The following is a 288358-nucleotide window of genomic DNA, read 5'->3' on the forward strand; positions in this document are numbered from 1 at the left end:
TTAATGTGTTAAAATATATTTTATCATAAATTTTACAAAAGCATGTGACTATATGAACAAATGATTAAGTCTCCTCCTAGAACTGAGGAGGTCCTTTGAGAGACATACCCTAATGGTTCACTTTCATTAGCTTCACTGTATACCTCTTGTCCCCAGATATTTTAAAAGCCATATATTTCAGTCTGTATGTATTAAACCCAAAGGTTATATTTTATTCATTGGTTATTTCTAACCCTACCGAAGATCAATATGATGATGTTTTCATCATTTTGCAAAAATGAATAGACCAGATTTAACTAAGATGCCAACTGAACATTAAATTATATTCTAAATATGTTACAACAAGCTCTGATTCTTATAAAAATAACTATTGCAGAAATGAGCATGCCAACTATTTGTTTAAGATTCATTTGCTTTTAATTGTTTTCTGCTAAATGATGAAATGTACAGAAGAGGAAATGCCATCTGCTAGTTCATATTTTTAAGAAGTGATAAAGAGTTGCCCATTACCCCCTTTTCATGCTGCTGCTTCAGCATTAAAATGTGCATGATTTTAGATTTTCACAGTAAGGAAACAGAGTGTTTAGGATAAAGGAAGGAATTAGGTTGTCTTTTTTCTCTTCTGTTTGATGGTACAAAAAATATACAAATATATATCTAATAAGGCAAACACTAATATTTGAGATAATTTAAAGACTAAAATAAGGTAGTTGGCTAATTTCCACTTTAACTTATAAGGTGCTTGAAAGTTGTCGTTCTCATCAAAAAATAAGAAGAAAAAAAACCAAAAAACAAAAAACACTGAATGTAAAATCAGCAACTCTTCTCACATGAACTCAGAATTGAGGTCACAGGGCCAACCATTATTGCAAACACCAGAGACTCAAGTAAATACACAGAATCAAAATTTACCAGGAGAAGAGGCTACCCATAGACACAGCATAACAGTAATTGGTGAGTTTCTGGAGGCTCAGTGTAAATTTGCTTGATAAGTAAAATTTAGAGCCCCAGACTTGGGGGCAGATTCACATGTTGGTGAATTTTACTTTCAGGAGGACCACCAGGTTCTCATGGCAAATATTTTAGAAAAATTCTCCACATGGATTAGATAGAAGGAGGGGAAGATAGCCATTCTGAAATAAGAAAATGGAAATAGTAGTTAGTTTGAAATATATCCAGAGCATTCTGTGGTTGGGCCTGCCCTCAGTGAAAGATACTTTGCTAGAGACTTACCTGATCTAGGGGAAGAGCAATTAGATAGCTCTAAATCTCTGTTTTTTTTGTTTTTGTTTTTTTGTCTCATATATTAAGAAACTTTTGAAGGTCGCAGTGCAGGAACTCTGTCTCATTAAAAACGAGAGGTTTAATCATACATTTACAGAATGTTTTTCTTACCCAATACCATACCACCACTTCAGTAGGACTATAGAATAATAATAACATGAGCTACAACTAAGAGAGCTGCAAGCTACAAACTCTAGATAAGAAGGAGTTTTAGGGAAATCCAAAGAAAACAAGGAGAAACAGGATATTAGAAACTGAAGCCTCTGGTACCTATAGCCACAGCAAACATTAACACTAATACCTCGCTAATTAAAAATAAAACCATATATGAAAGGGCTTTTCCACTTAAGTTTCTATTACAATGATCATGTCCAGCTTTCAACACAATTAGGTTTGCTAAAAGGCAGGGTAAAACATGGTATGAAGAGAAAAAGCAAACATCAGAACTAGACTCATATGATAGAGATTGTGTGACTCTCAGGCAAGGAATTTTAAATCACTAGGGTGGCTCAGCAGTAAAGAATCTGCCTGCAATGCAGGAGACCATCTGCAAAGCAGGAGATGTGGGTTTGATTCCTGGGTTGGGAAGATCCCCTGGAGAAGGAAATGGCAACCCACTCCAGTATTCTTGCCTGGGAAATCCCACGGACATAAGGGTCTTGTAGGATACAGTCCATGAGGTTGCACAAGTCAGACATGACTTAGCAACTAAACCACCACCACCTACCATAGTTAAGATGCTGTGGGTGCTGATGGAAAAAAAAAAACAAAAAAAAAAACCTCAACATGAAAAAACAGATGAGGAATATAAACAGAGAGATGGTGACTTGAAATAATCAAGAGAAAATGCTAGAAATCAAGAAACACTGTAACAGAAATGAAAAGTCCTTCAAAAGTGACAGAGAAAGACAGACTTTTCACAAGAAAAACAAAAACTAAGGGATTTCGCTCTCAGTAAACCTGACTTGCAAAAAATGTTAAAAGAAGTTCTTCAGAGAAGGAAAATGATATAGGTCAGAAACTTAGAACTACAGAACAAAGGAAGAGTGTTAGAGAATGAACACAATGAAGGTAAAGTGAAATATTTCACTTGTTCTTAGACAATCTAATAGAAATGTTTGTTCAAAATATTAATAGCAATGATTTGTTGGATGATTATAGCCTATGGATAAACAAAATGAATGACAATGTTATAGGGGATGGACAGAGGAATGGGTAACGTTGTGTTATAAGGTAGGTATACTACCTCTGAAATGGTGGAGCCTTATTTGATAGTGGACACAGATTATACAGATTATATATATACTGCAAAGTTCAGGTCAAGTAGAAAAAATAAAAATAAGCATAACAGATATGCTAAGAGAAGAGAGAAAACAGAATCATAGAAAAAAATTAAAAAGATCTTTGCTCCTTGAAAAAATGGCAGTTTATGAAAATTCAGCTGGCAACAATGTAAACTCCTAAACTTTGTACAAAGTAAGTGAGATTATAATTGAGTGAAAGATGGTTTTAATAATGTCTTTCTAATTTAATTCTTTGTAGTCATTTCCATTAGGATCATTTCCACTTTCTAATGGTAATGACCTTGGCTCAGAAAATACTAAGAAAAGATGTCTTCTAGTTCTAAACTCATCATAATATTGATTCATAGTTTTCTATGAACCCAAATTATTCCCAAGTGGAGAAGGTCATGGAGATCATCTTTCACGGTACAATGTTAATGTTAATACAGGTCTATTTTTTTTCTTGATTATAGCTCAATTAAGACATTTTATATTCATAAAGGTGAGACAGTACTAATAGCCTACTCTACAGGACTTGAGTGACAAAGTCTTAGTCCTTCAGTCATGTCTGACTCTTTGGAACCCCATGGACTGTAGCCTACCAGGCTCCTCTGTCCATAGAATTCTCCAGGCAAGAATACTGGAGTGGGTTGCCATTTCCTTCTCCAGGGGATCTTCCCAACCCAGGGACTGGACCCAGGTCTCCTGCATTGCAAGCAGTTTCTTCACTGTTAAAGCCAACCAGGGAAGCCCTTCTTGAGTGACTGAGGAGTTGCAATTGGAGCAGGGATTCAAAAATACTAATGAAAGAGGACATTCATTTATAAGTATGGGGTACGGAGCATTAGAGGCAGCAAGAATTGCCAGTTGGTCAGAATACATTGAAATGTGTATTATTGTCAAAACTATAAGAAAATGAATATGATGGTATAGGAGAAGTATCTCACAGGTCTAGCACACGGCTTCTTTTCATCCTAGTAGTTATTATTTACATTTACTTTCTAAGGATCAATTTTTGTTTGGACTTTCTGAAAACTCTAAAAGGAGAAATTTATGCTTGATAGAAAACATTATTAATTTAATGTGAGCAAACTGAAAGTGATACAGTGATAAGAGCATTTTCATTTCTGAGGGACACAGCATAAAGACAAAGAATAAAGCTGAAGAATAGTTTGATAGATACCTCATGGTGATAGATTTTATCATCAATCTTTTTTTTTTTACTATTTTAAAAAGGTTTATTTATTTATTTAATATTTTGACTATGGTGTGTCTGTTGATGCACATGGGCTTCTTTAGTTAAAGTAAGCAGGGGCCATTCTGTTGTGGTGTGTGGGCTTCTCACTGTGGTGATCTGTTGTGGAGCGTGGGCTCTAGGTGCTCAGGCCTCGTTAGTTGCAGTGTTTGGGTTCAGCAGTTGTGGCCCACATGCTTAGTTGCTCCATAGCATGTGGTATCCTCCTGGACCAGAGATCAAACCAATGTCCCCTGAATTGGCAGGTGAATTCTTAACCACTGAACCACCAGAGAAGCCCCATCACCAAAATTTTTAATCAGAATAAGCAGGAGTTTTTGACTCAAGAAAAGATGTATTTTGAATGTACTGAAGATATCTGTAATAGGATGACCTATTAACATATATTTAAGTTACATAGTATGTGGAATAAGTTTTCATCTGTTTTTGGAAGATGAAATGTAATCCTATTTTGAAAGCACTTTTTAACAATTAGGGATATATAAATTGCCAATAGGAAATTTCTTCACATATAAAATATTTAGTGAGTCAAAGAGGGCACTGAAAACAGTGAAAGTTATATTATTAAATTACTTACAAGCTTGAAAATGTAAGAATTATTTAAAATTAATACACATTTCATATTTTATTTTCTAAATTTTATTGTTATTTTTTTTCCAAAGGGAGTGGAAAACGGTTTGTGTGATGCTCCAGAATAAAAGAAGGCATATGATAAATGATTTGATTACATTAAAATATTCCTGATTTCAGCCTTTTCTTATAATTATTATGTCTTTATACCTTTTCAGCCAATTTATGCAAAGAGCTGTTTTCTTCATTGAGGGAGAACCATATATTATGATATTGAAGTAACAAAATTATTCATAGCTCTGAACCTTAAGAATATTTCTTACCAAAAACAAACAAGGCTTTGCAATCTTCTAGTAATAGAATGGCAGGAACTGGGGACACCTAAGTCTGAGTTTCCATTAAGGTAGACAGAAGATTTCTTCTCCATTAAGAAGAAGAAATGGTTAGAATGATAAAGTCCAGAGTAGGCTGCAATTACCTACAGAACTGTCACTGTTAACCCAAACTGGATCTCATATCAGTCTCATAACTGGATTCCTTAATACCAAAATAACAGCGTTTAAAAGATGTTTGCTCCTTGGAAGAAAAGCTATGACAAACCTGTTGTGCTTAATCACTCAGCCATGTCCAACTCTTTGCAGTCCCATGCACTGTAGCCCATCAGGTTCCTGTGTTCATTGGGATTCTCCAGGCAAGAATACTGGAGTGGGTTGCCACACCCTCCTCCAGGGGATCTTCCCAACCCAGGGATCAAACCCAGGTCTCCCACATTTCTGGCAGATTCTTTACCATCTGAGCCACCAGGGAAGTCCCTAGGGACGCATATTTAAAAGCAGAGATATCACTTTGCCTACAAAGGTCTGTATAGTTAAAGCTATGGTTTTTCCAGTAGTCATGTATAGATGTGACAGTTGGACCATAAAGAAGGCTACATGCCAAAGAATTGATGCTTTCTAACTGTGATGCTGGAGAAGACTTTTGAGAGTCCCTTGAATAGCAAGGAGATAAAATCAGTCAATCCTAAAGGAAATCAACCCTGACTATTCATTAGAAGGACTAATGCTGAAGGTGAAGCTCCAATACTTTGGCCACCTGATGCCAAGAGCCAACTCACTGGAAAAGACCCTGATTCTGGGAAAGATTAAGGGCAGGAGGAGAAGGGGGTGACAGAGTAGAGATGGTTGGATGGCGTCATTGACTCAACGGACATGAGTCTGAGCAAACTCTGGGAGATAGTGAAAGGCAGGGGAGCCTGGTGTGCTGCAGTCTGCAGGGTCTCAAAGAGTTAGACATGATTGAGCAACTGAACAATGACAAATAGAGATTAAAACACACACACACACACACACACACATACACAAACAAACAAAAGACTTCCCATCTGTCAATCTAGAGTTCCCTAATCTGGAAACTAGGTTAAATGGGAAAAATTGTCACATACAAAAGAGAATACCTGACAATGCATTTTAATACATTTTTAAACTGTTCAAAATCTTCAAGGTGCAAGCAATCCTTTGATTTCAGATGGTGAACATAAGGAAAATGTATATTAAAAAGAAATGAGAAAGAACTATAGCAATTAGAAACTGATTAGCAAATGGAATCCCAGACTATAATGCTTCAAACTAAACATGGATTTTTAAATTTAGCTTTGGGCATGCTGTCAGCACTACTATTGTGATTTCCATTTGAACTCCACTTTTCCAACAACCAGCTGATTTCCTCCACATTCCATTCCAGTAAACACAGGTTTGACTGTAATTCTTAGCATTTCATTGTCACCACACACAATCAACTTCCGTAGTACATTATTATGGTCAAATGGAACGACTGGATGGAATTTCAAGTTCATGATTATTTTATTACTGCTATTTAGACGTCTGCAAGCCAAGATCACAGGGAGGGTAATCTAATCACACATTTAACAGTTGCTGCTAGAGGGCTACTGTTGAAGAAGGGGTTGGATGTTTTCTTAGAATTAGCAGCAACCCTCAGTGTGGTAAGCACTATTTGCTCTGTCCTCAGTGTTACACTGCTATCTACTTTAGTTTGAATACAGATCAACCTCATTAGTTGATATATAGTTCAACCTCATTAATTGTTTCTTAACAAAATAATCTGTCTCAAAATGTTTCATTTAGATATAAAACTACATTTATTGGCTATTTCCATATGAAAAACTTTTCTCTTTACCTCAGTTTCACCAACTTCTACATTAATTCAGCAAGCATGTATTGAGCATTTATGTTCCACTTGTAATTTGACAAACTCTAAGCAAATCATACTTTCAATGAATAGTACAAACAAGAAATACTAAGCTCATTTAGCATTGTGATTCTTTTTTCTTTTCAAAGTGTACATAAAACAGGCACTTTGAAAACTGAGCTGAAATTCAATTATTTTATTGCTACACCCCATTCTCCGAAAGACTATCCAAAGAAGACCCAAATCTATATAATACAACAATTTAACATCAAGAATTTTTAATATTAATTATAAATCACATTAATTAAATCTTATAAACACAAGAGTTTAAGGATGTTAAATAAACTCCTCAGTTGAAGCACTTTCCAAACTCTGTCTATATGTCTTATATTGGGTTGGCCAAAAACATTTCTGGAAAATGTTAAGGGAAAAACCTGAACAAACTTTTTGGCCAACCCAATTCAATGTTAAACTCTCAATGACCTTTACCTGAGGAAACAATTGCATTCTTCACAAGAAAAGTGAAGACACATTAGCTTATTGGCTTAATTTCTGCTGGCGCAACAGCTGTGCATAACAGAAATGTGCTCTAAGTGCTAAGTCATTTCAGTCCTGTCTGACTCTTTGCGACTCTAATAGACTGTAGCCCGCTAGTCTCCTCTGTCCATGGGATTCTCCAGCAAGAATACTGGAGTGGTTTGCTATGCCCTCTTCCAGGGAATCTTCCTGACCCATGGATAGAATTCCCATCTTTTAGGTCTCTTGCATTGGCAGGCAGGTTCTTTACCACTAGCGCCACCTGGGAAGCCTATAATCATGAATATCAATATTGCAATTGTCTTTATGTCTCCCTTCTCCACTAGTCAATGATCATCCTGGAGACAAGCTTAATAACTAGTTCCTTGAACAGTATAAAAGCTCAGTTAATGAAGAAATTGACAAAGACGGGGTCATTCTCTAATTCTCTTATCAAAGAGGTTAAAATGAGGTTAAAACATATGCGGGGCTTCCCTTGTGGCTCAGCTGGTAAAGAATCTGCCAGCAATGTGGGAGAGCTGGGTTTGATCCCTAGGTTGGGAAGATCCCCTGGAGTAAGGGAAAGGCAACCCACTCCAGTATTCTGGCCTAGAGAATTCCATGGACTGTATAGGCCATGGGGTCGCAAAGTGTCAGACAAGAAAATATACGTGGGGACTTGACAACTACCAAGAGCCCCATAGCACCCAGGGTAGAAGAAATCTTTATAGAGATCCCAATGGAGTCTTCAGAATAACCCCTGAGATATCTGAGAGACTTGCTTACTGCCTTCTGCCTGTCTCCCTCAATCTCTACTGGTCAACTTCAAAATGAACTATTTATCTAAACAGTTTTATTTTTTGTCATATAAATTTTCCCCATAGTCCACATTTGCTGTGTATAATACACAGACTTGAAATACTATTTTATTTTTGATACCTGGCTCTCACTAATTAAACCACAAATTGTTCTGTTTCTATTCAAATTCACTTCTAGTTCATAAGTTGATCCTTCAATTTACTCACCCTCTCACTGTAGTTTTTAGCAATATATGATGACTGTCCTTGAATCCAGAAAAGTAGTTTCTGGGACTTTCAGCTCAAGTTAACTCTGTACATGTCCTATATAGTATTTTCCCATGAAAAGAAAGAAGATGATGCTACAATCATCCATTTCCATTGAACTGAACAGTATAGCCTCCATACTGCACAAAGTAATTTGCTATTTTAGGGGTATGACATCTAATTTTTAAAACATTTCTCAGTGAATTGGAAATCAATTCCATAATTTAAACCCCTCCCCCCCGACCCTTTCCTCTTAGGTTTAAAAGAGTCCCATTAAAAGACTTTCCTTTTCAAAAATTAACTACTTCCATTTCTTTTACATGTACAAGGATGACAGTCTTCTAGCAAACACATTTTGATAGAGATGAATTTAAATACTGGTTTTCCAAAATAAATAAATAAATAAATACTGGTTTTTCATTTGTGTTTCATCAAGGAGTAAATTTCTAAATCACAGAATGGTACATTTAGAAACTTACTTTTTTGAACTGTGGTCTAGTATTCTGACACATTTAAGAGTATGTCAGATATGAAATAACATATATATTTTCCCTGGAATTGTGTATTATCTTTTAGTTATCTAGAATCAACTTGACTCCATTGTGAGCTTTATATTTGAAACATATCTTTTAGTTGACACAGTAATATTTGCAAATTTAAAATCCAGGACTAACAATACTTTTCCAAAGCTTCATTCTGAGAAAATACCAACAGAGATGATCATTTCCATCTAGGCCATTTCTTTAGGGATAACTGTCTAAATCAGAGGGAAATACCTGGCCAAAGCAATTTATCTTTACAATTACATACTGCTAAACGATAGCTCTAGGACAAACCTAGAGGGAATTTCACTTGCCCTTCTAACCACTTGATAATCACACCTTTATTATCCAGCTACACTTCCTTTATTCAACAAATACATACTGTATTCCTGCAACTTTTAAAGCTCTTGCTAGTAATTAAGAACACACATATATCTCAGATATGGCCCCTGGCTTTGCGTCTTTGTTCTTTTTAAAAAAAAATTTTAATAGATATTTTTCTTATGCTAAAAGAAAAATAAACTATTTTATGTTTAAAGGCAAATAAAATAGTAATTCTATCATCAAAATGCAATTTTTAAAAACTGAGATAAAATATACATAATGTAAAATTTACCATCTTAATCATTTTTAAGTGTACCATTCGGTATTGTTAAGTACATTCACAATGTTTTACAATCACCTCTAGAATTCTTGTAAAACTGAAGCCTCTACTAATTAACAATTCCCCATTTCCTGCCTGCCCCCCCAGACCCTGGTGACCATCATTCTATTTTCTGTCTTTATGAATTTGCGGTTATCTCATATAAGTAGACTCATACAGTATTTCTTTTAGCAACTGGCTTATTTCACTTAGCATAATGTCCACAATAATCATCCCTGTTGTAGTGTAAATGACAGTTCAAAGGCAACTGATATGGGGGAAGGGTAGGCAGACTCAAGAGGGAGGTGATATATGCATAATTATGGCCGATTTGTGTTGTTGTATGGCAGAAACAAACACTAACACTGTAAAGTTATTTTTCCCAAATTAAAAATAAATTTTAAAAAAGATAATTTTGGCTAGCATTTTATTCTACTTCTTTCTAGTCATATCTGTATACTTCTACATTTTTCACGTAAAGATTTTGCTCTCTGTTTTATTCACTTAAAATAATAAGTATTCTCTTATGTTTAAAATGTTTTGCTAAAAATAAATCTTGGAAGTAAAATTTTAAATGATTGCCTAAATGCTTGTATGGCAAATTGAATTTGCTATTTTTCCCTTCAATTTTCCTTTTTTGCCTATTTATTTTGAACCAGATTGATTACATGACATTTAATTGGGAAAATCAATTTGTACATATGTAAATATAAATAAGTTCTGGCATATGTTTACCCATTGATCCATTTTATTTAAAACAGATTCTGTGTATCACACACTTGCTGCTACTAGATATAATGCTGAGAAATAATACAAAGCATATATTTTCTCCTTTCTTTAAGATTATAGTTTAACATGGGAGATAGATATATCAAACAACTATTTGAACAGATCTAAAAGTGTAGTTATTGCAAGGGCTAACACGGCTGTGCTAAGTCGTTTCACGTGTCCAACTCCTTGCGACCCTATGGACTGCTGCAAAGCTAAAAGTAACGGTAAATTAATATATGAGTCTTACAGTAGAGTTATAGTAATCACCAAAATCAGAGAAAGCTTCCCAGAGAAAATCAGATTGGAGTTAGTATTTAAAGAAAGGATAAGAGTTACTTAGATGAACAGGATAAATAAAATATCTCAAGCAGGAAATAGCATGTGCAAAAACTTCTGGTAAGAGAAAGGAGATGAATAAAAAGAACTGAAGGTAGGTTGGCATGTCAAGACAACAGACAGCATGGTGTAGGAAGACTGAAGAGAAAAGGAGGGCCCAATAACACTGTAGGCTTTCAGGTTATGGAAAGGATTTTAAGTAAATAAAGATTTTCAATTTATGATGGGGGGAGCTCCCACTGGTTACAGGTGGAAGAATGGATTGGAGTGCAGCCAGGGTGAGTGCAGAAAGTTTAGTTAATAAGATATTTTTGTAGTCCAGAATAGAGGTAATGAGCACCTCTATTTGATGGTGGAAATGATAAAGGTGGAGAAAAATGGATGGAGATAAAAATCCCTAACACAAAACTAGATGGTGGGGAGAGCGAGTTGCCAAGGTTGAGTCTTTGGATTCTGGATTGCATTAACTACCTGGGTGATGGTGCTATTTGTAGGAAGAGTTTGGACTAAGTTTATGGAGAGGAAGACAACAGGTTTAGTATGTCACATGTTGAGTTTTAGCCTTCTTTGACACCTCCACTAAGAAATGGACAAAAAGGCAGTTAGCTATAAAGGGCTAAAGCTCAGACATACTGTTTTATCTTAAAAATTACTGGTTTTTTGTTTTTTATTGTTTTATGACTATTGCTGTTTATCCATTTACATTATCATTTATGATAATTTAGAATTGCAATTAGCAAACTCTTTTCTAAAAAAGGCCAGAGAATAAATATTTTAGGCTTGTGGGACACATGGTTGCCGTGCAATTACTCAACTCTGTCTTTGAAACAGTGAAAATAAACATAGTATGCAAATTAATGGTTGTAACTATGACTCAGTAAAATGTTATTTACAAAAACAAGCACCCAGTGTTGAGCTGTGATTTGTTGACCCCTTAGAAAATTTATCACACTCTAAATTATTTGAGACATCTGAGTTTATTCTAACTTGTCTATCTACATACCTAGTTCTCAAAGTATACTCCTTAGACCAGCAGGCTCACCATCTTATTATAAATGTAAATATTATAACCTATTCAGACTCAGGTAAAACAGGAACTCCGGGGATGGAGCCCAGCAATTTGTGGCTGAATAAGCCCTCCAGGTGATTCTGATGCCTGCTAAAATCTAAGACTCACCATAGTAGACTATGGCTGCACATTAGAATTACCTGAAAAGTTTTTTAAAAATTCTTATCCCAGAACACTTCTAAAATAATTAAGTTAGTATCTGAGGGTGAAGGCCAACAAATACTATATTTAGAATGTTCTCAGGTGATTCTTATGTGCTACTAGCATTTAAGAGATATTGATTTCATATGATGAAACTAAACTAGGTTGAAGCCAAATTTCTCCTGAAATTTAACTTAAGTAACAATTCACCTAAACTAGTATATCGGGGAAATTAAAGTTTAAATGGAAGCAGACTTATTCTGACTTGACAATTATGTGAAAAATTCATTGTGTGGGAAATAGTTTAGTTAAAACAGATTATAGGCAAATTGCAACTAATCTATGGGCCATTTTATATTAATAACTTGTTTTCATTTTGTTTTTGTTTTTGATAAAAGTTTTGTTTTTGATAGAAGTTCTATAAATTCCTTCAAATTCTGGCAAAATTTGAGAAGGAACTTAAAAGAAAATTTAACTTCTTTAGTCATTTGAAATTAGAAGTTGATTTCTTTTTTCAAACTTAACCTTAAAACATTAGATCACAGAAGATGTAATTTATGTACTTTAGTCTCATTCATCACAGAATCATGCATGTGCTCATATGAATACTGCCACAGAGTTTTACTTAAAAGAAAAAAAAAGATGTAGTCATTATTTATGCCTGTACAACATATGTAATTGTAATTCAACCATTCATCCTATTGTTCAAATTTACTGACACCTAATTATGTAAGATTTCAACAGAGAAGACTTAGCATTCATTTTACTTAAATTGACTGCTTTAGGGAAAACACTGTTTCAATGATAGTCATCTTGTTGCCTTGAATCTGTGAAATTAAAACCTCAGCATATTTATAGCTAATAAGATTCTGGACAGGTGTATTCCACATGGGTCCTCTCACTTCACTCACTTGAAAGTAATTTTTTTTTTAAATTTTCTAAGTATGCTGTATTTACAGAGTTTCAATATGTCTACTTAATCAGAACACATTACAAACACGTTTTTTCCCCAAATAAAAAAGACTTTCATTAAAAATCCTATGGATTCTTATAGGAAAAAGATTTTAGACACAAGACAGTTTCCATGTTCAAAGTGGCTCTAAGTATTATTAGTTCCATTTGAAGCTTCTGCTAAAACAATGATGGTTTGTATGAGTTATTTAGAATGAGAAAGTTACCAAATTTTATTCCACTTTCATACACATTTATTGCAATTAAACTTAAGGCATTCATAGAACATTGCAAACAAAAAGTAAAATATTTATGAAGCATCACAGCTAACAGGTAAAAGAGATTCAACTTGTAATGAATTGAGGGATACATTGGAGGAAATGGGTTAATAAAACGCTTCAGAATTGCATCATCTTCGTCCAGACCAAGGGGAGGAATTAAATGACAAATACGATTTTCTTCCAGGAGCAATGGAATTATCAAGGCATGATTCATGTTAAAATCTTTGAAGTGAGAGTTTTACTCACTCAGTTATGTCTAACCCTTTGTGACTCCATGGACTGTAGCTCACCAGGCTCTTCTGTCCATTGAATTCTCCAGGCAAGAATACTGGAGTGGGTAGCCATTCCCTTTTCCAGGGGATCTTCCTGACCCAGGGATCAAAACCAGGTCTCTTGCATTGTAGGCAGATCTTTACCATCTGAGTCATCAAGTAACAATCAGGGCATTGGAGGAGACAATGTAGGGTTTCCACTAATAACAATTTCATCTACAGTTCCAACAATTGCCAGCTGTTTGATCTTAGGTAACAAATGCTCTATGACTCAGTCTTTGTTTTTGTTTTTACCATACATAGAGTTAAGGTAATAACAGCATTCAAAAACTGCAATTTTACTTATATTATTCTATTCCAATCCCAAGAATGCAATACCAAAGAATGCTCAAACTGCTATACAATTATGCTTATTTCACGTGTCAGGTAATGCTCAAAATCCTTCAAACTAGGGTTCAACAGTATGTGAACCAAGAACTTCAAGATGTATAAGCTAGATACAGAAAAGGCAGAGGAACCAGATATCAAATCACCAACATCTGTCGGATCATAGAAAAAGAGAATTACAGAAAAAAAAAAACCATCTGCTTCATTGACTGTGCTAAAGCCTTTGTGTGGATCACAACAAACTGTGGAAAATTCTTCAAGAGATGGGACTACCAGACCACCTTACCTGCCTCCTGAGAAACCTGGATACAGATGAAGAAGCAACAGTTAGAAATGAACATGGAGAAAGGGACTGGTTCAAAATTGGGAAAGGAGTACATCAAGGCTGTTTATTGTCACCCTGTTTATGTAACTTATATGCAGAGTATATCATGAGAAATGCTGGGCTGGATGAATTCCAAGCTGGAATCAAGATAGCCTGGAGAAATATCAGCAACCTCAGATATGGAAATGATACCACCCTAAAAGTGAAGAGGAACTAAGGAGCCTCTAGATGAAGGTGAAAGAGTGAAAAAGCTGGCTTAATACTCAACATTCAAAAAACTAAGATCATGGCACTGGTCCCATCAGTTCACAGCAAATAGATGGGGAAAAAGTGAAAACAGTAAACCACTTTATTTTCTTGAGCTCCAAAATTACTGTGGACAGTGACTGCAGCCATGAAATTAAAAGATGCTTGCTCTTGGAAGAAAAGCTATGACAAACCTAGACAGCATATTAGAAAAGCAGAGAAATCACTTTGCCAACAAAGGTCTGTATAGTCAAACCTGTGGTTTTTCCAGTAGTCATGAAGAGATGTGAGTGTTGGACAATAAAGAAGGCTGAGTGCTGAAGAATTGATACTTTTGAACTGTTGTGCTGGAGAGGACTCTTGAGAGTCCCTTGGACAGCAAGGAGCTCAAACCAGTCAATCCTAAAGGAAATGAACCCTGAATATTCATTGGAAGGACTGATGCTGAAGCTGAAGCTCCAATACTCTGGCCTTCTGACGAGAAGAGCTGACTTATTGGGAAAGATACTGATACTGGGAAAGATTGAGAGCAGGAAGAGAAAGGGATGACAGAAGATGAGATGGTTGGACAGCATCACCGACTCAATGGACATGAGTTTGAGCAAACTCTGGGGAATAGTGAAGGAAAGGGAAGCCTGGCTTTCTTCAGTCCATGGGGTTGCAAAGAGTCTAATACAATTTAGCAACTGAACAACAATCCCAAGCTTATATAGCTAGTGGACAGCAGACGGATGTAGCACAAAATATTCACATTTAGAAACTAAACTCTTAACTTCTGCACACTATTGCTTTCAAAGAAAAAAAAACACACAACTATACTCTTCCAAAAATAAATACCATATATATGAGAAAAATGAAAATCCATATATAAAACACATATATATGAAAAAATTAGTGAGTATTTTCACCCTCCCCCTAGGAAATCATTCTTGCATGGCTGGAGAATATCACACTTTTTCTCAGTAGTTTCACAATGGATTGTAGGTCGTATTTCCATAGTTAGTAGGACAGAAATCTCCTCTTCTTTTTTCTGACTATATAATATAGACTGGTGGATGTAAGATTTACAAAAAAAATTATTTTTTTTAAATCTCACTCATAAAATACATGGTAATCTGCTGAAAATGTGCAGGGCTGAATATGCAACACTGTTAGGCAAAAGATGGCAAGCATAACTGTAAAAGCCCTCTTAATACAGTCTGAATTTAATATTTAATTTTTGTATTAGCTACAGAAGGACAGGTTGACTTTCTACAGGTATAACAATATACATAATAAATACCACACCTCAGGTCTCCTAAAAAGATCACTGGCCAGCATTAACTGTATACATGCTAAGCTGAAATGAGATAGTATCCAATTTTCAGTTTTGAAGCTACAATTATGATTGAGGTGATTCATATATGCATTTGAAAGATCTTATCATTTCCCTTTGCTTTTAAAAAACAGCTTTATAAAGTCAACACAGCATTCTCTTGGGGAATAAGAATAAGCTCTCATTAATCCATGAACAGGAATCATGTAGACTGTTAAAACTGCAGTGAATGTGAATAAAATGGAGCCAAATAATGACATTTGAAGTAAAACTGAAAGATCTACAATTTATTGCTATAGCTGAGCACTGAATGCACAGTTAAATTGCAGTTATTTGGAACACAGGGTCCTTTCAAAAACAATTGTTTAGCATTGAAACCATTTCCAGACTTGAATTACGTGCATTGAAGTTATTTTCTATTTTCTGTGTGAGGAATGGATTCCAGCCACAATTGTTCAGAAGGCAAAAGGGCTCCTAACTGCTAAGTTCAATTCCCAGCACTATGGTAAATGGAACAAAAGAGACCCAACTGGAATTTCACCTGAGTTTAAGTGACCTTGCAGAAGACCTCTTTACAGCTTTGAACATTATATGATTTTTCTCTTATTACTTTCTCCATATTATTTAATCAACTTCTTCTGCAGGAAGCTGATATGCCAAAATTCAGTGGGAAAAAACCTGATTTCAGTTGATTTATCTGAAATCAATGGAGAACCAAGTGGTTTGCTTTCTGATTATATTTAAGGAGAGCTCTCTCCTTCATCCTAATGGGATTCTTAAAGGAGCCATTGTGTTTGGCTGCTGCTGCTGCTGCTGCTAAGTCACTTCAGTCGTGTCCGACTATGTGCAACCCCATAGACGGCAGCCCACCAAGGCTCCCCCGTCCCTGGGATTCTCCAGGCAAGAACACTGGAGTGGGTTGCCACTTCCTTCTCCAATGCATGAAAGTGAAAAGTGAAAGTGAAGTTGCTTAGTCATGTCCGACTCTTAGCGACCCCATGGACTGCAGCCTACCAGGCTCCTCCATCCATGAGATTTTCCAGGCAAGAGTACTGGAGTGGGGTGCCATTACCTTCTCCTGTGTTTGGCTGGGTCAATGATATAGTGAAACCTTAAATTCCTCTTATTTCTGTAAACTATCCCTTTGCAGATAAGGATATGATGATGATATTAATGACCAGACATTTGGGAATAGTTTTCTATTTCTGGGAACAGATTAGTATTGTTCCAGCTGAAAGTGAATAAGAGGAGATAATTATAAAATGGTTGATTGGGCATGGTAAATTCTGTGACTGCAAATAGGGAAAAACTAATTGAATCACACGAGGATTTAAGCCATAGCTTTTTTTCTCTCATCTGGGTCACTCTGTCCAGATTACTAAGTGGTCAAATACAAATAATCGTTAAAAAAGACAAATTATTTTTATCTAAGTCCTTTACTTCAATGATGTTGTTTATATCATCTCCTTAATTTCTTTGCTTAGTTGTAATAATTGTCATGCAGTATTAATAATCCTTTTATAAGAGATTTGATGTATACGTTGATTTAAAAATATTTATTAAGACAATTATTGTATGTCAGAAACTTTTATATCTCAGCAAAACAGAAATAAGCAAGAAAGGAGTAAGTGCCAAAAAGAAAATAAAAAAGGGTATGGGAGATAAGAGAGCGATTATGGCAGGCCTATTTTAGATGAGTGTCTGTTAAGTATTCTCTGAAGACTTCACTTGAATATTGTGATCCTTCAGTAGAAAAAGTGTTTCAGATAGAAGGAACAATAAGTTTAAAGTATCTGGCATGGGAACACGTTCAAATATTTAGGAAAATTTGAAGGATAGAGTGGGATACAGTAAGAAAGGGTAGAAAAACATAAGATTAGATTGTTTAGGCTTTCTGGTGCAAGATCTTGTTCAGTTCAGTTCAGTCACTCAGTCGGGTCCAACTCTTAGTGACCCCATGGATGCAGCATGCCAGGCCTCCCTGTCCATCACCAAATCCCAGAGCTTACTCAAACTCATGTTCATTGAGTCAGTGATGCCATCCAAACATCTTATCCTCTGTTCCCTTCTCCTCCTGCCTTCAGTCTTTCCCAGCATCAGGGTCTTGTCCAAAGAGTCAGTTCTTCGCATCAGGTGGCCAAAGGATTGGAGTTTCAGCTTCAGCATCTGTCCTTCCAATGAATATTCAGGATTAACTTCCTTTAGGATGTACTGGTTGGATCCCCTTTCAGCCCAAGTGACTCTCAAGAGTCTTCTCCAAAACCACAGTTCAAAAACCTTAATTCTTCAGCACTCAGCTTTCTTTATAGTCCAAACTCTCACATCCATACATGACTACTGGAAAAACCAGAGCTTTGACTAGATGGACCTTTGCTAGCAAAGTAATGTCCCTGCTTTTTAATATGCTAAGTTTGTCATAGCTTTTCTTCCAAGGAGCAAGTGTCTTTTTAATTTCATGGCTGCAGTCACCATCTGCAGTGATTTTGGAGCCCAGGAAAATAAAGTCTGTCACTGTTTCCACTGTTTCCCCATCTATTTGCCATGAAGTGATGGGACTGGATGCCAGGATCTTAGTTGAAAGTTGAGTTTCAAGCCAACTTTTTCACTCTCCTCTTTCACTTTCATCATGAGACTCTTTAGTTCTTCTTCATTTTCTGCCATAAAGGTGGTGTCATCTGTGTATCTGAGGTTATTGATATTTTACAAACTCAATACTGAAGATCTTGTATGGCACTGTAAACTTTAGGGAGAGTTTGGACATATCCAAAGTGCAATAGGAAGGCACTAAGGGAGTGACATGATCTGATTTATATATTCAAAACACCATTCTGATTTCTGTTTAGAGAATAAATTTGGGAGGGGACCAAGCATGAAAGGAATGATACCAGTTAGGGGGCAAATAAGTATAAACTTCTCTTCTGGTTATTTCTGTCTCTTCAGTGAAGAGAATGCAAAACATGGGGTTACCAGTGGTAGGTATAAGGAGAGAGAAGAAGGTATGAATTGGTAATTTAGGCAAGTGAGAGTGTGAGTTGACTAAGGGATTTTAGTAGGTGCACAGTCCATGCTGAGAGAGTTTAATAACAGAAGTTGCAAAATTAAAGGGATTTGAGTCAGTTCATCCAACTCATTTAGCAGTAGAGAAAAATAGAGAAACAAAGAACAGGAAATTGGGCACAAGTTTATAAACTAACTTGAATCAATAATTTTTTTTTAAAACTTTAGTTTTTGATTTTCATAGCCTTTCATATTTCCTCTCTTTTCCTCTGTTCTTCTCCAAGTGACATTAAAGAGTGTAAGGCTAACTTTTACCTGGGGGTGTGGGGGAGGGGTGGGCCTTTGCTCTGTTCTTTGCTGGATTGAGGGCCTCTGAGGTACCATCTATCTTTCTGAATGTTTCAATGGTACTCACTTCTGAGCCTTTTGACCTACTTCTCATACTCCATGGTATATCTTCTTTAAAACCAGTACACTGCTAGTCTACTGTTCCTCTCAGTGACTCCATATTCTTTCACTAGAGTGCTGGGAACACATGAAGAACATATTTCTCAATCCCATAGTTTGGTAAGCCAGAAATCCTACCTCAAGTCCGTTTATCAAGGTGTCTCCCACAAAAATTTCAGTTCTTTGCTTCTGAGACATATTTTGTTATGTCCTTTGGTGCATATCCAAATGCTGGGAGTCTACAAGAATATGAAGCTACCCCACACTATGAAAAAGTAGGTAACTGTCCTCAATTAACTTTGACTCACTTTAGTTCAGTTCAGTTCAGTTGTTCAGTTGTGTCCAACTCTTTGCAACACCATGGACTGCAGCACGCCAGGCTTCTCTGTCCATCACCAACTCCTAGAGCTTTCTCACATTTATGTCCAGCGAGTCGGTGATGTCATCCAACAACCTCATCCTCTGATGAGATTTCTAAGCCCCCTCCCCCAAGGTACAATCTTACAAAAGAATGATGGTGGTGTGGAGTTGGAGCTGGTGGCAAGAACACTGGTATTTTACCAAATCACTCTTCTTCATACTGGCCTAAAATAAAACTCAATTATTTAGCCCACCAGATTGGCCCCTTGAAATGTAAATAGAATAACAAAATTTTAGAAGCCTTTTCACCTTTAAATAAACAAAACAAACAAAAAAGTGGCATTCAAGATTCTTGTTAAAGATATTTAGAAAATCTCTGAACTCTGACCTGGTGAGTAGCCTCTTTGTTCCATGGTACATAAGGCCTAGAGATAAAATTATGCAAGAAATCAAGACCTCACTGGCATACAAAAATGCATTTTTTTTATACCCCAAATGTTGTCCTTCTTGCAAGAATACAAACACTGAGGTATTTTCCCACCACCTAAATGGTAAAAATAAAAGAAATCTGGGAAGGATCTTTTATTTTTTTGTACTAAAAAAATAATGTTTGTTTGTTTGTTTTACTTTCTAGGCAAGTAAAGCTTATTTAATTACTCACAGATAATGATTGAATAAGTATGTAAGATTTACATACTTGTGGCCAAAACATAAATAGGAAGAACTGAGTATTTTTTAAATTAGACACAAGGGTTACATATATTTTAAAATCGAAAAGGCATAATGCAACATTAAACAAGAGATCACGGAGTATAACAGTCCAGCCTTTATGAGAGCTGTAATTATGTGGCATACCCTTAATGACTGTCCTTCCTCATTATTGTTGACCCCAATCCTCTTTGCCTTGGACCTTTATAAATAAGTCCTACCAGGATCAAAAACCTTTCTAACAAATATATTCTTCCTCAATTCACAAAGCTCTCATTGTAGTATTCAACAATGCAAGGTATTTGTTCCCTGGGAATGTGTCCTGTTATTCCAGTTTTAAGGAATGCAATCTTTCAGGGATTTCTGCCTTCCAGAGTATATGACTAAGGACTGAGTACCTACCAATGATCCTATATTTTACTGAGTGGGTTTTATTGAACCATTATTAATTTCTTTATACTCCACACACAACCTAAATATCATCTGAGTAAGCATTTTATCTGTAAGTTTCTAGTTAAGAAGAGAATGTTCTGTAGAACAACTTAGTTTTGTTGTTTTGTTTTGCTTTAAGTTTTTTCTTTGCCTCTATAAGAGTTCCAAACATAATAAATTTATGAGCACTAGGCTTGGGGTTTGATGATTTTAAAACAGATCAGCAATATGTCTGCACAGAAACCACAGCTGCTATAGCTATGCATTTGCATCTGGACTTGTTGTTTCATCCAAACCGAATTTGCTGCACCATCAGGCTCATTTGAAATCTCAGTTCTGTGGGTGTTGATACTCAAATTCAAGTTATTTGAATAATCTAAACATAACCCAAAAAAGAGACAGAACTCTTTACATGATTCCATGTAGTCCACAGAAGGTAAAAACATGATTTAAGTGTTATTCTATGACAAATGTAAGTACATTCTCATTCAGCTCCTTAACACCTAAGCAGGTACTCAACAGTATAGCCCAATCTCTATGAAACTGTAGCTCTGAAGAAGAAATTAACAGTGTCGACCTTAGAGCCACACTGTCCAAGTCAAATCTAACTTAAAATTTCCCCATCTGGATTGTGATATGGATGAGAAGAGTTAGTATATGTAAATTACTTACAATACTGAATGGCACAGAATATTCCAAACATCCCATGGGAAGTTGGCCAATATATTTCTGCAAGTCCCATATGACCTTGATATTTGCTTAATTAGCATGGGGCCATTTAACCATTTCAGTAACCTCCTAAATTACTGTACCCTTCTGAAATAGTATTATTTTAACTCAAACATATTTACTGGCCAATTACCCCATATGATCTAGAATATCTATTCTTCTAGCAGAATTTTGAATCATGCTGGTTTTTACTTTAAATACTGTCAGAGTTTGAACAAAAACAAAAAAATTCACATGGTTATGCTAATTATACTGGCCATTCTTTCAAAGAGTCTAAAATACCAGTATCCAAAAAATATGGTATATACTTTTTTATATCTCCTGATATGCACCACATTAATAAACAATGAATATATTCAATAAAATAAATTCATTAACAATTCCATTAACATGCAAAGAATATACAACTTTTTTCTAATACCTAAGGGAAGTGATAATACTGAACTTTATTAGTTAAAATCTCACATTTTATTTTCTTTAAAAAAAAATAATGTACACAAACTTCCCTAGAAAAAGCTCAGAAAACAAGAAAAAAAATAAGTAACATTTTAATTTTAAAATGAGAAAACCTAGAAAATACTTTGGAGGAATGTCCTGTAAAATATTCTGTCTAGAAATAGTTTTTGAATAAATGTATACACAAAAATAGACATTTTTTGTCCAAATGTTTCTATTTTCATTATGCTGCTTCAGGGTTTAGGATTTATTTAGTCTTTACACCAGATGTACTTACAAACAGCTGACTAAACAATCTTTACTTTTACTGTAACGTCTTTATGCATTTCTCTAAGGCACAATTTTAGCATTAATAATGTAGAAGCATGTTGAAGTTTGATTTAGAAAGCATAGCTGACTACAGTATCAGTTGCCAAAAGGAACTGGGGGAACATTTGATAATATTAAAAGTAGAATTGGCTTAATTAAATGTTTAAAATTTTTTGAAAGGCATTTTTAAGTAAAATTAATGATTTTATTCTGCACAAGATTTGATTCCATAAAATTAGATACTTGAAGTTTAATTTATAAGATATCTGTGATTCATGCCCTTTCTAGACATTATAGTTCTATTATAAAAATTATAATTGAGTGTAGAGTGATAATGAACAAGAAAGGCTTTCCTTCTCTAAAAAATTCTCACCTCATAATCGTTATCAATTTCTATTCATTCTTTGATTTAGTCATTTAACAATATTTATTTCATGTTCTCCATGTGCCTGGTAGTAGAGTAATAACTGAATATTCTGTGCCATTCAGTACTGTAAATAATTTACATATACTAAATTTTCTCATTCATATCACAATCCTGGATGGGGAAATTTTAAGTTAGATTTGACTTGGACGGTGTGGCTCTAAAGTCAACACTGTTAATCTCTTCTTCAGAGCTGCAGTTTCATAGAGATTGGACTACACTGTTGAGAACCTGCTCAGCTTATGTCAAATTTTCATATATATGTACATCATCTCCTTATATATTTTATTTTCTTCATGAAAGGTTCTGGCTAAGATTCCTTTGTGATTGCATTATTTGTTGCTAGTCTCCTTATATAACTTGAAGTATTCGGTTACATTTTATAATGAAAATAAACAAATACTATATATCAAAGAGTCTGTATATAAGTATAGCATGAGGTATTTTGTGAGTACAAAGTAAATAAGCAGGGAAGCTCTTAAAAAGGAAGAGAAATTTCCACGTGTCAGATTGAAAGAACAAAAAATTTGGAAAATATAAGTATCATAATGAGCTACATAAATAAAATATTGGTTTGTTGTTGTTGTTGTTGTTCAGTCACTAAGTTGGGTCCCACTCTTTGAGACCTCATGGACTGCAGCACTCTAAGCTCTTCTGTCCTCCACAATCTGCCAGAGTTTGCTTAAACTGTCCACTGAGTCAGTGATGCTATCTAATCAACTCTTCCTCTACCACTGCTTTCTCCTCTTGCCTTCAATCTTTCCCAGCATTAGTCTTTTCCAATGAGTCTGTTTTTCCCATCAGGTGGCCAAAGTTGGAGCTTCAGCTTCAGCTTCACCTTCAGCAACAATCCTTCCAATGGATATTCAGGGTTGATTTCCTTTAGGATTGACTGGTTTGATCTCCTTGAGGTCCAAGTGGGAAAATACTCATTTTGGTGGTAATAAAAGTGTTTAGTATTTCATATAATTCTGCTTTTAATGTAGTTTGACATCACTGTTAATTTTTTTTTTCCCCACCTAAGGAAAGACAGTCTAGTTTGGCTTATTTCACTCAGTGAAACATCATTTTTCCACTTTCTGCCCTTAGAGTTATTATCATCTGCATATTTGAGGTTGTTGACATTTCTCCCAGAAATCTTGATTCCAGTTTGTGATTCATCCAGTCCAGAATTTCTCATGATGTACTCTGCATGTAAATTAAATAAGCAGGGTGACAATATAAAGCCTTGTCATATTTCTTTCCCAATATTGAACCAGTCAGTTGTTCCACATTTGGTTATTTTGCTTCTTGACCTGCATACAGGTTTCTCAGGAGACAGGTAAGGTGGTCTAGTACTTCCATCTCTTTAAGAATTTTCCACAATATTTTGTGATCCACATAGTCAAAGGCTTTAGTATAGTCAATGAAGTACATGTTTTTCTGGAACTTTCTTGCTTTCTTCCTGATTCAATGAATGTTGGCAATTTGATATCTTGCTCTCTGCCCCTTCAAAACCTAGCTTGTACATCAGTACATCTCTACCATGTAATTCATGTAGTTTTTTTCCACCATATACAATAGTAAACAAATTTTGCTGAGTAATTGTATCTAAGAACTAATTATAATTACATCAAATTATCATTCCATTATCTGAAGACGAGAGTGAGATTATAATGAAATAGCTTCAAAAAGATAACATATTAGGCATAGAATTATGCTTGAGATTATTCTACCTACATATGGAAAAACTGATAAAGCCCTTAATAAATATATGACCAATTGAAAATACAGAGAAAATATATATCACAGTTTCAGATATTTAATAATGAAGCTTTTTGATTGTGATGAATAAAATTGGATGTGTAGTTATTGGTAGCAAATATAAAATTGGATAGACCAGGTCTGGAATAATGTTACTTTCCACAGTAGTTACCTTATATCAGGAGAGCCAGAGACAAAGGCAAATGAAAAGAGTGGTGAAAAAACATAAAACCATAGCAAGTAAGAACTGGTTAAAATAACAAAACACCCAGGGGGTCATGATAAATATATTTAAATATTATGAGTGTGTGTGTGTGTGCGTGTGTGTGTGTGAGGAAACTAAAATAAGATAGAATTTAACACCATTAAATTTTTTTAACCATCTGAAAAATTGTGATTGGTTGCTTCAAATTAAAGGAGATTCCCAATCTTAAAGATATCTAACTTTAGTTTAATGAATATTTGTTTGACTGTGAAGATTCAAGTGTTAAATAAGTGCCTGAATCGCAGAACAAGTACAATTCTTTTTTTCCAATAAATTTCCATGGTAGTTGAGGCAACTAAAGTGGAGAGTTCTATGATAGAGTGTAAAATGTATAGAAAAAGGAAGCCAAGTCCTAATCTTCAGAAAATCAGGAAACAAATAAACAAACAGAAACAAAAATTATCTATTTAAAGGCTATGGAAAGCAAATATGTTAAAAACATAAAGAGAAACAAACAGAAGCAAATTTTGGAAGATGCAGCTCAACAGAAGTTAAGGTATAAGAGAATTTTGAAAAGGATATAATCAAAAGCCCTCTGTTTTGAAATAATATGATTGATTTCTTTTTTCATTCAATAAAGACATTCATCTCTTAACTACATAAAAGGAATTGCGAAATATGGGAGATTTAGTGTTAAGGAAGATAGATGCAAGGCCTGCTCACTTTGAGCTTTTATTTTAGCTATTGTGGTAGACATTATAAAACCAATTCTTCAATTTATTATCTAACCACAATAGCAATGTATATACAATCTAAAAACAGAGCATTAGGAAAAATACAAAGTGTTATTAAATAACAGAGAGGTATATAACCAAATATGATTTATCATTTCAGGCTTCTTTGAACACAAGACAATTAAACTAAACTTTGAGCTATGAGAGCAGACTAATCTGGTGACATACAACAGGGGGAATAATTCATCAAAGGAACTGAAAAGAGACAATGTAGAGTGCAAAGAATAAAAGGAAGAGTGACTTGAGATGAGTTAGTAAGATTTGGGATTTCAGCTTCACTCTAATGAAAAGTCATGTTTAAAAAGGTGTGTAGAGGATACAATCTGTACAAAAATCACTCCAGCCACAGTTAAGGGAAAGGTGTAAGCAGAAAAACCAGCTCAAATGTAATTACTGTATTCCAGGAAAAGAAAGTGACAATCTAGCCAAAGAAAGTAGCAGTGAAAATGGAATAAATGTACCAGGTTTGAGAGACACACAAAGCCTTTCAATAAGAAAGAAAGAAAGGAAATGAAGAAATTAAGGTTGCTGGAAAGAAGAGTGATTAAGTCTGGAAACAAGATTCTGAAGAGGCAGAAGGATACAGGATATAGAGTTTTGAAATATACAGGCAAGAAAAATGAGTGGGGGGTTAATTCAGTTCAGTTCAGTCGCTCAGTCGTGTCCAACTCTTTGTGACCCCAAGAACCACGGCATGCCAGGCCTCCCTGTCCATCACCAACTGCCAGGGTCTACCCAAACCCATGCCCATTGAGTTGGTGATGCCATCCAAACATCTCATCCTCTGCTGTCCCCTTCTCCTCCTGCCTTCAATCTTCCCCAGCATCAGGGTCTTTTCAAATGAGTCAGGTCTTTGCATCAGGTAGCCAAAGTACTGGAGTTTCAGCTTCAACTTCGGTCCTTCCAATGAATACCCAGGACTGATCTCCTTTAGGATGGACTGGTTGGATCTTCTTGCAGTCCAAGGGACTCTCAAGAGTCTTCTCCAACACCATAGTTCAAAAGCATCAATTCTTCGGTGCTCAGCTTTCTTTATAGTCCAACTCTCACAGCCATACATGACTACTGGAAAAACCATAGTCTTGACTAGACGGACCTTTGTTGGCAAAGTAATGTCTCTGCTTTATAATTGCTATCTAGGTTGGTCATAACTTTCCTTCCAAGGAGTAAGTGTCTTTTAATTTCATGGCTGCAATCATCATCTGCAGTGATTTTGGAGCCCCCAAAAATAAAGTCAGCTACTGTTTCCCCATCTGTTTGCCATGAAGTGATGAGACCAGATGCCATGATTTCTGTTTTCTGAATGTTGAACTTTAAGCCAACTTTTTCACTCTCCTCTTTCACTTTCATCAAGAGGCTCTTTAGTTCTTCTTCACTTTCTGCCACAAGGATGGTGTCATCTGCATAGCTGAGATTATTGATATTTCTCCCAGCAATCTTGATTTCAGCTTGTGTTTCTTCCAGCCCAGTGTTTCTCATGATGTACTCTGCATATAAGTTAAATATGCAGGGTGACAATATATAGCCTTGCTGTACTCCTTTCCCAATTTGGAACCAGCCTGTTGTTCCATGTCCAGTTTTAACTGTTGCTTCCTGACCTGCATACAGGTTTCTCAAGAGGCAGGTCACGTAGTCTGGTGATCCCATCTCCTTCAGAATTTTCCACAGTGCATTGTGATCCACACAGTCAAAGGCTTTGTCACAGTCAATAAAGCAGAAATAGATGTTTTTCTGGAACTTTTCTTTTCCGATGACCCAGCGGATGTTGGCAATTTGATATCTGGTTCCTCTGCTTTTCCTAAAACCAGCTTGAACATCTAGAAGTTCACGGTTCACATATTGCTGAAGCCTGGCTTGGAGAATTTTGAGCATTACTTTACTAGCATGTGAGCCCATCTTTGCATGAAATGTCCCCTTGGTATCCTATGTTCCCTAACTTTCCTGAAGAGATCTCTAGTCTTTCCCATTCTATTTTTTTCCTCTATATCTTTGCATTGATTGCTGAGGAAGGCTTTTTATCTCTCTTTGTTATTCTTTGGAACTCTGCATTCAGATGGGTATATCTTTCCTTTTCTCCTTTGCTTTTTCACTTCTCTTCTCTTCACAGCTATTTGTAAGCCCTCCCCAGACAGCCATTTTGCTTTTGTGCATTTCTTTTTCTTGGGGATGGTCTTGATTCCTGTCTCCTGTACAATGTCAGGAACATCAGTACACAGTTCATCAGGCACTCTATCATATCTAGTCCCTTAAATCTATTTCTCACTTCCACTGTATAGTCATAAGGGATTTGATTTAGGTGTTACCTGAATGGTCTAGTGGTTTTCCCTACTTTCTTCAATTTAAGTCTGAATTTGGCAATAATGAGTTCATGATCTGACCCACAGTCAGCTCCCGGTCTTGTTTTTGCTGATTGTATAGAGCTTCTCCATCTCTGGCTGCAATGGATATAATCAATCTGATTTCGGTGTTGACGATCTGGTGATGTCCATGTGTAGAGTCTTCTCTTGTGTTGTTGGAAGAGGGTGTTTGCTATGACCAGTGCATTCTCTTGTCAAAACTCTATTAACCTTTGGATGGTTAGGTATTTTATAAATAAATTATCTACTTTACAAAATAAATTACTATATGTTTTTCTTTTCTGGAAACAACTCTTTTATTATATTCAACAAAAGACATGGTTTACAAACATTCCATCCATGCACCATGAGGGCAAAGTGAGGCACTACTGCCTTATTCTCTATTCCTATATTGGGTCACCAGGGGTTTGGAAGGCAGTGTACCTATTGAAACCCCAATACCATTTCTTATAATAAATCAATTATCGCCACACAGCTCCAACTTAAATACTGATTTGGAATTGCTCTGGCTTTTGACTCCCAACTCAATTATATCTTTAAATGATACGGTTCTAGACCTAGTGCTTAGAACAGGAAATCAGACACATATTTGAAAGAGACTAGGGCAGAGAGGGAGAGTAGAGAGTGCTTGATGAGAGAAATATAAATAACAGGATAATAATGTACAGAAACATGATCAGTTGTACAAATCACAATTTCAAGTGATTTTCAGTGACCAAGTTTAGCAAAGGAAATTTAAAGGGAAATATCAAAAGCTTGCTTTACCTCTGGCAGTTGACACTGTGTCTTAGAAAACAAAATAGATTAAGATCAACAAATAAGTAAAATATTAAGGAACTGGACTTTCATATTGTATAAAATATTGCATATTTGTATTTATCTTGGTAAAAGGAGAAATCTGCCTGAAATGAAAGACAATTATCTTAACACTGGATTTCAGGTAAATAGTTTTAAGTTTAGACCACAAAGTTTCTAGCCTAGCTATTCCTCTTCTTGCTTTCTAGAGACTTGGAGACTTTTTTTTTTTTTTTTTAGAAATTTGACTACTGTACGACAGCTCTGAATAAATCACTGCAGAACAGCTCAGCATGGAAAAGAAAAGGTCAGGATCACACTGGTAACACTAAGCTCAACCACTTTGAGAGTCAGTCGCCAAAACTTTGTATTTTTACCTATAATCCAAGGACGATATCTCACCAAAATAATTTTAAAAGATTTTTAGGAATGAAAAATATAATGTGTAAAAAGTGGTTAATCCTATGAGGAAAAATAATGATGTGTAAAAAATGGGATCACTGAAGCACACTCACTCAGTTGTGTAAGATTCTTAGCAATCCCATGGACTGTAGCCCACCAGCTCCTCTGTCCCTGGAATTCTCCAGGCAATAATATTGGAGTGGGTAGCCATGCCCTTCTCCAGGTGACTTTCCCAACCCAGAGATCAGATCGGGGTCTCCAGCACTGAAAGCAGATTCTTTACCATCTGAGCTACCAGGGAACCCCCCTACCCAATAGATTTTGGCCCAAATAAAAATTTTCCTTTAATATGTATTCTGTGACATTATTGAATCTAGCTTCCAGAATATAGTATATTTTATCTACCACATATCTTTTAATTATCCGTGCCTTTGTTCTCACCAAACAAGTACAAATCACTATCATCTGTCACTAGACAAATGCACAGAGCTTTCTATTTCTTTCTATATGAAGAAAGATCCACGTTTTATAGAGTCTGATATTATATAATTGAGAGTGAGATCTTTAGGAAAATAATATACAAAATTAAGTATGAAATAATATTTACTTAAAATGAAAGTGATAACAAAAACTCAAAATTTCAAAGCACTGACAAATACCACCAAATCTGTTTTTAGTTTAAGTACCTGGTATACCTCTACTGTATTTTTCCTTTACTTGACAAGAATTTTGTAAAAATTTTCCATGAAAGAGGACAGGAAAATAATTTAATCTTCTCTCTGGCATGGTTGAACAAAATTTGCTTTTTTATTGTTAATAGTTTTGAAGCATACTATTTCATACCCAAATATACCAGATATTTAAAACCACTACATTGTCTTTCAAACACAAGAATTTTTATATATTTTAGTTTTTACAAGTACCATCAAAGAAGAAAACACACACACACACACACACACTACTAGTAGAACTTAAAATTGTATATGTTGCCTTACCAAGAAATTTCTTCCAAGGACGGAACTTTTGTTTTTGACTTAGAATCCATAAAACCAAATAAGTCAATTACACCTTGAACCATACCATGACTGGAAGATTTTTCCATAGACCAGCTTCGAATCTTCACTCCTACTTATTTAATTCTGGAGGTGGGCACAGGGCATACTTATATCAGAATGCAACATCTCTTCTAGATGCAGGTGAGCAGGCATGGTGAACACTGTGGAGAGCCATAAGAAGCTGCACCTATACTGGACTGTAAGCAACAACCTAACGGTATGTGGTAATGATAACAAACCATACACGAATAGTCCACTAAACAAAAGTCAATCACATCCACATTAAAAAAATCCCCTTGGTTGGATCCCCAAATGTCTGTAGCCACTTTAAAGCTGCCAAAGATAACGGGAACTGTTGAGTGTAAAGTCAAAGTCAGAGTAGAAGGAGAAGAGATCTTCATCAATTTCAGTTAAAATAGTTTACTACATTTAGTTTAAAAAGGGATATGTGACCATGCGAGTATGTTTCTGGAATGTATGTTTCTGGAATATGTTTCTGGAATGTATGTTTCTGAGACCCTATCAAGGAACCACTGCAAGTGAGAGGCTCTGGAAATTAAGTTTCCTTAGCTTTCTGGTTCCCATCTCTGCTTCTACATGCTTTTTTACAGATGTGGTATTAGCCTTTTAGGCTGAGCAAAATGTAAATGTGTAAAATGTATGGTGTTTTTCAGGGTTTTTATCATCCTTGACCTTCTTGAGGTTAAATAACCAGAAGTGATCCCTGCCATCATATATCAACACAAGATGACTTCCTCCTTTATCAAAAGGAGCCAGAGGAAGGGGGCAGTGTGTCACCCTTAGGAAGATAATCACAATTCCATCAGTAGATTGAGTAGTTTTTAAGAACTTTACTGCATTATTTGGAGCTCACCTTTTCAATCTCAGACAAAAGAGATACAAATATAAAATGAAGAAAATTAAATAGATAATAAAGGTAGCTCAGTTGGTAAAGTATCTATCTAAAATGCTGGAGACTCAGGTTTGATTCCTGGGTCAGGAAGATCCCCTGAGAAGAAAATGGCAATCCACTCTAGTATTCTTGCCTGGAGAATCCCATGAACAGAGGAGCCTGATGTCTCAAGAGTCAGACACGACTTAGCGACTACACCACTACCACCACCAATAAGGATCTACCATATAGCACAGGGAATTCCACTCAATACTCCATAGTGGTCTATAAGGGAAAATAACTGATTCACTTTACTGTACACATAAAACTAACACAACACTGTAAACCAACTATACCCCAATAAAGATTTCAACAAGAAAATTTGAAAAATAGTTTCTATAATGCTAAATTTGAATTAGAAATACCAATATAAAAATGTATCACTGAAAAGACCTAGAAACAAAAATAATATAGTAGCAATGACCCCACCTAAGACTCAGAAGGTAGTCTTGAAAACTAGTTCTACTTAGAACAGTAGGTTACTATTTTAGACACTATGTTATTCCAGGAAGCAAGTGACTAAGTGCAAGACTAATGAGAGTCATATCAAGGTGACATAAGAGTAAAACTTAAGGTTATTACTATTGACCAAAGACAGAACAATGTGAATATAAAACAAGAATAACTATTGCAAATGATTAAAGTATACTACATATATAAAATCAGGTATTTTTTATAACAATACTCAATGCAAAAATAAAAAGGCAGGGGTTGAGAGAGAAGCCAAAACACATAATCAAAAGCTCTAATTCAAGCAAACAAGCTAAAGAAAAGCTTTGAGATAATTGAGAAATGGTGGATACCAATTTGACCTTTGTCAATTGTTTAGTTTGCTATTATTTTCTCCCATTCTGAGAGTTGTCTTTTCACCTTGCTTATAGTTTCCTTCATTGTGCAAAAGTTTTTAAATTTAATTAGGCCCCATTTGTTTATTTTTGTTTTTATTTCCATTATTCTAGGAGGTGGGTTGTAGAGGATCTTGTTGTAATTTACAACAGAAAGTGTTCTACCTATGGTTTTCTCTAAGAGTTTTATAGTTTCTGGTTTTACATTTAGGTTTTTAATCCATTTTGAGCTTATTTTTTGTGTATGATGTTAGAAAGTGTACTAATTTCATTATATTAAATGCAGTTGACCTGTTTTTCCAGCACCATTTGTTGACGAGACTGTCTTTTCTCTATCGTATATTTTTGCCTCCCTTGACAAAGAATTAATCTCCAAAAATACAAGCAGCTTGTGCAGCTCAATACCAGAAAAACAAACAACCCAATCAAAAAGTGGGCAGAAGATCTAAACAGACATTTCTCCAAAGAATACATACAGATGGCTAATAAACACACAAAAAGATGCTCAACATCGCTCATTATTAGAGAAATGAAAATCAGAACCACGAGGTATCATCTCACAACAGTCAGAATGACCATCATCAAAAAGTCTGCAAACAATAAATGCTGAAGAGGGTATGAAGAAAAGGGAACCCTCTTACACTGTTGGTGGGAATACAAACTGATACAATCACTATGGAGAACTTATGGAGATTTATTAAAGAGTTAGGAATAAAACCACTGTTGTTTTTCAGTTGCTCTGTCATGTCCAACTCTTTGCAACCCCATGGACTGCAGCATGCCAGGCTTCCCTGTCCTTCACCATCTTTGCTCAAATTCACGTCCATTGAGTCGATGATGCCATCCAACAACCTTGTCCTCTGTCATCCCCTTCACCTCCTGCCTTCAATCTTTCTCAGCATCCTGTCTTTTCCAAAAAGTCAGCTCCTTGAATCAGATGACCAATATACTGGAGCTTCAGCTTCAGCATCAGTCCTTCCAATGACTATATAGGATTGATTTCCTTTAGGATTGACTGGTTTGATCTCCTTGCAGTCCAAGTGATTCTCAAGTCTTCTCCAACATCACACTTTGAAAGTATCAATTCTTCAGCACTCAGCCTTCTGTATGGTCCAGTTAGCATATACATACATTACTGCTTGGAGAAGGAAATGGCAACTCACTCCAGTATTCTTGCCTAGAGAATTCCATGGACAGGGAGCCTGGTGGGCCACAGTTCATGGAGTCACAAAGAGTCAGACACGACAGAGCAACTGAGCACATGACTACTGAAAAAACCAGAGCTTTGACTATATGAACTTTTGTTGGCAAAGTGATATCTCTGTTTTTTAATACACTAAGTTTGTCATAACTTTTCTTCCAAGGAGCAAGCATCTTTTAATTTCATGACTGCAGTCATCATCTGCAGTAATTTTGGAGCCCCAAAAAATAAAGTCTGTCACTGTTTCCATTGTTTCCCCATCTATGTGCCATAAAATGATGGCACCAGATGTCATGATCTTAGTTTTTGAATGTTAAGTTTTAAGCCAGCTTTGCACTCTCCTCTTTCACCTTCATCAAGAGGCTCTTCAGTTCCTCTTCACTTTCTGCCATAAGAGTGGTGTCATCTGCATATCTGAGGCTATTGATATTTCTTCTGGCAATCTTGATTCCAGCTTGTGCTTCATCCAGCTTGGCATTTGGCATGATGTACTCTGTACATAAGTTAAATGAGCAGGGTGACAATATACAAATTTGATGTACTCCTTTCCCAATTTGGAACCAGTCCGTTGCTCCATGTCTGGTTCTAACAGTTGCTTCTTGACCTGCATACAGGTTTCTCAGGAGTCTGGTACTCTCACCTCCTGAAGAATTTTCCACAGTTTGTTGTGATCCACACAGTCAACGGCTTTCACACAGTCAATGAAGCAGAAGTAGTCAACCCACAATCCCACTACTGGGTATATAACCTGAGGACACCAGAATTGGAAAAGACACATGTGGCTAGGACAGGAAAGCAACATTTATCCATTTCAGCAGATGAATGGATAAGGAAGTTGTGGTACATATACACAACAAAATATTACTCAGCTATAAAAAGGAACACATATGAGTCAGTTCTAATGTGATGAATGAACCTAGAGCCTATTATACAGAGTGAAGTAAGTCAGCAAGAGGAGGACAGTTATCATATATTAACACATATATGTGGACTCTAGAGAGACGGAACCAATGATTCTATGTGTAGGGAAAAAAAGGAGACACAGAAAAAAAGAACAGAATTTTGGACACAGTAGGAGAAGGAAAGAGTCAGATGACTTGAGAGAATAGCATTGAAACATACATATTACCATATTTAAAAGAGATATCCAGTGGAAGTTTGATATATAATGCAGGGAACCCAAATCTGGTGCTCTGGAACCACCTAGGTGGATTGAGTGGGGAGGGATGTGGGAGGGGGGTTCAGGAGGGATGGGACATATGTATGCCTATGGCCAATTTCATGTTGATGCACTGCAAAAACCATCCACATATTGTAGAGTAATTATCCTCCAATTAGAGTAAATAAATAAATTTTAAAAAATCAATTTGGCCTATGTGGTCAAATGTGTGTGGTATGTTACCAACTTCTTTCTTTACCACATTTTTTTGTAATGCTCTACCAGACACGTTACCTTTATCTTTCCAAACTCACTTTAGGTCAATCTACTTTTTGTTCCTATGTTTCAGCCCCAAGGAGTTCTTTGAGCTTCTTACTATATTGCTAACGTTAACTTAGAAACTGGCTTCAACATCTCCACCTATGCAATTCTGTTTGCTAACACCGGTGTACCACACCAAATTCAACCACAAGGTTGCAGCAGATCTTCCATTCATTTCCCAAAGCTTTATGTTGTTCGTTCCACTCTCTCAGAGCACACTTTTGCTTCCTAGCACTTATTCCAAGCTGTAGCTGTATATTTGTTTTATGGGGTTTTTAAAATAATACTCTTTCATCTCCATTAGAATAAGAGGTCTCATAGGTGGGGAGCTGTGTCACTTTTTTCTCTGCTATATGATCAGTGCCTAGAACAGAACCTGACACATGAAAGGTACCAAATAAGTAAGCTTTGAGAGAAGTAAAAAAATACCATTTTAAATTAAAGATGAAAAATCCATTAAACATACTCAAAAGTGATGTACAGGCAAATACGCATGATTCATTCAGTATGCTTTTGATAATGAATGGATTCACATCTTGTTCTTCCCTAAATATTATGGTAACATCATCACAGCAGTCAGTCAGGTCTGGTAATATGTGGGCATATCTTTCTACATTTGATTGTTCACTAAATTTTAACACAAAAGCTTCAAAAATATTTTAAAATGTATTTTTGGAAACACAACATTTGATACTCAATTTTGAACCCACACATAATTTTTTCCCTTCTCTACTTTTTATAGACCGAAAACCAAAACCAAAGGTGACAAAAAAGTTATTTCCAAATATACTTATCTAGACCTGCCAGAAATTTAAGTCAATGGAAATGAAAGAGGCCTCTTAGCTCCACTAAGGAATAGACTGAAGACTTGCACAAACATTCTATTTTTCTTTCATTACTAAGCTTTTGTAAATGTGGCTTCAGTTGGGGCAAAGAATCATTCCTTGTTTCACTAAACTGGGCCTTACTTGCCAAAGATTTTGTTGTGAAAAATGGTTAGATGCTAGTTTGTTTGTTTTTGAAAATGCTGATTTGGAGTGCCTTTTTCTAGGACCCACCATGTGGGATAATTATAGAAGGACAAGGGTAAAATTATAGGATACCCAATACCATCTCACAAAAGAATAATTAAGAATCATAGAGGAGGGAAGTGAAAATGGGAGAGGAAACCTTGTCCCATAAATAATCACCATCTTTGCACTTTTTAAAACCTACTTCGTTGTCATAAGAAGGAGGAATTTCAAAGCTACTACAGCAGTCTCTACAAAGATACTCATCTTAGTTTCCAAGACAAAGGATAAAAACATCTGAAGAAAATTCCATATAGTATAACGTAGATAAGTAATTTATTCAATCTGAATCATCTAATTATCCCTTCTAGACAGTTTGAATTTCTTGAAATAATTATATTTTCATCTTTATTGCTGTTATTAAAACATGGAATAAATGTTCAAAGTGGAGCAGCACTACCCTTATGACATATTTATTCCTGTATTTGACAGTGTATTTACTTTTTCTGGAATAACTGTTGTGCAATTTTCATAAAACAAAATTTACTCTCTTTGCACATACAGTTCACTGAATTTTAGTAAGTGTATATAGTGTCATGTAATAACAATCAAAGTGAAAATGTAAAAGAGATCCACTGTCCTAAAAAGTTTCCTCCTGCAGATGGGCAATGAATTTCCTCCCATTACCTTAATCTAAGGCAACTACTAATTTGCTTTCTGTTGTAATAGTACTGCCATTTCTAGAATTTCACAAAAATGGAATTATAAAACATGTAGTAATCTGTTCCACTTAGCATCATGTTTTGACATTTCTGATGTTCACATATGTAGCATATATCAGGTCTTTATTCTTTATTTTATTGATGAATAGTATTTCAGTATACACACACATGTTTGTGTGTGTAAACTAACTTATTTAAATTTGTTTATCCATTCACCAGTTGATGGGTATGTGGTTGTTTCAAATTTGGGAAAGTTGTTTCAAATTTGGGATGGTTATAAATAGCGAATGCTCCTTAGAACAATCATTAAAATTCCTATTTGTGGATACATGTTTTCTTTTTCATTTGGTAGTTTCTAAGAGTGAAACATCTGAGTCATATTTTAAGTGTGTTTAACTTTAAAATGTAACCATGCGTGAACTAAAATGATTTGCAATTCTCATCAATAATGCTGGCATCAGAAAATGAGCTAGGAAGCATTCCCTATTTTTTAACTTTCTGCAAGCAATTTTGTAGAATTGATTTTATTTCTTTTTTAAATATTTGGTAGAATTTGCTAGTGAAATCATCTGGACCTAGAATTTTCTTTGTTGGTGGGGAGAAGCAGCTAACAACACATTCAATTATTTATATGCCTATTCTATCTATATATGTGTGTGTATAATTTATATCTATATTATATATGTAATATAGATTATATATCTCTTTATAATCTTTGAATAGCGTGTGTGTGTGCACGTGTGTGTGAGTGTGCGCACGTGTATTCTACCAGTGATATGACATGGTGTTCACTCACTCTCCCCCACCCCTTTGCCCTTTCCCTCTCTCCCTCCTTCTCACTATTTAAGAATCCTAATTATTTTTCAGTGAGTTTTCACAGTTCAGTGTCTTTCAGAGAACTGAATTTTAAGTGATTGAATTTATAGGTATAGGGTTTTTCATAATATTCTCTTATTATGATTCTTCCCCTTTCCACATTCCACTCTTTCTAAACAAGTCACTAAGTCCAGTCCATACTCAAGGCTAGGTGGATTAAACTCCACTTTCTGAAGGGGCACATCTACACATATGATCTGAAATTCTGTAAGATTGGTTTGTCCTCTTTTCTCCATCTATCCACCTATTTATTTATTTACATTAGTATGAATTTACCTTCCCAGGTGGCACAGCTGTAAAGAATCCGCCTGCCAATGCAGGAGATGCAAGAGATGAGGTTTTGATCCCTGGGTCAGGAAGATCCCTTAGAGAAGGAAATGGCATAGATATTTACAATTGTTATGTCTTCTTCTTGGATTGATCCCTTGATCATCATGTAGTGTCCTTCTTTATCTCTTGTAATCTTTATTTTAAGGTCTATTTTGTCTGATATGAGGATTGCTACTCCAGCTGTCTTTTGCTTCCCATTTGTATGGAATATATTTTTCCATCCTCTTACTTTCAGTCTATATGTGTCTTGAAGTCTGAAGTGGATTTCTTGTAGACAGCATATATAGGGGTCTTGTTTTTGTATCCATTCTGCCAGACACAACTGAGCACATATACACATGAATACTTACTTTATACTTTGTGTTGAAATCAACACTTGAGAAGAAGGTGTATTCTTCTGAATTTGGATGAAATGTCCTGAAGATATCAATGAGATCCATCTCATCTAATGTATTATTTAAGACTTGTGTTTCCATATTAATTTTCTATTTTGATGATCTGTCCATTAGTGAGAGTGGGGTGTTAAAGTCTCCTACTATTATTGTGTTACTGTCAGTTTCTCCTTTTATGTCTGTTAGTGTTTGTCTTATGTATTGAGGTGCTCTTATGTTGGGTGTATAGGATTAATTATCTTATATTGTCCAAAAGACTCTGAATGTTCTGTTCTGACTGCTTTCTTTAGGTTGATTTTTTTTTTCCAGTTTTGATAATTTCTACTTTCTTGCTATCACTGATTCATTCCTTGATGCTTTTGAGTCCTCTAATATGCTTGAAAAAGGCATTCTTCATTTTGATTGCTATGATTTTGATTTCCAGCATTTCCATTTTATTATTTCTTATAGTTTTTTTATCCTTTTGCATAAGTTACCTATCTTTACTTATGTGTTGTCTACCTTTATCTTGAGCACCTGAGACTAACAAAAAGAGCTATTTTAAATCCCTAATAGCTATAATATTTGTATCATATGTGGGATTAATTATGTAAATTTTTAAATCTTTTTAAACTGTGTTTTTTCTTGTCTTTGAGTGGGCTTTGTAATTATTTCTTGAATACTGGACATGCTGTATGGAGCCATAGATCCTGAGGCCGGTTATATTCATGCTTGATGTGCACACCTTTACTTCTGTAAGCGATTTAGTATGGGAGATTATGATATGATAGTCAGCGGTTGAACTGAGCATAAAGATTATTGTTACTATAATTACCCCAAGAATATCACAGGCTACAAATATCTCGTGTTACCTTGTGTTTATGGTGGAGGCATTCCACCATAAACATTCTAAAACAATGTGTCTACACGGAGGTGGGGAGCATAGGAGAAAGGAACGTTTTTTAACATTCTGATTAAAATTCAACCTTAGGCAACCACTATGAAGTTGGGAAAATATACTATTTTTTTTTAATCTTCACAAAGATGACATATCAGTATAATTAAATAATAGTTAATATCTTAGCTAGAAAATGAGTGCAGTAGGGAGGATTGGGGAAAGATTTAATATGAATGTTCTAAACTACTTGATAGGATTAAAATATTAATCTCTGTATTTTGTCCTTGAAACACAATATAGTACTCTACAAGGATTATAAAACACTGATTATACATACAATTATTGAGTGAAGTCTTCCTTCTGTTTATATACATACCTTAATACAGTAGTAGTTCATTTATGAGTGCCAGTCTCCCTAGCAAAAAATGCAAAGGTTTCTGTCTCTGAATCCTTTCTTGTTTACAAACTTTCTGTCAAGGACTCTGATAACATTCATTTGACCAACTTCTATGATCAAAAATTAATGTTCAACTTAATTTATCAGTTGTTTGACATGATTTATTACTGTGTATTCATTAAACTTTGCTTCACTTCACTAACCAGTTTTTACATTTCTCTTTGCTAGATTTTAAGAAGTCTTCTCAAATTTTGGGGCTTCCCAGGTGGTTCAGTGATAAAGAATCTATCTGCCTGCCAATGCAGGAGGTGCCGGAGATGTGGGTCCGATCGCTGGGTTGGGAAGATCCTCTGGAATAGGAAATGATAACCCACTCCAGTGTTCTTACTGGAAAATCCCGTGGCCAGAGAGCCCAGCAGGCTATAGAACATGGAGTTGCAAATAGTCAGACATGACTGAGCGACTGAACATCATCCTCAAATTTTAAAAGCTAAAGTGCTCCCAGGTTCAATCCTCAACTACTCTATAAAACTCAGTTTCAGGGAGTTTCCTGGTTGCCTAGTGGTTAGGATTTTGGGCTTTCACTGCCAGAGCCTGGGTTCAACCCTTGGTTGGGGAACTGAGCTTCCTCCCTCTCTAAAAAAGAAAGTTCAGTTCCAACAATATTTTCAAGTCTTTAAGCATCGAACACCATCTATATTTCCTGTATGCTGATAATTACCAAATATATGTTTATAATCTGCCTTAAATGTAATACTCATATCTCTAGCTGCCTATTCAGTATTTTCATTTAAATGTATAACAGACATTTCAAACTCAACATATCCAGAAAAAAAAAAAAAACCCTGCTTTTTGTACAGCCTGCTTCTATTTCTCATTTCTTAAAACAGTTATTCTAGTTTTCCATGTTCGTACACTAAAAAGTATCATGTCATTTTTCTCCTTCTTTCTCTCATACCTCATGTATAACCATCTTTAAACACTTGTTAAAAGTCTACAAGCAATAAACGCTGGAGAGGGTGTGGAGGAAAGGGAACCCTCTTACACTGTTGGTGGGAATGCAAACTAGCACAGCCACTAGTGGAGAACAGTGTGGAGATTCCTTAAAAAACTGGAATTAGAACTGCCATATGACCCAGCAATCCCACTCCTGGGCATACACACCGAGGAAACCAGATCTGAAAGAGACACATGTACCCCAGTGTTCATCGCAGCACTGTTTGTAATAGCCAGGACATGGAAGCAACCTAGATGCCCATCAGCAGATGAATGGATAAGAAAACCGTGGTACATATACACTATGGAATATTACTCAGCCATTAAAAAGAATTCATTTGAATCAGTTCTAATGAGGTGGATGAAACTGGAGCCCATTATACAGAGTGAAGTAAGCCAGAAAGATAAAGATCAATACAGTATACTAACACATATATATGGAATTTAAAAAGATGGTAACAATAACCCTATATGCAAAACAGAGAAAGAGACACAGATGTACAGAACAGACTTTTAGACTCTCTGGGAGAAGGCGAGGGTGTGATGTTCTGAGAGAATAGCATTGAAACAAGTATACTATCAAGGGTGAAACAGATCACCAGCCCAGGTTGGATGCATGAGACAAGTGCTCGGGGCTGGTGCACTGGGAAGACCCAGAGGGATGGGATGGGGAGGGAGGTGGGAGGGGGGATAGGGATGGGGAACACATGTAAACCTATGGCTGATTCATGTCAATGTATGGCAAAAACCACTACAATATTGTAAAGTAATTAGCCTCCAACTAATAAAAATAAATGGAAAAAAAAAAAAAGAATACTGGAGTGGGATGCCATTTCCTTCTCCAGGGGATCTTTCCTGTATCCCAGGAAATTGACCCACGAATTGAACCTGTATCTCCTGCATTGGCAGGTGGATTCTTTATCACTGAACCACCAGGGAAGGCCAAAGAACAAACGCAGATGGCTAATAGGCACTTGAAAAGATGTTCAACACTGCTAATTATTAGAGAAATGCAAATCAAAACTACAGTGAGGTACCACTTCACACTGGTCAGAATGGCCATCATTAAAAAGTCTACAAATAACTGATGTTGGAGAAGGTGTGAAGAAAAGTGAACCCTCCTCCACTGTTGGTGGGAATATAAGCTGGTACAGCCACTGTGGAAAACAGTATGGAAGTTTCCCAGAAAACTTAAAATAAAACTACCATCTGATCCAGCATTTCCACTCCTGGGCATACATCCAGACAAAACTATAATTCAAAAAGATACATGCACCCTTTATGTTCATAACAACACTATTTACAATAGCCAAGACACAGAAACATTAAGATAAAGATAAAGAACATAAACATAAAGATAAAGAAGATGTGGTACAAATATACAGTGAAATATTACTCAGCCATATAAAAGAATGAAATAATGCCATTTGCACCAACATGGATGCAACTAGAGATTATCATACTAAATGAAGTGAGACAGAAAGACAGACAAATGCCATATGTTAACACTTATATATGGAATCTAAAATATGACATAAATGAACCTATCTATGAAACAGAAATAGAATCACAGATATAGAGAAGAGACTGATGGTTGCCAAGAGGGAGGGGTTTGGGGAAGGGATGGAACGGGGGGGTTAGGGTTAGCAGATGTAAGTTTTTGTATATTGAATGGATAAACAACAAGGTTCTACTGTATAGCATAAAGAACTATTAAGGTATTCAATATTTCATGGTAAACCATAATAGAAAAGAATATTAAAATAAAAAAATAAACACTTGTTAGCTCAGTCCTCGATACAAAAAAATCTATTATATTTACTCTACTGTCACCATCTATTTCCCAAATTATTGTAATAACCTTGTAAACATTTCCTTTGTGTCCATTCTATGCTCCTTATACATTTATTCTTCACTTAGCAATCAGAGCTATTCTCTTAGACTATAAGTCATATTGTGCTGTTTATCCTTTTAAATCTATCCAATCACTAATCATTTCACTCAGAATAAAAGCCAGAATACAAAAAAAAAAAAAAAAAAGCCAGAATACATATAGTCACCTATAAAATCTAGATCTTCAGGCCTCACTATCTTATAATCTTGTAAACTACCTCTTATATCCTTTTCCACTTCAGTCCAGCTATACTGGCCTCACTTCATTTTTCAAATGTCAAACAAACACTATGCAAACTCAACTGTGGTGCTGGAGAAGACTCTTGAGAGTCCCATGGACAGCAAGGAGATCAAACCAGTCAATCTTAAATGAAATCAACCCTGGGTATTCATTGGAAGGTCTGATACTGATGCTGAAGCTCCAACACTTTGGCACCAACACTTTGGCCACCTGATGCAAAGAGCTGACTCATTGGAAAAGACCCTGATGCTGGGAAAGACTGAGGGTGGCAGGAGAAGGGAGTGACAAAGGATGAGGTGGTTGGATGGCATCATCAACTGAATGGACATAGTTTGGACAAACTCCAAAGAGATAGTGAAAGACAGGGAAGCCTGGTGTGCTGCAGTCTCTGGGTCTCCAAGTGTCGGACACAAGTTAGCCACTTAACCACAACATGCAAATTCAGGACTTTTGTACTTGATTTAGCCTCTGCCTGAAGTGTTTTTCTCCCAAAGAGATGCAAGATTTTTCCTTCCCTTGTCAATTAAGCCTTTCTTGATGTTGCTGTTCAGTCGCTAAGTCATGTCTGACTCTTTGGGACTCCATGAACTGCAGCACACCAGGCTTCCCTATCCTTCACTATCTCCCAGAGTTTGCTTAAACTCATGCCCATTGAGTCAGTGATGTCATCCAACTATATCATTCTCTGTCACCTCCTTCTCCTCTTGCCCTCAATTTTTCTTAATGAATCTAATAAAATACCAACACCCTCTTCCCAGAGATCCCTTATGCCCTCCACTGTACTTTTGTGTACAAAGCTGTACCTGACATAGTACATATTTATTTGCATGCTGTCTACTTTCCCATTAGAATATAAGCTCCTAAAAGGCAAAAAAAATTGTCTAGCTTATTTATTACTGTATTCCCCTTGCCTAGAAGCATATCTGACACATAACAGGCACTGAGTCGATAGTATTTATGCTGAATAAGTAAATGGATGACTAAATCTTAGCCATTTTACTGTCCCCAAAATGTTCTTTCATGGGCCACTCTATATAATACAATGGCTTTTTGACTAAAGGCTAGATCTAAATTCCTCCAGTTACTTACAAGATGTTAAACATCTTTTTTATGTCTTTTTCTGACTGTTTCCAAGTAACACAAATAACGGAATATTGGTTAGCCAAAAACTGAACCCTCAACAGGCTGAAATCACTAAATTTATAGAGAAGCTGATTATTTGCACATATGATCAGTGGTTAATGACCACTTTATAGATCATCAAATAGTAGCACCAATGGAATCAGAACTTGAAAAACGGTTTTAAGATTAAACTACTTACTGCAGAAGGAGATTCAAAGTGTTTTTACTACCTTAGAATTGTCTTTGAGATCACTGGAAATCTAGGATCTTGACCAAGGAAGTTAAAATATCTGATAGGTTTGACATTTAAATAAAATCGTATAAACTTATGTTGTAGCTGTTATGAATGACATTTTACATTATTTGTAGTTCTATTCAAATAAAGAAGGAGAGAAGTTGGTTTATGGCCAAAACAGAAATTGAGTATTTACCTATGCAAATCTCCACGCCACACACACATTCTTCAGTTCAAATAAAAGAGTCCATTTCTAAAACCTTGTATTCTATCCATCTGCCTTCAACCACAATTAGAAGGTCAAATAAAACTTCTAATTAAACATACAGGTTAAATACTTAGATCTAGAGTCTGGATTTAAAAGATAAAACTGCCAGAAAGTCACGGAGTATATTGAATTACAAACTTAAGGCAAGCACATTTAAAATGTACACTGCATGCACACAGATGACTCTGACTCTTATCCTAGCATAACTGTATGCATCAAGGAATTATACCATAAACACAGCCAAGGGAAATTTTTGCAAACTAATGACGAAAGGTGAGTAGCCCAGTCTGCATTTATCATTTAGATTTCAACACAATTATAACCTAATACTGAAAACTTCAAGTTCTGTACACGGTAAAAAAAACTGTAGAGTTCACACTTCTCTTGAAACCAGCTGCAGATATCCTCTCAGGCAATTCTGTATCACTGCCTAAAGCATCAATGGTGAATTCAGTTCAATCTCACTCAAACACTGTGATTATCTACTACAAAGAACACCAAATTATTAAGTGCAAATACTATGATTTCTCAAACTGTGGTTAGGTCTGGATTAGGACTGCTACCTGCAGAACTACTGTCCTCTGCTATCTGATATGATGGCTCATTTCTCTTTCCCAAACTCTAAAAGCTCCCCCTGCCACCCCGCAAAAAGGACTATCAAACCTTGCTTTACAACAATGCCTCATTTTTTCCTTTATTTTTTCCACAAATACTATGAAATGATGACCCAACAATTTTATAGTCATATATACAAAATCAAAAATCAATACTACTGAAAAACGATAAGTAGAGGAGAAAGGGGGTGGACTATCTCAAAATCTTTCTATATAATTATGCAATAAAAATTAAAGTATTGGCATAGATAGGAGGGAACAGAAGAACTTGATTTACAGAAATCTTTCCAACTTACTCTCTTTGTTGTTGTTGTTCAGTCGCTCAGTTGTGTCCAACTCTTTGCAACTCCATGGACTGCAGCACGCAAGGCTTACTCTCTTAGTGATTTCTGAAAAAGCAAGACTGATTTTATCACTGACTTTTCATACGCTGTGATAATTTTCTTTAAAGCATGATAAAATCTGTCAATAGGAAAATTTTAAAAATTCAAACACAAATACATTTTTCACCTTTCAATAATTCTTTACTTAGTTTAAAATTCTTCCAGGGCTTCCCTGGTAGTTCAGTGGCCAAGAGCCCACCTTGAAATTCAGGTGACACTGGCTCAATCCCTAGTCTAGGAAGATGCCACATGCCTTGTAGCAACCAAGCCTGTGAGCCACAACTACTGAGCCTGAGAGCCCTAGAGCCCATGTTCTGCGACAAGAGAAGCCGTAACAATGAGAAGACCACGGACCATGACTAGAAAGTAGTCCCTCACTTGCTATAACCAGAGAAAGCCTGCATGCAGCAACAAGATCCAGCATAACCAAAAAAAAAAAACTAAATAAAATTATATTAAAAAAATTCTTTCATCTTTTCCCAATATCCTCAGTTAACCTCTACTGGATTATTTTCATCTATAATCTGTGAGTATTCAAATAAGTGAGTGCGTGTGTGCTCTGTGTGTCTGACCCTTTGCAACCCCAGGCACTGTAGCCCACCAGGCTCCTCTGTCCACGGAACTTTCTAGGCAAGTATACTAGAGTGGGTTGCCATTTTCTATTCCAGGGGATCTTCCTGAATCATGGGGACTGAACCTGTGTCTCCTGCATTGGCAGGCAGATTCTTTACAACTGCACCATGTAGGAAGCCTCAAATACTCAAATAGGAGCTCTCAAACTAAAAAGAAACAACTCCTCCCAAGACCTCTTATTTTTTTCCAGCAACCATCCCATCTTCCTGTTTTTTCCACAGAAAATTCCTTACAGTGTTCCCTCTCATCACTGCTTCTTTTTTCCTATCTCTAATTCTCACCTCAACTAGTCATCCTGAGCTTGTGTCTCTGCAACTTCCATGAAATTGTTCTTTTTAAAAACATGCATGACCAACTGCTGCTGCTGCTGCTGCTGCTGCTAAGTCACTTCAGTCATGTCCAACTCTGTGTGATCAAGCGATTCTTAATTTCTCTTTTTCTCATAATCCACACATTTGAACCATTTAGAAGTTCAGTGGACTCTAACTCCAGAACATTACCAAAATCTCTCCAATTGTCTCCATCTGTATCACAACTAGCCTGGTCAAAACCATCCTTATCTTTTCCTTGGAATGTTCCCAGTCTCCTGTTTGATCTCCCTTCTATTCTTCTTTCTACTCAAACACCAGTCAAAATGAAATATCAATCATTTCCCTCCCCTGCTTATAATACTCCAGTAGCTTTATTTTGTACTATTATGTCTTAAGAGACCTTATATTATCTGATTCCTGTATATCTTTTGGCCTCTAATTACACCAAAAAATCTGTTTATTATGCTCTAGCCACAGAAGTCTCTCTACATATTCCTGCAACACCAGATTCATTCCTACTTTAAGCATCTAAACTGCTTTACTCTGTATATACGTCATTCTTTATAGCAAGGGTGGAGATTGGGGCAGTTGTGTTATTACCCTACCAAAACAATGAGCCTGGAACTACTGAGATAAAGAACTGTACTGGGAGAGGCAAGATTATGAAGACAGATAGATAGGTAGATAGAAAGATAGATACATAGATCTATATCCTAGATAGATAAGACAGGCAGATTTATTTGTAATCATGCCACCATTTCAGTTACCTCCAGGAGGAGAAGGGGGCAACAGAGGATGAGATGGTTGGATGGCATCATTGACTCAATGTACATGAGTTTAAGCAAACTCCAGGAGATAGTGAAGGATAGGGAAGCATGGAGTACTGCAGTTGATGGAGTCACAAAGAGTCGGACACAATTGAGCAACTGAACTGAACTGAACCCAATGGCCTCTATTTTGAATAGGAATATATGACCATCATAGCAGACTGGGGAGGAACACATTTTAACTAGGATCTTCCTTCAGAGTTGCTAACCAACATCTGTATAGATAGTGGTGAACAAACAGGTTCCCTTACATAGGACAGATAGAAGTGAAAGAAAAAGAGAACTTGAGCTTCCCCATCTGCTTTCCTATCTCTTTATTACTTTCTTCTCCTTTGGAATATATATCGTCTTAGCTCCACTCTCAGCTTTATAATGCTAATCTCCATATCTCTACCATACCAGCATGCAATCTGGGAAATCTGTAATGTAAAAATCCATATTTTAGTTGATACTCATGATATAGGAATGTTACCCTTGCCAGGTATTTATGTTCTAAAAATATCTGATATTTAATTCTGGTACCATACACTTTTCCCTATAATTAAAGTGTTTTTGCAAGGTATTTGAAAAGGTAAAGGAATTGGGCCAGGGAGCAGACAAAAAGAGGAATATGGTGAGAACACTATTTTATAAAACTGAAACTACCCTCTGATTGCAAAGTGCTTTCTTTTACTCCATTAATATTATGGTTGAGAATCTGATTTCCCCCTTCTCTTTCTTCCCCTATTTTTAAATTATTTTCCTTCCTTGGTATTTTATCTCTGTCATGGTTTTATTTCAGCTCTTAATCAAGGCCCACTAGAGTTACAACAATTCCAATTTTTGCTCTAACATATCTTTTACACTGTGATCAAGAAACGTTTTCAAAAACATAAACAAAGTAAAACTCACAAAAGACTATGTGGGAGGCACTTAGGAAATATGGAATATTCAAAGTCAGCCCATTAACCTACTCAAAGTCCTTCAATGTCCTCCCATCATCTTCAGATTAGAATGTAAACCTTTTAAGGTCATCTGGCCCTGGCTACCTCAAGAGTTTTTTTTCTCCTGACAAGCCTCAAGCACTTAAAACTCCAGACAAAGAAAATCATACCCCACCCCCCCAAATGAAATCTCCCATGTCTCCAAGTCAAACACACAAGTGAATAAAAAAGGTCATTAGGAGGGAATAAGACCTGAAACAACAACCTGTTTCTCATGCAAAAATAAGTTGAAATGAATTTCCCAGAGAAGATGAACGCACCCAAGAAAATAAACCATCTACTAGGACACATAGCTTCTGATAATCATATTTACACCTGTCATGATATGAGAATGAATTGTATGCTCCAACAGAATGATTTGAAAAGATTAGTATTATGGATTGTCCTGGATCTATTGATATGATACTGAAATAATTCAGTTAGAGTGTGACAATTTTAACACAGAACTAATAGCAAATTCAAAAAAGGCAGTGCTGACCTTCATGAGCAGTAAAACACTGAAAATAATGTTGTAGAACCAAAACCCCTTGACCCAAATGATTTTAAGTGACTTCACTACTATTCCTCTGACTAAATAGCTTCTTTAATACAACAAGTAGATTAATACAGTCAGTACTCAAATTTGTATCACTGGTCCTGAGTATATAGAAGCTTAAAAAAATTATGGAAATATCTTTCCAACTTAAGTAGTAACCACACAGCTCAAGAGTAGAGATGATGATAGATGATTCATCAAATAATTAAATTTGTATTGTCTGAAATCACTGAGCCAAAGACAAGGGAAAGCTTAATTATCTATTATATGTAAGTAATTTTAAACATTTTTATCATTTAATTTTGACATTAAACCTATATTTCAGGTATTATCACCACCATTTTACAAAGGAGGAAATTGAGACTAATGGAGTTTAAGTATCTTTCCAAGGAAACATAGATGGTAAGCAGGAGAACTTGCACTCAAACCCAGAATTGCTATTTTTAATTCCCATATACAGATAATAATAAATATCTTCAGAGTTTCTGCCATTATTAAATAAGGTAGCATATTAAAACAGTCCATCATAATATTGAGTTCACATTACGTAAAGAGAAAGCATCCTTCCTGCCTAGTTGTAAGGATGTCTCCATAGGCCAAGTATTCCGACAACTTTATAACAATAATCTTGGCAAATTCCACATATATTATGGACTCTAACATTGTGGTTGTAAATTTCAATGTTTTCTGTGACAAGTCAATAACAGCAACCTGCTGGCATACACGGCTTGTGTAGACTCGGGAAGTGCATGCCACAAATACAGATATTAAATTCAAAATAAAACAAAGAAAAATACCTCAGCTGTTCAGCACGAATGCATTCTCTGACATACTAAGCTCATAGGCTAACAGTTTGTGAACTTGACCTACTTGCTGAGGGCAAAGCCAGACAGACTACTGTTAGCTTAGCTTAGAATACAGCATTAGAGAGCTGATACTACATCCCTATCTCTTTCATTCTAAAATTTAACCGTATCTGGTACCAGACAATAGTACCCATAATCTCTAGCATGTAGCCATAATATTTACCTAATTTTCCAATGTTTGCCATCCCTCAGGGCAAGACTGATGGACCAAAGTTAACACCTAAGTTACGATCATTATTTCCCTAGTTGAGAACCAATCAATTTATTTCCCCTGAAAACCTGAAATGAATGATGAGATTGCAGTTCGTCTTTTTTAAGTATTAGTAAATGATAATGTGGATTTTGGACTTGAACTTTTGTAAAAGCATTCCCAATTCACAAGGAAGAGAAATAAATGAGAAAGCAAAAACCACGTTAAGTATAAAAAAGGGAGTTGACTGGGTGAGAGGCGAGCAGAAAAGAGAAGATTCACATTAGAAAGGAGAGATGAGGATGACAATGAGTGACAGAGTGAGAGAAGGAGAGAGAGCCAAATATGATGCAGCTTCTCAGAATTACAGAGGTAACTGTCTCTGGCTCCCACCCTTCTGGGTCTGATTTCCTTGAGCCTTCCTGTAGACTAGCATCCAAATTACGTTTCCATGATGGCCACAAGTTTACAATACACAATGCATTTTATATGAATGTATGCGAGTTCATTTTTACATCTTGGTGACCAAGAGTACTCAGGTAAACATATCATCAATTCTTTCATTAGATGCATTTTTGCTTAATCCCTACATCAAAAGATCTGGAAATTTCTTCTCAGAAACTTTCATTACATATAAGTCAAAGCCTAGTATATCAAACCATTTTGTTAATTTCCAAAATTTCTATGTAACCCTGAGACAAGACACTGGGGATTGATGGATAGGATACAAAGATTATCTCTGGAAATCCAAGGATACATCCAGAGATGTATAATTGTTTCATTTTTATAGATATTCATAAATTCTTTCTAAAAGCACTGGCACTACTGATTAATGTAATACCACAGCAATTTTACTGCAAATTTTTGGTATTAAGAATAATTTTTAAATTGCATGAGAATATTTTATGGAGAATAAAATACATGCAAGAAAAGGGCTACTGATCTTTTTTTTTTTTTTTTGATAAGAAGCAATAACAAGAATGAGAAAAAATTTAACTTCGGTACCCCTGGAAGAGGATATCTGAGTGCTTTTAAAGAGGACAGCATGATATTGAGAAAAAAAAAACAAACACATACTGGAATATAAAGAAAAATACGCAGTTCTTATATTAGTCTTAATATAAACAAGCTATTGGAAAAGACACCATTTTTACTTTATACATCGATAACATCATTTGTAAAACAAGAATTATATTTTTGCTATATCTTTGGACTCGTCTAAGTTGTTTGATATGTAGGTGAATTTAAAATACTCCTTGACGTAAACATAAAACAATCAGACCAAATAAACTGCTACCAGTAAGCAGAAAGTCTTAAAAAAAAAAAAAAAAGTACATCTATTTGAAATTATCATAGCTATGAAAGTGCTGCAGAATTACTTGGGCAAGTTCAAAAGGACAAATATCCAAAGAAATGAGAGAAATTTGTGGGGCCATTATTCCTTTAGAGACATATATCAATTCTAGAAGAGATTCCTGAGATACCGAGAAACTAAACATTTTGAGAGACCCCTGGGTTGGAAGACAAGCATTGGAGTTTGGACCCTATCAAGGGAAGAAAAGGAGCAGGTAAGTCCCCTAGCTTTTCATCTCAGTTCAATTCAGTCGCTCAGTCGTATCTGGGTCTTTGTGACCCCATGGACTGCAGCACGCCAGGCCTCCCTGTCCATCACCAACTCCCAGAGTTTTCTCAAACTCAAGTACATCAAGTCAGTGATTCCATCCAACCGTCTCGTCCTCTGTCATCCCCTTTTCCTCCGGCCTTCAATCTTTCCCAGCATCAGGGTCTTTTCCAATGAGTCAGTTCTTCGCATCAGGTGGCCAAAGTATTGGAGTTTCAGCTTCAGCATCAGTCCTTCCGATGAATATTCAGAACTGATTTCCTTTAGGATGGACTGATTGGATCTCCTTGCAGCCCAAGGGACTCTTTTCATCTAGGATCACAAAATACTACACACTAGATATGTGGGTGAATTAGAAATAGAATTGTTCTCCAAGGGACCAAAGTGCTATTCTTCTTTTCCAGTTTTATTGAGATATAATTGACATAACACTGTGTAAGCTTAAGGTGTCCAACATGATGATTTAGTATATGTAAATAGTACAAAATAATTAGCATAGTAGGCTCAATTAACACCTTCATCACCTTGCATAATTACCATGTTTATGGCAAACACATTTAAGCTTTACTCTTTTAGCACCTTTCAACTATATAATACAGCACTATTAACTATAGTCACCATGTGGTACATTAGATCCCCAGAACTTATTCAAATCTTGCAACTGAAAGTTTATAGGCTTTTTACCCATATCTTCCATTTCCCTTACCCAGATCCCTGGGCAACCTCCACTCTACTCTGTTTCTATGACATAGGCTTTTATAAATCCTGCATATAAGTAAGATCACAAAGTATTTATCTTTCACTGTCTTATTTATTTCACCTAGTATAATGTCCTCAAGGTTCATGCAAGTTGTCACAAATGTCAGTATTCCTTTTTTTTCTCATGACAAAATATTATATGTTATGTTCATACAAATTCATGTATGTATATATACATATGTACACAGTGTGTGCTTAGTCACTCAGTTGGATTTGACTCTGTGCAACACAATGGACGGTAGCCTGCTAGTCTCCGCTATCCATGGGAGTTTTCCAGGCAAGAATACTGGAGTGGGTTGCCATTTCCTCCTTCAGGCAATCTTTCTGACCAAGGAATCGAACACATTTCCCCTGCATTGGCAGGTAGATTCAAACTGGTGCCTCAAAAGTAAAGATGATGACACCATTTTAATGGCATAAAGTAAAGAGGAAGTAAATAATTACTGATGAGGGTCAAATAATTACTGAAAAGTGAAAAAGCTGGCTTAAAACCCAGTGTTCAAAAAAACTAAGATCATGGCATCTGGTCCCATCACTTCATAGCAAATAGAAGGGGAAAATGTGGAAGCAGTGACAGATTTTATTTTCTTGGTCTTGAAAATCACTGTGGACAGTGACTGCAGCCATGAGATTAAAAGATGTTTTCTCCTTGTAAAGAAAGTTATGACAAACCTAGACAGTGTATTCCAAAGCAGAGACATCACTTTGCTAACAAAGGTCTGTTTAGTCAAAGAGATGGTTTTTCCAGTAGTAATGTATGGGTGGGAAATTTGGACCATAAAGAAAGCTGAGTGCTGAACAATTGAGGCTTTTGAATTGTGGTGCTGGAGAAGATTCTTGAGAGCCCCGTGGATTGCAAGGAGATCAAATTAGTCAATCCTCAAGGAAATTAACCCTACATATCCATTGGAAGGACTGAGGTGAAACTGAAGATCCACTACTTTGGCCACCTGATGTGAAGAGCCGACTCACTGGAAAAGACCCTGATGCTGTGAAAGACTGAAGGCAAAAGGAGAAGGGGGGGAGCAGAGTGAGACAGTTAGATAGCATCACCAACTCAATGGACATGAATTTGAGCAATCTGCGGAAGATAGTAGAGGAAGTTAACCTGTTAACAAGTAAACCTGGAATGCTGCAATCCATGGGGCTGCAAATGACTTAACATCTGAACAACAACATTCTACTGTTTTTCATGGTATCATAAATGTAAATGCCTCTTTACTTTTACAGATATTTCCCTGTTAGGATATGAAAACATAAATAATTTCTATATGTTGATTTTATATTCTGCAACTTTACTAAAGTTTTTCGTTAGTTCTAATATTTTTTTGGTGGAGTGTAGGACTTTTCATAAATAAGGTCATATTATCTGAAAACAGATACTCTCCTTCTACCTTTATGATTTAGATGTCTTTTATTGCCAAACTACTCTGTTTAGAATTTCAAATAGTATATTGAATAGGAGTGGAAAGAGTGGACATCCTTGTCTTGTTTGTTAGCTTAGAGGAAAAGTTTTCCATCTTCCATTATCAAACTATCTTAACTAGGATTTTTATGTATGGCCTTTATTATGTTGATGTATGTTCCTTCTATTCCTACTTTGTTGAAGATTTTTATCCTAAAAGAATGCTATGTTTTTTCAACTGACTTTTTCTGCATCTGATAAAAATGATACAATTTTTTTATTCACTCTATTAATCTGCATATCACATTATTGATTTGAATATAATCAACTATTCTTGTATCCTCTTTGATCACAGTGTATAAGTTCAAGTTTGTGGTCTCTTTCTGTTCTACATGTTTGCGTTAATTTTCTGCATGTTCTCACTAGACACTTTTCAAAGTTTACTTCTATCATTATCAGGACATGCACAGGGAGAGAGCCACAGAGTTGGGGGTGTGTGGGTCTGGCTTGCAGAGCACTGGTGCTGCCCATGGGCCAGTTGTGAGAAACTACAGGCAAAGCATCTCCAGCAGCTCATTTACGGGCTTCTTGATGGAGGCTGCAATATGGTAAATAAGATATGTCTCCTTTGATTGCCCTCTGAGCATCATTATCTGCTGCTCTACCAGCCTCTCCATACCTCTAGTCTTGTAGCTCATGACTTAATGCCCTACACGGGGCAAGAGAGAAAAGGACATCTTTGGCTGTGTCCCACATAACTGGGACTCCAAACTTCCACTCACAAGGCCTCACTTTCCCCAGTGTGAAAAATCTTGGGCTAAGAAAGGTCTCTTGACATACAGTTTTGCTAAATACCTTGAGGGAGGTATAATGTGGATGAAGTCAAACTGTTCCTCTTACTCTCTTAAATGAATCAAATGAATATTTTTGCTTCGGTGGTATACTGGAATTTTTCTTCTGGTCTCTTAGATTTTTATAAGTCCTTTCATATGTGGGTTATTGTTTAAAACAGTGTTCTCCAGGGACTCCTGGACCACACTGAGACAGGCTGGAACCAGACTATAGACTACAGCAGGTTTCACAGCTGGGACTAAAGTCTGTACACCTACTGCCTGATGCATGAGTAGGTGAAACTCCTTCTGGGTTCCTTGGTATATGGTGTTGGATCCCACAGAGCCCACAACGTGTTGTGTATGAATGAAGGATTGTTGTGTGGGGTGGGACACAGGAGGGATGCCTTATTTGGCCATATTGCTGACATCATTTGAAAGACAAGTTTTAAATCATTCTGATTACTAATTATAGTCTGGTAATCCAGGATTGTTAATTGACTTATAGCCACATGCCTGAAGCAAACTTATACCTTATCTAGAATGAAATCATATCATTCTGTTCTTTATCTATCATACTTATTCATCAATAAAAAATAATCTGACTTATAAGATGACCAAGTGAAACAGATCACCAACCCAGGTGGGATGCATGAGACAAGTGCTCGGGCCTGGTGCACTGGGAAGACCCAGAGGAATCGGGTGGAGAGGGAGGTGGGAAGGGGGATCAGGATGGGGAATACGTGTAAATCTATGGCTGATTCATATCAACGTATGACAAAACCCACTGAAATGTTGTGAAGTAATTAGCCTCCAACTAATAAAAAAATTAAAAAAAAAAAAAAAGATGACCAAGTGATCTGAATTAAAAAATCAAGAGAAAGAATATAAATAAATACAAAATCATAGCATATCCAGATAATAGTCTTATAAGACATGGACTTTAAACCAGCTGTGATGAATAAACAGTCTGTGAGCTAAACATATTTTACTCATTTAAAGGTTTGTAAAGACAAAGACACAACAGTAGCAATAATGATGGTAACACAAAGACAATTTTGGGACAGGGCTGTACATAGCCCACAAACAGTAAAACATTTATTATCTTGCTCTTTATATAGAAAATATTGCCAACTCTGTTCTAGGAAATAAAATGCATTATTATTTCAGCAGAAAATGGAAACTCAAAAAAGAAGCAAAGGGAAATTTGAACTTAAAATACAGTATCTGATATTAAGCAAACATGAGATCGGGTTTAATTGAAGATAATATATACCTAATAAGAGAGGTATAATTGCTTGTATATTAGCTTTAAGTGAAGTAGCAAGTGTGGATTGAAAAGGAAGGTAACATAAGTGAAGAGATCATAGGTGGTAATTTTCCAAAACTGATGAAAGATATCCAACATATATTCAACAATTGCTGCAAATACAAAGAAAATCACACTAGACACAAAAGTATAAACATACTGAAGAAAAGACACAGAAAATCTTAAGATTATCATTTTTCAAACAAAAAGAGAGGATATACTACCTTCAGTAGCTTAGTAAGATTGACTGCTAATCTCTCAATGAAACAATGAAACACTGCCTTCTGTCTTGGAAGACAATTAAATGACTTCAAATTTGGAGATACAATGAGGGACTAGCAAAAGTCTTTTTCCAGACTGGAGGAAAGTCTTTATCCAATCAGATTTTCTTCAGAAGTGAGTGTAAAATAAAGATATTTTACACACACACACACACCAACTAATAGAATTTATCATAACCAGGTCTGAATTTAAGAAACACTAAAGTTATACATCAAGTATAAGGAAAAATATCCCAAATTGTGACTTTAAGATTAAGGACAAAATGACCCCTTCAAAATTAAATACTTTCTGCAGAAAAATAACAATGACAATAACTTGTATAGCTTTGAATACACGTGTAATTAAAATACACATAGCAAACATTCTTAGAACTGATGCTGAATTATATGAAGAATATAGTTTTATTCAGGAAGGTCACTGCCCTCATAGATAAGGGTGCACAAGATAAAACAATAAATATTATGCTAGCATAATATTCTTGAGTCAAAGTATTTGTGAATTTGAAAGCATTTGCTTTGTTTTGATACAGAAATGTGGAAATGAAAAGTCTGAATCCGATGTTTACAGTTATGTTCTCCTTTCCTGAGGGAAAGAATATCAAAAGATCTCTTAAGATATCTCATAGACCTTGGGCTGCTGCTGCTGCTGTCACTTCAGTCGTGTCCGACTCTGTGCAACCCGTCATAGACAGCAGCCTACCAGGTTCCTCCATCATCGGATTTTCCAGGCAAGAGTACTGGAGTGGGTTGCCATTTCCTTCTCCACATAGACCTTGGGGAATTTATCATTTTCCAGGTCAGTCTTACATGTTCGGAAACTTGACTTTTGTTAGTAAAATGACAATAAATTTTTCTCTCAAGGGAAACGTCCTTTTTACCAAATCATAAGACTAATGTATTAGTTCATGAAGCCAAATTATTAAATATTATGTGTATATCTCATAATATTCAAAATATGCCACCCAGCTGACAATCCTGTATTCTCCATAACATAGTGTTATTTTTCTATAAGAATTATCACCAAAAATGGGAGATAGTTTTTGGAATAATCAGATTAGTTTCACTGTGTAGAAACCTAGTTAGGATAAGACTACATTTCAGAATCAGGCTTGTTCACAATGGTCTTATCATATGGAGTCTTTGTCAAAGGGCTATATCACTCCCAGTTCATCAGCTGAAGGCACTACCAGTACACCTTTTTAGTCCATCCATGGATGCTACATGATCATGGGTCATTTCCCTCCTTGACTTATTTCTGTATTTGAATAATTTAATATGCTTAAATTGACATTGGGATTACTATGTTTCTTTAAGCAATTTGCATATTGTCTGCTTTAGTTTATTTTGGGTTGATTTTACACTTTAAATTATAGAGACGGGACTTCCTTGGTGGTCCAGTGGCTAAGACTCCACGCTCCTAGCCTGGGTTCTATCCCTGGTCAAAGAACTAGATCCCACATGCCACAACTAACAGTTCATATGCTGCAAGTAAAAGATCTTGCACAGCTAAATAAATAAATATTTAAAAAAATAAATTACAGAGAATACTCAAATTTCTCTTATTTCTAATATTTTTGACTGCTTCATCTATATACTAACAACAGAAAATATACTATTCTTCTTAAGTAAGATAAAAATACATCAACTATACATATATGTTATTCCAACTTGTGTGCATTTGTTTTCTCCCAACCTGTCTCTGTTGGTTATTGTTGCTCTAAAAATTTCTGATGAAAAATTTAACACTGTTTTTTCAACTTACTTGGTGAACAATGACATTTTTCACACTATTTACAACTTCATAAGGATTGACTGACAGGCATTGTCAAATGGGTAAATGGCTCTCTTTGACATGTTATAAAAACTGACAATCAGTTAAAAGCTCATGGGGCAAAGCAGTAATACACAAAGCTAGAGATATGTTCAAAATGTACTCAATAAATATGTGTATACCTACAACTGATTCACTTTCCTGTACAGCAGAAAATAACACAACATTGTAAAGCAAGTATACTCCAATAAAAATAAATAAATGTACTAAAAAAATGACCACCATAGAAAGTTTTTCAACCAGAGAATTAAGGACACTCTAGATAATTTAAAAGTAATAAGGACATATGACATTGGTCCTAGTTATACTAGAAGATTGGTTAACTTTATCTAGATGGGGAAGGTCTTTGTCTGTCATCTATCTATCTATATAATAGTCCTAAAACTCAAAATGAATTGTTAATAGCAGATAACACATATGCTAAATAGGTATGACCAAATAAGTAGAAAACATAAATGAATTACATTGGAATAGTGTGAATTTAAGACTTTTAATTCTAGAGATCTTAAGAGAATGTGCTGTGTTTGTATTCCTCACTTAGGCCCTTACCAATGACTGAGTTATAAATATAAGCTCATTTCTTTGCTTGAGCAAGTTATTTCAAGAGAATGTCAAATTAGAGAGGATAAAGCTTCCCTGGACAAGAAGTAAAATTCAGTCATTTTGTACATGAGAAAACTAGAGATCAAAGAAATGATTTAGACTTTTAAGGCTACACAAGAAGAGATTTATGTAAGTGTTTGCACATAGATAAATAAACTAGATTAACATAAATGGATGAGTAAGATATGACTTAAAAAGAAAGACATAGAGGGAAGATTTAGTGGTACCAAAGGACAAGTTTTGTTAAAAACAGCATTACAAAATGATCACCTCATCAAATAATTGAATGAAACATATTTAACTTAATATAGAGGAACTACACATCTAGAATGTAGTTCATTCAACTTCCTCTGAACTGGGCACTATCAAACCAATTCTGCTCTACTTTAACCAGCTTCTAGCATGATCTCGCAAGCAGGACTCTTACAAATTAGAATCCCTCTCTTCAAAAAGTTCATGGCTTTAGAGCCTGCAGGTGACATTGGTAAAGGATACTAGGGAGTTGATTATAACAAAAAAACAAGTCTTAGAAGACAGCAGAAACCAGCAGCTATTTATTAAAGATGAAGGGAATATCAAAAGAAATTGTAGAAACTAGCAAAAAAAAATAGACATAAATAAGTTATCTTCTTCTCTGTATCTGTTAACAACTCTTAGATTAGAGTATGTTTAGATCTAATTTTATTAATTTATTTTCAGAGTGGTTTCCTGGCCTCACATTTGTTTAGTCTCATATTAGGATAATTTATTGTTAAGTTCTATATTTCACAGAACAGTTTATAATTAAAGTTGAACGTGGCCTAACTGGGCAACCTATGTTGATCCAGTTTAAAATAACTGTGCTCAGTCATTTCTGACTCTTTTCAATCCTATGAACTGTGCCTACCAGGTTCCTCCATCCATGGGATTTCCCAGGCAAGAATATTTGAGTGGGTTGCCATTTCCTCCTCCAGGGGATCTTTCCAACCCAGGAATGAACCCATATCTCCTCTACTGGCAGATGGATTCTTTACCGCTGAGCCACCTGAGAGTCCCAAAATAACATTGTTCAGTTCAGTCGCTCAGTCGTGTATGATTCTTTGCGACCCCATGGACTGCAGCATGCCAGGCCTCCCTGTCCATCACCAACTCCCAGAGTTTACCCAAATTCATGTCCATTGAGTCCGTGATGCCATCCAGTCATCTCATCCTCTGTCACCCTCTTCTCCTCCTGCCTTCACTCTTTCCCAGCATGAGGGTCTTTTCAAATGAGTCAGCTCTTCGCATCAGGTGGCCAAAATATTGGAGTTTCAGCTTCAACATCAGTCCTTCCAGTGAACACTCAGGACAGATTTCCTTTAGAATGGACTGGTTGGATCTCCTTGCAGTCCAAGGGACTCTAGGGAGTCTTGAATAGATCATAAATTTCACTGATTACAGAAATACTGTTTTAAAGGAAAAAGTCATATATTTTATGTGGAAGGGACTTAACCAATGCCAAATGGTTAAAAGAAGATGTGACTGAGAACCTGGTATCCTTAGCAATATCAGTGGTTGCCAAACTTAGTGGATTTTTGGAAACTACATTTCCATACCCATCCACAGAAATTCCAATTATGCAGTCTTGGGATGAGTCAGTAAATTGTAGCTTACCAACAACCATGCCCTCACTGCACACACACAAGCACACAACAAAATGCAGGTGAATATAATAATCAGTTAAGTTAAAGTTCATTATGATGAATGATCATGGGCATTTGCCTTTAGCTCATTTGTAAATGTAAGAAGCTATGTATTTCTAAAGTGACTTTTGACTGCAAATTTTATATTTCTGATATAGTGTCTTGCTAGTCCAGTGATTTCTTCTTGAGGATGTCTGATTCCCTCAGCATCACTTAGGGAGAGTTTGTTCTTTCTGGAGGCTATCTGTTCCATTGTCATAAAGCTCCCTATGCTGAGTCAAAATAATGCAACTTCTACTGCTTTGTCCAAGTTCTACTATTTGAAAAGTATGTATTCCAGTCCATCTGATAGCCCTTCAGATGCTTAAAGGCTGGTTTTGCATCTTTCCTTCAAAATTTGTTCTCTAGGTTAAAAAAAGATGTAAAGATTATAACCATGAAAGAATATAGTTTCTTCTCAATAAGCTACTTAATAATGGAACAAGTTCTCAATATCAGTAACATGATGTCTCACTAGAAAAGAAGAAAAATCAGTGAAATAATTTGGAATTTTGTATCAATACTTCCATTTAGAGGAAATCTTGCCAAGAAAGCGGCTGAGGAAAATTGTAGGAGTGTTACAGCCTACCAGCAGATGGGGTGTGGTAAATTCCAAAGTGAGAAATGGAAGAATGAGAAAAAAATAATAAAAGCACATACATTTGAATAATTTTTAAAATTAAACTGTGTAGGCTGTAGCATATTCTTTTAAAATCATGATATTATTTTGGATATACTGTTTCTATTGATGAACAATTAATCAAATTGGTGTATCCAGATTTCTTTTACACAATATAGTAATTCAAATATAACTAAATTTATAAATTATAACTGAACTAATTACATAAAAATAAGATGCAATCTATAAAACAGAGGATAAAGGAGTCATAATAGAAATACAATTTACCTATGAAAATATGAACATGATAAGAATAAATTATACACCAAATACAATAATTATATAAATAGGTTCCCTCTAACATAAAAAAGAGGTTAATTCAGGAAAAATAAAAGTATTCCATTTACAATTCAGGAAAAGGATTATTAAATTTATTTCAAGTGATGCATTTACTAGCTCCTTTCAAAGGAGTATGTAATCAAAGCTCCAGGACACTCTTATCACTCCTCTTTCTTATATAATCAAAGTTCTTCTTTATTTAGTTTTTCCTTTATTTCTGACAAACTTACTACTTCTCTCTCCACTCTTCAAAACTGCTACATGCTTTGCAAAACTGTTAGATCAGAAGTCCTTTTTTCTAAATATGCTGTGGATTGTCTCTTGACCATTTTGATCAGTTTTCCTTCTTGAAACTATCTTTAAGTTCAAAGACTTTTAAATGTCCTGATTTTTCATTGTACTTGTGTCTGTCTTTCTGATGATTTTCTTTTTTCCATTTGTCTTTCTACAAAAAGCAAATCTACTCTTGTTTCTTTAAAAAAATCAATAACAATCAGTCTTTAATATAAAGCTCTACTTCTGAACTCTCAGTAAGCTTCTAATCCCTTATCTCCAACTCTCTCCTTAATATTTCTACTTGAATGTCAGGCTATTATCTCACAGAATCAAAGACTGTTAAAGTTCCAACTGACCTGGATATCATCTAGGCAAATCTCAAGTTCCAGATAAGGGTATAACTTGAAAGAATAACCATTCAAAGTCACTCAGATCAAAGGGGTAGGACATAGACTAATGCGGGAGTTCTGTATTTTCTGGTCCACAAATAGTATGTTACATAGCACATACATGATTTCTGTTTTGTTGATAATTTAGACTGAATTCATAAATTTTATAGACTATAACTTATCAAAGAAAATTAGCATGTAGGGAAGGGTATGGTTAATATCAACAATTTTAGGCCAAATAAATATGTTTGGCAGTGTTCAAAATTGACTCACAAAAAAATTATCTATTGGACTAAACAAGATTTCTTTTTGAAGTTTTGAGAACCTATAAAATAATTTGCTAAAATAAAATAAAATAATTTGCTTTGATTGGCTCAGTTCTTGTGGGTTGATAAACTTAATATCTCAACTATCTCTCAAAAATCTGAATCTGTTCCAATGGCTGTATTAAGAATGCTCTTATTAAATTTAGGTGTTTGGGATGGCAGAAACTTGAGTATCTCTGCAGACCCAGTCCCAGGGAAACACTGGTGACAAGTGCTAAAAAGTATAAAAAAGATAACTACTCAAAGACTCTGAAAATTATTCTAATGACATAGAGAATGTTAAGAAACATTTATTTTAGAAAATTTACTAAATTTTGGTAAGAACACTGCAAACCTACGGCACTTGACTATGACCTGTTCCCTCATTCACCTATTCTCCCTACCCTTGTGTGGTAAGCACAGCCCCCACCACGCCTGGTCCCTCTGACAAGTTTCTCTCATCAACAACATTTTTAGGCTTATCTAGACTTACTTTCTCAGTCCCATGCCCTAACCACTGATGTGAATGTTTGTCTCTACTAAAGTAATAAGGCTTGACTGTTAAAGATATGATCATAGAAACTCCAATCTAGGCAGTATGACCAGTAAAATAGGGTTTCCCTCTCCCTTTACCGCTCAGTCAAAGATATGGTATATCAACATAAGGGGCAGGCCACTTGAATTTCTCTTCTCCACTCCACCCCCAAATGGCAGAGGCTAAACTCCTGGTGAGTGTTGCAACAATTTAGGGGCTTCCTTCCTCAACCCACCCTTTCCACCAAGCAGAGGATCTACTCTAGGCTGAGATTTTTCTGGTCTTTATTGGCCTTGCCTCAACTCATTTATTGGGCAAAAGTTCCACATTCAGAGATGCAAGCTGAGAAGGCTACTATACTCACTCAATACCCTCATAATGGGGCAGTATCATTCAAGGAGAAGGGGAACACTGTTCCTATTCTCAGCTGTGGAGTAAGGGCTCACAGATTTGCCACGTGAGATAGGCAGTTAAGGAAAAGTGAAAGTCGCTCAGTTGTGTCCGACTCTTGGTGACCCCATGGGCTATACAGTCCATGGAATTCTCCAGGACAAAATACTGGAGTTGGTAGCCTTTCCCTTCTTCAGGGTATCTTCCCAACCGAGGGATCAAACCCAGGTCTCCCACATTGCAGGTGGATTCTTTACCAGCTGAGTCGTCACAAGGGAAACCCAAGAATACTGGAGTGGGTAGCCTATCCCTTCTCCAGTGGATCTTCCAGACCCAGGAATTGAACTGGGGCTTCCTGCATTGCAGGCAGATTCTTTACCAACTGAACTATCAGGGAAGCCCACAGTTAAAGAAAACTCTCCTCAAAGTTACTGAGAATTGAGTGCAATTTGATTGTGGACACACATGGATCTTCCATTTCTGAGTGGGCTTTAAAAGGGGATTTGGACCAAATTGTTGCCACTGCTGCTGCTTCTGCTGCTAAGTCGCTTCAGTCGTGTCTGACTCTATGCGACCCTAGGGACAGCAGCCCATCAGGCTCCTCTGTCCATGGGATTCTCCAGGCAAGAATACTGGAGTGGGTTGCTATTTCCTTCTCCATAATTGTTGCCACATTACTATCAAATATCAGAGTCTCTTTAGACCCTAATAACCAGTTCTGGTACAAACAAAAGAAGTTCTGTTAGATAAGAAGTTAGCTATGCGCATATGACAGGCAGCCCCATGGGCTGAATATTCAATAGCCTCCTAATCCCGCTATTTACCAACCTGCCCAAAACAGACCCCCATCAGTCCTCCAAAATGGTCATGGGCCTGGAAAAATCCCCCACCAGCCAAGCAGAGGCACATGTGCACATCTCACTGTTATCTTGTCCTTAGATAACCTTTGGCAGCCATTGGGCTTATTAAAATGTTCATAAATATTCTATGGATACATGCATCTAATTAAACTGACTTAATTATGGGCAGGGCCTGCTCAATAGGGCCTCTTATTATATAACTGGCAGCTGCTGTTAATTAAGACTGTCAATCAACAACCACCTGGATTAAGCAAAAAACTTTGCCTTAAAAGTTGTACACCCCAGCCCTCCTTGGCCATTATCTTCCTCGGCCTGGCTTACCTCTCTCTTGAGGTGTTCTCTTAGCTCTCTCTTTGCCTTCAATAATCTCTCCTGCAACCAGTAAGAAACAAGCCCCAAGGTAGAAGTAGTAATGGTTTCACTCAACCTTCTGTTACAGGGATATTCTGATTCATGGCAAGAATTTGGTCAAAGCACTCAAGGCTCATTTTCTTCTTGTTATATCAAAACTTGATCCTGAACTTTTATATTACAAATTTGGAGTAACATATTAACCTAAAACCTGGTCTAAACCCTAACTCATTAAATATTGCAAGCCCTCTCCCAACTCAAAAAAAAAAGAAAAAGAAAGAAAAAGAAAAATTATAATATTGGATTTTGGTGAAATCAATGTATAAAAGTATGCTGCCTTTTTTTTTTTTTTTTGCTGCAGGGACATATTGAATACCTGATCTATTTAGGTTAAAAAATAAGAAATTTGATAACACACAGGGTGTATGTATTGATATAATGCAGCTATTGCCTCTGTTCTAACCTTTGTTCTTTCCTACAAATCAAAGTATATTTTACATGAACATTTTCTCTCTCACTGAGAAATCTTCACTGGTTTTCTATGTATTTCCTCTTAGTTGTTACACTTCCTTATATCACTGTTTTTCCTTACACTACAGGGGAAGGGGGAATATAAAAATAATTATCTTAGATATAAAAATAATTATCTCCCTAAAATAATTTTAAATAATTTGAGCGCTACATATTTTCAAGGAAATACACAGAAAAATTCAAGACAATTTTAAAATTGTTCACAGCGGTAGTATCCAATCATTATCCAAGACATGTATTCCATTTTTTTGGTTTTGATATGAGAAACATAAATTCACATATCCACACAAAAATAAAGCTCACTCGTTTTTCCTCCCCTTCTTCAGAGAAAAAGAGCTTGTCATATGTATAAAAGCCTCAGCAAGGTTTAAGATTTAAACTTTCATTAATTTATCACAAGCATTTAGGCAAATTACCTCACTGCTGAGACGAAACGAAGTAACTTCAAAGTTACAACTTTTTTTTTTCCCCCAAACCAGTTTGGAAGTACAATGTGTGGCGATTCTTTTCTCCTGGGAAACTTTAACAATTCTTTATATTTAAAAACTGACCTGGAGGATGGGCAAGTCAGAATGGCACCAGGTTTCCGGGCCTTAGAAGCTGGCGGACTGGAATTGTGGCTCCACAGCTGGACCTCATAGGTCGGTGTTGCCGCCCCGGGAGATTCCGGAGCGTTGTTCTGGAAGGAGTGAGAATTGCAGCCCGGGCATGCGCAGTTCGCTGCGTGGGGGTGTCCGGCTCCTGTCAGGGCAGTTCCGCAAGAGCGCGACTTCCGTGCGGGATTCAATTTCTAGTCACCTGACTGTGCTCCTGAGAGAGCCCAGACCTCACTATGCCTCCAAGTTTTGTGAGGGGGAGAAGAAAACAGCAACCCACTCCAGCATTCCTGCCTGGAGAATCCCGGGGACAGAGGAGCCTGGTGGGCTGCCGTCTGTGGGGTCGCACAGAGTCGGACACGCCTGAAGCGACTTAGCAGCAGCAGCAGAAATCTGAGAGGACTGAGGTTTAACTTGATACGTGACGTGTACGAGACTCCTGAGAAAGGCTCCGGAACCGTGGCCCTCTGGCATCCAGGACACTACGGTAATATTTTTTCAAAACTAGTTTATATATATGTACATATTTCTTGTAGAACTGAAGCACGACGTGACTGTCAACACACTCAGCAGTTTATACTACAACTATAGTTTTTAAAGAAATATTCGGATAACTAATGTACAAGCTATATGTCAAAAGATGATGAGAACAGCTGAAAAACTAGTTATGGGTGATGTCCGCTTTACAGGAGGTATTGTTTGATAGATTGATGTCCCTGGGAAGCAAATTCTGGTACAAAGTATTGGGAGAACCCTAAGCAATCCTGCATGGTTTTACCTGGAGTGCCTGGAACATGAGGCCCTGACTACTCTTAAATAAGACATTTCTCAAGGTTGTATGTGTAGAAAGAAATCTTGAGGCATGCCATGATGTCTCCCTTCATGAAGAGTAGGCTTCTTCCGTGCTTGTTTTAAAAAACCTGATTCACTAACCTACATGTTCCTCTTTAAGGGAATGCACAGTGTGTGCAGGTATCCATCTGGACCTTTAATTTGCCATTGTTGGGCTTGAGGGTCATGGGAGAATTGATTCAAGTTTTATGCTCATGCTGCTTGCTTTGCTATGAGTAATGACTTCATTTGGCTCTGAACCAGAAGTCTTGTTTCTTTCACAGCCCTGAGCTAGGAGTCTCCTTTCTTCTGCTAGCCTTCTTGAAAGGGTAACAGAGTAACTGGTAGTTTGTAAGTAGGATACAGACAAATTTCAAACCCTTATACATGAAGAAATGTGTGTGGGGGAGGGTGTTTTCTGTGGGGTCATGAAAGAGGCAAAGCCAGGCAGAAGGAAACAATCTATCACACCAAAGACCCCAGACAGTGCTGCAAAGAACTTGGAATCAGGGATAACCCAACAGACATGCAACATGGATCAGGGGTAACCCAGCAGACATGCAACATATGGAGGCAAGAAGATCTGGCCTGTGTGTCTTTGCATGTAGACTGCCCCCCCAAAATGAAGCCTGCTCTTGAGCATGGTGGCCTCTTTTTTGTCTAAAGGCAAGGGAAATAGCAAAGCCCAGGGAGTGCACCCTAGCATCCACTAGGGCTGCAAATAAAAAATATCAAAAGAATGGCTTCTGACAAAACAATGAATTTTCTCTAGAAATACATGACATTTCTCTATTGTCATGCAATAGAATTTGTGAGTTTTAAAAATACACTTCTGAGGTAAAACTCCATTTAAAAAATTTTAGATTGCATGTGTGAATAGATGCAAGTAAAATAGTTACTTTGGTAAGATTTGTGACTTCCATTTTGTAATAACTGTGCCGTGTAAGCCTTTGTGGTTAATTATGGACAGTACCAGTTATCAACAACTAAAAACTCTTTCCAATTAACTACTGCTTTCTTTCCTCATTCATCCAGACACTCTGGTAATTTCTTATATAATTATCTAAACATCTGAAATGTGGTTTACAAACATATGAATTACAGATTTGGACTATCTGAGTTAGAATTCTAACTCTTATATTTTTGCTTTACTTTGCACACATTGCTTAATTTGTCTTTGCTACAGATTTCTCTTTATTACAGAGCAGATAATGATTGTGTTTAGATCAAAGGCTTACTTCATCACCTGAATCTCACTACTGGATTTTTAAGTGCATAGGGAGAAGGAAATGGCAACCAACTCCAGTACTCTTGCCTAGAAACTCCCATGGTAGGGTATAGTTTATGCAGTCACATAGAGTCTGACACGACTGAGCAACTTCACTTTCACTTTTCACTTTCATGCATTGGAGAAGGAAATGGCAATCCATTCCAGTATTCTTGCCTGGAGGATCCCAGGGACAGAGGAGCCTGGTGGGCTGCTGTCTATGGGGTCGCACAGGGTCGGACGCAACTGAAGTGACTTAGCAGCAGCAGCAGCAGCAGGGAACGTCTTATTTAACTGTGTATCACCAATGTTAATTGCATGGCCTGACATACAGATGAAATTAACTACTTGTTAATTTCACTTGTTAATTCACTTGTTACTTGTTGAATAAGTGGGTTAAATGATAATGCATTTTCAATATTACTAGGTTTGATCCAGAAACATAATTTTACACTTAGAGACCTTCATAGAAGATAAAGATAAAAGTAAAGCTGTCAGTAGAGATGGTTTTGAGTAACAAATGTAGTGTCTGAGGACAGTGCTAAATGTCTAAAATGTTGTTTAACAAGGGAGAATGACTAACATCTCCAAACATAATGCTCTTACTTTTTGGTGCCCTTGATAGCAAAATTTACTATCCTTTATTACAATAATGAAAGATATACAAGCTAGTAGGGACTAAAAGAATAACAAGTAATATTTTATTATTATTCAATGTTATCAGTATAATGATATATGAATCCTCGTACCGTGTGTGCTCAGGTGCTCAGTTGTGTCCAACTCAGACCCCATAGACTGTACCCTGCCAGTCCCCTCTGTCCATGGGATTTCCCAGGTGAGAATACTGGAGTGGGTTGCCAGTTTCTTCTCCAAGGGATCTTGCTAACTCAGGGGTCGAACCCACTTCTCTTGTACTTCCTGCATTCACAGGCAGATTCTTTACTAACTGCACCACAGTAGCACTTGAGAAAGTGTACCTGCTTACTTTGGAAGAACATCATGAAAAAGTTGGTGCCTATGCTATAACTTTATAATTGTGAGAAAATCTAAATGAAGTTAAGATATGGGTAAAAGAAGAGGTCTTGAGAGACTGTTCCAGGCAGTTCCAATTTAGCTCAAATGATGAAAATCAGTAAAGTGAAAGAAGAGAAAAAGTCAGAGAGATGATTGGGGTGGGGAAGTCTTTGTTCAGATTCTCTCTAAAGCAGAGCCCAAGCCAGTGATGTAGATATTGATGTTGGTATTTTATTAGAAAGGTGGTCCCATAAAGCAGGATTGAAAGAACAGGAACGGTGATTTGATTAAGAAGAAAAAACTGATATAAGAATAATTATTTGTATAATTGGGGCTCAATTTCATCACACCTCCTGAGAAAGATAAATAATAGTTCTTTAAGATCTCCTCCTAAAGGAAAGAAGGCTGGGATATTTACTTATAGGCACTCCTATCAATTGATCTTATCTTAAGGCATTAATTCCTCCATATTTCCATATTTCTGTGGGAACTCTCCCAGCCTGGCACTGTATTCCACCCCAGGAGGAGAATCCTTGGACAGGAAGGCAAGTTAAGGATTTCCAATGTATATTTCAGATGGGATGTTGCCATCAAGAGATCAGTTGGAAACATAAACTGTGGACATGAACTCTCCACAGTAGCTGCAGATGAAATCAGAGATGGACTACAGAGATGTTATATGAGGCACAAACTTGTCTGCTACAGGTAAATAAGCAGGGTTAGAACTGAGACCATGCAGGCCTTGTGCACCTTATTAGTGATGTTGGAATTTACCTACTTGTGTTTATGAACTGAACAGAGACTAGTATAAATCAGAGACTATTATGATCAGATAATAGATGAGGGAACAGTGGAAACAGTGACTGACTTTATTTTTCTGGGCTCCAAAATCACTGCAGATGGTGATTGCAGCCATGAAATTAAAAGACGCTTACTCCTTGGAAGGAAAGTTATGACCAACCTAGAGAACATATTGAAAAGCCGAGACATTACTTTGTCAACAAAGGTCTGTCTAGTCAAGGCTATGGTTTTGCAAGTGTCATGTATAGATGTGAGAGTTGGACTATGAAGAAAACTAAGTGCCGAAGAATTGATGCTTTTGAATTGGGGTGTTGGAGAAGACTCTTGAGAGTCCCTTGGACTGCAAGGAGATCAACCAATCCGTCCTCAAGGAGATCAGTCCTGGGTGTTTATTGGTAGGACTGATGTTGAAGCTGAAACTCCAATACTTTGGCCACCTGATGCGAAGAGCTGACTCATTTGAAAAGACCCTGATGCTGGGAAAGATTGAGGGCAGGAGGAGAAGGGGACGACAGAGGATGAGATGGTTGGATGGCATCACTGACTCAATGGACATGGATTTGGGTGGACTCCAGGAGTTGGTGATGGACAGGGAGGCCTGGCGTGCTGTGGTTCATGGGGTTGCAAAGATTCAGACATGACTGAGTGACTGAACTGAACTGATGGATTTTTCTGGACATGAGATGTCATCATGTGCTTAATATTAACACTGATGATGAATATATTACAATATCAAAATCCAGTTTGTGGTAATTTAAAAAGGATTACATAGTACTAATCCCAAGGCCTGCCAATGTGGAGAAGAGATTACATGTTTTTTGCATTCTTCTACCTCTCAATTAAAAACTCCTTTTAATAGGACATTTGATGTAAATCATTAACTTTTAAAAGTCCTTAGCAAATATTTTGTTACTGTGAAGAGAGTTATCTACTCATTATATTAGTAGCAATTCTGTGTAAAAACCATATTGAAATGTAGTGACTTAAAACAGCAATTTCTTTTTTTTTTTTTTTTTTTTAAACAGCAATTTCTTATTGCTCACAGTTTGTGTGTTGTCCAGGAGCCAACTGATCTAGACTGGGCTTAGCTGAAGTGATTTTGTTCATCATTCTTCCAGGCCCAGAGGACTGGCCCAAGCACCTTTTTTCTTTGAACCTGGCTGCAGCATAGAAGAGGGCTTCCCTGGTAGCTCTGTGGTAAAGAACCCACCTGCAATACAGGAGATGCAGGTCAGATCCTTGGATCAGGAAGATCCCCTGGAGAAGGAAATGGCAACCCATTCTATATTCTTGCCTGGGAAATCCCATGGACAGTGGAGCCTAGTAGGCTACAGTCCATGGGATCTCAAGAGTCAGACGTGACGACTAAACATCAAACAAACTTTATAAAAGAACAAGTAGAAACATACAAAGTTTCTATGAGCCTTAGCTTAGAACTGATTCACTATCACAATTGTCTTATTCCATTAGCCTAACAAATCAGGTGGCCAAGCCCAGAGTCAAGAGTTAGTGAAATACATTCTCCTACTTTAGTGAGAAGTTGCATGCCAAGGTGTACCTATAGAGAGTCAAAAAGTCAGGGTCACTAATACTATTTACCACACTGTATTAGTTTCATAGAGCTGCTCTAGCTAATTACCACAAGCATAGTAGATTAAAACAAAAGATATTTGTTTCCTTTATAGTTCTGGAGTCCAGATATCTGTAATTAAAGTGTTGAAAGGATTAGTTTCTGCTCTGAATTTAGAAACAAGCAAACAAACAACAACAACAACAAAAACAGTGAGGAGAAAGTTTTTACTCATTGGTCATACAGCAAAAAAAAAAAAAAAGTAAATAAATTGTTTGCTACTGTTATATAATAATTTGCCACAAACTTACCTGGTTGAAACAATGTTCATTTGTAGTTCAAATCTCCAGCCTACATAGTTGGTTTCAGTACTCTGAGTTTCATAAGGCTAATAGTAAGATGTCAACTGAAGTTGCAGTTCTTATCTGGGGCTTGGCATCTCCTTCCAAAATCTCTGGTTGGTAGCAGAGTTTACTTTCTTCTTAAGTTTTTGACATGTCCTCCTTCATTATCAAGTCAGCCATAAGAGGCTAGGTCTCTCTCACACATTGAATCCCCGTTTTCCCATCCTTCTTATATTTTAAGGTCTCTTTTTGGTGGAAGTTCTTATATTTTTAAGGTCTCTTATTAGTTTCCCATCCTGCCTCTGCAACCACTATGTATATATATAAGCTTGAGGGGCATCTCATATACTTACAAGCCTTATTCCTAACGTATAGAATGAGGACAATGAAGTCTGCTTCTCTGAACAAATTTTTTGGCACATTGGAATCACTCTAGGGTCTCTTTCAGTTCTAATTTTAAATCATCTGAACAAGGAATTCAGTAATAAAGATGTACTTTTTTGCCAAATGCATAACAATATTCCCTGATTATTCTCAATAAAAGTTCATTAAATGAATAAAAAAGTAAAAAGGTGAATGAGTACTTTTCAAGCTATCTATATTTCACAAAAGGGAAAAATCAAGCAAAAATATAGAACTGCTCAGATTCCTGACCACCCTGCAAGACTTATAAATTTTATTAACTGTTTATTCATGTGAAGCCTAATATCTGATATCTGTGAGTCAGGAACAGCAATTAATTATACTGGTGTCACTCAAAAAGGAGTAGGTCCTAATACATAACAATGATCAGTCAATTCTACAGAAAGCTCCCTTCGAAATTTAATACTGAATTACCAACCTAAAATAATGTTTTCAAAAGAAAAAGATACTATGTCTTCATTATGTATGACTCTCTCTATACATTATAAACAAACATTAAGTTAATTTTGTAACATTTTGGTTTATTTCTTATTTTGTTTGTTTTGTTTTATAATGTGCTGTGGCAAGGATATTAAGTATCAGTAGAGAGCTTTGTTTTAAAGTTGGCTTTTCTATACACATGTTGAATTAACACATCACCTACCAAAATTGCTGTTTTGAATAAAAATGTAATACTTTATTTTTAAAGCCTTATTTAGTGGAATTAGGGTGCCATAGAAGCAGCTTACTCTTTGGAAATGTAGTTATTAATCAAAATGTGGAAGGAATCTGGGGGAAATACTGAAAATTATGATAGAAAATTTTACCGAGTTAGGATTTTCTAGAAACTACTGAAATTCTGAGACAGAGATTTTTCTGTAGATGTCAATGAAGAGGCTGTCTCATTTTGCAGAATCTATGTTAATGGAGCTGTGTCACCAGAAACAGATTCCAAGATGGAGAGTTATATGCAGATGTTTTGGGAAATGGTCTCAGAGTATATAACTTTAAGACAAGGAAGGTAGGAAGAAGCAGAGAAACATGCTGACCTACAGTTTAATTGCAACTAAGGTCTTTGTAACCCTGTGTTAGCTAGTCATTGACACACTCTGGAAGGAAGTAAAATCTTACCTAGACAATTCCTTAAAATTGAGCAGTTTCCAGTCAGGGACATTGCTGAATCTCCAGTAGCCAGTGTTCCCAGCAGCTGGGGGGTGAGTGCCACATTAGATTTCTATTACTGCTGTTTTGTTTTGTTTTTTCTTTTTATTGGTTATTTTAATTTGTATTTCTTTTTTTTTTTTTCCATTTATTTTTATTAGTTGGAGGCTAATTACTTTACAATATTGTAATGGCTTTTGTCATACATTGACATGAATCAGCCATGGATTTACATGTATTCCCAATCCCGATCCCCCCTCCCACCTCCCTCTCTACCCTATCCCTTTGGGTCTTCCCAGTGCACCAGGCCCGAGCACTTGTCTCATGCATAAAAAAGAATTCTTCTGAATCAGTTCTAATGAGATGGATGAAACTGGAGCCCATTATACAGAGTGAAGTAAGCTATTACTGCTGTTTAAAAATTAATCTTATTTAATCTCCTTAGACAACATACTTTTATTATCTTACATTTCTGGAGGTCAGAAGTCTTAAGCAGGTATCTTTGAGCTAGAATCAAAGTGTCAGCTGGGATGTATTCTGTTTCAGATGCTCCAGGGAAAATTCCATTTTCTTTCTTCCTTCTTCAACTTCTGCAGGCTGTCTTCATTCCTTGGCTCAAGATCTTCCATCTTCAAAACTGGTGGAGTCTTATGCTGCGTCACTCTAATAGGCATTCCTATTTTTTTCTTCACTTTATGAGAATCTTGTGAGTACACTGGGCCCACCTGGATAATCCAGAAATTTTTTTTCTGTTTCAAGATTAGCTGAGTGGTATTCTTAGTTCCATCTGCAACTTTAATTCTCCTTTGCTGTGAAACCTAACATATCACAGGTTCTAGAAATTTGGATGTAGACCTCTTTGAGGGATCAATATGCTGCCTATAACAGGTACATTGATGCCCAGAGAGATATCTGATTGGAACACACAATATATAGTTGCTAGACTGGTGAATTAGAATAGAGATATAAATGGGGCCATCTTTGTAAATCTTTGAGAGTGACACTATCCTCTGTCGTTTTCTGCCAGAATGTGATATCTATTTTTTATAGTGTAATGGAGTTAACATTTATATACTGTAGACTAGAATTTAATAAGCTTACAATTAAGTCATTTTTATTAAATTTACAGAACTATATAAGCATCACTATGGGCTTTCCTGGTGACTCAGACAGTAAAGATTCTGCCTGCCATGCAGGAGACGTGGGTTCAATCCCTGGGTCGGGAAGATACCTTGGAGAAGGGAATGGCAACCCATTCCAGTATTCTTGCCTCAAGTATTCCATGGACAAAGGAGACTGGCAGGCTCTAATCCATGGGGTTGCAAAGAGTCAGACACAACTGAGCAACTAACACTTTGACTTTCACTCTCAAGCATCACTACAATTCAATATTAAAACATTTTATCAGCCCATTAGTTGTCTCCCACACATTTCCAAATAATTCCCACTCTCATGAGTCCTAGACAATCAATTATCTGCTTTTGGTTTCTGTAGCTTTGACTCTTGTGGACATTTCATGAATATAATCATCCAATATATACATTTTTGCATCTAGAAAATGTGCTATGAATTTAACTCATTTTGTTTATCCATTGACTGGTTAATATTCATTTAGATTATTTCCAGCTTAAGGATGTTATGAATAATTCTGTTATGAGCATTCAGTACAAGTCTTTGCATGGACATAAGCATTGAGTAAATACCTAGAAATGGAAAGGTAAGGGCATATGATATGTATAAATACACAATGTATTTTTTTTTAAAGAAACTGCCAAACTCTTTCTAAAACAGCTAACTCATTTTTATCCCCACAAGAAATATATGAGGCTACCTATTTTTCTACATCCTTGCCAACACTTGTTGTTTTATGTCTTATGATAATACCCATATTGTGCATATGTGGTGGTATCTCATTGTATTTTCCAATTGCATTTTCCTAATTATGAAGGATATTGAGCATCTTTTCATGTGAATATGTGAATAGGCATTAATATAACTTTATTGATGAAATGTCGAATCATTAGCTTACTGTTTAGTTGGAATTCTTGTCTTTTAAATTCTGATTTGAAAGAGTTTATTGCATATTCTGGGTACAAGTCCTTTATTACATATATGGTTTTCAGACATGACTTGTCTTTTCAATTTTATTAGTCTATTTGAAACACAGGAATTTTTACTGTTGTTGAAATTAAATTAAACAATTTTTTTCTTTTATGAATCATATTTTGGTACTGAATCTAAGTTTATGCCCTTAAGCTTTGTTCTTCTTTTTCAAAATTGTTAAAGCTATTTCATTTATATATTAATTTGAATAATAAGCTTGTCAATTTCTACCAAAAATGCTTGCTGATACATTGATGGGGATTTTATTGAATTTATAGATCAATTTGGAGAGTTGAAGTCATAAGAAACATGGAGTCTTCTAATCCATACACATGGAATTCTTATTATTTGTTTCGATCTTTAAAATTTCTCTCAGCAGTCTTTGGAACTTTTCACTGTACAGACTTCATTTTCTTTTTTTTAATAATTGAAGTATATTTGACTTATATTAGTTTCAGTTTTACAAAACAGTGACTCAGTATTTTTGTAGATTATGCACCATACAAAGTTATTATATTACCTATAGTCCCTATATTGTGCAGTACATTCCTGGGATTTGTTTATTATATAGCTGGTAATTTGTACTTCTTAATCCTGTTCACCTATTTTTCCCATTTCTCCACCCACCTCCCCTCTGGCAACCACTAGTTTGTTTTAGGGAGAAGGCAATGACAACCCACTCTTGCCTGGAAAAGCCATCCCATGGACAGAGGAACCTGGTAGGCTGCAGTCCATGGGGTCTCTAAGAGTTGGACATGACTGAGCGACTTCACTTTCACTTTTCCTTTCATGCATTGGAGAAGGAAATGACAACCCACTCCAGTGTTCTTGCCTGGAGAATCCCAGGGATGGGGCAGCCTGGTGGGCTGCCGTCTATGGGGTCGCACAGAGTTGGATACGACTGAAGCGACTTAGCAACAGCAGCAGCAATGAACATTTTGCTGCCTGTGTCTTTTTTAATTGTTTCCATTTTCTTTGGATAAATACCCAGGAGTGTAATTTCTGGGTCATATGGTAGCTCAATTTTTAATTTTTTTGAGGAAACTTCATATTGTTTTCCATCGTGGCTATGCCAGTTTACATTCCCACAAACAATGTAGGAGGTTTCCTTTTCTTCATATCCTTCCATCAGCTGTTACTACTTGTCTGTTTGATGATAGTCATTCTAATAACTAAGGTGATAGATACTTCATTGTGGTTTTGATATGCATTTCCCTGATGATTAGTAATGTTGAGCCTCTTCATGTGCCTGTTCATGTGATAACATAAGCAAACATTTTTTATATATTTTAGATTCTTCCAAGTGCTATTTTAAAATTTAGAGGATAATTGCTTTATAAGTTGTTAGTTTCTCCTCTACAACAACATGAATCAGCTATAAGTATGCATATATCACCTCCATCTTGAGCCTCCTTCCCAACCTTCCCATCCCACCTCTCTAGGTCATCATAGAGCACGGAGCTGAACCTGGTGTTTACACAGCCACTTCCCATTGGCAATCTATTTTACACCTGGTCGTGTATATATGTCAGTGCTGCTCTCTAAATTTGTTCCATCCTCTCCTTCCTCTGCTTCTACAAGTCAGTTCTCTACATCTGTGTCTCTATTTCTGCCCTGAAAGTAGGTTCATCAGTACCATTTTTCTAGATTCCATATATGTGTGTGTGTGTGTTAATATATGATATTTGTTTTTCTCTTTCTGACTTACTTCACTCTGTATGACAGACTCTAGGTTCATGCATACCACTACCAATGACTCAATTTTATTCCTTTTTATGGCTAATATTCCATTGTATATATGTACCACAACTTCTGTAGCCATTCATCTGTTGATGGATATCTAGGTTGTTTCCATGTCCTGGATGTTGTAAATAGTGCTGCAGTGAACATCGGGGTATATGTCTTTTTGAATTATTCGATCCTCAGGGTATTTGCCCAGAGGTGGGATTACTGGGTCATATAGTAGTTTTATTCCTAGTCTCTTAAGGAACCCTCATACTGTTCTCCATAGTTGTATCAATTTATATTCCCGCCAGTAGTGCAGGAATGTTCCCTTTTCTCCACATCCTCCAGAATTTTTTGTTTGTAGATTTTTTGATGATGAACATCCTGACTGGTGTGAGGTGATACCTCATTGTAGTTTTGATTTGTGTTTCTCTGCTAATGAGTGATATTGAGCATTTTTTCATGTGTTTTTCATGTGTTTCTGCGTGTCTTTGGAGAAATATCTGTTTAAGTCTTCCACCATTTTTCAGTTGGGTTGTTTGCTTTTCTTTTCTTTATTTTTTTTTGTTTTTTCTTTTTATTTTCATTTATTTTTATTAGTTGGAGGCTAATTACTTTACAATATTGTAGTGGTTTTTGCCATACATTGACATGAATCAGTCATGGATTTACATGTGTTCCCCATCCCGATCCCGCCTCCCGCCTCCCTCCCCATCCGATCCCTCTGGGTCTTCCCAGAGCACCAGCCCTGAGCACTTGTCTCGTGCATCCAACCTGGGCTGGTGATCTGTTTCACCCTTGATAGTATACTTGTTTCAATGCTATTCTCTTAGAACATCCCAACCTCGCCTTCTCCCACAGAGTCTAAAAGTCTGTTCTGTACATCTTTGTCTCTTTTTCTGTTTTGCATATAGGGTTATCATTACCATCTTTTTAAATTCCATATATATGTGTTAGTATACTGTATTGGTCTTTATCTTTCTGTTTGCTTTTCTGATATTGAGCTGCATGAGCTGCTTGTGTATTTTGGAGATTAATTCTTTGCCGGTTGCTTCATTGGCAATTATTTTCTCCCATTCTGACAGTTGTCTTGTCATCTTATTTATGGTTTCCTTTGCTCACCAGAAGCTTTTAAGTCCCATTTGTTTATTTTTGCTTTTATTACCATTACTCTAGGAGGTGGGTCAAAGGGGATCTTGCTGTGGTTTATGTCAAAGAATATTCCGTGTATGTTTTCTTCTAAGAGTTGTATAGTTTTTATATTTATGTCTTTAATGCATTTTTGTTTAAGTTTTCACTGTGTTCTATTCTTTTCCTGAGTTTGGTGAACATTTTTATGACCATTACTTTGAATTCTTTTATCAAGTGCATTACTCATCTCTGTTTTGCTAGTTTTTTCCTCGAGTCTTGTCTTGTTCTTTGGTTTGGAACATATTTCTCTGTCTTCTCTTTTCGTTTGACTTTCTATGTTAGTACTTATGAATTAGCCAATTTACTTACCTTTCTTGGTCTTGAAGGCATGTCTTTTTTGTAGAAGTGTCCTCATGCAGGCAATGTGTATCCAGCTGCTTTTGCTGGAGAGCTAGAACTGGAGCCTTGCACAGGCTGGGGCTTCTCCCATGGTACATTGTGATCCACCATCTTGGTGGGTGTTTGGGCTTGGAGTCAGAGCTGAGTGCAGACTTGGGGTGGGGGGCAGGGTAGATGGGTGTGCATTCTGGGGCAGCTAGAATGTCAAGTGCTTTTTAATGTACTCCTTTTCACTAAGACTCATAATAAGTAAGTTTGTGCATTGCCCTTTAAGAGTGGAGTCTTGGTTTCCTATAGCCCCTCAGTTTTCCTGATCTTAAGCTCTGCTGGTATTCAAAACAAGTTAAGGGGGTTTGTCTTCCCAGTGTGAGTTCCCAGGGTTAAGATACACAATCTGGGGTGTGAGCCATTCACTCCTTAAGGAGGACCACCAAGTTTATGATATGCTTTCCTCTTTTGAGTTGCCCTTAAGGTATGTGAGTTCTATTTAAATTGCTTCTCCTCCCCTCCTATCCATCTCAGTGTTTTGTTTTTCTTTAGATCTTTTTTTTTTTTTTAATTTTTTTTATATATTTATTTAATACTTATTTAGTTGCAGCTCATAGGATCTTTAGTTGTGGCATGTGGGATCTAGTTCCCTGACAGGGATTGAACCTGGGCCCCTCGGCATTGGGAGCATGGAGTCTTAGCCACTGGGCCATCAAGGAAGTCCCTTCTTTAGATCTTTTTAGAAGAGCTGTTCTGCTGGTCTTCAAGTTGTTCTCAGAGAAAATTGTTATATATGTAGTTGTCATTTGAGTGTGTCTATGGGAGGAGATGATCTCATGATCTTCCTACTCTGCTGTCTTGATCCCATCATTAAAGCCTTTCATTTCTTTAGTTAAATTTATTACTGAGTACTAGTCTGGTTGTGCTACTAGGAATAAATTTCTTTAAATTACTTTTTCAAAATGTTCATTGTGAGTATGTTGTTGTTCAGTTGCTGAGTCATGTCCAACTCTTTGCAACCCCATAAACTCCAGCACAGCAGGCTTGCCTGTCCTTCACTATCTCCTGGAGTATGCTCAGACTCATGTCCTTTGAGTCAGTGATGCCTTCCAACCATCTCATCCTCTGTCGTTTCCTTGTCCCCTTGCTCTTAATCTTTACCAGGATCAGGGTCTTTTCCAGTGAGTCAGCTCTTTGCATCAAGTGGCCAAAGTATTGGAGCTTCAGCTTCAGCACCCTGTCCTTCCAATGAATCAGTTCAGTTCAGTAGCTCAGTCATGTCTGACCCTTTGTAACTCCATGGACTGCAGCATGCCAGGCCTTCCTGTCCATCACCAACTCCCAAAGTTTACTCAAACTCACAGCCATTGAGTCGGTGATGCCATCCAACCATCTTATCCTCTGTCGTCCCCTTCTCCTCCTGCCTTCAATCTTTCCCAGCATCAGGCTCTTTTCAAATGAGTCAGTTCTTCGCATCAGGTGGCCAAAGTATTGGAGTTTCAGCTTCAGCCTCAGTCCTTCCAATGAACATTCAGGACTGATTTCCTTTAGGATATACTGGATGGATCTCTTTGCTGTCCAAGGGACTCTCAAGAGTCTTCTCCAACACCACAGTTCAAAAGCATCATTTCTTGAGCATTCAGCTTTCTTTATAGTCCAACTCTCATATCCATACATGACTACTGGGAAAACCATAGCTTTGACTATGGGGACCTTTTTCACCAAAGCGTTATCTCTGTTTTCTAATACACTAAGTATGTCATAGCTATTCTTCCAAGGAGCAAGTGTCTTTTACTTTCATGGTTGCAGTCACCGTTTGCAGTGATTTTGAAGCCCAAGAAAATGAAATCTGACCCTGTTTTCACCTTTCCCCATCTATTTGCCATGAAGTGATAGTACCAGATGCCATGATCTTTGCTTTTTTGAATGCTAAGTTTTAAGCCAGCTTTTTACTCTCTTCTTTCACCTTCATCAAGAGGCTCTTTCATTCCTCTTTACTTTCTGCCATTAAAGTGGTATCATCTGCATATCTGAGGTTGTTGATACTTCTCCTGGCAGTCTTGAATCCAGCTTGTGCTTCATCCAGCCTGGGATTTTGCATGAAGTACTCTGCATGTAAGCCAAATAAGCAAAGTGACATATACAGCCTTGATGTACTCCTTTCCCAATTTTGAACCAGTCCAGTTCCATGTCCAGTTCTAAGTGTTGCTTCTTATCCTTCATACAGGTTTCTCAGGAGGCAGGTAATGTGGGGTCTGGTATTCCCATCTTATTAAGAATATTCCGGTTTGTTGTGGCCCACACAGTCAACGGCTTTAGCATAGTTGATGAAGCAGAAGTAGAAATGCAATGGATTTATGTATATTGCTCTTATGTGACCTTCCTAAATGTTTTTATCAATTCATTGAATGGAAATAAATATGTGTTTGTGTGCATGTGATTTTCTCAAATTTTTATGCATGGAGGAGTATGTCATATGTATATAATTGTAGATATTGTTACCTTTTTCCAATATGAGTAACTTTTATTTATTATTCATTCTGATGATACCAACTAGAAACTATTATAATGTTAAATAGATAGTTACTGAGAATGGGTATCCTTTTTTATCCTAATCTTAAGGAAAGCATTAAGTCTGTCACCATTAATTATGATATTAGCATTAGGTATTTTATTGATGTCCTTTATTAGTTTCAGGCAACTTTATTCTACTTTGAGTTTGTTGTGTTTCATTGGAAATGGCGCTAGTGGTAAAGAATCCCTGCCAGTACAGGAGACTTGAGAGACATGGGTTTGATCACTGGGTCAGGAAGATACCCTAGAAAAGGAAATGGCAACCCATTCCAATATTCTGGTCTGAAGAATCCCATGGGCAGAGGAGCCTGGCGGGCTACAGTCTATGGGGTTGCGAAGATTTGGACATGACTGAATGTCTGAGCACAAATGTTGGAAATGAATGTAGAATTTGTTAAATACTTTGAATCTATTTAGATGATCATGTGCTTTTTTATTTTCCCTTTATTTTATTACTATTAACTCTATCATGGCAGAAGTTTTGCCTGGTAATATTATTATTAATATTGCAACTTAACTTGGTGAAGGAATTGCAGAGAATTTAATTTAGCTTTCCCACTTCAGTGATTCTTATCCCACAGATTTAAGAACCAGTGTGAGTGTTCTGCTAAGTACAAAGCTTAGCCAATCCAATTATACATTTGGAAACTAAAGAAATGACCACTGTGTGGGCCTGTCAGCCCAAAAAATTTGCTATAAGTTGGAATGAGGTCTGGACTATCTTTATTATATGTCTGTGATCTGCCCTCATTTTAATAATGGCAAACCTTCTTGGTGCTTGGATGTCAATGCCAATCCAGCCCAGGATCCAGTAATGCAGCTTCTATATCCAAGAATTGTCAAAAGATATTTTGTAATCCACTACATGTACTGTACCCCCTACATGGCCACTTAGCTATAAGAATATTATAGTTAGTTATAGGTCCCTTTGCAGGAACAGTGTTAGATTTACAGGAAAAAATTATGAAGATAGTACAGCGTATTTCAGTATACTCATTGCTTGTGTAGACCTTCTTCTTTGTTTAGTCTTACTGACTTTACTCATGTCCAGAATTATTTAGATCAGCACATTAATTTTTTACCTTCACTGAGGTTATTTCATACATTTGTAATACAATAAGATTGTTTTGCTTATTTTTAATACATTATCATCAGTTTGACAGAATCAACTTGATTCTCTGAGTTCCTAAATGATTTTTTATGAATATGTAACATTAAAGTTGACTGTGCTGGAAAATGTTATGTGTTTTGGAAAATACAATGTCATTTATCCACAATTATAGTGTCATATAGAATAATTTTACTGCCCTAAGGAATTCCCCGTGTCTCACTTTATCAGCTTGTGTCCTTTTCTGGAATCATTGATTTTTTTTTTTTTTCTTTTTAACCATGTCTGTAGTTTTTTCCAGAGTGCCATATAATAGGAATTATAGTGTATGTGATTGTTTCAGAATGGCTTCTTTTACTTGTCAATGTGCATTTCAGATTCATCCACGTCTTTTCCTGGCTTGATAACCCGCTTACTTTTATTGTTGAATAATATTGTTTTGCATGAATGTGGGACAGTTTATGCATTCATCTTTTGAAGGACATCATGGTTGCTTCCAGTTTTGGGTGATTATGAATGCAGTTGCTATAAACATTCATGTGCAGGTTTTTGTGTAGCCACATTTTCAGATCATTTGGGCAAAAATCACACCTGGGAGTGTGATTGCTTGATCGCAGGTTAAGGCTATGTTTAGCTTTGCAAGAAACTGCTAAACTGTCTCCCAGAGTGGTTGTACCATTTTGCATTCCCATCAGTAGTAAATGTTTTCTTTGTCCTTAACATTGTCATAAGGAACTGCTATTTTCAGGTTTTCAGATTTTAATTCATGAGTACTAGTTTTCCAAGGAATTTTTGTCCATGGAAAGTTTTGGGGAAATTTACAGTTAGGGAAAGAAAATTGCAAGTCTAAGAGAAAAAACATTGTCAATTGTTTTCTGAGAATGCAGAGAACAATCTTTATTGAAACAATGTCTAATAGTGGTAGATATTCTTTTGATTAATTATAGTTATTATTGGTTGGATTTTGCTTATATTTGTGCCTATGTTTGGGGGTACAATAACCTAGAATTTTACTTTTTTAAAAAATTGAAGTGACTTTACAATTACATTGGATTACAGAAACCATTTATTTGCACAAGTTGGCTGTGCAAAGAATAGTAAAACTGACCATTGCTTTCATGAATACGGAGTTAAAAGTAAAATTTTTCAACAAGACAGTTACAGCATAGATAACTGATTCTCTCCATTCTGATTTCTCTCCAACTGAATGATTTGTAGGCTTACAAATACCTACTTTAATTTTTCACTTATTTTTACAAGTACATTTGAAGATACTAATTATGTCTAGCTAATATGTGTTTAACTTGCTTCACTATTTATAGAGGGAAATACACTTCAAATAAAATGACCTTCCTAGTATGTTACAATCTATGCTTTTAATTCCAAATTGGATGTTTATTAGGCATACATTAAAATGCTCCATGTGAGTTCAACTTAACTTTGAGACTGAAACATGTAATTTTGACTATTCATCTGAATTTTGCTGTTAAGCATGCAGTTGTAAAAGTCAAGCAGATAATTTTACATTAATAACTGTCTTACGCATATATTTAAGCTATTGTCTCATATTGGGTTTGAAAGAGTAAAAGTGATGTAGTTTTTGTAAACAGGTTTCTCATTGAATTGATAAAATTGTATGAGCATAACAAGAGTCAAATACATGCCTTTCTGTTTAAAATAAATTCACATAAATGGAGTTTATAACACATTTGTATGTGTCATTCTGTTAATCAGAATTAGTCAAAGAAAATATTAAGAAAGGATGGCAAGAATACAAAGAACTATACAAAAAAAGATCTTCATGACCCAGATAACCATGATGGTGTGATCACTCACCTAGAAAAGGACATCCTGCAATGTGAAGTCAGGTGGGCCTTAGGAAGCATACTATGAACAAAGCTAGTGGAGGTGATGGAATTCCAGTTGAACTATTTCAAACCCTAAAAGATGATACTGTGAAAGTCCTACACTCAATATGTCAGCATATTTAGAAGACTCAGCAGGGCCACAGGACGGGAAAACGTCAGTTTTCATTCTGGTCCCAAAGAAAGACAATGTCAAAGAATGTTCAAAGTAAGCACAATTACACTCATCTTACATGCTAGCAGAGTAATGTTCATAAATCTCCAAGCGAGGCTTCAACAGTACATGAACTGAGAACTTTCAGATGTTCAAGCTGGATTTAGAAAAGGCAGAGGAACCAGAGGTCAAATTGCCAGCATCTGTTGGATCATAGAAAAAGCACGGGAATTCCAGAAAAACATCTACTTCCACTTCATTGACTATGCTAAAGCCTTTGAATGCATGGATCACAACAAGCTGTGGAAAATTCTTAAGAATACCAGACCACCTTACCTGTCTCCTGAGAAATGTGTGTGCAGATCAAGAAGCAACAGTTAGAACCAGACATGGAACAATGGACTGGTTCCAGATTGTGAAAGGAATACATCAAGCCTGTATATTGTCCCCTTGCTTATTTGAGCTATATGCAGAGAACATCATGTGGAATGCCAGGCTGGATGAGGCACAAACTGGAATCAAGATTGCCAGGAGAAATATCATTAAACTCAGATATGCAGATGACAGCACCCTTATAGCAGAAAGCAAAGAGGAACTAAAGAGCCTCCTAATGAAAGTGAAAGAGGAAAGTGAAAAAGTTGGCTTAAAACTCAACATTCAGAAAACTCAGATCATGGCATTCAGTCTTATCACTTCTTGGCAAATAGGTGGAGAAACAATGGAAACAGCTACAGACTTTATTTTCTCGGGCTCCAAAATCACTGCAGATGGTGACTGCAGTCATGAAATTAAAAGACACTTGCTCCTTGGAAGAAAAGCTATGACCAACCTAGGCAGCATATTAAAAAGAAGACCCAGAGGAATCGGGTGGAGAGGGAGATGGGAGGGGGGATCGGGATGGGGAATAAGTGTAAATCTATGGCTGATTCATATCAATGTATGACAAAACCCACTGAAATGTTGTGAAGTAATTAGCCTCCAACTAATAAAAAAATTAAAAAAAAAAAAAAAAGAATACTGGAGTGCATCCCCAATGTTCATCGCAGCACTGTTTATAATAGCCAGGACATGGAAGCAACCTAGATGCCCATCAACAGATGAATGGATAAGGAAGCTGTGGTACATATACACCATGGAATATTACTCAGCTGTTAAAAAGAATTCATTTGAACCAGTCCTAATGAGATGGATGAAACTGGAGCCCCTTATACAGAGTGAAGTAAGTCAGAAAGATAAAGAACATTACAGCATACTAACACACATATATGGAATTTAGAAAGATGGTAACGATAACCCTATATGCAAAACAGAAAAAGAGACACAGAAATACAGAACAGACTTTTGAACTCTGTGGGAGAATGTGAGGGTGGGATATTTCAAAAGAACAGCATGTATACTATCTATGGTGAAACAGATCACCAGCCCAGGTGGGATGCATGAGACAAGTGCTCGGGCCTGGTGCACTGGGAAGACCCAGAGGAATCGGGTGGAGAGGGAGGTGGGAGGGGGGATCGGGATGGGGAATACGTGTAAATCTATGGCTGATTCTTATCAATGTATGACAAAACCCACTGAAATGTTGTGACGTACTTAGCCTCCAACTAATAAAAAAATTAAAAAAAATAATAAAAAAAATAAAAAGCAGAGACATTACTTTGCCAACAAAGGTACATATAGTCAAAGCTATGGTTTTCGCATTAGTCATGTTACAGATGTTAGAGCTGGACCATAAAGAAAGCTGAGCACCAAAGAATGGATGCTTCTGAACGGTGGTGTTGGAGAGACTTTTGAGAGTCCCTTGTACACCAAGGAGATCAAACCAATCAATCCTAGAGGAAATTAGTCCTGAATATTCCTTGGAAAGACTGATGTTGAAGCTGAAGCTCCAATACTTTGTCCACCTGATGGGAAGAACTGACTCATTTGAAAAGAGCCTGATGCTGAAAAAGATTGAAAGCAGGAGGAGAAGGGGCTGACAGAGGATGAGATGACTGGATGGCATTACTGACTCAATGGACATGAGTTTGAGCTAGCTCTGGCAGTTGATGATGCACAGGGAAGCCTGGCATACTGAAATCCATGGGGTCACAAAGAGTTAGACACAACTGAGTGACTAAACTACTGAACTGAAGTGAATTACCAAGTAAAAAAAGGAAAGTAAAATCTCACTATATTTTTTATTATCAACATAACACTACATTTTGGTAGAAAAAATATAGCAAAAAAAATCAGTTTTTAAATTGTTTCTTATTTAATACTTATTAAAAATAATTTTCATTTTCAGCAGGTTAGCTGTATTCAGTCCAACCTTACCTGAGAACTAAATTCTATACATAACAATATAATAATATTTGTTTGGAGACATCCAAAAGCTACTAAGATAGCAAGAATTTGAGGAGGCAAGACATCCTAAAAGGGAAGAATAGTTAGTTTAGCACAATATTTACTTCTCAAAGAGTTTGCTGATTCAAAACTGAAGCCTTGGAAGTGAGGAGAACGCTCTGCATCTGACATGGAGTGTGGAAAGTGAGTATTTGGGTTTAGATCTCAGTATAGAGGTACGGCTGCACATTTTCATTTGAGAAACCCAGGGACTAAAGAGGACAAAAAGAGTAAGTTAGAAATTGATCATCTTCATAATGACTGAAGCCCAGTTCAGTTTGATCCATGAGTACATAAATGAATATAACTTCTTGTCAGAAATAAAAATTAATCAATTATGTATTGAGAAAAAATAACACGTTGAAAAAAGTTATTCTGTGTCTCAGTTTTTCAGCACACTCTGTGGCATTCAATCAAAACTAGCCATGTGGTTTTTTTTTTAAAGAAAAAATAGATAATAAAATGGATTTACAACCAATGCAAATTTTAGAACTGTTGCACTTCAATATTGAAGGTCAACAGACCTTCAAATATTTTTAATTAATATGAAGTACTTCAGTAATGAAATAGAAAGTATATTTTTAATAAGGAAGTTCTAGAAGTTAAAAATACAATAGTTGAAAGTAAGAATTCAACAGATGCTGTAATGTTAGATTATATATCATGAGAGAGGATTGGAAAATAGAAAGTTATCTCACATGGAAATATTCTACTCAGAAACAAAAGGGAAAAGAATGGAAGATGCATAAAATGTCCTAAGAAACATTGAGGATAAAATGTAAAAGTACATATTCACTATGCATATACTTGTTGTTCAAGTATGGCAAAACTTTGCAATGATGTTGACCAGTCATATTTGTAAATATAATGGCTAAATTTATAAAAAATATGAATCCAGATTAAAGAAGTTCAAAAACAACAAACATGGTAAATGTGAAGAAATCCCCATCTTTGCTTTTCATAACAGAATTGATTTCTTGGCAGAAACAATGGTGACCAGGCAACAAAAGATAGTGTCCTAAGCTCTAAAGTAAATAAATACAAAAGTAGAAGTCTATACTGTGGCTGCCATAGCAGTATGTGTGTGTGTGTGTGTGTGTGTGTATACACATGCACACTTGTATGCACACTCAGTCACTCAGTCATGTCTGACTCTTTGTGACCTTATGGACAATAGCCCACCAGATTCCTCTGTCCATGGGATTTTTCAGTGCTCTCAAATCCCCAACCTCGAGAAGTATAATTAACTGAAGATCTCAGGTTCTGTGCTCTGAAATCTGTGCCTAAATTGGTGCAGAAGCCATACTTCTGGTAGACTGCTAATGATTGAGTATGGTAGGGACACTGTGACAGGCCCATTTTAGGAGATGAGGGACTCTTCTGGTAGGCAGTTGTGACTTGAAGCCTCCCTCATAGACTTGGTGAATTTTCCCTGAGAAACACTGCAGACTAACACACTTCCATTCAACTTTTCTCATCTTTCTCCCTTCTTCTTCTTCTCCATCTCTCATAGTTTGACCTGTGTTGCCATCTGAGCACTCTCTCAGCCTTTCTTTGCCCCCTCCCCATTGTCTCTCACAGATGCTTCTTCTAAACAATTTCTTTCACATCTAATTTTCTTTCAGCAACTTTTTCTTGGAATATTTAACTATTAAAGAAAAATATCTCTATAAAATGAAACAAGAATAGAGACATTTTTACAATAAGAAACTTGATTGAAAATTGACAGATTTAATACCCAAACTGCACAAAAGGAAATACCAAAGATTTCCCTAAAAGAAAGAGGAAAATGATTCCATACAAAAGTACAGAGATGCAAAAAGGAACATAGAGAAACAGTAAATCTGTGCGTATAATGAATGCTGACTATAGAGAATGATGCAATGTCTTTTGGAGTTGAGAAATGACAACAAAAGAACAAAAGGCAAAGTGGATTATGTGGAGTTAAAGTGCTGTCAATTCTCTGCATTGCAGAGGAAGCTGGCCCCTTCAGTGTATGGGTCTTTTGAATATTCTGGGATTCTACTACATGAGAGGTGGCTGTGGTGAAGAAATAGTGAAGGGATTTGCAGATAAAATTCAGGTCTCTAATCTGTTGACCTCAAATTAATCAAAAGGAGATTATCCTGACAGGACTTGACCTAATCGGGTAGGCCCTTTAAAAGAACGACCAGCCTTTTCCTGAAGGGAGAAAATAAGAGACTCCCTGGCTAGCTTTGAGGAAGTCTGCTGCTGGGAAAGGCCTCATGACTGGAACTTGAGGCATCCTCTAGGGACTGAAGAGTGCCTCATAGCCACAGCCAATAAGAAAGCAGTGACTACAGCCCTACAACTACAAAGAGAGATGCTGCCGGTAACCTGTGAGAGGGAAAAAGACCCCAAATAGTAGATGAGACAGCAGCTCTTCCAGGCCGACAATTTGAACACAACCTTGCAAGACCCTGAGCAGAGGACCTAGGTAATCCATTCAGATTCTTGACCCCAAAATCTCTAAGATAATAAATGTTTGCTATTTTAAGTGACTATATTGGTCATTTGATGTGTTGCATTAAAATAATTCACAGCTCTTAGAGCCATGTTGAACATATTAGAGTGCATTTTAAATGAGGCCTTACTAAAGATAAAGAGGAATATTTTATAATATGAAAGATTAACCCCCTCAAAGAACAATTCTAAATATGTGCAAATCTAATAAAATTATCTCAAATTTATATAAATCAAACTTCTAAAGCAAACAGGTAAAATAGATAAGTCTGTAATTATCATGGCAGATGTTATCACACCTCTCCTTGAAACATGTTTGTTTTCAGGTCCAAGATGCATTTTAAATATATTGCTGGAACAGTAATATTGTGGCTCTATAGAATTTGAAAAAATAACGTACAAAATTAGAACTTGAAGAAGGAAAAGAGTGACTTCAGAAGGTTAGATAGATGTTGAAATTACCCTTTAAAGCAAACATCATTAAAATCTATTCCTATAGTAGTGATTTAAAATTTTATGCTAAAAACACCCCTCAGATTAATCGTTTGCCTACATGATTTTTAGGACTAAAAGGCCAATGACATCATTAGTCTGATTAGTGTAGCAAGATTATTATTAAATTTTTATGTCAGTATTTTGTCCAGTTCATTTTGAAGAGTAGGTAAGTATCCAGTTAAGAGACTAATTTTCATTAGGCAGTATTGATACCGAATATAAAACAAATAAATTTATAGGTTATATCTTTTAGAAATGTATTAAGTTAATGAGCTATGTTTTATTATCTATGGTTTATTTTAAGATATATCAGCAGGTAAAATTAAGTATATGTGTGTGTACATATATACATGTGTGTGTGTGTTTGTGTGTGTGTGTTTAATTTTTCCATGTCTTTAGGGACAGTCATTTGTTCTACTTAAAACAAATACTCCGTGAATGGTTAGGATATCAGATATGATGCCTTCTAAAGAAGTTTAAGCATCTAGAAAAACTTCCCCGCTATCCAGGAATGATTCTAAAACTTCATCCTTAATTGCTGCTACGTCCAGTCATTGGTTAGCAGTGATTCTAATTCACTGATTTTAGCTAAAAGAGAAAAGAAATCCTGTTTCTAGAAAATACTTAGAAATGCCTTGCATGGACATTTCAAGTGTTTTTTTTAAACACTTGAAGTAGCTGAAATATATTGAATTTACTGAAGCTGTTGTATAATGTGTCATGGGTACTTACTGATAAACACTTGCTTGATTAAATACCTGTAGGTTTGGCAGAATTTGTGCTTAGATTTAATTAATACCTTGAAATGACATAATGGAGATGAACTAAATTTCATCATATTTAAAAAACTAAAAAATAGCCTACTGGCTGTGTATAACTATATTTGCTTAGATTAAGCCATCATGGAGTGGCTAGACAAAAGCAGAAAATCAATAAATAAAATCAAAGCAGACAGAAAACTAATGGAAAAAGAGTATAAAATGTAAACAAAATGATGTTAATGTTCAATAGATGATGAGCTCGCATCCTGTTACTCAATAAAGGCATCTTAAATAAAAGAGAAAAATTAAAAGAGAATAGGGAATTAAAAGAAGGGAGCACCATGAGAAAAATATTGATGATGGAGAGCACATGGAAATATTTGGGAAATACTGAATAGCTTAAGAAAAAACACACATGAAGTTAGGTGTACAATAAACATTTATTAAATGAATAAAGTTTATTTGTTTATGTGTATGTGCTCAGTCACTCAGTCATGTCAGACTCTATGCAGCCCCGTGGACTGTAGCCACCCTGGCTCCTCTATCCATGGAACTTTCCAGGTAAGAATACTAGAGCGGGTTGCCATTTCCTACTCCAGGGCATCTTCCCCACCCAGGGATTAAAGCCCTCTGCCGATACAGGAGACATAAGAGATGTGGGATTGAGGCTTAGGCCTTAAGATCATTAATCTATAAATATTTTAGGGAAGGAAAGTAAATAATAGTTTCTTAGGAAGTATATGATTTCATCATGTGATTATTTTGCTATAAAACGACTACAACTATGGATGTACTCTGGACATTTAATTAAGGAATAAATTGGAGTAGAAACAGATAGTAGATAAGTAGTGGTGGAAAGAGTGAAATCATAGAGGAAATAAATACAGAATAAAAAATAATTGAGGTCTAGTTTAAAAAGAAGTGTAGGTATAATATTAGGAACAATTTTGAGGGTTTACAGTGTTCCAGTACTATTTTAAGTGCTTTACCTGTTATGTCTCTGCTGCTTCTTACAACCATCCACTTTTTACTATCATCCAAAGTGATAGATACTATTAATACTATCATTTTTCAGATATCCCACTTGTGGCCTAGAGAGTTCAGAGAGCTAGGAAGTGATGGAGTTGGAATTCATCCATGTGTGATCAAATCTGGGCAGACTCTGGAAATCATGTTCTTAAACTTTATGCTTTGTGAATCAGTATGATTGCCTAATAGTATTAAGTAGGGGAAAAAATGCACAAAAATAAGTTAATTTAAGTGAAGATAATGAGGATAGTGTTGGTATAATTAAGAGTGTTAAATTTGTATGTTATTTAAAATGTACATCATCATATGGAAAGGAGAAGTATGAAAAATAGGAAGAAGGACTGATCAAGAGAAAATGACATTAAATTTGGAACATGTTGTTTGGAATAAGCATTAAATTTATTCTATTATGTTCAATGTGTTATCAGGGAGTGCACTTTGCAAATAAATTTAGAGTTGGTTGGAAATGAGAGTGTGAACAAAGTAGAAAGCTAATATAATTTTTCATTTATATGAAATTTAAAAACATGAGATATTAGGGGATGAAGCTGGGGTTCGTAGGTGGTGCTAGTGGTAAAGAATCCGCCTGCCAGTGCAGAAGACACAAGAGATGTGGATTTGATCCCTGGGTCTGGAAGATCCCCTGGAGTAGGAAATGGCATCCCACTCCAATATTCAGCCTGGGAAATTCCATGGGCGGAAGAACCTGGCAAGCTACAACCATGGAGCATCAAAGAGTCGGACACAGTTAAGTAACTGAGCATATACCTACACACAAGGGATGCAGACACTAAGCTAAACTCTTTAGATCAGTTCAGTTCAGTCACTCAGTCATCTCCCACTGTTTGCGATCCCATGGACTGCAGAACGCCAGGCCTCTCTGTCCATCACCAACTCCCTGAGTTTTCTCAAACTCATGTCCATTGAGCTGGTGATGCCATTCAACTATCTCATCCTCTGTCATCCCTTCTTCTCCTGCCTTCAGTCTTTTCCAGCATCAGGGTCTTTTCAAATGAGTCAGCTCTTTGCATGAGGTGGCCAAAGTATTGGAGTTTCAGCTTCAACATCAGTCCTTCCAGTGAACACCCAGGACTGATCTCCTTTAAGATGGACTGGTTGGATCTCCTTGCAGTCCAAGGGACTCTCAAGAGTCTTCTCTAACACCACAGTTCAAAAGCATCAATTCTTTGGTATTCAGCTTTCTTTATAGTCCAACTCTCACATCCATACATGACTACTGGAAAAACCATTGCTTTGAATAGACAGACCTCTGTTGGCAAAGTAATGTCTCTGCTTTTTAACATGCTGTCTAGATTGGTCATAACTTTTCTTCCAAGAAGCAAGCATTCATTAATTTCATGGCTGCTGTCACCATCTGCAGTAATTTTGGAGCCCAGAAAAATAGTCTGTCATTGTTTCCATAGTTTCCCCATCTATTTGCCATGAAGTGATGGGACTGGATGCTGTGATCTTAGTTTTCTGAATGTTGAGTTTTAAGCCAACTTTTTCACTCTTTCACTTTCATCAAGAGGCTCTTTAGTTCCTCTTTGCTTTTGGCCATAAGGGTTGTGTCATCTTCATATCTGAGGTTATTGATATTTCTCCTGGAAGTCTTGGTTCCAGCTTGTGATTCATCCAGTCCAGCATTTCTCATAATGTACTCTGCATATAAGTTAAATAACCAGATGACAATATACAGCCTTGATATACTCCTTTTTCTATTTGGAACCAGTCTATTGTTCCATGTCCAGTTCTAACTGTTGCTTCCTGACCTGCATACAGGTTTCTCAAGAAGCAGATCAGGTGGTCTGGTATTCCCAACTCTTTCAGAATTTTCCACAGTTTATTGTGATCAGCATAGTCAAAGACTTTGGCATAGTCAATACAGCAGAAGTAGATGTTTTTCTGGAACTCTCATGCTTTTTCAATAATCCAGTGGATATTGGCAATTTGATCTCTGATTCCTCTGCCTTTTCTAAAACCGGTTTGAACATCTGGAAGTTCACGGTTCACATATTGTTGAAGCCTGGCTTGGAGAATTTTGGGCATTACTTTACTAGCGTGTGAGATAAGTGCAATTGCGTGATAGGTTGAGCATTCTTTGGAATTGCCTTTCTTTGGGATTTGAATGAAAACTGACCTTTTCCAGTCCTATGGCCCCACTGCTGGGTTTTCCATATTTGCTGGCATATTGAGTGCAGCACTTTCGCAGCATCATCTTTTAGGATTTGAAACAGCTCAGCAGGAATTCAGTCACCTCCACCAGCTTTGTTCGTAGTGATGCTTCCTAAGGCCCACTTGGCTTCGCATTCCAGGATGTCTGACTCTAGGTGAGTGATCACACCATCATGATTATCTCAGTCTTGAAAGCAATATCCTTTTAGTTTGTCTATTATATCATATGAACTGTTTATACATTGATTGTAAATCAGTGCGGAATATCATTTAAGACTATCTGGTGACCTGAATAAGATTTGTTACAACTTACTTTGTCTTTGGTAATATCCTAGACATGTTACCCTTAATCACTGTTTTCCTTTCAGGTTTTTATTCTATGTATAAATATATCCAAAAAGAAATGTAAATCAAACATATAATTTTATTTTGAACAGTTTCATTATGATATCTCATTTTTTTTTTAATTTAAAGCAGGCAAGGGCAATATTTACTTAAAACTTATCTAGAAAGTTACTTGCCGTATATAACCACTGTTTAACAATGTGGTTTGTAAAATATTTAACAGATTCTTTAAAAACCCAATTTTTTAGTAGTTTATAATTTATTTTGAAATTATCAATATTTTAAGATGATTGAAATTAAGTAAGTGAACAAAAGAATAGCTTTTGACACTCAGAAGCTAGCATGACACTGAAGCTAGGGCACGTTATTCTACTATTAGACTAAATCGTCTCATGGAATACTAACCTCAGAAAAGCTACATGAGGAAATTCCCTTGAGGCCCAGTTGTTAGAATTCTGCACTTTCACTACTGAGAGCCTGGCTTCAATCCCTGGTCAAGACCATGATAAAATGAGACAATGTAAAGCAACCTGATAATTTTTTTCCAACCTGAAATAAAGATAAGTTTTCTCTTCTACCCACAAAATTACCAAATGCCCTATCACTTAGAAACAATGAGTGACTGCTATTTCCTTATCATTTACTTTACTAATCTCTCCTTCCTATGGATGAGATTATTGAATTATAGCATTTCCCTCACTTTCTGACAGCATCCAATCTAGAGCAACCCTCCACTTCTGTAGCATCTCCTCCAAATCACCCAGCCAAACCTAATCCTACAACACTCTTTTACAGAAACATCCTGTTTTTCCCCATGGTGTTCATATTCTCCCTCACTGTAACACTTAGTAAATTCACCTTGCACAATTACATGTATGCTGTCTTTGGCTTGGGTCATTGATCTAAAAAAATGATTAATTTATTCTCTCAGACATCCTTTCAGCATGATTGAATGCTTACTCTATGTTTGGAATTTATTAGACATTGAGTATATGAGATGATAGAATTCACAGTTCCTTACCATCTATGGCTCATAGCCAATGCCTGAATGAAAGGAAAAATAGCAAGTGTAATTAGTACTATACTGTAAAGTATTAAAACATAGAGAGCCATGTATTTATTTCTGATGTTGGTTATTGAGGTAATCTTGAGTCTGGAGATGATGTTTAATTATGACTTTGAAGGATAAGTAGCATTCTGTCATAAAGAGAAAGTAATGTGATTATTCAGTGTGATAATGAAAGCCTGAGATTTGAGTTTTCTAGAAACAAATTTTTTCAAGAAAGAACTTGCTTTCCTCACCATTGATGCCATTTCATAATATAATATATGCACCTTTTAAATCTGCCTCAGTTACTTCTGGAAAATAAACATAAATTAATAGGTAACTTCTTTTGAAGAGAGGAAAACATCAGCAAAATACTATTATGTTTACAAACTGGAAGATTGGGATTAATGCATACACACTACTGTATATAAAATAGATAAACGATAAGAACCTAGTGTAATAGCATAGAAAACTCTACTCAGTCCTCTGTAATGGCCTATATGGGGAAAGGGTATTTTAAAAGAGCAGATACATTGGTAAATAATCTGTGTGCAATACAGAAGACCGCCTGTAATACAGGAGATGCAAATTCGACCCCAGAGTCTGGAAAATCCCCTGGAGTAGGAAATGGCAACCCACTCTATCTAGTATTCTTACCTGGGGAATCCTAGCAGGTTACAGTCCGTGGGGTCACAAAAGAGTTGGATATGACTGAGTGATTAACCACTGCCATTGTATGTCTATATATAACTGATTCACTTTATTATATATCTGAAACTAACACATTGTAAATCAGCTATACCTCAATAAAAATTACAAAAAAATAATTATAAGGAAAAGTTGGATACCTAATTGTGGGTATTATTTTCTGGAAAATTTTATTAAATTAATAAATTAGATTGTTAAGCCTTATGATGGAGAAGGAAATGGCAACCCACTCCAGTATTCTTGCCTGGGAAATCCCATGGACAGGGAAGCCTGGAGGGTTGCAGTCCATGGGGTCACAGGGAGTCAGACAGGACTCAGCAACTGAACCACCACCAAACCTTATGAACTGTAGTACAGAGGTAATCATTAGAAAAGTCAAACCCTATGCTTCTATAAATGCAAAGCCAACATTCCAAAGTCATATGTCTGCACCTAAAGATCAGGGGAACAATTTAAATAATCTTTTTTGGAATTCCAAGTGAAAGAAATGTCTTATGTTATTATCAATTCATTTATTGATATCTCACTTATCTTAGTGGTAAATATATTTTAAAACTTTAGCTTAATATACTTAAAAGCCTTATTGGAGTTGTGTGTTTGTGCTTGGCTTATCTAAGAAGCATCACTGATTTTGGATTAGGCTTTATTATCTTGCTACATTCCTGCATATTTAGAAGATAAATCCAGAGGAGGGGGCCTGAAGCTAGAGAATTTGTTCATTTTCCATTTCAATGAGAGAAAAGCATTTCAGTTTTGGAATCAGTATATGAAGTCATAGGTCTTAGAATATAAAATTCCGTATGATGTTAGTGAAGTACAATATTAGTAACTTAAGTCCAGAAGTAAAAGTGCATGTTGTTTGAACTCTCTGCTACTAAGGGACTGATTCCTATTAGACTACACATATAGCTCAGTTATTAGTTAAAATTGTGGTTGAAGGTAGGATTTTTTTTTAAATTCAGTACAAGATAAGTGCATTAGAAATCATTGTGGATACTTAAAAGGTTATTGAACAGGAAGAAAAAGTACACACATGCACACATTTACACACTCATGTTTATACATATACACATTTAGTTCAGCTCAGTTCAGTCGCTCAGTCGTGTCTGACTCTTTGCGACCCCATGAATCGCAGCACGCCAGGCCTCCCTGTCCATCACAAACTCCCAGAGTTTACTCAAACTCATGCCCATCGAGTCGCTGATGCCATCCAGCCATCTCATCCTCTGTCGCCCCCTTCTCCTCCTGCCCCCAATCCCTCCCAGCATCAGCATCAGGGTCTTTTCCAATGAGTCAACTCTTCACATGAGGTGGCCAAAGTACTGGAGTTTCAGCTTCAGCATCAGTCCTTCCAATGAACACCCAGGACTGATCTCCTTTAGGATGGACTGGTTGGATCTCCTTGCAATCCAAAGGTCTCTCAAGAGTCTTCTCCAACACCACAGTTCAAAAGCATAAATTCTTATGCGCTCAGCTTTCTTCACAGTCCAACTCTCACATTCATACATGACCACTGGAAAAACCATATTCTTGACCAGATGTACCTTTGTTGGCAAAGTAATGTCTCTGCTTTTTAATATGCTATCTAGGTTGGTCATAACTTTCCTTCCAAGGAGTAAGCGTCTTTTAATTACATGGCTGCAGTCACTATCTGCAGTGATTTTGGAGCCCAAAAAAATAAAGTCTGACACTGTTTCCACTGTCTCCCCATCTATTTCCCATGAGGTGATGGGACCAGATGCCATGATCTTAGTTTTCTGAATGCTGAGCTTTAAGCCAACATTTTCACTCTCCTCTTTCACTTTCATCAAGAGGCTTTTTAGTTCCTCTTCACTTTCTGCCATAAGGGTGGAGTCATCTGCATATCTGAGGTTATTGATGTCTCTCCCGGCAATCTTGATTCCAGTTTGTGCTTCATCCAGCCCAGCATTTCTCATGATGTACTACTCTGCATAGAAGTTAAGTAAGCAGGGTGACAGTATACAGCCTTGACTTACTCCTTTTCCTATTTGGAACCAGTCTGTTGTTCCATGTCCAGTTCTAACGGTTTCTTCCTGACCTGCATACAGGTTTCTCAAGAGGCAGGTCAGGTGGTCTGGTATTCCCATCTCTTTCAGAATTTTCCCACTTTATGTGATCCACACAGTCAAAGACTTTGGCATAGTCAATAAATCAGAAATAGATGTTTTTCTGGAACTCTCTCGCTTTTTCGATGATCCAGTGGATATTGGCAATTTGATCTCTGGTTCCTCTGCCTTTTATAAAACCAGCTTGAACATCTGGAAGTTCTCAGTTCACATACTGCTGAAGCCTGGCTTGGAGAATTTTGAGCATTATTTTACTAGCGTGTGAGATGACTGCAATTGTGCGGTAGTTTGAGCATTCTTTGGGATTGCCTTTCTTAGGGATTGGAATGAAATGAAAATTGACCTTTTCCAGTCCTGTGACCACACTAGATCTGATAGACAGAGAGCCTGATGAACTATGGATGGAGATTCGTGACATTGTACAGGAGACAGGGATCAAGACCATCCCCAAGGAAAAGAAATGTGAAAAGGCAAAATGGTTGTCTGAGGAGGCCTTACAAATAGCTGTGAAAAGAAGAGAAGTGAAAAGCAAAGGAGAAAAGGAACGATATTCCCCTTTGAATGCAGTGTTCCAAAGAATAGCCAGGAGGGATAAGAAAGCCTTACTCAGTGATCAATGCAAAGAAATAGAGGAAAACAACGGAATGGGAAAGACTAGAGATCTCTTCAAGAAGATTGGAGATATCAAGGGAACATTTCAGGCAAAGATGGATTCGATAAAGGACCAAGATGGTATGGACCTAACAGAAGCAGAAGATATTAAGAAGAGGTGGCAAGAATACACAGAAGAACTGTACAAAAAAGATCTTCATGACCCAGATAATCACAATGGTGTGATCACTGACCTAGAGCCAGACATCCTGGAAAGTGAAGTCAAGTGGGTCTTAGAAAGCATCACTACGAACAAAGCTAGTAGATGTGATGGAATTCCAGTTGAGCTATTTCAAATCCTGAAAGATGATACACATTTAACCTGTTCTACAAAAGGTCCAAGAGAGTACCTGATCCTGAAAAACTTCCATATCCCTCCTACCAACCTCTTATATTTATCTTTTAAATTCCATAGGCAATATAGATGAGACAAAAGTCATAGAATGTTATGGAATCCACATCTCACCCTTTCAAAAGTTCACTATTTTCAGTAATTTGATTTGTATTTTCTAGAACATCTATAATGCTATTTAATGGAATGATTCTATACTTATGGAATATAGTCTAAATAATTTTTATTTCCATATACTATTATACATTATCATTTTATTAATTACTAAAATGTTGTTGCTGAAGATGTGATTTTTTTTTGAGCTTTACTGTTCTGATAGCTGTAAGGAACACTGTTATATGCTTATCCATTGGTCCTATTATTCCTATAAGAAAAAATTCTTAGAAAATGAATTATCATACCAAAGCACCTCTAACATTTTATAGTTCTTGCTGTATGTTTTCAATTTTGCTTATTTATTTAAATTATTTTATTATTTATTTATTTTACTTTTTTTTTTGCTGTGCTGGGTCTTCATTGCTATGCCTGTGCTTTCTCTAGTTTTTGCAAGTTGGGGATACTCTCTAGTTGTGGTGTGCAAGCTTCCCATTGTAGTGGCTTCTCATGTTGTGGAGCACAGGCTTTAGGGCACACGGGCTTCGGTAGTTGCTGCATGCCCACTCAGTAGCTGTGGTGGATGGGGTTAGTTGCTCTGTGACACATGGAATCTTCCCAGACCAGAGATCAAACCTGTGTCTGCTACATTGGCAGGTGAATTCTTAACCAATGGGCCATCGGGGAAGTCCTATTTACTTTTGTTTAAGATGTAGTTTATTTATAATATTAGTAGCAGAAGTATAATATAGTGATTCAGGATTTTTTAGATTGTACTCTGGTTAAAGTTATATAAACTATTGTCATATTCCCTATGCTGTACAATAGGTCCTTGTAGCTTCTTTATCTAATAAATAGTGCCAATTTATTTTAGCTATGAGATGCAGGTTTAGCAGTTAGCATCATGCAGATTTATTTTTTACATGTATGGCAAAATTAAATCTGGTGATATATTTCTAAGATTTATGAATATATTTTATATTGTTTCATTATAAAGATACTTTGTGATTCTAAAGAGCAAATAATGGACTAAAAAATAATTATTTGCTCAACTTCCTAGACAACTTAAGTTTGTACGTGTGTTTCCACCTATGAAATAAAATTCCTATTTTTATACATTGCCATATTATCAGAATGCTTTTTATTAAATCATTATGAGAAATTAATAGTTAAAAACATCTTACCATTATATCAAAATAACTTTTACTTCATTACTTAGCAATGTATTGCCATAAAATTACTTTAATTCCCAAGCATCCTCACTCTTGTGCATTATTACAATTACCTTTTTCACTTTCAAGTTCTTGTTGACCTTAAATTTGGTTGCTGCTGCTCAGTTGCTAAGTCCTGTCCGTCTCTTTTGTGACCCCCATAGACTAGAGCCTGCCAAGCTCCTCTGTCCATGGAATTTCCCAGGCAAGACTACTGGAGTGGGTTGCCATTTCCTTCTCCAGGGGGATCTTCCTGACCCAGGGATTGATTTTGAGTCTCCTGCATTGTCAGGTAGACTCTTTACCACTGAGCCACCTGGGAACACCCAGTGTAATTTCATCTATACGAAGAAGATCCATGAACCAGAAGCAGAAGTCAGCAACATTAGCCAGATTTAACAAGGGTGAAAATTAACTATTGCTAAGTTATTCACCTCATTGAATGTTGACTTTAATATGAAAATATTGAGGTTAAAAGCTTGTCTAAAAATTGCTTCTGTCTAGCTTTTGAAAATTACATCTAGTAATTGCGGTATTAGATTTTTAGCTAGTTGAGTATGGATACAAGCTGAAAAATATAATTTTTTTGCATAAACTTCTGCTACTAAACTGATGAAAAAGTATGGGTAACCAGAGTCATAATTCAGCTGTTTAATGTTATCACAGACAAAATTGTCACTTTAAATTCTCTGGTCAAATTTTCAGAAACATTATGTTGGATTTTATTGGCTACATGATTTGGATATTAAAGAAGTGTTTGTTCTCTGGTTAGTTCTACAAAGCATTTAAAGAAGAATTTATGGAAATTCTCTGCAATCTGTTTCAAGGATAGAAGTAGAGGAAATACTTCCAAACTTATTCTGTGAGGCCAGCATTACTCTAAGACCAAAACCAGAAAAAGACATTACAAGAAAAGAAAACCACAGTATAATATCTTTTATAAACATATATGAAAAGTAAGTCAAACAAAGAAAAATGCCCCATGATTTCATTCAAATGTGCAATATAAGCAAACAAAATATTAATGAACAAATCAAATGAAAAGAAACACATAGATACAAAAAAGAGAGTATTGGTACTATAAGGGAAGGGGTGAGGGGATGGTGAAATGGTTAAAGGAAATCAATTGTGTAGTGATGAACAAAAACTAAATTTTTGGTGGTGAGCCTCCCGTACAGTATACAGAAGTAGAAATATGATGTTGTAGATGTAAAACATATAATGTTATAAAGTCATGTTACCTCAATAAAAAATAAATATTGAAAAAACTACATACTATGAACAAGTAGGATTTACTCCACATATATAAGGCTAACTCAGCACCAGAAATAAATTAATATAATCCATCACATGAAAAAATTAAAAGAAAAAAATCATGTGATTAAATCAATAAATGCATAAGAAAGCATTTGACAAAATGTCAACACCCTATCATAACAAAAACTTTCAGTAAACTTGGAGTGGAGGGGAACTTTCTCAACTTGACAAAGACTATCTACAGAAACCCTTTAGCTAACAACGTAATTGTGAGAAACAGTGCTTCCTCACAAAGTTCAGGAGCAAGGTGGGATGTCCCTTTTTACCACTTCTTTTCAATGTCATAATAGAGGGGACTCCTAATGCAGTCCAGCACAAAAAGGAAGGGTAGAAAGGTATACAAATTTGGAAAAAAGAAATAAAACACTTTGCTCGCAGATGATATGATAGTCTATGTAGAAAATCCAAAAGAATCAATAGAAAAGCTTAAACTAATAAATGATTAAAGTTAAGTTATAGGATACAAGGCTAATATACAAGTCAATTGACATCCTATATACCAACAATAAATAGGTCAAATTTGAAATTGAAGACAATGCCATTTACATTAGCATGTTTACTGAATGTTCTGTTTGATTTGATATTGTTATTTCAGAGACCCGAGTAGAGGGTGTCAAAGCTCTTGTTGTGGACTATCACCGGTATTTGGTTGCTGACAGTGTTTATCTGAGAAGTCATGAAGTAAATTGAGTGAAGTTATAGATCTGCTATTCTGTTTTCAGTGAGGTTAAGCAAACTAAGAAGAAGCTACATCTATCTTTAAATAGATTTTCTGAAGATTGGTATAGGAGAGTGTAAGGTAAATTATCTCTATAGAATTGTTTCAAAATAAAAGAAACTTTAGGGAATCATAGTTTGCTTTTTGTTTTTGCTAGAGGTTATCTTTCATTTAAAATAATTTTGTTATTAAAATATAGGATAATATTTCTAAGCTTCTGTCCTGTCATTTTCTCAATATTTCAGCTCTATAATTTTGTCTTTTGAATCAACTGAAGAATGAAAGTCTTGATCAGAGTTTTACTTTTATCAAATATCCAGCAGATGTATTTACCTTACCTTATCTTTCCACTGTACTTTTAAATTATTTTTAATTATATGGGATTCTAAAGATTTTCCCATGGTCCTTTCTCTTCTTATTGTTGTTGCTATTTAACTTTTTGAATAGCATTTGGTCCCACCTTCAGTTAATATTTCTATAATAATGCAATAGTGAACACTTAAGCATTTCCTGATTTACATGGTCTGTTAATGTGTCTTAAATTCTCAAGTTCCTTTTCCTAATATGCTGAAAAGTTCTTATAATGCTGTTCTACATTCTGGAAAAACTTGATCAAATAGAAAGAGGAAGACATTTTCTTTGATTTTTTCCAGTGGTACATGTGAGCAGGCTAGACAGAATGATGATGATTTCTAGATGAAGAACACTGTATGTGTCAAAGTAACACTTGTTAACACTTTCAGTGAAGTTTGACTTATAGTTGTGGAACATTTCTAGAGCTCTTAAAGTTTCAAGGAGTTGTTCTTAAATTTATCTTCTGCATACTTCTCAGAAATGCATAAGATGGTAGATAAGCACAGTTTTAAAATACCGATCAGCATTCAGTCCAATATCGGATATATCTAAACCAACACGAGTGTACAAAAAAAAAAAAAAGTAGCCTAACACAGCACGTGGTTGAAGCAGCATAAAATGATGTGTTGATGATTTTGCCCAGAAAATCCTTCACATTTTGGGATCATCATCAGCAAAAGATCAGAGATAAAAGTAGGAATGAAAATAATATAAAGACACATTTTAGTGGAGATAGGAAAGCAAATTTGAAGTAGCATAAAAACAAGCAAAAAAAGACTCCAAAGAGTATTAACAAGGTTTATGGTAAGTAGAGAAATAAACAAAGAAAGAAGAAAACAACCTTGACTCAATGTGGCAGTCACACAGTCCTGGTAATTTCTCTAGAGTTTTAGGTTAAAGTTTAACAGAAGAATTCTGTTTACACTGTGCAAGAACTCAAGCACTTCATTCTGAAATAGAGAAAAGTGAGTTTTCAAAAGCAGCAGGAATGAGGCAGCATCTGTCACTTTTCACTTGATGTTTCTATATAGGCCTAGAAAATAGACTTAAGTTTAGAGCACCTGTGTTCCTTAGAATGCCGTAAACTGTTTCATTTGTTTCGTCCAAAGCCCATTGCTTTCTATTTCTAACTCATCATCAGATCAAGATTTATCATGATTATTGTCATCATGATTACTATTCTGTATCATTAGACTCTCCATTCCTAACAAGAGATCATTATGGCTTAATTTTCCACCCTCAAGGCTTCAACTATTTCCCAAATATAAATGTTTATTGTTGCTTCAGAAGGAAACAGCACTGAACTTCATTCAGGAACTTGTCCAGGCTTTAAATGTCTCCGTTTGCATTCCCTGCTGGCTGCTTTAAAGCTAAAGCAGATGAACAATGTAGATTTTTAAGTTTATATTTGAATGATTGAAGTAGGATTTATGCAAAATAATTTCCAAAGAATGTAAAATCTTGGTGAAAATAGCAGTAAAACCAACACTTTTTAAATCACTTATTTCAATTGGTAAAGACAGCATGGTGTAGTGGAAATAACTGTGAATTGAGGTTTCAAAATTCAGGTTGTAATATTAGATTCAAAATTTTTATATGCAAAGTTGAGCAAGCACCAGTTTTCTCAGGCATTTGTAAAATATTAAGGCTTTTGTTGCTGAGCTCTGAAGTTATTTTTAAATTTAAAATTCTGCCATTTTGGGGTCAAGAACAGTGCTTTATTTTAAGGGACTAAGGGAGAAAAAAAGACATGTTGGTGAGTTAAGGGATTTGAACTAATCGGTATTCTAATCTTTAAGTGTTAGTCATGTGGTCTTGTCCGACTCTTTGTACCCCATGAACTGAAACCTGCCAGGCTCCTCTGTCCGTGAAATTCTCCAGGCAAGAATATTGGAGTGGGCTGCCATTCCCTTCTTTTTAGAATCTTCTTTAGAGCATGTGTATAAGGAGAATCTATCTCATATTTAAAAATATGGACACAAGTAATTGAATTTTGAATTACAAATTGTTGGTAACCCAAAAAGCTTTAAAGGATAAATGATATTCAAATGAGTAACACAGATAGTGATGGTTGATTTCCACATAGGACTTTGAGAACAACTTTTTAATTGGCCATCAGGGCAAACAACCAAGTTTTAATCTTAATTTTCTGACAGGTTGCATCCTTACTTGGCTGTTTTATAGCCTGTGATTTTTCCAGGACCTGTACAGTTCATTGATTATTTTAGTCTATACTTTTAGACTCTACTCTGAAACCATTTCAGAGAAGATAAGAAAGTTCCCTTCCTATGAAGAAAACAAAGAACATGTTTAAACTACATGCACTGAAACTGTATATTGACTTCTTACTTTTGTATAAAATCTTCAGTTGGAAGCACTGGGAGTTTTTTGTTTGCTTGTTTTGTTTTGTTTTACTTTTATAAAATTTACTGATTGGCTTTACAGAAAAACATTTTTTCTCAGATTCATATAATGAAAACCCATAAAATAAGAACATTGTGTTTTAATATGAAAACTCATTTTAAAAATCCACTTGGAAACCACTTTTAAAAACAGGGAAAATGTAATTTATTACATAAAATATATCTTGAAGGTGAATTTGTAAGAGCTGTTTTTATTTTGCCTTTTAGATTTGTACATTCTAATTTTGTTTTCTCAAAGTAAAACATGAATAACTACTTGTGATTGGTTAGCCCCATTAACTCTTGCAATGAGTCATCTCCACAACATGATTAAATCTTTCTTTCTTCATAGTGCAGAAACTATCTTTTTCAGGAATAAGATGTCTTATTTTCTTCACCATGTCCAAATTTTGTTTCAGCTTTTCTTAGATATGCTTATTATTGTAGTAATAATAATAATATGGAATTAGCCAGATGTGGATATTCTACTTGAGGTACCTTGATTGTACGGCACAATAGAGAAAAACATTGGGCTTAAAATTGAGAATTATGTGTTGGTTATGGATCTGAATTTTTTAAGATTAAAGAAAAAAAAAACTCTAATATCCCTTTCAAGTAAAAATCATTATGATGTCTCTCATTAATCAGCCAAGATTGTACATTTTTCTCCACTTAAATAATGGTAAAGGAATCAAAGGAGTCTGAGCAAAGTTTAAGTTGACTTAGGAGATGTTTGATGACACTCTGTTCAGTACTGGGTAATGTTAGTTATCTAGCTGTGGACCATTCTGCATGAACAGTGAGTCATACAAATAAAATATGGTGTCTTGGTATTCAAGGAGGCACTTGTTCCCAGTGTATTTTAATTTATTGTCAGTTGTCAATACACCCATACCTGGAACTCATGATATCAAGTGTTTCCAAACTGTGTATCTCTTTGAAATTGACCAGCTTCAGTCTACATACGAATACCAGAGGAAAAAATTGGATACTCTTGGACCACTAGTCAAAACTTTCATTAGGCAAGCTGATTTAACTAAAATGCCAGATAAGACAATGAACAGTGGGAATGCAAGGTCAAACAGGCTAAATTATATACACTATATAAAATTTAGAATTTGAATAAAAATTTTTATAAAGTTATATATATATATGTTCAAATAAATTTGAATAGCAAAACATTGCAAAAATACTTAGTCGGTTTCTTTTCTTCTCATCTTTTTAACTGAAAAATCTTTTCTTGTCCTTTGTAAAGAAGTTCTTCCCTCCTGCTCTTCCACTGTGGCCTTCTTGTTTTAGCTATCTATATCTATATATATGACTTTATATAAATTCTTTATAAAAATTCTAAATCCTCTTTCGTACCTTTTAAATTTATAGTGTCTCAAGTCACAGTTAAGTTTTATTGCATTGTAGTTGCATTTACTAATTATGGCAGAATAGTGCTGGCTGTTCATCCAAACTTCATTATTTTCTTCTTATATTTTAAGTCTGTCTTATAATTTAGAGTTGTGACTAAATTCTAGCTGACAGTTATATGCAACAAATCCAGACCTCTCATCAAAACCTATGATATCTGATTTGCCATATTAGTTCCTCTTATAGTTGGCTTAAATGAAGACTACTCATTGGGTGGATTTGGGAGCCTCATGACTTACAGCAACACTACTACAGGTAAAAGAAGCAGGAGATCCTTAATCGGCTCTTGGAAGAATAATAATGGACTTTTAACTTGAGCACGAATTAAGTGTTATTTTCATATTCTTCTAACATCTGGGAGTTTGTTACTTCAAATGATATTCTATAGATGCCTACCTAGTCCATAATTTTTTCATATATATTTTATATTTACTTCTTGTGCTGTGACCGTGAATGTTTTTTAGAGAAAGGGGGTATTTGTGTTTATACAAATTTCTTAATATATTTTTCTTTGTTTGACCTTTAATCAGTCTGAATTTTCTTCATACTGCTCTTTTGTAGGTAACCATCCTCCTTTTCTTTCTCTGCTAATCAATAGTTTTTCTGCCCTTAGAATTTTGCCATTTCTATAGTGCCATATACATAGAATTGTGCAGTATGTAGCATTTTGAGTCTGGCTCTTTAATTGAGAAATGAATTTCAAACTCATTCATGAGCATGAGTGTTTGATCCCTTTTATTACAAAGTACTATCCCAGATGGTGCTTGTGGTAATGAACCTGCCTACCAATGCAGAAGACATAAGAGACATGGTTTGATCCCTGGGTTGGGAAGATCCCCTGGAGGAGGTCATGGCAACCCACTCCAGCATTCTTGCCTGGAGAACTTCATAGAGAGAGGAGCCTGGCAGGCTACAGTCCATAGGGTCACACAGAGTCAGACATGACTGAAACAACTTATTAGCACATGCACATAGTACACTATTATTGTATATAGATATACCAGGGTTCATATAGTCATCATTTGAAAGATGTCTCACTTATTTGAAGATTTGGTTGTTAAAAATAAAACTGCTGCAAATTTTGTATGCTTGTAAAACTTTTTGTATGTTTTGTGCATTGTTTTTCATTTCTTATTTCTTATGAAATTAATGTATCATTGACTTTATAAAAACCACTAAAAAATACCTGTATCATTTTTCATTCCCATCAGTAATGCATGAGAGTTCCAGTTATTTCACATTCTTGTTAAGTATATGGTATTGTCAGTTATCTTAATTTTAACCATTCTAGACTATGTGGAGATGTATCATTATTGTTTTATTTTGCATTTTTGTAATGACTAATATTTTTGAGTTTTTTTTTCTTTTATGGGCCTATTTGTCATCTGTTTTTCTTATTTGGAATGATGTCTGTTTTGATGTTTTGCCCATTTCTGTGCTCTGACCTAATTACACATGTATGTATTTTACTTAGTCCTTGCCTATTATATTGGCGTGGCAAATAATTCAGTTTTGAAAAGCATCTTCTCTCAGCACTTTGAATATATTTCTGCATTTTTTCTTGCATTAAATTTGCTAGTGAAATTTTTTTCTGATGCACATCTGTTTCTCATTCTTTGAAGACTTTTTTGTCTCGAATAATTTACAATTCTCCTTTAATTACTGATGATCTCAAGTATCACTGCTTCATGTTGAATTGTGTGTGTGTGTGTGTGTGTGTGTGTGTGTACCTTCAGTATGGGACTTTTTTTCTATATTATTGTCATTTTCTTGCTTCTCACCTTTTATGTGAATATAGAACTTCTGGACCTGGTTTTCACATACCTTGATTTGTATCTTGTACTTATGCTGTTACATAATTTTGACATTCTGAGATCATTTTAGCTTTATATTATATCTTTATTTTATTCCACTCTGATATTCCCTCACATATATGGTTTTCTGTCTCCTTGACTATGTTTTTTCAAGTACCTTTATCACCTGCTTGAGTTCTTTCACATTTTAGAAAACTGAACTGGCTTTTTATACCTGATAGAAGAATTGCCTAAAAATAATAATCTTACATTATACCATTTTCCCTTAGAAACTTGTAGACTTTTATCCATGAAATTCAAAATTCTAGTTATACTGAATTTTAACAAGAATATGTTCACCTCAAATAGACCTCAAATGTTCATATATATATTATCATATATTCTGAGAATAAATTGCAAAAGACAAACATTCAGATAAATCCTAGGGCATTCTGTATTCATCATAGTAAATAAGTTCTGTCTCTATCCTTAAAATACTATTCTTAGTGATACTGCACTTTTATATAGAAGGAGAGATTTATCTGCATCTCCATAATTATGTGGAGGGAATGAAGCTGAGGGATGGAAATTATAATCCTAAAAGGTTGAAGAAGTTGAGTAAGGTGGTTTTTTTGGTGAGAAAAATATCTGTAAATAAGGAAGATGCCAGAAAAATCTATCTGGTGGTAAAGAGAGTGTCTCAGTTAAGATAAATGTGAAAATGAGACTAAATTAGAAAACTGGAAAAATGTACAGAATTGAATCTGAAATCTCAGGGCAGACTGCCCTGGAATAAGCAGAAGTTTGATAGACAATATAATTTCAATGAAACTTCTTAGCCAAAAGAAAGCTATAAGTGTGATACATACTCTTTAAAAGGTGAGTGGTGAGATACATGAAAAGTGATATATTGTTGTAGTTTACAGTTTAGGTATTGATGCCAGGAACTATGCTGCCAGTGTGTGAATCCCAACTCCATGAATTACTAGCTTCTCTGAGCTTCAGTTTTATTATATATAATGATGTGGATATTCCACTTCCTTTTAGGATTTTTATGAAGATAAAATTTGGTAATGCATGTGAAACACTAACAAACTATTAAATACTAGGCATTATAATACAGTAAACTTCTAGAAAATCATTTTAACATTTATCTATATTTAGGTGACAGAACAATATGTGATATCCTTTACTAATCTCATTCTGTGTTTTAGCGATGTTGTTCTTGTTTGGTTGCTAAGTCATGTCTGATTCTTTTGTGACCCCATGAGCTAGCCCTCCAGGCTCCTATGTCCATGAAATTTCCCAAGAAGGAATACTGGAGTGAGTTGCCATTTTCTTCTCTAGCTGATCTTCCTGACCCAGAGATGGAATATATGTCTCCTGCATTCCAGGTAGATTCTTTACCTCTGAGCCACCTGATAAGCCCTCACAGGGTGTACCTAATGTAATTTGATCCTGTAAACTCAGAATTGATGCTTTCAAACTCTGGTGTTGGAGAAAACTCTACAAGAGCCCCTTGAGCTGCAAGGAGAGCAAACCAGTCAATCCTAAAGGAAATCATCCCTGAATATTCATTGGAAGGACTGGTGCTGAAGATGAAGCTGCAATACTTTGGCCACCTGATGTGAAGAGCTGACTCATTGGAAAAGGCCCTGATGCTGGGAAAGATAGAAGGCAGGAGGAGAAGGGGACAACAGAGGATGAGATGGTTGGATGGTATCACCGATTCAATGGACATGAGTTTGAGCAAGCTCTGGAAGATGGTGATGGACAGAGAAGCCTGACTTGCTGCAGTCCATGGGATTGCACAGAATCTGACATGACTAAGTGAATGAACAACAAACCAAGTACCATTATTATTTAATTTTTGGATACAGAATCTGAGCTTCTGTGTAGATGAGTATTTTCCCCAAATTCATGAAGATAAAAGTCTAAGAACCGGAAGTCTGGCTGTGTCTCGATAATCAGCACCTGCCACTGTGCTAGAGTTCTTTAATTATGAAATAGTTAAGTTATTTGCATAGTATCTCAAAACAGGTGGATGACTATTGATTTGATATCAACTGAGGGCTGTGACTTTTAACCTTTAATTTATAAAATAGTATATGTTCGTGATTGACAATTAAGTTTTAACAAACTCCTTCTCAGAGCTACTGAAAGGGAAAGACTTATCATCTTGAGGTGAAGGGAGGGGCCATAATAGGGTTAAGTGAGGAAAAAAGGGAAGATTCCATCCTGCTTGAAGAGCTCAATGTCAAAACATTCCCCAAAAGATTCTGACACTCAACTTTCCATCTTGAGTTTATTGTTGTAAACAAGGTACTAGAAGGAAGATAATAGTTGATGCTTCCTAGCAGTAAGGGAATTGAAATGTGCCCATGAGTAGGACATATAAGCAATTATATGAAATTGTTTATATGTCCTGAAAATTAACCCACATTTCTCACCAAGAATGGAAGATCTCTTCCTGCATTCTTGATGAGTTCTTTAAGTGAGAGAATATCTTCCCTTGTATATTATATGCATCAAGGCAGACTTCATGTTTTGGACAAGGTTATGATGGCAAATTTAATTCAGAGGAACATTATGTCTACTACCTTGGGAAAGAATCGCTTAGAAGAAATGGAGTAGCCCTCATAGTCAGCAGGAGTCTGAAATGCAGTACTTGGGTGCAAGCTAAAGTAATGACAGAATGATCTTGGTTCGCTTCTAAGGAAAACCACCCAACATCACAGTTATCCAAGTCTATGTCCCAACTACCAAATGCTGAAGAAGCTGAAGTTGAATGGTTCTATGATGACCTACAAGTAGAAAGTCAATAAATCCCTTGAGTAACAGGTAAGCTTGGCCTTGGAGTACAAAATGAAGCAGGGCAAAGCCTAACAGAGTTTTCCAAGAGAACAAACAGGTCATAGCAAATACACACTTCTAACAACACAAAAGAAGACTTTACACATGGACATCACTAGAAAGTCAATACCAAAATCAGATTGGTTATATTCTGAAGTTGAAGATGGAGAAGCACTATGCAGTTAGCAAAAACAGGATTAGAAGCTGACTGTGGCTCAGATCATTATCTTCTTATTGTAAAATTTGGACTTAAATTTAAGAAAGTAGGGAAAACTACTAGGCCATTCACATAAGCCCTAAATCAAATCCCTTTTGATTATGCATGATTATACACTGTAAGTGGCAAATAGATTCAAGGGATTAGATCTGATAGACAGTGTGCATGAACTATGGATGGAGGTTCATAACACTGTACAGGAGGCAGTGATCAAAACCATCCCAAAGAAAAAGAAATGCAAAAAAGTAAAATGGTTGTCAGAGGAGGCCTTACAAATAGCTGAGAAAAGAAGAGAAGTGAAAAGCAAAGGAGAAAAGGAAAGATACATCCATCTGAATGCAGAATTCAAAGAAAGAACAGCAAGGAGACATAAGAAAACTTCCTTATGTGTACAATATAGAGAAATAGTGGAAAATAACAGCAAGGGAAGGACTAGAGAGCTCTTCAAGATAATTAGAGATATGAAGGGAACAGTTCATGCAAGATGGGTGTAATAAAGAACAGAAATTGTCTGCGCCTAACAGAAGCAGACGATATTAAGAAGAGGTGGCGAGAATACACAGAGCTATACAAAAAAGGTCTTAATGACCCAGATAACCACGATGGTGTGATCACTCACCTAGAGCCAGACATCCTGGAGTGTGAAGCAAAGTGGACCTTAGGAATCATTGCTACGAACAAAGCTAGTAGAGGTAATGGAATTCCAGCTGAGCTATTTCAAATCCTAAAAGATGATGATGTGAAAGTGTTGCACCCAATATGCCAGCAGATTCAGAAAACTCAGCAGTGACCACAGGACTAGTAAATGTCAGTTTTCATTCCAGTCCCAAGAAGGGCAATCCCAAAGAATGTTCAAACTAACACACAATTGTGCTCATTTCACATGCTAGCAAAGTAATACTCAAAATCCTGAAAGCTAAGCTTCAACAGTATATAAACTGAGAAGTTCCAGATGTACAAGCTGGATTTAGAAAAGGCAGATGAACCAGAGGTCAAATTGCCAATATCTGTTGGCTCTTAGAAAAAGCAAGGGAATTCCAGAAAAACATGTTCTTCTGCTTCATTGTCTATGCTAAAGCTTTTGACTGTGTGGATCACAACAAACTGTGGAAAATTCTTAAAGAGATGGAAATACCAGACCATCTTACCTGTCTCCAAAGAAACCTGTATAGAAGTTAGAACTGGACATGGAACAACAGACTAGTTCAAAATCGAGAATGGAGTATGTCAAGGCTGTATACTGTCACCCTGCTTATTTAACTTACACACAGAGTGCAATCATGAGAAATGCCAAGCTAGATGAAGTTCAAACTGGAATCAGGATTGCCGGGAGAAATATTAATAACCTCAGATATGCAGATGATACCACTCTATGGCATAAAGTGAAGAGGAACTAAGGAGCCTCCTGACAGAGGTGAAAGAAGAGAGTGAAGAAACTGACTTAAAACTCATCATTCAGGAAGCTAAGATCATGACATCCCATCCCATCACTTCATGGCAAATATTTGGGGAAAAAAATTGAAACAGTGAGAGACTTTATTTTCTTGAGCTCCAAAATCACTCTAGGTGGTAACTGCAGCCAAGAAATTAAAGACGCTTGCTCCTTGGAAGAAAAACTATGACCAACCTAGAAAGCATATTAAAAATCAAAGACAGTGCTTTGCCAACAAAGGTCTATCTAGTCAAAGCTATGGTTTTTCCAGTAGTCATGTGTGGATGTGAGAGTTGGACCATAAAGAGAGCTGAGCGTTGAAGAATTGATGCTTTGGAACTGTGGTGTTGGAGAAGACTCTTGAGAGTCCCTTGGACTGTAAAGAGATCAAACCAGTCAATCCTAAAGTAAATCAGTCCTGAATATTCATTGGAAGGACTGACGCTGAAGCTGAAACCCCAATGCTTTGGCCACCTGATGTTAAGAGCTGACACACTGGAAAAAACTGTGATGCTGGGAAAGATTGAGGGCAGGAGGAGAGGGGGGTGACAGAGGATGAGATGGTTGAATGATATCATTGATTCAATGGACATCAGTTGAGCAAACGCCAAGAGATAGTGAAGAGTAAGGAAGCCTTTTTTTAATCTCTTAAATGTGGGTCTAATATATATACATATATTATGTACATGCATATATATATATTACATGTTTATATAAGTTAAATAACACAGAAGAATAAAAGGTGTATAATAAAATAATTTTTTACAACTGCCTCATCTTCAGTTCCATTGTCTTCAGTTCTAGTTTATCAGTATGTAGGCATCCCTCTTTTTCCATGCTAAGTCATATTTTTTATACACAGATTATATTTATATAAACACATGTACAACATTTAAAAATTGAATCATAAGCTAACAACATTACATATTTCCATATAGCTAACACATTTAATAACAATGCAATATTTGTAATACAGATGGATTGTAATTCATTAACCCACTCTGATTTTGATGTATTCATTTTGATATACTACTTTCTATTTTATTTCTTCATTAAAGATACAGGTACATGTATGTACCTATATTAGTATGTACTCATATTTGTAGTACTGTGCAACCATCCTTTCTTAAAGTACACATTTATTTTGATTGATTGCCTAGTGCATAAGTGCGCATTAGGTTTATTTAGTCAGTTTTTTTATGTGATAATGTAGTATTAGCACAGATTTCCTCCTATGATATAATAATGGTTGTTGTCTGTGTACAGAATAGAGGCAAGTAGTCACAAAGTCTACATCCATGAATTATAAAATAATCCCCAGGCAGGTTTATACATTTGTGTATATATCTCTATATACATATACTTTATGTGTGACTGCATATTTATGACTATATATATTTATATATGACTACATGTATGATTATATACATACATAGAATTTAAAGGGAATTTGGTATTTGTTAAAATGGCACGTTAGATATTGACTCAATATTATAAATTTTTATTGAGTTGCATTATATAAACAAATTACCTATTTATTCTATTATTACATTCATACTTGTTTTGATAGCAATTCTATGAGATAGTAAACTAAAAGTTGGTAAGCATTTCAGGATGATGCAGCAATTAAAATATCCAGTGCAGGAAGGTAAGCTCCTTCTAACTTCTTGCTCTGCTTATTTTAATGTGCAGCATCACTTTGCATGGTCCTAATGCATGTGTGCATGCTAAATTGCTTCATTTATGTCTGACTCTTTGTAACCCCGTGGACTATATAGCCTGCCAGGCTCCTCTGCCCATGGGATTCTCCAGGCAAGAATACTGCAGTGGGTTTCCATTTCCCTCTACAGGGATTCTTCTGGACCCAGGGATCAAACTTGCGTTTCTTATGTCTCCTGCATTGGCAGGTGGATTCTTTACCAACAGGGCAACCTGGGAAGCTCGTGGTTCTAATATGACTCCTGTACACTGAAGTATTCCTGTTTTCTAGGCAGACAGAAGTGGAAAGTGAAAGAAGTGAAACAGAGCTGCTTGTGAATCTATTCTATGAAAAAAAAAAAAAGCTTTCCCAGAAGACTGAAACCATGACTTGCTTTATACTCCATTGAAAGAATTGTTATATGGCTCTTATCTGCAAATGATCTTGGGGAGGCATTTTGTCTGGATACATTGCCATTAGGAATTAAAAAGGAAAAAATGGATATAAGGAAAGCCTGCAGGCTATGTTTGTCACAAGAAGGTGTGTGTATTATGGGTATATATTTGTGATAACTATGAATCATAAGAACCAAATTCTGATGTGATACAACTTTATATTCATTACAGCACCATTCACAGCATAGGTGTTGGATGAAGATGCATTAATTTATTAAGGAATTTATTGTATCTGATAGAGCTTTACTTTTTCTTTGGTTAAAAATTATGTATTGACCCTTGTATGATTACACAGTGTTTGTAAATAACCAAAAATGCTGAATTGTTCTTTTACCTATTCTCATATTCTTGCCTGAGAAACCCCATGGACAAAAGATTTTCACAGGATACAGACCATGGGATCGTAAGAGTTGGACACGACTTAGTAACTAAATTACAACCCCATTATTAAAAAGGTATACAGAACAGAAATGCATATAATGTATTCATTCCCATGACATTGGCTGTAATGGAAAATTGTCCAAGCCTAAAGTCTGTATGCAGGTCAGGAAGTAACAGTTAGAACTGGACATGGAACAACAGACTGGTTCCAAATAGGAAAAGGAGTACGTCAAGGCTGTATATTGTCACCCTGCTTATTTAACTTATATGCAGAGTACATCATGAGAAACACTGGGCTGGATGAAGCACAAACTGGAATCAAGGTTGCCGGGAGAAATATCAATAACCTCAGATATGCAGATGACACCACCCTTATGGCAGAAAGTGAAGAAGAACTAAAGAGCCTCTTCATGAAAGTGAAAGAGGAGAGTGAAAAAGTTGGCTTAAAGCTCAGCATTCAGAAAACTAAGATCATGGCATCTGGTCCCATCACTTCATGGCAAATAGTAGGGGAAACAGTGGGAACAGTGAGAGGCTTTATTTTTTTGGATTCCAAAATCACTGCAGATGGTGACTGCAGCCATGAAACTAAAAGACACTTACTCCTTGGAAGGAAAGTTATGACCAACCTAGAGAGCATATTAAAAAGCAGAGACATTACTTTGCCAACAAAGATCAGTCTGGTGAAGGCTATGGTTTTTCCAGTGGTCATGTATGGATGTGAGAGTTGAACTGTGAAGAAAGCTGAGTGCCAAAGAATTGATGCTTTTGAACTGTGGTGTTGAAGACTGTTGAGAGTCCCTTGGACTGCAAGGAGACCCAACAGTCCATCCTAAAGGAGATCAGTCCTGGGTGTTCATTGGAAGGACTGATGCTGAAGCTGAAACTCCAGTACTTTGGCCACCTCATGTGAAGAGTTGATTCATTGGAAAAGACCCTGATGCTGGGAGGGATTGGTTGCAGGAGGAGAAGGGGATGACAGAGGATGAGATGACTGAATGGCATCACCGACTCAATGGGCATGGGTTTGGGTAGACTCCGGGAGTTGGTGATGGACAGGGAGGCCTGGTGTGCTGTGATTCATGGGGTCGCAAAGAGTCAGACACAACTGAGCGACTAAACTGAACTGAAAGGCAAAGGAGAAAAGGAAAGATACTCCCATTTGAATGCAGAGTTACACAAAGCATATCAAGGAGAGGTAAGAAAGACTTCCTTAGTGATCAGTGCAAAGAAATAGAGGAAAATAATAGAATAGGAAAGACTAGAGATCTCTTCAAGAAAATTAGAGATACAAAGAGAACATTTCATGCAAAGATGGGCTCAATAAAGGACAGAAATGGTAGGAACCTGGAGAAGAGTTATATATTAAGAGGAGGTGGCAAGAATACACAGAAGAACCATATGAAAAGATCTTCCATGACCCAGAAAACCATGATGGTGTGATCACTCATCTAGAGCAAGGCATTGTGAAATGTGATGTCAAGTGGGTCTTATGAAGCATCACTACACACAGAGCTAGTGCGGGTGATGGAATTCCACTTGAGCTATTTCAAATCCTAAACGATGATGCTGTGAAAGTGCTTCACTCAGTTCAGTTCAGTCGCTTAGTCGTGTCTGACTCTTTGTGACCCCATGAACCGCAGCGCACCAGGCCTCCCTGTCCATCACCAATTCCTGGAGTCCACCCAAACGCATATCCATTGTGTCGGTGATGCCATCCAACCATCTCATCCTCTGTCATCCCCTTCTTCTCCTGCCCTCAATCTTTCCCAGCATCAGGGTCTTTTCAAATGGGTCAGCTCTCCGCATCAGGTGGCCAAAGTATTGGAGTTTCAGCTTCAGCATCAGTCCTTCCAATGAACACCCAGGACTGATCTCCTTTAGGATGGACTGGTTGGATCTCCTTGCAGTCCAAGGGACTCTCAAGAGTCTTCTCCAACACCACAGTTCAAAAGCATCAATTCTTTGGCACTCAGCTTTCTTTATAGTCCAACTGTCACACATATACATGACTGGAAAACCATAGCCTTGACTAGATGGACCTTTGTTGGCAAAGTAATGTCTCTGCTTTTTATATGCTGTCTAGGTTAGTCATAAGCTTTTCTTCCAAGGGGCAAGTGTCTTTTAATTTCATGACTGCAATCACCATCTGCAGTGATTCCAGAGCCCAAGAAAATAAAGTCTGTCACTGATTCCATTGTTTCCCCACCTATCTGTCATGAAGTGATGGGACCAGATGCCATGATTTTAGTTTTTGACTGTTGAGTTTTAAGCCAGCTTTTTCACTCTTCTCTTTTACTTTCCTCAAGAGGCTCTTTTGTTCTTTACTTTCTGCCATAAGGGTGGTGTCATCTGCATGTCTGAGGCTATTGATATTTCTCCTGGCAGTCTTGATTCCAGCTTGTGCTTCATCCTGCCCAGCATTTTGCAAGATGTATTCTGCATATAAGTTAAATAAGCAGGCTAACGATATACAGCCTTGATGTACTCCTTTCCAGATTTGGAACCAGTATATTGTTTCATATCTGGTTCTAACTGTTGCTTCTTGAGCTGCATACAGATTTCTCAGGAGGAAGGTCAGATGGTCTGGTATTCCCATCTCTTGAAGAATTTTCCACAGTTTGCTTTGATCCACATAGTCAAAGGCTTTGGCATAGTCAATAAATCAGAAGTGATGTTTTTCTGGAACTTGCATGCTTTTTCAATGATCCAACAAATGTTGGCAATTTGATCTCTGGTTCCTCTGCCTTTTTCAATCCAGCTTGAACATCTGGAAGTTCACGGCTCAGGTACTGTTGAAGCCTGGCTTGGAGAATTTTGAGCATTACTTTGCTAGCATGTGATAAGAGTGCAATTGTTTGCTAGGTGAACATTCTTTGGTATTGCTCTTTTTTGGGATTGGAATGAAAATTGAAACTTTCCAATCCTGTGGCCACTGCTGAGTTTTCCAAATTTGCTGGCATATTGAGTGCAGCACTTTCACAGCATCATCTTTAGGGTTTGAGATAGCTCCACTGGAATTCCATCACCTCCACTAGCTTTGTTCATAATAATGCTTCCTAAGGCCCTCTTGCCTTCACATTTTAGGATGTCTGGTTCTAGGTGAGTGATTGCACCATCATGGTTATCTGGGTCATGAATACCTTTTTCGTATAGTTCTGTGTATGCTTGCCACCTCTTCTTAATATCTTCTGCTTCTGTTGGTCCATAACATTTCTGTTCTTAATTGTGTCCATCTTTGCTTGAAATGTTCCCATGGTATCTCTAATTTTATTCAAGAGATTTCTCGGCTTTCCCATTCTATTGTTTTCCTCTATTTCTTTGCATTGATCACTGAGTAAGGCTTTCTTATCTCTCCTTGCTGTTCTTTGGAACTCTGCATTCAGATGAGAATATCTTTCCTTTTCTCCTTTGCTTTTCGCTTCTCTTCTTTTCACAGATATTTGTAAGGCCTCCTCAGACAGCCATTGTGCCTTTTTGCATTTCTTTTTCTTTGGAGATGGTTGATCACTGCCTCCTGTGCAATGTCCTGAACCTCTGTCCATAGTCCTTCAGGCACTCTGTCTATCACATCTAACCCCTTGAATCTATTTGTCACTTCCACTGTATAACTTCAGGTATTTGCTTTAGGTCATAGCTGAATGGTTTAGTGGCCTCCCCTGTTTCTTCAATTTCAGTCTGAATTTGGCAATAAGGAATTCATGATCTGAGCCATAGTCAGCTCCCGGTCTTGCTTTTGCTGAATGTATAGAGCTTCTCCATTTGGCTGCAAAGTATATAATCAAACTGATTTCGGTGTTGACCATCTGGTGATGTCCATGTGTAGAGTCTTCTCTTGTGTTCTTGTAAGAGGGTGTTTGCTATGACCAGTGTGTTCTTTTGGAAAAACTTTGTTAACCTTTGACCTGCTTCCCTTTGTACTCCACAGCCAAATTTGCCTGTTACTCCAGGTATCTCTTGATTTCTTACTTTTGCATTCCAGTCCCCTATAATGAAAATGATATATTTTTTGGGTATTAGTTCTAGAAGGTCTTGTAGGTCTTCATAGAACCATTCAAGCTCAGCTTCTTCAGCATTACTGGTCAGGGCATAGACTTGGATTACTGTAATATTGAATGGTTTGCCATGGAACCAAACAGAGATCATTCTGTCGTTTTTGAGATTGCATCCAAGTACCACATGTTGGACTCTTTTGTTTACTATGATGGCTAGTCCTTTTCTTTTAAGGGATTCTTGAGTAGATATAATGGTCATCTGAATTAAACTCACCCATTCTAGTCCATTTTAGTTCACATGAATTTATTAGTATTTTGTTATTTGTAACAACCAAATTGATGATAGTATTGTTAATCTACTCACAGATTCATGATGATGATGATGATATTGATTGTAGTATTAGTATAATGCTGAAGAGAATATTTTCTGTCTTGAAGAGAGAAACAATATGGTTTTATAAGAGGATAACAAATGTGGATACATTTGTGAAAGAAAAAGGCTAAATTATGAAGTTCATTAACATCAGTTTGGTCATGGAAGATGACTAAAAGCTATATTCTCACAGCTCAGTTTTCTAATGTATTCATTGATTATTTAAGAGTCTCATGCAGAAGCTTTTGAGAGTAATTAGTTATTAAATCCCAATCTACCTGGTTTTCTCATAAGGTGTAAGTCACTCAGTCATGTCTAACTCTTTGTGACCCCTCCATGGTCTAAATAGTCCATGGAATTCTCCAGGCCAGAATACTGGAGTGGGTAACCTTTCCCTTCTTCAGGGGATCTTCCCAACCCAGGAATCAAACTGGAGTCTCCTGCATTGCAGGTGGTTTCTTCATCAACTGAGCTATGAGAGAAGCCATTTCCCATAAAGCTGTTTCTGAATTACCACTTTATTAAGGAGTACAAAGGATGAGATGGTTGGATGGCATCACCAACTCTATGGACATGAGTTTGACCAAGCTCTGGGAGTTAGTAATGGACAGGGAACCCTGGCCTGCTGCAGTCCAATGGGTCACAAAGAGTCAGCCTTGACTGAGCAGCTGAACTGAACTGTACTGAACTGATAAGCCCAAGAATCAGCTATGAAGGGTCAAGGGAATGAATTGGGGAAGAAGGAAGAAACATACTCAGAGACATTTATAAGTTGCCTTCTGCTAAGGACAATTTATTGCTGTCTCCTAGAACTCGCCCCTGTTAAGCCTAGCAAATTCAGTGATGCCAATGGTAGTGGTGGGGGGTAGTTGGAGGAGAAAATAAATAATTTATAAGCCAGCTGCCAACTCTTAGTTTCATTCCATGGGCCTGAACTTCACATGGGCAAGTATTGTCCTGTGTTGCGTCTTAGAGGAAGCACATGGGCAGAGAACAAAAAGATTCTGCCTAGTCTTGATCCTGGTTGCTGGTAAGTGAAAATTTGAAAGTGCTTAAAAACCAATAGAAAACTGGTGGCTGAAACAGTAGCTAGAAAGGATCTGAAATACCTGATACAGGCACCAAATAATACAGTTTCAAGGTCTTTTTCTTTCTATGTAAAATTCACTTCAATAAACACTTTTTCTCATGCTAAGAATGTCCAAGCCTTTGTGAAAGTTCAAGGCGTATGGATGCAAAAGTAACTAAATCTCTAACTACAAAGATCCACATTGTAATGTGAGGGGAAGACTGAAACAACTAATGGTAGACAGTGTATCTGAGTAAGATGCCAAGATGTTTAGAGATGGGTAAAATGGATTTTGGATTTGGGGAAAGAGATCTTGGATAAGTTTAGCAGAAGTAAATACATTGAGCTATCCCTTGACATACGGCATGGTGATGATACACAAAGGTGCAGTTCTGATTGGTGTTCACAGTCTGAATAAAGGCATTGAAGTTTCAGACTATGAAGGAAAGATTTGGGTGTGTGCAGTTGGGCATGCTGAATGAGTTTGGAGCAGAAGGCAGACCCAGAGAATAGATTACTAAATCTCAGACTAATCCTCAGTATGCAACAGAGTTCCAGAAATAAAGAGTTATCTGTTGAATGAATAAGCTTTGTGGGAATGTCACCAGTTGTTGGGCTTCCCTGATAGCTCAGCTGGCAAACAGTCTGCCTGCAGTTCAGGAGACCTGGTTCAATTTATGTGTTGGGAAGATCTGCTGGAGAAGGGATAGGCTACCCACTCCAGTATTCTGGCCTGGAGAATTCCTGGTGGCTCAGCTGGTAAAGAATCAGCTTGCAGTGTGGGAGACTTGGGTTCGGTCCCTGGTTTGGGAAGATCCACTGGAGAAGGGAAGGGCTACCCATACCAGTATTCTGGCTTTGAGAATTCCATGGGGTTGCAAAGAGTTGGACATGACTAAGCGACTTTCACTTTCACCAGTTGTTGCATGTACAGAAATGGGTCTGAGGTCATGTTTAAGAAACTCTGAGTTAAAAAATAAAGCACAATTCCTGTGGTTGGACTTTTTAGGAGTTTTGATGGGAAATATAAATGATACTTTATATTAGCATTTAAGATTATTTTAACATGAAACTGATTTTTGTGTGAAATATCTTGTTAGGTTTGTGTTCTATGTGGTATAGATTTTAAATAATGCTGTGCTAGAATATAGTACATGTTGTTGTTCAGTCACTAAGTCAGGTCTGACTTTTTGTGACCCCATGAACTGCAACATATCAGGCTTCCCTGTCCTTCACTGTCTCCTGGGGTTTGTTTAAACTAACGTCCACTGAGTTTGTGATGCCATCCAACCATCTCATCCTCTGGCGCCTCCTTCTCCTCCTTCCCTGAATCTTTCCCAGCATCAGGGTCTTTTCCAATGAGTCCAGTCTGCACCAGATGACCAAAGCATTGGAGCTTCAGCTTCTGCATCAATCCCTCCAGTGAATATTCAGGGTTGATTTCCTTTAGGATTGACTGCTTTAATCTCCTTGCTGTCCAAGGAACTCTCAAGAGTCTTCTTCAGCACGACAATTTAAAAGCATTACTTCTTCAATGCTCAGCCTTCTTTATGGTCCAGTTCTCACATCCATATGTGACTGCTGGAAAAACCATAACTTTGAATACTAAGACATTTTTGTCTGCAAAGTGATGCCTCTGCTTTTTGAATATGCTGTCTTGGTTTGTCATAACTTTTCTTTCAAGGAGCAAGCATCTTTTAATTTTGTGGCTCTATGAAGAGGAAATGAGTGAAATAAGTGGATATATATTCACTTAGTATATATTAATATTTCAAGTAATATTCAGCAATATCTTATTTAAGGAAAAGTTTGGAACAGAATTATTAAATCTCTGAATGACAGCTCATCTTACTTTCTGTTGTTTGTATAGTTTTCTATTAATTACTCTAGTTTGAAAATGCATCCCATCTTGATGCAAGTAACAAGCTTACCTTTCAAGCTCTGACCTCTTACATTCAATGCAGTATTCAACACTAGTTACTTGACTGATGTTGGACCAGTCTTTTCTTATTTGACAAAGAAAGTAGGACTTAGAGATAGTATAGAAAGAGAGAAAATGAAAGGAGAATATAGAAAGAAAGAGTTCACAAGTTAAAGATATAATTTTTTTAAAAAATGAAAGAGGAAGAAAGGAAAAAGAGGAAGAGAGAGAAGGAAGAAAGAGAAGAGAAAAGACAGAAAAAAAACTTAACATGAAAATTCTTAAGACTGAACTCTTTTAATATTGTAGAATGGGCATAGAACCCTGAAGAAATCTCTACCTCTGTGGTAGTCAGTTCATTTATGTGTGGGATGTAATTTGTGGAGGTTGCACTGTGACATTCAGTTACTTAATTCTCTGTGATTGTGAATCACCTATAAAGCCCTAAGGATTATAACAATTCTCTAGAACCCTGAAGTGAATACCAAGAGAAGTTAGCTTGTATACTAAAGAATTATTCAGGAAGCAATTTTATCTGTCTTGAAGGCACATTTTATATAATTATTTATATAGTCTCCTTAGTGAAAAGCCACACCCGTGTATTTGTTTCTACACTTGGAATTGTGTTTCAGGTCTGTGGAAATATTTTGATAGCCAGTAGAGATTCATTGAACATAGTTATGCATACTAACATCTACTTTTCTCTTTAATATTTCAAAGAAAGGGATTGATTAGAAAAGAAAGGAGTGAATTTCTATTCATGACTCAATTCAATGAATTTAAACTGTAGATTAAATATTAGTATGATGATCTGATTTCCTTCCAGAATTTCCATTCCCTTTTTCTAAGATGCAAATGCTGAGGACTCACCATTATTAAAATTCTAACTAAGCTAGATATATTTCTTCATATGTTCAATAAAATTTAGTGACACTGGATTCATTATTTTTGCCATAAATATTAATATTTATCTTTAAAGTTTTCTGGGCCATGTATAATCTGTGAAATATAAGTGATTTTTCTTAATTATTATTGATTTGTAGAAAGGCTGCTAAGGCTTTCCATGAGCAATGAAACTTATTTCATTTGTTAAGACATACAAATAAAATGTAAGTAATGTATACATGAGATATTTTGAAGAAATGAATAGCTAGTACCCTGCTAAGAACCCCCATCAAATTTATTTCTAGAAGGGTTACAAATGTTAGCAATAAGAAAACTAACTGTTTCTATGTCCTCAATAACACATTCTAGTCTATCAACACAACTTATGAGCAAAGAATCAGCAAAGGTGGATGATGAACGATCAAATAAAAATCCTTCCCAGTTTTAAAGCAAATATTTCTCACTTTATGGCAGTTTATCCTTACACTATTATTTAAAATAAAACTAGTGTACACATGACAACTAAATTTAAATTTGCAAAAAGCTGCAAGCCTAGAAGATATTTTTTAGCTTCTCTGTTTTCCCAGTGTTAATAATAAAATAGGTAAATAAATCTTTAATACATAATGATAGTAACTTCATGGATACTCTCTGGGATCTGTCACAAACTGATTTGGAAACAAACACAGGCACGTTTTATAAAATGTTTCACATGGGTTGAAAATATATAAATGTCACAACATAACGCATCTTGCACAACAAGATGAGGGGCTTATATATATTGGGATCTCATACAATTCTAAGCAGGAATGACATCTTGATTAGTAAATACACATCTTTGTTGGAAGTATACATACGTGTATTGACTCAGAGTTATGCAACATAAGTTAATTAGGGAAATAAACATTTCCACTGATTAATCATGAAATTGCTTCAAATGTTCTAGTAAGCTCATTGTGCATATTGACTCACTGATTTTAACTAAAATTGATGGAGAAATGATATATGGATAAAAATAAGCCTCCGAAAAATAATAATAAGCCTCCTAGTACACTTGACCTGAAGGTCTCTGGAAACATAGACAAATACAGAAAAAAAGCAAAACATGAGGTGTTCTGAGAACTGTTCCCAGGAGAATCCTGGGAGGACGGTACTATTTCAAATTAATTTGAAAGCAGTAGATTTTGAAACATTTTTATGTCAATTGCAGACACTGCTACACTTGTCATATATCAGAAGGGAAAATTTAAATCTTTTGAAAAGCTGTAGTAAAACTCACAGGTGTCCCAGTATAACATTTGCCATCTTAGTCGTTTTTAAGTGTACCATTCAGTAGTAGTAAGTACATTTACCTGGTTTGCAAATTTCTCTTTGAGACTAGGCTTTCACTTTGAATATATATAAAAAAGTGGGATTTCAGTTATTTTAGACATATATCTAGGAGTGGATTGTATGGTGATTCTGCTTTTGTTCCTCAGAAAGGAACTACTGTATCATTTTCATTTATTTATTTATTTTTGTAGTAACTGCTTCACTTTGGATTCCCACCAACGGTGCTCAAGTGTTTCAGTTATTTCACATCTCTCCTGAACAGTTGCTGTTTTCTGTTTTTTTTTTTTTTTTATTTTTTTAAAATAATGGCCATTCTAATGGATGTGAGGTGGTATCTCATTTTGGCTTTGATTTGCTTTCCATATTGAGAATCTTTTCATGGACTCATTGGCCAATTATATATCTTTCTTGGAGAAATCCCCGTTCAAATCCTTTCCCCAGTTTTTAATTAGGTTGTTCGTTTTTGAGTTGTAGAAGTTCTTTATAATTTTTATATTAATCTATAATTAAAGATATGATTTTCATAGATTTTATATCATTCTGTGTGTTGCTTTTTTACTCTGTTGATTGTATCCTTTATGCACAGTCATTTAAATTTTGATGTAATGTAATTTCTCTATTTTTTTCTTTTTTGCCTATACTATTAGTATCATAGTATGGAAATATTTGCCAAATTTAATAAGAAGCATGAAGCTTTCTTTTATCATGTGTTTTTTTTTCTAAGTCATTCATTTTATTTATAAAGTTTATTGCTTTTATTCTTAACCTACAAGAGATTGTATAAGTTCACAGGAAATCACAAATAGTTCACAGAATAAGTGAGTTGAATAGGTCATTTGACATTGCCAAATTCAGAAATAAACTTATTTATTTTTTTAGAAATAAACTTTAAATCATCTTTGAATTACTCCGTATATGCTCCCTGGTTCCATGTAATACACATTTCCCTGAATTAACACTAATCTCAGTTATGTGTTGGAAACAGTTTATCCAAATTGCAGATTTCTTCCCTTCCTTTATTGTATTTTCAATCAGAAAAAGACCTTAATTCTAATATAAAATCTATTAGAATTAAAATAATTTTTGATTTCTTTTTCTATAGAGTTTTTTTTTTATTATTATTTTTTTTCCAGTGGGTTTTGTCATACATTGATATGAATCAGCCATGGATTTACATGTATTCCCAATCCCGATCCCCCCTCCCACCTCCCTCTCCACCCGATTCCTCTGGGTCTTCCCAGTGCACCAGGCCAGAGCACTTGTCTCATGCATCCCACCTGGGCTGGTGATCTGTTTCACCATAGATAGTATACATGCTGTTCTTTTGAAATATCCCACCCTCACATTCTCCCACAAAGTTCAAAAGTCTGTTCTGTATTTCTGTGTCTCTTTTTCTGTTTTGCATATAGGGTTATCGTTATCACCTTTCTAAATTCCATATAATGTGTTAGTATGCTGTAATGTTCTTTATCTTTCTGGCTTACTTCACTCTGTATAATGGACTCCAGCTTCATCCATCTCATTAGGACTGGTTCAAATGAATTCTTTTTAATGGCTGAGTAATATTCCATGGTGTATATGTACCACAGCTTCCTTATCCATTCATCTGCTGATGGGCATCTAGGTTGCTTCCATGTCCTGGCTATTATAAACAGTGCTGCGATGAACATTGGGGTGCATGTGTCTCTTTCAGATCTGGTTTCCTCAGTGTGTATGCCCAGAAGTGGGATTGCTGGGTCATATGGCAGTTCTATTTCCAGTTTTTTAAGAAATCTCCACACTGTTTTCCAGAGTGGCTGTACTAGTTTGCATTCCCACCAGCACTGTAAGAGGGTTCCCTTTTCTCCACACCCTCTCCAGCATTTATTGCTTGTAGACTTTTGGATAGCAGCCATCCTGACTGGCGTGTAATGGTACCTCATTGTGGTTTTGATTTGCATTTCTCTAATAATGAGTGATGCTGAGCATCTTTTCATGTGTTTGTTAGCCATCTGTATGTCTTCTTTGGAGAAATGTCTGTTTAGTTCTCTGGCCCATTTTTTGATTGGGTCATTTATTTTTCTGGAATTGAGCTGCAGGAGTTGCTTGTATATTTTTGAGATTAATCCTTTGTCTGTTTCTTCATTTGCTATTATTTTCTCCCAATCTGAGGGCTGTCTTTTCACCTTACTTATAGTTTCCTTTGTAGTGCAAAAGCTTTTAAGTTTCATTAGGTCCCATTTGTTTAGTTTTGCTTTTATTTCCAATATTCTGGGAGGTGGGTCATAGAGGATCTTGCTGTGATTTATGTCGGAGAGTGTTTTGCCTATGTTCTCCTCTAGGAGTTTTATAGTTTCTGGTCTTACCTTTAGATCTTTAATCCATTTTGAGTTTATTTTTGTGTATGGTGTTAGAAAGTGTTCTAGTTTCATTCTTTTACAAGTGGTTGACCAGTTTTCCCAGCACCACTTGTTAAAGAGGTTGTCTTTTTTCCATTGTATATCCTTGCCTCCTTTGTCAAAGATAAGGTGTCCATAGGTTCGTGGATTTATCTCTGGGCTTTCTATTCTGTTCCATTGATCTATATTTCTGTCTTTGTGCCAGTACCATACTGTCTTGATGACTGTGGCTTTGTAGTAGAGTCTGAAGTCAGGCAGGTTGATTCCTCCAGTTCCATTCTTCTTTCTCAAGATTATTTTGGCTATTCGAGGTTTTTTGTATTTCCATACAAATTGTGAAATTCTTTGGTCTAGTTCTGTGAAAAATACCATTGGTAGCTTAATAGGGATTGCATTGAATCTATAGACTGCTTTGGGTAGAATAGCCATTTTGACAATATTGATTCTTCCAATCCATGAACACGGTATGTTTCTCCATCTGTTTGTGTCCTCTTTGATTTCTTTCATCAGTGTTTTATAGTTTTCTATGTATAGGTCCTTTGTTTCTTTAGGTAGATATACTCCTAAGTATTTTATTCTTTTTGTTGCAATGGTGAATGGTATTGTTTCCTTAATTTCTCTTTCTGTTTTTTCATTGTTAGTATATAGGAATGCAAGGGATTTCTGTGTGTTAATTTTATATCCTGCAACTTTACTATATTCATTGATTAGCTCTAGTAATTTTCTGGTAGAGTCTTTAGGGTTTTCTATATAGAGGATCATGTCATCTGCAAACAGTGAGAGTTTTACTTCTTCTTTTCCTATCTGGATTCCTTTTACTTCTTTTTCTGCTCTGATTGCTGTGGCCAGAACTTCCAACACTATGTTGAATAGTAGTGGTGAGAGTGGGCACCCTTGTTCCTGATTTCAGGGGAAATGCCTTCAATTTTTCACCATTGAGGGTGATGCTTGCTGTGGGTTTGTCATATATAGCTTTTATTATGTTGAGGTATGTTCCTTCTATTCCTGCTTTTTGGAGAGTTTTAATCATAAAAGAGTGTTGAATTTTGTCAAAGGCTTTCTCTGCATCTATTGAGATAATCATATGGTTTTTATCTTTCAATTTGTTAATGTGGTGTATTACATTGATTGATTTGCGGATATTAAAGAATCCTTGCATTCCTGGGATAAAGCCCACTTGGTCATGGTGTATGATTTTTTTAATATGTTGTTGGATTCTGTTTGCTAGAATTTTGTTAAGGATTTTTGCATCTATGTTCATCAGTGATATTGGCCTGTAGTTTTTTTTGTGGCATCTTTGTCTGGTTTTGGAATTAGGGTGATGGTGGCCTCATAGAATGAGTTTGGAAGCTTACCTTCATCTGCAATTTTCTGGAAGAGTTTGAGTAAGATAGGTGTTAGCTCTTCTCTAAATTTTTGGTAGAATTCAGCTGTGAAGCCATCTGGTCCTGGGCTTTTGTTTGCTGGAAGATTTTTGATGACAGTTTCGATTTCCTTGCTTGTGATGGGTCTGTTAAGATCTTCTATTTCTTCCTGGTTCAGTTTTGGAAAGTTATACTTTTCTAAGAATTTGTCCATTTCATCCAAGTTGTCCATTTTATTGGCATAGAGCTGCTGGTAGTAGTCTCTTATGATCCTTTGTATTTCAGTGTTGTCTGTTGTGATCTCTCCATTTTCATTTCTAATTTTGTTAATTTGGTTTTTCTCTCTTTGTTTCTTAATGAGTCTTGCTAATGGTTTGTCAATTTTGTTTATTTTTTCAAAAAACCAGCTTTTAGCTTTGTTGATTTTTGCTATGGTCTCTTTAGTTTCTTTTGCATTTATTTCTGCCCTGATTTTTAAGATTTCTTTCCTTCTGCTAACTCTGGGGTTCTTTATTTCTTCCTTCTCTAATTGCTTTAGGTGTAGAGTTAGGTTATTTATTTGGTTTTTTTCTTGTTTCTTGATGTAAGCCTGTAATGCTATGAACCTTCCCCTTAGCACTGCTTTTACAGTGTCCCATAGGTTTTGGGTTGTTGTGTTTTCATTTTCATTCATTTCTATACATATTTTGATTTCTTTTTTGATTTCTTCTATGATTTGTTGGTTATTCAGAAGCGTGTTATTTAGCCTCCATATGTTTGAAGTTTTAACAATTGTTTTCCTGTAATTGAGATCTAATCTTACTGCACTGTGGTCAGAAAAGATGACTGGAAGGATTTCAATTTTTTTGAATTTTCCAAGACCAGATTTATGGCCCAGGATGTGATCTATTCTGGAGAATGTTCCGTGTGCACTTGAGAAAAAGGTGAAGTTGATTGTTTTGGGGTGAAATGTCCTATAGATATCAATTAGGTCTAGCTGGTCCATTGTGTCATTCAAGGTTTGTGTTTCCTTGTTAATTTTCTGTTTAGTTGATCTATCCATAGTTGTGAGTGGGGTATTAAAGTCTCCCACTATTATTGTGTTACTATTAATTTCCTCTTTCATACTCGTTAGCGTTTGCTGTACATATTGCGGTGCTCCTATGTTGGGTGCATATATATTTATAATTGTTATATCTTCTTCTTTGATTGATCCTTTGATCATTATGTAGTGTCCTTCTTTGTCTCTTTTCACATCCTTTATTTGAAAGTCTATTTTATCTGATATGAGTATTGCGACTCCTGCTTTCTTTTGGTCTCCGTTTGCATGAAATATTTTTTTCCAGCCCTTCACTTTTAGTCTGTATGTGTCTCTTGTTTTGAGGTGGGTCTCTTGTAGACAGCATATATAGGGGTCTTGTTTTTGTATCCATTCAGCCAATCTTTGTCTTTTGGTTGGGGCATTCAACCCATTTACATTTAGGGTAATTATTGATAGGTGTGGTCCCGTTGCCATTTACTTTGTTGTTTAGGGTTCACGTTTATACAACCTTTCTGTATTTCCTGTCTAGAGAAGATCCTTTAGCATTTGTTGAAGAGCTGGTTTGGTGGTGCTGAATTCTCTCAGCTTTTGCTTATCTGTAAAGCTTTTGAATTCTCCTTCATATCTGAATGAGATCCTTGCTGGATACAGTAATCTAGGTTGTAGGTTATTCTCTTTCATTACTTTCAGTACGTCCTGCCATTCCCTTCTGGCCTGGAGGGTTTCTATTGATAGATCAGCTGTTATCCTTATGGGAATCCCTTTGTGTGTTATTTGTTGTTTTTCCCTTGCTGCTTTTAATATTTGTTCTTTGTGTTTGATCTTTGTTAATTTGATTAATATGTGTCTTGGGGTGTTTCGCCTTGGGTTTATCCTGTTTGGGACTCTCTGGGTTTCTTGGATTTGGGTGGCTATTTCCTTCCCCATTTTAGGGAAGTTTTCAGCTATTATCTCCTCGTGTATTTTCTCATGGCCTTTCTTTTTGTCTTCTTCTTCTGGAACTCCTATGATTCGAATGTTGGGGCATTTCATATTGTCCCAGAGGTCCCTGAGGTTGTCCTCATTTCTTTTGATCCTTTTTTCTTTTTTCCTCTCTGCTTCATTTATTTCCACCATTTTATCTTCTACCTCACTTATCCTATCTTCTGCCTCCGTTATTCTACTCTTGGTTCCCTCCAGAGTGTTTTTGATCTCATTCATTGCATTATTCATTTTTAATTGACTCTTTTTTATTTCTTCTAGGTCTTTATTAAACAGTTCTTGAATCTTTTCAATCTTTGTTTCCAGGCTATTTATCTGTAACTCCATTTTGTTTTCAAGATTTTGGATCATTTTTATTATCATTATTCTAAATTCTTTTTCAGGTAGATTCCCTATCTCCTCCTCTTTTGTTTGACTTGGTAGGCATTTTTCATGTTCCTTTACCTGTTGGGTATTTCTTTGCCTTTTCATCTTGTTTAGATTGCTGTGTCTGGAGTGGACTTTCTGTATTCTGGAGGTCTGTGGTTCCTTTTTATTGTGGAGGATTAACCCAGTGGGTGGGGTTAGATGATTGGCTTGTCAAGATTTCCTGGTTAGGGGAGCTTGCGTCAGTGTTCTGGTGCGAGGAACTTGATTTCTTCTCTTTGGAGAGCAATGGAGTGCCCAGTAATGAGTTTTGAGATGGGTCTATGTGTTAGGTGTGTCCTTGGGCAGCCTGTATGTTGATGTCCAGGGCTATGTTCCTGCGTTGCTGGAGAATTTGCGTGGTATGTCTTGCTCTAAAACTTATTGGCTCTTGGGTGGTGGTTGGTTTCAGTGTAGGTATGGAGGCTTTTGAACGGTCACTTATTACTTAAAGTTCCATGTAGTCAGGAGTTTTCTGGTGTTCTCAGGTTTTGGGCTTAAGTCTCCTGCCTCTGGATTTCAGTTGTATTCTTCCTGTAGTCTCAGGACTTCTCCAACTATACAGCCCTGATAAGAAAACTTCTAGGTTAATGGCTAAAAGATTCTCCCCCGTTAGGGACACCCAGAGAGGTTCACAGAGTTACATGAAGAAGAGGAGAGGGAGGAGGGAGATAGAGATGAACAGGAGGAGAAAAAGGGGGACTCAAGAGGAGAGAGACAGATCTACGCTGCTGTCTGTTCCCAGAGTGTTCTCTGTAGCCCAGTCACCTACAAGGATTCACAGAATTGGATTGGGAAGAGAAGGGGAAAGGAGGAAATAGAGGTGTTCTGAGGTAGAAAACAGAGAGTCAAGATTGGGAGAGAACAATCCGGTTTAAAAATAGGGCTTCTCTTCTTTTTTTTTTTTTTTGTAAGGTTATAGTGTATTGAAAATGAAAATTAAGGAGTAGTAGAGGAGTACTAGAGGACTTTAAAAGAAATAAGAGAAAAAGAAAAATAGAAAATAGAAGAGAAAAAGGAAAGAAAAAAAAGAAAAAAAAAGAAAGAAAAAGAAAAAAAAAATTTTTTTTTCCCCCTAATTAAAAAATCGTAAAAGTCTGTGGAAATGAAAGTTAAGGAGTAATGGGGGAGTAATAGAGGATTTTAAAGGAAAATAAAAGAGAAGAAAGAAAAAAGAAAAAAAAGAAAAAAAGAAAAAAAATTTAAAAAATTAAAAAAAAAAAAGAGAAAAAAGTAAAATTATATCTAGGAGTTTCTCTGGAGCTGTTGCGGTCAGTGTGGGTTCGGCTCAGTTTCAGATAGCTCCTCGTTCCAGCTTACGCTTCTCGATATCTACAGGCCCCTCCGGTGTAGTCAGTGTTTCCTAGAGGGATTTTAATCTGTTGCACCAGTCCCTTCTGAAGCGGTTCCCTTTGTTTATTTGGCTTCTGTTTGCCGGTCTCTTCAGAGCCTCATTTCCGCCCTGACACAGGCGGGCGGAGGTGGACTCTTATTCAGGTAGCTAGTTCCGTCGCTCTGAGGGGCAGGGAGGGGCTTGCGCTGCAGGGAGAGGCTGGTGCTGTGGGGAGAGGCTTGCGCCGTGGGGAGAGGCTTGCGCCGTGGGGATGGGCTGGCACTGCCGGGAGGGGCCGACGCCGCTTTCTCCGTCTGCGCTGCTCAGGCTCCCGGCTGTTCTATATGGAGCGCGCCCCGCGCTGCGCGAGGTTCCAGCCCTCGGGTGTTCCACAAAAGTGCGGAACGAAAAGCTGCGCCTGCTCTCTGTGCCTTCCCCGTCAGAGCGGTCCAGGCAGCCAGGGGCTTGGTGGGCGCACCCTACCCAGGTGTGGCGCGCCCCCTCCCTTCCGCGGACCCAGTCTCAGTTTCCGCTGGTGCCAGTCGGGCGCGCGCGCCTTCCGCCCTCCGCGTCCCCAGCCCCAGTCCCCGCCCGCGCCGGTCGGGTGCCTGCGCCCTGTGTCTCGCCACGACCTTCCCCTCCTCCCTGCCTCCTGCCTCCGGCGGGGCTGGGCTGGTCCGCAGCCTGCAGGCTCCTCTCTGGACCCTCTCGGTCTCTTTGTTCTGCGAACGGCCGGCAGTGTGTTCCGGCCGGTTAATTTACTCTCTCTCTTTTGGTCTCCCACAGTTCAAGTTGGCAACTCACAGAAGTTCCCTCCGATTGTCCTCAGGGCACTCAGGCCCGGACCCTACCCCAAGCAATGCCGCCTAAGAGCTCCCGGGACGGATCTCCGTCGTTAGCTCTTTTGTCTCACTTTTTATCTTTTATATTTTGTCCTACCTCCTTTCGAAGACAATGGGCTGCTTTTCAGGGCGCCTGATGACCTCAGCTAGCGATCCGAAGTTGTTTTGCGAAGTTTGCTCTGCATTCAGTTATTCTTTTGATGAATTTGTAGGAGAGAAAGTGGTCTCCCCGTCCTACTCCTCCGCCATCTTGGCTCCTCCTCTATAGAGTTTTTGTATGTTATAAATTTTTAAATCACTTCTTACTCCAAGATCACAAATATACCATTCCAGTATTTTCTTTAAAAAAATGTTTGCAGTTTTGCCTTTCATATTTGAGTTTTTGTATCCATGTGGAATTTCTAAGTATAGTGTAAGAAAAATATTTTCCATATGGGTAACCAAATGTCCCTCTTCCAACAACACAAGAGATGACTCTACACATGGTCCATACTGAAATCAGATTGATTATATTCTTTGCAGTTGAAGATGGAGAAGCTCTATATACTCAGCAAAACAAGACCAGGAGTTGACTGTGGCTCAGATCATGAAATCCTGTTCAAAAATTCAGACTTAAATTGAAGAATTTAGGAAAACAACTAGACCATTCAGGTATGACCTAAATCAAATACCTTACGATTGTACAGTGGAAGTGTCAAATAAATTCAAGGGATTAGATCTGAAAGACTGAGTGCCTCAAGAACTGTGGATGGAGGTTCATGACATAGTACAGGAGGCAGTAACCAAAACCATCCCCAAGAAAAGAAATGCAAAAAGGCAAGACGGTTGTCTGAGGAGACCTTACAAATAGCTGAGACAAGAAGAGAAGCAAAAGGCAAAAGAGAAAAGGAAAGATATACCCATTTGAATGCAGAGTTCCAAAGAATAACAAGGAGAGATAAGAAAGCCTTCCTCAGTGATCAATGTGAAGAAATACAGGAAAATGATAGAATGGCAAAGGCTAGAGATCTCTTCAAGAAAATCAGAGATACCAATGGAACATTTCATGCATAGATGGGCAAAATAAAGAACAGAAATGGTGTAGACCTAAAAGAAGCAGAAGATATTAAGAAGAGGTGGTAAGACTACACAGAAGAACTATACAAAAAAGATCTTAATGACCCAGATAACCACAATGGTGTGATCACTCACCTAGAGCAAGACATCCTGAAATGTGAAGTCAAGTTGGCCTTAGGAAGAATAACTACAAACAAAGCTAGTGGAGGTGATAGAATTCCAGTTGAGCTATTTCAGATCCTAAGAGATGATGCTGTGAAAGTGCTGCACTCAATATGTCAGCAAATTTGGAAAATAAGCAGTGGCCACAGGACTGGAAAAGATCAGTTTTCATTCCAATCCCAAAGAAAGGCAATTCCAAAGAATGTTCAAACTACTTTACAGCTGCACTCATCTCACACACTAGCAAAATAATGCTCAAAATTCTCCAAGCTAGGCTTCAAGAGTACATGAATGGAGAACTTCCAGATGTTCAAGCTGGAGTTAGAAAAGGCAGATAACCACAGATCAAATTACCCACATCCACTGGATTATAGAAAAAGCAAGAGAATTCTAGAAAAATCACCTGCTTCATTGTCTATGATAAAGCATTTGACTGTGTGGATCACAATAAACTATTGAAAAGTCTTCAAGAGATGAGGATACCAGACCACCTTACCTGCCTCCTGAGAAACCTATGCATGTTTGCAGGTCAAGAAGCAACAGTTAGAACCAGACATGGAACAATGCACTGGTTCCAAATGGGGAAAGGAATACGACAAGGCTGTATATTGTCACCCTGCTTATTTAGCTTATATGAAGAGTATATCATCTGAAATGCCAGACTGGAGAAAGCACAAGCTGGAATCAAGATTGCCAGGAGAAATATCAATAACCTCAGATATGCAGATGACACCACTCTTATGGCAGAAAGTGAAGAAGACCAAAAGAGCCTCTTGAGGAAAGTAAAAGAGGAGATTGAAAAAGCTGGCTTAAAACTCAACAGTCAGCAAACTAAGATCATGGCATCTGGTCCCATCACTTCATGACAAATAGATGGGGAAACAATGGAAACAGAGAGAGACTTTATTTTGGGTGGCTCCAATATCACTGCAGATAGTGACTACAGCCATGAAATTAAAGACACTTGCTCCTTGGAAGAAAAACCTGGAGAGCATATTAAAAAGCAGAGACATTAATTTGCCGACAAAGGTCCATCTAGTCAAACCTATGATTTTTCCAGTAGTCATGAACGGATATGAGAACTGGACTAAAGAAAGCTGAACACCAGAGAATTGATGCTTTTGAGCAGTGGTATTGAAGAAGACTTCTCAGAGTCCTTTGGACTACAAGGAGATCCAAACAATCAATCCTAAAGGAAATCAGTCCTCAATATTCATTAGGAGGACTGATCCTGGAGCTGAAGCTCCAATACTTTGGCTCCTAGTGCAAAGAATTGACTCATTAGAAAACAGCCTGATACTGGGAAAGGTTGAAGGCAGGAGGAGAAGGGGGCGACAGAGGATGAGATTGTGGATGGCATCGCTGACTCAGTGGACATGAGCTTAAGCAAGCTCCAGGAGATTGTCCTAGGGTTAGGACAGGGAACCCTGGCGTGCAGCAATCCACAAGGTTGCAGAGTCAGACATTGCTCAGTGACTGAACTGAAGTGAACTAAGTGTCCCAGTAATACCATCTAACAGTCTCTTTTTTCCAGAGTATCCCTTTTCTTATTTGGGTCTGAAAGAATCATATGTTTATTTCTTTCCTCTCTTCCTGATCTGCTGTTCTTATTTTTCTAAGTCTGCCCCAACATTGCTGTACTTATGTAATACTTTTTAATGTGTGTGTGTGTGTGTGTGTGCTCATGGACTGTAGCCCGCCAGGATTCTGTCTGTGGAATTTTCCAGGCAAGAATACTGGAGTGGGTTGCCAGTTCCTATACCAGGGGAATCTTCCTAACCCAGGAATAGAACCTGGGTGTTTTGCATCTCCTGCATTGGCAGGCAGATTCTTTACCACTGTGCCACCTGGGATGAATACACCCAACATGTCTCTTCTTTCCTGTTACTTATACTTACATGCAAATTTTACAGTTGGCTTGTCATATCTATTGGAAAAAATTGTTGTGGTTTTGAGTGACTTTTTAAAAGTCTACAAACTTGTATTTGGAAAATTTGCATTTTTTATAAGTGTCTTCCCAGATATTAACATTAAATTACCAATGACAATTTATCTATACATCATAACCCCTGAGACAAAAAATACTCTCTCTTAATTAATATAAACAGATGAATAACTTATCATGAACAGTTGTAACAATTACTTTTTCCTAACATGTTTTAGTGAAAAGAGAAAGAAAACTATTATTTTTAGAAGATCCAGTTGTGCTATGTATTATACAGTGCGGTCATTTAATCTTCACAGTGATTTGAAAAGTATATGTCAACACAGTAAACAGCCTGTTCAAAGTCATTGAGTTAATCAGGTGTGTGATACTATGATTTAATTCATGGACAAATTCTGAGGGTTTTCCTGTTTCCAGAATTAAACCAGTTCTTTTATAACTTTCAGATCAACAGAGTCAGATATCCATTAATTGTTCACAAGTCAGAATGCAAGCCTTATGCTATTCCTTTTAGTGTCTTATTGTTTATCAGTCTGAATGTGACTTTTCTAACATTTGTTAATATTATTGTAATAGGCCTTGTCTAATTATTTATTTTTTTCTAAAATTAATGAACATAATTAATGTATTTCAAACAACCAATGACACATCACTAAAATAATATGTATTTTGTGCACCTGAGCTGCCTCCTGAGAAATCTGTATGCAGGTTAAGAAGCAACAGTTAGAACTGGACATGGAACAATAGACTGGTTCCAAATCAGGAAAGGAATACATCAAGGCTGTATATTGTCACCTTGCTTATTTAACTTATATGCAGAGTACTTCATGAGAAATGCTGGGCTGGAGGAAGCACAAGCTGGAATCAAGATTGCCGGGAGAAATATAAATAACCTCAGATGTACAGATGACACCACTCTTATGGCAGAAAGTGAAGGAGAACTAAAGAGCCTCTTAATGAAAGTGAAAGAGGAGAGTGAAAAAGTTGGCTTAAAACTCAACATTCAGAAAACTAAGATCATGGCATCTGGTCCCATCACTTCATGGCAAATAGATGAGGAAACAGTGGCAACAGTGGCAGACTTTATTTTTGGGGGGCTCCAAAATCACTGCAGATGGTGACCGCAGCCATGAAATTAAAAGATGCTTACTCCTTGGAAGAAAAGTTATGACCAATCTAGACCTCATTTTAAGAAGCAGAGACATTGCTTTGCCAACAAAGGTCCGTCTAGTCAAAGCTACGGTTTTTCCAGTAGTCATGTCTGCATGTGAGAATTGGAGTATAAAGAAAGCTGAGTGCTGAAGAATTGATGTTTTTGAACTGTGGTATTGGAGAAGACTCTTGAGAGTCCCTTGGACAGCAAGGAGATCCAACCAGTCCATCCTAAAGGAAATCAGTCCTAAATATTCATTGAAAGGACTGATGTTGAACTGAAACTCCAATATGTTGGCCACCTGATGCAATGAACTGATTCATTTGAAAAGACCCTGATGCTGGGAAAGATTGAAGGAGGGAGGAGAAGGGGATGACAGAGGATGAGATGGTTGGATGGCGTCACCAACTCAATGGATATGAGTTTGAGTAAACTCCAGGAGTTGGTGATGGACAGCGAGGCCTGGTGTGCTGCAGTCCATGGGGTCTCAGAGTTGGACACAATTGAGCGACTGAACTGAACTGAGCTGTGGGCCATACCTACTCTGTCAGAAACAGTAGCAATTATGGAAGCAATAGGGTTAGGAATATATATATATACATATATATGTGTGTGTGTGTATATGTATATATATATATTAGGATATGTATATATATATTAGGAACATAGGTATATGCTTCCTTTTCAGTGTTCATGGTTTGTCTGTGACAGCATATTTGAAAGAAAGTTAATTCAAAAATACTCCTGTTAAATAAGTTTTGACAATTAAAAAAAAAATCTTTCAGTATAATATATGTAATACTGCATGTCTGTAGTTCCATGGTTAATTTAAATTTTTTGTCTAAATAAATAGACTGTTCAGGAGTTCATTGATTTTCAGAGGTGGAAACTTCCTACCATCAAAACAAGCCAGGATGTTTCAGTATAATTCATTGATTTATTGAATACTTTCATATGTAGTTGTCACCACAATTCTAGAAGTTGATGTGGACTGATTTTCATGACAGTAAGATTTAAGAAAAACGTTATAGAACCAACACCAAAGTTTCAAGAATATTCATAAAGTACAGACTGTTATAGAAGCATAAGTATATATCAGTAACCTATGTTTTTGTGCTTCTGCACATTTCAACATATAGATGGCCTGTTGAAAAACCATGTTTCTTTGTTTCTGAACTAAATGTATAAAATATTGCTGAATATTAGTGGGCATGAAAAATAGATGGGGAATTATGAAAGAACTGTTTCCCCTCATTTTTGATTCTGAGTTGAATGTCATGGCGGCACTAGATATCAGGAGACAGCACAGTTATGCACGGCAAACTTTCTAGTCTCGTGCATTGTCTGAAATTGAATCTCCTCATTGAAATACAGCTCATATCACAGAATGGAAGGAATCTTAATATTAAAGAGAAATTCCCTTAGATCCAAGTGTTTTTTAAATAAACATTTACCAAGAAAGGCTTTCAGACATGTCCTAATGAGGTTTTAGATTTTGGCATGTTCCTTATTAGAAAAAGTAATAGAGAAAGACAAATATACATCATTTATACGTAGAATTTAAGAAAATGGTACTAATGAACATAATCACAAAAAAGAAGTTAAGTCACAGATGTAGAAAACAAGCTTGTGGTTGTTACCAAGGGGGAAAGGAAGGGAGGGTTACACTGGGAGATTGGGATTGATATATGAAAGTGAAAGTGAAAGTCACTCAGTCATGTCCAACTCTTTGCAACCCCATAGACTATACAGTCCATGGAATTCTCTAGGCCAGAATACTGGAGTGGGTAGCCTTTTCCTTCCCTTCTTCAGGGGACCTTCCCAGCCCAGGGATTGAGCCCAGGTCTCCCACATTGCAGGCAGATTCTTCACCAGCTGAGCCTCAAGGGTTTGACATATACACACTACTACATACAGAACAGATAACTAAAGAGAACCAACTGTGTAGCACAGGAAACTCTACTCAGTACTCTGTAATGACCTGATGGGAACAGAATCTAAAAATGAGCAGATAGATATATGTGTATATGTATATCTGACTTAGAGCAGAAACTAACAACTTTGTAAATCAATCATATTTTATTTATGTTATATTATAATTTATTTTTGTTTATATTTTAACATTATTTAAATAAAATATTTAAAATTTAATAAGTTAAATATTAATAAAATTAATTTTAAATAATATTAAATAAAATATCTAATATTTAAATAAATATGAATATTTATATTTTAATTTTTATTTATAATTTATTTTTCAATTAAAAATAATTAGAAAAAGAAAAAATAAGCCTTGAAGCACTGTATATTGATATACTATACAAAAAAGGTCTTAATGATCCAGATAACCACACTTGTGTGGCCAGTCACCTAGAGCCAGACATCCTGGAGTGTAAAGTCAAGTGGGCCTTAGGAACCATTACTACCAATAAAGCTAGTGGAAGTGATGGGCTATTTAACATACTAAAAGATGATGGTGTTAAAGTGCTACACTTAATAGGTCAGCAAATTTGGAAACCCAGCTGTGGCCACAGGACCGGAAAAGGTCCGTTTTCATCCTAATTCCAAAGAAGGGTTGGGCTAAAGAATGTTCAAACTACTGAACAATTGCACTCATTTCCCATGCCAGTAAGGTTATGCTCAAAATCCTTCAAGCTACACTTCCACAATACTTGAATCAAGAACTTCCAGATGTATGAGTTGGGTTTAGAAAAAGCAGAGGAACCAGAGATCAAATTGCCAACATTTGTTGGATCATAGAGAAAGCAAAGGAATTCCAGACAAACATCTGTTTTTGTTTCATTGACTATGCAGAAGCCTTTGTGTAAATCACAACAAACTGTGGAAAATTCTTAAAGAAAGCCAGAGGGATCAGGTGGAGAGGGAGGTGGGAGGGGGGATCAGGATGGGGAATACATGTAAATCCATGGCTGATTCATGTCAATGTATGGCAAAAACCACTACAATATTGTAAAGTAATTAGCCTCCAACTAATAAAAATAAAAAAAGAAAAAAGAAAGAGGTGGGAATGGCAGACAATTTTACCTGTCTTCTGAGAAAGACTTGCAGATCAACATATAACAATTAAAACTGGACATGGAACAACTGACTGGTTCAAAATTTGGAAAGGAGTGTGACAAGGCTGTATATGGTCATCCTGTTTATGTAACTCATATGCAGTGCACATACATCATGCAAAATGCCGAGCTGGATGAGTTACAAGATGGAATCAAAATTGCCAGGAGAAACATCAACAACCTCAGGTATGGAGATGATACCACTTTAGTGGCGGAAAGTAAAGAGAAACTAAAGACCTCTTAATGAAGGTTAAAGAGGAGAGTGAAAGATACAGCTTTAAACTCAGCATTCAAAAAACTAAAAGATATGGCATCCAATCACATCACTTCATAGCAAGTAGAAGGGGGAAAAGTGGTAGCAGTGTCAGATTTTCTCTTCTTGGGCTCCAGAATCACTGGTAATTTCATGACTGCAGCCATGAAATTAGACACTTGTTTCTTTGAAGAAGGCTATGGCAGACCTAGACAGTGTTTTAAAAAGCAAAGACATCACTTTGCCAACAAAGGTCTGTATAGTCATAAGCTATGGTCTTTCCAGTAGTGAGAAAGGATATGAGAGTTGGACCATAAAGAAGGCTGAACACCAAAGAATTGATGTTTTTGAATTGCACTGCTGGAGAAGACTCTTAAGAGTTCCTCAGACAGCAAGGAGGTCAAACCAGTCAATTCTAAGGGAAATCAACCCTGAATACTCATTGGAAAGACTGATGCTGAAGCTCCAATACTTTGGCCACTTGATGCAAACAGGTGACTTATTGGAAAATACCCTGATTCGGGGAAAATTTGAAGGCAAAAGAAGAAGAGGGTGGAAGAGGATGAGAGAGTTGGATTGTATCACCAATTAAATGGACATGAACTTGGGCAAACTCCAGGAGTTGATGAGAGACAGGGAAGCATGGAGTGCTGCAGTCCACGGAGTCGCAAAGAGTTAGCCATGACTTAGTGACCTGACAACAACAAAATACTAGGAAAAGCAGATGGATGTTCATTGGTATAATATACTAGGAAAGGCAGACATTGCTTTTGTATATGTATGCATAAGTGAGAAACATGGAGTGCTACTTTTAAAAAGCAAATTAAATAATATATATTACTTATCATAAATATTTTATACCTCATGATATAATGTATATGGACTTCCCAGATGGTGCTAGTGGTAAAGAGTGTGCCTGTCAATGCAGGATACATAAGAGACAAGGATTCCATCCCTGGGTTGGTAAGATCCCCTGAAGGAGGGCATGGCAACCCACTCCATATTTTTGCCTGGAGAATCCCATGGACAAAGGACCCTGGTGGACTACAGTCTATAGGGTCACAAAGAGTCGACTTAGCATGCATGCACACATAATGTATATAGATGTGTGTGTGTGTTTGTGTACCATGATGTTGATTACTTTTTATTTTATATCTTTTTTAAAAAAATTTATGCATTCAATATAAAATATTTAGGAAGCACAGGTAAATTATGTTTTACCAAAATTATTTAAAATCATATCCTTTATACATGAAGATAAACACTACTGATATTTAAAATGTATCTTATAGTCATTTATGCTTTCTGTAAATTATTGTTAAATCATAAGCATATTAAGAGATTTATTTGAATAAATTACTTGTCACTTTTATCCTGCCAAAGATAGAATTAAATGATAATAATGTGATGCTTGCTGATTGTTTTCTTATGAGTGGGTTCCACAGTGTATAGCGCCTTCTCCCCTTGCAAGAGTAGACTACTCAGCATGAAACCTGGTTATCTTCCAGTTCATGAGAGTTCTCTACCTGCATCTGTGTTTTGAGGAAAGGGCCCTGCAGCTACATATGTATTATATAGTCTCATCAACGGTAACCAGCATCAAAATGGGCAGATTCTTTAAAGTAGAGCTGGTGTCTTTCTCAATAATTTTAACACAAAAACAATAAGAAAAGAAAGAGAGGGAAAATTAAAAAGAAAACACACACAGAAAAACCCAGCCTCCATGACACATACAGTGTGTTATGAGATACTGTATTCAGCTCTATGGGTTATGAGACAGAGAGAGATCGCCTGAGGAGGGAAAAGAAGCAAGTGAGGAAAGAAAAGTAGTGATAAGGAATGGAGGAAAATCATGATGCCAGAATTTCTAGAAGCTTTCCAGTTTCAAAGTACACATAACCCATCTCTATTCTTATAATTTAAAATGCTTTAAAAAGCTCTAATTTTTATGTTACATGTATTCAGATATAACTTAATACTGTCATAAAGTTTATCTTCTGATGCTGCAATTATTCTGGGGCTATAGTCACTCCACGAAGGTAAAATATCACTCTTGAGAACCATTTAAGTGAAGAGTTCCTAGCAAATCCTGATTGGGGGGGCGGGGGGGGGAAGGCATCTTGATACTTTAATATCTGAATACTTTTTATTTTACCCTGTATTTATTTATTATCATTTATCAACTAGCCTAATTTCTTTCATATCTTCAAGTTTTGGAAATGCTGTGCTCAGTTGAATATGAATTTATATTCTCCTGTCTAACCATGTTTTGTTGTTCTTCAGCTGCTGAGTCATGTCCAACTCTTTGCAGCCCCATTGGTTACAGCACACCAAGCTCCTCTATCCTCCACTATTTCTCAGAGTTTGCTCCAGTTCCTTTCCATCGAGTTGGTGATGCCAGCCATGTTTAGTCAGTTCCAATACCTGCCTTACTTTTGCTTATCTGGAGTGGAATTGTGTTCATTTTTGTTTGTTTGTTTTTATTCTTGCAAGTCAAGACTCTCTGTCTGTTGCTGTCTGGCCAGCCTGTCCCATGTGTATGTATTTTGTGCCCTTGATTCATCACACATCTATAAGCATGGGCAATAGAAGGAGAGAGCATAATATAATGTACCAAGAAAGATGCATATTTCTTAAGTTTCAAAGTATTCACCTTGGTATTTTAGGGAATATTGCAAATTTCATTTATTTTGTCTATACAATTCAATATAAGTAAAAAAAATCACCCATCCTTTTTCTTACATTTGAGATTTTACTTGTTTAACTTTAGTTATTTGAGGACAGTGAGAAGAAAAGGGGGTTTATATAAGATAAATGTAATTTAATCCCAGCTACTCCCCTGTTACCTATTTGATCTTGGACTGTTATTTTCATCCTTGAGCATCAGTTCCTTATTCATAATTTTCAGAATTATTTGGAGGGATTGAAATATGTTGAAATTTGGGGGAACATAGTAGAATTATTAATCTGACAATTTAATCAATTTTCTCTATGCTAAGTCCCTTTGGCCGTTTCCGATTCTTTGTGATCCTATAGAATGAAACTTTGATGCATACCATTTGTAGACAATTACAGTGAATAATGAGCTTCCCAGGTGGCGCTAGTTGTAAAGAATCTGTCTATGAGATTCTCCAGGCAAGAATTCTGGAGTGGGTTGCCTTTCCTTTCTCCAGGGGATCTTTCCAGCCCAGGGACTAAACCCGTGTCTCTTGAGTAGCCTGAAATGGCAGGCAAATTCTTTACCACTAGCACCACCTGGGAAGTCAGTTTTCTCTATGACTGTATAAATCAGGAGTTATCAAAACTTTTGATTTGGATTCATCATATTCTAGCACAATTTTTTCTTGATTTAGTTTTTTTTTTTGAAAAGTGGAATCAAATAAGTTTTTTAGTTATAATATTCTTTTGAACCGTCTACATATCCATCATATCTATATTATTACCACAGTGGAAGCTAAGTTGGAGAAGGAAATGGCAACCCACTCCAGTGTTCCTGCCTGGAGAATCCCAGGGACAGAGGAGCCTGGTGGGCTGCCGTCTTTGGGGTCTCACAGAGTCAGACACGACTGAACCAGCAGCAGCAGCAGCAAAAGCTAAGTGGTGAGGTCTTCTTCTTTAGACATCGGATACTCTCACAAAACTGTCCAGTCTTGAAGGATGCTGTGAATCGCTAAGAACAGACTTGATGCCTTAAAAAGATGTAAGACATTCTGTACTTTAACCTTTCCATCTCTTGTAACTTTTGTCAAAGTGTTCAGATTATGGGATGAGCAATTAGAAGTGCTACAAAAGTTTTTTCTCTTGATGAAAGTGAAAGAGGAGAGTGAAAAAGCTGGCTTAAAACTCAATATTCAGAATACAAAGATCATGGCATCTGGTCCCATCACTTCATGGCAAATAGATGGGAAAACAGTAGAAACAGTGACAGACTATTTTGGGGGCTCCAAAATCACTTCATATGGTGACTGCAGCCATGAAATTAAAAGACATTTACTCCTTGGGAGAAAAGTTATGACCAATCTAGATGGCATATTAAAAAGCAGAGACATTACTTTGTCAACAGAGGTACATCTAGTCAAGGCTATGGTTTTTACAGAAGTCAAGTATGGATGTGAGAGTTGGACTATAAAGAAAGTTGAGCACCGAAGAATTGATGCTTTTGAACTGTGGTGTTTGAGAAGACTCTTGAGAGTCCCTTGCACTGCAAGGAGATCAAACCAATCTTAAAGGAAATCAGTCCTGAATATTCATTGGAAGGACTGATGTTGAAGCTGAAACTCCAATACTTTGGCCATCTGATGGGAAGAACTGACTAATTGAAAAAGACCCTGATGCTGGGAAAGATTGAAGGCGGGAAGAGAAGGGGGCATCAGAGGATGAGATGGTTGGATGACATCACTAACTCAGTGGACGTGAGTTTGAGCAAGCTCCTGGAGCCTTTGATGGACAGGGAAGCCTAGCATGCTGCAGTCCTTGGTGTCGCAAAGAGTCAGACATGACTGTGTGACTGAACTGAACTGAATGTTTCTCATACCTTTTTTTCAAGCAACTGGCTTAATTTCATGGCTGCAGTCACACTCCGCAGTGATTTTGGAGCCCCCCAAAATAAAATCTGTCATTTTTTCCATTTTTTTCCCCATTTGTTTGCATGTGGTGATGGGACTGGATTCCATGATCTTAGTTTTTGAATTTTGAGTTTAAAGCTATCTTTTTCACTCTCTTCTTTCACCCTCATCGAGTTTCTTAATTTCCCCTTGCTTTCTGCCATTAGAGTGGTATCAACTTACCCAAGGTTACTGGTATTTCTCCCAGTGTCATGATTCCAGCTTGAACTTCATCCAGCCTGGCATTTTGCATGATGTATTCTGCATATAAGTTAAATGAGGAGAATGACAATATATAGCATTGATGTACTCCTTTTCCAGTTTTGAATAAGTGTATTGTTCCATATCCAGTTCTAACTGTTTCTTTGACCTGCTAACAGGAAGGAGGTTTATGAACAGCAAAGTAAGAATTGCCTCATAAGAGGAAAATGGCAAATTTATTTCCTTCAGAAAGAGTTGGATATTGAAAGATGTTCTTTAAGATTGTTAGTAAACAAAATGATGTAAATATTAGCTCTGAATGAATCCTTCCTTATTAAGTTTTTGAAACAAATATTTATTGAAATATTGTTGACAACAATATTATGTTAGTTTCAGGTGTACATCATACTGATTTGATGTTTTTGTAGGTTATATTCCGTGTAAAGTTTTCATAAGATGTCTATATGTAAAATACAAGACTATATACCTTGTGCTGTTAAGTGCATCCTTGTATCTTACTCTTAACCACAAAAATAAAGATTACTAGTATTCTCATGTAAACGCTTGTCTTATTTTCAAAATTCTACCTAAATTGGGAGCTATAGGTCAAACAAAGACTTTTAGCTTCAATTTATTTGGATAATAATTCAGAGATAGAAACATGAATCAAAGTTAGATGTAACAAATTTTAGAGGTGACTAAACAAATAAATATTTTAGGAAAGATACCACAGTCAAACTTTATTTCTCCCAAAAATAGTAGCCAAAATTAGAGAGATAAGAAATTCCATCTTTAATGACAGATATTAAATTTGGCAGAAATAACCAAAGCAGTTAAGTAAGAGTGATGCATATATGACTGTAATGTTTCTTTCTCACTGGCATTTTTTCTTTTGGTAAAGCAGTGAAAAGTAATGGAATACAGCTATTTGATTTATAAAGTCCTTGGCAGTGGGGGTGGGGGGGGTGGAATGTTTGAAATTTTAGAGGAGAAAATGAGCACCAATATATATTAGAAGATAGATCCATGGTAACTTGACCCCAAAATGAATTTAATTAGTATATGTGAAATCTATTTCTAGTTTTCCTGTTGCCAAATGTATGACCAGCGTCATTAAATATTACTTGACTCACTTATATATCTTCCTAGTTTGAGATAATCAGAGAAGAAATGATTTCTGTGATGAGGCTGATGAAAAGCAGCATCAGAATTTTTACTTTCCCAATAAAAATAAGAGTATTCAAAGGCACTTCTAACTGAAGTATAGTAACAGGAATCAATTCATCAGATTTCAGAAACTATTTAATAACTAGAAACTACTGAATAAAATATATCTTACATCTGATGTCAGAAAACTGAAGTTACTCAAATGGAAACACACACACACACACAAATGGTGTTAAAATTCAGTCCACATATCCTGCTAGCATAATCCCTGCTTCCCTGAAAAGATGTCCTAAAATCCAAGAACCAAGTCATACAATGGCAGCTATTCTGATAACTGACTATGCAGCCAAATTATAATGTGATGGTTTCAGTCTTGGCTTGAATCACAGGTGAAAACTTAGAGCTCTTAATATTCCTTCTTCTAGGTTAGAGGATCCAAAGTAGTACAAATGGCAATTAGAAGCCTAAAATAGCAGCACATACATAGAGATGTCGTGTTAAGAATAGGAAGCATAGAGAGGGGCCTGTTCTCTTGACCTCCATCTCTCAATATTAGAAATAAGATACCTCTTAAAAATAGAGCTCTGCAGGTTCCTGAGTCTCTGAGCCAGAAACAGTGGATTTAAAGGAATTCTTAGAATTCTGTTATCCTCCATGGCCACCATCCTCCTAAGAATGCATCAACAGCTAGGGTCCTGAATAGACATTTCTCCTAAGAAGACTTAATGACCAGCAGGTATACAAAATATTGCTTAGTGCACTAATCATTAAGAAGTTTAAAATCAAAACCACAGTAAAGTATCACCTCATATCTATCAGTACATCTCTTATCAACAAAAACAAAAGACCACAAGTGTTGGCAATGATGTGAAAAACTGGAACAATTGCACACTGTTGGTGGGAAAGCAAAATGGTGCAGCCACTATGGAAAACAGTATGGAAGTTCCTCAAAAAAACTAAAAATATGAATAGCATCTGATCCAGCAATCCTGTACTAGATAGTTATTCAAAAGAATTTAAATCAAGATTTGAAGACATAATATCCTTAATTTTCCTTTCAGTGCTGTTTAGTCAGTGAAGTTGCTCAGTCGTGTCCGACTCTTTGCAATCCCATGGATTGTAGCCTACCAGGCTCCTCCATCCATGGAATATTTCCAGGCAAGAAGACTACTGGAGTGAATTGCTATTTCCTTCTCCAGGGGATCTTCCCGACTCGGGGATCGAACCCAGGTCTTCCGCATTGCAGGCGGACGGTCTACCGTCTGAGCCACCAGGGAAGCTATTTACTATAGCAGTGCTATATACTATAGCCAATATTTGAAAACAACCTAAATGTCAGCTGATGAATGGTTAAAGAAAATGTGGTATATACACGCAATAAAATGTAGTTCAGCCTTAAAAGGAAGGAAATTCTGACACTTGTTACAACATGGATGAGACTTGAGGGCATCTTGATAAGTGAAATAAGCTAATCCTAGAAAGATAAATACTGCTTGATTCCTCTTATATGAGTTATCTAAAATAGTCATATTCATAAAATCCAAGAGTGGTGTAGTGATTTCTCAGGGACTGGAGGGAGGGGGAAATGGTGAGTTACTAATTAACTGGCATAAAGTTTCAGTTAAGCAAGATTAATGAACTCCAGGGATCTGTTGTATTATGTTGTAACAATAGTCGACAATAGCAGGCTGTACTCCTAAAATTTTTGAGTCTAGCTTTCAAGTTGTTCTCTTACAACGATGAAATTAAAAGACATTTGGAAGCTAATTAAATATTATTGTTTTAGGGAAATTTTCTGAGGAGCTCTTATGTAAATTGACCTCTGAGAAGTGAGAAGGGGTGAGTAGTGTTAAGTATATTGAGAAAAAAGTTTTTGACAGAAAAAACAGGAAGTGTAAAGTACCTGAGTAAGAAAACTGAAGGTCACTGTTGACAGAGGATAGCAGATAGAGTGAAGAAAAACATAAGCTAAGTGGGATTGGGTGATAGGGGCTTGTGGATGAGTAACTTCTGATGCCATAAACTGAAATTGAAATGTAGGTTCTTATTTATTAATCTTCCATTTTTTCTTGCCCTGTTTATATTTGCTCACAGAGATTACTTGTTTTATTCCTCACCCTTTGCATCTATTATCCATAAATGAAAGTCTTAAATTTCATCATTTTAAGGAATCTGACACAGGCTTTCAACAGCAGGTTGGTTTTAACATTTCATAAACACCATCTAGGTCATAGTTACATAGGGTATATTTTATTCAGCCGAAATAAAAAGAAAAACATATTTCATAGAATGTAAACAGCAAAACACAACTCATAGACATTTATTTCTTATTATTTTTAAGTTTTATTGGCTGTTAATGGGCATATAAAATCTGTGAAGCATCATTGAGTAAACAGCAACCCTTATTCCGTTTCTAAGTTCTACCCTTCCAGTGCTCATCCAAAAAAAGTTGTTACCTGTATGATCAACATTTACCAGAATTTCATTTGTTTCTGGGTAAATGGAAGTTAGAGCTATTCATCATAAACACTGTCTACCACTTTTCACCTTAGAACTCCCATCAGTTAGTGACACAGATTCAAAACCTGACCTAAACTTGCAATATAGCCATAAAATTTTAAGGGGACTTAATAGAGCCCCTGAACTTTTGGTTAAGAAAATAAAGATACTAAACTTACTAAAAAAAAGTTGAACAGTTGCTGTGGAGGGCAGGAGATACATGAGGAATCCCTGCTGTTGTTGTTGTGTAGTTGCTAAATCGTCTAACTCTTTGCGACCCTGTAGACTGTAGTGTAGCAGGTTCCTCTTACCTCCACTATCTCCCAGAGTTTGCTCAAATTCATAACCACTGAGTTAGTAAAGCTGTCTAACCATCTCATCCTCTGCAATCCTCTTCTCTTTTGCCTTAATCTTTACTAACATCAGAGTCTTCCAGTGAGTCAACTCTTTGCATCAGGTGGCAAAGTATTGGAGCTTCAGCTTCAGCATCAGTCTTTCCAATGAATATTCAGGACTGATTTCCTTTAGGATTTACTGGTTTGATCTCCTTGCTGTCCAAGGGACTCTCAAGTCTTCTCTGGTAAACCTCTGTACCTATCTTTAAGTTTGCTGTGAACCTTCCCCCAAAACAATTGCCAAGTTCTCTAACTGTTCTCTTGGGTTTTCAAAACATGAAAAAACTAATTCTTCCTGAGAAATTCAGGATCTTTCCCTCCACCTATTGATTCCAGCCAGTTGCTCATTCCATGATCTATTCCTGAATCAAGATTACACTGTAATAAAGATAAGACTAGTACTCACAATTACTTAAACAACTTCAACTCACTCAATTAATGACTCAAATTTTATGGACCAAAATAGGGGACTAAATCCATTCTTACCCCAACTAACTTGCACATCCTTTTCTACAAATAGAAAGTAATGAGAAACAATAAACATGCACATGGTAGTCTTCCTTTCAGTTCAGTTCAGTTGCTCAGTCGTGTCTGACTCTTTGCAACCCCATGGATTGCAGCACGCCAGGCCTCCCTGTCCATCACCAACTCCCAGAGTTTACTCAAACTCATGTCCATTGAGTTAGTGATGCCATACAACCATCTCATTACTTTGCCAAAAAATTTCCATCTAGTCAAGGCTATGGTTTTTCCAGTAGTTGTGTATGGATGTGAGAGTTGGTCTATAAAAAAAGCTGAGCACCAAAGAATTGATGCTTTTGAACTGTGGTGTTGGAGAAGACTCTTGAGAGTCCCTTGGACAGCAAGGAGATCCAACCAGACCATCCTAGAGGAAATCAGTCCTGAATATTCATTGGAAGCACTGATGTTGAAGCTGCAACTCCAATACTTTGGCCACCTGATGTGAAGAGCTGACTTATTTGAAAAGACCCTGATGCTGGGAAAGATTGAAGGTGGGAGAAGAAGGGGATGATAGAGGATGAGATGGTTACATGGTAGTCTTAAAGCACAGTAATTATCAACAAAATATTTTCTCATATAAGAAAGCTTTTCAAGATACAGATCTTCTGCAGCATTACTGTGTATTCACTTGATCTGAAACTGAGTGCCATTTGAAGATGGAGATTTCTTTCTAAATTATGCATGGGAATACTAAAGTGATCTGTTTTTGTTTCTCCTTTCTCTTACTTCTCCCCTGTTTAGCTCTCCTGTTAGAATCAGTCTGAATGCCAAAGATAAGCTCCCATTGCTCTTGTTTCTTACCTATTTTTTTCCCTTAGAATAGTGCCTAAATATTTCTTTTCCAGTCTTTGAATTACTTCCCTTTTTCTGCAGTCTGCCATTTATCAAAAGGATAGAGTCAGAAAACCTTCATAATTCTAGGTTTTAGACTTGGAAGATGTTAGGTAGCTAACTGATTATTTAGTTGATTTGAAGTAGAAAAGAAAGCTATAGAACATTTTAAGAATGTGTTAGCTCTTCAAAATTCTAATAAAGTGCTACTCATTAATTCATGTTCTAACCATCCTATTCAAGATGACACTGTTAGCCTTGCTCTTTTCATTAGAATAAGTGGAATATTAAAGAGAATGTTAGGTTTTATTAATTCACCTTATCATTTTCTTGAGAATGACTGATCTTTGGAAGTAGCTTACTTGGTCAAACAAATACCTTTTATTGCTGTGGAGGAAACATCCTTTATGTTAAAAGAGTGAAAGCAGTTAGTTCTATGAATAAGTAAAAACAAGAATGTTTCCGTCAGTGTGAGATATTTGAGAGGAAATATAATGTCAAGAAAAACATGGCATTCATGGAAATAATACTTATGTAACTAAGCAGATTCCAAAATTGATTGTGATAACTCTATAATTTATCCTAATTTTCTGATCACTAAGACGAGATAAAGAGAGTATCATATTGACATAAGAGGGCAATAATGGAGCCACAAAACCAAGCTCAATAAGTTAACAATGCTTGGATGTGTTGGAGCCCATTGTCTTCCTTAATAAAATCAAACTGAGAATATCCAAGGCAGACAAAAGAGACAGAATCATTGTATGGAAAATATTTTTGAGTCTGTCATTCCAAAACATGGTTTACTTCCTCTGAGGCTCTGGCCTCCATTTCTTAATATCTTTGTTACTGTAAATAAATTGCTTAAGTTTTCTCGGCCCCAAGTTTCTCATCTATTAATGGACTTATTAGTAGCACTATCAATTAGCAGTGTTGATAAAATTAAAAGACATATAACCTAGAAGAATGCTTAGGCTATTCTTCTGTTTTTATTAATAATTTTACTACTACATCTATCTTACTGGGGTTCTGTTTCCCTTAAGTGCTCCTCTCTAAGTACTCACTTAGATATTTTCCCCCAGCAATCTATAACTGTTAGTTATTAGAGTAGATATTTTAAACAAAACTTTATTAAATACTCAGAGCTAACAGAAGACACTGAGCTGTATTTAAATTATCTTGCTTATAAAATATAGGTCTCTCATCTTCATCTTGGACTATCCTTGAAGATTTTTCAATATCTAACTACTGATCACGGAAACATGGTGAAAACCTTGATAAATTCTTTTATAAATAACCCCTAGGACAGCTTAATTTCTCAAAATCCAAGTGTAATGACATGATTTACAGAGACAGCTGAGAAATTCCTTTTCAATCTGTTCAATGTATTGAAGCCCTCATTTTAAGTTTCTGTTTCCTCTTTCAAGACATTCCTCTTCCATAGATGAAATAGAAAATGTTCTCTCTTCAGGGGAGAGCCCACCATTATATAGGTCAGGCCCTTATCCTGTGACTGCAGACAGACACTGTGGTCAGAATGCAACATGGCAGTTGTGCAATGGGAGATACCACTGCTGACCTCTTTTCACAGGACAGCCAAGAGGAACAAGATTTGTACAAAACAGGTACCCACAATGGGAAATCATTGAAGAGAAACTAAAAGCTTATTCAGGCAAAGAGTTTTTCCTTCACTGACAGGCTAAAGTGTGAGAAATGTCTAATATTCACCTCTTTGGATTAAGAATGAGGTTTATCCTAAAACGTAAAAGCTGTTTGGCAAAAAAAAATGCATTACTTTAACTTCAGTCATTGATGTAGCAAGTTTAATGTGAGTTGCTGTATTAGAAAAGCCAGTTAGTAACTCAAATGGAATGTTACACGGGATAGGAAAACCCTCTGAATAGATTATGGACTGTTCCACTAGTCCCTTCCTTACTTTAAGTAGGGTAGTAGTAAAATATTTTTGCTAAAAAAATGGATGACAGCATGATTTGGGTATTGTAGACTTAACGCAGAGGGTCAATGAGGAAGGTTTAGACAGGGTAGCTAAGAACAGAGAAGAGGCAATGCAAAGCTCTAGTTTATAATCATAAATTATACAAGTGACTAAAACTGTAAACAGAGACAAATAGCAAAATCTGATAAAACCAGGCAGAGCTTTAGAAATGAAACCTTTTGAACATTCCTGCCTAGAATTCCTAGACAGTTCAAAAGGTGGCCATGCATGTGGAATTAAAACATACTAAAGTTTCAGGAGGAGAGATATGTTAGGACAGTATTCACATACAAACAGACAAGATCTCAAGTGTGGTTAATATTTTCTTCTTCTTCTTTTATTGTATCTATTCAGAAAAGGGGGAAAAAAGATGAAGAGGGAGCATGAAAGAGGAAACTGCCTCTGTAGCTAGAAATATTTATAGATATCCCTTTGGAGAGTACAGTGATAGAGGGCAGGGTTAGAAGGTGCAGTGGTCCTTTTCCTACGATGATATTCAGGGGGAATTGCAGGCATTGCCATCTGGATAGCACTTATGTTCTGTAGTGAACTTAAGCATTTACCATTGAAAATGAGTAATAGGCCTGTGTTAAAAAGATAACTCTGCTATCTGTGTAAAATATAAAAGGAAGTAATGAAATTAAATCCTAGTCCATCTTATCCAGATTGTGCTGGCCTTAGCTATTTGCCTGGCTTTGGGCAATGAGCTAGAATTTAAATGCTATGCCCATAGAGGATTAGAATTAAAACACACCTGAGGAGTTTCTAGGCAGAAAGTTTCATCCTTAAAAGGATAGAATTGGATAGACACACAGTGTCTACAATTGTTCATTTCTACTGTTGGTATTTTTTTTTTTTTTTTATTCCCCGAAGGGGGTGCACCGTTCCTGGAAGTACTGCAATACCAGGTCGATGCGTGGAGTGGACGGAGCAAGCTCCTATTCCAACTCCCAGCTCCAAAAATCCTACTGTTGGTATTTTAAAATGCTTTTTCAGTCATTAAAATAAAACCTTTAAGATTTTTGAATAAAGTAAAAGCTAGGTCATTAAGAACTATATGTTCCAGGTTTGTCTCTTCCTGGCTATATGATTGATGAAGTCAGTTCATCTCTCTAGGGTCACTCTGATCCCGTAAAGTGTTGCACTGTATGTAACACAGCTTGTCCCTTCTAAGACTGCATGGTTCTGATTGGGAGGCCTGCTGATGCTCATGTTCTAAGTCTCTTTTTGTCTTCCCAGCCTTCTGCTAGGCAGGAACACTGGACTCACTGTCTGTGCACTCTGAGTAGAGGTGACACAGATCCCTTCTAGGCAGAGACACAGAAGAGGAGAGCAAGGACACCATGAGGGCCCTTAATGCACCACAGTGGATGTGGTGGTTGTACCTTCTGCATCATGCAGTCTCAGACTGTGCACCCTCTGTTGACCTGAGGCCCTGGTTAACAAAATAAAACAAAGTTTACCTACCAAATAATGTTAAACATGCTATGTGAGTGGGTCAATTTTTTAATCATGCCCATTGCTACTTTGTAAAAGCAACTTATAGTAGCGGTCACATGCAATTTTAAATATGCTATTTGAAAAGTATTCTATAGATATATGGAATCATATAACTGAAAGGCATGTTTGAGGTCATTCATTCAAATAGCTCATTTTATAGGTATTTGATTTTATAGGAAATTTTGGCTCAAAAGAAAATAGATAATATAATTGATAAGAGCTTAGGGTGATTTAATACTTATCTGTATATAACTAATATTGGCTGAAGTTCAATTTCTATGATTTTCTGAAAACTAATCAGGCAATTGTCTGTGTTCTCAGAATTCAGATATAGTTCCAGATGTAGGGTTCTAATCTATCTTGAAATTGAAATAAAAAATTTGGGTAATCTGAGATGGATATTTTAATAGTTTTCTAGAGCTTAGAACTTATCTATTTTATTTGGGAAAAAAAAATCAAGCTACTACAGTAGCATATCTGAGGTTATTGATATTTCTCCCGGCAATCTTGATTCCAGCTTGTGCATGGCTCTTTCCTGTTCTTTCTTTGTCTTCATTCTACTTTAGTCTCCATTTTATTTTTCTGCTTTATCTCCAAATCAAGAGCTCAATGTACCTCCTCAGAAGTTGATTATTCTCTTTTATATTCCATTTCCAGTTGAAAGTAGCACAACCTCAGCCCAGTTATATACCTTCATTTGAATATGTGTAGACTTCTTCACTGCAGTATCCATTTATGGGTTTGGGGTTTTAAGCATGCCTGGTATAATCTTTGCACTCTCTTAGGGCTCAGATATACAGATGACACCACCCTTATGGTGGTGAGTGAAGAGGAACTAAAAAGCCTCTTGATGAAAGTAAAAGAGAGTGAAAAAGTTGGGTTAAAGCTTAACCTTCAGAAGACTAAGATCATGGCATCTGGTCCCCTTACCTCATGGGAAATAGATGGGGAGACAGTGGAAACAGTGTCAGACTTTATTTTTGGGGGCTCCAAAATCACTGCAGATGGTGACTGCAGCCATGAAATTAAAAGACGCTTACTCCTTGGAAGGAAAGTTATGACCAACCTAGAGAGCATATTAAAAAGCAGAGACATTACTTTACCAACAAAGGTCTGTCTGGTCAAGGCTATGGTTTTTCCAGTGGTCATGTATGGATGTGAGAGTTGGACTGTGAAGAAAGCTGAGTGCCGAAAAATTGATGCGTTTGAACTACGGTGTTGGAGAAGACTCTTGAGAGTCCCTTGGACTGCAAGGAGATCCAACCAGTCTATCCTAAAGGAGATCAGTCCTGGGTGTTCACTGGAAGGACTGATGCTGAAGCTGAGACTCCAATACTTTGGCTACCTCATGCGAAGAGTTGACTCATTGGAAAAGACCCTGATGCTGGGAGGGATTGGGGGCAGGAGGAGAAGGGGAAAACAGAGGATGAGATGGCTGGATGGCATCAGCGACTCGATGGGCATGAGTTTGAGTAAACTCCGGGAGTTGGTGATGGACAGGGAGGCCTGGCGTGCTGCGATTCATGGGCTTGCAAAGAGTCGGACACGACTGAGCAACTGAACTGAACTGAACTGAGGGCTCAGCAATATAAAATATGGGCATAAAGCATAATGGAAGCATTTGAAAAATAGCCTTAGTTATGTTGAAAATGGAAAGGAAGACTACTTAAAATAACCCAAGATTTTAAAATCTCTTCAGCAGATGATAGATTTTGGAATTGTGAGATTTTATAAAATAGGATTTCTTAATAAGCCAAATAAAATACAGAAATATTTTCCTAATTTCCATTGGTAAGTAGAGTAAGGAAAGAAAATGGGTTATTGTTTGTCCAATTCTGGTATTTTATAATTGACATTATAAATGCATAGTCTTTTAAAATAGAGTAATATATGCAGACATTGGGCTGATTCTTTACAGATTAAATCATACTTAGAAGTTTAATTTTTTCAAATAAATCTCTGGTTTTTGGTACAGCTTTCTCTTTCTTCCAAAGTAGAGAGTTAGCCACTCTGTCAAATTTCAGTTTGAGGAAGGTGTTAGAGTTAATCAGGATATCTCCACTTATTCCCTTTTGTTCACTGATAATCTGTAAAAACCTATCCGTGAAGCTCTCTGAAGAGCTGAAAGTGTTTATCTGACCAGCTAGGAAAAAAATCGCCAACAATTTAGGAGCACCAACAATGAATTAGCAGATAAACTGACAAAGGAAAAATGATTTTCTGCTTTTCAAATGATAATTTTAGGAGAAAAAGGAAAGAGAAGAATTTTTTTTTAATTATTTAAATGAACACTATAGTGGAATTTGGAGAAGGCAATGGCAACCCACTCCAGTACTCTTCCCTGGGAAATCCTATGGACGGAGGAGCCTGGTGGGCTACAGTCCATGGTGTCGCAAGGAGCTGGACACACCAGAGCGACTTCACTTTCACTTTTCACTTTCATGCGTTGGAGAAGGAAATGGCAACCCACTCCAGTATTCTTGCCTGGAGAATCCCAGGGACAGAGGATCCTGGTGGGCTCCCGTCTATGGGGTTGCACAGAGTCGGACACGACTGATGCAACTTAGCAGCAGCAGCAGCATAGTGGAATTTAATTTCCTTAATCTCACAAATCTGGTTTCCTAGTTTCTTTCAAGAATGACAAATGAATACAAGTGGTTTTTAGCATTTCTAATTGACATTAATTTGGACAAATATTGACAGTTTATAGTGAACAGTGCTGGTATTTATGGTCTCCAAAGGAGAAATTTTCACTTTGGGACCCAAAAAAAGTGGTCTCAGTCACTCAGAGCTTTGTGTAACAATGTTTACTGGAGTGAAAAGGATAGAGAAAACCTCCAGCAAAAGGCACTGGAAGCGGGCAGCAGAGTACCTACCCTCACTGGTTTAAGCAGGGCATTATATATGTTTCTCAGCTGGCTGCTGAGAATAGATAAAAAGAATACTTCAAGGTGGAAAGAGTTCCAAGAGACACTTTCCCAGTGCATACCTCCTAAGATAATTTCAGCACAAGATTAGCCAGGGAGAACTGGTTCCCTTCCAGGCAAAGTCTCTGGGCGAGATACACTGTTGCTGTGTACTTGGGGTGGGCCAGTGGTTGGCAGGAGTGGTAACAAGTCATGAGAGACAGGTTCCCAGGCAAGATTTGTTACAATTATGCTTGTTAACATAGAGCCTAAGAAAAGTATTTGAATGAGTAAGACATTGTCTCCCTGTGTAATTATCAGCTCCAGACAAGAAGAAAGGCCCAGCTCTCAGGCAAGATACATTGTTGCACAAGGCTTAAGGAAAGCCTGAGCAGAATGTTCACCTCTTCCTTAGAGGTCCCTGGAAGCCCTGCCTAAGTTAACTCTCTCAATATCAAATATTTTGCAGTCATTTCTTGATTATTTTATTTGATTATTTTTAACTTTGTATACATCATTAGTAAATTAATTATGCATATTGATTTTATTTGTGTACATTTTACTGTATTTCTTGGCCAGACTAACACTCCCATAAAAAGCAAAGATTGGCTTCCCAGCTTCAAGGAATCTCTGTGATGACAGGCAAGGGAGCTTGGTTACCACTTTTGAGTCACATAGGCAATTTCCCCTTGATCTATATTTTTAAATTTTGGGCAGACCCTTGAAAATCTGAAACTCTAGAGATGAAACATCTAGGCAGAAGACGGTTTACAATCCTTGAGATTCAGTATTCTCACATTTAGTATCTCTCAATGCCTCTTCTCATCGATGTAAAAGCATTGGCTTAATTTGCAGAGCTGAGGACATCATTAACTGTACCTTCAGATAAAGCATCTCAAAAAGAAAAAGAAAAGAAAGAGTTCTGAGGCAGGAAATTTATAACACTCTGAAAACTGGAAACTTTTAACTTTTTCCAACATTATTTCAAAGTTCAAAATCAAAAGTGAACTCAGACTTTAATAAAAAAAATGTTCATGGAACATGATTTCCCACAAACCTCTCCTTAATTATTATTTTATAAGTTGTATTTTTCATTGGGCAGGATGCCATTAAAAAACCCTTGGAGAATTTACTAGCACTGTCATAGTGATCCTGTTTGAACTTTTAAAATTTAAAGCTTGCATGCACACTTCACTTCACAGTTATATGAGATATATAAACTCATAATTGTATATATGATGATGAATTCCACCACAAATGTAGGCACTTGCTTATATAATACCAGTGTCCACTCAATGGAAAATTGCCATTTTTCCTATTGAGGAATATTCACATGTTCAAATTCACATATATCCCTTTTATTTTACCCCAATAACCACTGCTACTACCTTGTTCAGATAGTCAGCATTTCTTTCTTGTATAGGTACAAAGTTTCCCAACTCTTGAAAACATACTACACATTCTTTATCTTGAACTTAGAATGAGCTTATAAAATACAAATGATTATGTCATTCATTCCCTTACTTAAAACTCTGTCATACTTATGTGTTGCTAGGATAATGTCCAAACTCTTTATAAAGCCACCAAGTCCTTAATGAAACAGTCCCTTGTAAGTGCTTGAGTCCTTGAGCATAAGGACTGTCATCTAACTGTTTGTATCTCTGGTGTCGAGTAAGGTGTCTAGCATCCTAAACACAACTCAGGATGTAATGTTCAATGGTGAAAAGTCTGTTGAATGTGTCATGCAAGTAGAATCATCTTATCTGGTGCAATTCTAAATGTAGTGTTCTCCGTCATTTAAAAAATATCCTCTAGCAACTTGTTTGTCTCTTAAAAATGACATTTCTTAAAAATAAGTTTTTTCTTTGTTTTTTATATACCATTAACTCCTGTGGATTTATTGAAATTCCCCTGTGGTGTTTTCACTACAGATATAGACTATGTTGTGTAACTGATTTTCTAAAAATTGTAACATCCATACTTAGTAAAATCCAAAGTTAATCAACATCTTTATATCTTCCAAACAATATAAATATACAAGAACACTTTAATTCATATTTCTCTGCACCCAATTTATATACTCAATTTATAGTCTTGTATTTTATATTTCTTTTTTCTTTTAACGCCAGAAACTTGACATTACACTTATGACTTTTAATAGTCATTATTAGTTTAATATAATTACCCATATAATTACCAAATTCTGTACTTGCCATTCCATCTTGTTTATTAATAGTGGAATTATTTTGTTTTTGTTCCTGATTCACACCTATTAGCAGTCTCTGTAGAAAAATTCTGTTGCCGATAAAATTTATAAGTTATGGTAGCTCTAAAAGTGTCTTCATTTTGGCCTTGTTCTTGAAAGATATTTGTAGTAGACATACAATTTAAGATTGAGAGTTACATTTCCTCAGTTCATTTGGAGTGTTAGTCTTCTAGATTCCATTGTTGCTATTAAAAAGTTGAGGATCAATCTAATTAGTATTTATTTGACAAGGATCTTCCCTTCCTCTCTGGTACCTTTAATGGTACTCTAATTTTATTTTTTTATAGATTGTATTTTTGGTTTTTTGAACATATATTAAACATATTTATTTTCCATTTTGTGATCATTCCAGTGTCTGAAGTTCTTATTGTTTCTGCTTTCTACAGTTACTACTGTCTTCTATTCATTCTGAATTATTTTCCTGTATATTTCATACTTTATTGAGGTTTCAAATTTCTTGGACTTTTATTTGTAATTATTCTTTTATGACTGTGTTAAAGTTAGTTTCTTCCCCAAAATTTGTCTTTGAATCTGATAGATACCTGAAGACAATACAAATCTCAGACATCTTTTCACCCTAAGGATTTTCAGATCATATAATACACCAAATTCAGGTGATATTTCCTCGGGAATTCATATGATGCATTCAGACTTAATGGGACTTTCTTGTTTTTATTCTTCAATTTCCCTTCTGTTCAGAATAAAAGTCAAAATTAGCTATTATGTTTTCAATATGTGTAGTTTATTTTTGTTTACTTTTAGGGACCCTAGTTTTACACACAATATATTTTTTGTGTAGAAATCTTTTTGGATTATACTCTCAGCCCTGCCATTTTCTGTTGTACTGAAATCAGTGAGAAGCTCATTGTCACTAGGGTTTGAAGGAAACCTGAGGAGAGCCGACCTCAGTATGAGCTTCTCTCTCAGACTTCCCACTTTTACTTTGTTTTGAGGCCTCTGAGTATTTATTTTTAAATTTCTCCTTACCTTAGCAAAGCTTTTAAAATGGCTTGTGTTTATATCTTTCAGCCAGGATTATTTGTTGTTTTTGTCAGGAGGTTTATTTAGGTTATCTCTTTAGTCATGCTTCAGGAAACAGAATTTTCTCCTTGATGTGTTCCTGTATAAATCTTTTGCCCATCTTTATGAAACTCCCAATGACAAGAATAATTTCTTTAGAAAATGGACATTTTCTAATCTAGAATTCATTTGCTTTCTTTGTCTATTCTGATACAGTTCACAAAACAAACAAACAAGCAAAAAAACCCTTAAATTTCCATTCCTTGGGCTTCCACTGTTGAACTTCCACTACCCCTTCCACTGTAGGAGTTTCTCGTTATCTTCCTCAATTCTGACTGTTAGCTTTTTTACTGGATCACTCTTTTCTGTTCTTTTGTTGTTCCCATGTGTGTTAGTTAATTTTATGTGTTCTCCTGGTTAAGCTGTAGTGCCCAGTTGCTAGGTCAAACATCAGTCTAGAAGTTGCTGCTGCTGCTGCTGCTAAGTCTCTTCAGTCGTGTCCGACTCTGTGCGACCCCATAGATGGGAGCCCACCAGGCTCCCCCGTCCCTGGAATTCGCCAGGCAAGAACACTGGAGTGGGTTGCCATTTCCTTCTCCAATGCATGAAAGTGAAAAGTGAAAGTGAAGTCGCTCAGTCGTGTCCCGCTCTTCGACACCCCATGGACTGTGGCCTCCCAGGCTCTTTGGTCCATGGGATTTTCCAGGCAAGAGTACTGGAGTGAGTTGCCATTTCCTTCTCCAGTCTGGAAGTTACTGTGAAGGTATTTTTAAAATGTGGTTAACATTTAAATTAGCAGATTTTTTATAAACTTGATTGCCTTTTGTATTGTGGATTGGCTGCGTCCAATCAGTTGATGGCCTTAAAAGACTGAAATCTCCCAAAAAGGAAGGAGTTCTGCCTCCAGACTGCCTTCATACTCAGTTTAGACTTAGGACAGCAATATAAAGTCATACCAGCATCTCTAGCCTGAAGGTCAGCCCTACAGATCTCAGACCAACCTCTACAGTCATGTCAGTTTGTAAAAGTCAATCTCTCTGCTGTCTCTCATATACGTGTGTGTATACATATATATGTGTGTGTGTGTGTGTGTATAAATATATATATGAACCTATAAATAATGATATGATGGGATTTTTATACATATATACATATACATATGCAAATTATACAAATACATATACTAATTAAACAAATATAACATATACATATATAAATGTGTGTATGTACATACCTGTATATATAAAAATGTATCTATGTATAAACATATGCATTTATACATAGTGTGTATGTGTATACATAAGTATATATGGTGGGGCAAGGAATGGTGTTTGGACTTCTGGGATTCTATAGGCTTTTGGGATTCTCTGGCTCCAAACATGTAGTATCCTTCAAGAAAAGGGAAGAATGACTCCAAAGGCAGTTCAGGATCATCAGGGCTTCCTCTGGCCCAAAGGGCATAGTCCCTCCTCAGTTCCATAGAGTAGGGTCAGCTCCTCAGTTTCAGAGAGCTAGCTGCCAGAGGCTGTGGTAAGTACCAAGGACAGAGCATCTAGGCAGAGATTTTTTTCTCATGCCTTAAAAGCTAGTGTAATTTACCCTGCTAGATTTCAGACTTGCTTTCTGAAATTTGCCTTTTTTTTTTTTTCATTTCCCCTTTGAAGTGAAAAGGGGACCTCTTTGTGCTGGACCCTTTGTGCTGGTCCATCATTGTGTTTTGGAAGCAGGTAACTTATTTTATGGTTTTACAAGTTCTCAACTAGAAATACATTTTGCTTCAGGATGAATCATACCTCACCTAAATGTGACTTATTGATGGTTAGGAGGTATTTTGTACAGAGATGACATTGGAATTTGTTAAGATTTTTCAAGATGCTGGAATATGATGAATTTTGTATGTGAAAAGGACACTAATGGGGGCAGGGCAGAGGGTGGAGTATTATGAGATGAATTATGTTCCTAAAAATTTTATACATCAAAAATAATGTAGTATCTCAGAAAGTGACTTTACTTGAAATATGATCTTTACAGAGATAATCAAGTTAAAATGAGATAATTACCAATAGTCCTAATCCATTATGACTTGTATCATTATAAAAAGAATATACGTGGACCCAGAGATACAGGATAAATCATGTGAAGAGAAATACTGGTAAGATGGCCACCTATAAGTCAAGGAGAAAGGCCTTCCTAATGCTCCTAACAGAGCATTCCTTCCTAATCCTCAGAAAGAACTATCCCTGCTGACACTTTGACTTTGAACTTTTCTAGTCTCCCAAACTATGAAATACATTTCTGTGGTTTAATTCAACCAGTTTGTGATACTTTTTTATAGGAGCTTTTGCAAACTAATATACCAGAGCTCTAACCACAGCCCCTTTACTTTCTCTGTTTATCCAATATTTTCAGAAAAACTTGTTTCTCCTAAGGCTTGTGACTTCTGAGTTTGTTGTATTATGTATAAATTGTCATTAGTATCTATTGTCAAGTTCCAGTTATTTAAATGCTTATTAAGCACTTCTACCTGCAAGTATCATCAAATTGTGTCTAAATAAAATGGCCCCCCCTAATCATTTTTTTTTGTATTATTCATCTTGTTTAAGATCTTCTTTTTATTCATTGCTTCAGGGTCACATTCAGCTTTTCCCTCTGCATCATTCCCTTGTTTAATTGATCCCAAAGACAGGTCTCAACAATTCTACCTTAATACCTCTTCTATCGTTAGTGTAGCTTCTCAATATAGCATTTTATAATATTTTAAACTAGGAACCAGCACATTATAATATTATCTAGATTTAAATTTGAATTTCAGATGTCAGAGGAATTGCTTAAACTTTGAGTTGCTGTTTCTTTATAAACATAGCTTTTTCTAAAATTTAAGTCTGATCATGCCAATTTCCTAATTAAAAAGTAAAATTTAAAAAACAAAAAAGCAGAAAACTTCCTTTACCTAAAGAAGATATTTAAACTTCTTAGTATAGCAAATCCATTTATTTTCAAAATTATTTCTTCTGCCTATTCCTTTAGTCTACTTTCTGCTTGCAATCTATGCACTATTAACACTATTATTATTTTCCTAAAAATATTGTATATTTATGTCTTTATGTGTTCTCTTTGCTCACAATGTCTTTCTGCTAGCTTAGCTGCTTGGCAAAACTCTTCTTACACTTTTAAGGTCAGAGACAGGGATTCTCTCTTCTGGGAAATGGTTTCTGAATTCCTATACTTATTCATTTACCTGATCTTTGTAAACAGTGGTCAGTAGTATCTGCTAGAATATGTATTGTATTACACTTACTTATCTACATATATTTATATTTTGTGAATATATTTATCCTTTGCTGACAAAGGTTTGTCTAGTCAAAGCTGTGGTTTTTCTAGTAGTCATGTATGGATGTAAGAGTTGGACAACAAAGAAAGCTGAGCACCGAAGAATTGATGCTTTTGAACTATGGTGTTGGAAAAGACTCTTGAGAGTCCCTTGGACTCCAAGGAGATCAAACCAGTCAATCCTAAAGGAAGTCAGTCCTGAATATTCTTTGGAAGGACTGATGCTTAAACTGAAGCTCCAATGCTTTGACCACCTGATGCGAAGAACTGACACCTTAGAAAAGACCCTGATGCTGGGAAACATTGAAGACAGGAGGAGAAGGGATGACAGAGAATGAGATGGTTGGATGGCATCACCGACCAGATGGACATGAGTTTGAGTAAACTCCAGGCATTGGTGATGGATAGGGAAGCCTGGTGTTCTACAGTCCATGGGGTCACAAAGAGTCAGACACGACTGAGAGACTGAACAGAACTGAACTGACCTTTTGTGAAAATGTGGATTTCTTGAATATAAGGATTGTGTTATTTTCATTTTGTTCCCAAAGTGTGGACATTTTCTGCTGCCACTTAAATTCAGTAATTCCTCATTACGTGAGTGAATGAACATAGTGGTTGATTACAAACTAGATGATTCAGGTTCGGCCATATCAAATGAAAAGTCTTCTAGAGGACATAGGAAAAACTAAATGTTGGAAAACTATAATTTATCATTATTTTGGTAAATTATATGACATTTTTGTAAGATGCAAATTAAAATTTAAATCATAACCATATAAGTGATGGTGGCTAAGTTATAAATATGAATATAGGTCTAGATTAACTATAATTCAAACATTTACTCCTTGATCATGTTGAGAAAATAACCAAGGATTTATCATTCCTTTATTATGTACATTTTTTCCTGAAAAAGAATATAATTATATCTCATTAATTTATTGTTAAGACTTGCTGACCTAGATGTCATTTATTTTTTGCATAATCACTATATCAATTGTGGAGTCATATGTTTTCATTTTAAAATTCAACTTTTATCATTTCCATCTCCCAAATGTAGAGTTTTCCCTATAATCCCCAAAATACAGCTGCATTCACAATTCCAGCTCTGTTATCAAATGGGTGTATTTCTTGAATGGTGGTTTAGTCACTAAGTCAAGTCCAACTCATGTGATCCCATGGACTGTGGCCCACCAGACTCCTCTGTCCATGGAATTTTCCGGGCAAGAATACTGGGGTGGGTTGCCTTATCCTTCTCCAATTCCTTGAGTAATTCATAGTAATTCTGGTTGCCTCATTTATAAAATGAGAATAATAATGTTTATGTTTGCTACCTCCCAATATTGTTGTGAAATGTAATGAGATAATAAATATGTTGAAACACAGGAAGTGTGAGAAAACACTTTAAATTATTTCAAGCAGTTTTTAAGACTACATTTTTCAGCTTCAATGGAAGTATGTTGTGTTTCCCTCTGATTAGTGATTTATTAAAAAAAAAAAAAGTCAGTGTTTCTTATCATTGTTTTTGGGCTTCCCAAGTAGCTCAAACAGTAAAGAATATACCTGCAATGTGGAAGACCTTGGATCGATCCCCATGTTGGCAAGATCCTCTGGAGAAGGGTATGGCAACCCACTCCATTATTCTTGCCTGGAGAATTCCATGGACAGAGGAGCCTGGTGAGCTGCAGAGCTACATTCCATGGGGTCACAAAGAGTTGGACACAGCAGGGCAACTAACATACATACACACATCATTGTTTTTAGCCTTGTGATGTTCTATAACAGATAAGATTGGAAAAAAGGACTTCTGTCTTTTTAACTTATCAGTCAGATGACATTAAATTACCAGGTGAATTTCAATTTCATAATTTGATTTCCATGCCATCATCTGTAACAGTGCAAAGATAATTGTAATGGGACAGTCATGAATGTAAGCTGTGATGAATTAGGTCTAAATATTTCTGATATCATAGGTGAATCCCCAGATAAATTATTTTGATGTAACATAGTTATCTAACATTTTTTGGATTCTAGAATGTTTTATTGCATGTCAAACCAAACCTTCTGTTCTTCATAAAGCATAGAGTTGTTGCTTTGGCTGAAAGAGATCCATTCCAGAATTCAGATACTACATACCGCCAATGAGATAGGTGTAGGGAAGTTCACTGAGGCTTGCTAAATGCTATCATCTTCAATTACCCTCCAATTTTTAGAGTGTCTTAAGAAAACTTGATACTTCCTCTTTCTAAAAGCGCCTGCACCAGCGTCATGAGTCACAGATGGACAGTTCTGTCAATGCATTTTCTTCTTCTTCTCAGTTGGAATCCATTTGGTCAGTGCAAGCTGTCAGCTTAGATCTAACTCTTTCTGCATTTCTGAACATGTGGAGCAGTTGAGTCCCTGAGCACACTACAAAGCTGTGGTTCTGGCCTTGATGTTTTAAGAAGTTTTCTTTTCTTCCAAGTGGAGGGACTATGATAGTTAAAATGGTCATGGTTCCTGTGTTGCTTATTCTTCATAATTTTCCAACTAGCTCTAATACAGCTAGTTATATATTTGATAGAATAATATTTGCTTACTTAACAATTTTGTTAACTGCTTTCAGACATACCAGTTCATTCACAATCTGGCCATTCTTTGCTTTACTAATAGCTAAGTTTGGCTGAGATTGATTTTATGTGTATATTAATTGCTCAAATTAAAAATGAATAAATAATTTAAAGTTCATTATTTGGGATTTGGGATCAAGTACTAAGTGAACAATTCCTTTTATGAATTTTGAATTAACCATAATATATTTGGCTTTTCTTTTTTTTTCATTGGAAGTACAGGGCAGCATATCAGAAGGTATAATCGGTTCTATCAAAATGCTGACCTAATTTAAACATTAATCATACTAAATAATCTACAGATCATTGTGCCACTTATAATGGTTAAATTTACTGATCACTTGTTCTTAATTAAATTGTTTACCAAGCCTATATATAATTGATACTATTTCTTCTTCCAGTTTTATCACTTTGAAAATTATAAAAATGTTTTTGTATGGAATTCACATTAAAAGCTTGCTAATACTTTAGGATGATCTATGAGAGTAGTCAAGGATAAATTTGAGGATATTTATTGAAGATTTTAGTTGCTAACAAAAGGATCTTGAATTTAGTACTATAAATAGTTGGAAACCAGAGGAAACATTTGAAGAAAGGGTAAATTGGAGTACATGAGCTTTTATCCCAAGTTTATTGAGATACAACTAACATATAACATTGTGTAAGTTTACAGTGTATGTATGATATGACGATGTGACACTATAATTAGTATGAAATAGTTACCACTACCATTTGTGTATTTGTATGTGGTAAAAGCATTTAAGATCTGCTCTCTTAGCAACTTTGTAGTATATAAAACAATAATTTAACCATAGTCATCATACTGTGCATTAGATCCCTAGAATTTATTCCACTTGTATCTGGAAGTATGAGCCCATTGACCAACATCTCCCCGTCCTCCATTCCATGGAAGCCACCATTCTGTTCTCTCTTTCTATAAGTTTGGCTCTTTTAGATTCCACATAGGGTTGAGATCATAGAGCATTTGCCTTTGTCTGACATATTTCACTTAGTATAATGTCTAGGAGGACTTTTTAAAATTGGTAATGTATACATATATATCCAAGTTAATTGAATAGCTTGCGCATAAGTTCACAAATGTGCTGGCAAAAATAAGCAAGTAGCTTATAGTATACACATGGAGGGACCCAAGGGATCATGGGAAGAATATTCAGCAACTGTCAGAGCCTTGGCCACAGCCTGAGATTTCTGCAATTTTAAGAATCAAAAATTGCTGCATAAACTGGAGGTTGATTGAGAATCATCAAGGATGCTGGGAGCGCTGAGAGATATGGGAAACCCTTAAGAGAGGTTATCTATACACCAATAACTAACTTAATCTGGAAATATATAATCTACACAAAGGATATCTTTAATTCCTGATTAAGGTACATTTTTATTAAGACTTTGTTCATTCTTTTTCAACCTTTATTCATTGAACCAATATCAATTGATTGCTTACTGTGTTATGGGCAGTTTGAGGCATTCTGTAAATAGTGTAAGTTAGATAGAAAAGTCCTCTTCCCTCATGAGACTTAGGTTGTTGTAAGGTGGGTGGTGGGTGAGGGAAATGGTAAACCAATCAATTTGGAAATCATGGATAGTGAGTTTTACTGCTTTGCTACTTTATATTAATTTGCATGTCTGTTGTTACTTGCTTGTATACTCAAATGCTAGAGCTTCCCAGGTGGCTCAGTGGCAAAGAATCTGCCAGCAAATATAGGAGATGTGGGTTCAATCCCTGGATCAGAACAATACCCTGGAGGAGGAAATGGCAACCCATTCCAGTATTCTTGCCTGGCAAATCTCATGGACAGAGAACCTATCAGGGCTAAGATTCGTAGAGTTGCAAAAGAGTCAGACACTACTTAGCAACACTGCTCAGATGCTACCACATTTTATACATTCCATCTTTTCTCATGCTCTTGATATGTATTTGTTATTGAGTCAAGTGACAGAATAAAGGGAGAATAAGTTGAGGGAAGAATGGAACATGAGGAAGGGAGACTGTGACAATAGACAACATGATGGTTTTGGTTTCATTAGTAATTTTTTACTTTTAAAAATTTAAACTAATGGAAATTTTAGTGCCACGTAACCTTAAATGGACAACTATATTGAAGTTGATGAAGGTGAAATAGGAGAATGAAAAAGCTGGCTTAAAACTCAGCATCCAAAAATCTAATATCATGGCACCTGGGCCCATCACTTCATGGCAAATAGAAGAGGGAAAAGTGAAAGCAGTGACAGATTTTATTTTCTTGGGCTTCAAAATCACTGTGGATGATGACTGCAGTCATAAAATGAAGAGATGCTTGTTCCTTGGAGGGAAAGCTATGACAAACCTAGACAGTGTATTAAAAAAACAGGGACATCACTTTCCTGACAAAGGTCAATATAGTCAAAGCTGTAGTTTTTAAAGTAGTCGTGTACGGATGTGAGAGTTGGACCGTAGAGGAAGGCTGAGTGCTGAAGAATTGATGCTTTTGAATTGCGGTGCTGGAGACCACTCTTGAGAGTCCCTTGGACTGCAAGGAGATCAAACCAGTCGATCCTAAAGGAAATCAACCCTGAATATTCATTGGAAGGATTGATGCTAAAGTTGAAGCTCCAATACTTTGGCCACTTTTGTGAAGAGGCGACTCACTAGAAAAGACCCTTATGCTGGGAAAGATTGAAGGCAAAAAGAGAAGGGGGCAGCAGAGGGTGAGATGATTAGATAGTATCACTGCCTCAGTGACATGAATTTGGACAAGCTTTAGGAGATAGTGAAGGACAGGAGACCCTGGCATGCTGCAGTCCATGGGGTTGCAGAGTTGGGTACAACTTAGCAACTGAACAACAACAACATATTGAACTTAGGTTGAATGATGTCTATGGTGAGTAAATTTGATGCTTAGAAAATTTGCCAAATCATGAGGAAAACAATAGGATTAGATAATATTTTAAGTGGAAAGAATACTATGCGAATTTTGAAACAACATTTATGCTATTTTAAAATTGCATTATGAATTGCATCTGACTTTTTCCCAATTAGGTATAGGAACAATTAACTGCTATTTTTAAAAAAAAGTGTGTGTGTGTATGTATGTGTGTTTGAAATAAGTGTGCTGTATTTTAAGTACAAAAGATATGACAGTATTTTCAGATAAAAGTACCCAAAAATTCTATTTCAGAAAGATACAAAGCTGCAAAATAGTACACTGAATGACAAAAAATGTGCCCTTTTGCATTATAGATGATCTCATTATCAGTGTGAAAAGTATTAGTAATCAGTACTTCTGAAACATATTCACTTTTATTTCTTTTCCCTATTATTATGACCGTAGAAATACCACTAGAGATCACAAAGCTATAATGAATGTTAGAATGGATCTAATCTATTGTTAAATCATGCCATAATGAATTCAAATATAAAAATATGTCTTTGATAGGTAATTTTTATCACAGATCTTTAATAGTAGTTTTCTACCAATTTCTATGACAAATCTGAATATACATAAATCTTCTTTCTTACTTATGCTTCACTACTTTATTCTGTTTTGCATACCTATTATTACTTGTTTGTATTTTCAAATGCTGCTACATTTTAATAAATTCTATTTTTTCTCATGTTTTAATATGTATTTGTTGTATTCTGTCTCCAGTGTCCCTTGTTTACAAGATATTTCAGTGTGACTCTTTTGGTTTATTAATATTTTACATGCATAAATCAAGCCATGCAGATTATTTTGTTTTTCAATCTGCTCCATGACATGAAGAAATGTCTTATTTTTTTTGATTATTAGAGTATAATTGCTTTAGAATTTTGCATTAGTTTCTGCTGTACAATAAAATGAATCAACTATATGTACATACATACCCCTTCCTGGTTAGCCTCCCTCCCACCTCCACGTTCCATCCTACTCTAGGTCATCACAGAGTACTGAACTGAGCTCCCTGTACTACACAACAGCTTCCCATTAGCTACCTGTTTTACACACAATAGCATATGTATGTCAGTGCTGCTCTCCCAGTTCATCCCACTCTCCCTTTCCCCAGCTGTGCCCACATGTCCATTTTCTACATCTGCATCTCTATTCCTGCCCTGCAAATAGGTTTATCTGTACCATTTTTCTAAATTCCATGTATGCGCATTAATTTTTTTTTTCTTTCTGACTTTCTTCACTCTGTGTGACAGACTCTAGGTCCATCACTACAAATGACCCAGTTTCATTCTTTTTTATGGCTGAGTAAAAAAGAAATGCCTTATGAGATAAGGCTGCTAGAAGATAATCATCTTAATGAGTTACTGTTTTCAAGAAACAGTAATAGTCATTAGATACATATTCCCTGTAAACCCAAGGCAACAATATTTACCTGGAAAGCAATTTTCTATTTTCATTCTTCCCACTGCCACTTTGAAGTCATCATCATGTTATAGCAGTTCTAGCTTTGCCAGTTTACCAAATCCAAAGCTACTTTCACAAGCAGTAGGAACATCTGTGAAAACATGAATTAAGAGTACCTCAGGAGGGATCCTGTTGTACCATTACAGTTTTAGTTCAAATTACACAATGTGACAGTATCATAATACCATGATAGAAGGTGCTACATTTCTTTTATTAAAAAGAAAAAACAAATGTAGGAAACTTTGGCTTTTGACTGATACAGCAAAACAGTTGATACGTTAGTAACTATTTTTGATTGAGTAATGTGGAAAACTAGCTAATCTAAAATCTAATAAGTTTATAGATGTATGCTATAAACTGAGCCAGAGTTTAATTAATCCAAATACAGATATGAAATGCATGATTATCTCATCCCTTAAAATGTTATTTGCTTTCCATTGACTCCAGAAATCCAAGCATATATGGGCATTTCTGTTGATCTTAAGTTTAATTTTAAAACACCATCACTAAAAGAGCCTCAAGAGAGCAGCATATCATTTTGATAAGAAATCCCCCCAGGAATGCAATTACCTAGCATTGGCCATTTACAAATTACACTACTGATTATATAGACAGAATATTAAGCTGAAATAAGTGCTTCTGTGCTAGCATCAAAAGGTGAGTTAGAAAATTTGGAAGATGGACCTGGGTTTTCCCCATTTTACTGTCAGCTGGATATGTGCACCTTATATTTGGTGGTGTGATTTTTCTCCAGCTAGTTCAGTATTTTTAAAAATTGAGCCATAATTTTCTTTCTCTCATAAAATTGTCAAGATATTGAAAAAAAAATAACTGATCAAAGTTGAAAGATTATGTTTAAAATAAAGATAGTTACATATGTGTTGAGTTAGCCAAAACTGTTTTTGTTTTTCCTTATAAGACGGCTTTAGTAGCACTTAGGTGCCTTTAATTTATTTGAAACAATTTTGTGAGATTGTGTTGTCACAGCTGTTATATCAGCATGCATTGAAAAAAAAGCTTCAAAATTGATGATTTTTATGTAGCCATTTTGATATTGAAGATGAAAGAAGCAACATTTTATACATATTATACTTTATTGTTTCAAGAAAGGTTAAAAACACAAGTGAAACACACATACACACACACACACAATATTTGTGCAGTGTATGGGGAAGGTGCTGTGACTGACTGGGCACATAAAAAGTGGTCTGCAAAGTTTTGTGCTGGAGATTTCTCACTGGACATTCCTCTGTGATCAGGTAGATAGAGATTGAATTGAGACATTAATAAAGAATAATCAACATTATACCACATGTGAGTTAGCCAACTCAAATTATCTAAGTCAAGCACTAAAAATCATTTGCACCAGCTTGGTTATGTTAATCGCTTTGATATTTCAGTTCCACAAAAGTTAAGTGAAAAAAAACAACAACAAAAAAAAAGGAATAATTTCGACAAGTACTACTCTAAATTATACCAGCTCTGTGTCCAAAATTAGTCAACAGAAAAGACACAATCTTCCATCAGGGTAGCACAAGACAACATATCTCTTTGATGACTAGGCAAAAGCTGTTATGTATGGATGTGAGAGTTGGACCATGAAAAGAGCTCAGCTGAGAGCTGAGTGCCAAAGAGTTGATGCTCTTGAACTGTGGTGCTGGAGAAGACTCTTGAGAGTCCCTTGAACAGCAAGGAGATCAAACCAGTCAATCCTAAAGGAAACCAATCCTGAATATTCATTGGAAGGACTGATGCCAAAGCTGAAACTCCAATACTTTGGCCACCTGATGCAAAGAACTGACTCATTTGAAAAGACCCTGATGCTCGGAAAGAGTGAAGGCAGGAGGAGAAGGGAAAGACAGAGAATGAGATGGTTGGATGGCATCAGCAACTCAATGGACATGAACTTGACCAAGCTCCGAGAGTTGATGATGGGTAGGGAAGCCTGCTGCAGTCCATGGGGCTGCAAAGAGTTGGACATGACTCAGCAACTGAGCTGAACTGAAAAACTGTTACAGTTTGGCTAGGAATTTCTGACTCATCTGCTGTATTCACCAGTCACTGCATCTTTGGATGTCCATTTATTTCAGTCTTTGCAATATTATTTTGATGGAAAAAAAGAGTGCCAATTCCCTGAAAGACTGTAAAAGGCATCTGAAACAATTCTTTGCTCAAAAAGATAAAAATTTTGGGAAGATGGAATTGTGAAGTTGCTTGAAAAATGGCAGAAGGTAGTGGAACAAAATGATGAGTGAATTGTTGAATTAAGTTATTGGTGAAAATGAAAATTGTGTCTTTTATTTTTACTTTAAAAAAGGAACTTTTTAGCCAACCCAATAGCATGTATGCAGCTGTTAGATATTTAGAAAATTATTTAGAAATATCTATTCGTGACCCTATCTTGTTTACTTACTACGTATTTAGCATTATGCAAGTACAACTGCGGTATAGAAGAAATGACTGAAAAAATAAGAAAACAATGGATAATGCAAATCTTGAGTTAAAGTAATCAAACAGACCCTGAAAGGATTAAATTCTCCTCCATACACACCCAATATAATTCTTTAACCTTTGTGATACAATGTAGTTTTTTTTGTTATACAACCAAACTTTGGCCATGTCTACTGACACTGGGTTGTGGTAAAGAATCTGTACAGTGTTTATGGTAAGACAAAAGACAAAGTCACCTAATGCTCAAAAAGTTTGAACTCCCTGATGGGTTTCAAGAAGGTTTTTAAAGGCAAGGTGAGGGAGGGAATTCATAGGGTATGTGATCAGCTCATGAACATTTCTCTCATTTGTTGATGGTAAAGTAACAGGGCAGTGACACAGGGGTTAATGTTATCAATCATCAGACTCCAGTAGGTCTAGGGGCTAAACGTGCCTTGTGATTTAAGGGAAGGGGATTAGCATCTGTAAAACAAATTAGGAAATGTGCATGCTGTTATCTAAGTACTTCACTTTAGTTCAGTTCAGTCGTGTAAAACTCTCTGTGATCCCATGGACTGCAGCATGCCAGGCTTCTCTGTTCGTCACTAACTCACAGAGCTTGCTCAAACTCATGTCCATTGAGTTGGTGATATCATCCAACCATGTCATCCTCTGTTGTCCCCTTCTCCTCCTGCTTTCTATCTTTCCCAGCATCAGGATCTTTTCAAATGAGTCAGTTCTTCACATTAGGTGACCAAAGTATTGAAGTTTCAGCTTCAGCATCAGTTGTTCCAATGGATATTCAGGACTGATTTCCTCTAGGATTGACTGGTTTGATCTCCTTACAGTCCAAGGGACTCTCAAGAGTCTTCTCCAACACCACAGTTCAAAAGCATTGATTCATGTCAATGTATGGCAAAAACCACTACAACACCTCTGAAATGAAAGCCTGGAGTGTTTTTAAGCAGTGAACTGAGCTAGTGTAAAAGTTCTTAAGTATGTTGAGGAGGGTGGGCAGAAATTGGTCGATGTAATTAAGTGTTCTATGCTTGCGAATTGATATTTACTGGAGTTAGACTCCTCCCTCAAACACATACACACCACAGGTGTGTATCTAGAAGAAAGGCACTGTCTTCCTTGATGATTATATTTCAAAGGATGGCTCCCAGGTCTTTTTTTTTTTTAATTTATTTTTATATTGGAGGATAATTGTTTTACAGAATTTTGTTGTTTTTTGTCAAACCTCAACATGAATCAGCCTAGATATACATATATCACCTCCCTTTTGAAACTTCCTCCTACCTCCCACCCCATCAACCCTCTAGGTTGATACAGAGCCCCTGATTGAGTTTCCTGATCCATACAGCAAATTCCCATTGGCTATCTATTTTACATATGATAGTGTAAGATTCCATGTTATTCTTTCCATACATCTCACCCTCTCCTACCCTCTCTCCATGTCCATATGTCTATTCTCTATGTTTGCTTCTCCATTGCTGCCTTGTAAATAAATTCTTCACTACCATTTTTCTAGATTCCATATATATGCATTAGAATACAATATTTATCTTTTTCTGACTCATTTCACTCTGTATATTAGGTTCTAGGTTCATCCACCATATCAGAATTGACTCAAATGCATTGGGTAAGAAATACTATGGCTGAGTAATATTCCATTGTGTGTATGTACCACAATTCCTTTATCCATTCATCTGTTGATGGACATCTAGGTTGCTTCCATGTTCTATCTATTGTAAAGAGTGCAAGAGTGCTGCAATGAATAATGGGATACATGTGTGTTTTTCAATTTTGGTTTCCTAGGGTGTATGTCTAGGAGTGGGATTGCTGGATCATATGGTGGTTTTATTCCTAATTTTTTAAGGAATCTTCTTACCATCTTCCATTGTGGCTATATCAATTTATATTCCCACCAACAGTGCAAGAGTGTTCCCTTTTCTCCACACCCTCTCCAGCATTTATTGTTTATAGACTTTTTGATGATGGCCATTCTGACTGGTATGAGGTGATATCTCATTGTGGTTTTGATTTGCATTTCTCTAATAATGACCAATGCTGAGCACCTTTTCATATGTTTGTTAGCCATCTATATGTCTTCTTTGAAGAAATGTCTGTTTAGGTCTTTTTCCCACTTTTTGATTGGGTTTGTTTTTCTGGCATTGAGTTGTATGAGCTGCTTGTATATTTTGGAAATTAACCCTTTGTCAATTGTTTCATTTCCTAATATGTTCTCCCATTCTGAGGGTTGTCTTTTCACCTTGCTTATAGTTTCCTTTGCTGTGCAAAAGCTCTTAAGTAATCAGGTCCCATTCTTTACTTTTGTTTTTATTTCTGTTACTCTAGGAAGTGGGTCATAAAGGATCTTTCTTTGATTTATGTCATTGAGTGTTCTGCTTATGTTTTCCTCTAAGAGTTTTATAGTTTCTGGTCTTACATTTAGGTCTTTAATCCATTTTGAGTTTATCTTTGTGTATGGTGTTAGGAAGTGTTCTAATTTCATTCTTTTACATGTAGCTGTCCAGTTTTCCAGCACCATTTATTGAAGTGGCTGTCTTTGCCCCGTTGTATATTCTTGCCTCCTTTGTCAAAATTAAGGTACCCATAGTTGCATGGGTTTATTTTTGGTCTTTCTATCTTGTTTCATTGGCCACCATTTATGTTTTTGTGCCAGTACCATATTGTCCTGATGACTGTAGCTTTGTAGCATAACCTGAGGTCAGGAAGATTGATTCCTTCAGCTCCCTTCTTCTTTCTCAAGACTACTTTGGCTATTCAGGGTCTTTTGTGTTTCCATATGAATTGTGAAATTTTTTGTTCTAGTTCTGTGAAAAATGTCATTGGTAATTTGATAGGGGGTCGCGTTGAATCTGTAGATTGCATTTGCTAGTATAGTCATTTTCACAATATTGATTCTTCCTACCCAGGAATATGGAATATCTCTCCATCTGTTTATGTCATTTTTGATTTCTTTTTCTTCTCTGATTGCTGTAACTAGGACTTCCAGAACTGTGTTGAATAATAGTGCTGAAAGTGGACACCCTTGTCTTGTTCCTGATCTTAGGGGGAATGTTTTCAGTTTTTCACTGTTAAGAATAATGTTTGCTCTAGGCTTATCATTTATGGCCTTTTCTATGTTGACTTAGGTTCCTTCTATGCCCATTTTTTGAAGAGTTTTAATCATAAATGGGTGCTGAATTTTGTCAAAGGCTTTTTCTGCCTCTATTGAGATTATCATATGGTTTTTACTTTTCAGTTTGTTAATATGGTGTATCACATTGATTGATTTGCATATATTCAAGAATCCTTGCATTCCTGGAATAAGCCCAACTTGATCATCGTGTATGAGCTTTTTGATGTGTTGTTGGATTCTGTTCACTAAAATTTTGTAGAGGATATTTGCACCTATGTTCATCAGTGATATTGGCCTGTAGTTTTCTTTTTGTGTGTTGTCTTTGTCTGGCTTTGGTATCATGGTGATGGTGGCCTTGTAGAATGAGTTTGGAAGTATTCCTTCCTCTGCAATTTTTTGAAAGAGTTGTAGAAGGATAGGTATTAGCTCTTCTCTAAATGTTTGATAGAGTTCTCCTGTGAAGCCATCTGATCCTGGGTTTTGTCTTTTGGGAGATTTTTGATCACAGTTTCAATTTCGGTGCTTGTATTTGGGTTGCTCATAATTTCTATTTCTTTCTGCTTCAGTTTTGAAAGATTGAACTTTTCTAAGAATCTGTCCATTTCTTCCAGGTTATCCATTTTATTGCCAAATAGTTGTTCATAATAGTCTCTTATAATCCTTTTTATTTCTTCATTGTCAGTTGTAACCTCTCCTTTTTCATTTCTAATTGTGTTGATTTGATTCTTCTCTTTTTTTCTTGATGAGTCTGGCTAAAGTTTTGTCAGTTTTGTTTATTTTCTCAAAGAACCAGCTTTTAGTTTTATTAATCTTTACTATTGCTTCTTTCACTTCTTCTTCATTTATTTCTGCTCAGATCTTTATTATTTCTTTCCTTCTACTATTTTTGAGGTTATTTTGTTCTTCTTTTTCCAGTTGTTTTAGGGGTAAAGTTAGGTTGTCTATTCGATGTTTTTCTTATTTCTTGAGGTAGGATTGCATTTCTATAAACTTCCCTCCTAGAACTGCTTTTGCTGCATCCCATACGTTTTGAGTTGTCGTGTTTTCACTGTCATTTTTTTCTAGAAATTTTTTGATTTCCCTTTTGATTTGTTCAGTAACCTGTTGGTTATTTAGAAACGTGTTGTTTAATCTCCATGTGCTTGTATTTTTTAGGTTTTTTTCTTGTAGTTGATATCTAGTCTCATAGCATTGTGGTTGGATAGGATGCTTAATATGACTTGAATTTTCTTAAATTTACTGACGCTTGATTTGTGACCCAAGATGTGGTCTATCCTGGAGAATGTTCCATGTGCACTTGAGAAGAAGGTGCATTCTTCTGCATTTGGATGGAATGTCCTGAAGATATCAATAAGATCTATCTGATCTAATGTATCTTTTAAGACTTGTGTTTCCTTATTAATTTTCTGTTTTGATGATCTGTCCGTTGGTGTCAGTGGGGTGTTAAAGTCTCCTACTGTTATTATGTTACTTTCAATTTCTCCTTTTATGTCTGTTAGTGTTTGTCTTATGTATTGAGGTGCTCTAATGTTGGGTGCCTAGATATTTACAGTTGTTATGTTGTCCTCTTGGATTGATCCCTTGATCCTTATGTACTGTCCTTCCTTATCTCTTGTAATCTTCTTTATTTAAGGTCTATTTTGATATGATGGATTGCTGATATGCATATCATATCTGATATGAGGATTGCTACTCAGCTTTCTTTTGCTTCCCATTTACATGGAATATATTTTTCATTCTCTCAAATTCAGTCTATATGTGTCTTGAGGTCTGAAGTGGATTTCTTGTAGACAGCATGTATATAGGTCTTATTTTTGTACCCATTCAGCCAGTCTGTGTCTTTTGGTTGGAGCATTTAATCCATTTACATTTAAAGTAATTATTGATACATATGTTCCTATTGCCATTTTCTTAATTGTTTGAGGTTGATTTTGTAGATTACTTTTCTTCTCTTATATGTCTTGACTATGAGTCCATTTAACATTTGTTGTAAAGATGATTTCGTGGCACTTAATTCTCTTAACTTTAGTTTGTCTGAAAAGCTTTTGATTTGTCCATCAGTTTTTAATGAGATCCTTGCTAGGTACAGTAATCTTGGTTGTAGATTTTTCCCTTTCAGTACTTTAAGTACATCCTGCCATTCCCTCTGGCCTACAGAGTTTCTGCTGAAAGATCAGCTGTTAAGTGTATGGGGTTACCCTTGTACATTACTTGTTGCTTCTCCCTTGCTGTTTTTAATATTCTTTCTTTGTGTTTAGTCTTTGTTAGTTTGATTAGTATGTGTCTTGGCATGTTTCTCCTGGGGTTTATCTTGTATGGGACTCTTTGTGACTCTTGGACTTGATTGACTATTTCCTTTTCCATGTTGGGGAAATTTTCAACTATAATCTCTTCAAAAATTTTCTCATACCCTTTTTTTCCCTCTGCTTATTCTGGGACCCCTATAATTAAAATGTTGGTGCATTTGACCTTGTCCCAAAGGTCTCTGAGACTATCTTCAGTTCTTTTCATTCTTTTTACTTTATTCTGCTCTTCAGAAGCTATTTTCACCATTTTATCTTCCAGCTCACTGATTCATTCTTCTGCTTCAGATATTCTGCTATTGATTCCTTCTAGAGTATTTTTAATTTCAGTAATTGTGTTTTTTATCTCTGTACCTTTAATTCTTCTAGGTCTTTGTTAATTGATTCTTGCATTTTCTCCAATCTGTTTTCAAGGTTTTTGATCATCTTTACTATTATTCTGAATTTTTTTTCAGGTAGTTTGCCTCTTTCCTCTTCATTTATTTCAACTTCTGTATTTCTAGTTTGTTCCTTCATTTATGTAATATTTCTTTGCCTTTTCATTATTATTATTATTATTTAACTTACTGGGTTTGAGGTCTCCTTTTCTCAGGCTTCTGCTTTGAATTATTTCTTCTTTTTGATTTCTGCCCTCCTAAGGTTGGTCCAGTGGTTTGTGTAAGCTTCTTATAGGGTGACATTTGTGCTAAGTTTTTGTTTGTTTGTTTGTTTTTCCTCTGATGGACAAGGTTGAGTGAGGTCGTAACTCTGCTGCTGACGATTATGTTTGTATTTTTGTTTTGTTTGTTGTTTAGATGAGGCATCCTGCACAGGGTGCTATTGGTGGTTGGGTGATGCCAGGTCTTGTATTCCAGTGGTTTCCTTTGTGTGAGTTCAGTTCTCTGGTAGTCTAGGGTCTTGGAGTCAGTGCTCCCACTCCAAAAGGTCAGGGCTTGATCTTGTGTCCAAAATGGAATGCAACAGGCAGCAAAACCATGTCTTGAGTTCACTAGGTCCCAGAAGTTCAGAGAACACTGGGACCCTGAGCACCGAGGTGAGTTCCTCTTATTAACTTGTTCGTGGTGATGGTTTCATGAGACTGTTGGCACATGTCCAAACCCTTCCTAACTGTACACAAGCAGACCTCGAAGATACTGCAAGTTCAGCTCCGGGACACTTATTTATTTATTTATTTTTCTTTTCTTTTGTTCTTAGTATACTTTCACTGACTCAAAGGGAGCGGCATGGAAAAGCCTTGAATCCAGCACTTTCTAGCACAAAGTTGCTCCCAGGTCTTTGAGAAAGGCACCCATGGGTTTTAAACCTGGCCAGAAGCTGAGAGAATATTCGCATCTCAACAGGACCAAGACAGAATTTACATTTGAAAGTTTTCTAAAGTGAGTGCGTTAAGTAAAGAGTAGCCAGGGGCCAATAGTTAGGAAACCAACTTCCTTAAATTTTCTTTAAGCTGAGGGGAATGTTAAGGCTCTCTTGATCAGAAGTGAAAGATGTAAATTGGAATGTACTCTCTAGTTTCAGTAATAACTGAAGGGAATCTTATATGCATTTCATTTTTATAAGAAAAAGATCTTTATGTTTCTGTGATGTATTATGTGCCACTGACTACTGGCTTTTTTTAAGAGGTAAATGCTAACTGTTAAGAAAAGGAATAATAGTATACCTTTAGGGTTGATTGTCATTGAAATTAAATGGAAATATATATATATAAAGCTGTTACCACAATCCAAGATCATAGATTGCACTCATAAAGGAAAGCTGTTAGATGTCATTAATGAGCATGGCACCTCTGATTCTGTTTGAAAATTGTTGCATGATTCAGTGATCTAGGTTATTACGGTAAAAATATTTTAGCACAACATTTTTTGAAATATCTATTAAAACAGCTTGTGTTCATTGTATCTGGATGTAGCTTTATATAACTTAATTTTGATTTGGGAAAGGTATATTTTTACTTCATTCTAAGCTCTAAGTGCCTGTCTCTGTAACAGTTATAATATCCTTTTCCAAGGCCATATAAGCCAGAGGGAATGACCAATGCTGAGGGGAAAAGCTTAATAATCTTTAAGACTTTGGAGCTTTTGCGACCCCAAGACCTTCATTCATCTTCCTTTCCTCTTGGCTACCTGATGGCTTCTGTTATTTCCTTAATGATGAGTACAAGCAGTTATTGAGGTTTCTACTTGCCACTACCTGCCTTGTTACCTGGAGGCCTTGAGAGGACCTGTCTGCTGCTTTTGTGGCTCCCCTTCATTTGCAGAGGCTTACAGTTTTGACATTTCTGCTCTCCTTGTTTTCTTTCCCTCCACTCTTGCTACTGGTTTTGCTTCTTCTAATCTTCTCACCATTTTCTTCTCTCATGCAGTGGTTATAACTTTTGTTAACCTGTTACTGGTGTCCTGTTCTTTCAATGAGGAGAATTCCTCACTTTGGAATTTAGGATATTTCTCTAGGAGAGACAAAACAAAATGTGTTTGCACAGCTACTTCATGTTTACAGGATCAAATGCAGACTGTGGCTTCTTAGAGTTAAAGAACATAAGGCAAAATCTTCTCTACAGGAACCACCTCAGATGGTAAATAACTAGGCCTCGTGGAAATATGGAATATGGTGACACTAAAACATAAAAACTCTGGCAGTCTTCTCATCATTATGCATCTCCTCTGCCTCTGTAACTCTTCCTACTTATTTCATTCTCCTTTAGTGCCAATAACTAAGTATTCTATGTGTTAGTTTCATATTCAAACTTCCAAAGATATATAAAATGATTTGATCACTAGCCATCAGAAAGAGCACCCATTTTAGAGAGATTTATTGTCCTGGAATTTTTGTTTTGTCCTTGCCCTGATTTATGGTCTGCTTAGATATGCCTGAGAATAGAGATTTGAGCCTGATGGTTAAGGAACAATTTATTCTGAGAGATAGGCTGTGGACTTGGAACCGCATTTTGTGGGAGTCATCTCTGTGATCATCATAAAGGAAAGAGAGTGTAATTAGCAAGAAAACTATAGTATAGACTATTAAAAGGTACAGTGTGGGTAAAAATAATGTGAGTTAAATTTTCAGCTTTCTAACATAGAGCTTACAGGTAGAGGTTATAGAACAGCACTTTCTATGAAGGGAGAAGCTTCCCTAACCTTCAAGACTCCTCATTTGATATTGCTGATGCCAACAAAACTGACTGAGGCAAGAATCATCAAAGTTTTCCAAGAGCAACCTTTGCCATTCTTATAGAAGATTTTCTGTATTTTCAACCTCTCCTGATTTTTCTGAATAATCTAGAGTTTATGACTGCCTGCCAATTAGTGTGAGGTACTAGGTTAAACTCAACATGTTCTTGAGTGCTTGTGGAAAGTTTGAATCAATGTTAATTTTCCAAAGTCACTGTTCTATGTGTATCACATTACAATTGAGTCCAAGCTTTATGCCTACCTGAGACTGTTCTTGCATTTCTCCACTATAAAGGATGTCCACAGGGCATCCATTAGTTCAGTGTTCAGAATGACCCTTTCCAGTGTCTGCAATGGAGAAGGCAATGGCAGCCCACTCCAGTACTCTTGCCTGGGAAATCCCATGGACAGAGGAGCCTGGTAGGCTACAGTCTATGGGGTTGCGAAGAGTCGGACACAACTGAGAGACTTCACTTTCACTTTTCACTTTCATGCAGTGGAGGAGGAAATGGCAGACCACTCCAGTATTCTTGCCTGGAGAATCCCAGGGACAGGAGCCTGGTGGGTTGCTGTCTATAGGATCGCACAGAGTTGGACACGGCTGACGTGACTTAGCAGCAGTGTCCGCAAATTAATTTTCTAAAACAGAGTCCAGATGGAAGAATTCTATCTTTTCTCAGATTGAGCTCCCTAATCATCACTTCTTTTCCCCTAGTTTCCCGACCTCCTTAATTGAGACTTTTGTCTTTTTCCCCGAGCTTTCAAATCCCAAAGTTTTCTTTTTCCCACCGTTAGAAATAAGACCTACAAGGTCCCACTGGGGAAAAAAAAAACAATTGTTAATTATCCACTTTGATAGTCTTGTGCTCATTAAATAGTAATAACACTAAGAAACAAACACTTTCTCACCATCATTTTTGTCCTATGATTTTGTTTTTATGGTACTCAAACATAATTATTACAGTAGTTCACAAACATTACTACAGTAAAAGCTTAAAAGCACTGTGTTTGGCTTTACATATTAATAATCAAGAACAGCTTAATAATAAAGATGGGAAGAGCTGAACTTAAACTTAGCTCTTCTATTTGTGAATTGCATATTCTTTCCATAATATGACAGACGTTGTCTTGTAGTAATATCCCTACAAAACTAGTGAGCATTGGTGAAGAAGAGAATTTATTTTTAGAAGGAATCAGTCCTGATTGAAATTCACAGGCTTTTAATTATCAGCTGTGCAATATTTTCCCGAGCATTTTTAATGAAAATATAGAAGTAAAAAAGTTATACCAAATATCCAAACACCCACCACCTAGATACTGATATTAAAATTTTACCATGTGTTCTTTTATCCTATAGTGAACTCTAGCTATGCAGTTTTGACAAGCTATATTTTTCTCACTGTGGTATAATTTCCCCATCTGCAAAATGGGAATGAATAACTCCTGAATCCTATGGACAGAGGAGCCTGGTGGGCTGCCATCTGTGGGGTTGCACAGAGTTGGACACAACTGAAGCAACTTACCATGCATGCCTGCATGCATTGGGAAAGAAAATGGCAACCCACTTCAGTATTCTTGCCTGGAGAATCCCAGGGACAGAGGGGCGTCGTTTGCTGCCATCTATGGGGTCACACAGAGTCGGACATAACTGAAGCAGACTTAGCAGCAGCAGCAGCATAGTATTTTGTGGGATTATTCAAGACAGCATTTATAATTGATTAGCAAAATACCTGAAATAGAATGAGTCGTGAATTCAATGAAAATATTCTTTGTGTGAGTAATTTTCCTCCCAGTGAAGGAAAAACTTTCCACACACGGAGAGAAGCTACAAGTATTTTCCCTTATGTGTGTGGGTGTGTGTGCTTAGTCACTCAGTCATGTCCAACTCTTTTCAACCCCATAAACTCTAGCCTGCCAGACTCCTCTGTCATGAGGACTCTCCAGGCAAGAATACTGGAATGCGTTATCATGCCCTCCTCCAGGGATCTTCCCAACCCAGGGATCTAACCCAGGTCTCTGCATTGCAGGTGGATTCTTTACCATCTGAGCCACCAGGGAAGCCCATAAATACTGGAGTGGGTAGCCAATCCCTTCCCCAGGGGATCTTCCCAAACCAGGAATAAAACCAGGGTCTCCTTCATGGCAGGCAGATTCTTTACCAGCTGAGCTACCAGGGAAGCCCCATTTACCCTTATATTAATCATCAAATACAAAACTTTCCTACTAGAAGATAGCTTTATTTGGAATGGCTTTGTATTTCCTCCAGATTCCCTGGGTTAACAAAAAAACTTATTTTAACTTACTGAGATTCCTTGAAATAACCTAACCATTGAAATGAAATGAAATGTTAGTCACTCAATCACATCCAACTCCTTGCAATCCCGTGGACTGCAGACCACCAGCCTCCTCTGTCCATGGGATTTTCCAGGCAAGAATACTGGAGTGGGATGCCATTCTCTTCTCCAGGGGATCTTCCCCTGCAGGGATCGAACCCAGGTTTCCTGCAATCAGGCAGATTCTTTACCATCTGAGCCACCAGGGAAGCCATTAGGACTTCTTTAACTCAAGGTAACTATTCAGAAGTGTTGACTTTCATGGTATCATGGGATTCTGGTCACATTTGGATGTGCGGTATACTAGCTTTTAAAATGAGTGTTTCATTAAGCCAGCTGTTAATTCAGTTCGGTTTCTCATACTGACTAATGGTACTTTGTACTGTTTCCTCTCCCACAGAGCCACCAGAGATGGCACATTCAAGAACATTCATTTAGGAATATCTTCACTTTTATCTGTTTAATGCAGTTTGTATGGATAAAGGATAGCAAAGGCCTCAAAGCAGAGATAACTTTAAGGTACAGAGGTGCCACTGATTAGGGACATGAATTCAAAGCAAAAGGTTGTAATAAAAGAAAGGGTCTAACAGTGAAGCAAAACAGATCAGAATTAATCCAAGATATTTTCTTAGATAACTGATTTAAAGGTGGCTGCATAGGTTGTTACATAGATAATAAGAGGGGAAATGTAGAGTGATTTATCTCCATCTTTGAAATTCTTATTCACAGAGAAAACCTAAAGTAATAGGGACTGGAAAATTAAAAAGTCAAATTAGTACCATATTTGACAGTGTAAGTCTTGAAAGATATATCAGAAATTCTCTGAGTCTCTCCTCCAGCAATGATTCCTATGGCCTTTAATTTTTTATTCATAAAATTAGAATGGTGATAAAGCATTATCTCCAATTTTAATACAGCTTTGAAGCTAGATGGAAGAAGGCTTGAAACTGTAAATAGAAATATATCAGAAGACCTTAATTAATGGAAAAGCATACTCTATTCTTCTGTTTTATAGAAAATATTTTTAAAAAACTGTGTTGGTTCTAGAGAATTCAACAGAATGACAACAAGGGTATGGAAAAGTAAATATTATCATGCAGTACTGGTAAACATGTAAGTTTATATAATTGTGGGGCCAGAAATCTATCATTTATAATAAGCTGGAAAAGGAACTTGCAGACATTTTTATAATATGACATTTATACCTAAAGAAGAGGGGTTGGATTGACCTTCCATGTGTGTTTTTATGTTGGTTCATTTTCATAGAACACATCTGAAAGGGATATTCAAGGGAAGTATGATATGAAAATGACAATAGGAAATACAAAGTTTTCAAGTAATTTAGGAAAATGCTTATTTTTAAAGTCCTCTCTTTATGTGAAGTTTAGTATATTTTTCAAGGAGTAAGTGGCAGCAAAGGCCTCTAAGAAGAAAAAAGAAAAAAATTCTTTAAGGCAAGTGAATTGAAAAAAATAAAATAAAACCTTCCTTTTATTTAGATATTCTGAGAATTCCAGTTAACATGGTGAACTATGCATTTTAATGGAAAAAATTTCCACTTTCACTTCAAAAAATAGAATGTTTGCAGATTTAACAAATGTGAAAATTAGCTCCTCAAAAAATATACACACGTGCTCTTTTCAAGAAATATAGAGGAAAGCTGTCTTATGACATTAAAATGTATGCTTAAAATGTTCAAAGAGTAGCACCACCTGGGAAGCCCAAAAGACATTGTTTAAAATATTCAAACATATAAAATGAAGAATAAAAGCAATCTAACAATAACAGGGTTGCATGAAAGAAAATGAGGGAATTTATTTTTAAAATGAATATGATATAGTTTTTGAAATTGAAAGAAAATAGGAAGAATAATGGTCAACTAGTGACAACAATAGAAAACAGTAGTATGGGAAAGAATAGAGATCTCTTCAAGAAAATTGGAGATAACAAGGGAACATTTCATGCAAAGATGGGCATATTAAAGGACAGAAATGATATGGACCTAACAGATGTGGAAGATGTTAAGATGAGGTGGCAAGAATACACAGAATTATTCAAAAAAGATTTTAATGACCCAGATAACTATGATGATGTGAGCACTCGAACCAGACATACTGGAGTGTGACCTCAAGTGGGCCATTGGAAGCATCACCACAAACAAAGCTAGTGGAGGTGATGGAATTTCAGCTGAGCTATTTCAAATCCTAAAAGATGATGCTGTGAAAGTGCTGCACTCAATATGCCAGCAAATTGGAAAAGTCAGCAGTGAACACAAAAGTAGAAAAGGTCAGTTTTCATTCCAATCCCAAAGAAGGACAATGCCAAAAATTGTTCGAATTGTCACACAATTGCACTTATTTAACCCACTAGCAAAGTAATGCTCAAAATTCTACAAGTGAGGTTTCAACAGTATGTAAAGTGAGAACTTCCAGATGTTCAAGCTGGATTTAGAAATGACAGAGTAACCAGAGATCAAATTGCCCACATCCACTGTATCATAGAAAAAGCAAGAGAATTCCAAAAAGCATCTACTTCTGCTTCATTGACTATGACAGAGCCTTTGACTGTGTGGATCAAAACAAACTTTGGAAAATTCTTCAAGAGATGGGAATACCAGACCACCTTACCTGCCTCCTGAGAAATCTATATGCAGGTCAAGAAGCAACAGTTAGAACCAGACATGGAACACCGGACTGGTTCCAAATTGGGAAAGGAGTACGTGAAGGCTGTGTATTGTCACCCTGCTTATTTAACTTATATGTAGAGTATATCACTGGAGAAGGAAACGGCAACCCACTCCAGTACTCTTGCCTGGAAAATCCCATGGACAGAGGAGCCTGGTAGGCTGCAGTCCATGGGGTCACTAAGAGTTGGACAGGACTGAGCAACTTCATTTTCACTTTTCACTTTCATACATTGGAGAAGGAAATGGCAACCAACTCCAATGTTCTTGCCTGGAGAATCCCAGGGACGGGGGAACCTGGTGGGCTGCCGTCTATGGGGTTGCACAGAGTCAGACACGAATGAAGCGACTTAGCAGCAGCAGCAGCAGAGTATATCACACAAAATGCTGGGCTGGATGGAGCACAAGCTGGAATCAAGATTGCTGGGAGAAATATCAATAAACTCAGACATGCAGATGGCACCACCCTTATGACAGAAAGCAAAGAGGAACTAAGGAGCCTTTTGATGAAAGTGAAAGAAGAGAGTGGAAAAGCTGACTTAAAACTCAACATTCAGAAAATGAGGATCATGGCATCTTGCCCCATCTCTTCATGACAAATATATGTGGAAACAATGGAAACAGTGACACACTATATTTCCTTGGGCTCCAAAATCACTGCCAGTGGTGACTTCAGCCATGAAATTAAAAAACGTTGACTCCTTGGAAAGAAAGCTATAACAAACCTAGGCAGCATATTAAAAAGTGGAGACATTACTTTGCTGACAAAGGTCCATCTATTCAAAGCTATGCTTTCTCCAGTAGTCATGTATGGATGTGAAAGTTGAACCATAAAAAAAGCTGAGTGCCCAAGAATTGATGCTTTTGAACTGTGGTATTGGAGAAGACTCTTGAGAGTCCCTTGGATTGCAAGGAGATCAAATCCTAAAGGATATCAATCCTGAAAATACACTGGAAGGATTGATGCTGAAGTTGAAGCTCCGATACTTTGGCTACCTGATGCGAAGAGCTCACTGATTAGAAAAGACCCTGATGCTGGCAAAGATTGAAGGCAGGAGAAGAAGGGGGTGATAGAAGATGTGATGGTTGATGGCATTATTGACTCAATGGGCATGAGTTTGAGCAAGCTCTAGGGGGTGGTGTTAGACAGGGAAGCCTGGTGTGCTGCAATCCATGAGGTCTCGAAGAGTTGGACATGCCTGAGCGACTGAACAGCAACAAGTGACAACTAAGTGGGGAACTAGCAATTGGAAGACACAATTGGAAAAGTTATAAATTCTGCAGCAGAGATATAAAACATGGAAGGTAGAATGAGAAATTTGAGAGGATGAAATGAAATGCTGTCACAGTGGAAAAAGACAATGTGAGAAAACAAAATTGCTGACAATGTCCAGCATGGGACACAATCAAGAACTATGAGAACAATGTCATGCAAGAATACATGAAAGGATAACTCAAAATAAATATATAACTAAATATAGTAAGCTTGTAAAGCATATTAAAAATATCTCTTTGAAAATATCTCTTTAAAAAACACCCCAAAATAAACTGTAAGAATAGATATGAATAATTTGAAAAGTAACAGTGAAAGTAGTAGTCGCTCAGTCATGTCCAGCTTTTTGCAACCCCAAGGACTAGAGCCCACCAGGCTCCTCTATCCATGGAATTCTCCAGACAAGAATGCAGGAGTGCATTGCCATGTCCTTCTCCAGTTGATCTTCCCAACACAGGGATCAAACCTAGGTCACCCACATTACAGGCAGACTCTTTACTATTTGAGCTACTTAACTACCTTAAAATTAGTGATTTGTTTTTAACAAAGGAGCCACTGGTAGTTGACAAATTGGGAGAAGGAACCTTCCTTTACCAAATTTGACAAGCTGTTAACTTGACGTTTTGTGCTTTGCTAAGTCACTTAGTCACGTCTGACGGTTGGCAACCCCATGGACTGTAGCCCACCAAGCTCTTCTGTCCATGGGAACTTCCAGGCAAGAATACTGGAGTGGGTTGCCATTTCTTCATCCAGGGAATCTTCCCAATCCAGGGATTGATTCCATGTCTCCTGCTTGGCGAGTGGATTCTATCGGGCTCCAAAATCACTGCAGATGGTGACTGCACCATGAAATTAAAAGACACTTCCTGTTTGGAAGAAAAGTGATGGCAAACCTAGACAGCATATTAAAAAACAGAGACATTACTTTGCTGACAAAGGTCTGTGTAGTCAAAACTATGGTTTTTCCAGTAGTCATGTGTGGATGATGTGAGAGTTGGACCATAAAGAAAGCTGAGCAATGAAGAATTGATGCTCTTGAATTGTGGTGTTGGAGAAAACTCCTGAGAGTCCCTTGGACAGCAAGGAGATCAAACCAGTCAATCCTAAAGGAAGCCAGTCCTGAATATTCATTGGAAGGACTGATGCCAAAGCTGAAACTCCAATACTTTGGCCACCAGATGTACAGAACTTACTCATTGGAAAAACCCTGATGCTGGGAAAGATTGAAGACAGGAGGAGAAGAGGATGATAGAGGATGAGATGGTTGGATGGCATCACTGACTCAATGGACATGAGTTTGAGCAGGCTCTGGGAGATGGTGAAGGACAGGGAAGCCTGGGATGTTGCAGTCCACAGGGTCACTAAAAGTCAGACATGACTGAGCAACTGAACTGAACTGAGGCCATTTGGGAAGCCCAAAATTTCTTATAGGGCAGGCCTAATGGTGACAATCTGTCATAGCTTTTATTTTATTGAGACATCTTAATTTCTGCTTCAATTTTGAAGTAGTTTTTCTGTGTGTAGAATTCTTGGCTAAGAATTTTGTCTGTTTTAGAGCACCTAGAATGTAACATTCCACTGCATTCTGCACTTATAAGTTCTGATGAGAAGTTGGCAGCAATTCTTAATGAGAGTCTCCTATTTGACAAGTTGATTCTCTTGAAGGACCTCTAAGATTCCCTGTCCATGTCTTTCTAAAGTGTCATTATAATGTATCTGCTATGGATCTCTTTGAGTTTATCCTACTTGGAATTTACTGAAGTTTTTGAATGTATAGGTTAATTTTTCTAATCAAATTTAGGTAGTTTGGGGCCATTATTATATAAATACTCTTTATGTTCTTTTCTTTCTCTCCTAACCTACTTGGATTCACAGTATGTGTATGTTGGTACATTTGATGGTGTCACATAAGACTCAATCTTTATTTTGCATCCTTCTTGTTTATTTCTATTATCTGATCAATTCTCAGTTGACCTTTCTTATGTTTTCTTTTATTCTTTCTTCTGCCTGCTCAAATCTGCTTTGAAAACCCTATAGTGATTTTTTTTTTCATTTCACTTGCTGCAGTTTTTGCTTCAAGAATTTTAGTTTGATTCTTTTTTGTAAATTCTGCCTGTTTATGGAGTAACTATTTGATAAGACAATTTTCTTTTGGTTTCCTTTTGTTGCATATGTTTTTCTTTAGCTTTTGAGCATACTTAAAATAATTGATTTAAAGTCTTAATCTAGTAAGTCCAGTGTTGGTGCTTCCTCAGACAATTTCTGTTAATTGCTTATATTTTCCTGCATGTATGCCATGGTTTATTGTTTATTTACATTTTTCATAACTTTTGTTGAAAACTGGACAATTTGAAAATTATAATATAGAATATTGGATAAAAAGATTCTCTCTCATCTCCAGGGTATGTTTAGCAACTATATTGAACTGATTTGTAATGTCTGCATTATTTGTTGTATGTGGCTGCTCAAGTCTTTGTTCCTTTATCTTGTGTTCAGTTAGGGGTTGGCATAGATTTCCTTAAATACCTGGGTTCAAAACGTATCTTCAAGTCTTTGAAGACAGACTCTGGGACATACCTTCTACACACAGTTGGATGGTTTACAACTCACTTCCACTTCATGTTTGCACAAATTCTAAGTATAAGCCATAGGTAAGAACTTAGGGCATTTTCAGGTCTTTTTTGAGAATGTGCATGTGTACATGTGTTCATGAATTTCTAGTTTCCAACGGATATGTTGGAGCTTTTCAAAACTCGTATTTCCAAAGGCATCTCATTACTCAGCTTTCCTGACAATCATTTTGGTTATTTTGTTTTTCCTGAACAGTTATCCATTGCCTCAGGTAGTACTAGACTAATTCATTTGCCTGTAAATGTTTTAAACAAATACCTCCTGAGTATCTGCCTCATCAGTGGATGTGTTCTGAGATAGACCAAGACAAGCCCTTCAGACATCTTCTATGAAGTCACTATATAAGCAAAACACACAAGCACTACTCTTTGCAAATGAGGTTCATTCTTCAAATTTAGGTACATGTACCTGTACCTGAAATGTGGTTGTTATCTTCAAAGCAATCACTGAGCTGGAAAGAGGGAGGGGACCAGTATATGTTAAATACCACAAAACTCTTTATTCTTATTGAGATCTAGCCAGTTTTTTTTTCTTTTTTTCTTTTCAGCTAGTTTTTCTTGATTATGCATTCCTGTGGTTGCTATAAGATTTTCCTTAGTTTCTAGAATTCCAAAAAATTTTATTCCAACAGTTTTTGCCAGTTTATTTGTTATATCTATGGAGTGCTAGATTTTTGGAATCTTATTCTGCAAGTTTCACTGATATCTCCAGTTAGAATATTCTAAAATGTAAAATAAGTAGTTGATTTTGTCTACTAAATCTATTTTTTAAGGTAAAAAAAATAAACTGAAATAAAAACTTTAAAACCCACTGGAAAAAAAAAAAAAACCCACTGGGGAAAAAAAAAATTTAAGTAAGTATCCTTTGGCATCAGTATGCAAAATGCTTCAGACCAAGATGTGTCTGAACATGGCACATATTCCAACACATATTTAATATTATTAAAACTTGCTGAAAGCTAAACCTCAATATGTTCTTAATATTTCTCCAACTCAACCCTGTCCCTGTGTTTCCCATTTCTGTTATGATGTGCAACTGAAAAACATTGATATCATTTTTCTATTCTCTTTCATTATATTTTCTAGCTCACAAAGTGTCAGTAAATTGTCAGGACCCCATTTCTAAATACTAACATTTTTAAATTCTCATTCTCTGGAAAAATTTATTGCAGTTTATTCCTAGCTAAAATTATTCCTCTGAATTCTTCTCCACCAAAGGCTCCAAAAGTAAATTTTTCTCTTTTAATTTATTATCATATTATCTGAAATCTATAGGCAACAAAATAAAATTGTCTCTTGCTTTAAAAATATTGTATATGCTCGTATGTCTACCTCATGTGCCTTCTTCACCAATGAAATCTAAAATATTTATATCATTCATCCAATCACAAATACCATTTCTTTAGTTTTCCAGTTACACATGACTTTTTTACCCCTACAACGAACAGTTTTACTAACAATACTTGGGTTTTCCCTGGCAATGCTCAACCATCCAAAATATGATGGAAAATGTAACAATCACTCTTTTTCCTTTTTTCATAACAGAACCTGTATTTATAGATCAAGTGATTACAATTTCATGGAAATCATCATAAATATTTACATAACTTTAGGCTAAAATAAGTTCCTATTTAAAAGATCATTGAAAAGAAGTTATATTATATTTGAAATTTTATTTACTCTGGTATCAAGGTTATTTTATAATCCTTTCCTGTCTCCCAAATCACAATAAGCAGATATTTATTTCCTTGATTTTAGGTAAATGGTTTTAAGTGGGCTTTGAGGGAATATTTTCCTTCATATTCCTTGATCAAATTTTTGTTAGGCTATGAGCCAAGCCATTCATACCTCTTTAATATTCTTAGTAATTACTCCACACAGTGCTATTATTGCTCATTCTGCTCTGCCTTTGGAGTAAACAAAGGCCACTGGGTAATTAGCTATAATTTTATTTGTCAGAGTTCATCACTAAAAAAAAGAAATATTACTAGTCTTGGGGTGCGTGGTTGTTTTTTAAAGTGCTTTCCATGAACGTTCTTATTGTGCTCGCCTAGGTATGACTCATAACTTCTGCAGTCTTCTTTACACTGAAGCAAACTTGAGTCTTGGATGACAGGTCCATTATGTCCTGACTGTACCATACCATCCTAACCTTTATCCTCAACCTTGGAAATTTCTCAAGAACTTTATAGCTGTCATGCTAATCATTTGATTCTCAGCATACCTAATGAGGCAGATGAAATAAATATGACCATCTCCTCTTACATATGAGAACACATAAACCCATAAAGATTAAATGAATTTTTCAAGTTTACTGGCAGAAGCTAGTTCTCTTGACTATTAGCTGTTATCCGTTTCTGTAATGTTTTGCTGCAGTCCTTGACTGGTATAATCTTCCTGGAAAGTAATGGTATTGTGTCTTGTATGTAACTGCTTCTATATGCTATTTCAAAGAGGTGTTGGAAAGCAAGTGTTCATTTGAGTAATTCTGAGAACCACAGAAGAACATAAATTCATTAAAGCTGTATGTTTTCTGTTATTAATCTCCCCCCCTGCCTTAAGGGCTAGAAGCATCGTGCTGAGTCAGTAGCAATTATTTGTGTTACTCTTTTTGTCACCATATTTGGATGGGTCATTCAGTGGATCACATGTCTATAAAAAATAACGCCAAAATATTGAGTAATTAGTGATAAAACTATGATCCACATGGGCCAATATCCCTTTCTTACCTCCCATTAACTTCTAATTAACCTCAAAAAAATTATTTACTTTGAACTTCAAGTTAAGGTATATCCCAAGCTCTGAAAGAAACAAAAGTTAAATGTGGTTTTCAAATTACTCAAATTGTAATCTTTTTGATCCCATCTCCTGTATCTTGGCCTACCTTAAAACACACTAATACTGGTATGTATAAAGTAAATATATGTTTTAAAGAATTTTATGACATGATATTTTCATTCTAGAATTCTGATTATTTTAAAAAATAACTATAAATCTATACATATATATATGGAAACATAATCAAAATAATGATGAATTTTGAGAAGTTTATAATTCTGACACATATTTCAGAGCTTAATATAAACGAAGTTCTATTGTGGACCATATATTGGTGTAGGGAACATTGCCTTGCTTTTATATCACATAAATAGCTTCCTACCCATGGGGATGGCCTTGTTAAAAGGTGCAACCAGAAGGAAAATAAAGGATGGAGGCTTCCAAGTATCAAGCAGTAAATACTGGATATAATTTTTAATCTCATAGATTTTTAATTCTCTTATTCAGCGCTTAACTAGAATTAACTTTTTAGAAATAATATATTGTCAGATAAACTTCAACTCAGGTAATGATGTGACAGTTTGGAATTTAGTATTACTGCTATATTTTTAAAAGTTTTTCATCACCTTTTCACTGTGTTGAAATGCTCTTGATCTATACTTTCTCCTCCTTATGGGAATTTGATGATGTAGTCAATAACAATATCCTCACAAATGTTCCTGCATGGGGAGAGATGGCTGTTTTCACTTACAAGTAGTGCCATGAAGAGGTTAATTCAAACAGATGCAATCTAATTAAGACATTGTAAGATATCTTCCCCTCTATACACTCACATCGCAGAGCTTAGTGTTAGGAAAAAAGTTATAAATTGATTACAGGGTTTTTGCATGCTTATATTTGTTCACAAGTCAATAAATTTATAAATTATGATCAAAAATATTCCTTTACTATATATGTAAAAAATAAATAATTCATGAATTATTCCCCATAGAAATTATTTTACTTCTCCAGGTCTTTGTTTAAACCTCTTTATGTCCTCTTTATCAGGTAATTTTCTATTGGAGACAACAACATTTTTTAGCACTGCTTGTCTTTATGCATGATCTCCTCCATCACACAGAATTGCCATCTTTCTGTTTGTTAAGGCAGAACCTCTGAATGATGATCTGTTGACCTTCCAGGAAACTTGTCTGTTCCACTAAAACATACATGTGATGCTTATGTCTAGATGATCCTAGTTACTTGACTATCTACATATCTGTGAGATAGTTATCACTGACTACAGCCCCTCTTTCACTTACTTGTTCTCTGCTTTGTATTACAGGGACTGGAAGACTGCAGACTACATTCTCAAATCCATTGTCAGCTGGTCTACTCTGGAATTTCTTAAGGTGAGACATGGTCAAACGGAAAAAAAAGAATAGTCTGTCTTTTTGCTTCAGCAGGAGTTTCACTTCAGGATTCGAAAACTTGCTGCTCAGCACCACTCTAGCAGTTTGCACTGGCTGTGCTGTAACTTCAGTCACACTGTAGTCAGTTCAGGTTTGTTGGTTCCAGTCCAAGGGTTGAAATGACCTTCTTTTCTCAAAATTTCATTTCTCAAGAACTAGCCTCTCTTTTCTTTATTTCTTCACTTGTTTATGACAGATTTAGATTTATAGTTAGTTCACTGTACTAAATTCTACTCTGTTTGGAATATTTAGAAATCTTTATTATTTTCTTTTTTTTGTCAAGAAGACTCTGATGCTTCACTTGCTATAAAAAGTAGTCACAGAAAATTGATCTTTAAAGGTGGCAGTCGGTGGTGGATTTCCTGACTTGACTAGGCTTGGAAGTGATAATATTGTCATTGCCAGAGGAAAATGGGATAATGTAAATGTATGTGGTAACTTTAATTATTTAATTCATTAGTCACTTCTGCTTGCTTCAGTTGACTTTTTTAGTGGGAAATACAATAACACAGGCTTGCTAGCAATTTCTAGCAATATAAGTTTAAGGGGAAAAGGACAAGCACAGACTTCAAAATTTCAGCACAAATTACAGAATGAAAATCACTAACTTCCTATGATTATGATACAAATATATCTTATCTCAATATAATAATATAGCAACTAAACTTCAAACCCCAAATTAGACTTTACATGAGGGGAAATTAAAATGTAAGTTGATTCGTGAACTTACTGCTCTTATTGAAAATTGGAAAATTGATGGTAAAGAAATGGGACCCTGAGAACTGTGATGAGGGCTTATATGAAGACTCAAATCACAGAAACTCATCCAAATCTTCTTGAGTCTCCAGAAGCCCTCCTCTGTCAGGAGGACACTGGCATTGTTTTGCTTGAAGACCCTATAATGACATCAGCTATAGAGTCATCATTCAAAGGGAAGAGATTACCCCCCAACCCAACCCTTTTACTGCATCTCACTGACCCAGTCTCAGACTTAGAGTAATATTCCATCACATTTGATCCAGGGGGGCAAATGTAGAGTCTGAACCAGAAGGAGATAACTGATAGCCCTAAATATTTTTAATTGCTATGTTATTTCAGTAAAAAGCTGGTAAATGTAGTAGTGAGTAAGTTTTTAGGGTTTAAGATCAGGGGTCAGAAAGTGGAATTATGTATGCCCATCTATATTTATAAATAAAGATTTATTGCAATACAACCATGTAATCATTGTGTATATATGTCAATGGCTGCTTTTATGCTACCGTGGCAGAATTGAGTGGTTATAACCTAAACTTCAGGGCCATTAAGCCTACTTACTATATTTATCATTGTGTTCAAGAAGTTTGCCAACCCCTGATATAGACCAAGAAAGACAGGATGTCACATTCAATTAGGCTAAATTTGTTGATATTGGTGTTTTTACACAAATCCAGAAATAATGTGTTTACTAGAGTAACTCAGTTCCTTGGATCCAGAATTGTCCTATATTTATTGACACTAAAATAACAGAAACTTTCTAGTATTAAATGGATGATTATAAGGATATAAGAATGTTTAACTCCACCACCACAAAGATATACCCTAAGAATACCTAGACTCTCTGCTTTCAATCTAACATTATAAAATGCATCTCTGAGTGGAGCACCAGTATCATTGTGTTGACTGTCCTCTGCACATCTGATGATAGGAAATGTGCCCAGTTTCAAATGGCATAGTGGAATCTTGGACTGGTAGAGGCGAAGAGGTGGGCATAATTATTCTAATGAGAGCAGAGCTGGAACAGTAAATAAGTGTTTTCATATATAGAGCTTGTTGATGGTATCTATATGATCATAGAAATGAAATAGATGGGCATCTAATAAAATGTTACATGGCTGTATAGTCAGGAAAACTCTGAATCTGACCTGGATGTCATTTGCCAAAGAGCAGCTCCTTTACATATCTAGTGTTATTTAATGAATGGACACTATATCCCCTTAAAGAAGAATTCTATAAATTTCCAGTTACTCTCTGTGAATTGTTATATTCCAATGGTCTAAGGCTTGTCAGAATATTTCATTAAAAGAGAAAAGTTAATACATCTTTTACTGCTATGTATTCCCACCCCCAACACACATACTTATACACACATTACTTGGTACCATTGTCTTCCTTTTTTGTTTGGGAGGCAGTGTTTACCCATTTGAGTATCATGTTCCAAGTTATCTATTGAACTGCCAGTTTAAATGAGGATCAAAGCAAACCAATGCTCTGCAACAGATTCAGGCTACATACAAACTTTTCTGTTCCTTGGGTTTTGAGATACGGTAATTTCAATGGCCCAAAGAATTTGTAGTAGACAAGAATGATTTATGGAGCCATTAGCAAGCCCTGAAGTATAATCACAGTGCCAACCCTAAGGCATTTTAAGAAAGCCATGTCCCAAGATACTATTTATGTTTTGAGAACTCGCCCTTGGGTCTTCACAAAAATGAAATGCTTTACTACAAAACATCAAGGACTATGTATTCCAGGTGTTGCACCTTAAACCTGATGTTATTGTATCAGACAAGCTGTAAAAATCAAATGTGCATTATCAGAATCCCTAAACAAATGGAAGAATTACATATTAAATTGTTGTACTAGTGATGAATACACTGTGAATTGGCATAAACAGAAATAATAGAGTTCTAAGGCACCCATTCCTGCTACCTTGATTTATTTCTCTTAATACGTTTCTATGGCTTCATACTACATTCCCTATAACTGTAGCACTAAGGAAGAAGATACTTGGACGTAGTTTACATATGGTTTTCCAAGGTCTGATGTAATGTGTAAGGTCATTATTTTCTCATTACCACAGTGGTTTTAGATAACCTTGAAAGATTATGAAACAAAATCCTTCAAGTGGGCAGAAATTCAACCAATGTGTCTTGTTCACTTTGCTTTGATTAAAAGATTTTCAGAGTTAACAGGCATATATTAAATTTGGAGAGTTGCTTAAGGTTTGGCTGTGTGGTAAAAAATATGTAAAGAACAGAACATTATTAAAAGATGTCAAAGAATTTTGGAGAAATGCATGGATAAATATTTCACAATAGGCATAAAATATAAGATATCTGTGTGTCATCCAAATTTAGGCAGTACCATTAGTGAGTAGGGTCTCAAAAGGCAATAGACAAGATGGCCTACTCTGTTTGTATCAGTTCAGTTCATTTCAGTTGCTCAGTCATGTCCAACTCTTTGCGACCCCATGGACTGCAGCACACCAGGCCTCACTGTCCATCACCATCACTGGAGTTTACTCATGTCCATTGATTTGGTTAGCCTCTTTCTTAAACACCAAGGTTGTTGCTCAATGAATTCATCTATACAATTTTATGGCAGTGGGGATAAAGAGATTATTCTGCACTAAAAAAACATGGGCTTCCCCTCTTTGAGCTAATCTATTTTCTTGCCACCGCAGAGGATCCATCCTACCAATGGCAGAAAACAGTCATGAGCTACCAATATGTCAGCAGTTTCAGGAGGAACCAGTCAAGTATTAGAAGGCAACTTATTGTATCAAGTTCCTTAGATCCTAAAAGGGATGGTAATTTTTTCTTACTGGTATAGACACTGATTTTTATGGATTTTTATGAATTTGCCTTTTTCTGCCACAGATACTCGTGACAGCACCACATCCAAGGACTTATCAAATGTCATAAAATAAATTCAATGAACAATATACTTTACATCTTTTCTCCTGGACACATACTTTATTTTAGAACAAAATAACTATAATCTTGGGCTCTTTGACAAGGGACATAGTAGTCTAGTCAAATAATTGATTACCCAGAAGCCCTGATTTTATAAAATGTTGAAAAGGCCTATCATAGTCCTTCCAGTACTTTGTTGTCAATTAGCTATATTAAACACCTTTCTCTGGAAATCTTTAGAATGGTGTCTGTTATCCTGTCTGGACAATGACAAATGCATCTTACCTTTTTGTGACAAGGTTTATCTAGTATCTGTTGCATCATTAAGTTCTGGCCACTGCCAAAACCACGTGTAATTGCCAGATAACTATAAAGAATATCTCTTATTCCCCCACTACCTCCACAGTATAACAATATGACCAAGACCACCAAATCTGTTGACACTTTAAGCTATTATTTTCAGTAGTAAACCTTGTGGGCCATCTGTCAATGTCTATACTATTTTAATTATTTTAACAACTAAATGTGATTTTCTTGATCATTATTATATTGTTCATGTTAGAGGTAGAGACTTTAAAAAATATTTTTAATATAGGGAATTTTTGAGGATATTATTACTAAAATTTTCTTAAAACTCAGCTTGAGCTTAAAATGGTATCAGAGAAGACCATATTGAAATAAGTTAGGACATGAAATAAAGCAGTAAGGCTAAGTTGGGGACTGTTTGAAACTAATCCATAAATAAGTGGCTTTTTGGGGTTATTTTGTTCTCCAGCGAATGAGATATCTGGAGACAGTTTTGGTTATCACAATTGGTTTTGAGAGCTGTACCTGGCATCTAGTAGGCAGAAATCCAGGGATGCTTCTCAATATCTTACAACATGTGACAGCCCCTTCTTCCTCTTAAATGAAGCACAGAATTATCTTACCCAAAGTATCAGTAATGATTAGAATGAAACACCTGCTATGAATGAACAAAATTATCTTTTAAGAGTATACAGGAGAGAAAAGCTATGACAAACCTAGACAGCATATTAAAAAACAGAGACATTACTTTGCTAACAAAGATTCACATAGTCAAAGCTATGGTTTTTCCAGTAGTCATGTATGGATGTGAGAGCTGGACCATAAAGAAGGCTGAGAACTGAAGAATTGATGCTTTTGAACTGTGGTGTTGGAGAAAACTCTTGAGAGTTCCTTGGACTACAAGGAGATCAAACCAGTCAATGATAAAGGAAATCAATCCTAAATATTCACTGGAAGGACTGATGCTAAAGCTGAAACTCCAATACTTTGGCCACCTGATGTGAAGAGCTGACTCATTAGAAAAGGCCCTGATGCTGGGAAAGATTGAAGGCAGGAGGAGAAGGGGATGACAGAGGATGAGATGGTTGGATGGCATCACTGACTTGATGGACATGAGTTTGAGCAATCCCCGGGAGTTGGTGAAGGACAGGGAAGCCTGGTGTGCTGCAGTCCATGGGGTTGCAGAGTTGGACATGACTGAGCGACTGAACAACAACAAGACAGAGGAAAGACAAACATAGATTGAAAACCCAGTTAAGCCCATTCCCAGTGTATCCAAGGAAAAGGAGAAACCCTGGTAGCACCAACATTAATCACGGTTGTTGTTTCTGAATAGTTTCTCTATGTTTTCTCTTTGTCAGATTTTTTTTTTTTTAATCTCTGTAAGTCTCATTTTCTTAACTACAAATTGAGGTGTTTAGACTCATTTAGACATGACTGAGTGACTGAACAACAAATAATATTGTTGATAGCTTGATTTTTCACAAAAATATTACATGATAACCTTATATATAGGGCTTCCCAGGTGGTGCAGTGGTAAAGAATATGCCTGCCAATGCAGGAGACACAAGAGATGATGGTTTGATCCCTGGGTCAGGAAGATCCTTTGGAGTAGGAAATGACAACCCACTTCAGTATTCTTGCCTGGAAAATTCCTTGAAACCCGGAGCCTTGTGAGCTATAGTCCATGGGTTTGCAAAGAGTCAGACCTGACTGAGCATACACACACACACACACACACACACACACACACACACACACAGACACACACACAGACACACACACACACACACACACACACACCCTATATATAAAAGTGAAGAGTACAGAAATACAAGACATATATTTTTAATTACTACAGATAGACTCTGGTTAAGCCAGTTAGAGACGTGTTGAAATACAGTGCTAACCGTGGTAGAAACAGACTCACCTTTATTCCTGACTGCATTGCCATGTCAACTGAGTCTGTGTTTATAATTTCATTAAAGTCTATAGTCTCACGCTTCTTAGCATCATTCTAAAGTCTCAGAAATGCTTTTAAATAGTGTCATAAGAGAAGAGTTGGCATGTTTTCTTTTTGACTTTCAAGCTTTCAGAATACAAATTAAGAACTATGTTATTCAATTGTTAAGACAGTTTGACATTATGAATGTGCTAAAACTCTGTGACAGTTTTTTTTTTTTTAAAGAATGAAGTATCATCATCATTGCTAGAATATATTTTGAGTGATATGTTCTATACAAATGTTCTCTCATAAAAATCATCATAGATCTATAAGGTTGACGTTATCTTTATATGAAAGGACAATTAAATAGCTAATATTACTTAGTGCTTACTATATGTGGAAACCCCTATATTAAGTACTTTATTTAAGGTAGTATTTTATTTCTTAATTATAACAAGCCACTTCTCTGAAGTTTGAGGAAGCTAAGGCAAAGAAAATTTAACTAGATTGAGAATAAGTTGGTACTAACTAGTAGAGCTAGTGGTTCAATAAAGGCAGTTTTATATTTGAATCCAGCTAGACCATCTGATATAAATTAAAACTTTAATGAGAGGAAGAAAAGGAGTTTTTGAGTATAATCATTACTTGTGGTTGGCTGTGGAAGGGGAAAAAAAAGATAAGGAAAGGAAATTTCTTGGTTAAAACCAGAGCCTGGAACCAATAGGTAGAAAAAGACATTGAGGGGAAAAATAAAGAGAAGATGAGATGATTATAGTATCCTGTACTTTCTCTGTTTCACCCAAATACACTCCTTTCTGAAATTTATTTTCATCTGCAAGCAATACAATTTTCTGGGAATTATGGTCCTTGTAGGTTAATCAGTGAGGTGACAAAATAGGTTTGCACAATAATACACAAGTAGCTGAAACAAAGAAACTAAAAAGAGAATAATTACTGAGTTTGTGTTGGAACCCTACTAATATTTCAGTGCATGGACACCTAGATACAGTTAATAATAGATGTGTAAACAGGAGTTCTCAGTATTTATGTGACACATTAGAAGAAGCTCATTAAGAGACACTATGGTAGGTATCACTGTGTAAAAACTGCTTCAAAATATATGGAGTGTCTGTAAAATAACTTAATTCAAAGTAAGTTTTTTTTTTCATAAAAGATATTTAGGAACTTTATTTTAGCCTTCTAAAAGAAAGTATTCTGTAATCAGAAATTAAATTCGAATAATTTTCACAACTTGGAACAAATGAAAAACAGGCTCCTACATCCATGGGATTTTCCAGGCAAGAGTACTGGAGTGGGGTGCCATTGCCTTCTCCATAATTACTAAATACCCTAGGGCTTTCCTGGTGGCTCAAATGGTAAAGAATCCACCTGCAATGCAGGAGACCCAGGTTCAATCCCTAGGTGAGAAAGATCCCCTAGAGAAGGGAATGGCTACTCACTCCAGTATTCTTGCCTGGAGAATTCATTCTATGGACAGAGAAGCCTGGGGGGCAAAGGGTCAGACCCTATCTACAACAATTAGCTAAATAAAGTGATTGCATTGCAAGAGCATCAGGGGCCTGATGTTATATTTAGTATTTTGATTACTCCCAAGGCATGACGATATGTCAGTGACAGAAGTCATAAGACCAGCAGCTGGCTTTACCAAGATAGTAATATTGAAAGTCTGAGAACTGCACAGAATGGCTTATAGACACCAATATGTATATATTTGGAGATAGCTCCATGAAGTTGCTGATTTAAGGTTTTCTAGGTGAAAACTCCAAAGCAATAACTACTTTATCCAAGTGTGGGCTTTGGTGCAAAGAAACAGAAGTAGAAGGCCTCAAAAGCCTAATCTGACACTTTCTGGGCCAAACATGCCACTGCTGCTCCACACATCTTGTACATCTTATAAGAATTTTCAAATGATGGGACATTGACTTTTGTGGTGATATCTCTTGATTTTCTTCCAAATACACATACCATACGTGTGTTGTATAGAAATTCATAGTTCTATGTGATAAAAACCTCCATTAAACTGTGCTATCCTTTGTCTTAAATTACTGAAAGTCCATGCAGTTATCAGACTCACAGGGGTGATAAGTTTGCCATTTGCTAAGTTTCTAGACTGTGCTGAAAATAAATGATAATCCCATCATCAGGTTATTTTTCTGCAGAGGATTTTCGTGGAAATGTTTGATTTCTGAGTTAATATAATGGCCTCTTATGGGAAAGAATGAAATTCATAGCCCTCTGTCTCTAGCTTTGAAATGTTATTATTAAAATTATTTTTAAAGCCATTTGTTAATATAGGTGGACTTGAGCAGTTACTTTCTTAGTTATATAAAGTCAAGGAGTTTTTCCTCTGGCATCGTATTTTGCTCTATGTAGTTCTTCTTTTTCAATACTGACTTCTGTTTTAGGACCAATCCATCTTACTTATTAATGCATTATTTAAAAATAATTAAGGATATATATTATCCAACTCCTTCTTTTCAATCCTTCCAGCTAAAAAGTTCACTCCTTCCTTTTTTCTTTCTAAGCAAAGAGACTGTTGAAAAGTCTCTTAAAATTTTCTAATTGAGAGGAGTAAACTGTTACTTATGGGAATAATAGTACTCTCCAATGTGAGTAACCCTTATGAATAAGATCATTCACCATCTTTCTTTCTTCCAACCATTCTGATTAAGTTGAATTCCATTTAATTCTACAACCCAACCTTGTTGAAAATTTGTGGCACAATTGCAGATTATTCTCATTAACAGTTATAAATTAGGTAGCTTGGATTTTGGCTTAACTTCTGCCTGCCTTATGATTTTTAGTTAAATTATATAAATATAATTGGTAAGCATGATTTATTCACTGTTGCAAGTGGAATTAATGTTCATATCCCATCTCCGATAGGGATGTGAGTATAATAGAAATACAAATCTTCTGATTGTTCTTTAAAAGTTAACATTTACTTTGCTATTGAATGAAAGGTTCTTTAAATTCTGTTGTACTTTACAATTTTCAAAAGTTTCAAACACCTAATTTTATATAATCCCATAATGTCTTTTTTCCCATATCCCTATATTGCCCATTTTCCCTTTCCTCTCCCCAAGGATAGCCAGTAGTTTATTCTCTGTTATCTGTGAATCTACATTTCACATAAAAGTAATATCATATAATATTTGTCTTTCTCTGTCTGACTTATCTCATTTAACATAATGTCCTCCCAGTCTGTCTATGTTGCTACAAATGGCGATATTTCATTCTTTTATGACTGAGTAGTATTCCATTATAGATATATATGTATGTATATATATGTATATGTGGTATATATATGTAAATATGCCACAGCTTCTTTATCCATTCATCTGTTGATGGACACTTGGATTACCTTGGCAACTGTAAATAATGCTGCTGTGAACATTGGGGTGCATGCATCCTTTCCAATTAGTGTGTTTTTTTTTTCTTTTAATTTATTTCCTGCTGTGGAGCTGCTACATCATATGATAGTTCTATTTTTAGTTTTTTGATAAATCTGCATGCTATTTTCCACAATGGCTGCACCAGTTTACATTCCCACCAACAGTTTATAAGCATTCCCTTTTCTCCACATACTCACCAGCATTCATCATGTGTTTTCTTTTTTGATAACAGCTCTTCTGACATGTGTGAGATGATAACTTATTGTGATTTGATTTGCATTTCCCTGGTAATTAGTGATATTGAGCCTCTTTTTATGTGCTTGTTTACCATCTGCATTTCTTCTTTGGAAAAGTTTCTATTGACTTCTGCACACTTTTAATCTTTTCTTTTTTTAATGTCAAGTTTATATGAGTTGTTATATATGGTAGATATTAAATCTCTTATCTGTCATGTCATTTGCAAATATTTTCTCCCATTTGGTATTGTCATTGTTTTGCCCATGGTTTCCTTTGTTGTGCAGTTTTTAGTTTAGTTTAGGGGGTTTAGTTAGGTCCCATTTGTTTGTTTTTGCTTTTGTTTTCCTTGCTTTAAGAGATGGACCCTCAAAAGTACTATTGCTATTTGTGTCAAAGAGCATTCTTCCAATGTTTTTGTCTGGGAAAATTATATTATCCAGTCTTACATTTAGATCTTTAACCTATTTGAGTTTATTTTTGTATACAATGTAGAAAATGTTTTAATTTCATTATTTTGCATATAGCTTCCAGTTTTCTCAGCACTATTTGTTGAAGAGACTGTCTTTTCTCCATTGTATATTCTTGCCTTCTGTGTCATAGAATAGGTGACCATAAGTATGTGGGCTTATTTTTGGGGTTTCTGTCCTGTTTCATTGATCCATGTGTCTGTTTTTGTGCCAGTACCATGTAGTTTTGATGACTATAGCTTTGTAGTAAAGTCTGAAGTCAATATAATACACCACATTATCAGATTGAAGAATTAACTATATATATATATATGTATGTGTATATATATATATATATATATATATATATATATGTATATATATAGTTTTTCCAAAGTTTATTCACATACAAACAACTTACTTGGTTCTACTTCTAATTTAAAACATTCTTAATCAAGTCCTATGGTTGGTGAACAGTAAGTCACTTAGTTGTGTGATGTTGTTTTAGACTGTATTTTTACCCTTAGAATTCACATGTTGAGGCTCTAACTCCCAGTGTGACGGTGTTTGGAGATAAGGCCTTTGGGATGGTAATTAAAGATAAATGAAAGCGTAAGTATGGGTCCCAGCTCTGATAGGATTGGTGCCCCAATAAGAAGAGGAAGAGACACCCTACCATTCTCTTTCTCCACTGGCAAACTACAGAAGAATGGCCAAATGAGGACACAACAGTAAGGTGGTTCTCTACAAGCTAGGAAGAGAGCTCTCACCTGAAAGCAGCCAATGGCACATAAATCTGGAACTTCTAGCCTCCAGAACTGTGAAAAAATTAATATCTGTTGTTTAAGCTACTAATCTGTGGTATAACAGCCCAAGTGAACTAATATAAGTGAAATTTCCAAGTATATCTAGAAATTACAAAATGGAACAAACTCAACAGTCACTTAAATTACATATGAAACTTTATTAAATGATGGAAAGATTCCATACACTATCAAAAGTTTACTCTATTTATATTTTAATACATTACATGATGCTTTGCATAAACACCTGGAAATTTGGTGGGCTTCTTTGGGTAGATCTTTGGGTAGATAACTTTGAGAAATATTAAGATGATCTTTTGAAAAAACAGACTTGGGTAATTCCCTTTTGCTGCCTAATACTCAAGGCAAATTTTTCTATATGACTTTGGCATCAAGATGAAATTATTAATTTCATATAGAACATCTTTCTGTTATTTGAGCTACATTTCATCACACACACAAAAAGCATTATTTTTTCCTTTAACATGCAACCAATAATTTTTATATAAATCTTTCCTGTTTAAATTATGCATTGCTGATATAAAAGTTAACACCATCTTGGAGTGTGGTTTTAATGATGGCCAAAGATAATTGAACATTGATTAGATTTTGTCCTAGGCTTATTGTATGAAATATATTCAAACTTGGATTTTTCATCCTTTTAAAAAAATATATTGTTTGACTGAGTCAGGTCTTAGTTGTGACACTTAGGAGCTTTGTTGCAGCACGTGGGCTTCTCTGTAGATGCTGTGGGCAGGCTTACTGTCCCATGGGATGTGGAATCCTAGTTTCCTGATCAAAGATTGAACCAGCATTCCCTGCTTTGGAAGGCAGGCTGTCAACCACTGGACTGCCAGGGGAGTCCCTCATTTTATTATAGTGACTTTTAACCACCACCAGGTTCTGCATCTTTCATCTACTCATGATTTTTAATGACAGAAATAATGTATGATAACTGAACACCAAGACTGAGCTTACTAATATTTGAATTTAAATACCAAAATAAATAGTATGCAAAATATAATCATTAAGAAGCAATGACATTTTTTTCAAATGCTGCTGCATTGTCTCAAGCAGTTTTGAAACTTAATTTTGGGGGCATCTTCAGAGGTAATTTACTTATATTAATTTATAAATATTTATGTCATTTATTTTTCTTTCTTTCTCTTGTTTTCTTTTCAACATTTCAAATTTGCCTTTCCTTAATTTTGTTTTCTGTTAATATTGACCTGTGATTTTAAAAAGATGGGAAATATTAGATTAAAAAACTAACTTTGAAGTAATTTTGAGACTAGGTTTCTAAGAAAATCCTTATCTGTGACACCTTAAAAAGCAAATAGACACACCTTTCTATCTTATCAATTCTCTAGAATAAAGATCGTAGCCATTAGTAAATCAGATTAGGCAATCATTAAAGAAATGAAAGAAAATTAAAGAAAATTTACATTAAAGAAAATATACATTTGTCTGATACCAATGGGAGACCTGAAGTCTAAATTGGCTAAAAGGAGAATTTGGATATGTTGTAGTTCCTGATACCTCAAACACTTAATGATATCTCCATCTGCACTGACTTCTTTTCTTTTTTTTTGAAACAAAAGTTAATATTTTTAATGATTAAAGGTACAATTCATAAAGAAGTTAGATGACATAAATGATTAGACATCTAACAACAAAGGGACAAGGATATGTAAAGCAAAAATCAGAAGGAACATAAGGGATAAAAATATATATATAATCATAGTGAGACATATTAACATTTATCTGAGAAAATTTAATCAAATGCAGAAAAAATAGGAACATCTTGAATGATATCATTAATAGTTTAAATATAATAGTTTTATATTTATATTAATTTATATTAATCTTATATCTTGCAAAACATATGTAAAATATTGTATCTCATAAGTTGTTGTTAGATGTCCAAAGGATGTTTAGAAAAACTGGCATAAAAGACAAACATTATAAAATTTCAAAAAGTAGAATTCTTTTAGATTTCCTTTTTTTTGTGACTCAGTTATACATATACACATATATTACTTTTGAAATTATTTTCCATTAGGAATTATTACAAGATGTTGACTGTAGTTACCTGTGCTATACAGTAAACCTTTGTTGCTTGTTGCATATATACTTTTTAAAATTAGAAATCTAGCATTCTACTCATACTGAGTCAAGCACGTGGAATCAAAATGTCATAAATATTTTAGTTAGGCAAAAATTCATAATTTTTCTTAAATATATATATTATACATATTATTTATATATATGTATACAAAAGCTTTTCTACTATGCTTGATAGAGGCTTGGGAAAGAACATCAAAAAAAAAAAAAATAAAAGATGGAGAAACTGGAAAACAAACTAAATGAAATGGGAGCATTGAATATCAAATAGAAAAAGTGAAACCAACTAGATAAAAGATCTTCGTATAGCCCGGTTGTTTTTAAACATGGCTGCTCATTATAAACATATCTAGAACTCTGGGGAGGAGGGGTGAAAGCAATACCTGGGTATTTTTTTTTTCAAAGAATTCCAAAATAATTCTGATATGCATCTGGATTTTAAAAAGTGATTACAGATTTTTCTATTGAATGCTAGTTTGGGTAATATAAAATTCTGTTATTTTTCTGTTGACTAATCATGATGCAATGATATTAAGTGAGTAATAGTTATATATATATAATATATGTATTATATATATAATATATAATATAATAATATATATAATATATATATAATCAGGATAGTAAAAGATATTTATCAGTTTAAACAATCAATAGCAAGACAAAAAATAAAAGATAATTACAAATGCAAGTCTTAATGGGAATATGATTAACCTAATAATATAAAATAATTATATACTATTTAGGGGTGAAGCAGAGTAACGTGGTCAGTGGAAGTGCATACATGATCATGTTTTCATCTGCTCAGCCAGTCTATTTCTTTTGGCTGTGCACTGACTTCTGACATTAATTATGAAGAAGTCGGCCAAACTTTTTGATCACAGGTTGAGGGACTAGTTCTCCATGAGACTGCCCTTACTTCAGATATCAATAACCAGTTTGGAGATTCACAGGCCACTTTCATTTCTCATCAGCTGGATACAAATTTTGAGGTTCCTTTTACCCTCTCGGGTTTGATAATTTACTAGAATGACTCAGAAAACTTAGTCAATGTAATTGGAGCTTTATTATAGCAAAGGGATATTGTAAGGCCCCTACATATGAACCTTCAAGTTGCAAACTTTCAAAGATGTGAACATGCATTTGGAAGAGGAGTCCAAAGAGGTCTTCAGCAACTTAGTGATCCTTTGTAACCTTTGTAAGAAGCTGGAGCTAGATCTGCAAGAGGATAACTTCATTGAACTCCTTTTTGTGCAACACAAGTTTACTAATAAAGACCTGATGGGATTGGAGGCCCAGAAAAAGGGTGAAGAGAGACAGGGGGTAGAAAAAGTACCTGAGGACACAAAGAGATTCACGATGCAGGACACAGCAAGGTGGTTTTCCTTATTTGAGGAGACAGTTTTAGTTTTTGAGGTATAGGACCTGAACATAGAATGGTGCAGAAATGGTGCAGCATCCATTCAGAATGCAATCTAGTGCTACCTTGCCATCTATGACTAGGAAAAAAAGAGTTACTACTCAGACATAACTGGATCGCTTTTTTAAGAGAGTAGATAGAATGAAATTCAGCAAGGAGTCAGAACTTGTGCCATCAACATGAGGCATGAATGAAATTGCAGCTTGCATTCCATCTCTTACTGTTGATGATTCTTCAGTTCTTCCATCTCCCACCTTTTCTCTCTCCTCCAGTGAGTATCTTTTCTTGTCTGTTCACTCAGTGCCAGCCCCTGTATGCCAGGTGGTGTTGTATACTACTTTACTTTCTAAGATACTGTACTGTAAAATTTAAAATGTTTATTTTTTGTATGTTTTATGTATTATTTATAGAAAAGCACTACAAAATTATTATAGTACAGTACCATATAGCTGATTAGGTTAGTTGACACCTAGGCCAAATTTGTTGCACTTATAAACAAATTGTATTCATGATCAGAATGAAACTTGTTCATATGTAGGGGACTTACCATACAAATGAAGAGGTATGGGAAGGTATGAAAAGTGAAGCTTGTGGCATTCTCAGTGATGTGTTAACTTTTTAGCACATGTGACAATATGCAGATTATTTTCAACCAAAAAACCTCTCTCAAGTTTTGTGTCTAGAGATTGTATTGAGACTTCAGTACATAAGCACCACTTATGCGAAAGTTGTCCATGTGTGTGTGTGTGTGTTTTGCCATGTGCCTTTTATATAATTTTTATTGAAAAATAGTTGATTTCCAATGTATTATTTTCAGGTATACAGTGATTTAGCTATATATATAGTATAGACTTCAGAGTGTATTACAAAACTATAGTCATCAAAACAGTATGGTAATGGCATAAAAACAGACATATAGATTGATAGAGCATTATAGAAAGTCCAGAAATAAACCCATGCACTTTTGGTCAATTAATATATGACAAAGGAGGCAACCATATACAATGGAGAAAAGACAATCTCACCAATAAGTAGTACTGGGAAAACAGTAGAGCTAGAAGAATGGAATTAGAATGTTCTCTAACACTGTATGAGGAGGGCATAGCGACCCACTCCTGTATTCTTGCCTGGAGACTCCCATGGGCAGAGGAACCTTGGGGGACTAGAGTCAGACATGACTGAGTGACTAAGCAGAGCTCTAACCCTGTATGCAAAAAAAAAAAAAAAGAGCAAGCTCACAATGAGTTGATGACCTAATTATAAGATGAAATACTATAAAATTCTTAGAATAAAACATAGATTGAACATTCTTTGACATAAATCACAGCAATACATTTTTGGATTTATCACCTAGAATACTGGAAATAAAAGCAAAAATAAATAAATAGAACCTAATTAAATTTAAAAGCTTGTGAACAGCAAAAGAAACATGAACAAATAAAAAAGACAGTCTACAGATTGGGAGAAAATACTTTCAAATGATGTGACCAATAAGGGATTAATTTCCAAAATATAACAGCACATACAGCTCAATATCAAAAGAAACAAAAAAGAAGACAAAAACAATTTAAAAAAAAAAGGACAAAAAATCTAAATAGACATTTCTCCAAAGAAGACTTGTGGTTTAGATTAATCTTCAGTCTCTCTTCCCTCGCTAGAGCCTAATATTATGGGACTGAAATCCTAAACCCTCTAATCACATGGTTAGTCTTTCAGGATAAAGAGTCCATTCCTGAGTCACCTCATTAGTATAAATTATCAGGTGTTTTCTTGGAAGCCCACTATAGGTAACAGAAACACTTCTATAACTTGGAAAATTCCAAAGGTTTAGATGTTACATCCAGGAACCTAGGACAAAATTCAACCAAATTCTTTATTACATACCATTTCACTGTCTTTTACCTTGGTAGAGTTAGTGACATATAATTATTTTTATTTCAGGATATGATGAAGAAATGCTAACATATTTGGCAAACCAAAAAATAAAATAACAGTGACAATTAAAATATTAATACCTAGTGAAAATAGGTCATTTTTATTGAATGATTTCCAAGAAATATAGTTCTAATATTTTAAATGTATTTAATAGTTTTGCCCTACAGCATTACATAAAGTATTGTGGATTTGTTATTATTTTGTTTTTAAATCTGAAGATGTTGGTTTATTTTTCTAATGCTTTGAACTTCATGGATTTCAAAATACTAAAAACGAACATAGTTTTTATTTTCAATTATGCAGGTTAAGCGGGCACTATTGATTGCTCAGTTTGATTCAGAGTGTCACTGTGCTTGACCCTAATGTGGTGACTTTATATGGGCACAGTGTTTGCAGATAAGGCCAGTGCTAAATGACCATTCGCATATGAAAAAATAGATGATTTCCACAGATTACTTATAATGATTAATGACATTTTCTTTATTTTACTTAAGCTTGTGCAAATTTATTTTACTCAGTTCTCCATTATAAATTTGAATAAATCATGTTAAAACATTAAGGGAAGCAGCTATCTCTTCCCTCATCATTCACTGTTGCTTATTCATAGGAATATTGGGTTCCACCAAACTGAGCAATCAAAAATAATTTCTAACCTTTCTCTTCTTATGTGCTGTGTATTCTTGGCATAATGAATGAAAGCAGTCCCTCCCTTTACTCATCATTTAGCATGTATTGCAACTCACTATGGGATTGAGAGAAGAGTAATTAATTCTTTGCAAGATTGTTTCTACCTACTTGAAACCAAAAATCTTACACACAGGTGTTAATTTATTAAAGTCAATATTTATTTAACTGTGAGGATGGATCTTTCAAAATTTGTTAAATTATGTTCTAAAACAGCAATAACTAGAACTTTTCATCTCTGTGCCATGACAGTCCTGCATCTGCTAAAGTACAATTTAAAAATAATTATTTTCTGAATATAAAATATGTACTCACATTAAAGTGGAAAGTTGAAAACTTAGAAATCATAAATATAGGAATATAAACTGCCATACAATAATTCATTATTTAAAATCAACTCTATTAATATCTATGTATTGCTTCCTTTCTTTCCTCCAAGACACATTGAGAGGAAGGTAGATAGATACATAGATGTAGATAATTAGGAGATAAATAGGAGATGTAGATAAATATACATATATAATGTCCCATATATATGTATATATATGTATATATACATAAGTTAGACTAAGCCTTGGTCAAATTTAGAATCCTAATTGCTATTGAAAATCTGAATATGAATTATGAGAGAATGAAAGACTACAGAATTGGGTAATGACAGCCATACAATGAAATCATAGATATCCTTTGTTTTCATCTTTGTTATACACAAGACTCTGAGGAATTTACTGCATAAGCTGTGGGGATAGTCACAGTAATATATCTCCACTGGACAACTTTCTGTGGGTACTATGTATGCAGGCCACACTTCTGTGAAAACCCATAAACACCTCATGGTGAATTGATTTATACTTTTTTTTTTTACAAATTGAGAGTGCAGCTTAAATCACATCTGCTGAAAAATGAAGGGTTTGCTTACAGGTTATTTTCATGATAATACTTGAATGTCTAAAAGTGCTTCATATTTGTATATTTTTAATTGTCATAATTTTATGATGCCTTGTGAAATAGGTAGGGCAGGTGCTCTGATCTCCAGTTTTTAATGGCTGAATTGTAGTTCTAACTGGAAAATAACTAAATTTTTAAAATTAAACAGCATATTTGGAGTAAGTAAACACAATTGAACCACAAATATTTATATTTCCTCCCTTCCTAGATTACATTCAAATTGTATAAAATAAATAGGAACTGTAAAGACCCACAAAGACATTGATAACAAAGGAGTAGACAATATAATTCAATAAATTAATGAGAAAATGTTTGAAGAAAATGAAAGCAACTGGAAAATGAAGGATAAATGATTTATTAGAAAATAGTAACCTCCAATTTAAAGTCTTTGCTAATGGAAATAATGGCAAGAAGTGAGTTGATTTATCCTCAGGATCCATAATGAATCTCAGAATTATGGGTTATCAAGTATACCAAGGAGAGAGTGGAACTCCAAGACTGTGAAGAAAGAACAAGTATAAATCTAGATAATGTGAGACACAGCCTCTTCTGACTTGTCTAAGAACTTCTACATTCAGGAAATGTGCTTCAGGCTCGTTCTTGCAGAATTATTGTTCAGAGAACCTGAATAAACACTAAATCAGAGAAATATCTCCAAATACTGATATTTTATAGACCCTAAAAGAGTTTATCCTTTTATAGTTAAGCCAGTGAGTTAGTAAAACTGCTATGAACCAGGAAATTTAACCACCTTTGAATATTTGATTCTTAAATATAAAGATATAGCTGAGAATCAGCAGATACTTGAGAAAATGATCCAATTTAAATAAGAAAGAATAAAACAGTCAAACAAAGAGTGAAGAAGAATTCCCAGAGAAAAAGTTCACATTGTCAGGTGCAGAGGAAGTTTCAGATTACCACATTTCTTATCCACAGGAAGATAAGAATGTTTGCATAGACACAAGCATACAGTGTTATAGGAAAGAATCAATGTATTATAAATAGCTTTTAAAAATAATTGCCATATAGCCTATACAACACCAATAGCAACAGAAATACAAAAGATATTTACAAGATAAAGTCAAAGGAATGTCCCTGAAAATAAAATAAGATGATGATTTATAAGAACTGTCATAATGTAGCAAGAAATAAATTGACTTAAGTTGAAATAAAATCTACTCTTTAAATTTCATTCTTTTTTCTTATTCATTAATTTTAGGTTTCATCACATACCTTATTTTCAAAGCTCTCCCTTCTATATTTAATAAGGAACTAAATCTCATTAGTCATATCTAAAAATTACCTTCTGAATCTCATTCTACTTACTCATACACACTAGTGATTCCTACTTTTGGCTCTTACCCCTCTTGCCAGTAACACTGTGACAGCCCTCTAATTTTGGGTCTGCCCCTTAATCAAGATCGTTGCATCACCTACAGTGTTGCCTTTCTAAAAATGTAATTATGTCATGACAATTCAAGCTATTTTCTAGTTCTTTTTTTGCCTATTCCAGAAGAGTGAATTATTCAGCCTGGCTTACAAAGGCTTTGTACATATCTGGTCTGGCTCACATTCTCAGCTTCATCTCCAGTCACACAGTTACACTAACTTCAAAATATTTTATGCAAAATTATGACCATCATTCATCCATTGCTTTCTTTCCATATGCTTATTGAAGGGGGACAGGGGTGAGTTAGTCAAAACTCCTGTATATTAATCTGTATTTCCCCTCCTGAAATGAACTGATTTTGTTTGGAGGAAGTTATATGCTTGCAAGAATCAAGTGTCTTATTGTTATTACTTTATTTCTATGATGAAAAAAAATTCTTCCAGTAATAGATGAGAAAGGAAAGTTGACAATAATTCTCACTGGATTTTTGTTCACTTTGGAGACAGCAGGTATATATCTTTATTATGTATAAAAATGAGAGCTTTCAGGTCAGTGCTGGGAGAATGTTTAAATAGAATACAAATTGAAAAGGTCACTTTAAGGTCAAACATCACTATTTTGGTTACCGTAGTTACATCTTTTTTGTCTTTTCTCTCATTTTCATGTATTCCATTTATCACTGTTCTTCCAGTCTTCTCTTCACACCCCAACCCTTAACCCAAGTTAGTTTCACATGCAGAATAACAATATTAATGAGCCACTTAGAAAACCTTAGGTATACTTTAATGTGAGAGATCAAAGTTTTGGTAAAGTCAGTTTATTTGATTGTTTAATTTAAATATATATTTTTAAAAATATATACTTTTTTGTATTTCTAGCATATTAGACATTATTTATAAAATTTGAATCAATCCTTTAGTGTTATTATTTGCATAATAGTTTTAACTATGGAAATAAAAAGCAAATATAGAGGCAATTGAATATTAATCTAAAACAAATTTTGTTGTTTTCAATAAACAACAGTTTTAGTTCAGAGATACAGAGTACCAGAAGTCTCATGCCAACCTCTGCAATTAAAAATTAGATATACAAGCTGCAAATCAATGAAATTAATGACTTTTCTTGAACCCATCAGTGAAAAAACTTTCCAGGACAATCAAGTAACCTAGAATATTGGGAGAGAAGAAGATGCTTGCAGGGAGAAACACAATCTGAGTGTGTGGTAACCTAGGAAACAGACACTGCAGGGTGTTATATATGCCAGTAAGAAGATACAGCTAATAAATTTTAATGAATAGCTATGATGCGAGTGTGGTAAAGAACAGGAATGTAAAGTACATAGAGGTATAGATACAGGCAGGGTCACACTCTTCAAGATTTTCCTCTAAGATTTTTGGAAGCTACTCATAAGATTGAATAGAATCCTGGGAAGACTTTTCTTGTGGTGTTGGTAGGAGGAGACAAGCAGTAGCCACTAGGGTCTTATGGAGAGATGCTATACCCATCTCTGCCATCTTTATTGTGGAGAAATGGCTTTAATCCGCATAAGGAAGATCTACAGAAATTATATTGGCAATGTTGCAGCTGAGAAGGGGAGCTGGCAGAGAGATGGAGTTAGTATTATCCATGACATGTGCTTCCCTGCTGGTTCAGCAGTAAAGAATATGCTTTCTAAAGTAAGAGATGTGGGTTTGATCCCTCGGTTAGGAGGATCCCCTGGAGAAGGAAATGGCAAACCACTCCAGGATTCCTGCCTGGGAAATTCTGTGGACAGAGGAGCCTGGTGGGCTACAGTCTGTGGCATCACAAGTCAGACAACATTTAGCAACTAAACAGCAACAACAGCATGGGCAGGGAAGCATGAAAGGTTTGCCATGACAGTTAGAGGAAGGGAAGGAACACTTGTGAAGACCAAAGCCCTGAAGCAAAGGGAAACAGAATCTGCCTAAAATTTAGTAGGAATTTGAGTATTAGAGAATGGCATCTTCCCACTCCAGTTACCTCCAGGCTATCAAGATAAAAATCAAAATAAAAGTGGATTACAGTTGAAAGTGCTGCAAGGGACTAATTCTCTTGAAATTCTCTGGAAATCAGATATTGAGGAAAGTCCTCTGGCAAATTAGCCCACCTAGACAGCATATTAAAAAGCAAAGATATTACTTTGCCAACAAAGGTCCATCTAGTCAAAGCCATGGTTTTTCCAGTAGTCACATATGGATGTGAGAGTTGGACCATAAAGAAAGCTGAGCACTGAAGAATTGATACTTTTAAACTGTGGTGTTGGAGAAGATTCTTGAGAGTCCCTTGGACTGCAAGGAGATCAAACCAGTCAATGCTAAAGGAAATCAGTCCTAAATATTTATTGTAAGGGCTGATGCTAAAGCTGAAACTCCAATACTTTGGCCACCTGATGCAAAGAACTGACTGATTGAAAAAGACCCTGATGCTGGGAAAGATTGAAGGCAGGAGGAAAAGGGGACAACAGAGGATGAGATGGTTGGATGGCATCACTGACTCAATGGACATGAGTTTGAGCAAGCTCTACGAGTTGGTGATGGACAGGGAAGCCTGTTATGCTACAGTCCATGGGGTTGCAGAGTTGGACACGACTGAGCAACTGAACTGAACTAAACTGATAAAGCCAGTCAGTAGGAGGACATGAAGCCTGTGGTATTTGGAAAGAAAAGTAGTAACAGGAAACTTTAATTCCCAACTCCTAACTTTATTAACACATAACCCCATTATTTTTGTCTCTGGAGAAAAAAGCATGCACATGTCTAGGTACAAACATATTAGATATGTTTTAATAAATATTTTATAAATGTAAATATAAGTTGCATATGTATCTTAGTGCCCAGCTGTCAAAAAAAAAAAAAAAAATATTGCAGGGCATTACAAAAAGGCGGAAAAAAAAATCACAGTCTGAAGAGACAAAGATACTATCAGAACTAAATTCAGATGTATCAAGGATATTAGACTTAACATACATGAAACTTAAAATAATAATGCTTAGCATGTTAATGGTGCTAATAAAAATAGAGAAAACATGCATCATCATAATTTTGAAGGTAATTTTACTATAGACTAAAAATAGTTAAGAAACGACCAAATGGAAATGCTAGGGGGCTAGGGAAAATAAAAGAGAGAATAATGGCCTAAGATCTGCTTTGCAGTTAAATACAACACCATCAAGGAAACAATCAGTGAATTCCAAGATTGTTGTTGTTCTTGCTCAGTCACTAAGTCATATCTGACTCTTCATGACCCCATGGACTGTAGGCTTCCCTGTCCTTTACAATCTACTGGAGTTTGTTCAAACTCATGTCCATTGAGTTGATGATGCTATTTAACCATCTCATCTTCTGTCACCCCCTATGTTTTTGCCTTCAATTTTTTCCAACATCAGCATTTGACTGTTTGCATCAGGTGGTCAAAATACTGGAGCTTCATCTTCAGCATCAGTACTTCCAATGAATATTCAAGTTTGATTTCCTTGAGGATTGATTGATCTGATCTCCTTGAAGCTCAAGGGGCTCTCAAGGATCTTCTCCAGCACCACAATTTGAAAGCATCAGTTCTTTGGTGCTCAGCCTTCTTTATGGCCTCTCACATCTGTACATGACTAATGGAAAAAACATAGCTTTGACTCTATGGACCTTTGTCAGCAAAGTGATCTCTGCTTTTGAATACACTATGTTTGTCATAACTTTTCTTCCAAGGCACAAACATCTTCTAATTTCATGGCTTCACACTATCTGCAGTGAATTTGAAGCTCAAGAAATAAACTCTGTCACTCTTTCCATTTTCCCCCATCTATTTCCCATGAAGTGATAGAATCAGATGCCATGGTCTTTTTTATACCAGCTTTTTCACTCTCCTCATTCATTCCTGTCAAGAAGCTCTTTAGCTCTTCTTCACTTTCTACCATTAGAGTGATATCATCTGCGTATCTGAGGTTGTTGATATTTCTCCCAGCAATCTTGATTCCAACTTGTGATTCATTCAACATGGCATTTCACATAATGTACCCTGCATAGAAGTTAAATAAGTAGGGTGACAATATACAGCCTTGAGATACTCCTTTCCCAATTTGGAACCAGCCTGTTTTTCCATGTCCAGTTCTAACTTTCACTTCTTGACATGCATACAGGTTTCTCAGGATGCAGGTAAGGTGGTCTGGTATTCCCATCACTTCAAGAATTTTCCATAGTTTTTTGTGATCCACATGACCAAAGGCTTTAACATAGTCAATGAAGCACAAGTAGATATATTTTGTTTTAATTTTCTTGTTTCTCTATGAACCAATGAATGTTGGCAATTTGATTCCAAGATATTTCAGTAGAAATCATACAAAATAAAACAAAAGGAAAATCATAGGAGAATATTAACACTTTTGGAATAATATCAAATGATATAATGGCACATCATTTTAATCTCAGAAATAAAAAAATGAGAAAAAAAATGTGAGGAAAAAATAATGGTTAAGAAATTTCCAAAATTAGTGACACACACCAAATCATAGATACAGTAGTTTATAGAACATCACAAAAGCTTACAGAGCACCACACAGATAGCAAAAGTAATCAACACAGAAAAACTTATTTGTATATGAATCATATTCAAATTACTGAAAATAAAAGCAAAGTGAAAATCTTGAAAAGTAGAAAGATATATTACTTACAAAGGTACCAGGGATTAAATTTTATAGCAATCTTCCCATAAGTAATCTTGCAATTAAGAAGACCGTGGTTTTTAAGTGCTGATTTAAAAAAAAAAGAAAATAAAAAATAACTGTCAACACAGAATTACATTCCTAGCAAAAATACACATTAATGAAGTAGGAGAAGTGAAGACTTTCTCAGAGAAAACAAAATTAGAATTCATTGCCAGCAGACCTAATGCATAAGATATTCTAATGAAGGTTTTCAAGCAGAGAAATGTGATATACATAAGAAACATTTCTCAGTAAACAAGAGAAAAGAATAGTGTTGAAAATAGGAAAAAATGAAGGTAAATGAAATGTTTTTGTTATTTTATTTGCCCTAAAGATAACTTAGTAGTTAAAGAAAAAATATGTTGTGTGTTATATAGTACATGGATATGTAAAATATATAAGAATGGTGAAAGGGAGAATTTGGAACTATATTTTTATAGGTATGTATATTACAAATGAAGCAACATAATATTATTTGAAGGTAGACTTAGATTCCAGTATTTAATTATTTATTTCTCAAAAGTAAAACATGTTTTGAAGACTGATACTAATGTATTTCATATATATAACTTTACTATAAATATATACTAATCAAGTTAGTCATCAAAAACAAGACTGGAAGCTGACTGTGGCTCAGATCATAAACTCCTTATTGCCAAATTCAGACTTAAAGAAAGTGGAGAAAACCACTAGACCATTGAAGTATGATCTAAATCAAATCCCTTATGATTATACAATGGAAGTGAGAAATAGATTTAAGGGACTAGATCTGATAGACAGAATGCCTGATGAACTATGGACAGAGGTTTGTGGCATTGTACAGCAGACAGGGATCAAGACCATTCCCAAGAAAAACAAATGCAAAAAAGCAAAATGGCTGTCTGAGGAGGCCTTACAAATAGCTGTGAAAAGAGAAGCAAAAAGCAAAGGAGAAAAGGAAAGAATGCAGAGTTCCAAAGAATAGCAAGGAGAGATAAGAAAGCCTTCCTCAGTGATCAGTGGAAAGAAATAGAGGAAAACAATAGAATGGGAAAGACTGGAGATCTCTTCAAGAAAATTAGAGATACCAAGGGAACATTTGATGCAAAGATGGCTCAATAAAGGACAGAAATGGTATGGACCAAAGAGAAGCAGAAGATATTAAGAAGACGTGGCAAGAATACACAGAAGAACTGTACAAAAAGGATATTCACTACCCAGATAATCACAATGGTGTGATCACTCACCTAGGGCCAGACATCCTAATGTGAAGTCAAGTGGGCCTTAGGAAGCATCACTAAAACAAAGCTAGTGGAGGTGATGGACTTCCAGTTAAGCTATTTCAAATCCTAAAAGATGATGCTGTGAAAGTGCTGCACTCAATATGCCAGCAAATTTGGAAAACTCAGCAGTGGCCACAGGACTGGATAAGGTCAGTTTTCATTTAAATCCCAAAGGAAGGCAATCCCAAAGAATGCTCAAACTACCGCACAATGGGACTCATCTCACACGCTAGTAAAGTAGTGCTCAAAATTCTCCAAGCCAGACTTCAGCAATACGTGAACCGTGAACTTCCAGATGTTCAAGCTGGTTTTAGAAGAGGCAGAGGAACCAGAGATCAAGTTGTCAACATCCGCGGATCATCAAAAAAGCAAGAGAGCTCCAGAAAAACATCTATTTCTGCTTTATTGACTATGCCAAAGCCTCTGACTGTGTGGATCACAATAAACTGTGGAAAATTCTGAAAGAGATGGAAATACCAGACCACCTGACCTGCCTCTTGAAAAACCTATATGCTGGTCAGGAAGCAACAGTTAGAACTGGACATGGAACAACAGGCTGGTTCCAAACAGGAAAAGGAGTACGTCAAGGCTGTATATTGTCACCCTGCTTATTTAACTTAAATGCAGAGTACATCATGAGAAACACTGGCCTGGAAGAGGCACAAGCTGGAATCAAGATTGCTGGGAGAAATATCAATAACCTCAGATATGGAGATGACACCACCCTATGGCAGAAAGTGAAGAACTAAAGAGCCTCTTGATGAAAGTGAAAGAGGAGAGTGAAAAATTGGCTTAAAGCTCAGCATTCAGAAAACTAAGGTCATGGCATCCGGTCCCATCACTTCATGGCACAACGATGGGGAAACAGGGGAAACAGTGACAGACTTTATTTTGGGGGGCTCCAAAATTCACTGCAGATGGTGACTGCAGCTATGAAATTAAAAGACACTTATCCTTGGAAAGAAAGTTATGACCAACCTAGACACCACATTAAAAATCAGAGACATCACTTTGTTAACAAAAGTCCATCTAGTCAAGGCGGTAGTCGTGTATGGATGAGAGAGTTGAACTATAAGGAAAGTTGAGTACCGAAGAATTGATTTTGAACTCTGGTGCTGGAGAACACTCTTCAGAGTCCCTTGGACTGCAAGGAGATCCATCCATCCATCCTAAAGGAGATCAGCCCTGGGTGTTCATTGGAAGGACTGATGTTGAAGCTGAAACTCCAATACTTTGGCCACCTGATGCGAAGAGCTGACTCATTGGAAAAGACCCTGATGCTGGGAAAGATGGAGGGCAGGAGGAGAAGAGGACGACAGAGGTTGAGATGGTTGGATGCCATCGCCGACTCAATGGACATGAGTTTGAGCAAACTCCAGGAGTTGGAGATGGACAGGGAGTCCTGGCGTGCTGCGATTCATGGGGTCGCAAAGAGTCGGACACGACTGAATGACTGAACTGAACTGAATACTAATCAAGATAATATCCATTGATTGTTCATTGATACAGAATGGAGAACCCAGCAATAGATCATCAGAAATATAGTCAGCATTTTATTCAAAATTGCACTCAAATTCGGTTGATGAATGATACTTTTTTCAATAAATGGCACTGTACTTATTGTACTTCATATTAAAAACAAATAATAAACCTTGACACATACCTCTCACTTCATCCAAGAACTGAGTCAAAATGGACTATAGACAAATATAAAATGACACAATTTCTGTAAAATATAAAATCTCAGGACCTTGAATTTTATGATTTTTTTAATATATGACATTAAAAGCATTATATATAAAAAGCAACAAGTTTAACTGGTGACTTTATCAAACAAACCTTTTTCTTTGTGAAATTTTAGTGTAATGAAAAGGTAAGCCAAATTCTGGAGAAAATATGCATGTATCGTATATCTGACATTAGCTTTTATCCTGAATATAAAAAGATTCTAAAAAATTCAGTAACCAAAAAGACTGAATAAGAAAATGAACATAAAATCATAAGAGACACATTCTGACAAAAGATATATAAATGTTAAGTAAGCAAATGAAAAGTAACTCAATATCATATTATTATGGACATGCATATTAAAATCATGCTGAGGAACATTTAGACCATTGCTAAAGTGGCTGAAAAATATAAAATGACAATATCAAGTGCTGTCAAGCATGCTATACAAAGAAAACATTTCTACTGCCTGTGGAAACAGTACAGCACCTCTGAAAGAAAAATAGATGATTTATCATATAAAATATAAACCAGCAAATATATACTATTACCAAAGTGCATTGAATATTTATGCTCATACAATAATCTATTAGATGTTTGAATCAACTCAGTTCATAAATTCCAATATTTGGAAACAAGATACATGTCATTTAATAAGTAAATAGATATAAATGCGGTAAATCCATACAATGGAATAAACTATGGATTTAAACAAAAAGAATGAGTCTCAAATTTTACTACGGGAAAGAAATCAGAGTCAAAAGTATAAATGTTTTGTGATAGCATTTATATAATATTTTGGAAAAGACTAAATTCTTGAACCAGGAAAAAAAAAAAAAAAAGACCTGTACTTGCTAAGGGGTTTGGGGAGGGAGGAGAGATAGGCTGTAAATAGGTTGCACATTAATAATTTTTATCATAATGTGGTATTCTGTATGTTTCTGTAATGGCAGATGCATTATTGTATGAAGTTTCCAAAAACATATTGAAGCACATAGTGCAAAAATTAAATTTTACTATCTGAAGATTTTTTTCATTTCAAATAAGGATGTGGTAGGAACTGAAGATAGTTCCTACTGAGGGACAGTGAAAAATAAATCTAACTAACTGAATTAAAATCCAGGACATTTTTATTGAAACTAGTGGGAAAGAAAGGCAGTGGCAAAGTATACAGACAGTATAAGGCTAAAGACAAAAATTATTGGTAGAAAAATTGAAGCAATATAAATAAAGTGCATACTTTAGGTAATTAAGTTTTACCATGTTAATTTATGAAATTTGATAAAAGTGACATAGTTATGCAAGTTGCTAACATTAGGAGAAATAGGGGGATGGTAATGTGAGAATTCTGTGTACAATCTTTGCAGCTATTTGGTAAATCTAAAATTATTTTGAAATCACGGTAAAAGATAGTAGCACTTCTGGAAGTTTTTTTCACATGTAAATTTAGTCAGTTGGTCTGTCTCAAAAATCCACTGGGAATTTGATAGCGATTATGTTGATTTGTAGATAAGTTTGGAATATTCTGCCACCTTAAAATAGCAAGTCTTTCAGCCTGAGGACATGATATATTTCTCTGTTCATTAAAAACTTCTTTAATTTCTTTAGCAGTGGTTTATAAGTTTCATTTACAGGACTTATACCACTTTTGTTACACTTATTTCAAATTATTTTACCTTTTGAATGCTGCTTAAATAAACTTGTTCAAGTCTTCTTTACCTTTACTAATTTTCTACTTGCTTTATTATTTATTGTTTTTTTTATTGCCATCTCAGATCTTCTCAGAGCCCATCTGGTTTATATTTTCATTTAAATTACTGGCTTCTCATTGCAACTTTCCCTTTTGTTTCTTTGCTATTATATTCATTTCTCTCTTGAATATTCTATTTGTTGCTCATTGTTAGCACACTTATCTTTAGTTCTTTTATTATATGTTACTATTTTACTTCGAACATTTTAATTATAGCAGCTTTAAAAGTGTTATTTGCTAAATTAAATATCTGGGCTCACTCAGAGTTAAGTTATTTTGGCTGTCATTTGCTATGTTGCTATTTTTTGGTCACTTTTCTGTTTATATTCATGCTTAATAATTTTTAGTTAATTGAAAATTGTAGTTAATATAGTAATTTTGGACTTTATTTTATTATCCTGAGAGTTGCAGTTTTCAATAACTTGCCTGTTCTTAAGTTTTATCTACTATGCAGTTGATAAAACATTTAATCTTTTCTACTTGGTTTCTTGTTTCTCCTATGTGTGGGTGTATGTCAGTAGTCACATAATGTGCCTAAGTCCATAAGGCTCTGTGTTCTGTTGAGCTCGCCCTGAATGGGTAGAGAAATGCATTTAAATTCCTTAGAAATTTTCAATAGCCCGTACATTTTAGATTTTCATGGTTCTTTGGGTCACCCCACCCCCACCCCCCACTGCATGTGTAGTTTATCTAGCGCCAAGGATAGGTTTGGAGCTCCTTTCAGCTCTTATATGGATCTGTCACTTTTAGGATATCACCATTAAATTCCTGCCTTGTCTACTGCCCTTCCAGAACTGGGACCTCAGTTTTAGATTCCCGTGTCTATATGGACATTGCATATCTTTCAAACTGAGCCGGCTGATTTTAGTTGGCAAAGACCTGGGCATATCTCCTATTCCCACATTAAATCAAGTCTGCACCTGTAAAGCTGATAATTTGCCCAAACCCCATACCAGTAAAGCTCTCATTTCCAGTGATCAAGCAGGGAAGAGGGCAGAAAGAGGGTAGGAGCATTTCCAGGCAAAAAGTCACAGATGCAGCCTGCATTTTTGTAACACTTCAGCACTTTTTAAAGAACAAATGCTTCTCAATACTGTTTGCCTTTGGCTTATTTCTGGTGCCACTGAATGGTTGTTACTGGCAATACTGTCATTTATACTTGTTTTCTGCAAAGAGTAATCATCGTACCTCCTCTTTCTATCACTGTGTGGAATACTTTAATTAATTACTTTTTAATTCTAATTAAATGAATTGACTTAATCAATGTGGAAGTCTTACCTTGGTGCCAGAAAGTCATTAATACCTCTCTAAAATTTTCCAAATTCTCTCATTTTTTAAAAATAGACTAGGATAAGATGAGTTTCATGAGTTTTAGTAGACTACAGAAACATTATTTTAGTTACTTTATATTATTTTAATTTTATTAATAGCAGATGACGGTGACATTGAGTTGCCGTTTAATTTTATTGATATAAAATCTTTCTTTTAAAAAAATTAGGTAACAAAGGTAAAATACTAAAAGGAGAACATTAATCTATTATTATTACAAGTCCTGGATAATATGCTGTGATGGTTAATTTTATATGGCAACTTGTCTGGGCCATGGTGCTCAAATAGTTTGATTAAATATTATTCAAGGTGTTTCTGTGAGGGTGTTTGTGTGAAATTTACATTTACTTCTATGGACTTGGAGTATTGCATATTGCTTTCCATAATGAAGGTGGATCTCATCCAATTAGTAAGGAAATGCAATTTCATATTTGTCAATTCAATCATTCTTCCTAAACATCTATATGTCTCTTCTATGAACATATTAGCATTTATAGAACAATTGATATTTGCAAAATATTTTAGTTACTTTAATTATTTACTCCACAATAAATGCATTAAACTGCTGTTTTAGTATAATCACAAGGTAACTCTCAGAATAAACATACTTATTGTTTTCTATAGTGCTAATGTCATGGTAATTACATTTTAGAAATTAAAAGTAGAAAGTTCTATTATACTTGCCATTATACAATCACTGTATTTTAATGTATGCACATTAAAATGTGTGTGTGTGTGTGTAGGTATGAATATCTATCTGTCTTTCTTTCTTTCTACATTTCTATCTATCTGGATTGCATTCTACACATTGAGATATTAGTCCTAGAAAGCAGGAAACACTGAGTTTGCATTGCATATTGTTATATACAATAAAAAAAAATGAATCTTAAGATCAATTGCACTTTTTAGCCCTGTGAAAAAGCTATTAATATTCTGAAGGGCATAAAGTTGAAAAGAAAATATACCTTCCAATACTCCTTCACCCTCCAAAAGAGAGATTTGTATCTTTTCCCAGATAGAACTGTGAAGGATACAAAGGATCTCTTATAAGTAAGTAGGGGTTAAAATGGAATGAATATCTCCATTAAAAATATAAAAAATATAAAAATATATAAAAATATAAAATATATTATAAAAATATAAAAAAATATTTTTTAAAATCTCACATTAAAAACATTGTGAGAAAGTTAAGATTTTGCTTACTCATTATAAGTGGCCCCCACCAAGAAGCACGCCTTGTGGCCTGATACCATGCAGACCTGGGATAAGTGCCCTGGTCCTAAAATAGTCAGATCTGAAATCAACTGTTACATGAAAGAAGAGTGGAAGGAATCTCTCCTCTTCAATGTCCATATATTCAGAGGTGTTAGTACTTACAAGGGCTCAGTTAGTATTAGTCCAGGAAAGTAATCAGGCATGCAACACATAAAGACTATTTCCTACTACTTGCAGTGAAGTTCTGTATAGGTGAGTGACCTCCAGGGCAGTTCTAAAGTAGATGAGGGCTTCCCTTGTGGCTCAGCTGGTTGGGAAGATTCCCTGGAGAAGGGAACTGCTACCCATTCCAGTATTCTGGCCTGGAGAATTCCAAGGACTGTATAGTCCATGGTGTTGCAAAGAGTCATTCATGACTAAGTGACATTCATTTTCACTTTTCAAATATTGAGACGTTTTAATCACTCACTTATACAGAACTTCACTGCAAGTAGTAGAAGGTAGTCTTTATAGGTAAAGAGAATTCTGCGGATATTTTAACTCTGTATTTTTCCTTCTTAGGAAAGAAAATAAACAGAACAAAGGAATACCCCAGGAAAAAGGTCACAAAAGCAAGCTACCTGTGATATCCTGGGCCATATACTCAGGCCTTAACATAACTGAGGATGTGTGAATGTTGCCCTGTAACCTAGAGATGGTTCTGAAGTAACAAATTGAAAAGGGATGACTTTCTACAGCTCCAGGCATTTTTCTTCTCTTTCTGAATGAATAAAATAGATTCCTTTACCTGGGTAACATATGAATATGACTTCCTGGCCTTTGTAAATCAATTTGGAGATTCAACATCATTATCCGTGTACTTTTAAGGCACACTACTACGTGGGACATACTACTGTGACACCCTACTACACATTTGCATGTGATTTGCATAATCTCTTTGCTTTGTGTAAGTTCTGTACACGCCTGTATAAGTAGCTTCTGCTCCCATTTCATTATAGAGCCTTGAAAATCTTGTGCTCGCATTTCACCTGTGAATTCACAATGTGTACATCTTTGTACTTTTTCAAGTTTCCATGGTATATAAATCTCCACTTTAAGATTAATTTTTAGATATATTTTTGTTATAATGTGTCTATTTTTTATTTCTGAGAGCAATTTACATGATTATATCATGGATTCCAAGACCCAGGTGGGCTTATTCTGCACAGCTCCAGTTTAAAAAACAAAATATTTTGTTTAAGTTGTTTATTATTTTTACAGCATAAATTAATATTTATGAAATGCTTCTGCATATACTTTATGGGTATATATGATAATGCTTCTTTGTTATTATTCATCAGTCTGTGAATAAGAAAGAAAAAAAATATAAATGAAGGGTAAATGGAATAAAAAAAATCCCTGTAATATCTATCTGTGGAGCCATAAAGCAATAAGATGGCTTGATGAATCTTTTATTTTTTAAAAATATTGAAGTCTCTCTTTCTATCTCTTGCTCTCTCCACCCCCCACCACAGAATTATAATTATAAATCTTTTCATAATAATTTAAATCAGTATAGTCTTAATGAAATGGTATGATTTTTGGCTGCTGGTTTTATGTGTACTCATGGCTTTTGAGCAGCTGTTTTTGAGACATAGAAGACAAATCAAATAGCATGAGAGAGACAGATTTTTGAGACATTGGGACAGGGCATTAGCTATGAAGCACTAGAAGTCTGATAAATATATGTCCTGAGGCCCAACCCAATTAAACACATTTAAGAAAAATTTAAAAAATTAAACACAGTAAGAAAATGGACTATTTCAGATTGGTTTCACAGAGTTGCTGACAGACTCCTTCAAGTATTTAAATTCAGCTCAATTGTGTCACCATAGACAAATGCCATCTCCTTTTCCTGATATGATAGACTAAAGGGACTGTGTTGATGCAGTAAGATCTTCTTGAATAAACTCTTTTATTTTTCTTCACTTTATAATTCCTGACCTTGTCAACAGGCAAAGTGATTTTGTTAGGATGAAGAATGAATAATGCTTTATAACAGATGTCTTCAACCTTAGTTGTGCTTATTCCTGAGAGAGGCAGACTTTCCAGAAAGTACATGGCATAGTTCATTTTAAGAGAATTGTGTAAAAGATATTCATTTTTAAATGTTCTTATGTCTGAAAATGGATCAAATTGAAAATTCTGCAGGTCTGGAAGTTCAGATCTACTGATGTTTCTGAAGCTTCTTTCCCATTTTCACACTTTGCACAGTTGCCTTTGATCCAGATTACTAAGGAAAGAAAAGGCAAATTGATCAGATTTCCAGAATCCCATCTAGCTGCATCTGTATTCTTCGGCTCCAACCAAAAAAATAATTAAAAAATGCATAGCTCTTGAGGGAGGGTATAATGGTAACTAAACAACATGACCTTACCAAAAAAATAAAAGGCAAAAAGAAAAAGACAAAACTGGAGAATTAATATCAAACTTATTACACAGTTCTCTATGCTGTAGTCTGCCAGACCCTGTCTGTCCATCATCTGTCTATCTGTCTTAGTATTTGAATTCCAAAGTAGGTGCCATGGGGCTTGTATTAGCACAGTTATTTTGAAGTGAAAGCCACTGTAATAACTAAAATGCGATGAAGTCAGACTTCTTTCTGATAGAAAGTAGTCATTTGGCTGGTCATTTAACCAAATGATCTGCCAGGCTAAATGCACTTGAATTTTTTTTTTTTTTTGTAAATTGCATAAGCTAAATGTATAAACATATAGTCAAAATAACATTAACAACAAGAACAACAACAATGATATTTAAAGCGCATATGCATAATGCCAGAAATTGTCTCCTTTCTGGCTAAGTGTGTGAGTGTGTGTTATTCACTGAGTCACGTTTAACCCTTTGAGACACCCCATGGACTGTACCCCGCCAGGCTCCATTGTCATGGGATTTTCCAGGCAAGAATATTGCAGTGGGTAGCCTTTCCCTTCTCCAGGGGATCTTCCTGACCCAGGAATCAAAACCAGGTCTCCTGCATTGAAGCCAGATTCTTTACAGTCTGATCCACCAGCTAAGCCCCTTGCTAATTAAACTTAATGCAGAAATTAGAAATCACTTTGAATGGGCAGGAGATACACATCACTGTTTGCAATTTTTTTAAGATGCCCAGGAACAGAAATTTATGTGGAGCACTACTTTTTTTCATTTGGTATTTGAGCAGACTTGCTTTCTGAAAGTAGTTTTTTTTTTAATTACTTTATGTTAGACAATATCATTGTTATTCACAGAGCAGAAATTTCTGATTCTAGTCCTCTACTTCCACCACATCAAGCCCCTCTTTAATTGCTGAAAGCTTGTTATCCTCTTAATTTTTTTATGCTAAAATTTGATTAACAGACATGCAAAAACAGCAGAGAGCCATACTAGTAAATATGTTTGGAGGTTATTTTGTAATTATAAGGAAGAATACTTCTTAGCAACATGTAAGCTATTTGTTATTAATTAGTGGAAGCACTCATCATTACATGCCTGATAGACTAAGTTTGTTGCATCAAGCTTCTAATATTTCAAATTATTGTATTTCAAAGGGGGTAAAATATAACAAGCCAGTTTTCATTCCAATCCCAAAGGAAGGCAATTCCAAAGAATGCTCAAACTACTGCACAGTTGCACTCATCTCACACGCTAGTAAAGTAATGATCAAATTCTCCAAGCCAGGCTTCAGCAATACGTGAACTGTGAACTTCCAGATGTTCAAGCTGGTTTTAAAAGGCAGAGGAACCAGAGATCAAATTGTCAACATCCATGGATCATCAAAAAAGCAAGAGAGTTCCAGAAAAACATCTATTTCTGCTTTATTGACTATGCCAAAGCCTTTGACTGTGTGGATCACAATAAACTGTGGAAAATTCTGAAAGAGGTGGGAATACCAGACCACCTGACCTGCCTATTGAGAAACCTATGTGCAGGTCAGGAAGCAACAGTTAGAACTGGACATGGAACAACAGGCTGGTTCCAAACAGGAAAAGGAGTACGTCAAGGCTGTATATTGTCACCCTGCTTATTTAACTTATATGCAGAGTATATCATGAGAAACACTGGGCTGGAAGAAGCACTAGATGGAATCAAGATTGCCGGGAGAAATATCAATAACCTCAAACATGCAGATGATACCACCTTTATAGCAGAAAGTGAAGAGGAACCAGAAAGCTTTTTGATGAAAGTGAAAGAGGAGAGTGAAAAAGTTGGCTTAAAGCTCAACATTCAGAAAACTAAGATCATGGAATCTGGTTCCATCACTTCATGGGAAATAGATGGGGAAACAGTGGAAACAGTGTCAGACTATTTTTTTGGGCTCCAAAATCACATGCAGATGGTGATTGCAGATGAAATTAAAAGATGCTTACTCCTTGGAAGGAAAGTATGACTAACCTAGACAGCATATTAAAAAGCAGAGACAAAAAATAAATAAATAAATAAATAATAAAAAGCAGAGACATTACTTTGCCAACAAAGGTCCGTCTAGTCAAGGCTATGGTTTTTCCAGTGGTCATGTATGGATGTGAGAGTTGGACTGTGAAGAAAGCTGAGTGCCAAATAATTGATGGTTTTGAACTGTGGTGTTGGAGAAGACTCTTGAGAATCCCTTGGACTTCAAGGACATCTAACCAGTCTATCCTAAAGAAGATCAGTCCTGGGTGTTCATTGGAAGGACTGATGCTGAAGCTGAAACTCCAATACTTTGGCCATTTCATGCGAAACATTGACTCATTGGAAAAGACCCTGATGCTGGGAGGGATTGGGGGCAGGAGGAGAAGGGGGCGACAGAGGATGAGATGGTTGGATGACATAGCGACTCATGAGTTTCAGTAAACTCCAGGAGTTGGTGATGGACAGGGAGGCCTGGTGTGCTGCGATTCATGGGGTCGCAAAGAGTCAGATACAACTGAGCAACTGAATTGAACTGTGTCTTACAGAATCTTAATGCATGTATATTTAGGGAAAGATCTTATTGAAAATATAATTTATCTACAAATTTATATCTAATTGTGTGCGTATTCTGTTTCATTTATTAACATTTTTGGATTCTTAGAATGTTTGGGGGGAGTGAATAACAGTAATGTTCTATGGCATTTTTATTTCAAAACTTGCTGATTACATTAATCAAGAATTTTAAGATCCTGCAACCAGCGTCAGCTCATTGCTTTGTTATCTTGTTCACCTTCAGCTTAAAACTGCAGCTTTCCTTCCAGTTTCAGTAGAATACATTTTTAATAAAAGAAGTTTAACTCTTCTTTAATTAGGCTATATCATAAACCAGTCTACATCTCCTTGTCATTTTCTGTCACAGTTAAAATTATATTTGGTTTTCTAAGAAAACTCTAAAAATTCTTACTCTGAATTCAAATAAATTATTAAGTTAAGCTGTAAATATACAAATATCAATTTAACCTACTGTTTAAGAGCATAGGTTTTAAAGTTAGGCTTTGGGGCTTGAATCCTGGTTCAACTGTTGATTAAGTTTCTGATGTTAAGCAAGTCCTTCTCCAACTACATCTTTTGTTTTGTTTTGTTTTATGAAAGTGAAGGAAATAATTGTAACTAGCCCATATATTTGGAGAATTAGGTGAGTAGTCTATACTAAGTTTAGCATATTTACTAACTATGGTTAAGCATTCTCTGCATGATTTTCCTCATTGTTATTGATGTCTTCTTTAATCTAGCAAAGACCAAATGTGTTCCATTTCTTAAGTATCAGTGAATGACCTACATTTTCTTCTCTCTCTTCTCTAAATACTCCATCCATATGTGTGTCTTCCTTTCCTGAGTTTCAGTTATATTTTTTATCCCATTAATGTATAGTGTACTGATCTTCTTTTTTTTTTTTAGACATTAGCTATATTACTCTAGATGAAATGTAAGTACTTTGAGGACAGAGTCCAGAGGCCAAATACCTATTAGTCGGTTAGCACAAACTTATTGAATTACTGATTAAACATAAGAATGGGTATGAAAACTAATTTCTTAAATGGCAAAAACATATAATTTCTTTAAATATAATTTTATCACACTGATAAAAAGAAAATATTTAAGGGTAAGAATAACAGAAAAAGAGATGCCAGCAAAAAAATTTTGGAATTTTAAATCATATACCTAAACAGTAACAGAGCAGCCAGAGAAAATTAAAAATGATGCCTGCAGTGGGGGAAATGCATGGGCAGGTCTGTACACATCATGGAACCCTCAAAAGACTCAGACATCAGAAGTATGAAATACAACGAAGAAAGGAGATTAGTTTGAGAATGTTTACTATAAAATTGTGACATAAATTAACCAACTTATGGGAAAAGTCAATTCAGCCAGCTCACACAGAGAAGGCCCACTAGTTAACAAGGTAACCAACACCAGTGATACATGCAGAACATTTCCCCTATTTTCTATAGTCTTATCACTTGACTATGTTTCTTACATGAATGAGAAAAAATAAAACAGAAAACTAAAACACTCAGAAGAAGCAGACAAGTCAGAAAACAATGCAATAAAATAAATCAAACATATTGTATAAATACCATTAAATTATACATACATGCATAACTAAACACTTATAAGAAGCACAAAAAACCTCTTTGAAATTAAAAGTAAGGTAGCATAAAACAGAATATAAAAAAATTTTGAAAGATAAAGATGATAAAAGCCCCTTCTAAATAGAACACATAGACATAGAACACTTGAAAAAAGAATAGCAATCATAGGAAACCTGAAATAAAGGACCAGGGAGTCCATTATAAGACTATTAATAACAAAGAACAAACTAAGGAAACAGAGCAGTTAATCAGCAAATAAATAATTTTAGAATATTCAAAATGGAAAAGATTTATACAGGTATAAGGTGCTATATATTATTTGCAGATTATGGTTAAAAATGGATATTGTGAACTCTAGAACAACCACTATGAAAATAAACTAATAAAAGAAAGAGCAGTAGTCAATAAGTCAAAAGAAGAGATGTAATGGGAGAAAAAATAAACCCAAAAGAAGGCAGCAGAGATAAATTGGACAAATGAAAAACAATAGCATGCAATCATATTTAAGCCCAGCTACATTAACAATTATATTAAAAATAAGTTGTTAAATACTCAAAAAGCAGAGGTTGCCAAACTAGATAAACCCAACAGATGTTATTTACATGAGAACCCATTTTAAGTACAGAAACTGAGAGAAGTTAAAAGCTGCGATATGAAAAGATATCCCAGGAAAGTGATAGTCATAAGCAAATTAAGATCAAAAGTAAAAGTGTTAATTGTTCAGTCATGTCTGACTTTCTGCAACTCTTGGACTGAAGGATGCCAGGCTCCTCTGTCCATGGAATTCTCCAGGCAATAATGCTAGAGTGGCTAGTCATTCTGTTCTCACAGGGATCTTCCTGACCAAGGGACTGAACCCGGGTCTCCTACATTGCAGGGAGGGAAATGAATTTCAAGATGATGATTATTATAAATATGAAAGAGACATTTTTTTTAAATTATTAAGTGGTAAAAAGGAAGAAAATATTTGAGTTTGTAAAATAGAAATAACCATAAATATTCATTGCAGTAGAGACTATTTAAATCATGTACATATATCACCATCAAATAGGAGAAGGCTGGACATGCAGAGAAGATTCTTAAAACTCACACAGAAAAATTCATATCACATGCAAATGTTTGGAAATTTGAACAGAATCAAATTCTAGCAATAAATAATAGTGGCAACTGAACAAAATGGAATGATACTTTCATATTTTTTCAACTAGAAATCTGTTCCCACTACAATTGTTTTTCAAATATAAAGTTAAAAGAAAAAATAGAGACTCTTCAAAAACAATTCCCATGCATTAAAAAAAAACAAATTCTTGGAAGATATGCTATACTAGAAGAGGGAAGAATGGGGTGGGAAGACAGATGTGTGTTCCAACATCACAAAATGACAAAGAATAATCCCTGGGAGAGGTGTGTTAGATTTCAAGAATACAGCTGAACCTAAAACCGTAGAAAGCATAAAGTTCAGATTAGATAAGGACAAAGGAATGAAAGGAATATGTTTAAGAAAACAATGAAACTGATATATTACCAGATAGGTCTAAATAGATAGGAAAGAAATTTATACTTCCTAGGAGGAGCATAGAAAGTTAAGAAAATGGGCAAAATGGTAATTATCCACTCCGAAAAAGACAAAATAAAGTATACAAAAAGAGAAGTGTAATCAAAATACTCTACATCATTCAAATGTAGATTAAAAATTACATGTCAAAATATTAATCTATAATTTGATATTATAATCAGTATTATTATATATAGTAGATTTCTAGATAAGAAAAATGTGTTAAGTATTGGAGGACATGGGTGACTAAATTCTCATTTTCCATTTTAGGAAGCCAATGATAACTTAAAACTTAAATTCTGAAGATATTTATATAACCTTGTATTTTAAAATATTAAGATATATTCCAAAACATACAACTGAAAATTTAAGATTGCCTTGATAGAACAGAAATACAGAAAGAGAAGAAATAGTGCAGCTGGGACTTGCTGTTTCTCATTTTTAAAACATGGCAGGACTACTGATTTTTAAAATTTTATAGCAATACAACTTTAAAAAAATTTAAAACGTGAAATGATGGAAAGTCTAACAGTCATAAATGCAAATTATCATAGTAATAAAGTGAAGGAAATGAACTGTGTCAGGAGATGCTGAAAATATTTCTAGATTAAGAAAAAAGTTGCATTTGAGTGAGGTTTGTGTAGGATATCTACAGCATACAATTCTGTTTTGGGGCCATGCCCTGTATCATGATTGATCTGTGGTTGTTGTCATGTAGCCCCATTGAAATTTACTCATCCTAGAGTGTGATAATTAACTTAATCTAGATATGTACATTGAGACAGATAAATACCACAGCAATTTACTCCAAATAAAAATCATAATTCTTTTGTCTTCTGACATTGTTTCTTAAAACTTATGACTATAAAAGTTTCCTTTCTGTCAACTGTATTTCCTTCCTCATGTCTGAGGAATGGTGCTTTCTACCCACCGATATTCCACACTAGAAAGGAGCAATAGACTTTAAATGTAGCACATATGTTTAAAGACGAAACATTGAATTCTAAGTGTTTTATGTAGACCTGCAGCATGCTGTTTTCTAGAAATTGAGAGGCTGGTAAGTGAGTCATTCAACATTTCAAAGCAACTTCCTTTTGCCTAAAACAAAATGGCTTTTCACTTCTCACAATGACATGCTGTTCGTTGCAAACTAAAATTTCTGTCTACCTATTTCAGACTGCCTCCAGCAGAGGAACTAACAAAGCTATTGAACTTCTGCAGTAATATGAAATTCTGATAGTGATTTTGCCAGCCTTTTCCATGAGGTTATTTTTTGCACTATTTATATTTTTGCCTGGAAAAGAAAGTAAAATAGGAATGCAAGCAAAGATACATGAGAAATATAAAAGAACACATAAAGAAGAAATGAAATGATGAGTGAAACTATGGGGCTTATAGAGTTGATATAAATAGGAGAAATTTGTCAATGGCAAGTTTTTACTTCTTAGGAGTTTTGAGTTCTAATTCTGTATCAGTTGCTCATATTATCATTGGATCTGATAAAGGAATTGGAAAAAGACTGTATAAAATGTGAAGTTTAATAATAAATATGAAATTGGTTAATCAGAATTCTTTATTTTTTATTATAACTTTGGAACTTGATGAACACAAACTGTCATTGTTACACTCAGATGCTTTATATCCACATGCAAGCATATCTATATGTGTGAAAGTATCTTGTAATGAAACAGATTATCGAGTCATCTTTTTATAAAGACATTTTTGCATAAGTTGGGAGGAGAATGTAGATCAAATCCTATACTAAAAGTATCTTGTATTCAATTTTTAGCTAGGAGTAGAGAAAGTAAAGAGTCAGGGCCAGCACAGAAGCAGGAACCTTGCATCCTTAAGCTAAAGAATCTTTGTTAAGTCACATCACTCAGGGAGAATAGAATCCATTTTTTTTTTTTTTTTTTAGCTCAAACTAAGTAGAAGAAAGAAAGCAAGGTCATCCTGTTGGCTCAGAGCTAGCTTTGATGGCCTAATCTTTACTCTTTCCAGGTCCTCAGAGACATACAGTACATAATAAAAATAAAACTGACAAAGGAACAAACAAGCCACTGCCAGATTCATCTTCAGCCAAAAGATACTGGAGCCTCTTAAAGCTTCTTGTTTGACTCACTGATAAGTTTGCTGTTATCTCTCTGGGAACTTGGAAACAAATGAAAGACAAATGTACTGGACTAAATGATCCTGGAAATAACAGTGAAGCAAAGCATGTGCTATAGATCCTCAGTCTTGTGCATCTTCTTGTTTAGTAATCCCTAAACTCCCATTTACAGTTGATGATTTGTATTTGAAGGGAACTTTATTTGGAAATACCCTAGTTTTAACATAATGGCTTCTATAAAGAAAATTGGAAAGTGGCTGGGTTAAATGTTCATTGAAAATTATTAAAAACTTTTCTCATTTTTTGTGTAGAAACAGAACTTTAGGCTATTGATGCTAGAAGTAAATTTTTAAAAATATATTTAGCTTGTGATTTTAAATTTAAGAAATGATGCTAATAACATTACCTGTAGTGATATGCAATTTTATATGAAGAACCCACCTTGCTCTTTCAAAAACATTGAAATGCTGAATTAAAAATACTTTTTTTTTTTTAAATAAGATAACCAAACAATGAACACACAATGTTGAAGCACAAGTCTTTGCAAAACAAACAAAGGTGCTAATAACAACTGGGAAGTGGAAGTGATCCACCAAGGAAAAGATACGTGCCTTAAAGGCTAAAGTCCTAACCAGAGTCAGGGCTTTAGTTCTCAGGCTGAGAGGGAAACTGGCAGTGTTACCTTGGCTTAAAACTTAGAACTGTGAAAAACACACATACAGAAATTGATCATTTAGCACGCAAAGGATCAGGTCCTTAATACATGAGTGGAATACATTCAGCCTTTGGAAATCATAATCCATGGCCAATGCTGTGAATGAGCACAGGAATAAATAGCTATAAAACCAAAGTAATGAGGCAAGAAAAGCTGGAAATCAATTAAAAAATGATCTCAATCCAATGAATTCTATTAAATCCTAGCCAAAGGAGCTCAAAACCTGTTCTATAAATAACCCTCTACAACTTATCAGTCAGTTCAGTTCAGTCGCTCAGTCATGTCTGCTCTGCAACACTGTGGACTGCATCAAGCCAGGCTTCCCTGTCCATCACCAACTCATGGAGCTTGTTCAAACTCATATCCATCGAGTCATTGATGCCATCCAAACACATCATCCTCTGCTGTCTCTTCTTCTCCTGTATTCAGTCTTTCCCAGCATCAGGGTCTTTTCTTTCTTTTATTTTTTTTTTTTCATTTATTTTTATTAGTTGGAGGCTAATTACTTTACAGTGTTGTAGTGGTTTTTGTCATACATTGACATGAGTCAGCCATTGATTTACATGTATTCCCCATCCCGATCCCCCCTCCCACCTCCCTCTCTACCCGATCCCTCTGGGTCTTCCCAGTGCACCAGGCCCGAGCACTTGTCTCATGCATCCAACCTAGGCTCTCTGTGGGAGAAGGCGAGGGTGGGATGTTTCAAGAGAACAGAATCGAAACATCAGGGTCTTTTCTAAGGAGTCAGTTCAAGTGACCAAAGTATTGGAGTTTCAGCTTCAGCATCAGTCCTTCCAATGAATATTCAGGACTGATTTCCTTTAGGATGGACTGGTTAGATTTCCTTGCAGTCCAAGGGACTCTCAAGAGTCTTCTCCAACACCACAGTTCAAAAGCATCAATTCTTTGATGCTCAGCTTTCTTTATGGTCCAACTCTCACATCCATACATGACTACTGGAAAAACCATAGCTTTGACTAGACAGACCTTTGTTGGCAGAGAAATGTCTTTGCTTTTTAATATGCTGTCTAGGTTGGTCATAACTTTTCTTCCAAGGAGCAAACATCTTTTAATTTCATGGCTGCAGTCACCATCTGCAGTGATTTTGAAGCCCCTCAAAATAAAGTCTCACTGTTTCCATCGTTTTCCCATCTATCTGCCATGAAGTGATGGGACTGAATGCCAATGATCTTCATTTTTTGAATGTGGAGTTTTAAGCCAGCTTTTTCTCTCTCTTCTTTCACCTTCAAGAGGCTTTTTAGTTCCTCTTCTCTTTCTTCCATAAGGTTGGTGTCATCTGCAGATCTGAGGTTATTGATATTTCTCCTGGAAATCTTGATTGTAGCTTATGCTTCATCCAGCCTAGCATTTTGCATGATGTACTCTACATATAAGTTAAATAATAAGGGTGACAGTATACAGCCTTTATATATTCCTTTCCCAATTTGGAACTAGTCCATCATTCCATGTCCGGTTCTAACTGTTGCTTCTTGACCTGCATGCAAATTTCTCAGTAGGCATGTTAGGGCCTGGTATCCCCATCTCAAAGAATTTTCCACAGTTTGTTGTGATCAAAGGCTTTGGCATAGTCAATAAAGCAGAGTAGATGGTTTTCTGGAACTCTCTTGCTTTTTCTATGATCCAAAGGTTGTTGGCAATTGATCTCTGGTTCGTCTGCCTTTTCTAAATCTAGCTTGAACATCTGGAAGTTCTTGGTTCATGTACTGTTGAAGCCTGGCTTGGAGAATTTTAAGCCTTACTTTGCTAGCATGTGAGATGAGTACAATTGTGTGGTAATCTGAGCATTCTTTGGCATTGCCTTTCTTTGGGATTGAAATGAAAACAGACTTTTCTAGTCCTGTTTTCACTGCTGAGTTTCCCAAATTTGCTGGCATATTGAGTGCGGCACTTTAACAGCATATAAAAATGATTAAAGAAAAAAAGGGGGGGGGGGAATCTGATTTTAAACCTTGTATAAATGCTTTGCATATATTAACTCTTTCAATAAAGATGTTTTAAAAACATGACTTCAGTTTGAATTTCAGAAAACAATATTGAGAGAAATGCTAAAAGCTTTTGATAACAAGAAGGAAAATAGGGCCAGCAGGTAGGACAGATAGAAAGGTAGTAATAGTGAGCAAGATAGAGTTTAAAACATATAGAAGTATTTAAATATTGGATATTAAATATTAAACACAATAATTATTATATAATAGTATAATCATTGAAGAAGGCGATGGCACCCCACTCCAGTACTCTTGCCTGGAAAATCCCATGGATGGAGGAGCCTGGTAGGCTTCCAGTCCATGGGGTTGTAAAGACTCAGACATGACTGAGTGACTTCACTTTCACTTTTCACTTTCATGCATTGGAGAAGGAAATGGCAACCCACTCTGGTGTTCTTTTCTGGAGAATCCCAGGGACAGGGGAGCCTGGTGGGCTGCTGTCTATGGGGTCACACAGAGTCAGACACGACTGAAGTGGCTTAGCAGCAGCAGCAGTATAATCATATGTTGTAAATAAATTGCTGAAAACATTATAATAAAAACGTGCAATATGTGAGGAGACTTTTGGGAAAAATACAAGGTTCTTTTAGTGCTAGGAAAAAGGACAGAGATAATGATTAACATTTAGACTTTGCTGGCAAAATATAAAGTTATTTGTTTTAGGCAGAATGACATATATTAAGTGCAACAACAGAAAAATTTATAATATCAGTGGTTTAATAATGAAAATGTATTTCTAACTTATGCAGTCTAATGGGAGTGAGGCAGCTCTCCTCCCTCAAGAATCTATGCCTCTGGAGCATATATTCTACAAGGTTTTTGCAGCAGGAAAAGAGAGGTTATACTGACTTTTAATTGCCCTGATTTTAGCATGAAACTAAATACTTCTCACTGTCCATCAGCTATTGCCCTCAAATGGCTTTGATCTACTGTTAATACAAGGCTAGCTGGAATGTAGAGGAACACAAAATTTTATGAATCATTAACTGCATATAAATAAATATTTACTAAATAATAGAAATAAAATCCTCAGCATCTAAAATAATAGAGGATAAATTGAAATAAAGAAAACTTAATAGATCAAACATGGTTAAGAAAGGAAGTATAACAAAGTTAAGGAAATTTGTATTAAGTGGAAGATACAAATAAAGTTGTATTAGTAATTCTAAGCATGTTAGAGAAGCCAATACATTTAAATTAATTAAATTCTCTCATCATTAGACATAGGTTCATCAACCTGTGTATTTTTTGCAAAGGATTTACTTAAATTATAATGATGCAAAGGTTGAAATGAAGGTATGAAAACTAATCAAATAAAATTAATGTAAAATTATTAACATCAGAACATTACAGTGCAAAATTAATCAAGCAAAGATTGCCGTATCTTAATGATAAGACAGTGTATCATGCAACAATCATGACCTTGTACATAAGAAAATAGCATCCTGATTTGTGAAATAAAATTCAAGATAACAGTCAGCAAAAATGAAAATTCAACATCATGAGAGAGATTCAAAAATTATTTCTTACAATGATATAGATGAGAAAGAAAATACTAAGTAAGAATATAGGAATAACAAGAAATCACTAGCAGTACAAAAGTTATTTGAAAACCAAACTTTTGGAAGAGACTAATAAAGATACAAAAGAAACCACAAACATATGTTAATATTAAAAAAGGAGGAAATACTCCATGCAGGATATTTTTTAAAGTATAAGCTAATATTTTGCTTAGTAATTTTGAATAATTACATGCTATAGACAATACCATTAAAAAGTATATAAATTTGACACAAAGTAACATATAAAATTGAAAATAATCTTTAAGAAAAATGAATCCTAAAGTCCCAGATGATATACAATTGTCTTTTAATGAAGAATCATGAAAAAATATTTTTCTGCTTACAAAAAATAATGAGTCCTCCCTCCTCAAATTTTATTTGTTTTTTTAGAACCCCTTTTCCTTTATTTCATGATGTGCAGCTCTTTTTTTTTTAATTTTTTTGCACTATCGTTGATTTAAATACTGTGTTTCAGGTGGACAGCAAAGTGATTCAGATTCTAATTTATCCCTCCCCTCCCTTTCCTTTTGGTAACTGTAAGTTTGCTTTCAAAATCTGTGAGTTCATTTATATTATCTTTTTAAGCTAGATTCTGTATGAGTGATTATATGATATTTGTCATTCTCTGTCTGATTTACATCCTTTAGTACAATAATCTCTTGGTCCATTCATATTGCTACAAATGACAATATTTTATTATTTTTATGGCTGACTAAAATTCCACAGTATATACGTACCATATCATCATTATCCATTCTTCTGTTGGTTGATGAACATTTACATTGCTTCCATGTCTTGGGTATTTTAAACAGTGCTGCTCTGAATATTGGGATGCATGTATCTTTTCAAATTATGATTTTCTCCTGATATCTGCCCAGGAAAGGGATTGCTGGGTCATTTGGTAGCACTATTTTTAGTGTTTTACTGAACCTCCATACTATTCTCCATAGTGGTTGCACCAATTTACATTCCCACCAACAGTGTAAAAGGATTCCCTTTTCTCCACACTGTTCCCAGCATTTATTGTTTGTAGACTTTTTGAAATGATGCCCATTCTGACTAGTGTGAGGTGATATCTCACTGTAGCTTTTTGATGTGCATTTCTTTGGTAATTAGTGATGTTGAGCATCTTTCCATGTGCTTTTGGACAGCTGCATGTCTTTTCTGGAGAAATGCATATTTAGATCTTCTGCCCATTTTTGTTTGCATTGTTTGTTTTTTGACAAAGAGCTGCATGAGCTGTTTGAAAGAAACAGAATGTCCAAATATTGCATTACTGTGTTTGAAGAAATAGAGAAAATAGGGAAGAATTTTATCAGAATGTTGAACTATATGTATATTAAAAAAATAAATGGACATTGTAGAAATTAAAAAAAAATACAATGATTGAATTAGATAAGGCAGAACATAAGTGATACATATGAAACATGTTTGAGAAACTTAATTTAGTTGCATTTCAGCCTAGAGGCCTGGAGAAAATAATAGGAATGTAGGAAATATTCCAAATATTTGTTGGAAAACTGGCTGGCAAATTATTAAAACTGAAAAGTTTTCAAATTAGTCACAGGATAGAAAATACATAACCTTTAAAGAAGCAATAATAAAACTGACATCTTAATTTTAACATAAATTTTGGAAGCCAAAAGCCAATGGAACTACTTTTTGGAAGTTCTGAAAGACTTTATAATCAGCCAAACTATTTTACAAAAATAAAAGCAAGAGATTTCCAACACAAAAGTTGAAGAATTCAGAGGATATAATATTGTACTAAAATAGAAATACCTGGGGAGCAGGAGAAAAATATTCATAGATAGAACCACAGTCGTGCAATAAAACACACATGCATACACAGAAAGGGCAAGTGTCAGAATAAAACTAAAATTTGGGGGTTTTAAATACATAATATATTGGCATATATAGCAACAAAAGTACTAAATCCACATGATTGGTAAAGATAAAGTGTGGGAAAGTATGACATTGTCTCCAAAAATACAATAGTACTAATTTACTGGTGTCTATAATAAGCTAAATATGAATGTTTATTCATATTTAAACATCGAACCCAGATCTACCGCATTGCAGGCAGATTCTTTACCAGCTGAACCACAAGGGAAGCCCCATAATAAACTAAATATGAATGTTGTAATCTCTTAATCAAAATTATAAGGGAGAATATTGATTTACAAACAAACTTGCAAAATAAACAATAATATTAACTGATTAATCAAAACCAAGTCAATAAAGGACAAAGAAAATGAGGAACAAATGGAAAAATTAGAAAATAAATAGCAAGTTGATTGATTTAAACCTAAATATATCAGTAATTGTATTAAATGGAGATATAGCATATATCCATGCAAAAGACAAAATTTGATGGAGATGATTTTAAAAAAGAGAAAAAAACTTATTGCCAATAACAGCCACATTTTCATTACAAGGGTGAAGAAAATCTTTAAAAAAAAAAAAGGATATATGTCTAACACCTACATAAAAATCTAGTATTCTTTAAAACAAGTGTGGTCAGAAACGAAAGAGATAGTTTATAATAATAAAACAATATAGTAGGTCAATATATTAATATAAAATATTTTTGACTAATAAACTAAAATGTTTATAACTAATAATAATGATAGAACTAAAGATAGAAATAGACCTATTTGTATGTATCACATCTTCTTTATCCATTCATTCATTTATGGAGAGTTAAATTGTTTCTGTATCTTGGTTAGTGTGAATAGTGCTGCAGTGAACAAGAAAATGCAGATGTTTCTTCAGGCCTTGATTTCATTTCCCTTAGATATTTACTCATAAGTGGGATTGCTGGATCATGTGGTAGTTCTGTTTTTAATTTTTTGAGGAAACTCCATACTGTTTTCCATAGTGACTGCACTAATTTACATTCACACTGACAGTGCACAAAGGTTCCTTTTTTCCATATCCTTATCACCATTCCTGTATTTTTGATAGTAGCCATTCTAACAGGCATAGACAGATATATCTTACTGTAGCTTTGATTTACACTTCCCTGACAATTAACGATGTTGAACACCTTTTCATGTACCTGTCGGCCATTTGTATATCTTCTTTAGAAAAAAAAATCTATTCAGTTCTGCCAATTTTTAACTGATATAGTCTTTTTAAGAAAATGGTTTGATAGAATTCACTAAAGATAAAAAAAAAAAGAATGCATAACCTTAGTCCTAGTAAGTTGTGTTCTGGCAATGTACTCAGTAGAAATATGTACTTATGTAAAATTCAGGGACATATAAAAAAGTTTTAATGATTTATCCATCATAGTCCCAAATTGAAAACAAGATAAATGTTTATTAACAAAACAAACAATATGGCATTACTATTAAGACAAAATATTATAAGGAAATAAAAAATAATGAATTCTACTACAAATAACAATATGAACAAATCTTGCTGATGTAATGTACACTGAAGGAAGCCAGACTAAAATGTATATAATATATAACTGTATTTCTGTTATATTTAAAATCTGGAAAAATTACACAATTATCTTTAATGTGATTATATATACACACTGAGAGGGAACAAAAGTAGGCTTGGCCACGTTCTGTAGCTTCATTTTAATGAAGACTACATAGTAGTATGTGCATATAAAATGTATCAAGATACATAAGTAAGATTTGTGACCTGTGTGTAATTTAAACTTCAGTAAAAGATAAACAAAAGGATCAATATATAATCTTTGTACAGAACAATGATCAATAAAAATATATTATGGAAGAACAAGGTATTATTTAGACTTTGAACAAAAGTTATATATTGCTTAAGAATATATTTAATGAAAATCACCCCTGTGATTTTACATTCCCTTCCATGTTAGAGCTTCCCTGGTGGCCCAGACAGTAAAATTATCTGCCTGCAATGCTGGAGACCTGGGTTCAGTCCCTGGGTCCGGAAGATCCCCTGGAGAAGGCAACAGCAACCCACTCCAGTACTCTTGCCTGGAAAATTCCATGGATGTAGGAACCTCGTAGGCTACAGTCCATAGGGTCGCAAACACGACTGAACGACTTCCTTTCGCTTTTCCATGTTAGAGAAAAGAAAAAAAAAAGTGATTTCAAAGATTTGGTAGAAAAAATTTTAAAAATTCCTTTTGGGAAAAGCTAGATCAAAAATTAAAAAGCATCTTCTATTATAATCCCTTTCAGATTTTTGATTCTATGATTATATCATTAATTCACAATTGGTGTTGGAAATAAATCTTTTTCACTTGTAGCAGCTTCTCCCTTGCATTCTTTCACTTTAGGCTATTACTTATTAACTCACTAACTGCATTATTTACAGTTACTGATTAACAGTGCTGAGGATTTTTGTGAGATCTCACATTTACTGATTTTTCTGATTAAATGAAATAGCTTTGGCTACCCAGGAAGTCCAAAGTGTTCATTAAAAGTAAAATCTGGATAAAGTATGACTGTAGCCCTTCTAGTTGGTTTCCGTTCTGAACTGCAATCATTCTTACCATCATTTTGGAAGCCAGCACTAAAACTGTACTTTTCATTAAATTATGGAAGTGAAGTGAAAGTCCCTCAGTCTTGTCCGACTCTTTGTATCTCCATGGACTGAATGGAATTCTCTAGGCCGGAATACTGGAGTGGGTAGCTTTTCCCTTTTCCAGGGGATTTTCCCAACCCAGGAATTGAACCCAGGTCTCCCACATTGCAGGCATATTCTTTACCAACTGAGCTAACAGGGAAGCGCTCATTAAATTATTAGTTGTTTTTTTTTTAATTTTAAATATTTCATGATTTGGGTTTAGATCAAGTAAAACAGGAAAAAAATAATCAGGAGTAACTTGGTATTACATGAAACGAGTTGATTAAGAAAATACAAATCACTCACACCTGACAGTAGCGTTTAGAATATCAAACAAATGAATTTAAGCTTTAGATTTAATTGGAACATAATAGTTATCTTTTTGAAGAATTTCTATCTAAAGTCTGTTCCTTGAGTACCTATTCACCTGAGTAATATCCATTTTTTTACTGGTTAACATATTTGTAATTGTTCTCAAGTTGTTTCTTGGTAGGTTTTCTATCATTCAAAGTATCTTCATGCACATAATCTTTCATTAATATATTTTATTAACTTTTTATATCTCTGATGATTGATAGAAAATGACTTCATAATTCATTTCTGATTGAGGGAAGCAATCTAAAAACCTTGTTGAGTAGGCATATCTACTTGCTTGCAACTTTGTTGCATCATGTTTTTCTTTGAAACCTTCAGAGGAATGTTAACTTAGCATTATAAAAATTATTGTGATGAAATTGTAAAGGAAACACGGCGTCTACACACAAGCCTCATCTTAACAGTATGCATCATGAAACCAACACATTTCAAAGATTTAGGTGCTTCCTTCTGTGATGTCTCCTGAGATCAGAGAATGCAAAGAAAAAACAAATCTCTGTAAATATGCATCAAGTACAGGTGGTTGATTTGTGCATTATGCAGAGACATTAGGAAAACAAAGCTGTATGTAATCTTTTAAAAAGAAGTACACCCACCAAAACAATTCATCATTTTAAAAGAAGTAATGTGAAGCATTCTCGTCTTTCATGAAAAATGAAAAATAGTGAAATTCATTAAATTTGGCATTTAATTGTATATTAATGTTAAGAAGGTACCCTGACCAGTTCCTTAAATTACCATCTCTTGCTCTTACTTTTCCTTAATAAACTTTATTTTCAAACCAGAGGGAATTTTTCAGTCTTTACAAGATATCAATCATAATAGTGCCATCAATATGTAGTTTTAGTCTTCCCTATTATGTATATGAACTAGCTCTCATCTCAAAGAGTGGGCAGATTTTCAGAGAAATAGTAAAAAAAACTTCTGCGCTTCTCACTTACACACACAACTGTTAAACACTCAAGGAGGAGGTTCACAATGAGTTCTAATAACAATATATTTTGTGCTTGTTGAGGTATTAGTTACTTCTAAATTTTATAATTGTTTTGATATCTTCATCTTTTGAAATAAATATGTATCAGTTCAGTTCAGTCACTCATTCATGTCCAACTCTTTGTGACCCCATGGACTGCAGCATTTCAGGCTTCCCTGTCCATCACCAACTCCCAGAGCTTACTCAAACTCATGTCCATCGAGTCAATGATGCCATCCAGCCATCTCATCCTTGGTCATTCCCTTCTCCTCCTGCCTTCAATCTTTCCCAGCATCAGAGTTTTTTCCCAATGAGTCAGTTCTTTGCATCAAGTGACCAAAGTATTGGAGTTTCAGCTTCAGCATCAGTCCTTCCAATGAATATTCAGGACTGATTTCCTTTAGAATGAACTGGTTTGATCTTCTTGCTGTCCAAGGGACTCTCAAGAGTCTTCTCCAACACCACAGTTCAAAATCATCAAATCTTCGGCACTCAGCTTTTTATATAGTCCCACTCTCACACACACATACACAACTACAGGAAAACCCATATCTTTGACTAGATGGACCTTTTTTGGCATTTTAAAATGCTCTATAGGTTGTTTTATAATATGCTCTCAAGGTTGGTCATAGCATTTTTTTTTTTCCCAAGGAGCAAGCGTCTTTTAATTTCATGGCTGCAGTCAGCATCAGTGATGTTGGAACCCCCAAAATAAAGTCTCTCACTGTTTCCTTCCCCATATATCTGCCATGAAGTGTTGGGACTGGATGCCATGATCATAGTTCTCTGAGTGTTAAGCCAAATTTTTCACTCTCCTCTTTAACTTTCATCAAGAGGCTCTTTAGTTCTTCTTTGCTTTCTGTCATAAGAGTGGTGTCATCTGCAGATCTGAGGTTATTGATATTGCTCCCGGCAATCTTGATTCCAGCTTGTGCTTCATCCAACACCGTGTGTCACATGATGTACTCTGCATATAAGTTAAATAAACAGGGTGACAATATATAGCCTTGATGTACTCCTTTCCCGATTTGTAAACAGTCCATTCTTCCATGTCCAATTCTAACTGTTGCTTCTTGACCTGCATGCAGATTTCTCAGGAGGCAGGTCAGTTGGTCTGGTATTCCCATTTTTTTAAGAATTGTCCATAGTTTGTTGTGATCCACACAGTCAAAGGCTTTGGCGTAGTCAATAAAGCAGAAGTAGACAATTTTCTGGAGCTCTTGCTTTTTCAATGATCCAAGGGATGTGGGCAATTTGATCTTAGGTTCCTCTGTCTTTTCTAAATCCAGCTTGAACATCTGGAAGTTCACGGTTCACATATTGCTGAAGCCTGGCTTGGAGACTTTTGAGAATTACTTTGCTAGTTTGTGAGATGAGTTCAATTGTACAGTAGTTTGAGCATTCTTTGGCATTGCCTTTCTTTGGAATTAGAATGAAAACTGACCTTTTCCAGTCCTGTGGCCACTGCTGAGTTTTCCAAATTTGCTGGCATATTGAGTGCAGCACTTTCACAGCATCATCTTGTAGGATTTGAAATAGCTCACCTGGAATTCCATCACCTCCACTAGTTTTTTTCATAGTGATGCTTCCTAAGGCCCACTTGACTTCACATTCCAGGCAGTCTGGCTCTAGGTGAGAGATTACACCATTGTGGTTATCTGGATCATGAAGATCTTTTTTTTTTTTTTTTTTTTGTATAGTTCTTCTGTGTATTCTTGCCAACTCTTTTTAATGTCTTCTGCTTCTGTTAAGTCCATACAATTTCTGTCCTTTATTTTGCCCATCTTTGCATGAACTGTTCCCTTAGTATGTCTCACTTTCTTGAAGAGATCTCTAGTCTTTCCCATTCTATTGTTTTCCTCTATTTCTTTGCATTGATCACTGAGATTTCTTATCTCACTGAGCTATTCTTTGGAACTCTGCATTCAAATGGGCATATCTTTCCATTTCTCTTTTGCCTTTAGCTTCTTTTCTTCTCTCCTCAGACAACCATTGTGCCTTTTTTCATTTCTTCTTCTTGGGAATGTTCTTGATCCCTGTCTGCTGTACAGTGTCATGAGCCTTTGTCCATAGTTCTTCTGGCACTCTGTCTATCAGATCTAATCGCTTTAATCTATTTGTCACTTCCACTCTAATAATCGTAAGGGATTTGATTTAGGTCATACCTGAATGGTCTGAACTGCAATACTTTGGCCACCTCACACGAAGAGTTGACTCATTAGGAAAGACCCTGATGCTGGGAGGGATTGGGGGCAGGAAGAGAAGGGGACGACAGAGGATGAGGTGGCTGGATGGCATCACCAACTCGATGGGCATGAGTTTGAGTAAACCCTGGGAGTTTGTGATGGACAGGGAGGCCTGGCATGCTGCGATTCATGGGGTCGCAAAGAGTCAGACACGACTGAGCGACTGAACTAAACTGAACTGAATGGTCTGGTGGTTTTCACTACTTTCTTCAATTTGAGTCTGAATTTGGCAATAAGGATTTCATGATCTGAGCCACAGTCAGCTCCCAGTCTTGCTTTTGCTCACTGTATAGAGCTTCTCCATCATTGGCTGCAAAGAATATAATCAATCTGATTTTGGTATTGACCATGTGGTGATGTCCATGTGTAGATTCTTCTCTTGTTTTCTTGAAAGTGGGTGTTTGCAATGACCAGTGCGTTCTCTTGGCAAACCTCTCTTAGCCTTTGCCCTGCTTCATTTTTTACTCCAAGGCCAAATTTGCCTGTTACTCTAGGTAGCTCTTGACTTCCTACTTTTCTATTCCAGTCCCTTATAATGAAAAGGACATCTTTTTGGGTGTTAGTTCTAGAACATCTTGTAGGTCCTCATAGAACCGTTCAACTTCAGCTTCTTCAGCATTACTGGTCAGGGCATAGACTTGGATTACTGTGATATTGAATGGTTTGCCTTGGTAATGAACAGAGATCATTCTGTTGCTTTTGAGACTGCATCCAAGTACTGCATTTCAGACTCTTTTTTTGACTATGATGGCTACTCCGTTTCTCCTAAGGGATTCTTGCCCGCAGTAGTAGATATAATGGTCATCTGAGTTAAATTCACTCATTCCAGTCCATTTTAGCTCACTGATTCCTAAAGTATTGATATTCACTCTTGCCATCTCCTGTTTGACCACTTCCAATTTACCTTGATTCATGAACATAACATTCCAGGTTACTATGCAACATTGCTTTTCACATTATCAGACTTTATTTCCATTGCTAGTCACATCCACAACTGGGTGTTGTTTTGCTTTGACTCTGTCACTTAATTCTTCCTGGAATTATTTCTCCACTGATCTCCAGTAGCATACTGGGCACCTACTGACCTGGAGAGTTCATCTTTCAGTGATATAAAACATGTATAAGTTTTCTTAATTTTATATTTATAATTTATATTTTTATTTTAATAAGCACTCCTAAATTGTATAAGTCTTGCACCCCCAAAACCCCAAAACCTATCTCACTCTATTGGACCTTGTCTAGAACACTGTCTTTTCATTTACTGTGGGAAGTATTGGTTCTGACTAAGGATTTGTGGTAAAGTTGGATCTTTATCTCAGAGCCATCATTTTTCTAATGTTTCTGCCTGTAAGTATTAAGTCTACTGGCTAGATAAGTACAGGAAGCAGGGATAAACAATCAATACTATTATCTTCTAAATGTTGTTACATCAACATTCCCAACTGATTATATTTGTTTATAATTCTGATTAGATAGTCACCTTTGAGAACTCCCAGGAATTCAGAAGTCCTTTTTTGTTTTTTTTTCTTGGTCAATATTTACTTTTAAAAATTTATTTTTAATTGAAACATAGTTGCTTTACAATGTTGTATTGGTTTCTGCCATGCAGTAACATGAATTTGCCATAAGTATACATATGTCCCCTCCCTCTTAAACCTTCCTCTCACCCACCCCTCCACCCCACCCTTCTAGGTTATTCAGCAAATTCCCACTGGTTATCTATTTTACATATGGTAATGTATATGCTTCAAGGCTACTCTCTTAATTCATGCCACCCTCTCCTTCCCCCCTGTGTCCACAGGTCTGTTCTCTACGTCTGCATCTCCATTCCTGCCCTGAAAATAGGTTCATCAGTATACTTTTCTAGATTCCATGTATATGCATTAATATACAATAGTAGTTTTTCTCTTTCTGAAATAGTGCTGCAATAAGCAATGGGGTATGTGTGTCTTTTTGAATTATGATTTTCCCACAATATATGCCCAGTAGTTTTATTCTTGGGTTTTTAAGCACTCTCCGTACTGTTCTCCATAAAGGCTGTATTAATTTACATTCCCACCAACAGTTCAGGAGGGTTCCTTTTTTTCCACATCCTCTCCAGCATTTATTGTTTGTAGATTTTTTTGATGATGGCCATTCTGACAGGTGTGAGGCAGTGCCTATTGTAGTTTTGAGGTGTTTTCCTCTAATAATAAGCAATGTTGAGCATCTTTTCACTTGTTTATGTCTTCTTTGTAGAAATGTCTGTTTAGGTTTTCTCCCTGTTTTTTGCTGGCGATGCACTCCATGAGCTGCTTGAGCATTTTGGAGATTAATCCTTTGTCAGTTGCTTCATTCACAATTATTTTCCTCCATTCTCAGGTTTATCTTTACATCTTTTTTATACTTTCTTTTCTGTGCAAAAGCTTTTAAGTTTAATTAGGCCCCTTTTGTTTTTATTTTGATTACTCTAAAAGGTGGATCAAAGTGGATCTTGCTGTGATTTATGTCAAAGAATTTTTTGAAAGCAAATTTGCAACACATAATAGAAAGAAATTTGGAACAAGATTCTGTTAGAGTGCTTTTATTTCTTCTTCTTTTGTATTTGTGATGCTTGAAACCAAAAGTTGAGGTGGTGGAAGAATTCCAAGTTGCAGCCTTATAAATACTATAATAAATAAATGATCAGCAGAGAGAACGTATAAGGAAAGAAGTTAATTTTCTCAGAATGCTTTGTTATTTCACTATCACTGCCCCTGAATTTTGTTTTTCCTTTCCCAGATTGCTGGAGAAATATATATCTACCTTTAAGGAAAAGTAACTATAACTATGAAATAGTTTCCTTTAATGTTTTCCCCTACTTTTACACAGAGTTCTTAGTAGTTATGTTTTCCCCAAAGCACTCAACAATAGTGTCTGGTGATAAAATGTAGGCTAGGCTAAATATGGATAAATGTGAAATGCCCGACTTATTTTTTATGCAATTAATTGATTGAGCTCATTTTGGGTGTGCTTTTCTTATTGACCAGAAACTTGGCTCATTAGACCAACCTGAAAAGTGACCTTTTTAAAGGAAGAATTTCCAATACATTTATTCATCATGTTCCATAGTATTAAGAATAGTACAAAAAAAAAAAAAAGAATAGTGCAATTGAAAATCAAAAGTTTGGATAATGTACAGCAGACATTATTTTAAATATAATACATGAGATTTCAATTTAGGCGTTCTTTATAAGACAATTCTCTTTACACAGATTTGAATCAAAGATAGCATCCTGCTTGCAGAGTTTTCTTTCAAAAGCCAATCTACTAGTCATATTTAAACTCAAATACTCCTTTTTTTTTTACTTTTGATGAAGTCATAATAGCATACTAGTGTTTTCTTTGAATTGACTTCTGCATGTTAACTTTACTACACAAAGTCCGTATATTAGTCTGTCTTCATTTTGCTATACAGTTAACACAAATGTCCACTTAACACACTGTGTATGCTTAATTTTTTGTCGAGTTTGACTTACTATATTCTAAAGAATAATGGTGAAACACTACTCAACTTAGTTCAGATTGAAAAATAATTGAGTCTATGCCATGGGAAAATATTAAGATAGGGGAATAAAAATTATAAAATAATATAAGCATTCATGCTATTACAGATGACCCTTTTCATTAATGAATTACTTTCAAAATAAAATTAAGAACTTTCAGAGAGCCATTTGATATTATGATTCTCATAAGAGTGTTTGCAAAAAGTTAGGGCTAAAAATGTGGGTGTTTGTGTGTGCATTATGCCCATAGAATAGCTTTTGAGGATATTGGATATTATTAAGTGGTTAACTTTGGATTTTGGACCCAGACCATGTAGGGACAAACTTAGCTATAATATTACCAGTTGTGTGGCACTGGAGATTTTACTGGAAAGAAATGTACCTTGGTTTCCCCCTCTCTAAAATGGGAATGAATATAGGTTTTCTTTGTTAGATTTATGTTAGAACAGGGCCTGTCAGATGGAGAATGTTTAATGAATGATGTTTTATTTTTGTTGTTATTGTTGCTTTGTCATGTTAGGCAAACTCTTTCATTTACCCAAGCATTCTATCAAAAAGAAACATGAGTCATTACTTATTGGAACCCTGTTTAAATGACTCAGAATTATTTAGAAATCATTCATCTAAATGATCTCCATTTTTTTATATGATTTTCAGTTCAGTTCAGTTCAGTCACTCAGTCACGTCCAACTCTTTGCGAGCCCATGAACCGCAGCACGCCAGGCCTCCCTGTCCATCACCAACTCCCAGAGTTCACCCAAACCCGTGTCCATTGAGTCAGTGATGCCATCCAACCATCTCATCCTCTGTCATCCCCTTCTCCTCCTGCCCTCAATCTTTCCCAGCATCAGGGTCTTTTCAAATGAGTTAGCTCTTCGCATCAGGTGGCCAAAGTATTGGAGTTATATGATTTTAAGTTGATTATATTTGAAATATACCTTTCATTCTCGTATAAGATAACAGTCTCAGTGAAATATAGAAATGGGTAGGTCTAGTTTACATTTTTATTTGAAAAACAATTATTACTGTCTAACACAAATGATGAAGCTTGACATTTTTTCCTTTTTCTCTTTTATTTACATTTAAGTATTGTTATTTTTATTTGTAGTATTTTCATTTAAAAAATGGGACAAAACAACTAATCAGATTAAATCTGTGAGGAGGACAGTTATATAATGTCATTTATATTTTTGTTGATTAAATGATGAAATTAATGAAACAACACTGGTAATGCTATTAAAATACTGTTTGAACAATGTGAATTTGTTTGCTTTCTGTTGATCTCCAATTAGATGTTTCAGTCATATCAATGTGTTGTAATATAAAAATATGATTTTTAGGACTTTCTTATATAAAGTAGAAAGCATTTTTAATGGCTGTCTGGCTATCTTTCAAATTCCAGTGCCAGGATGTTACATTTTGACATTTCAATCTTCACTTCATAACTAAAATTTGAAATATCCAGAATTAAAAATCACCCTGTTCCTTACAATATATTTAGCAAGCACATGTGTATCTGTATGTGTATGTTCTGTGCTATGGTTCCAAAGATCTACAGAATGAAATTCACTTACTTCCCACCTGTAGTTTCATGATTGATACCTAGAACTTTGTATGCCTGAAGTCTTGGGATCATATTTGCCTTCAGGAGATTTTTTTTGAAATCTATCTTGTAGTACAGCTAATTCAGTACCACTCATTATTTCTACTATTTCCACTTTTATTTCAAGACTTGAAGAAGTTATGGCCTATTTCTAAACCCCAGTATTTTTCTCTAAATTAAGTAACTTTTTCTTTAACTTGTTCCTCCAATGATAACTAGCTCAGGGACTCAGTGTTTTTCCTTTGAGACAAATATTCTACTCTTCTTGAAACTAAAATGCCGAACATGAACTTGGGGAACTATCTTTGTTTCCAGACCTCTGCAAACCCCACCCTGCCCCTCCTTAAATGTCCACATGCTGTTTTTTCCCAGACTCCATATATGAACAAATAGGATCACAAAAAGGTAAAGTACTATGTCCATGGTCAAAAAGTTCATGTATAGTAGAGTTGAGATTTGAATCCATACAGTCCAACCATGGTGTCCATATATTTAGCCACTATGCTACATACCTTCCATAGACTATTTTTCTGTTTCTCTTTAACATTTTATCTGGCCTCTATCACTATTCTTAAATCTTAGCTTCCTTTTGACAATGCACATTTTTCAAAATGCTTGAGATGTAGCAAAATAAGTTACAAATAGGGATCTATCTATCCCTTAAGCCAACTCCTCTGTTGTCTTATTTGGGATGAGAAGCATTCTGTCTGTTTTGTACAGGTTTAGTTTTAAGCAAACATGAGTTTTCTAATACTACAATTAACATATGTCTATGTCAAAGTACTAATAGTGCTAGACAAATAATAAACCATATGAATAAGCTTTCTCTTTGCTCTTTATTATTAAAAAGATGAATTCCAACAGTTTTTTAAGGAATACCTATTTAAAATTTACACACCAATAAATAATCAAACATTTGCATATGAAGCTAAATCTGCCAATTATGATTACAGATATCACTTTTTAAGAGATCCCAGGCTTCCCAGGTGCACTAGTGGTAAAGAACCTGCCTATCAATACATGAGACATAAGAGATGATGGTTCAGGTCCTGGGTTGGGAAGATCCCCTGGAAGAGGTCATGGCAATCCACTCCAGTATTCTTGCCCAAAAAATTCCCATGGACAGAGGAGTCTGGGGGCTACAATCCATAGGGTCGCAAAGAGTTGGACACACCTAAAGTGACTTAGCATGCACACAAGAGATCCCTGGGCACAAGATGTTTTTCTAAAATTTCTTCTTGATTTTGGAGTAGATGTAGTCCTTTTCTGAGACTCTAATGGCGACCATTAGAATGATGGACATTTAAGTTGCCTTAAAACTAAGCATTCAAAAAACGAAGATCATGGCATCTGGTCCCATCACTTCATGGCAAATAGAATGGGAAACAATGAAAAGAGTGAGACACTTTATTTTCTTGGGCTCCAAAATCACTGCAGATGGGTGACTGCAGCCATGAAATTAAAAGACACTTGCTCCTTGGAAGAAAAGCTATGACCAACCTAGATAGCATATTAAAAAGCAGAGACATTACTTTGCCTATAAAGGTCCATCTTTTCAAAGCTAAGGTTTTTCCAATAGTGATGTATGGATATGAGAGTTTGATCATAAAGAAGGCTGAGCACCAAAGAATTTATACTTTTGAACTGTGGTGTTGGAGAAGACTCTTGAGAGTCCCTTGGACGACAAGGAGATCAAACCAGTCAATCATAAAGGAAATCAGTCCTGAATATTCATTAGAAAGACTGATGCTAAGGCTGAAGCTCCCATATTTTGACCACCTGATGCGAAGTACCAACTCATTTGAAAATGCCTTGATGCTGGGAAAGATTCAGGGCAGGAGGAGAAGGAGATGACAGAGGATGAGATTGTTGGATGGCATCACCGACTCAATGGACATGGGTTTGGGTGAACTCCGGGAGTTGGTGATGGACAGGGAGGCCTGGCGTGCTGCAGTTCATGGGGTCACAAAGAGTCGGACACGACTGAGCGACTGAACTGAACTGAACTGAACTGAAAATCATATAAAAAAATTGACTGAGGGCAGGAGGAGAAGGGAACAGCAGAGGACAAGATGGTTGGATGGCATCACTGACTCTATGGACATGAGTTTTGAGAAAACTCCTGGAGATGGTTAAGGAAAGGGAAGCCCCTTATGCTGCAGTCCGTGGGGTCACAAAGATTTGGACACGACGGAGCAACTGAACAACAGCGAATGGTGGACAGTATTTGGTCAGTATCTGTTAGTTTTACCACAGAAAGATTACAGAGGAAATAAATATCTAATTGCTCATGAGTCTAAACAAAGGATTACTGTTAAGAAAACTAAGTTGATTATTTAGAAACTTTCCTTTCAGTGCTCATTTGAGATGGAAAGTGATGAAATATAAGTTGCTTGTGGGCTTTTAGAAAGAATACTAGTGTAGAGAATAAAATCCCCGAGTTCTAGTAAATGCTCTTCCATTGACAGATTCCCTCTCATACAGTGAAAGCTGTTCAGCTGAAATGAGAAAATGAGACTAAATCCAACCAGAAGCCTTTTCCAGTGCAAAACTGTATATTCATGATAGCATTAATGGCAAAGAATTAACATAATTATAACATTTAGTCAAAAATGGTATATGCCCTTTGGCAGAACTAATGTTGACTATTAATGTGACTTCTCTACTTACACATGCTTTAGGGATATTTCTAATTAAAATTCTTCCTATGTTGATATCTAGCTATCTTTACTAAGTGTGTTATTTCACAATAAAGAATGTGTCTTTACTATTCAGAGGATTTTATATTTTCAATTTAATCTCCTGGTTCTTAACATAGAACTTCAAATCAAATGTTCCCTAGCTTTAGAAGTCATTCATCAGGTACAGAGAACAGGCAGGATTAAAGAGGATTGAGTTGTGGCATTTTGTTTTTTATTTCATCTTTTAGCCTCCCAACAAAGACTGCAGACCATGGCCTTGTTAATCCTGTAGAGCAAGAGTCAGTTTCTGCATCATTAGTGTTAGTGATGAGTGATGCATTTGACAAAGGTTAGAAAGCTTTTAGAACCATTTGACAACAATGACCACTAAAGACAGAAGTGGTTTCCCAGCTTGTTTTTTTAGAAATAGAGTGGCAGCATCTTTTTATAAGAGTTTCTGTCTGACTCAGAAGACCTTTACCCTGTTCAAATCTGTCAATAGTTTACTCAGTCTCTGAAGCTCAATATAATAACTACTCTTTCTCCCAAAGATTTTATCTAATTGAAATTAAAATCTTTCTTGTGGAATACATTAGAAAAACACACACACAAACACTTAAGACATGAGAGATGTTCAATTGCAATCTTACCAGAGCACATTCTGTCATATATATATTTTATTTATACTTATCTGAATTCTTATCTTTTCTCCCAAACTTGTCAGTAAGGAAGGCTGAAAGTTGAAATCATATAGAATCACATACAGTTGAATTCTGTATCTTCAAAACGCCTGGAGCAGTTCAAGTAACACAGTAAATACGTACTCAATATTGATTAAATTGTATTGAAATGATTAAAGGGATGGAAATACTGATTTAGGGGACACTTTAGTTCAATTTTTGTGTACCACACATACTTGGATTTGTAATCTTCATTGACAGAAGTTCAGGTTTTCTGGAAGAAGATTTCGCTCACCTGCTCCTTCAAAAAAAGTTTTTATCCTTTAACTCATCTTCTACACATACGACTTAGAATAAGAGAAACTGCTTAATGTCCCTAACATCTCAATACTTTTGAATTAATGCTTGACTGTCAAAAATAACATACTGATTTTACCAACAATAAATCACTGCTTTATATCTTCTGAAAAGGAAATTTTCTTTTAAAAATTTACAGTTAAATGATGGAGATGTGTTGGAGGAGAAAAACTTCTTACAGGTGAAAGCTGAAATTATTTCAGTGATTATTACATTAAAGTTACCAAAATAACTATGGAGATTATTACCTAAATTTGTGTTAAAGATTCCAGTATAATTAGAAAATACATGTTATCAGAAAAAACAATCTCCAAGGAAATTGTTGCACAGAAAATACGTAGACTCCTTGGAATTTCAAAATAAAGTGATAAAAGGGCTTTGAGTCATGTTGGGAACAAATGAAAAGGCATTGGATCTTGACTTTGAATAATGAATATGAGTCAGATTGTAAGATTGGGAGAGTGTGAAAGTGAAGTGAGTGAAGTCGCTTAGTCATCCCCGACTCTTGTGACCCCATGGACTGTAGCCTACCCTGCTTCTCTGTCCATGGGATTTTCCAGGCAAGAATACTGGGGTGGGTTGCCATTTTAGGTTGACACAACCATTTAAGCAAAGACAGACTTTGGTTGAAAGTGTTAAATAATTTGTGGGTAAAAGTCATTTAAACATATAAGGGTTTGATATCACCATATTACAACTACTTTAATGAGAAAAACATAAGTCAAGTACTGAACAGAATTTGAAAAAGGAGAATGATGAAACCTGGATCAGGTGATGATGAAGAGACCCCATACATGAATAGTACATACCTTAGATAAAGACACATTAGTAGTGCTGTAGTCAAATGACACTCAGCAGTCTGTGGATCAGTGGACACATGGCTCAATCCGTCTCCATGGAGACACAGAGGTGTTGCATTAATTAACTGAGCAGAGTGTCATATTGATATGATTTAGATCCTCCAAAGGCATACTCCCAAGTTCAGGAATATATGCAGTGTTTAATTCTAAATAGCCCATTCAGAAGTAGAAAAAACAAATGAGTATAAATTTAACTGAAAAATTTAACCATGGTAACTGTGAAAAATCACCAAGAAGTAACAGCTCTTAAATTATGCCATAGTAATATTTGATATAGGGAGAGGAATATAGACATAGATCAATAAAATGGAAGTGATCTAGGAATACAGGTTAGGGAAAATACGTAGATATAGATGTGCAACTTAGAATCAAAATGCCAAACTTATTGAGTGAGGGATAAAGTTTTTTATGGAGAGGAAATTTCAGCATTAATGTGAAAAAAATCTGCTTTGGATATTTAAGAGGCTGTGTATCATTGTTGTAAGAAACAGATGGTTTTGCAGCCTTTATCCAACAATAAGTTTCATAAATCACAAGCCAGATACAACTCCAGGGCCTATTTCAACACCTCTTCTTTTAATTCCTAATTAGACACAAAAGCAGCTATTATAACTTGGAGATTCATTTGTAGATGATGTGATCATCCTTTGGTAACATAAAGGAAGGACTTGTGGAGCTCTATCTGCTAAAGCTTTCGTTGCACTCTCATGTTCCTATTCCAGGGCTTCCCAAGCAGCTCAGTAGGTAATGACTCTGCCTGCAGTGCAGGGAACGCTGGCAGATGCGGGTTCGATCCCTGGGTAGGAAAGATCCCTGGAGGAGGAAATGGCAACCCACTCCAGTATTCTTTCCTGAAAAATCCCGTGGACAGAGGAGCCTGGTGGGCTATAATCCATAGGATTGCAAAGAGTCAGACACGACTGAGGTGACTGAGCACACCCACACATTCTTATCCCACTGAAATCCTATTAAAACTTGTGATATCATCTCCAGCGTCAGGAATTAGATTTTCAAGTATTGGAGTAGTTGTTGAGCCACATGATGAAACGTTACACTGGCCTGTAGGCTTGTATTATTTTAAATTAAAAAAAAAAATGACGACTCTCCTAAACACTCAATGATCTTATTTTACATCCAAGAATAGAAACAGCATCCACATTTATTTCAAAGAACCGAAACACACTGGTGTTTATACATTCAATATAACATGGTTATATTTCAAAGCAGGGATTTTGTTTGAAACTCTCATGACATGTTTGCTTTCCACCTTATTGCAGAATGTCCCTCTTAAACATCTATTATTTAAAACATGCTTGTCTACCCAGAAAAATATAGTAATGTCTTGAGACTTTTTTAAAAGAGTGAATTGAATTACCAAAGTTGATGCCCTACCTAATCATTTATTATTATTTATGACCAAGGAAATAAACTGTACTACTCTACTAGTCTCTGTGTGAGTATTAGCATTATTTCAAAATACTGAGTCTAAGTTTTTACCTCTAAATGGGATATATAATACCCTTCTAACCAAACAATGGGATTTCCATGTGGCTTAGCTGGTAAAGAATCTGCCTGCAATGCAGGAAACCTGGCTTCTATCCCTGGGTTGGGAAGTTCCCCTGGAGAATGGAAAGGCTACCAACTCCAGTATTCTGGCCTGGAGAATTCCGTGGACTGTGTAGTCCATGGGGTTGCAGAGTCAGACACAACTGAGCAACTTTCAATTTAACTTATCTTTAACCAAATAATCCTGAGAATTTACCTAGATTTTCTTCATTTAATTTGTGGCATGTGGTATGTTAAAAAAAAAAAAGTCAAGTTAGTTTCTCCTTCCTCTGTATATTGTACTATGTGTCCAGGTATGTAAATTTGTCACATTTTAAGAGGGCTTCTTTTCAAATTTGAGGAGGCATGTGATACTTTGATAAACCTTTCTCAGGTAACTTTTATGTTTTTTAAGCATAAAGCTTCTCATTTTAAAATCATTTTTCTATCCAATATATTAGTATGGGGTGGTAGTTTTATATTGGCAGGTACTTGGTAAGAAAGGAGAGGAAGACTGAGGGTCAAGGAACAGAATGTGACATGGGGGATAGAAGTGTCCTGTGATTTGTGGGGAAGGATTATATTTGTGAGATTTTGTAGATCTGAGAAAGGAGCTAGGGACATTTGATTTGATTGAAATCTGCTTGAATTAGAAGAGATGCAATGCCACCCACATTTTGCCAGCTAGCAAGGAGAGATAAGAAAGCCTTCTTCAGTGATCAATGAAAAGAAACAGAGGAAAACAACAGAATGGGAAAGACTAGAGATCTCTTCAAGAAAATTAGAGATACCAAGGGAATATTTCATGCAAAAATGGGTTTGATAAAGGGGAGAAACTTTATGGACCTAAGAGAAGCAGAAGATATTGAGAAGAGGTGGCAAGAATACACAGAAAAACTGTACAAAAAAGATCTTCATGACCCAGATAATCACAATGGTATGATCACTCACCTAGAGCCAGACATCCTGGAATGTGAAGTCAGGTAGGCCTTAGAAAGCATCACTAGGAACAAAGCTAGTGGAGGTGATGGAATTCCAGTTGAGCTATTTCAAATCCTACAAGATGATGCTGTGAAAGTGCTGCACTCAATATGCCAGCAAATTTGGAAAACTCAGTAGTGGCCACAGTACTGGAAAAGGTCACTTTTCATTCCAATCCCAAAGAATGCTCAAACTACCACACAATTGCACTCATCTCACACACAAGTCAAGTAATGCTCAAAATTCTCCAAGCTAGGCTTCAGCAATACTTGAACCGTGAACTTCCAGATGTTCAAGCTGGTTTTAGAAAAGGCAGAGGAACCAGAGATCAAATTGCCAACATCCGCTGGATCATTGAAAAAGCAAGAGAGTTCCAGAAAAATACTTATTTCTGCTTCATTGATTATGCCAAAGCCTTTGACTGTGTGGATCACAATAAACTGTGGAAAATTCTGAAAGAGATGGGCATACCAGACCACCTGACCCACCTCTTGAGAAACCTATATGCAGGTCAGGAAGCAACAGTTAGAACTGGACATGGAACAACAGACTGGTTCCAAATAGGAAAAGAAGTACGTCAAGGCTGTATATTGTCACCCTGCTTATTTAACTTAAATGCAGAGTACATCATGAGAAACACTGGGCTGGATGAAGCACAAGCTGGAATCAAGATTGCCAGGAGAAATATCAATAACCTCAGATATGGAGATGACACCACCCTTATGGTAGAAAGTGAAGAGGAACTAAAAAGCTTTTTGATGAAAGTGAAAGAGGAGAGTCAAAAAGTTGGCTTAAAGCTCAACATTCAGAAAACTAAGATCATGGCATCTGGTTCCATCACTTCATGGCAAATAGATGGGGAAACAGTGGAAACAGTGGCTGACTTTATTTTCTTGGGCTCCAAAATCACTGCAGATGGTGATTGCAGACATGAAATTAAAAGACGCTTACTCCTTGGAAGGAAAGTTATGACCAACCTAGATAGCAACCTAGATTTTTTTTTTTTTAATAAAAAAGCAGAGACATTACTTTGCCAACAAAGGTCTAGATCTCAGTTACTATGCTAGGTGCTAATAACATATGATAATACCCACACCTAGCCACCTGAATAAGATGTAAAAGCAAAATAGTAAATAAAATATATCAAAATGCATGCTATGCTAAAGATTTGGTTTTGATTGCTACATTTAATTATTTATAAATATATCTTATTGTTCATCAGGGAGGATTTTCCAGGAAACAATGCATCTGAGCCATGTTCTGAAGGAGAAGTAGAAAATATCCCCCAGAAAGGGTAAGGACAAGAGTGTCAGGCAAAGGGAGTGACTTGGACAAAGAACCAAGAGAAAGAAAGATCATCATATTTGTTAAACTGCAAGTGATTTGATTTATCTAGAATTCAGTTTCAACAGAGGAGTGGAAAGAAAAGGTATTAAAGGAGAACAGTTTTCCTCCCTCTCTTCATCTCCCCTCCCTTCCTCCTTTCCTTTCCACCTTTCTTCTCTCTGCTTCTCCTTTCCTCCATTTCTTCCCTCTTCTTCCTTCCTTTTAATATTGTTCTGCGGAGTAACAAGCTCCCTACCAAATATTAGCTTGAAGTCAAAGAATCAGCTCTCTATCTTTATGGGGTCCTAAGATTCCCTAAGATCCTTATTAATACAGTTGCATCTCATTTTGTTTTTTTCCTACCCTCTTGCTCTTTCATCTAAATACGATTTATAGACAGAAAGTAATTGAAAACTATCCAGTGTTTGTCAATTTTAAAAGAGTTTACTCTGTGTTTTATAAGACGTTTGCAGCTGACCGAGTTTCTTCTATTAGCAAGTTCCCACACCACTTTTCTATAGATGGGATTTGGCTCTGTTCTGTAACAATGCACACTGAATTTCCCATTGCCCTTAAGCTCCTTGGCCCACTGACACTCCACTTTAAGTTTAATCAGACAGAAAAAACAGAAAAGCTCTGGTCTCAAGTGACCACTTTGACCTTTTTATTTCCCTGAAAGCAAGAAGAGATGAAATTTGCCTATTTTGTGCAGTCAGTGTGTGATTCTCCATACACCTGTGCACCGTGTTTGCTTCGAATTCAGGGTGACCAACATTAATACTACCTGTCTCAGTGAGAAAACCAGCACCGTGCTTTACAGGCACCGTTAGCGATTGTTTCTAGCAGCCATCTGCATGAGGGATACAGTGTTCATTAGGAATTTTTGAAGATAGACCAAAAGATCTGAGAAAGTTTCAGAGTTGCTTAGAAGGTCTTACCTAAATAGGGAGTCAGATTTGGTTCATTTATTATAGTCACAGTTCTTTAGCAACAAGTGTTCTTAAGATAAGGCAGACTTCTCCTCTGATTGAACCTTAAAAATCATTTGTGTCCTGCACCTCACATATACTGCATATGTGTAATTGGGGGTTTCAGTTAATGATATAATGTTTATAAAGATATATTGAATTTTTCTAATGGTTATATGAAATCCAATGTATCTATGTGTACTCTTATACCAATTCACATACCCACCATCATTGCACAAGTATTCCCTTTCTCTACATCCTTGCCAATGCTTATGTCTTATATTTTTTAAGACAGTCATTTTAACACTTGTGAGATAATATTTCTTTATATGCTTCTACTGTGCTAAAATTTAAGCATGAGTTTAAAGACTGCTAAATTCTATGAATCCTTCGAGAGAATTGTTGAAACTGAGGGTAGCTGGGGGGACCCCAAAAATTGAAACTGCACTTTATTCAAGATTAAAAGTTTTTCTTATGTTCTCCTTAGGACTCTGCTTTTATTCTCGTGATTGCACTTATCATACTGTATTCTAATGTCTTATGCCTAACATAAAGTCGACTCAAAGTTAAGTCCTCAACACCTACCAGTACAGCTACAGAACTAAAGTAAGAAAAGAAGAATATCTCAAATACCATACAGAATTAATTGTTTTAACTTTTTATTTTGTATTGGGGTATAGCCAATTAACAATGTTGTGATAGTTCCAGGTCAACAGCTGAGGGACTCAGCCGTGCATATACATGTATTCGCTCCCTCCCAAACTCCCCTCCTAGGCAGGCTGCCACATAACATTGAACAGAGTTCCATGTGCTATACAGTAGGTCCTTGATAGCTATCCATTTTAAATATAGCAGTGTATACAGGCAACTGTAAGTTCTTTCCCTAAGACTTGTGGGTCTCATTCTGTTTTGTACATAAGTTCATTTGTATCATTTCTTTTTATTCTACATATAAATGATGTTATACAATATTTCTCCTTCTCTGTCTGACTTACTTCACTCACTGTGACAGTCTCAGTCTACCCATGTTGCTGCAGATGGCATTAATTCATTCTTTTTAGTGGTTGAGTAATATTCTGTTACATAAGAGTTTTTTGGGTTTTGTTTTGTTTTTGGATTTAGGTAAGCCAAAACGTAGTGTGATCAAATGCTTTGAACTACTAACAAGTAATGGCATAAAAGTGATTATTGAGAAAACAGATATATTTCTATTCCTCTACCTTGACATTAGTGAGAAAATTCTGCTGCCTTATAGTGCCTCTATCTTGTTGCCACAAGATGTCCATTGGCATAGAATCTTGGACTAGAGGAAAGGAAAAAATCATTTCTCATGTCACACCTAGAGATCAATCTTTTCCAGATGAAGATAAAAACTAAACAGATACTTCCAACACCATAAATGTTAAAACTAAAATGCAGGGTTACCAACTGAAAATACAATTAAGAAAGAGTTAATAATTTTTCATCATAGCAAACATAAAGAATATATTATAAATGTGAGATTGAAGAGCCCGAGAAATTTATGAAATGAAATCAACATAAATTGGGATTAATCTCAAGGAGATATAATTAGATTGGGATTGAGGTTAAGAAAACTTAAGTATAATCAATATAATTGACTGTTGAAAGAGTATTTTTAAGAGAACAAGAATGAACTGAAATAAATTTTTAGCACCTTCCATATGAAAAGGATACCTACTTCAGTGAGCTTATGTGGATGACCAGTCCATTTAGGTTTATACCTATCACAAAGATGGCTGCTTTGCACTATTATATAGTTATTAATATCATTCTTCTGACTTAGATTCTAGAGCATATCAGGCAAAATTCAAATTACCTTAAATCTCACTATAGAATTTTTCTTTTATAGACAAAGATAATCAGTCCATACAAGCAAACATTAATCCTTGTGATGAATTAATATCTGGAATTCATTCCTACACTATTCATTTATATAACTGGTTAGAGTAAATCTGGAAATCTCTGGACACACTGAGAAAAATCAAATTTATATGCCTGAAAAGCTATAGACAAGATTCAAGTATGTGTTTAACACAAAGTAGTATCAACCTAGTCGCTCTGTTTAGGTAGGGAGGATAATTTTCCTCTGGTTATACCTCCTAGTTATTCAGCATGGCTAGTCTACCTCAGGAAAGGTGGGCAAGAGATAAAGCAGGAAAGGGTTAGAGAATTTAAAAGAGAAAAATGTTTAGTGAACTCATAATGTTTCCTAGAGTTACAATGCTGGAAAGAAAGAAAAGAAAGTTAGTCACACAGTTGTGTCCAACTCTTTGTAATCCCATGGACTGTAGCCTGCCAGGTTCCTCTGTCCTTGGAGTTCTCCAGGCAAGAGTATTGGAGAGTGGGTTGCCATTTCCTTCTCTAGGGGATCTTCCTGACCCATGGATCGAATCTGGGTCTCCTGCATTGCAGGCAGATTCTTTATCAACTGAGCTACTAGTCCGCACTTAAATTTGTCAGCACTGTGCCTCTCTTGTCACTAACAAAGCTAGTAGAACGTAAAGAAAGTATTTTGAAAGATGTGATACAAGAAGACAGCCTGCCTGCAGAGTCCAAAAGTCTGTTCTGTACATCTGTGTCTCTTTTTCTGTTTTGCATATAGGAATATCGTTACCATCTTTCTAAATTCCATATATATGTGTTAGTATACTCTATTGGTCTTTATCTTTCTGGCTTACTTCACTCTGTATAATGGGTTCCAGTTTCATTCATCTCATTAGAATGGATTCAAATGAATTCTTTTTAATGGCTGAGTAATATTCCATGGTGTATATGTACCACAGCTTCCTTATCCATTTGTAATTAGCCTCCAACTCATAAAAATAAATGAAAAAAAAATTTAAAAAAAGAAGACAGCCTGTCTGGCTCTTTGGGTAACATTGATCTCTCCCTGTCTTTTGATTTTGAGTGGTGTGTGCATATGTGGAATAGTGTGTGTATGTGCATATGGGTATGTGTATATTTGCATGTGTATGTGAGTGTGGCTATATTTTTATGATGAAATCTTTTGTACCATGGGACATAAAATAAGAAATTTATTTTATATCTTTATTTTAAACTTTATCATAAATTTATTTTAGACTTCTCCCTGTTAGAAGTCCAAAAAAATGCATATTCCCTTATCCAAAGAGAATATGTGTGTATGTGTGTGTGTGTGTGTGTGTGTGTGTGTGTGTGTGTGTGTGTTTTAACTGCCATTAAAATAAAAATATGCTCACTGATTACAGGTAAGGAGCATCCATGTGAAAGTATACAGAATTATCTAAGGTATCATTTCTACTACAAATCTTGTCCAGAAAAATTCTCCTAACACCCACATTTTCTAATAGTGCACAATGATCTTAAATTGATTATTTTGTCCCTCTGATTAATTTAGTAGCTCTCCTTTATTCAGCTGTCTAATAGACAGGGTTAGGTGAAACACTGTCTCCAGAGATCAAAGTGGGCATTCATTAGAGGAGAAAGAGTGGAGGGCATTGTCTCTTCCTGTAGCCCAGACTTATGGGACTGGGGTCAAACTTCAAGTTAATGCAGTTTGGTTTAATGGTCTTTGGAGAGTGATAAGAAGATTGTTTTAGAAAGGCATATATTCCTGACCACAGTTTTCTACTCAGGTTATTCTTTTATCAGGTTCATAAAATGATTCTGTTTATGACTCCATGTGTGTACAAATATCACCTGATGGATTTTGAGGAGCGTGAATGGCAGTAGTAATTTATTTCCAAACCACCATCATAATGGTCAGACTCTTATGTGAATAAGAAATATTTATAAAGAAGCAATGACTCATGAGATGCTAGTGGACTTAATTTTATGGCACATTTTTAGTTTGCTGAATAAGAGTGGAATAGTAAGTTAAAGAGATTCTGATTCTTAAAAATTGAAACCATATTATTTTAACTTAAAAATAACTCCCTTTGTGTCAAATTACATCTTTAGTCTTTAATTTTTGTCATCTTTAAAATGACATTATAGGATAAACTTATCCCTAAAGTCAGTTTCATCTTGAAAATCATCTTATTATGTGATTGCTGAATGACCATCCTGTTAGAACTCATGAGATTTTGATCTTAATTACTAGGAATCCTAATTGGACAGATAAATAAAGATAATGTATACATCAGATAGTTTTTTATATTTCCAATTAATGCAACATATTATAAAATTTAAAATATTCTAAACTGAGATTTTTGAAATTGTGTATGAAAGAACCCTGCTTTATAAAATGGTTAGTTATAAGAACTTATTAAATGATATATGGACCCATTTATAAGTCCATAAGTGCATTTTATAATGCACTTATGGTTTATAAGTGCATATTAATTGTAGACTACTGTATTCATTTAGCTCCATTGTTGCTTTAAATCATCTACACATCTGGTACCATGTGCAAGTACTAGACCCCACTTCAAAAAATAAACTCCAGAAGCTACTAGCTTTTTATTAATTCAGTTCCAAATTATATGTCTGATCTCTTCTACACATAAAATTCTATTTTGCTTCTTATTCCTCATCATAGATTTATTTTCTCATAGTAAAATTGGCTTCCTTATAAACACAGATTTTGTATGTGGCCACTGTACTTCTGTCTGCTTTAAACAACAGTGCTGAACAATTCAATAAGTAGCATGTCTGTGGGCCATTGTTAGCCCAATGACAACATAACAGTGATTATTATGGGAGTAGGTGTTTTGGTATATTCATATATTATGTTTATAACTTCTTGTCTGGGTTGTGAAACTAAACCATTTAGTGACAAAAAGACTATATATAAACAGACTAAATTATGTATCAGATTATTTTTTACAAACCACATGATATATACATAACTTCCTAAATACAGTGAAATATAATAATGACAATGTTCCAAGTGCTTGACATAAACTATTTTGATTTTGTGGGCCTAGTTTAATGTACTTAATTCCTTCCATGTCTTTTATTTAATTTCTTTCCTATTTTCATTGGTGTAGTGACCCAGAACTTGGAGGGAGTTGGTTAATTCCAGAAGGCTACCCTTTCTTTACTCCTTTTCTGTACAATCCCTGCACTCGCTGAGAAGTTTCTGATTCCAGAAGACTGATTGGCATTGATAGATTCTGCACGTTCTTTTCCAAAGCAAGGAAAACAATTGCTCCTCTCACCCCTATTGTTTCTTCCTTCCTCACAGAAGTTAAGAACCAGTTTTTTTATGACTTTATACTTGAGCCTGGCTTATCATAGAGTTTTTGAGTTTGAGGTTGGGGGTGGTCGGAGACACTGTTTACTCATTTATTGTAACCTACTAAACCAGAGGGACCTGCAACTAGATTTGGGGCACTAGTTCATATAATAATAAATAATACCTTGATATTTGTAGTTGTTGGTGCTTTTTCTTTATTGATAATGTCCTGTTTAATTTGAAATGACATAAATGCAAAATAGATAAATTACAAAAATGGGCAATATCGAAGAATGTTCAAACTACCAGACAATTGCACTCATTTCACATGCTAGCAAGGTAATGCTCAAAATCATTCAAGCTAGGCTTCAACAGTACATGAACTGAGAACTTCCAGATGTACAAGCTGGATTTAGAAAAGACAGAGAAACCAGAGATCAGATTGTCAACATCTGTTAGCTCATAGAAAATGAAAGGGAATTCCAGAAAAAAAATCTGCTTCACTGACTATGCTAAAGCCTTTTATTGTGCAGATCACAATACCCTGTGGAAAATTCTGAAAGTGATGGGAATACTAGACCACCTAACCTGTCCCCTGAGGAACCTGTATGCAAGCCAAGAAGCAGCAGTTAGAACCGGACATGGAACAACAGACTGGTTCCAAATCGGGAAAGGAGTACATCAAGGCTGTATATTGTCACCCTGCTTGTTTAACTTATATGCAGAATTCATCATGCGAAATGCCGGGCTGGATGAATTACAAGCTGAAATCATGATTGCCAGGAGAAATATCAAAAACCTCAGATATGCAGATGATACCACCCTTCTGACAGAAAGCAAAGAACTAAAGAGCCTCTTGATGAAGGTGAAAGAGGAGTCTGAAAAAGCTGGCCTTAAACTCAACATTCCAAAAATGACGATCATAGCCTTCAGTCCCATCACTTCATGGCAAATAGATGGAGAAAAATTGAAAACAGTGAGAGACTAAAGTGTCTCGCTCCAAAATCACTGTGGATCATGATTGCAGCCGTGAAATTAAAAGACGCTTGCTCCTTGGAAGAAAATCTAGACAGCGTATTAAAAAGCAGAGACATCACTTTGCTGACAAAGGCCCGAATAGTCAAAGCTGTTGTTTTTTCAGCAGTCATGTATGGATGTGAGAGTTGGACCATAAAGAAGGCTAAGCACCAAAGAACTGATGCTTTTGAAATGTGGTGCTGGAGAAGACTTTTGAGAGTCCTTTGGACAGCAGTGAGATTAATCCAGTCAATCTTAAAGAAAATCAACCCTGAATATTCATTGGAAGGACTGATGCTAAAGCTGAAGCTCCAATACTTTGGCCATCTGTGCAAACAGTTGCATCAGAGTCTTTTCTTTGGAAAGGACCCTGATGCTGGGAAAGATTGGGGGCAGGAGGAAAAGGGGGTGACAGAGGATGAGATGGTTGGATGTCATCATTGACTCAATGGACATGAGTTTGAACAAATTCCAGGAGACAGTAAAGGGCAGGGAAGCCTAGCGTGCTGCAGTCAACATGGTCACAAAGAGTAGGACACGACTGAGCAACTGAACAAAGATAGAGATGAAGGAGAAAGAGTCTCAGGAGCTGCATGAAGATAGGAGAGATTACCACCACAAATTTATTAAAAGTTATGAAAAAACTGTAAAATTACAGATAACTTCTTCTTCATTAAGAGAGATAATAAATATATATGTATTGTCTACAAAGTATGTGGAAATACAGTGATATGGTTCATTTTTTGATTAAATGTTTCCTCTGATTGATTTTATATTCACATTTTGTGAACCAGCTGGAACATATTTATTGGCATCCCAGCAAAATTGATGCCATTGTCTTTTCATTTTTTTTCTTTTCTGCTTTCACTTCTTAAGTGTACCTTTTCTCCTCCATCTCCACCTCACTGCCTTCTAAAAGATCTTTGTATGCAAAGTGTGTCTTGTAAAGTAGTGCTGCTAGCTTTACCTGAGAGATGTTTTTTAGAAATGTTGAATCCAGGCCCCTCCTCAAAACTACTGAATTGGAGCCTACATTTTAAAATCATCCCAGATAAGAAGTATTAAAACAGATAACAGTGCAATGCCACTATACCATTTTACTGTTCCCATTTGCCTGGAAATGGGAGCAATGGATCTTGCTGAAAATGAAAGCCGATTAAGAAAAGGTAGTGAGACAAAACATGGGCCTTTGGTTTTGTTTTGTTTTCTTCCTTAATAATTTTCCTATGTTTTTAGTTCTCTGATTAATCTTGGGCTGAAGATAATGATTATAATGATGATGATGATCTTTAACGAGTAATTGGCTGTTCTCCTTGGGGGAAATTTTCTTTGGAAATAAGAGGTCACTAATAGACTGATTAGATGCCAGGAGTCTGATTAAACCATGTCTTTCCCTGGTAGCTCAAACGGTAAAGTGTCTGCCTACAATGCGGGAGACCTGAGTTCGATCCCTGGGTTGGGAAGACCCCCTGGAGAAGGAAATGGCAACTCACTCCAGTATTCTTGCCTGGAAAATCCCATGGACTGAGGATCCTGGTAGGCTACAGTCCATGGGGTGGCAAAGAGTCGGACACGACTGAGCGACTTCACTTCACTTCATCAGTGGGCTATGAAGTAAACGAGATGTTATTGCCTTTAAAATATTGCCTGATGGGTCATGTAGGAAATGTAATAACATTTCACATGAATTGAACTACAGTGAAATAGTAACTGCATGCAAAAAACACTTTAAATATCACAGTTAGAATGCGGCTTTCATTTGTCTGTGGAGAGGCCTTAAACAATTCTATGTAGAGAGGTTTCCTGATATATTTCGATAGTTGAAAATAAAATGATTTTGAATTAGGCATGTCTAAAAACAGGAAAATTAGTTGAGTATTTTATAACATGGGCATAATTTTGAGGAAACTCCTGGAGGTAGTGGAAGACAGAAGAGACTGGCATGAAGCAGTCCACGGGGTCTCAAAGAATTGGACATGACTTAGTGACTGAACAACAAATATTACAAAATGCCAAGCTAGAGGTGATAAAATCAAGTTAGCAAAGTAAAGAAAGAAGTAAAATGGAATCATTTCACTTCAGTTCAGTTGCTCAGTCATGTCCGCCTCTCTGTGACCCCATGAATCGCAGCATGCCAGGCCTCCCTGTCCATCACCAACTCCCGGACTTTACTCAAACTCATGTACACCGAGTCAGTGATACCATCCAGTCATCTCATCCTCTGTCGGCCCCTTCTCCTCCTGCCCCCAATCCCTCCCAGCATCAGGGTCTTTTCCAATGAGTCAACTCTTCGCATGAGGTGGCCAAAGTATTGGAGTTTCAGCTTCAGCATCAGTCCTTCCAGTGAACACCCAGGACTGATCTCCTTTAGGATGGACGGGTTGGATCTCCTAGCAGTCCAAGGGACTCTCAAGAGTCTTCTACAACACCACAGTTCAAAAGCATCAATTCTTCGGCACTCAGCTTTCTTCACAGTCCAACTCTCACATCCACACGTGACCACTGGAAAAACCATATCCTTGACTAGACGGACCTTTGTTGGCAAAGTAATGTCTCTGCTTTTTAATATGCTATCTAGGTTGGTCATAACTTTCCTTCCAAGGAGTAAGCGTCTTTTAATTTCATGGCTGCAATCACCATCTGCAGTGATTTTGGAGCCCAATTTTTTTGGGCTCCAAAATGGAATATGGAGGTCTTAAATGCCACATGTAGGCATCAGTGGAAAAGAGGACTCTGACTTTATTTTGGAGCATTTTAACAATGATAGGCCTGGAGGGGGGCATGGCACATCACACCAGTATTCTTGCCTAGAAAATTCCCAAGGACAGAGGAGCCTGGCAGGCTACAGTCTATGGGGTTGCAAAGAGTCGGACATGACTGAGCAACTAAGCACAACAATGATAGGGCAATAGTAGTGTTTTGTGGGTTTTTTTTTCAATAGTAGTGTTTTTAAGAGAACTGGAGGGGGCCAGTGAAGTTTTATGAGGCAGAGCATTTGTTCACTCCTTGTTAGATTTTATATTTGTCCATGATTAAGGAGGTATAAATGCCTCATAGGACTGAAGCTAAAATACAATATTAAGTATTAAGAGAATTATCTATATTGAACTTGAACTATCTATACTTGAAGGAGATTTGACAAATAATTTAGTATGCATGTGTACACGCTCAGTCACTTCAGTTGTGTCCAACTTTTTGCAACCCTATGGACTGTAGCCCTCCAGACTCCTCTATCCATGGGATTTCCCAGGCAAGAGTACTGGAGTATATTGCCATGCCCTCCTCCAGGGGATCTTCCCAAACCTAATTTAGTTTAGAGAGACAAAAGAAGAGGAGGGAAGGGGAAAGAATGGAAATGGGATAGAAGGGAAGGGAAGGAAAAAAGAAGGGAAAAGAAGGAAAAAGAAAGGGAATAGAAAAATAGGGAAGAAGAAGGATGAAAAGACCTGAGTGGAAGTGATGATACACAGGAGATGATAAAAATCTTGAGGACATAAAAGTTTGGTGAGTATGAAAAAGAGAACGTTTAGAAAGAATGCAGGGTTTTTTATCCTTCTGACAATTTGAATAATATAAAGGCAAAGTGTCACAGTGAACATGAGAGGAGAAAAATTGAATAAAAACAGAGCAGTAAAAATATGAAGGTGTCAAATATTGTCAACAGATTAGGAGTGAAAAGGACAGAGAAAGACCCCAAAGTTAGTGGAATTTAGCCACTCTGAACAGCGCTGATTTGGAGAATGATAATGGAAGGAGATAGACTATTGGGCACAATGAGAGAATCAACTGTGAATATTTAGAAGAAGCAAGGAAGAGTAAATTTAGGCTGGAAAAATAGGGTAGACAAAGGAGGGAGAATATTTAATATATGACATGTGAAGAGCAGAGTGGCAGACAGAGAAAAGAATCTGGGAAGGATGAGGACCTTTGAGACAAAACATGTCTTCAATAATTTCAGGTCTCTATGTTGCAAAACAGGTATATAATAAATACCAAAATATTTCAACTACTTGCATGCCTTCTTCCCCTTCCTATATTGACTACATAGCATAGACTCCACATTTATTGCTTGCATTATTGCAGTACATTTATACCTCTTCATTCTCTTTTTTTTCAGTCTTTTCTCTACCAATGATTTACATTAAGGAAGATTTTGCATAACTTTGTGGATTTTTTCATTATCAAATTTGTGAGTGAGGCCAAGGGTGCTAGATGTCTGCAATCCTGTTCAGCTAATTATTCTATAAGCTTTATTGATTTTTTTCAGATGTCCAGGAAGGCCAAAACATTACAAATATTCTGGTTATAGAACATAATAATATGAAAAAAAGATTTTACAAGAAGTTACATGAAAAGCTCAGTAGTTTAGAGAATGTAATTTTGAATAGGGAAACTTGTAGAATAAGAGACATTGTGTTAAAATTAATTGTACTGTGTATTCATCCTGTCTCTTTTGTGTATCATGGAATCAGTAACTTTTAATTGAAAAAAAATTCAGTGCAGAAGTTGAATTAGTATAAATTTGTTAAAACTGGTTACGAATATGTAACAATGCAAGTTTTGAAACTCCTTTCGACAGATTTTTATAAAGTGTTATAAATCAGTGGAGATACATAAAAATAAGGAATTCCATGAACTTCATGTAAAAGTTTGTTTTAACTACAGCACATATTATTGAACTCTTATTTATCTTTTTGGAAATTGTAGGGAACTAATAAGCAAAATGATATGTAAAAATTTAATATTGAAGATTTTGATTTGGTTTAGTCCCATTTGGTTTTTTCCCCTGATATTATCCTCAAATATATATTTGAGATATCTGTGTACTTGCTAAGTCATGTCCAACTCTTTGTGACCCCATGGACTATAGCCTGCCAGGCTCCCCTGTCCATGGGATTTTCCAAGCAAGAATACTGGAGTGGGTTGCCATTTCCTCCTCCAGGAGATCATCCTGACCCAATTGATGTATATATAGAGGTATATATCCATACCTCTCCTATGGATTCTTCTATTACTGCTTTTCTTCCTGGTGCATCCTTTATTCTTTATTGCTTAGAGAAAAATATAATCACTAAGGTATTTTTAAGTATTAAAAACTTAATATATGCCTTGACATGGGGTAGGCTTTTTAGGACAGGCTGTATTTTTTGTGATGCATCATCACCCCAACCCATGCCATTAATGGAAGAGGGACTTATTTTGATAACATGATTATTTTTTTTTTGATAACATGATTATTTATAAATGAATACTATCTCATTTGGTAGTATATCATACTTATTTTCTTCACTGTAAAATTATGTTTCTGCTGTTGTTGGCATAATGTTTGGTTTTTACTTCATTGTCTAATACATTACTGATCTTTCATTTTCTTATTTATTGAGCACATGCTACATACCAGGAATATGTGAGATATAATCTATATAATACTGAAACAAAAAAGCCATATCTATCCCCGCTTGTGGCTTGCTTTCTAGCAGGAAAGAGAGAGAATAAGTAAATAAGTGGGTTAAAATATTTTTAAATGGTGGTCATTGCTGTGGAGAAAAATAAGAGGAAATGGCAGAGGCTCAGTAAGAGGAATTTAATATAAGTTGACTAAGGAGAGTCTTGCTAATATAATGTAATTAGGAGGAAATGAGGGAGAAATTCTTTCAATATTAGGCCCAGGGAGTAACAAGTCTAAAGGTCCTGAAACAGGAAGTTTCTTGGCATTAAAAACAAAACAAACAAACAAACAAAACTTGAGGAGGTGAGAATGACTGGAGCAAAGTAGGTAGATGAGAAAGAAAGTTGGAGAATTTCAGGGGTCAGGGATTGGGTAATTTGAAACCATTGTAAGTACTTCAAGTTAATGTTTTCTGTGAGATGGGAAAACAGGGAAAGATTTGGGGCAGAGTGCCATAATCTGATCTATATTTCTAAATAATCACTCTGACTTTTGTTTTGAGAATACTTTTCAAGCTAGAGCATAAGTAAGGAGACCAGCTATGTGGCTATACCAACATATATTTTAAGAATGTTCTTTATCTATGTAAGGTATAGTTTTATAAGTGACTGATTTGATTTCATTTTCTTGGGCTGCAAAATCACTGCAGACAGTGACTGCAGCCATGAAATTAAAGGGTGCTTGCTCCTTGGAAGGGAAGCTATGACAACCCTAGACATCATATTAAAAAGCAGAGGTATCACTTTTCTGACAAAAGTCTGTATAGTGAAATCTGTGTTTTTTCCAGTAGTCATGTACAGATGTGAGAGTTCGTCCATAAAGAATGAAAGGCAAAGAATTGATGTTTTTGGAGAAGTGCCTTCAAACTGGAAAAGACTCTTGAGAGTCCCTTGGACTGCAAGGAGAAGAAACCAGTCAATTCTAAAGGAAATCAACCCTGAATATTCATTGGAAGGACTGTTGCTGAAGTTGAAGCTTCAGTACTTCAGTCGAGCTGACTCCCTGGAAAAGAACCTGATGCTGGGAAAGACTGAAGACAAAAAGAGACGACGAGGTGAGGGTGAGATGGATAGATAGCACCACCTACTCAGTGGATATGGGTTTGACCAAACTCCAGGAGACAATGGAGGACAGAGGAGCCTGGCGTGCTAGTCCATCAGGTCACAAAGAATCACACATGACAGGGACTGAACAGCAGCAACAAAGTAGAGGAAAATAGATACACTGTCTACTTTCTTGGAGGTTATAATCTAACAGATAAGTTACTTTAGAGCTTATATTCATTGTTTTTTATATTTTTTCGTTTCCTTTTCAGCTAGATTTTGTATCATTTTAAAATTGGATTAGGTATCCAATTATGTACATTTAAATTCATTCATTTACTCATCCATTCATGGAGCAATCAAAAGCCTGCGTGCCGTATTATGAGATAATGATGTCTCTCAGATAAGCTACATATTACTGGCGCTGAGTGACAGTTCAGCAAAGTCTTCATGAGTTGAACTGAGTTGAGTATTGGGAGTAATAAAAAGCTGGGAAGATGACTAAAGGGTTAAGAAAAAGTATGATAAGATGTAGTTGGTATGCAGGCAAATTAGGCTTTCTGTGTTGGAGCTGCTGAATTTAATGGCTTTTGGAGATCATTGATAAGCTTCTGTATTCTTAGTGTATTTTAGTAACCTCCACTGTCAAGGCAAAACAGTAATGCATGCTGACCTTTCAGAGATGTAAGAGAAGGAGCATGCAAATGATTGTATACAAATGATTAAGCTGAGATTGATCCAATATAAATGCTAACTAGAAAAGGAGACAATTCACTTCATGCTCTAATTTCAATGCAGAAGGAAACATCAGACCATTGATTACCCCTCTCATATATGAAAAACACATGAAAATACATTCAGCATTCACAACTATAGTAAATATTTGTTCAGAGCTCTTGTTAGTACCAGGTTTTCTTTAAAAAACAGATGTTTTCTTCTTCTTCTTCTTTTTTATATGGTCATAAAGCAAATAAGAAATGTGCACTACCATCTTATAACTTTCTAGGAATAATATGGAGAGGTGGACTTACTAATGTATCACTTAAAACAGTCTCTTCTCCCCTGATCATTCAAATGGAAGGGAAAAATATCACTGTTAAAGAGTGAATATCTTTAAATTTTTATTTGTCATATTTACCTGGAAAGGTCTTATGAATTATAAAAATCTACTCAATTAAATTATGAACCTTAAATAAAGTGTTTAGCTGCAATTTTTACTCTTCATCCCAAATTTGCATCATTAATAAGAATAAAGTAGTGATTATTTTATGAAAAATATTCCAGTTTGCATGTTATTTACCTACATATTGCAATGGATATTAACTTTGGTGTAGACTCCTTGTTTCTACATTATTTTTAAGTAAAGTTGACCTGATAACAGAGATCCTGATGGAATAAGACACAGGGTTTACTTATGGAAAATGTTACATTGTATTACTCTTCAACAATGCTCATTTGTTTGATACCAAATAAATTTGGAAGGAAACGCTACAATTATCACTGTATTTTCCTAACTTTGAATGTCATAGATTTGCTTTCACTTCTTTTTAACATTTTAATAGATGCAATTATACAAAGTAGATTGATTCTTTTGTATGCCTTCAATCACAACATTGTATTGGTGAGATTCATAATGTTTCATGCAGTAGTTCAGTCATTTTAATTGGGATAGTCTAATCTATTAAATACGGAGCTTCCCTGGTGGCTCAGGTGACAGAGAATCCACTTGCAATGCAGGAGACCTGGGTTGGGAAGACCCTCGGGAGAAGGAAATGGCTACTCACTCCAGTATTCTTGCCTGAAGAATCCCATGAACAGAGGAGCCTGGTGGGCTACGGTTCATGTGGTTGCAAAGTGTCAGACACGATTTAGCAACTAAATAACAACAATACAATAATAACCAAACATTTTTCAGAGTGTTTCCAACAGAACATAAGAGTTTTAATTAAATTACATTGTCACCAACATTGTATTTTAGTTTTTCTTTAGCCATCCTGATGGAGGTGATTTTGCATTTAGTTTAATTTATACTGAGAATTTTAGTTTAAATTTATGTTAGATTATGTTGATCAATTTGAGCAGTCTTGACATCTTAAAAACACTGTTGTCTTCTGATCCATATGCAAGTATAACTCAGTGTTTAGCTCTTTACTTTCTCATTGCAATATTTTATAATTTTCCATGTCATCTTTTTACATCTTTTTCCCTGCATAGTTAATATCTAAGAATGCTACTGCATATTGTACTTTTTAAAATTTTAATTTTGAAATGCTTCTTGCTGGTACATAGAAATAGAGTTGATTTTTATATTAATTTTATACCCTAACACCTAGCTAAGTCCACGTATCAGTTCTAATAGCTTAGAAATAAGGTAGTTTTGATTTCAGTCTTTCTTAAGGCTTTTTATCTTGTTTTCGTGCCTTATCACACTAGCTAAAATTACAGTGTTGAATGGAAGTGGTGAGAACAGATGTGCTATCTCCCTGTATGATGTAAGTTATAGGTTTTTCTTAGATCAGTAAGTCAGTTCAGTTCCTCAGTCGTTTCAGACTATTTGCAACCCCATGGACTACAGCACGCCAGGCTTCCCTGTCCATCACCAACTCCCAGAGCTTGCTCAAACTCATGTCCATTGAGTTGATGATGCTATCCAACCATCTCATCCTCTTTTGTCCCCTTCTCCTCCTGCCTTCAATCTTTTCCAGCATCAGGGTCTTTTCCAATAAGTCAGTTCTTCGCATCAGGTGGCCAAAATATTGGAGCTTCAGTGAGTGACTTCCCTAGTGTCTCAGATGGTGAAGCATCTGCCTACAATGCGGGAGACCCGGGCTCAATCCCTGGGTTGGGAAGATCTCCTGGAGAAGGAAATGGCAACCCACTCCAGTATTCTTGCCTGGAAAAATCCCATGGACTTCGAAACCATCTTTACAACTTTGAATAATTGATGGTTCAAAACCATCAATTCTTCCATGCTCAGTTTTCTTTATGGTCCAACTCTCACATCCATACCTGACTACTGGAAAAATCATTTTCTTAAATATACTTTATGATTTTAGGAAGCATTCTTATATTTTTAATTTGCTGAGATTTTAACAGGAATGAATATTAAATTTGTTGTCACAGTTTGTGTATCTCTTGATAGGATTACATGATCTTTTTCTTTTTTCATTCAATTAATATTGAAAATTATATTGATTTTTAGATGTTATCCCAACCTTTATTCTTGAGACAAATTCCACTTCTTCTTGTTTTAGATTATTGGATTTAATATTAATACAGGATACTTTCCTGTCCTTTTCCTCTTGTAATTTCTTTGCCTGCATTTTGAAATCAGAGTAATGTTGACCAATCCTATCTTCGTTTGTTTATAATCTGCTTTTTATCCCTTTATAATGTTTTAAATTTCACATATTTAATTTATCAGTTATTGAATGTCCATTTGATTTCCCCAGGTTAATTTGTTGATTTATTATCATCCTAACTGCTCTGTCCAACCTTGAGTGTTTTCCTGGATATACTTAGTGTATACTTAGTTGCTGAGTCGTATCTGACTCTCTTGCGACCCCATGGATTGTAGCACATCAGACTCCTCCACCCACGGGATTTTTCAGGCAAGAATATCAGAGTGGGTGGTCATTCCCTTCTCAGGGGATCTTCCTGGCTTAGGGGTCAAATCTGAGTCTCTTGTATTGCAGGCAGATTCTTTGCCCCTGAGCCACGAGGGATGCCCCTTCCTGGATATATCAATGATATTATTTTACAACCCTTTTCATCTAATTCCACTCTCTAAATTTCCTATAAATCAGTTTCTCTTTTCTAATTATCATTTTATGAATGCATTTTTTAAATTCTTGGGTAGACCTTTCAAATTTTTATTGAATAGTGGATGTTGTGCATGTACATTTTAGGGAGCCTTGATGATGTTATATTCCTTCTGAGGTTCTTCCTTTCCTTCAATGTCTGATAATGTTAATCAAAGATGAGGCTGATTTGAAGTTTATTGCCATCTTGATAAGACTGTCTCTGTTTCATTTTTCCCTCCCCCAGGGTTTCAAACCATTATCTTTTATGACATATTCTTAGCAGGTTTCAATTTAGATATTTTACTCAGGACATTGTTTAAAATAATACCATATGCATTAGGGATTTCTCACTTATGTTTTTCATCTCCTAGTCTACACCAACTTAGAATGTGGCTATTGCCCTGTAAAAACTTGTAGTTAAGTTCTTGATGATATCCAAGTTTATGATAAATATTATTTTGGTTTCTGTGGCTATGGACCTCTCTCACTGGAATTAAGTAAAAATTTTCAGATGATTGCTCGAATCAGCAAATACTGCTCAGATAAAAGTGACTGAAGTAATCTCAAGTTTTGAGGCCCTCTCCTTCTTTGTAGCTTCTTTGGATCTTGCTACTTCATTGGCTTACTGCAAGTTTTAAATTAATATTTTTCCCTGTGACTTAATTTTTTAAAACAATTTTTTTCTGCAAAAACACTATTGTAAGCCCCAAACTACCAACTGCTAACTAAATGCAAAATACTCTGTTCTCCTTGTTAAAAGTTCCATCAGCATTTGAACAGTTTTTAGCTTTCTGGCACAGCAGTATATTCTAGGAGCTTAAATTATATTTTCTTTTCCCCAAACCTTAAATCATCTACTTTTCCACGACACCTAAGTTTCAGTAATAATTAAAGGATAAGCAAGCTTCTCTTGGTGTAAGGAAGTGAATAATTTGTTTGAGTTTGCCTACGTTGATTTTAATGTGTTTTGAGTGAAAAAATGAGATGGATATATCCAGAAAGTCAGAAAGGTCTAAATGTTTGATATATGTAAATATTAAATATAAATATTTGGGCATATTAAAAGCCATGGATATAGAATTGAATCATCCTATATAGTATGTTCAGAATAAACAGAGAAAAGATAGATAGTGGGACCCTGTAGAACACTTAATATTTAAGTCACTTCTTAAATGAAAGTCTATATGACTCTTATGGACTAGTCAAGACATCATTATAGTCTAATGCTTAAGAAATCAGTAGCACTTCATTTATTTACTGAATTTATGTAAATTTACTACAGATAAGTCAGTGTCTTATTGTAGTTTATATACATTGCTCATGCATATCTCGGGGGGACATTTTTAATAAGAAATGTCAGTGAACACCACCCTCAGGACACTAAATAAATAAACTTCTTGACTCATAAATATATGTATATATGTTCCAAAGTATCAAAAGAGCTCTCATTGGTAACTACTGAGTGTTAACATATTGTAGCCAATGGAGATGTTTTTCAATAAATGAGAATTATGAAGATTAACATGCTTTGTGTATAAGTTCTGTTCAGGCACATCATATTACCATTTGCAGTAACTACATATTACCAATTGCCTATTTTGATTCCTTTTATCAAACTATGTCATATGCATTGTACTCTCACTTTACTGAGAAAATAAATACTATGAGGAGTAGATATATTTTTATCACTACAGTTCTATGATGTTTGCACCATGTTGAGAGTTGTATCACTTAAATATTAATATGTAAAAGTTGTAAAGTAAGTCAAAGTAATAATTGGACATTAAAGGCTTTTGATATAGCTTTGGCTTGCTAGTGTTGTTTGGGTGGTTTTTTCCATCTGTAATATAGGATTTTCTCTTATTTCTTTTCAAGAAATAAAATGTTTTTTATAATATGACAAATCCAAGCTCTAATCTTTTACTTAATTATAAAGTTTCCAGGATGTTACATTGATTATTATATTTAATAAATATTGTGTTAATGTCACTCAGCAATGAATGACATTAATGTCACAGTCTCCTCAAGTTTTTATGTATAATATTATGCTTATGTGTATTCTATTTTTATGATACCTTATTATATTTTTAAATATAATCATATTTCTGAACATTCATTTCAGTTCAGTTCAGTTGCTCAGTCGTGTCCAGCTCTTTGAGATCCCATGGACTGCAGTAGGCCAGGCTTCCCTGTCCATCACCAACTCCTTACCATGAACTTATGTCCATTGAGTCTGTGATTCCATCCAACCGTCTCATGTGTCATCCCCTTCTCCTCCTGCCTTCAATCTTTCCCTGCATCAGAGTCTTTCCTAAGGAGTCAGCTCTTTACATCAGGTGGCCAAAGTATTGAAGTTTCAGCTTTAGCATCTGTCCTTCCAATGAATATTCAATACTGATTTCCTTTAGGATGGACTGGTTGGATCTCCTTGCAGTCCAAGGGACTCTCAAGAGTCTTCTCCAACTGCACAGTTCAAAACCATCAATTCTTCATCGCTCAGCTTTCTTTATAGTCCAACTCTCACATCCATACATGACTACTGGAAAAACCATTGCTTTGACTAGATGGACCTTTGTTGGCAATGTAATGTCTTTGCTTTTTAATATGCTGTCATGGTTGGTCATAGCTTTTCTTCCAAGGAGCAAGCATCTTTTAATTTCATGGTTGCAGTCACCATCTGCAGTGATTTCAGAGCCCTAGGAAATAAAGTCTGTCACTGTTTCCATTGTTACCCCATCTATTGATGAAGGGATAAAACCAGATGTCATGATCTTAGTTTTCTGAATGTTGAGTTTTAAGCCAGCATTTTCAATGTCCTCTTTCACTTTCATCAAGAGGCTCTGTAGTTCCTCTTCACTCTCTGCCATAAGGGTGGTGTCATCTGCATATCTGAGGTTATTGATATTTCTCCTGGCAATCTTGATTCCAGCTTGTGCTTCATCCAGCTTGGCATTTTTCATGATGTATTCTGCATATAAGTGAAATAAGCAGGGTGACAATACACAGCCTTGACGTATGCCTTTCCTGATTTGGAACCAGTCTGTTGCTCCTTGTCTGGTTCTAACTATTGCTTCTTGGCCTGTGTACAGATTTCTCAGGAGGCAGGTAAGGTGGTCTGGCATTCCCATTTGTTTAAGAATTTTAGGCATGGGTAAATTGTTTATCACCTGGAAGAAACTTTTGATTTATTCAGCAAGTATGGTGCCAAAATTATTGCAAAATGAGCATCAGTAATTATATCAATTTTGATCCTAGTAAATTAAATGTATTGTATATGTTAGTTTATGACATTAAGTACTGTCTTATCAAACCCATAAATAGTGAAGTCACTCTATCATATAACACTGATGAGAAGATATTCAGTTCAGTTCAGTACAGTCGCTCAGTTGTGTCCGACTCTTTGCGACCCCATGAATCACAGCACGCCAGGCCTCCCTGTTCATCACCAACTCCCGGAGTTTACTCAAATTCATATGCGTAATTCATCTTTTGTTACTAACATACGTATCTAAAATCTTTTTCCCCAAATACATAAAGCAGTGAAGTTAAAAGAAGAATAAAGCTTGTAATTCTTATATTTTCTTTTTTTTCCTCATTGATGGAGGAAGGCAAGACTTTATTCTAAATCACTGATCTAGGACAAGACAGAGCCTAATTCAAAGACTCTGATTCATTGCTTTTCCCATTACACATTAACTGGAAAAATAAACTCTTCATACCCTTTTATTAAGGAGGCTATAAAATGAGCAGAACCTGTGAAACTAGAATGTGGCAAAGAAGGGAATTCCTGGAAAGATTTCTCTTTGGATCAGTTTTTCAAATGTCATAGCTAAATGATCTTCATAAAGTAATTGCTAGTATCATGCAGTTAACTGCTGTGCCCTGTAAAATTACCATTTAACTTTCACCTTCCAATAGCAAACTCTACAGAAGGAAGTCAACGCTACACTCAGCCCTCATCTCAGGAGTGGAGAGTTAGACTCCCACTTAAGAACAAAGAATAAACATAAGTCTGTTGGAATTCCATATGGAAAACTTGCCCTTTCTCCAACATTTATTAATGTATTCAGTCATTATTTTATAAAACTACTCTATCTTGTTGCTCAAATTGTTCCCACTTCTGCCATTGGGAGCTCTCTCATTCATTCATTTCTTTTTTTTTTTTTTTAATAAATATATACATTCTTTTTTTTTTATTTTTATTAGCTGGAGGCTAATTACTTTACTCTCTCATTCATTTCTGTGCTCCACTGACATGTTCCATCAATGTGAGCTTTGTTCTTTTTGAGTACTTTCCTACTTTCTTGACACTACAAGATGTTTTGTGTTCATCTCGTGTTCCTGCCCTAGAACTAGAACGAGACATTTTCCCGAGAAGCCTTAGATCCTTATATTGTAGAATGATTTTAGAAATCAAACAATGGGTGCTGTATATGTTCATATTGATTAGAGTATTGTTACTTTAGGCCTTCTCAGTTAACAAAGCAAAGAAAAAATAGGTATGTATAATAATCCTTATGCACACACACATACAAACATATACATATATATACATTCTATATATAACTATTTGTATCCTTATTAGAGTAAATATGAATTTATACTGATGTTTCCAAAATTACTTTTGCTTATCTATTACCAGAAGATCATTCTAGTCTTCTGCTTTGCACTCTGTCACCTCTGAATCTAACAGTGAGAAACGTGGCTTCCAACATTCACCATTTATTTACTTAACAGTATCAATTCTGTGATATCAGAAATGTTAACCCAAGTGGGAAGCAGTTTTATTAACTAAAGTACAGTGCTTACATTCAATTTACTTTGTCTTTACTCTTATGTATTTCACTCATTTCCAAAGTTAGGTTAACAAAAGTTAGGTTAACACGTTTTCCACCTGCCTCCCTGGATACTCTTTTCAGGGTCTACATTTTTTTCTTAGAATCTTTCAATTTTCTAACTATATATTTTAAAATGTTCATTAATAGCTTTCTGAAAATAATATATTCTCTTGAAAAGCAGATTAATTACCCTTGAAAGTGAAGTCCCTCAGTTGTGTCCGACTCTTTGTGACCCTGTGGACTGTAGCCTACCAGTCTCCTGCGTCCATGGGATTCTCCAGGCAAGAATACTGGAGTGGGTTGCCATTTCCTTCTCCAGGGGATCTTCCTGACCCAGGGATCAAACCCGGGTCTCCCGCATCGCAAGCTGATGCTTTAACCTCTGAGCCACCAGGGAAGTCCAGTAATTATCCTTGCTGCTGCTGCTGCATCGTCACTTCAGTCGTGTCCGACTCTGTGCGACCCCATAGACAGAAGCCCACCAGGCTCCCCAGTTCCTGGGATTCTCCAGGCAAGGACACTGGAGTGGGTTGCCATTTCCTTCTCCAATGCATGAAAGTGAAAAGTGAAGGTGAAGTCGCTCAATCGTGTCCGACTCTTAGTGACCCCATGGACTGCAGCCCACCAGGCTCCTCCATCCATGGGATTTTCCAGGCAAGAGTACTGGAGTGGGGTGCCATTGCCTTCTCCGAATAATTACCCTTGGGTAAATATAATATGTATAGAAATCACATTTTATACTTTTTCTTTGGTTAACCCAGAGCCCACATTTATAATAGCTGTGTATTCAAAATACTTAAGGCAGTACTTAAACATTTTCATTGAAATTTAAATCAAAAATTTTATTTCTTTTATTTTAAAATATTCTCTCAATATCATTTCCAAACTATTACCCTAACCTATCCCTTACTTTCTTGACCAGTTTGAAGGTTTTCTGAAATATATATATAGTATACTGTTCTGGTGATTGAATTGTGTGGAAATGTTGTATATTGGGGACCAAAGGGCTATGATTGAAAAGTTAGAAAACAATTCCAATAGAACTAATATATAAGAGAATGAAAAATAAGAGGCTTGTGATCACTTGGTCCCAGTGGCTATGGAAGAGAAGATGCTAAATAGTTCTCTCTACCTAACAAGTATCCTTCCATGCGTTATCTGACATCAATCCAACAGAAATGGAATGGAAAAAGATAGTGGCTTAACTGAAATAAAGTTTTCAACAATTACAAATCAGTTTCATGCAAAGCAGAAAAGAAAAATTATTTCTGTCCTCAACTTTATTAGTTTGAGAAAAGAAAAATGGAAGGAGGCTGTCTGAATCTAAAAGTATCCTTTCCATTCATTTTAAAATGTTTCCTTTTTGTGTGTGTTTTAAAAATAATTGTCACAGAACCAGTAAAATTCAGGCTTTGTTTGTTTTAGATGTGGTAAAAAGAAACATGTTTAGAAATAAGCCACAAGGCAGTAAAATTGATTTCTGGTTTATCTGGTGTAGCTTCAAGTCCCTCATTGAGTCAGGGAATAATTGATTGCTGGAAGCCTTGTAGCAGTGGTTAAAAATTGATAAATGTTAAAGCGGACACAATGGTTTATAGCTTTTTAAGAGTTGTGGAACCTCTATATTTCTCTCATCACCATCTCTAGATCATGAGGTAAAATTTAAAAGGCTTTTGTCTTTTTCTTTATAAATTACATCCAGCTATTCAGGAACCCCAAGGCTGAAGGGGACCATGGGTATCTTTTAGTTAGATGGGCAAATGTATGACTTATAAATGCAAGTTGTATATTGGGTAGTATTTTATTGCTTTTGCATTAGCTACACTAGTTAGAGCAAAAACATTTGACAGTCATTTTAGAAATGACCAACTAACAATCATTTAAAGTTTAATCTTTACTAATAAACAATATTGAAAATTAAGGTATTGAAATTTCTGCAGTGTTTCTCTGATTCACAGATTTATAATCATTGCCTGTAGGCCTGGAAGAGAATGAAAAACATGATAAATCTAGCCCACTTTTTTATTTATTACCTATTGTTCTTATGTTATATAGAGGCTGAATTTTTTTTTCTCAAAGTCAAAAGATAAAATTCTCTAGTTGTATCTTTTTCATGTTTAATATATGACCTCTAGAAAGATTAGTTTTAAAATTACCTAATGTAAAAAAAATTACCTAATATACAACTATGCCATCCAAATAATTTGATTCATAGATAAAGGTGAAACTTCTTACAATTTAAAAAAAATATTTCACATGACACCTGCAAACATGTTGGAGAGGTTTATATCAAAATATACAACACCTATTTCATACAGTAACATGTAAAAATAAATACCTTCTATACTAAATTAAGTCAAACTAAATTTTATATTAAATATCAGTTTGTCTCAAAAATAAAATTTATGAAACCTGTGTTTAGCAGTAATAAAGTAAATGTTTATATAATTCTTATAATTTTTAATGTTTAACATAAATTTACATTGAAGGTGGTTTCAAAGAATTACTTAAAAAAACACTTTGAAAAGTATAAATATATTTTCTGGGCCTATATTAAAAAGTTTTACTACTATTTCCTTTCTAAGAACTTAAAAGTAATCTGAGATAAACTATATGGAAATATAAAAATATATATATATATATACATAAACCTCACTGTGCTTTTCCCCAGGCTGATTTCAATGGACAGAGAGGTAATGTTACATACCAGTGATGAACTGATTTATGTTATTACCTTATATTCCTATATACCAGATCCCAGGTGTGCCCTGCTACCATAAATAATTCTTCATATACACCACTTGAGTAATTTATCGTTTTAATGAATATATGGGGAAACAATGTGTAAAATGCTCCCTCAGGTAACATGAGATAGAAGGCATAGCATTCTTGATTTTAAAGTGTCCAAATTAAATCAACTAGCTTGCTCAGCAAATTCCAGAGAATGCAAGGGGAATAGCCTTTTAGAACCTAGGGACATACAAAATAGATAATGATGTGCTCCAATATTCCATAAACCCATCAAGTTATTGTATACTTAGAAATAATTCAAGTGTGTTTCTTTCAGTAAGGCATAAAAGCTATAAAAATGGATCTTATTTTCATAAACTTAAGAAGTTCACTCAAGACTACTCTGTAAATATCAATGGACACACATAATAATAAATGCACAAGACTAGGAGATGATGTTAATATTCCTGATGAGACTTTGCTGAATAAACTTAGCAATATAAAAATAATGTACTGTCTTATTTGGTTCCAAATTAATTTTGCTGTCATACTTATTTAAAACTCTTACAAGTGTGGATTGGTTAAATGTTTAAGTTTTAAAAGACGTGATCTGCTCTTCAGTCTTCAGTGTATTCTTAGTTTAATTTAATCTATGCAGTCTGACTCCCGCAGCATAGAAAACATTGTTCTTTGGTGCTAAGTGGATTTCAAAGATAACTAACAGACAATATCAGTTTCTAAAACTTAGCTATTTGTAGGGGAGAAGAATCAGTAAAAAGTCTCCTTTATGGCAGTGACAAAGAAAATAGAGTATCTGTGGGTCACTGTTAATTATAATACACTGTGGAGAAAGCATTCTTACCTATTTGAACAGATCTTATAGAGATCTGGCTTTTCAGTGTCTGGGCCAGTGCATATGAATGGTAGAATGGAATGAATATTATCAGACTGTCAGAATTGACACAGTAAGTAAAAGAAAATACTTATATGTGCATGTGTATGGAGAGAATCACTTCTTAGGTTGATAAGGAATCTGGTGCCCCCCAGATGGAGAAAAGAACAAACTGTTTGCTGTTGTTGTTTACCTTGTTTTGTCTTAGTCACTGCTACTGCTGCTAAGTCACTTCAGTCGTGTCCGACCCTGTGCGACCCCATAGACGGCAGCCCAGCAGGCTCTTCTGTCCCTGGGATTCTCCAGGCAAGAATCCTGGAGTGGGCTACCATTTCCTTCTCCAATGCATGCATGCACGCTAAGATGCTTCAGTTGTGTCTGACTCTGTGTGACCCTATGGACAGCAGCCCACCAGGCTCCTCCGTCCACAGGATTCTCTAGGCAAGAATACTGGAGTGGGCTGCCATTTCCTTCTCCTGTCTTAGTCACATAAGACATTTTTTTCTTAAGCTCTGAGTCGTTATGGCAACAATCTATTTCTTCTAAGACTAACTTTCTTTAAGCCCAGAGCTAATGATTACACAACAAAACAACTCATCTTACTCAAGGATATGTTTTCCTTAAACTCTGTACTAATGGTTATGTAACAGTGTACCTTGCTTGAGGACATACTTCTTGTTAAGAACCTTCTGAATAATAAGGCCTTGATAAGACTAGTGAGTGGGGCCCTCTCTGCTCCCTTCTGATGTCTATGTCCTGAGCTTTCTCTGTCCCTTTTTTACTCTAATAAATCTTTTGCCACACAGCTCTGAGTGACTGAAGTCACATCTTTGATCCTCAAGTGAAATTCTCTCCTTTGGAGATCATGAATCCAACACCATTCACCATAAGCTATAAATATATGGTTAGAAAGAAATTCACCAAAAGTGGTGGCTTCCTGTGGTTGTTAAAATTGCTCATAATTAAAACATTTTTATTGTTAAATGTTTATACATTTTCTAAATCATCTGCAATGGATATGTTACTATACATAAATTTACTTTATATTATATATATGTTTAAGGATTACATTGTTACAAAGATGATTTAAATTAGCTGATAAACATTTATAATTTAAAAATAAGTATTCCATGTTACTATATATTTTCCTCCTTTTGTGATTTTTATATAGACATTGTAACATACATCTTTTAAAGGTGCCATTTTTAAGCTAGACTAAGTTTGAATG

At 35.9% G+C, this 288358-nt stretch overlaps 1 protein-coding gene and 1 pseudogene across 1 annotated transcript; one reads left to right on the top strand and one right to left on the bottom strand.

Moving 5' to 3' along the window:
- The first annotated feature begins 49144 nt into the window (after positions 1 to 49144).
- On the top strand, positions 49145 to 225650 carry LOC122703124. Its single transcript, XM_043917192.1, has 5 exons — positions 49145 to 49220; positions 64340 to 64525; positions 64635 to 64865; positions 193525 to 193591; positions 225539 to 225650. Exons 1-5 carry the CDS (start codon positions 49145 to 49147, stop codon positions 225648 to 225650), a joined length of 672 nt encoding a protein of 223 aa, XP_043773127.1.
- Positions 152308 to 152478, bottom strand: LOC122704200 (annotated as a pseudogene).
- Positions 225651 to 288358: the final 62708 nt, after the last annotated feature.

This window comes from Cervus elaphus, chromosome 11 (assembly GCF_910594005.1).
Source record: "Cervus elaphus chromosome 11, mCerEla1.1, whole genome shotgun sequence".
Classification (NCBI taxonomy): domain Eukaryota; kingdom Metazoa; phylum Chordata; class Mammalia; order Artiodactyla; family Cervidae; genus Cervus; species Cervus elaphus.

Coding starts and splice junctions, on each gene's coding strand:
- LOC122703124 (XM_043917192.1), top strand. CDS start 49,145: ATGAGGATGACAATGAGTGACAGAGTGAGAGAAGGAGAGAGAGCCAAA. Junction 49,221..64,339: donor AGCTTCTCAGAATTACAGAG/GTAACTGTCTCT, acceptor ACTGACCTGGAG/GATGGGCAAGTCAGAATGGC. Junction 64,866..193,524: donor CTGGCATCCAGGACACTACG/GTAATATTTTTT, acceptor TTTGTATTACAG/GGACTGGAAGACTGCAGACT.